The sequence below is a fragment of the Coregonus clupeaformis genome, chromosome 40 (genome assembly GCF_020615455.1).
Source record: "Coregonus clupeaformis isolate EN_2021a chromosome 40, ASM2061545v1, whole genome shotgun sequence".
In the NCBI taxonomy this organism is placed as follows: domain Eukaryota; kingdom Metazoa; phylum Chordata; class Actinopteri; order Salmoniformes; family Salmonidae; genus Coregonus; species Coregonus clupeaformis.
Genome location: NC_059231.1, coordinates 12,950,939 through 13,212,152, shown reverse-complemented (window position 1 = coordinate 13,212,152; position 261,214 = coordinate 12,950,939). Strand labels below are relative to the sequence as shown.

Sequence of the window (261,214 nt, the reverse complement as noted above, 5' to 3'; positions counted from 1 at the left end):
CTTTTTTTAAATGTGTGTAGGTCACCTAAATCATCAGAAAAATTGCCCCTCCTGAGAATTTTTTCAGGAGCCGCCACTGACGGCTAAGTGTTGCCGGGCGAGTCGGGCTGTGATTTTTCATGCACCGTCATTAGTGGGGACATATAGGGACAGAGCAGGGATGACCCTCACCCATTTCTTCTCTCTCTCTCTCTCTCTCTCTCTCTCTCTCTCTCTCTCTCTCTCTCTCTCTCTCTCTCTCTCTGCTCTCTCTCTCTCTCTGTCTCTCTCTCTCTCTCTCTCTCTCTCCTGTCTCTCTCTCTCTCTCTCTCTCTCTCTCTCTCTCTCTCTCTCTCTCTCTCTCTCTCTCTCTCTCTCTCTCTCTCTCTCTCCTCTCTGTCTCTGTCTCTGTCTCTGTCTCTGTCTCTGTCTCTGTCTCTGTCTCTGTCTCACGCTCTCGCTCTCAATTAAATTCAAGGGGCTTTATTGGCATGGGAAACATATGTTTTTACATTGCCAAAGCAAGTGAAATAGATAATAAAAGTGAAATTAACAGTAAACATTACTCACAAAAGTTTCAAAATAATAAAGACATTTCAAATGTCATATTATGTCTATATACAGTGTTGTAACGATGTGCAAATAGTTAAACTACAAAAGGAAAAATAAATAAACATAAATATGGGTTGTGTGATGTCACGAGAGGCTGTGTCCTGGAGGGACGTTACATCCCCCCGAGGTGGCTGCAAACCCAGACAGCTATGGCTCCATCTGCTGGTATGGTGGGAACTCCACCCCTCTATGGCCAATCTTCCCACGCAGCTGAAACAAATGAGGAGCTGATGAGCTGAAGGTTTGGGAAGGGAAGAGACACACTGAGTGGGAGTGTGTGGGGGTGAAGAGACAGTCTCCAACCTGGGCTCTCTGGAGGACAAGAGTGCTGCACGTCCACTTACTTGAGGGAATATAAGGATTTGGAGATACTTACCTTTGGGAAATACTCACCTTTGGATATATGCACCTGTGGAAATACGTGAGAGCCTTTTGGAAGGACTTTTTGCTGGGTTGGCCACTAGCTGCAACGTGGACTACAGCAAGGCTGGGGAAAAGTTATCTGAGCGAGTGAGAATTATGATTTTGGATGTGGAAGAGACATCCCTGAACTGTATAACCCTCAAAGAGCCACAAGAGAACAGAATTTTGTTATATTTTCGTTAATTTCAAGACCTATAATAAATTCCTTGTTTTGTTTGAACCTTGTCTCCTTGCACTACTTGAGCAATCCCGCTGAAAGCGTGTAGCCTCTGTTCGTGTGACGTCCACAGATGGTGGAGAGAATACAGGCACGCTCAAAGCGTTAATAGTGCATGTCAGAGGAGGATACCGAAGGTTTGATCACCCAGTTTTCCAAGTTGGCCGTAGGCTCCCCGCCGACTGAAATGGAGGACATATTGAAAAGCCCTTGTTGCTGGCCAGCAAGCCCAGATTGCAAGCAAACGTGGCTCTCTTGGAGGAGCAAAAGAAAGCCAACCTTCTGAAGGCAGAGGAATTGCAGTTGCAGAGACAGAGGGTGGTCCAAAATACCCGACCAATAAAGGCAAGTGACTTTATATCTAAGATGGGAGCTACCGATGACATTGAGGCATACCTGCATGCATTTGAGGCCACGGCCACTAGGGAAGCCTGGCCCAAGCAACAGTGGGTTGGTCTGTTAGCCCCCTTTCTAACCGTGGAAGCGCTGAATGCTGTCCGGGGACCTGGGCCCTGACCAGGTTACTGACTATGATGCCCTGAAGTCTGAGATCCTCAGCAGATATGGACTCACAAAGTTTGGTATGGCCCAGCGCTTTCTACAGTTGGACCTTCCAACCAGACCAACCTCCTCGGGCGCAGGGATGCATGAACGTCCGATCGATGCAAGGAAATGGCTGGATCCGCAGAGGAATACAGCAGCGGAGGTGGTGGGAGGCCGTTGTGGTGGATCGTTACCTACGCGCCCTGCCTTGAGGCCAAACGGTTCATCAGTCAACAGGCCCCTTGACCACGGCTGATCTGACCGTGAAGCTGTGGAAAAGTACCAGGCCACAGCGGAGATGCTGAATGCTTCCCGAAAAAGACCCCAGGAGGGGGCGGCCCCACCACAAATGGGAAGAACCAGTCCAAAGGGACCCCAAGGTCTCGAACCCAGCCACGTCAGGACTTATCCCGGCTCCAGGGGGAGCCAGAAACCAGGCCGGGTCCAAGAAGAGTACACCAGGAGGGGGAAACTTCGACAGTGTTACCGGTGTGGGGGAGATGGGACATATCTCCCTGGCAGTGTGGGAAACCAGCCGATGAACCTATGCCCACTGCGTGGAGTCCTCCAGCTCAGCACCCACACACGTTTTGCCTCGCTCTTGGGAGTCGTAGATGGCGGCCCAGATCGACCCCCACCTGCCCGGTAACGGTGAATCACCATGATGTGGAGGCCTTACTGGATTCTGGTAGCCGGGCCACCCTGGTGCGTAAGGATTTGGTGGGCCCAACGTGTCTGACCCCGGGGAAAGTCCTCCCAGTTTCCTGTGTCCATGGGGACATCCAGAGAATACCCCCATTACTGAACTTACAATGACCAGCACCACGGGGAACCATACACGACGGCGGGGGTGGTTGATTCCCTCCCGTCCCTGTCCCTAATTGGACGAGACTGCCCAGCCTTTTACCCACTCTGGAGAGAGTCTCCAGGAGAGGATAACCCGAGTACCTCGGAAACGGAGAGGCAAGACTCATCCTGGGAAGGCTCGGGTGCAATCCTCCGAGTTACTCACTCCGCCCGGGCTCTGATAGGGATGGCAGGTGCCCAGACCGACACAGAGACGGAGCTACAGAATCTGGACAAAGAACTGTCTGGTCTGAAAGAGGACAGCTGAGAGGTGTCGTTTGTTAAAGCAACAGTTAGACATGAAGACAGAAGGAGTTAGATATCCTCCAGGCTTAAACTCCAACAGAGCTCCTTCCTAAGCAACAGGAGGAGCTGGAGAGGGCTGCGCAGGACCATCGAGGAGTGTGAGGAGACCCTGCGCAGTAGTAAGGAGGTCCAGAAGAAGGCAGAGGAGAAGTACAAGGTGTTGGAGAACAAGATGAAGAATGCGGAGGCAGAGAGAGAGAAGGAACTGAAAGCTGCTCAACAGAAGCTAAACTCTGCTACAAAACCAAGGCTGATGCGTTCCAGTAAGAAACTCAAGGAGAGACAACAGGAGGCTGAGTCCCTGGTCCTAGAGGTGGAGGAGTTGGAAGAGAGAGCAGGCTGGCAAGCACCACGGCAATGCGGACGCCCTCTCCGGCGTGATGCCTTCTTCACTGCCTTTACCAGGACGTCGGTCCCGAGGGGAGGGGATGTGTGATGTCACGAGAGGCTGTGTCCTGGAGGGACGTTACATCCCCCCTGAGGGTGGCTGCAAACCCAGACAGCTATGGCTCCATCTGCTGGCATGGTCGGGGAACTCCACCCTCTATGGCCAATCTTCCCCACGCAGCTGAAACAAATGAGGAGCTGATGAGCTGAAGGTTTGGGAAGGGGAAGAGACACACTGAGGGAGTGTGTTGGGGGTGAAGAGACAGCTCTCAACCTGGGCTCTCTGGAGGACAAGAGTGCTGCACGTCCACTTCCATGAGGGAATATAAGGATTTGGAGATACTTACCTTTGGGAAATACTCACCTTTGGATATATGCACCTGTGGAAATACGTGAGAGCCTTTGGAAGGACTTTTGCTGGGTTGGCCACTAGCTGCAACGTGGACTACAGTAAGGCTGGGGAAAAGTTATCTGAGCGAGTGAGAATTATGATTTTGGATGTGGAAGAGACATCCCTGAACTGTTAACCCTAAAGAGCCACAAGAGAACAGAATTTTGTTATATTTTCGTTAATTTCCCAAGACCTATAATAAATTCCTTGTTTTGTTTGAACCTTGTCTCCTTGCACTACTTGAGCAATCCCGCTGAAAGCTGTGTAGTCTCTCGTGACGTCACAGTTGTATTTACAATGGTGTTTGTTCTTCACTGAGCTCAGTTTCCACCTCATTTTGTGGGCAGTGTGCACATAGCCTGTCTTCTCTTGAGAGCCAGGTCGGCCTATGGCAGCCTTTCTCAATAGCAAGGTAATGCTCACTGAGTCTGTACATAGTCAAAGCTTTCCTTAAGTTTGGGTCAGTCACAGTGGTCAGGTATACTTCCACTGTGTACTCTCTGTTTAGGGCCAAATAGCATTCTAGTTTGTTCTGTTTTTTTGTTAATTCTTTCCAATGTGTCAAGTAATTCTCTTCTTGTTTTCTCATGATTTGGTTGGGTCTAATTGTGTTGTTGTTGTTGTCCTGGGGGGGTCTGTTTGTGTTTGTGAACAGAGCCCCAGGACCAACTTGCTTAGGGGACTCTTCTCCAGGTTCTTCTCTCTGTAGGTGATGGCTTTGTTATGGAAGGTTTGGGAATCACTTCCTTTTAGGTGGTTGCAGAATTTAACGGCTCTTTTCTGGATTTTGATAATTAGCGGGTATCGGCCTAATTCTGCTCTGCATGCATTATTATGTGTTTTATGTTGTACTCTGAGGATATTTTTGCAGAATTATGCATGCAGAGTCTAAATTTGGTGTTTGTCCCATTTTGTAAATTCTTGGTTGGTGAGCGGACCCCAGACCTCACAACCATAAAGGGCAATGGGTTCTATAACTGATTCAAGTATGTTTAGCCAGATCCTAATTGGTATGTCGGATTTTATGTTCCTTTTGATGGCATAGAAGGCCCTTCTTGCCTTGTCTCTCAGATCGTTCACAGCTTTGTGGAAGTTACCTGTGGCGCTGATGTTTAGGCCGAGGTATGTATAGTTTTTTGTGTGCTCTAGTGCAATTAGTATTCGTGGTACTGGCAACTGGACCTTTTTTGGAACACCATTATTTTTGTCTTACTGAGATTTACTGTCAGGGCCCAGGTCTGACAGAAACTGTGCAGAAGATCTAGGTGCTGCTGTAGGCCCACCTTGGTTTGAGACAGAAGCATCAGAGCATCAGCAAACATTAGACATTTGACTTCAGATTCAAGTAGGGTGAGGCTGGGTGTTGCAGACTGTTCTGGTGCCATCACCAATTTGATGTACAGTGGGGGAAAAAAGTATTTAGTCAGCCACCAATTGTGCAAGTTTTCCCACTTAAAAAGATGAGAGAGGCCTGTAACTTTCATCATAGGTACACATCAACTATGACAGACAAATTGAGAGAAAAAAATCCAGAAAATCACATTGTAGGATTTTTAATGAATTTATTTGCAAATTATGGTGGAAAATAAGTATTTGGTCACCTACAAACAAGCAAGATTTCTGGCTCTCACAGACCTGTAACTTCTTCTTTAAGAGGCTCCTCTGTCCTCCACTCGTTACCTGTATTAATTGCACCTGTTTGAACTTGTTATCAGTATAAAAGACACCTGTCCACAACCTCAAACAGTCACACTCCAAACTCCACTATGGCCAAGACCAAAGAGCTGTCAAAGGACACCAGAAACAAAATTGTAGACCTGCACCAGGCTGGGAAGACTGAATCTGCAATAGGTAAGCAGCTTGGTTTGAAGAAATCAACTGTGGGAGCAATTATTAGGAAATGGAAGACATACAAGACCACTGATAATCTCCCTCGATCTGGGGCTCCACGCAAGATCTCACCCCGTGGGGTCAAAATGATCACAAGAACGGTGAGCAAAAATCCCAGAACCACACGGGGGGACCTAGTGAATGACCTGCAGAGAGCTGGGACCAAAGTAACAAAGCCTACCATCAGTGACACACTACGCCGCCAGGGACTCAAATCCTGCAGTGCCAGACGTGTCCCCCCTGCTTAAGCCAGTACATGTCCAGGCCCGTCTGAAGTTTGCTAGAGTGCATCTGGATGATCCAGAAGAGGATTGGGAGAATGTCATATGGTCAGATGAAACCAAAATAGAACTTTTTGGTAAAAAACTCAACTCGTCGTGTTTGGAGGACAAAGAATGCTGAGTTGCATCCAAAGAACACCATACCTACTGTGAAGCATGGGGGTGGAAACATCATGCTTTGGGGCTGTTTTTCTGCAAAGGGACCAGGACGACTGATTCGTGTAAAGGAAAGAATGAATGGGGCCATGTATTGTGAGATTTTGAGTGAAAACCTCCTTCCATCAGCAAGGGCATTGAAGATGAAACGTGGCTGTGTCTTTCGGCATGACAATGATCCCAAACACACTGCCCGGGCAACGAAGGAGTGGCTTCGTAAGAATCATTTCAAGGTCCTGGAGTGGCCTAGCCAGTCTCCAGATCTCAACCCCATAGAAAATCTTTGGAGGGAGTTGAAAGTCCGTGTTGCCCAGCGACAGCCCAAAACATCACTGCTCTAGAGGAGATCTGCATGGAGGAATGGGCCAAAATACCAGCAACAGTGTGTGAAAACCTTGTGAAGACTTACAGAAAACGTTTGACCTGTGTCATTGCCAACAAAGGGTATATAACAAAGTATTGAGAAACTTTTGTTATTGACCAAATACTTATTTTCCACCATAATTTGCAAATAAATTCATTAAAAATCCTACAATGTGATTTTTTGATTTTTTTTCTCATTTTGTCTGTCATAGTTGACGTGTACCTATGATGAAAATTACAGGCCTCTCTCATCTTTTTAAGTGGGAGAACATGCACAATTGGTGGCTGACTAAAAACTTTTTTCCCCACTGTATATGTTGAAGACGGTGGGGCTTAAGCTGTATCCCTGTCTCACCCCACGGCCTTGTGGAAAGAAATGTGTGTGTTTTGTTCCAATTTTAATCGTACACTTGTTGTTTGTGTGCATGGATTTTATAATGTCGTATGTTTTTCTCCCAACATCACTTTCCATCAATTTGTATAGCAGACCCTCATGCCAAATTCAAATCAACAAAGCATGAGAAGACTTTGCCTTTGTTTTGGTTTGTTTGTTTGTCAATTAGGGTGTGCAGGGTGAATACGTGGTCTGTCGTACGGTAATTTGGTAAAAAGACCATTTGACATTTGCTCAATACATTGTTTTCACTGCTGTTAATGATAATGCAAAGGATTTTCCCAAGGTTGTTGTTGAAGCATATCCCACGGTAGTTATTTGGGTCAGATTTGTCTCCACTTTTGTGAATTGGGGTGCTCAGTCCTTGGTTCCAAATATTGGGGAAGATGCCAGAGCTAAGGATGATGTTAAAGAGTTTAAGTATAGCCAATTTGAATTTGTGGTCTGTGTATTTTATCGTTTCATTGAGGATACCATCAACACCACAGGCCTTTTTGGGTTGGAGGGTTTGTATTTTGTCCTGTAGTTAATTCAATGTAATTGGAGAATCCAGTGGGTTCTGGTAGTCTTTAATAATTGATTCTAAGATTTGCATTTGATCGTTTATATTTTTTTGCTGTTTGTTCTTTGTTATAGGGCCAAAAAGATTGGAGAAGGGATTTACCCATACATCTCCATTTTGGATAGATAACTCTTCGTGTTGTTGTTTGTTTAGTGTGTTCCAATTTTCTCAGTAGTGGTTAGAGTCTATGGATTCTTCAATTACGTTGTGCTGATTTCTGACGTGCTGTTCCTTCTTTTTCCGTAGTGTATTTCTGTATTGTTTTAGTGATTCACTATAGTGAAGGTATAGGCTCAGGTTTTCTGGGTCTTCTATGTTTTTGGTTGGATAGGTTTCTCGATTTCTTTCTTAGGTTTTTGCGTTCTTCATCAAACTATTTGTCATTGTTGTTAATTTTCTTAGGTTTTCTTTTTCACATTTTTAGGTTAGGGAAGCTGAGAGGTCAAATATACTGTTTAGGTTTTCTACTGCCAAGTTTACACCTTCACTATTACAGTGAAACATTTTGTCCAGGAAATTGCCTAGAATGGATTTAATTTGTTGTTGCCTAATTGTTTTTGGGTAGATTTCCATACTACTTTCCTTCCATCTATAGCATTTTTTAATGTTCCTTTGGCTTTGATGCCTCATGATTGAACATAGCTCTGTTCAAGTAGAGTGTGATTTTGCTGTTATCTGATAGGGGTGTCAGTGGGCTGACTGTGAACGCTCTGAGAGACTCTGGGTGGAGGTCAGTGATAAAGTAGTCTACAGTACTACTGCCAAGAGATGAGCTATAGGTGTACCTACCATAGGAGTCCCTGCGAAGCCTACCATTGACTATGTACATGCCCAGTGTCAGACAGAGCTGCAGGAGTTGTGACCCGTTTTTGTTGGTTATGTTGTCGTAGTTGTGTCTAGGGGGGCATATGGGGGAGGGAATGCTGTCACCTCCAGGTAGGTGTTTGTCCCCCTGTGTGCTGAGGGTGTCAGGTTCTTGTCCAGTTCTGGCATTTAGGTCGCCACAGACTAGTCTCTCTCGCTCGTCTCTCTCTCTCTCTCTCTCGCTTGCTCGCTCCTCTCTCACACTCTCTCTCTCTCTCTCTCTCTCTCTCACACTCTCTCTCTCACACTCTCTCTCTTTCACTCTCTCTCTCTCTCTCTTTCTCTCTCTCACACGCTCTCGATCTCTCACTCACTCTCAATGTGTAACCCTAGGGTATAAGCAGAGATGACTAAACAGTATTCAAATGCTCATCGACTGTAAGAAGGTGATTTGAGGGTAAATAATAATAACTCTTCACGTCAGAGAGCCTGACTACAGCTTTATTCTTGCAGGGCAAAAATAAATATGGGCTTTAAAATCAGCGTTCATATCTAAAACACAATACTCAATCATGATCCTATCTGGTAGCGGACCTTAGTAATTACATCATTATTTTGGCAGTGTAGAGTATGGTGAATCAAGACGGATTATGAGGCGCGTTTTCAGATCTAAGTAGAACCATTTGTGGTGGGTGCAAATGAAGCTTGAACACAAACGTACATGCAAATGGGATTTTGTGGTATGAAAATGTTGTGTTAATGAATATGACTGAACAAGAGAATGGTTGTGTTTAGTATGAACAGTTTCCTATAGGTGGCAGTAGCTCCACTGATAGTGATATTGTTCTGTGTCTGGATCAGTAGCTCCACTGATAGTGATATTGTTCTGTGTCTGGATCAGTAGCTCCACTGAAAGTGTCATTGTTCTGTGTCTGGATCAGTAGCTCCACTGATAGTGACATTGTTCTGTGTCTGGATCAGTAGCTCCACTGAAAGTGACATTGTTCTGTGTCTGGATAAATCTGCAGCCTGTGAGGGAAGGAAGTACAGTTGAACTTGAATGTCTTTGATGAGAAAAATGTACAACAACGTAATGGTACAGATGTAACATTGTGTTGTCTATAGAAAGACTTTTCCTGTGTGGCTCGGTTGGTAGAGCATGGCACTTGCAACGCCAGGGTTATGGGTTTGATTCCCATGGGGGGAACGGTACGAAAATGTATGCATTCGCTACTGTAAGTTGCTCTGGATAAGAATGACTATAGTGTAAGATGTAGTGAGTTCTGCAGTGACTTCACAACAGAATAAGATGAGCACTAGAATACTAAAGAATGGAGCCAATGAGGGTCATTAGAATGTCTTAGTCATAGCTCAGTTGGTAGAGCGTGGTGTTTGCAACGCCAGGGTTGTGGGTTCGATAAAATAATGTATGCGCTAACTGTAAGTCGCTCTGGATAAGAGCGTCTGCTAAATGACTAAAATGTAAATGTAATAGTTCTAGAAACATCCTCCTTCTTTATCCTGAGACTGTAGCTTCACTACACAGCACTACTTGACAATATTGAAACTGTGTGTTGTGTGTTCTCCGTGCCAGCTCAAGCTCACCGGGTGACAAGGCTTTGACAGCAGGCCCATGGGCATGGGGGTTGGCACTGTTTCAGACTACCAGTGCTGGTACTGCAGTGGGCACTGCAGAGAGGAGAGGGCCGAATGATGTGGTGTATCTACTGTTGAGACTCCCCGGAAACCTTTATCTGTGTCCCAGGGGGGGCTTAGGACTGAATTAAGTAAGTATTGGGATGAAAAGGGGATACCTCAAAAGACAAGAGATGTATGGGTCATTTCCTGTATTCTGTACACTGGCCAATCAATAGGCTTGTGTGGAGAAAAGGTGTGTGTGTGTGTGTGTGTGTGTGTGTGTGTGTGTGTGTGTGTGTGTGTGTGTGTGCCTGCATGCGTGTGTCTGTGCGTGTGTGTGCGTACACATTTGTGTTTATGTGTGTGTCTTTTGTACAATGGGTCAAGTTATTTATGCCTCACCCAGTGGCAGCACTACAAAGTAAAGGAAGCAGGGCAACAGTGCCCCCCCCCCCTCAGGAAAATGGCTCTGTTTCTTCTTCAGGGATAAATAATCCATAATACTGAGTGAGAGGAAAAGGATGTGGCCCCTTCTATTTATGCTGCTATGGAAAGGCTAACCTTGGAGTCAGTTACAGGTCAAAAGAGAGACTTGAGTTTATGTGGACCAATGGGATATGCTTTCAGGTAAGGTCTTTAACCCTGGCTCAGTGGTGAGGAAGGCTTGACTAGGGTTCATAGTGTGTAAGATCTATAATCTCTGAAGATCTATAACTGACTCCAAGGTTAGCCTGTCCCACTCCATCCAGGCTCTGTCGTAGCCGGCCGCGACCGGGAGACCCATGGGGCGGCGCATAATTGGCCCAGCGTCGTCCAGGGTATGGGAGGGAATGGCCGGCAGGGATGTAGCTCAGTTGGTAGAGCATGGCGTTTGCAACGCCAGGGTTGTGGGTTCGATTCCCAAGGGGGGCCAGTATGAAAAAATAAATAAAAAAATAATAATGTATGCACTCACTAACTGTAAGTCGCTCTGGATAAGAGCGTCTGCTAAATGACTAAAATGTAAAATGTAAATGTAGTATTTACAGCAGGGCTATTCAACTATATTCTTACTGGGGCCAGATGTAAAAAAAGGTTAATTGCAGGAGGGCCGTACATTTTCCACGTGATTATTATTTAAAACTGTATAAAAAAGCAACACACAACGACCAATAAAGCACCTTTCTTAAAATTTAAATGCTGCTAAAATTAATTAGGAAAGAGGTGGAGGGTGCTTAACCAATGTGAGTTAAGGTGCAAGCAAAACATTTTGATCATCATTGAAAAGGAAAAAGGCTCACCATAATTTATTTAAACAAGTATTAAAAGTTTCTTAAAAGTAATTAGGTCATTTTTAAATAATCTGAAAACTAAGCATCTCAATAAATAACACAAAGATACTGTATGCCAAATCAGGTAATGCCAAATTCCAGTCTGAAGGAAGTATGCTTTGAATTAATTTCCGTCACACTCCCTTCTAAAGAGTCCTTAAGGCACATACAGTACCAGTCAAAAATTTGGACACACCTACTCATTCAAGGGTTTTCTTTATTTTGACTATTTCTACATTGTAGAGTAATAGTGAAAACATCAACACTATGAAATAACACATATGGAATCATGTAGTAACCAAAAAAGTGTTTAACAAATCTAAATATATTTTATATTTGAGATTCTTCAAATAGCCACCCTTTGCCTTGATGACAGCTTTGCACACTCTTGGCATTCTCTCAACCAGCTTCACCTGGAATGCTTTTCCAACAGTCTTGAAGGAGTTCCCCCATATGCTTAGCACTTGTTGGCTGCTTTTCCTTCACTCTGCCTTCCGACTCATCTCAAACCATCTCAATTGGGTTGAGGTCGGGGGATTGTGGAGGCCAGGTCATCTGATGCAACACTCCATCACTCTCCTTCTTCGTAAAATAGCCCTTATACAGCCTGGAGGTGTGTTGGGTCATTGTCCTGTTGAAAAACCCCACTTATCCCAAACCAGATGGGATGGCGTGTCGCTGCAGAATGCTGTGGTAGCCATGCTGGTTAAGTGTGCCTTGAATTCTAAATAAAATCACAGACAGTGTCACCAGCAACCCCCCACACCATAACACCTCCTCCTCTATGCTTTACGGTGGGAACTACACATGCTGTTAGAACCAAAAATCTCAAATTTGGACTCCAGACCAAAGGACAAATTTCCACCGGTCTAATGTCCATTGCTCGTGTTTCTTGGCCCAAGCAGGTCTCTTGTTCTTATTGGTGTCCTTTAGTAGTGGTTTCTTTTCAGCAATTCGACCATGAAGGCCTGATTCACACGGTCCCATCTGAACAGTTGATGTTGAGATGTGTCTGTGACTTGAACTCTGTGAAGCATTTATTTGGGCTGCAATTTCTGAGGCTGGTAACTCTAATGAACGTATCCTCTGCAGCAGAGGTAACTCTGGGTCTTCCATTCCTTTGGTGGTCCGCATGAGAGCCAGTTTCATCATAGCGCTTGATGGTTTTTGCGTCTGCACTTGAAGAAACGTTCAGAGTTCTTGAAATGTTCTGTATTGACTGACCTTTATGTCTTAAAGTAATGATGGACTGTCGTTTCGCTTTGCTTATTTGAGCTGTTCTTGCCATAATATGGACTTGGTCTTTTAATAAATAGGGCTATCTTCTGTATACTTGAATGAGTTGGTGTGTCCAAACTTTTGACTGGTAGTGTACGTGTTCCTTAGAGTCGTAGTTTTCAGGAATGGGGTCATAATATTTTGTAGCTTAAATCGTTCAAACACTAGAGCCAAATTCATATGAAGAGGAATTCATCAACATGCCACATAGGTGCTAGAAACCACTAGAAACCGCTAGAAACCGCTAGAAACCACTAGAAACCACTAGAAACCACACTATAGACAACCACCATAGATAGTGCTTGTCATTTTGGTACTGAACGTCGGATTTTGGCAGGGATTCTTTTTCAGATCTTTTATTAATGTTCAGAATTGATCAAAGGGCCAGTCTAAATTAATAAACGGGCCGGATCTGGCCCGCGGGCCACCAGTTGAATAGCCCTGATTTACAGCCTGTGGTGACTCCTGTGGGGTCTGTAGCAGAGAGGTATTGTGGGGTCTGGAGCAGAGCGGTATTGTGGGGTCTGGAGTAGAGAGGTATTGTGGGGTCTGGAGTAGAGAGGTATTGTGGGGTCTGGAGGAGAGAGGTATTGTGGGGTCTGGAGTAGAGAGGTATTGTGGGGTCTGGAGGAGAGAGGTATTGTGGGGTCTGAAGTAGAGAGGTATTGTGGGGTCTGGAGTAGAGAGGTATTGTGGGGTCTGGAGGAGAGAGGTATTGTGGGGTCTGGAGTAGAGAGGTATTGTGGGGTCTGGAGGAGAGAGGTATTGTGGGGTCTGGAGTAGAGAGGTATTGTGGGCCTGTAAAGTGAACTCATGCATTGGCTTGTATAAATTCCAGCCCCATTCCCTTTCGCCTGTGCCTGTCTGTAAGCACAACACTACTATCCTTCCCTGCAGCCTTCCCTGTCTCTCCTAACTGTCCATCATGGCTCTGAGTTTTGTCTCACTTTAGACACCCGTTGACCAGGCGAAGGCACTTTGGAACAATCAACCTTCACTCTTCTTCCTGTTAGTGAACTCACCAGGAGGTTCATATTCAATTATCGGCTGAGCAAGTAAGCATGGTAATGTAAATCCATGCAGTGTGACACCAGGGCAGTCTTAGTTACATGTCATTGTTATTATACTACACTCTCTGGCCATACAGTTCCATAATAACCCAGGTGCGTCACAAATGGCAGTGCGCTATGTCAGGAATAGGGTGTCATTTGGGACACAGCAGGTGTGTTTGAGTAGAAGGGAAGGGCCAGACGTGTTACCATGTAGCCCAAGCCCCATGCTGGCTGCAGTGTATAGCTGTCCTGTACTGTAGCTATACTCTATCCCCTGAGACATGTCTCCTACAGCCGGGGATTGTCACATGGGTGTATTCCATATAGGGATGGGAAGAAATGTACAGCGGTGTTCATGTGTCACTGACCCTATAGTATATAGTAAACAGCAATAAATCAGTCAGGGAATTCAGCAGTCATCATTATCAAGTCATTAATCCAGCCTGCTACATCAGTGCAGCTGACTGACTGACTGACTGACTGACTGACTGACTGACTGAGCCAGCCAGCCAGCCAGCCAGCCAGCCAGCCAGCCAGCCAGCCAGCCAGCCAGCTGTTTCCAGATACAGCGTGGGCCGGGTACAGCTCCACGCCCTATACAGGATTGTTCACACTCCGACATCCACACACACACAATCACGTTCTTCTTCTGCCATAGCATGCATTAAAGCCCATTAAATCACCCAATCATTTGTGCTTAGTCCACTCTAGAGCTTCAGCTCTGATTTCCCATAGCTGACCCACAAAGGACCACTCTGCATTGGTACTACCGCTGCTGTATGCTGCTTTCTCACCTGTCATGCTGCTGCAGCACTATCAGGACCAGCTTATCGTAAGCAGTCAGTCCTCTGGGGTAACCCTCCCCAAGGCGTGCAGTCAGTCCTCTGGGGTAACCCTCCCCAAGGCGTGCAGTCAGTCCTCTGGGGTAACCCTCCCCAAGGCTTCCACCACTTGATGGGGGGATTGGTTGGTTGGTGGTGAGGGTGTGGGATGGAGGGGTGGAGTGTGATTGGTTGGTGGTGAGGGTGTGGGATGTAGTGTGATTGGTTGGTGGTGATGGTGTAGGGTGGAGTGTGATTGGTTGGTGGTGATGGTGAAGGGTGGAGTGTGAATGGTTGGTGGTGATGGTGAAGGATGGAGTGTGATTGGTTGGTGGTGATGGTGAAGGGTGGAGTGTGATTGGTTGGTGGTGAGGGTGAAGGATGGAGGGGTGGAGTGTGATTGGTTGATGGTGAAGGGTGGAGTGTGATTGGTTGGTGGTGATGGTGAAGGGTGGAGTGTGATTGGTTGGTGGTGATGGTGTAAGGTGGAGTGTGATTGGTTGGTGGTGATGGTGTAGGGTGGAGTGTGATTGGTTGGTGGTGAGGGTGAAGGATGGAGGGGTGGAGTGTGATTGGTTGGTGGTGATGGTGAAGGATGGAGGGGTGGAGTGTGATTGGTTGGTGGTGCTGGTGAAGGATGGAGTGTGATTGGTTGGTGGTGATGGTGTAAGGTGGAGTGTGATTGGTTGGTGGTGATGGTGTAGGGTGGAGTGTGATTGGTTGGTGGTGAGGGTGAAGAAGGGTGGAGTGTGATTGGTTGGTGGTGAGGGTGAAGAAGGGTGGAGTGTGATTGGTTGGTGGTGAAGGGTGGAGGGGTAGAGTGGATACCCAGCAGTACTCACGGACTGTACCTCTTGATGGTTTGTGATTGGTTGGTTGGTGGTGAGGAGTGGAGTGTGATTGGTTGGTTGGTGGTGAGGAGTGGAGTGTGATTGGTTGGTTGGTGGTGAGGAGTGGAGTGGATACCCAGCAGTAGAGCTGTGACGATAAACCGAAAATGATCAACACCAACATACTGATCACTTTTGTAGATATCGTTCATTAAGGAAAGTAGTCTATGCTAGAGAAATGTGAAGTTTGAAATTAAATAGGTTTGCTAATTTGGGTGATTGATAATGAGACAATTGATGGCTACAACCATCAAGCTAGTAGTAGTAGTTTAAACGATAATAAACTGTGGTGAACAGTCACATACTTATCGTTCTAGTTATCGTTATTGCATCAATTCAGGCAATTTCTCGCGATATGGATTTTTCTCCATATGGCCCAGCTCTACCCAGCAGTACTCATGGACTGTACCTCCTGATTCCCAGCAGTACTCATGGACCGTACCTCCTGATACCCAGCAGTACTCATGGACCGTACCTCCTGATACCCAGCAGTACTCATGGACCGTACCTCCTGATACCCAGCAGTACTCATGGACCGTACCTCCTGATACCCAGCAGTACTCATGGACCGTACCTCCTGATACCCAGCAGTACTCATGGACCGTACCTCCTGATACCTAGCAGTACTCATGGACCGTACCTCCTGCATATGTATGAGCATTTCTGCACTGCGTTGCTAGGAAAACCATTCCCTGACAACAACCCTCCAAAACGAGAGGGGGTGAGTACTGTTGCAAATGGTCCTCTGTCGAACAGCTTAGCTGGTTGCTTTTTATGGACCAGTCTGAGAAATGGTCTTCTAAATAGACTTTTAGAGGTCAAACCCTGACACAACCATAAATAATGTTGTTGCAGGCCATGACATGAAAAAACTATACCAACTCATGCTATCGACATGAAGAAATACCAGATCATGGATTCACAATGGGGACTCAGTTACTCAGTGTTGCTGCATTGTTCTAGACATGCCTCAGCATGAACAAGAAGAAGAATCTGTGGCCTCAAGGTAAGACATTTATCCCAACCATCTGTGGCACTTCAAACCATGTCCTCTAGTAATGATTCATCAGCCAGTTAACCAAGTTGTTATTTGCATTGGTGCTCACTCAATAATAACTGGCTCACCGTTGACAGATATCGTTTTCAAAAGAGATAGAACCTACTTGACTAGACAAAGAGATGCCTTGCAAAGTATTCAGATTTCTTCACATTTTATTGTGTTACAAAGTTGGATTAAAATAGATTTTATTGTAATTTTTGTCAACAATCTACGCAAAATACTCTGTCAAAGTGGAATAAAACATTTAAATTTGTTTAAAGATTAATACAAATTAAATAACTAGAATATAGTTGTCGCATAGGGATTCAGCCTCTTTGTTTAGGCAAGCCTAAATTAGTTCAGGGGTAAAACGTGCCTTAAAAAAAACACATAATACGTTTCATGGGGTTGACATGATGTTTGAATGACTAATCCTTCCTCTGTCCCCCATACATACGACATCTGTAAGGTCCCTCAGTCACGTATTGAATTTCAAGCACAGATTCAACTACAAAGACCAGGGAGCTTTTCGAAAGGGCAGTGATTGGTAGATGGGTAACAATAACAAATCAGACATTGAATAAAGCAATCGTACACGAGAGGACGTGCTAAAGAACTTATTTGGCACGGCTGTGCTGCGGTTTTTCAATTGTATATCCATAAAAATGATGCTGATTCATGATTTCCACTGGCTGAGAGAAGACGTCTGTCTCGTCCTGACACGTTCATTCTCAATAGGACAGTGGAGATCGAATTTCAATATTGAAACAATGTTGCAAATGTCGAGAGACAGACAGCAACGTTTGTACAAACCCCCGTTATTGCAAACCAAATGTTAGGCTATAAGCAAGGGGAAATAATGTCTAGATGCTTTTTATAGTGGAGATCAAGTTAATGAATTGCCTGGCTGAGCTGATCGGACACTGGATGCGCAGGGATTTGTCAGATGGAACAGAAAACAAGATGCCCATTTTTGCGACTGTGCACACATAATACCTTAATGCATTGTGTTGCTTAGGGACATGCTATTTTAGTTCCTGTGCTGCGTGACTAGTGAATGGCAAACCAGACATAATGCTGAGTGATTCCATACGAAACCAGGACACATTCGTCTTTTTTTTACCAAATTGAACCAATAGAATGGTCCTTTGGAGGAATGATTGTTGACATACTGTACACTGAATATACAGTGCTTTGTACACTCTGTGTATATTTTACATTTGTATCTAAAAGCATAATTGAGAAATAATTTATCAAAGTTGGTATATTTATGACATTTTGGCCAGACACAGGCCTCCTTTAAGACTCCATAATGTTTCACCTGTAAGTGCTACAAAGCAACAATGGTGTCATATGAAGCTGTGCCGCTTGCTCCCCCCGTGGGAATCGAACCCACAACTCTGGCGTTGCAAGCGCCATGCAAGCGCTATTCTACCAACTGAGCTACACAGGACTAATATATTGTTGAACATAACATAGTGTTCGGGCATATTAAAGTTCCATAGTGGGATCTCTGCTACTTTACGAGCTATGACCAATTTGTAAGCTTTACCAACAGAGTGAATGTGAAAATGGATTCAAAATGGTCGCCCTCTGCTGGTGGGCAATGATACAAGTAGAAGGAGGCCTGTGATTGGTTACATTGCCTACTATGCCAATTTCTCTGTATAAAATGAACCATAACTTTAAAATTAACAGAGATCCCACTCCAGAACGGTGATATGCCTGTAGAGTATATTATGTTCAATAATACACTGTATTAAAACATTCGCCAAATCAAAAATGTAGTTTCTTCAATATTCATGTTTATATTTTTCAATATTCATAACTTAATGTAAAAATGTTTTTATTTAAATCAAAATACTACTCGTATTACGGAGCAAGTGGTAAAACTTTGTACCACCTACAGATGAAAAATGATGGAGGCTTAGAGGACCATTCTATGGATTTAATTTCGTGACCTGGTTTCGTATGAAACCACTCTGCTGTAAAGCCACTCTGACATTGCTTTGTCATAAGTGTATACAGTACATTATCCTCTTGCCCTTCACCTTACTTAGGGGATGGGTTCACTGCTCTTACAGTACCAAGAGACTTGCTGTTCTATATGTTAAGCCTAAAAGCCCTCTCTCCACCCTCCGACAGTCTATCCTGTTTAGACTGCAGGCTATGGGGGGTGGGGAGAGTGGATGGATTTCTAAGCTATCAATGAGTATAGTTGAAGTCTTCTCCCTCCATCCCTACTCCATCTCTCCATCTCTCTCTCTCTCTCTCTCTCTCTCTCTCTCTCTCTCTCTCTCTCTCTCTCTCTCTCTCTCTCTCTCTCTCTCTCTCTCTCTCTCTCTCTCTCTCTCTCTCTCTCCATCTGAATCCCCTCATCCCCGGGCTCAGCTGCTCTCCTCCCCAGCTCATCTCTTCCCCCAGTCTAATGTAGTTCAGTGTGTCAAGTGCTGCTGAAATATTAACACAGCACGCAGGCAGAGGGAGATCAGCACGCTGAACCTGAGGAAGCATTTTTCATGCTGCAGATGGTAATGTTTTTGCCCCTCTATATTACTGTAATGAAGTAACCCATAGACAGACTGCAGCCACTCTTAGGTGAATTACCCCGTACCCATAGACAGACTGCAGCCACTCTTAGGTGAATTACCCTGTACCCATAGACAGACTGCAGCCACTCTTAAGTGAATTACCCTGTACCCATAGACAGACTGCAGCCACTCTTAGGTGAATTACCCTGTACCCATAGACAGACTGCAGCCACTCTTAGGTGAATTACCCTGTACCCATAGACAGACTGCAGCCACTCTTAAGTGAATTACACTGTACCCATAGACAAACAGCAGCCACTCTTAGGTGAATTACCCTGTACCCATAGACAGACTGCAGCCACTCTTAAGTGAATTACACTGTACCCATAGACAAACAGCAGCCACTCTTAAGTGAATTACACTGTACCCATAGACAAACAGCAGCCACTCTTAGGTGAATTACCCTGTACCCATAGACAGACTGCAGCCACTCTTAAGTGAATTACCCTGTACCCATAGACAGACTGCAGCCACTCTTAAGTGAATTACCCTGTACCCATAGACAGACTGCAGCCACTGTTTGCATATATTTGTACTCTTGATGTATTTTCGCCTTGTAAATTCATAACAAATGAAATATTAATATGTTTTACAATGAATCTCATTCTAAATGGTATACTTATTATCAGTCCTGTATCTGCTGCATGAACCCTTCCATTATATAGGAAGATGTACTGCACTTCAGTAACTAGGAGACATGCTGTACCGTACGTACTTGGCCTTAATGTTAACGTCCACAGAGGGACCGGACTGGATCAAATCTGAACCTATCGTAGACGTATGTTTCACAAGTTTGTCTAGCACAGTACAGTGAGTAAAGCACAGTACAGTACAATACAATCAAATCGAATGAAATTGTATTTGTCACATGCGCCGAATACAACAGGTGTAGACCTTACCGTGAAATGCTTACTTACAAGCCCTTAACCAACAATGCAGTTTTAAGAAAATAGGATTAAGAAAATATTTACTAAATAAACTAAAGTAAAAACATTAAAAAGAATAATAAGTTACACAAATAATTAACAATAACCAGGCTATATACAATAACCAGGCTATATACACTAACCAGGCTATATACAATAACCAGGCTATATACAATAACCAGGCTATATACACTAACCAGACTATATACAATAACCAGGCTATATACAATAACCAGGCTATATACACTAACCAGGCTATATACAATAACCAGGCTATATACACTAACCAGGCTATATACAATAACCAGGCTATATACAATAACCAGGCTATATACAATAATCAGGCTATATACACTAACCAGGCTATATACAATAACCAGGCTATATACAATAACCAGGCTATATACACTAACCAGGCTATATACAATAACCAGGCTATATACACTAACCAGGCTATATACAATAACCAGGCTATATACAATAATGAGGCTATATACAATAACCAGGTTATATACACTAACCAGGCTATATACAATAACCAGGCTATATACACTAACCAGGCTATATACACTAACCAGGCTATATACAATAATGAGGCTATATACAATAACCAGGCTATATACAATAATGAGGCTATATACAATAATGAGGCTATATACAATAACCAGGCTATATACACTAACCAGGCTATATACAATAACCAGGCTATATACAATAATGAGGCTATATACAATAACCAGGCTATATACACTAACCAGGCTATATACACTAACCAGGCTATATACAATAACCAGGCTATATACACTAACCAGGCTATATACACTAACCAGGCTAAATACAATAACCAGGCTATATAGAGGGGGTACCGGTACCGAGGCTATATACAGGGGGTACCGGTACCGAGTCCATGTGCGGGGGTACAGGTTAGTCCAGGTAATTTGTACATGTAGGTAGGGGTAAAGTGACTATGCATAGACAATAAACAGCGAGTAGCAGCAGTGTAAAAACAAAGGGGGGGTCACTTAGACTTGGCGCTCCGGTATCGCTTTCCGTGCAGTACAATATACAGTACAGTGAGTAGAGTACAGTACAGTAAAGAAAAGTAGAGTACTGTATATTGTACTGTACTTTACTGTACTCTACTCACTGTACTATATATTGTACTGTATTTTACTTTACTATACTCTACTTTTCTTTACTGTATTGTACTGTACTGTACTCTACTGTACTCTACTGTACTCTACTTTACCCTACCCTACTCTGCTGTGCTTTATTGTACTGCACCGTACTCTGCTGTGCTCTGCTGCGCTGTGATGCGCTGTGATGCGCTGTGATGCGCTGCGCTTTGATGCGCTGTGCTGCGCTGTGATGTGATGCGCTGTGATGCGCTGCGATGTGATGCGCTGTGATGTGCTGCGCTGTGATGCGCTGTGATGCGCTGTGATGTGATGCGCTGTGATGCGCTGTGATGCGCTGTGATGCGCTGTGATGCGCTGTGCTGCGCTGTGCTGCGCTGTGCTGCGCTGTGATGCGCTGTGATGCGCTGTGATGTGATGCGCTGTGATGCACTGTGATGTGATGCGCTGTGCTGCGCTGTGCTGCGCTGTGATGCGCTGTGATGCGCTGTCATGTCCAAACTTGCGAAACATGAGGAGAAACACATTCATATCCATCATGATGCATTTCTGTGTAGTACAGATCAGGGACCCATGATGTCATTCCATTACTGTAATTCCATTACCGGGTGTAAATCCACTTCACTGACTGTAGTTCGATAACCAAAAGGTATTTTTTCTAACTGAAGGTGCCATGTAATAGCTGACACCCCATTATTTCTGTAGACATCTTTGAATCTTAATTCGGAGCAGATATTTAAGAGTTTTTGGAAAACGTGGTTGCATAAAAACCTGAGGGAGATTTTGCATCTGCACGGATCTTCCAGTAAATTAGTTTTTGTAACATTTTCAGTGGTCATTTTAAAAAGTAGTCCTTGTGCATAGAGTTGTATGGTTTGGTAGACTTTAAAATCAATGTTTTTTGTTTGGCATACATTTTAAAGTGTGTTACCGTGGAATTTCCCTTTTTTGAATTCACTTGGCAGAACAGGGAGGACAGGCTCTTGATTTTGTTATGTTTGAGCAGAGAAACACACCATTAGTCATGCTAAATGCATAGAATTGCAGGTAATTAGCTTTAAAACTGCAAAATTGTCTCTCAGCTCCATGCAAACATTTGTTAGAATTGCAGAAGATATGCTTTACAACAGCAACATTTTCTCTACGCTGCCAAGATCCCGTTCTAGTTAATAGACTAAAATATTGATTACTTACACTTGCCATTATCATTCACCAGAAGTCTTAGCATAAAAGGCCTAAATCCTGTGTGTTTTTGTAAGTAAAGATGGCTTTGAGCAAAAGCACTGGCCAGTACATTTGGGCTTTTATTTTATAAAACCATGTCTGACATTCTCCAGGTTTCTAATGTAAAGCAGATTTGTCTTTGAACACAGTCTGATTGACTCAGCTGCTGTTTGTGTGGGCACACTTTTTAATTGGAATATGTCAAATCGCAGAGTAGGTTTGCCACAAATTCTGTTTATTTTTTTATTCGCTTTTCCTTCCTCGAGAAGATTACAGAGGATCATGTTCATTTAGAAAACTGTTTTCCAAACAGTCTGGCCGAGGATGAAGTTTTTATTCACTGTTTTTATTAAGGCTTTCATTAATCAGTATGCTGCTATGTCATTATTCATGATTTAGTGGAGTGTAAATTAGGTTAACTCATTCATTTCATTCGGGGAGATTTTGTCCCTTGTTGCGCCTTGTTTCCCACTTGAACTAAATAAGCACTCAGCCATATTCCTCTTTGCCTGGCTGTGGAAACAGCCTCCCTTCTGGATGCAGAGCTGGAGTTGGTACACCTCATTTACTCCATAGTCAACAACACGGGAAGATAAAGAGAATTGAGGTTTCAAAGAAGGGAGAGGCAGGGGAGGGAGGGGGAGATGCACAGCCGTAGAAGCAGCTGATAGAAGCTGCATTTTAACGAGGCTCAGCATTGGCTGCAGCAGCACTCACAGCATCCCTCATCCCCCCCCATCTCTCACTCTCTCTCCCTCCCTCTCGCTGCCTACTGACTGAGGCACTCCTGCAAACACGGGCTGGGACAGCTCTGCTCTGCTGTGGCTCTGACCGAGACTTCTTTCCCTGGCTGGATAAACTCTCTCTCCAGGCTACCCAGGCTATCTCTCTGTCTGTTTGAGCCCAGGCAGCAGCCTCACCCTAGGGGTGCCATCCTATGAAGTTGTGGAGCCGTGCGGGGTTGGGTTTCGGGATGAACCAAGCTGGAGGAGGGCTGGATCTGGGGAACTGGGTCATCGTTCGGTTCTCCTGAGGAAGCTAGTGAGCGATGCCTGTTTGGACCTGGAGAGATGGGGTGCACCACCAGTGGGGTTGTGTTTGACGGACTACATACGGTCTTTGAGAGGAACTGTGGGTTCACCGGTCAGAGCGGTGCAGCCCAACCTGTTGGGCAGACAGAGGATGAACAAGCAGCATGCAGCCGAAGGGAGTCCTGGGTCCCATGGCTAAATCCTAGAGTACTGAAGGTGTGTGTGCAGTGTGTTAATGTACAGTGTGTATGTGTGTGTGTGTGTGTGTGTGTGTGTGTGTGTGTGTGTGTGTGCAAATGTGTGTATATTTTGCATGTGTGTTGTTATGACTTCTGCCAGACTGATCTAATCACATCCCTTCACCTTCCTGTACCTTTCTGTACCATACAGTTTAACATTTACGAGCATCATATTCGTTTTTTTATAAATGCATCCATTTCCTCCTTTAACTGACATACTGCATTTCAGAAGTAAACCTAGAGGACTGTATTTTACATGATGCTCCAGTGTGTGAAATATAAGGGGAGGCGGTGTGACTCTCCCCTCTGTGCTCCGCTCCATGGGTTAAACCCTGTGTAGAGAGACAGTGGGTTCTGTGTCTGCTAGAAATCAATCAACCCTTCATCTTTGAGCTGCTGGCTGGCTGCAGCCGGGGCGTCTTCTGTTCTACCCGGTACCAGCTTGTCTGTCCTGAACTTTGTCTTGTTTGCTCTCTAAGGATGCTCTCAAATTGCACCCTATTCCCTATACAGTGCACTTATTTTTTAACTGAGCCCTGTCGGCCGTATAGAGAATAGGGTGCAATTTGGAATCCTACCTATGTCTGATGAATGCTGATGGCCCGTTCCTCCCGTTGAATGTGACAGTCAGGTTAACTGTGATGTGAACAGATTGACGGCTCCGTGGTAGAGGAGAGAGAAGAGACAGCAGAGGTGTTTATAGGTCAAGGGCAGTATGACCTTTCATGGCTCAGAGATGCTCTGGTCATATATCACTGCTGATTGAATTCCGGGCGGACGGACGGACGGACGGACGGACGGGGTGGCAGGAGGAGAAGGTTATTCGGTCCAGGCTCATACAGTAAAAGGCTCTGCATGGTCAATCCGACATCTGCAGTGGCCGTACAGCATTTACGGTGATACGGCCTCTGAAGTCAGGGCACGCAGCTATTGTCATACCGTAAATATCATAGTATATAGACAAACAAAATAAGGACAGCAATTCAAACTATACAGGAGCTTCTCATCTAAACCATATCGCACATAGTGTTGCACACGTCATGCAATGATTCACCAATGTGTGGATACTTCACAAGCCTGTGATTTTTCAATTTGGCTAACAGAGCAACAATGCTGTCTACTGGTATTAAGGTAATTACGGTAATTATTGCAGGGACATGTGATGTGGGAGAATCCTTGTTTTGACACTGTTCCACTCAAAGGGGGCTATGTGGTATCAGACGTAGTGTGGGAGACATCTCTTAAAGAGAAATGTTAAAAATTGATATTTTGAAGGAGGAAGCAAAGTACTTTAAGCATATGTTTTCGTTTCAGTCGCCTCCATCTCCTCTAACTGAAGCTAATTGTATGGATTTTTTTTTTCTACTGATAATGTAAAATTAACAGCCATACAGAAAGACTCAAGGTGAAATTACAGAGGAGGAACTTCTGGATGCAATTAAAGACTTTAAGTCCGGGAAAACTCCAGGGTTGGATGGCATACCAGTCGAAGTATACCACACCTTTTTTGATATACTCAGAGGACCGTTATTAGCATGTTTTAACCACTCCTATGTAAATGGTAGATTATCAGACACTCAAGAAGAAGGTCTGATTTCATTATTACTGAAACAGGATACAAGTGGAAAATACAAAGATCCAGTCCCTTAAAAAAATTAGAAGCCCCTTACACTTCAGTGTTGTGATGCAAAAATTCTAGCAAAATGTATAGCGCATAGAATTAAAAAGGTATTGTCGGACATTATTCATTCTAATCAGACAGGTTTTTTACATTGGAGATAATATAAGGCAAGTACTGGAAACAATAGAACACTATGAAAAATCAGGGAAACCAGGCCTGCTATTCATAGCAGACTTCGAAAAGGTATTTGATGAAGTACGACTGGAGTTTATATATAAATGCCTGGAGCATTTCAATTTTGGAGAATCTCTTATAAAATGGGTTAAAATCATGTATAGTAACCCTAGGTGTAAAATAGTAAATAATGGCTATTTCTCAGAAAGTTTTAAACTGTCAAGAAGAGTAAAACAAGGTTGTCCACAATCGGCATATCTACAGTAAATTTTTAGAAAACAAAGTTTGGTGATCAATGAGACTGAGAGCTAGCTAAACAGCTGAGCTAGCAAACAATGTAATAAAAGTATAATTTCGGATTCTAAAAAAATACTCCAACAGGCTCTGCATTTCAGGAATCACAGCAGCAAGTACACCTGGTGCACTGTTCAATTATTTAGCCATTTAAACATTGGAGGCTGCTGAGGGGAGGACAGCTCATAATAATGTCTGGAACCGTGCGAATGGAATGGCATGAAATGCATGGAAACCATATGTTTGACATATTTGATACCATAATTCATTAATTCCGCTCCAGCCATTACCACGAGCCCGTCCTCCCCGATTAAGGTGCCACCAACCTCCTGTGCATTTAAAGAAAATACATTTTTTGGAAGAAAAGTCACTGTTTTTGCCACAGCCCTCACTGGCTATCCCTCACTGGCATCACCCTTAATGTGATTTAAACGTGAGCTTGTCTGTGGTGTCAGACTGGACGACAGTTGCTATCCATTGGAGCACTGCGATTGGTTGCCCAACATTCTGCTCAGCATCACTGGGAATCAGCCGTGGTGTTACTCCTGGATAAATGGAATTACTGAGCCAGATGTGTCTGTTGCTCTCCTCCTTTAGATAGTGACCTCGTTGACTTTAATCTTGAGTAGTCTTAATATCATTAGGACGAGGTGTAGGACCTGTTTATTTGCAATGTCCACTCTATTTAATACTACTAAGACCCAGGGGTAGGCGGTCCGGTACGATGTGCCGTACTGGTAAAACATGTGCCTATCACAATAATTAAAACAAAATGAAAACTGTCGGCTGTTACACCACTATTTATCACTACCGCATGTCAGAGGCATGACAAATTGTGCGAATGGACTTGAAAAACGGGTGGTATAGCCTACGATCCAAAATGTGATGTGGTTCCACGAAAACACAGACATTTTGCCAAGGCAGAAATGGATGGCCGACACCGAAACGCGCAGTGGACCAATAAATTCTGGCCTAATGACGATCGCCAAATGTCATTACATTTTTTGGTGTTTTGTATAACAGATGTCTCTTTCCATTCACCACTGTTAGGAGGCTGGAAATATGTTTCTAGTGGATGAACGTGCACAGGTAGCCTAGTAAAGGATCCCTTTGAATTGATTGTTTGACAATCAGATGAAAACATCGTGACTGATTGTGTTTATGCCACAATAAAAGGTAATCCATTTGACAAGTTAAATGACAAATCTTTACGACTAGGCCCACAGAGGTCCTATTGAATTAATAGGGATTATATATGTAATTCTATGATTAGGCCCATAAAAAAGGAGGTCCTGTACTGGAAAGAAATTAAATCTACTTTCACCCCTGCTAAGACAATAATATGATACTATCCAGGCCTAATTTCATTATAAGCCTCTCCTCTCTCCCCTATCATATTTTTCTACCTGTGGAAACTCTGACAGCCTCCATAGATAGTGAATGTTATACACATCGGCTGGGTGTTCTCTAGGGCTAGGAATTACCATGGACCTCACGATACCACATTATCACGATACCAGATTATCACGATACCGCATTATCACAATACAACTATCACGATACCACATTATCACGATACCACATTATCACGATACCACAACGATACCACATTATCACGATACCACATTATCACGATACTTAGGTGCCGTTGTAGAGCAGCCCAGCCACAGAAGTGACTCCTCTAATCAACTTTATGCAAGAATTTGCTCTGTGTTGTCTTAGGAATTCAGCATTCTCTGTGTTGTCTTTCTCGTATTTGTTCCTGACCTGCTGTGGTGAGATATTCATTCTTTCTTTCTTTCTTTCTCTCTCCACCCCATGGACTTTGGTGGCAGGGCCTTTCAGGCGATGGTTTCTCTCTCTCTCTCTCTCTCTCTGACCATGCTTACAATGATGCCTTGTAATGCTTGTTAATGCTTTGTAACTTAAGTTTATGCCTTGTATGTGAATCCATTCATTTTGCAAAGTAATTCAATACACTTTTATTTAGAATTCCATTCTCAGACATTTCTTCATTGCCTACTACTGTAACTCAACCATAGTCTTCTTGCATGTTGCTATTTATCTTACGGAGTCAGATTAAGATAATTCATTTAATGGGCTAATTGCTTAGTCTTATTACGAGTCACAGGTATTTATAATATCATACATGATAAATATTACTGTCCACTACACCGTTTCGATATGTATTGCGATTCTCACGATTCTACTATATATGTATTGCGATTCTGCTGCAGAGAGACGAGAGAGCATGAGAAAACGAGTTTTGATCAGTCAGGGAAGTAAAAGTGCTGAAAACATGTTGTCTCACTATTTAAAAAGAAGATGGTGAACAAAGCTATAGGATGAAAAATAACATTGGGAATTTAGGCAGGACACCGGATTTACACCCCTTCTCTTACGATAAGTGCCATGGGATATTTTAGTGACCACATCTGAAAGAAGGCACCCTACACAGGGCAATGTCCCCAGTCACTGCTCCCTTCGTGGGATTGGGATCTTTTTTGGGGGGGGCCATCCAACACCACTTGCAGCAGCATCTGGTCTCCCATCCAGGGACCGACCCTGCTTAGCTTCAGAGGTAAGCCAGCAGTGGGATGCAGGGTGGTATGCTGCTGGCTGATTGTTTGTTATCTATAGTAGAAAAACTATTGATACTTGGAGTCAAATATCGATATAATATTGACCCCCCCAAAAAAATTGATTTTGTTCACCAGAACATTGATATGAAAACAATGTGTCGTTAACCCATTACAGAGAAAAAACAAACAATCAGATCACTCCCGCGTCCCTTTACATTCTGGCCCTAAGTACAGCTAAACAACAACAGACTTAGCTCCCTAGCTAGCTAGCTAACGAGGGCATTGTTTTGTTTTTGTTGTCGGGATTGCTTCCTACCTACAGTATGTGTGTCATCTCAGGCCATTGTGAAGTTGCCTAGGAGGGGGTGTTTCCAGACATGCTGATAACATTGAGGTGTTTTCCATGGCCCTCTCTCTCACACTCTGACTGGGACAGGAGAACATTATCTCCAGCACTTAGCTAGGCTCCTGCACCAACACCTTCCCTGGCAACGGGGGCTAGGCTCCTGCACCAACACCTTCCCTGGCAACGGGGCTTTGTTTGACCCTCTGATAGTTACATTGTACACATCATTGCCCTGTTGTTTGGGACTTGATGGGCCACACATGTGTTTGATAGAGTTACATTACATTATTTTCCACAATGTCCGGCCTTGGTGAAAGACTACATGTATCATGCTGTAGAAAAGAAAATTGACCTTTATATTTTTTTTATAATGTAATCTTTGAGAACCAACAATCACCTAAATAAAAGCTAAACAGTCAGAAAAATGTAAAATAAAGAAAACAATGAATTTAGCAGTATTGATTTTGTTATTAAGTTTATGCAAAAGAACACAGCATTAGCCATGGCAAAATCCATAGAATTGCAGGAAACTATCTTTAAAACGGCAAAACCTTCTGTCAGCTACTTGGCAGAATATGTAGAATCCTTAGAAATTAGCTTTAAAACTGCAAAATGTTATCTCAGCTCCATGACAAAATGTGTAATTGCAGGAAATGAATTTTAAAACTGCAAAAAGTTATCTCGGCTCCATGGAGGAATTCCCCCTGCCACGCCCTTTGCCACAACCAGCACCTTAGCCCCTTTTTCATCCAGAAAAAATCCTGCTGACATAGCAGTGGTGTAGATGTGAACTGACCTGACATAGCAGTGGTGTAGATGTGGACTGACCTGACATAGCAGTGGTGTAGATGTGGACTGACCTGACATAGCAGTGGTGTAGATGTGGACTGACCTGACATAGCAGTGGTGTAGATGTGGACTGACCTGACATAGTTTAGATGTGAACTGACCTGACATAGCAGTAGATTTTTAAGGAATACCTGGGATAGGATAAAGTAATCCTTCTACCCCCCCCTTACTCCAACCCCCCAATTTGTAAAATTTTTAAAAATAATTTGTAAAATAATACATTGTAAAGTGGTTATCCCACTGACTATAAGGTGAATGCACCTATTTGTAAGTCACTCTGGATAAGAGCGTCTGCTAAATGATGTAAATGTAAATGTTAATGTAAATGTAGATGTGGAATGACCTGACATAGCAGTAGATGTGGACTGACTGTGACTGTATTATAATTGTCCTTATCTCCATCCAGTCAGTGTGGATTCTCTATCTCACCTGGTGCCTGGGAGCTCCCTGGGGGACTGGAGTAAAACAGCCCAGGCAGGCGGTGGGTCTGGGGCCTGGTGCTGGTGTTGGGAAGGGTGTGATCTGATGAGGAGTGGGTGTGCCTGTTTTGTTACATTCCAGGGTTACGCCTACCCTGTTTTCCCCTGGCTACTGCTGGGAAGGGAAGCCTCAACCTTTGTTGTGTAACTCAGCACCCCGGCCCTGCTCCACTTCGTCCAGCCAGGGTCGGGATGGGATGTCTGGGTAGCTCGGCCCAGGCAGACACCACTCCACACTGAGACCTGGCAGCCATTGTATTAGAGCTTATACCATCTAAAGAGAGCGATTAGTTGTTGGCGTTTTACTATGTGCTAACCGTATCATTGGTATACTGAGCTGAGGAAAAGTCACAATCAGAAGACTGCTATCATTACACAATTTGATAACTGTCCTCTAGTGCCAGATGCAGTGTCCTGGGCCCTACGATACCAATTTCAATGTATGCCATTTTACAAATAAAAGTCCTCACATTACCGAAATGGATAACAAAGTGATTCAGTGATGATGCAGAATGAAACTCAATAAAAGTCAAGGGCTGGCTGATGTAGAGGACTCAAACAGAGGAAGCAACTCTTTCTTCTTAATGACGAGTGCTTCAGAGAAACGTCCGGATGGCAATGAAGGGAAACAGTAACGATGAACGATGAGGATAGCTGGAGTTCTGTCCCTGCTCTGCTTCATCACACTATCAATAGTCTTTAATATCTTAAAGGCACAGCTACACATTATGGACGCAATAGAAAAACAGCTAGCTTTGTATTTACTCTGCACCTTCATAATGCTATAACAGTATACTGTAGTAATACTTTACTAGGGAATAGTATAGCCTAGTATAATAATAATAGTAGTAGAATCATTTACAATGGAACAGTAGCCTGTTTCAACATTCAGTTCCACATGGTTCTTTGTCTCAATAGAAACTGAAAGAATAGCGTCACTCAAGCAACTGGAACAAACCCCAAACTCACACAGCATCTTCCCTCTGCTGTGTAGTTGACTTGACGGTCCTGCAGAGTCTTCCCCTGCTGTGTAGTTGACTTGACGGTCCCGCAGAGTCTTCCCCTGCTGTGTAGTTGACTTGACGGTCCCGCAGAGTCTTCCCCTGCTGTGTAGTTGACTTGTCCTGCAGAGTCTTCCCCTGCTGTGTAGTTGACTTGACAGTCCTGCAGAGTCTTCCCCTGCTGTGTAGTTGACTTGACGGTCGTGTGGGAATGCAGAACCAGAGCTGCAGTGCAGAGAGAGATGAAACGTCTATGAAATCCTCTACATTATACATATTATCTCTCTCTGCTGCAGATAGGAGCAGGGTGTGGAACCAGCTGATCCTGTCCCTGTATAAACACATTACAGCTCCCTGATAATAATAAATAATAATATGCCATTTAGCAGACGCTTTTATCCAAAGCGACTTACAGTCATGCGTGCATACATTTTTTTTATGTATGGGTGGTCCCGGGGGATCGAAACCCACTACCTTGGCGTTACAAGCGCCGTGCTCTACCAGCTGAGCTACAGAGGACCACAGTGCTCTACCAGCTGAGCTACAGAGGACCACAGTGCTCTACCAGCTGAGCTACAGAGGACCACATCAAAGTTATTATGGACCGTTAATGTGCTATTGTTCCTTTATATAGAATAACTACACAGTTAGGGATTAGAACAGATATCTTAATTGTTTCAGCTTGACTAATAGACCATGGATCCACTGTGTCCTGAGTGCTGTGCTAGTCTCAATGTCCAGTCCAGGATCTAGGAGTCCTTCACTGCATGACTGTGTCATTGCTGTTAAAGAAGTGTTGACATCGTGCTAATTTGTAAATGTCGCAATCGATATTAACAGCACAGTAATTAATTTGGATTCCGCTGAGACCGTGACATAGTAAACAAGTGGGTGTTTCAAAGCATGTCTGGTGAAATTCCTCATGGAATTGTGGCGGGCAGGAGGAGTAGCTCGACTACTGTACTTGGTCGCGAGTTAGTTGTTTGCTACGAGAGTCAACATCCAAACAAGACTTTTGTCACTAATATGTGGTGGATGGACCTTGCATTACATCAGCAAATGGGGAGATCGTATGCATACGGTGTAACATAATGAACAACGTATAGCCTTGACGTGGGCCTATAAAGACTTGTCATTCATCGGTTGTTAGTCGTATGAGTGATGACAGTCTTGCACCAAAGTGACATTGCAGACATTGTTTGTCAGAGACAGGAACTCGGATGACTCACCGCTGCTCTGTGAAACCCAGAGAGCTGCCACTGTTTGCCCTCAGGAAGACACAGACTGTCACGAACTCTGATGCGGATGTGGTGCGAATCAATAGCAGGACACAGGAGCTAAGTCAATCCAGACTTTACTAGTAATTCCAAAAATAACAACACGGGTCAAACAACCCGGAGGCGAAACATACGCCACAGTGCGTAAAACACTCCCAAACCGAACGGCGCACGAACAATAGTGCGACGGTATACAAAGAGCGACTGGCAAACAGCACTGCACCAAACGACAGGAAAACAATTACACACAACACATGACAAACAAATGGAACAATATATAGGGTACATAATCACACTAACAGGGAACAGGTGCACAACAACTAGATAAAACCAAACGAACATCGAAAACATACAACGGTGGCAGCTAGTACTCCGGGGACGACGACCGCCGAAGCCTGCCCGAGCAAGGAGGAGGAGCAGCCTCGGCCGAAACCGTGACACAGACGTGTAACTGTAATGTTCTCCAGTCCTTTTCTCAGTCTCCGAGTCTCGAACCTGGGAGGGTGAAGCTAGAGGAAGGTTGTGTATTTCAGGGCCTAGGGCTCCAGCATGTGAGTGGTCTAGTTGGGGACAGGGGTTGAGTTTGGGGGCCAGTGGGGGCAGGGGGATGGGGGTTGAGTGTGGGGGCCAGTGGGGGCAGGGGGATGGGGGGTTGAGTGTGGGTGCCAGTGGGGGGCAGGGGGATGGGGGGTTGAGTGTGGGGGCCAGTGGGGGCAGGGGGATGGGGGGTTGAGTGTGGGGGCCAGTGAGGGCAGGGGGATGGGGATTGAGTGTGGGGACAGTGGGGGCAGGGGGACGGAGGTTGAGTGTGGGGGCGGGGGGACAGGGGTTGAGTGTGGGGGCCAGTGGGGGCAGGGGACTGGGGTTGAGTGTGGGGGCCAGTGGGGGCAGGGGACTGGGGTTGAGGTTGGGGGCTAGTGGGGGCAGGGGGACGGGGGTTGAGTGTGGGGGCAGTGGGTCAGTGGTAGCGGAACAGCTGTAGTCCTCACCAAGGTCCTGCCCCCTCGCGTTGAGCTCTGACACAAGTGTGAAAAGGTAACATCCTCCCTGCTGTGGCCAACTGAGGAATCTGGATGGTCCAACCTACTTGGAGGTGGATTAGGACATGGAATGCCCCTCTGGCAGATGGATCAACAACCAGAGGCTTGTACAGACAGGAGACAAGCCTAATATCTCTCTCTGAGGTCCTGGTGAGGTCCTGGTGAGGTCCTGGTGAGGTCCTGGTGAGACCCTGTGACCACCAGGAGGCAGAAAGGACACAAAAAGATCTGCAGGTCAGAGCTACAGTGGACAGATACAAATTGAACTGTTGACCTTGTTGACTCTATAGATGCAATCACACTGTGTATCTGGAGATGAGGGATTTAGACTGTAGTCACTGTATGATCATCATAAAAAGTCGCCATCTTGGATTTTCTTAAGGGGTGCGCATTCAGTTTCCAACTGAGTCTTGATCAGTTTCCAACTGAGTGGAAAAAGGAGAAAAGAACTTGGTGTTTAGATGGCAGAATGTCTGCGTCAGAACTTGGTGTTTAGATGGCAGATTGTGTGCGTCAGAACTTGGTATTTAGATGGGAGATTGTGTGCGTCAGAACTTGGTGTTTAGATGGCGGATTATGTGGGTCAGAACTTGGTGTTTAGATTGCAGATAATGTGGGTCAGAACTTGGTGTTTAGACGGCAGATTATGTGGGTCAGGATTTGTGAAAGATGTTTTCTGAGTCTACACTACAAACTCAATCTGCGGAGCTGATTCAAGCTGATAACTGATGTTGAGATGGGAAAAACCAGTACTCACCGGTTCTGCTGTGTTCCCTCGCAGATATGAATTCTCCAGATATTTGTCAAATACCTTGAATAAATGACATAGTGTGTGTTGATGGTAGTACGCTATTCTAGTCTCTCTACCTTCTCTATGTTTATTCTCCATGCCGAAATGGGAAGCAGCTCTATTTGCAACAGTTGTTACATAAGGCCTGGGGCAATGGACTGGACAGTCCCTTGAACTAGAAGACCAGTGGAATGGAAGGTGTCTTCTTTTGTCAGCCTGTGTCATTTGAGTCCAGGTGGAAGCTGAGGGGTCAGATGACTGCAGGAGGAGGAGTGTGAGTGTGTGTGAATGAGGAGTGTAAATGTGTGTAAATGATGAGTGTGAGTGTGTGTGTGTGTGTGTGTGTGTGTGTGTGTGTGTGTGTGTGTGTGTGTGTGTGTGTGTGAATGAGGAGTGTGAGTGTGTGTGTGTGTGTGTGTGTGTGTGTGTGTGTGTGTGTGTGAATGAGGAGTGTGAGTGTGTGAGTGTGTGTTTGTGTGAATGAGGAGTGTGAGTGTGTGTAAATGATGAGTGTGAGTGTGTGTGTGTGTGTGTGAATGAGGAGTGTGAGTGTGTGTGTGGAGGCTGTAACTCCCCCTGGCAGGCAGCACAGCTGAGTGTGGGAGGGGCCGTGTCTCTCCGTAGCCTGGGTGTGAGTCTAGGACTGGGAGGCTCAGACGTTCAGACACAGAGTAGTCTGAGAGAGAGAGAGAGAGCTATAGGGTGGCTCTGGAGAACTTCCCTAACTTTACCCTGCATAAGGCTTTTCTCCATTGGACATGCTGGCTGCCTGCTGCTGATGCTCTTTGGGATCTAGTGAGGAGATTTGTGGCCACAGCTGTCGAAAATGCAAGGAAGGGCTAACAAAACCCCTAAGAAGGAGCTGGTGATTGACTCTCCCCAGCAGTACAAGAGTTTGGCTGTAGCCGAGGTAGAGGTGGAGGCAGTGCCACAGGTGGCGGTAAGTCACGGAATGAGGGGGTTACCTAGCCATGGTTTCAGTTGAGACTTTAGTAGTTGGCTGAATTTCTTTACCACATGTTTTGGGTTGGAAACTTGAAGCGGTAGCTGAAATGGTTGTGTTACTTCATCACATTTCAGCAGTGCTTGAGGATATTGTTTACAGTCAAATATCTGTAGCACTCGATATTCCTTGTTGTTGTGTACTTGTAGCATAACTGTTGTGAAGTCAGGTGTCTGGAACCTCTGAGCTGGCCTTGCCCTGCTAGCAGCTTCATGGCGAGTCTGGAACCTCTGAGCTGGCCTTGCCCTGCTAGCAGCTTCATGGCTAGTCTGGAACCTCTGAGCTGGCCTTGCCCTGCTAGCAGCTTCATGGAGCTAATCCTTTTATCAGATCTAAATTATTCCTCACAATGGTGCAGGCTCACATTTCAAATGTGCATTGTGTCTAACAGTGGAGAGGAACGTTGGACAAGACCAAGGTACTGAATTGCAGTCTTTAGAGGTAATTACTGTAGTGTATTCCTCTTATAACAGTACCCTCCTTGCTCCTTCAGCTCAGAAGTCAATCATAATAACAGACGTACTGTTCAATCCACAGCAGGTTGAATTTGTCATCTAATTGTTCTTGGATTACCTGAGCAGCGTATTTAAACCAAAGTGAAACACCAATCGTATCCAATATAAAGGCACCACGTACTGCACCGTTGTTCCAGTGTAAAGCAGTAGTGTAGTAGGAGATGGAAGCTGAGGCCCGGGGAAAGACCGTTGTTCCAGTGTAAAGCAGTAGTGTAGTAGGAGATGGAAGCTGAGGCCTCCTGGGGAAAGACCGTTGTTCCAGTGTAAAGCGGTAGTGTAGTAGGAGATGGAAGCTGAGGCCCGGGGAAAGACCGTTGTTCCAGTGTAAAGCAGTAGTGTAGTAGGAGATGGAAGCGGAGGCCCGGGGAAAGACCGTTGTTCCAGTGTAAAGCAGTAGTGTAGTAGGAGATGGAAGCTGAGGCCCGGGGAAAGACCGTTGTTCCAGTGTAAAGCAGTAGTGTAGTAGGAGATGGAAGCTGAGGCCCGGGGAAAGACCGTTGTTCCAGTGTAAAGCAGTAGTGTAGTAGGAGATGGAAGCTGAGGCCCGGGGAAAGACCGTTGTTCCAGTGTAAAGCAGTAGTGTAGTAGGAGATGGAAGCTGAGGCCTGGGGAAAGACCGTTGTTCCAGTGGAAAGCAGTAGTGTAGTAGGAGATGGAAGCTGAGGCCCGGGGAAAGACCGTTGTTCCAGTGTAAAGCAGTAGTGTAGTAGGAGATGGAAGCTGAGGCCTGGGGAAAGACCGTTGTTCCAGTGTAAAGCAGTAGTGTAGTAGGAGATGGAAGCTGAGGCCTGGGGAAAGACCATTGTTCCAGTGTAAAGCAGTAGTGTAGTAGGAGATGGAAGCTGAGGCCTGGGGAAAGACCGTTGTCAGAGTGGCAGAGTTGGACTTGAAAATTTGGCTCCAGAAGAAGCTATTTGTTAACTCTTTCTCTTCAAGGGCTCGGTTTGTTTATGAAGCTAATATTCCAGATGTGACAGATTAAGTAATAACTATGTTATACTCCTTTAGACTGATTGTTTTATAATTGTAAGGCTTTTGTCACTGCAAATGTCACGAAATATGGTGAGTAGAACTGCCATTTCTATCAAAAGGCTAAAACTTCCTGGAGGCACTTGTTGTTATAAAGGGATAGTTGCTGTTTCAAATCACATGCACTATTTAACCATGTTGTCACTGAGCCACACTACCCATCGTTTGTGGTAAGTCTCTGGATGCCCTCATGTAATATAATAATATATGCCATTTAGCAGACACATTTATCCGAAGCGACTTACAGTCATGCGTGCGTACATTTTAAGTGTGGGTGGTCCCGGCAATCGAACCCACTACCCTGGTGTTACAAGCACCATGCTCTACCAGCTGAGCTACAAAGGACCACTTGTGCTATTATCTCCGAGGCAAAAACACAGTGGGTTCTGTGCTGTGCTGTACTGTACTTTACTGTGCTGTAGGTGGATCAGGGTCGTCACTGCAGCAGTGGACTGGACTGTGGTCATGGCGGTGGGCTGAGGGAGTGAGAATGACTGGGCTACAGTCAGTGAATAGACATTTTCTTATCCAGGCTTACTCGGTGGTTTGTCTGAATATGCTAGTCTGGTCCCTGACATAGGCATATGGAAAACCTCAACGGTCATGTGGACGGTGGGAGGAAGGTTGACAATGGGCAAGATTCTAGTCATGAGGGAGAGTGTAGGCTCAGGAATCAATCAGTAGTGAAGTGGTAAAGTAGTTGTGATATTGGTAAAGTAGTTGTGATATTGGTAAAGTAGTTGTGATATTGGTAAAGTAGTTGTGATATTGGTAAAGTAGTTGTGATATTGGTAAAGTAGTTGTGATATTGGTAAAGTAGTTGTGATATTGGTAAAGTAGTTGTGATATTGGTCAAGTAGTTGTGATATTGGTAAAGTAGTTGTGATATTGGTAAAGTAGTTGTGATATTGGTAAAGTACTTGTGATATTGGTAAAGTACTTGTGATATTGGTAAAGTAAATGTATACTGTTTGTCCTCAAGTCCCTGTTGTGAATTTAAAGAGCTTTTTGTGTTTTCTTTAATAGTGAGTAACGTACAGTTGTCTACAGTAGGCTAATGATTGACTTACTGTTGTAAAATCTGTCAGCAGTCACCTGACCCCCAGGTGTGTCATGCTCAGGAGGTGTCTGGAAGAATCCCTGTTTAATGAGGTTTCTACAGTATTGGCTCCTGTGGGCTTAACAGTAAACACAACTGTCATATTCAATGTGCAGTCACTGACTTAGAGGCAGGTTTTTTTCTTTCAAAGAATGTAGCAGGCCATGAACAGGTTAATACCTGGGATCAGGACAGGTTACCTTTGTTTATAAGGTTATGTAGCTAGGGCTTACAGTAAGCCGTCTCTATGGCAGGTTGTTTTACAGTAAGCTGTCTCTATGGCAGGTTGTTTTACAGTAAGCTGTCTCTATGGCAGGTTGTTTTACAGTAAGCCGTCTCTATGGCAGGTTGTCTTACAGTAAGCTGTCTCTATGGCAGGTTGTTTTACAGTAAGCTGTCTCTATGGCAGGTTGTCTTACAGTAAGCTGTCTCTATGGCAGGTTGTTTTACAGTAAGCTGTCTCTATGGCAGGTTGTCTTACAGTAAGCCGTCTCTATGGCAGGTTGTCTTACAGTAAGCCGTCTCTATGGCATGTTGTTTTACAGTAAGCTGTCTCTATGGCATGTTGTCTTACAGTAAGCTGTCTCTATGGCAGGTTGTCTTACAGTAAGCCGTCTCTATGGCATGTTGTTTTACAGTAAGCTGTCTCTATGGCAGGTTGTCTTACAGTAAGCTGTCTCTATGGCAGGTTGTCTTACAGTAAGCTGTCTCTATGGCATGTTGTTTTACAGTAAGCTGTCTCTATGGGAGGTTGTCTTACAGTAAGCCGTCTCTATGGCAGGTTGTTTTACAGTAAGCCGTCTCTATGGCAGGTTGTCTTACAGTAAGCTGTCTCTATGGCAGGTTGTTTTACAGTAAGCTGTCTCTATGGCAGGTTGTTTTACAGTAAGCTGTCTCTATGGCAGGTTGTCTTACAGTAAGCTGTCTCTATGGCAGGTTGTCCTTGTGTAGCAGTGGGGCCCCACACACACCAGCAACTCTGCTCTGTGATCATAGCGATGTGGACATTTCAGTTGACAGAGGATGAGCATGCACACACACACACACACACACACACACACACACACACACACACACACACACACACACACACACACAACTCATCTGTCTAGACTGTTATCTCCCAGCAGTCTGTATTCATGTCTCCTCACTCAGCTGGCCTGAAAGCTTGACTCTGTCAGCCATCATTCCCCTCCTTGTCTCAGTGTGTTAGAATGTGTGTGTGTGTGTGTGTGTGTACGTGTGTCAGACCTCACTGCGGGTATGTTTGGGCAGTACGTGTGTATGTGTGTGTATTCATGCTTGCATAAGCCATCGCCACTCTTCTGAAGAATGTCTGATAATGCCCCAAAGGCTGGGAGCAGACAGGAAGACACCCTCCTCCTCACGGTCTTGCACTTGTCCAATGGACTGTGACTGCGAAAGGGACAGAAACTGGGATCTCTCCGGTCAACACTGAAGTGCTGACTGTGTTATTAGCCGCTAGCAACACATCTTAAAACTGGTCCATTAACAAGACTCCCCCTCTGAGATCATCATACTAGGATGTCGAAGCATCTGTACTGCTGCTCAACCCCAAGTCAGGCTAGCAACACGCTATCTCTCTGAGATAAACTCACACAGGCTTCATCTTTATAGTCATGATCTACTGGAGCTGTTGAGAGTGTAGAGATTTAGTCATCTCAAGCTGTTGAGAGTGTAGAGATTTAGTCATCTCAAGCTGTTGAGAGTGTAGAGATTTAGTCATCTCACGCTGTTGAGAGTGTAGAGATTTAGTCATCTCAAGCTGTTGAGAGTGTAGAGATTTAGTCATCTCAAGCTGTTGAGAGTGTAGAGATTTAGTCATCTCAAGCTGTTGAGAGTGTAGAGATTTAGTCATCTCAAGCTGTTGAGAGTGTAGAGATTTAGTCATCTCCAGCTGTTGAGAGTGTAGAGATTTAGTCATCTCAAGCTGTTGAGAGTATAGATTTAGTCATCTCAAGCTGTTGAGAGTATAGATTTAGTCATCTCAAGCTGTTGAGAGTATAGATTTAGTCATCTCAAGCTGTTGAGAGTATAGATTTAGTCATCTCAAGCTGTTGAGAGTGTAGAGATTTAGTCATCTCACGCTGTTGAGAGTATAGATTTAGTCATATCACGCTGTTGAGAGTATAGATTTAGTCATCTCAAGCTGTTGAGAGTATAGATGTAGTCATCTCAAGCTGTTGAGAGTATAGATTTAGTCATCTCAAGCTGTTGAGTATAGATTTAGTCATCTCAAGTTGTTGAGAGTATAGATTTAGTCATCTCAAGCTGTTGAGAGTGTAGAGATTTAGTCATCTCAAGCTGTTGAGAGTGTAGAGATTTAGTCATCTCACGCTGTTGAGAGTGTAGAGATTTAGTCATCTCAAGCTGTTGAGAGTGTAGAGATTTAGTCATCTCAAGCTGTTGAGAGTGTAGAGATTTAGTCATCTCAAGCTGTTGAGAGTGTAGAGATTTAGTCATCTCAAGCTGTTGAGAGTGTAGAGATTTAGTCATCTCAAGCTGTTGAGAGTGTAGAGATTTAGTCATCTCCAGCTGTTGAGAGTGTAGAGATTTAGTCATCTCAAGCTGTTGAGAGTATAGATTTAGTCATCTCAAGCTGTTGAGAGTATAGATTTAGTCATCTCAAGCTGTTGAGAGTATAGATTTAGTCATCTCAAGCTGTTGAGAGTGTAGAGATTTAGTCATCTCACGCTGTTGAGAGTATAGATTTAGTCATCTCACGCTGTTGAGAGTATAGATTTAGTCATCTCAAGCTGTTGAGAGTATAGATTTAGTCATCTCAAGCTGTTGAGAGTATAGATGAAGTCATCTCAAGCTGTTGAGAGTATAGATTTAGTCATCTCAAGCTGTTGAGAGTATAGATTTAGTAATCTCAAGTTGTTGAGAGTATAGATTTAGTCATCTCAAGCTGTTGAGAGTATATATTTAGTCATCTCCAGCTGTTGAGAGTATAGATTTAGTCATCTCCAGCTGTTGAGAGTATATATTTAGTCATCTCACGCTGTTGAGAGTATAGATTTAGTCATCTCACACTGTTGAGAGTATAGATTTAGTCATCTCAAGCTGTTGAGAGTATAGATTTAGTCATCTCAAGCTGTTGAGAGTATAGATTTAGTCATCCCAAGCTGTTGAGAGTATAGATTTAGTCATCTCAAGTGGTCTGTGTCTTTATGGGCCACTATGTATTCTTACTGCTTGATTAGTGGATGTCTGAACTGTGCCATGTCGTATACACTACCATGATATATACCACCAACATAATCATATAGCAAAGTCCCCTGTGTTTCAGTGGATTCATATAGTTCAATGGACATTGTCATAGTCAGTGATAGATGTGGTCTGTAGCAGCACTATCGATGTATCTTATGTAACTCCACTGCCGGCTGTGGAACAGCTTGTCCAAGCAGAAGACATTACGTGAGACGCAAAAGCTACAGATGATTCCCTCTGGAATGAAATCCACATTCTTACCTGCGTAAGGCATTATGTTGATATGAACAACAATGCAGCACAATTCTGTTTTCAAAATACCCCAAAAGTCAATTATATAAAGGTTCAATGTTTTTTTAGCTAACTGTAATCATGTCGATCAGAAAACCAGATGGTTTGGAAGGCGAGGTCCAAACATTCATTTATAGATTATCAAGCGAATTCTCTAAACATTAGATAATGTAGCTCGAACTCGTGGCGATGAGCTGTAGTGTGCTCCAGCTCCTTAGTGACGGGACAGAGCTATGTGTTAGCTGTCAGAGAGTGACATGATGTCATAATGACATGATGTCATAATGACATGATGTCATAATGATCCTCCCCTCCATCAGTGAGCTCGTAAAGGCGGATGGATGTGTTCTCTAATGGGCGGCTGCTGGCTGGAGCCCCCCGTAGGGTTGTCAGATAGCATGGGTAAGGACAAGGACCCAGCAGCTACAGATTCTCCGAGCTCAACTTACGATACTGACTGCGTCCCAAAGTGTACTACTTTCGACAAGGGCCCACTGTCACTTCTTAGCTCTCCTTTTGAAGTACACAGTGAGACTCCGCCCTCTTTATGTCGTGTGTTAAGAGTTGAGAGAGTCGTCCCTAAAAGAGATGTCCACCTTTTACATAGCAGTCCTCTGGTCAAATCCAGACCAGAGTTTCAATAGGGCTGTCTAATGTTTACCTTGCAGAGTGATGAACTCCTACTCCGGAATGGCAAAGTGATGTTATTACCTTTGAAGTACATTGAGATGCTGTCCTCTGTCAAATCAGGCCTGTGAGCCATGGAGAGCACTACACTGTTGTATCACTGACTCCACATCCCTCTCGTACCTTTATACCTGGGGTAAATGAGGCCTTCACTTTCCACATGAACGTTTAGTGCTCATCGAGTTCGACTGAGTCTCTCTGAAGGTGAGCCCTCACCACTCTGCTCCAGAGAAGCTCTTTCCTTCACTTTAGAAGGGATCCTTTAATTAGTCTCCTGTGTGATTGTGAAATCCTCCTGGAAAGCGGTATGTAGACAGCTATGGTTTCTTACCTTGACTCCAATTCACTTTACGGCACTATGCCCTTCATCTTTGATTTCTCTTTCAAATGACACCTGGTCACGATGGTGATATATTCTTCTGTTTTATTTGTGTCTGTGTAAACGCCTGTATATTAACAGCATGTTGTCTGTGTGTTTCCCCAGGTGAAGCCCAAAGTTATCGAGCCACTGGACTATGAGAGTGTTCTTGTCCAGAGGAAGACCCAGATTCTCAGCGATGTCCTCCGGGACATGCTGCAGTTCCCCCTGGAGGACTTCCAGGTGAGTCACCGCTGACCTTCTGACCTGTTACTAGAACGAGGCTAAGATACCATTTGTGTGTCCCACATGGCTCCCTTTTCACTATATAGTCCACTGCTTTTGAGCAGGGCTCATAGATTATCATTTGAGACCAAGCCCATGGGATTGTACTTGAAGATAGAATAGATTATCATTTGAGACCAAGCCCATGGGATTGTACTTGAAGATAGAATAGATTATCATTTGAGACCAAGCCCATGGGATTGTACTTGAAGATAGAATAGATTATCATTTGAGACCAAGCCCATGGGATTGTACTTGAAGATAGAATAGATTATCATTTGAGACCAAACCCATGGGATTGTACTTGAAGATAGAATAGATTATCATTTGAGACCAAGCCCATGGGATTGTACTTGAAGATAGAATAGATTATCATTTGAGACCAAGCCCATGGGATTGTACTTGAAGATAGAATAGATTATCATTTGAGACCAAGCCCATGGGATTGTACTTGAAGATAGAATAGATTATCATTTGAGACCAAGCCCATGGGATTGTACTTGAAGATAGAATAGATTATCATTTGAGACCAAGCCCATGGGATTGTACTTGAAGATAGAATAGATTATCATTTGAGACCAAGCCCATGGGATTGTACTTGAAGATACAATAGATTATCATTTGAGACCAAGCCCATGGGATTGTACTTGAAGATAGAATAGATTATCATTTGAGACCAAGCCCATGGGATTGTACTTGAAGATAGAATAGATTATCATTTGAGTAGATTGCTACAGAATAATTGTCCAGAGGAGCCAGTGAGATAAGGGTGGATGTCATTCATTGCTGACAGTAAACAATCTGTAAATGTCGATAAGATCTTGATGCATGTAGTTTCCATACTGATATACCATGTGAATAATTGCTATCAACTCAATGTAATCTATCAACATCAAATAAAATAAAATAGTATCTGTGACATGCGCCGAATACAACTGGTGTAGACTTTAGCGTGAAATGCTTGCTTTCGAGCCCTTCCCAACGATGCAGTTTAAAAATAAAATGGTAACACGAGGAATACAATTAAATACACAAGAATGGATCTACAGTGCCTTCTGAAAGTATTCAGACCCCTTGATGTTGTTACGTTACAGCCTTATTCTAAAATGGATTAAATAAATAAAAATCCTTAGCAATCTACACACAATACCCCATAACGACGAAGCGAAAACAGGTTTGTAGAAATGTTTAAAAAATATATATAAATAAACTGAAATACCTTTTTTACATAAGTATTCAGACCCTTTGCTATGATGCTTGGAATTGAGCTCAGGTGCATCCTGTCTCCATTGAGCATCCTTGAGATGTTTCTACAACTTGATTGGAGTCCACCTGTGGTAAATTAAATTGATTTGGAAAGGCACACACCTATCTATATAAGGTCCCATAGTTGACAGTGCATGTCAGAGCAAAAACCAAGCCATGAGGTCGAAGGAATTGTCCGTAGTGCTCCGAGACAGGATTGTGTCGAGGCACAGATCTGGGGAAGGGTACCAACACATTTCTGCAGCATTGAAGGTCCCCAAGAACACAGTGACCTCCATCATCCTTAAATAGAAGAAGTTTGGAACCACCAAGACTCTACCTAGAGCTGGCCGCCCGGCAAAACTGAGCAATCGGGGGAGAAGGGCCTTGGTCAGGGAGGTGACGATGAACCTGATGGTCACTGACAGAGCTCCAGAGTTCCTCTGTGGAGATGAGAGAACCTTCCAGAAGGACAACCATCTCTGCAGCACTCCACCAATCTGGCCTTTATGGTAGAGTCGCCAGACGGAAGCCACTCCTCAGTAAAAGGCACATGACAGCCCGCTTGGAGTTTACCCAAAGGCATGAGAAATCAGATTATCTGGTCTGATGAAACCAAGAATGAACTCTTTGGCCTTAATGCCAAGCGTCACATCTGGAGGAAACCTGGCACCATCCCTACAGTGAAGCATGGTGGTGGCAGCAGCATGCTGTGGGGATGTTTTTCAGCGGCAGGGACTGGTAGACTAGTCAGGATCGAGGGAAAGATGAACGGAGCAAAGTACAGAGCGATCCTTGATGAAAACCTGCCTTTGGAAAGTATTCAGACCTCTTGACTTTTTTCACATTTTGTTACGTTACAGCCTTTTCCCTCATCAATACCCAATAATGACAAAGCACCTTTGGCAGCGATTACTGCATTCAAGTCTTCTTGGGTATGACGCTACAAGCTTGGCACACCTGTATTTGGGGTGTTTCTACCATTCGTCTCTGCAGATCCTCTCAAGCTCTGTCAGGTTGGATGGGGAGCGTTGCTGCACAGCTATTTTCAGGTCTCTCCAGAGATGTTAGATCGGGTTCAAGTTCGGGCTCTGGCTGGGCCACTCAAGGACATTCAGAGACTTGTCCCGCAGCCACTCCTGCGTTGTCTTGGCTGTGTGCTTAGGGTCGTTGTCCTGTTGGAAGGTGAACCTTCGCCCCAATCTGAGGTCCTGAGCGCCCTGGAGCAGATTTTCATCAAGTTTCTCTCTGTACTTTGCTCTGTTCATCTTTCCCACGATCCTGACATGTCTCCCAGTAACTGCCGCTGAAAAACAGGGTTAGGCCTATCTCTGTCCCCATTCAGCAGGACTTAGCCCATGTCATCCTCTCAAACGTTCCGTTGTTACACGACATGTAACGCCCAGGGTGGAAACTATGCAATGGGAATCTGGCGCTTCAGGAAGTGAGAACTCTTTGGAAGATGCTCTTAACAGTGACAGGAATGACACTTGTATCAGCAAAACTTGACCCTTCCTCACTGTCTCACGATCCAACAGATATTTTTTCTCTCTCGTCTACTGAGAGGTTTCTTTTGTTTCAGAAGCCATAATGGTTTTTACATATTTCCCTTGAAAAATAAGTGTTTTAAAGAAAGGTTCGATTTCCTAGATTTATTCAGCGTGTTAACAGTTTTTTTGCTTCTTGGCTGTATTGCCAGAACAGAAGAATACTTACTGGAGCTTACTCATGGACTATCAAGCTATCCAATTCTTCATTCAACAGTGTAACGCTCTGCTCTGGCCATGACATACGAGTCCTGCGTACCGTACACTACAAGCAGCGTGTTGTGAAGGGAGCGACAGGCGATGACATCTGAAGACACCGTGACTGAGTCAGATGACTACCTAAACCCAGCTGGACCTTTCAATCGTGGGCATTCCGTGTTATAGGCAGGTAAAGGGGGTATTTGGTGCTATTAAACTCCCAGACACTGATGACTGTGAAGCGATAGGAGCCTATAAATCCAGTCCAGACCTGGAGCTCATCTGATCACACTGCTAGTCTGTGTGCTGTTCTTGGCTGGTGTGTAAATCCTTTTGTTGGCAGACACTGCCTCAGCTAAGGACCCACTGTCAGGTTTCTCTACCCTGCTGTCCTCCCAGGAATGTCAAGACACTATTCCTCCTTTTCTTCATCTTCCTCCTCTTCATCATCTTCCTCCTTTTCCTCCTTTTCCTCCTCTTCATCCTCTTCCTCTTCCTCCTCTTCCTCCTCTTCCTCTTCCTCCTCTTCCTCTTCTTCTTCCTTTTCCTCATCCTCCTCTTCCTCCTCTTCTTCCTCTTCCTTATCCTCCTTTTCCTCTTCCTCATATAATCCTCTTCCTTATCTTCCTCTTCATCCTCTTCCTCCTTTCCCTCCTCTTCCTCATCCTCCTCTTCCTCATATTCCTCTTCCTCCTCTTCCTCCTCTTCCTTCTCTTCCTCCTCTTCCTCCTTTCCCTCCTCCTCCTCTTCCTCCTCTTCCTCCTCCTACTCTTCCTATTCCTCCTCTACCTCCTTTTCCTCCTCTTCCTCCTCTTCTTTTTTTTTTTTTTTTCACCTTTATTTAACCAGGTAAGCCAGTTGAGAACAAGTTCTAATTTACAACTGCGACCTGGCCAAGATAAAGCAAAGCAGTGCGATAAAAACAACAACACAGAGTTACATATGGGGTAAAACAAAACAAAGTCAAAAATACAACAGAAATAAGTATATATACAGTGTGTGCAAATGTAGCAAGTTATGGAGGTAAGGCAATAAATAGGCTATAGTGCAAAATAATTACAATTAGTATTAACACTGGAATGATAGATGTGCAAGAGATTATGTGCAAATAGAGATACTGGGGTACAAATGAGCAAAATAAATAACAATATAGGGATGAGGTAGTTGGGCAGGCTAATTTCAGATGGGCTGTGTACAGGTGCAGTGATCGGTAAGGTGCTCTGACAACTGATGCTTAAAGTTAGTGAGGGAGATAAGTGTCTCCAGCTTCAGAGATTTTTGCAATTTGTTCCAGTCATTGGCAGCAGAGAACTGGAAGGAATGGCGGCCAAAGGAGGTGTTGGCTTTGGGGATGACCAGTGAGATATACCTCCTCTTCCTCCTTTCCCTATTCCTCCTCTTCCTCCTCTTCCTCCTCTTCCTCCTCTTCCCCTTCCCCTTCCTCATCTTCCTCTTCCTCCTCTTCCTCTTCTTCCTCCTCTTCCTCCTCTTCCTATTCCTTCTCCTCCTCTTCATCATCTTCCTCCACTTCCTATTCATCCTCTTCCTCCTTTTCCTCTTGCTCCTCTTCATCATCTTCCTCTTCCTCATCTTCCTATTCCTTCTCTTCCTCTTCCTCATCTTCCTATTCCTTCTCTTCCTCTTCCTCCTCTTCTTATTTCTCCACTTCCTCCTCCCCTTCAGGATGGTTCTAATACAACTCTGCGTACGTCTTCAAGTACTAGGATTCAGAGAGAGACCTGAGGGGAACAGGAGATAAGGATATGGGAGATTCCTATGTAGTAGCAGGCCTACTGTATGTATCATCAGTGACGTTGAGCAGGGTGTTGTGAGGGACCACATGCCAGCGGCTCCGTGCTGGGTGTAGCTGGATCTCATGCTAGTCTTCTCACTAGAGATCTCCACTGTGCTTCATATAGACTAATATTCCCTGTGCTTCCACTTCTTGACTCCCTCTGGCCTCCTCCAGCCTACTCGCCCATTTGTTTCTGCTGGTTAGATCATGGAGAGTTTACCATCTCCCAGCAGGAAACCTGGGGCTGGGGAGAGGAAGTGGAGGAGGGAACTGTGTCACAAATAGGACCTTAATATGGTCCTCATTGCAGTTGTCGTACAACGTTGAATGCTTATGACGTAGCCCATCACTGAATCAGATCTTGTCCTCCGCTGATGACACATTTATTTTATTTTAATTTCTTAAATGTTTTATTTCACCTTTATTTAACCAGGTAAGCCAGTTGAGAACAAGTTCTCATTTACAATTGCGACCTGGCCAAGATAAAGCAAAGCAGTGCGATAAAAACAACAACAACACAGAGTTACATATGGAATAAACAAAACGTACAGTCAATAACACAATAGAAAATATATATACAGTGTGTGCAAATGTAGTAAGTTATGGAGGTAAGGCAATAAATAGGACATAGTGTAAAATAATTACAATTTAGTATTATCACTGGAGTGATAGATGTGCAGAAGATGATGTGCAAATAGAGATACTGGGGTGCAAATGAGCAAAATAAATAACAATGTAAATAACAATATGGGGATGAGGTAGTTGGGTGGGCTAATTACAGATGGGCTGTGTACAGGTGCAGTGATCGGTAAGCTTCTCTGACAACTGATGCTTAAAGATAGTGAGGGAGATAAGTGTCTCCAGCTTCAGAGATTTTTGCAGTTCATTCCAGTCATTTGCAGCAGAGAACTGGAAGGAATGGCGGCCAAAGGAGGTGTTGGCTTTGGGGATGACCAGTGAGATATACCTGCTGGAACGCATACTACGGGTGGGTGTTGCTAAGGTGACCAATGATCTAAGATAAGGCTGGGATTTGCCTAGAAGAGATTTATAGATGACCTTGAGCCAGTGGGTTTGGCGACGAATATGTAGTGAGGGCCAGCCAACGAGAGCGTACAGGTCACAATGGTGGGTAGAATATACGGGGCTTTGGTGACAAAATGGATGGCACTGTGATAGACTACTTCCAATTTGCTGAGTAGAGTGTTGGAAGCAATTTTGTAAATGACATAGCCAAAGTCAAGGATCGGTAGGATAGTCAGTTTTACGAGGGCATGTTTAGCTGCATGAGTGAAGGAGGCTTTGTTGCGAAATAGGAAGCCGATTCTAGATGTAACTTTGGATTGGAGATGCTTAATGTGAGTCGGGAAGGAGAGTTTACGGTCTAAACAGACACCTAGGTATCTGTAGTTGTCCACATATTCTAAGTCAGACCCGCCGAGAGTAGTGATTCTAGTCGGGCGGGCGGGTGCAAGCAGCGTTCGATTGAAGAGCATGCATTTAGTTTTACTAGCGTTTAAGAGCAGTTGGAGGCCACGGAAGGAGTGTTGTATGGCATTGAAGCTCGTTTGGAGGTTTGTTAACACAGTGTCCAATGAAGGGCCAGATGTATACAAAATGGTGTCGTCTGCGTAGAGGTGGATCTGAGAGTCACCAGCAGCAAGAGCGACATCATTGATATACACAGAAAATAGAGTCGGCCCGAGAATTTAACCCTGTGGCACCCCCATAGAGACTGCCATAGGTCCAGACAACAGGCCCTCCAATTTGACACATTGAACTCTATCTGAGAAGTAGTTGGTGAACCAGGCGAGGCAGTCATTTGAGAAACCAAGGCTATTTAGTCTGCCAATAAGAATGCGGTGATTGACAGAGTCAAAAGCCTTGGCCAGGTCGATGAAGACGGCTGCGCAGTACTGTCTTTTATCGATCGCGGTTATTATATCGTTTAGGACCTTGAGCGTGGCTGAGGTGCACCCATGACCAGCTCGGAAACCAGATTGCATAGCGGAGAAGGTACGGTGGGATTCAAAATGGTCGGTGATCTGTTTGTTAACTTGGCTTTCAAATACTTTCGAAAGGCAGGGCAGGATGGATATAGGTCTGTAACAGTTTGGATCTAGAGTGTCACCCCCTTTGAAGAGGGGGATGACCGCGGCAGCTTTCCAATCTCTGGGGATCTCAGACAATTTCGAAAGAGAGGTTGAACAGGCTAGTAATAGGGGTTGCGATAATTTTGGCAGCTAATTTTAGAAAGAAAGGGTCCAGATTGTCTAGTCCAGCTGATTTGTAGGGGTCCAGATTTTGCAGCTCTTTCAGGACATCAGCTATCTGAATTTGGGTGAAGGAGAAGCGGCGGGTGCATGGGCAAGTTGCAGTGGAGGGTGCAGAGCTGGTGGCCGGGGTAGGGGTAGCCAGGTGGAAAGCATAATAATAATAATAATAATAATAATAATAATAATATGCCATTTAGCAGACGCTTTTATCCAAAGCGACTTACAGTCATGCGTGCATACATTTTTGTGTATGGGTGGTCCCGGGGATCGAACCCACTACCTTGGCGTTACAAGCGCTGTGCTCTACCAGCTGAGCTACAGAGGACCACTTTTGCAAAATGCTTATTGAAATTCTCGATTATCGTATATTTATCTGTGGTGAAAGTGTTTCCTAGCCTCAGTGCAGTGGGTAGCTGGGAGGAGGTGCTCTTATTCTCCATGGACTTTACAGTGTCCCAAAACGTTTTGGAGTTAGTGCTACAGGATGCACATTTTTGTTTGAAAAAGCTAGCCTTTGCTTTCCTAACTGATTTGTGTATATTGGTTCCTGACTTCCCTGAAAAGTTGCATATCGCGGGGGCTGTTCGATGCTAATGCAGTACGCCACAGGATGTTTTTGTGCTGGTCAAGGGCAGTCAAGTCTGGGGTGAACCAGGGGCTATATCTGTTCTAAGTTCTGAATTTTTTGAATGAGGCATGCTTATTTAAGATGGAGAGGAAAGCACGTTTGAAGAACACCCAGGCATCCTCTACTGACGGAATGAGGTCAATATCCATCCAGGATACCCGGGCCAGGTCAATTAGAAAGGCCTGCTCGCTGAAGTGTTTTAGGGAGTGTTTGACAGTGATGAGGGGTGGTCGTTTGACCGTGGACCCATTACGGATGCAGGCAATGAGGCAGTGATCGCTGAAATCCTGGTTGAAGACAGTGGAGGTGTATTTAGAGGGTAAATTTGTCAGTATGATATCTATGAGGGTGCCCATGTTTACGGATTTAGGGTTGTACCTTGTAGGTTCCTTGATAATTTGTGTGAGATTGAGGGCATCTAGTTTAGATTGTAGGATGGCCGGGGTGTTAAGCATATCCCAGTTTAGGTCACCAAGGAGTACGAACTCTGAGGATAGATGGGGGGCAAGCAATTCACATATGGTGTCCAGGGCACAACTGGGGGCTGAGGGGGGGCTGTAGCAAGCGGCAACAATGAGAGACTTATTTCTGGAAAGGTGGATTTTTAGAAGTAGAAGCTCAAACTGTTTGGGCACAGACCTGGATAGTATGATAGAGCTCTGCAAGGCTATCTCTACAGTAGATTGCAACTCCACCCCCTTTGGCAGTTCTATCTAGACGGAAAATGTTGTAATTAGGGATGGAAATTTCAGAATTTTTTGTGGCCTTCCTAAGCCAGGATTCAGACACTGCTAGAACATCAGGGTTGGCAGAGTGTGCTAACGCAGTGAATAACTCCAACTTGGGGAGGAGGCTTCTGATGTTGACATGCAAGAAACCAAGGCTTTTACAGTTACAGAAGTCAACAAATGATAGCGCCTGGGGAGTAGGAGTGATACTGGGGGCTACAGGGCCTGGGTTAACCTCTACATCACCAGAGGAACAGAGGATGAATAGAATAAGGATACGGCTAAAGGCTTTAAGAACTGGTCTTCTAGTGCGTTGGGTACAGAGAATAAAAGGGGCAGATTTCCGGGCGTTGTAGAATAGATTCAGGGCATTATGTACAGACAAGGATATGGAAGGATATGAGTACAGTGGAGGTACACCTAAGCATTGGGTAACGATGAATGAGGTAGCATCACTGGAGGTACCAAATGAGCCGGTCTCCGCGAGTATGGGGGGTGGGACAAAGGATCTCTCTGAGGATGGTTGAGCGGGACTGGGGGCTCTACAGTGAAATTGTATAATAAGAACTAGCCCAAACAGCAATAGGCTAGGCATATTGACATGGGAGAGAGGCATAAAGCAATCACAGGTGTTATTCCAGAGGGCTAAGACAACAACTGGTAATGGCGATGAAAGTTTAGGCTGAGGCTAAACAGATAAACAGGATAGGGTAACCGTGTAAAGGAACAGTCCAGCAGGCATCAGCTGTGTAGCTGAGTGATCATAAGGTCCAGTGAGCAGCAATAGGTAAGTCCGGGAGCAGTTCATAGGCTGCTACAGCACAGGCGAGCAGGAGGCACGGCTGTTGATTGCGCGTGCTAGCGGGCCGGGGCTAGCAGATGGATCTTCGTGGTCGTTGCAACGGGAAGCCTGTTGAAACCACATCAGACGATTACGTCGGCAGACCAGTCGTGATGGATCGGCGGGGCTCCGTGTCGACACTAGGAGGTCCCGTCTGGTTGACAGAGAGGTAGATAGCCGGGAGATGGGCCTGGTTCGAGGCTAGCTCAAGGCTAACTGGTGCATCGGGACAGTGGTGAATTAGCCAACAACAACAACAGCCATTCGGTTGCAGCTAGCTAGTTGCGATGATCCGGTGTTAAGGTCCAGTGATTCAGTGATTCTGGCAGAAAATCCGATATGCTCTGGGTCGAGAGCACGCTGTGCAGACTGGCCGATAATTGTCCAGGCTAGAGCTGGCTGGTAGGTAGTGCAGGCCACGGACAGTGGTGAAGACCGCTAACGGTGGCTAATAGCAAGTAGCTAGTTAGCTGGCTAGCTGGCTAGTTTCAGCCGTAGGTTCTTGATAAAAATAAAGAAATAATAGAATCCGTTCCACATTGGGTGAGGCGGGTTGCAGGAAAGTATATTTAGTTAAAGAATGGAAAGTGAGATAGAGAAATATATACGAAAAAAGACTAAAAAACTAAAAAAACAGGCTATTTACACGAGGACACAACAGAATCCACGACCACACTGCTACGCCATCTTGGTTCATGAGTGTGGTGGTGACAGCTTTGTTACTGAGGTATTGTCATGATAAACAAACATGACGGGCAATGAAACATTCGGTACAGTACACTACGCCAGTAATGTCAAAACTGATTGGTGACTCTCTACGTTGGAATTGCGAGGCTACCTCACTCATCCGATAACTTTATTCATTGTATTTATGGCAGGCAGCAGAGGGCTAGGCTCTACTGGCACCAGGCAGACACAGACACAGGCGGGAAGGCAATGCTCAGCGGTAGCTGACTATTCACATCAACCACAGTCACCGTGTTGATTATCAATAAACCTCTACTGTAACTGTATTTTAACAACAAGTTACCTATTCATCTCCATTGGTTCCCTTTGAAATGTCTGACTGTAACTGGGGCCCTGCACTCCTGTACCATTAGGTTAGTTACCTGAAAGGACCTCTGGACCTGTCATTAGGCTCTATGACCAAGCTTGTGGAGTGCATAATAATATCCCATTGATTCACAAGGAAATCATTTCTGCAGAAAATATGAGATAGAGCTAGTCTCTTTCTTTTTGTGCTACTGCACCTTGGGGTGAGGTTTGGTCTAGCATTGATTCGCCTTGGGGTGAGGTTTGGTCTAGCATTGATTAGCTTTGGGGTGAGGTTTGGTCTAGCATTAATTAGCCTTGGGGTGAGGTTTGGTCTAGTATTGATTAGCCTTGGGGTGAGGTTTGGTCTAGCATTGATTAGCCTTGGGGTGAGGTTTGGTCTAGCATTGATTAGCCTTGGGGTGAGGTTTGGTCTAGCATTGATTAGCCTTGGGGTGAGGTTTGGTCTAGCATTGATTAGCCTTGGGGTGAGGTTTGGTCTAGCATTGATTAGCCTTAGGGTGAGGTTTGGTCTAGCATTGATTAGCCTTGGGGTGAGGTTTGGTCTAGCATTGATTAGCCTTGGGGTGAGGTTTGGTCTAGCATTTTGAATGTCTATTTTCCATCCTGTGTTTGGGCATAGAGAGTAGAAAATTACGTCTGTACTGACCTGCTTGGGCTTTTGTGGCTCATTTCACAGTCTGTGACTCAATTCAAGTTTAATTGGAGAGCTGCTTTGCCTGCATGCTGGAAAAGATCTTGGTAATGTGTCTGCTGGAGTTTATTTTTTTTATTTTTTTTTAGTCATTTAGCAGACGCTCTTATCCAGAGCAACTTACATGAGCAATTAGGGTTAAGTGCCTTGCTCAAGGGCACATCGACAGATCTTTCACCTAGTCGGCTCGGGGATTAGAACCAGCGACCTTTCGGTTACTGGCACAACGCTCTTAACCACTAAGCTACCTGCCGCCGGAGTTCAGAGATAATGACGAAAGCAGACCTACGTCGGTTAAGTTGCTCAGCAAAAGCTGCATGAACAGGAAATCTACAGCTGTGTTGAATTGCTTACCTCACTACTGTCCCATTGCCCTGATCTTAAAATATGCTTTACTGTAAGTCAGGGACCACAGACACATCTCTGTCACGGTTCACCTTTGAACTATGTCCAGTTTGGCTTTAAAAAGATTCGAGTTAGGTGGGGAAGTTGACGTTTGTTATTCCTTTGCTGTAGTTTGTTTCTCTCTCACCCATGTCGGGTAACTCTGCCTCGTCCTCTGTAGTGGCGCTTTGTTTCTTTCCTCTACTCTAAAGACGTTACGTTGAAAGGTTTCTGCTTAAGGAATCAGTATGAAGTAAAAAGCTAGAGAGGATAGGGGGTACAAAACACTCTCTTGTACAGTTATCATCAGGGGGAATCTCCTTTCAAGGGGGATGCGTCAGATAGGTCTCCAAGGGGAACTCAGAACTACACTCCTAACCGGGATGAAAATGTCCTGTTAAGAGTGAAGCACAACAGAAGGGATCTCCAACAATAGTCGCCATTCATAAATCCTCCTACATATCAAGACATTACTCATGTCTAAAATGAGTCCCACGTATACAGTAATTCATTCACAAAATGTATCTGTCTTAGTGAAAAACGGTCTTACTGAAGTCCTACTGAGGAGGTTCTGTGTCGTCAGGAGTGGGCTAGAGGCCTTGTGAATGGGTAATGAGGGTTGAACGTGTCAAGATATTTTCTGTGAGGACTGGCATACTGAAAGCACTGAGTTATTCTAGTGGTATTATGTTGATACTATTTTTATTTTATTTTACCTTTTATTTAACTAGGCAAGTCAGTTAAGAACAAATTCTTATTTACAATGACGGCCTACCCCGGCCAAACCCGGACGACGCTGGGCCAATTGTGCGCCGCCCTATGGGACTCCCAATCACGGCCGGATTGTGATGCAGCCTGGAATCGAACCAGGGTCTGTAGTGACGCCTCTAGCACTGAGATGCAGTGCCTCAGACAGCTGCGCCACTCGGGAGCACAATCTGTGTTACGTCATTCCATCCCATCACTAAACACCCACCACCAGCTGAAGGAAACAGCCTTTATCGAGAGAACAGGAGTAAGGTGGTGGAGGTGTTGAGACACAGAGTCCAGCTCCTCGGGGAGGGAGGGAGCCCCATCGCTGGGCTGGGTGGCTGAGAGCCAGGCTGAAGGCCCTGGGTGTGTCTGTCTGTGTGTGGTTCCCTGGCCCTGCCTGGAGCTCAACAATGTGGAGGAAAGGAGCATCCCATTCTGGACCCGCCTCCCTCTCTGCCCTCCAGAACCTCCACAGACCTGAGACCGTTCTCTAGCATGGAACAATATTTTCCGGAACATTCAGTAAACCAGGTCCACATTCTGTAGTACTGAGAAAATAACATGTTAGGAATCCCAAAGGATGTCTTGTATAGTTCTCTTTTCTTAATCTGTCGTGATTTACCGTGTTGAGTTCATTTTCAGAGCATCACTCTACACTCATCCAGTCTCATAATTTAACCAGAGCCTGCCATGAACTTGATATAATTAGCTAAATAAAACTGTTTTCCGTCCACAGATTTCAACTCAGAGACGCCAAGGAAGAACTCTCTACCCCACAGTGCCTGAGAACGCCGAGAAGGAGGCGCAGAGTCTGTTTGTCCAAGAGGTAAGATCCAAGAGTGCAATAACCCTGCAGGAATTAACCTTTGTGCAGGGAGAGCGGTGGTTTTATTGACAGTTAGATGTTGGCATTGAGATGTGCCATTACTTGCACCATGCAGCCATATTAAATACGGACATTAGAGTCAGTCTTCAGCCAGCTTCTGACCTGGCATTGATGTACATGGCGGCCTGTACAAGATCAATAGATATGGAAACACACTGGGCTGCACGCACTTTAGGGTCTGTGATGATTTCCCCATTGTTTATTGAAAGTGTCCAGCCGAACCGAACTTCCATTTCACCTAGCACATACTTTGTTACACAATGGTGTTTTATTGTTCAGGACAAGACAGGCGTAGGAATTATGGAAACGTTACTGGAAGCCATCCAGTCAACGGGAGTATTTTCATTCTCTTCAATAACATCTGTTCAGGCCAGGAGACCAAAAAAAAACGGATCAACGGAATCCAGATCCAAAGTAAATGGATTGTTCTTCATCCCTTCAGAGCCGTGGTTATAGTAGCACCTCCCTGGTAAAGCCTGGCAAATGCCTTCTGCAACTAAGTGGTATTGAAATCGATCTTGAAATCAGAATATAGTCAGGCTTTACTGTACATTGTGTTCCCATACCGTAGTCTATTAAGTAGTTAATAAAGGTTAAATGAAAAAATAGGACAGTCTGACCTTAACCCTTGTGGGAATTGGCCTTTATGGATAGGGCTACATTGAAATGTTTCTTACAGAAGAAATATACATTTACATTACATTTAAGTCATTTAGCAGACGCTCTTATCCAGAGCGACTTACAGTTAATGAACACATTATTATTTTTTTATACTGGCCCCCCGTGGGAATCGAACCCACAACCCTGGCGTTGCAAACGCCATGCTCTATCAACTGAGCTACATCCCTGCCGGCCATTCCCTCCCCTACCCTGGGCCAATTGTGCGCCGCCCATGAGTCTCCCGGTCGCGGCCGGCTGCGACAGAGCCTGGATTCGAACCAGGATCTCTAGTGGCACAGTTAGCACTGCAAAGCAGTGCCTTAGACCACTGCGCCACTCAGGAGTACATGAAAAGCATATGCGTAACCATGGTAGCAATTGAAAGGGAACAGTTTGGTGATAATGGGAGAATTATTAGACCAAAGTTGACTGCACAAAAAGTTCACCTGACACAAGACTGAATCCAAAACATTACACTGTTGATTTTATGTGCATTTTACATTTACTGTACTTTTTGCCGCATTTGTTGATAACGAAATCTGAATTCTCTGGACAGTAACATGATAAAACTATTCCTGGAAAGTGTGGGGGTAGGTGCAACGTAAGACAAAAAAAAATTACAATGGTTTGAGAGAGAGGAATAACTGCTGTCTCCAACGTGTGCACAGTTACCAAGTAATTTCAATGCACTTTTATGACTCAAAGAAGAGTCGTCAACTATAAGGTACTTTTTTTTTTTAGCTCTCCTAGCTGTGCTGTTGAGGAACTACAGCAAACACACTTGTAGTTGTTTTGTTTGGAACACAGCCCTGCATCCCCCGCCTTTACAAAATTACTGTTGTTGTTTACGCAATCCAAAAACGGTCCATTATAAATCGCAATCTGGGTCAGGTGGGCATGATTTGAAAGCTTGTTCTATTGCCAACATGACTAGCTAAGTTATAAAATGCGAAGTTATAGCGTTAGGTTTTCACAAAGCAATTCATAGAAACATATCGTCATTTTGGTGCGCATAGAACGCAGTCATGAGTGCATTCATGTGTGAATGGTGTTGTGTCCAAATCTGCAATTTTCAACCTGTGTGTGGGTACGAGTGTAAAGGGCTATAGTCTTGCTTAAACACACAATCTACCTGAGCTACATAATGGTTTGCTGTCCTTGTGTCCTGTGTGAACAGTTGGACACTTAATGGACACACTGCTTCCAGTTTAACGCTGAAAGCTCTGTAAACCAGAGGCAACTGGCTGCTGACCACTCAGGTCATGGGTCAGAGTTTAGGGAGTCCAGTCTTCAGTAATGGAGAAACACCTTTTGGTCAGGTGCAATATGATATCAGCAGGACAGCTGCAGAGTACAAGCCGCTCTGTTTTCCATTCCTATAGCCTGATCAGATTTCCTTTCCTCGGCAGCAGGACTCTCCCCTGTCAGGCCACTTCTTGTAAACGGCACACAACTCTATATAAATACCATTCTGTATGTTCATATCAATCAGTGACAGATGTCTCCCCCCAGATTGAGAGATGTAGATGGATATATTCCCTCCCAGTTCGGACGGGGTTCCTCTAATGCCTACTTGATGATCCCTGAAGTCTGGGGTGAAGCGTCAAACACACACGCCTTAAAAGTTCCTGCTCTGGAGTAACTGTGGATGGGAGACATGACAGCAGCCTTTGTATTGGGCTATGAACTCCTCCTTACTGGACTGCCAGGCTCCCCAAACAAAGCTGAAGTGTTTTGGTATTTGGTATTGTGATGTCACGAGAGGCTACACAGCTTTCAGCGGGATTGCTCAAGTAGTGCAAGGAGGCCAGGTTCAATCAAAACAAGGATTTTATTAAAGGTCTTGGGAAACTAACGAAAGTATAACACAATTCTGTTCTCTGGTGGCTCTTTAAGGGTTAACAGTTCAGGGATGTCTCTTCCACATCCAAAATCATAACTCTCCCTCGCTCAAATAACTTTTCCCCAGTCTTACTGTATTCCACGTTGCAGCTAGTGGCCAACCCAGCAAAACGTCCTTCCAAATGTCCCACACGTATTTCCACAGGTGCATATATCCAAAGGTGAGTATTTCCCAAAGGTAAGTATCTCCAAATCCTTATATTCCTCATGGAAGTGGACGTGCAGCACTCTTGTCCTCCAGAGAGCCCAGGTTGGAGACTGTGTTTCTTCACCCCCCACACACTCCCTCAGTGTCTCTCTTCCCTTCCCAAAACCTTCAGCTCATCAGCTCCTGATTTGTTTCAGCTGCGTGGGAAGATTGGCCATAGAGGGGTGGAGTTCCCGACCATACCAGCAGATGGAGCCATAGCTGTCTGGGTTTGCAGCCACCTCAGGGGATGTAACGTCCCTCCAGGACACAGCCTCTCGTGACATCACACATCCCCCTCCTCGGGACCGACGTCCTCGTCGGGGTAAAGGCAGCGAAGAAGGCATCACGCCGGGAGAGGGCGTCCGCATTGCCGTGGTGCTTGCCCGCCTGCTCTCTCTTCAACTCCTCCAACTCTAGGACCAGGGACTCAGCCTCCTGTTGTCTCTCCTTGAGTTTCTTACTGAACGCATCAGCCTTGGTTTTAGCAGAGTTTAGCTTCTGTTGAGCAGCTTTCAGTTCCTTCTCTCTCTCTGCCTCCGCATTCTTCATCTTGTTCTCCAACACCTTGTACTTCTCCTCTGCCTTCTTCTGGACCTCCTTACTACTGCGCAGGGTCTCCTCACACTCCTCGATGGTCCTGCGCAGCCTCTCCAGCTCCTCCTGTTGCTTATGGAAGGAGCTCTGTTGGAGTTTAGCCTGGAGGATATCTAACTCATCTGTCTTCATGTCTAACTGTTGCTTTAACAAACGATACCTCTCAGCGGTCGCCTTCAGACCAGACAGTTCCTTGTCCAGATTCTGTAGCTCCGTCTCTGTGTCGGTCTGGGCACCTGCCATCCCTATCAGAGCCCGGGCGGGAGTGAGTAATTCGGAGGATTGCACCGGAGCCTTCCCAGGATGAGTCTTGCCTCTCCGTTTCCGAGGTACTCGGGTTATCCTCTCCTGAGACTCTCTCCAGAGTGGGTAAAAGGCTGGGCAGTCTCGTCCAATTAGGACAGGGACGGGGAGGGAATCAACCACCCCCGCCGTCGTGTGTATGGTTCCCCGTGTGCTGGTCATTGTAAGTTCAGTAATGGGGTATTCTCTGGTGTCCCCATGGACACAGGAAACTGGGAGGACTTTCCCCGGGGTCAGACACGTTGGGCCCACCAAATCCTTACGCACCAGGGTGGCCCGGCTACCAGAATCCAGTAAGGCCTCCACATCATGGTGATTCACAGTTACCGGGCAGGTGGGGGGTCGATCTGGGCCGCCATCTACGACTCCCAAGAGCGAGGCAAAACGGTGTGTGGGTGCTGAGCTGGAGGACTCCGCAGTGGGCATAGGTTCATCGGCTGGTTTCCCACACTGCCAGGAGATATGTCCCATCTCCCCACACCGGTAACACTGTCGAGTTTCCCCCTCCTGGTGTACTCTTCTTGGACCCGCCTGGTTTCTCACTCCACCTGGAGCCGGGATAAGTCCTGACGTGGCTGGGTTCGAGACCTGGGGGTCCTTTGGACGGGTTCTTCCCATTTGTGGTGGGGCCGCACTCCTGGGGTCTTTTCGGGAAGCATTCAGCATCTCCGCTGTGGCCTGGTACTTTTCCACAGCTTCCACGGTCAGATCAGCCGTGGTCAAGGCCTGTTGACTGATGAACCGTTTTTGCCTCATAAGGCAGGGCGCGTGAGGTAACGATCCACCACAACGGCCTCCACCACCGCCGCTGCTGTATTCCTCTGCGGATCCAGCCATTTCCTTGCGATTCGGACAAGTTCATGCATCTGCGCCCGAGGAGGTTGGTCTGGTTGGAAGGTCCAGCTGTGAAAGCGCTGGGCCATACCAAACTTTGTGAGTCCATATCTGCTGAGGATCTCAGACTTCAGGGCATCATAGTCAGTAACCTGGTCAGGGGCCCAGGTCCCGGACAGCATTCAGCGATTCCCCGGTTAGAAAGGGGGCTAACAGACCAACCCACTGTTGCTTGGGCCAGGCTTCCCTAGTGGCCGTGGCCTCAAATGCATGCAGGTATGCCTCAATGTCATCGGTAGCTCCCATCTTAGATATAAAGTCACTTGCCTTTATTGGGCGGGTATTTTGGACAACCCTCTGTCTCTGCAACTGCAATTCCTCTGCCTTCAGAAGGTTGGCTTTCTTTGCTCCTCCAAGAGAGCCACGTTTGCTTGCATCTGGGCGTGCTGGCCAGCAACAAGGGCTTTCAATATGTCCTCCATTTCAGTCGGCGGGGAGCCTACGGCCAACTTGGAAAACTGGGTGATCAAACCTTCGGTATCCTCCTCTGACATGCACTATTAACGCTTGAGCGTGCCTGTATTCTCCACCATCTGTGATGCCACGAGAGGCTACACAGCTTTCAGCGGGATTGCTCAAGTAGTGCAAGGAGGCCAGGTTCAATCAAAACAAGGATTTTATTAAAGGTCTTGGGAAACTAACGAAAGTATAACACAATTCTGTTCTCTGGTGGCTCTTTAAGGGTTAACAGTTCAGGGATGTCTCTTCCACATCCAAAATCATAACTCTCCCTCGCTCAAATAACTTTTCCCCAGTCTTACTGTATTCCACGTTGCAGCTAGTGGCCAACCCAGCAAAACGTCCTTCCAAATGTCCCACACGTATTTCCACAGGTGCATATATCCAAAGGTGAGTATTTCCCAAAGGTAAGTATCTCCAAATCCTTATATTCCTCATGGAAGTGGACGTGCAGCACTCTTGTCCTCCAGAGAGCCCAGGTTGGAGACTGTGTTTCTTCACCCCCACACACTCCCTCAGTGTCTCTCTTCCCTTCCCAAAACCTTCAGCTCATCAGCTCCTGATTTGTTTCAGCTGCGTGGGAAGATTGGCCATAGAGGGGTGGAGTTCCCGACCATACCAGCAGATGGAGCCATAGCTGTCTGGGTTTGCAGCCACCTCAGGGGGATGTAACGTCCCTCCAGGACACAGCCTCTCGTGACATCACAGTATTTATTAGGATCCTCATTAGCTGCTACAAAAGCATCAGCTACTCTTCCTGGGGTCCACATGAAATATGACATAATGTATAGTACAGAACATTATTAGTTAAGGACTGAACTACATACATTTAAAACGTCACACATAGCCTACATACCTGTTCCCAGACATAACTATGGAGTGGATCATAATTTAAGATTTATGTCATCATAAAACATTTCCTTTTCTAATTGCAAGATCTGACTCAACCAAAAACTCTACCATTTTAATCACCCCCCCCCCCCAAAAAAAAATAACTAAGTTCATATCTTAATCACAGACTTTTTAAAATATGAACTTTTCAGTCATCAAGTACTAAATGTGAAGGCGGATGAGAAAGTGGCCCTGCTGAGCTACTGATTCTCTTTTCAGTCAACTAATCTACTCAAGATGAGCATTCCTCATATGTAGGAAGAATGAGACTTAGTTCGGTTAACACAGATTGGTTGTTGTGTGCGCTTGTATGAATGTTTCTCGTTTTTTTAGACTAAATATTTTGAATCTGTGTCTCGTAGTCCCCTGTAGCTCAGTTGGTAGAGCATGGCGCCTGCAACGCCAGGGTTGTGGGTTCGATTCCCACGGGGGGGGGGCCAGTATGAAAATGTATGCACTCACTAACTGTAAGTCGCTCTGGATAAGAGCGTCTGCTAAAATGACTAAAATGTAAATGATTTACACATGAAAGCCATTGATTGTCTCTCTCTCTTTATTTCAGTGCATCAAGACCTACAACTCTGACTTGCATGTCGTTACTTATAAGTACGAGGATTACTCCGGGGACTTTCGGCAGCTTCCAAAGTAAGCCTGTTGTTCAGAACGGTTGTCTTGACAGTACAATGTTGTATATCGTGTAACCAAGTGGTGACTTCCTCCTGGGCAAGTTAGTACAGCTACCCTCTAATGTAGGCCGAGATTTCACACTAAAGTCCACGCACACGCACACACGTGTCAGACAGTGTCAGGCTGTCTGTAATCTTCAATCAGCCTTAGTTGCTGATTGGTGAGGAGATTTTGGCATGGATACCCTACAAGGAAATACAGGTTTTATTTTTTTAACCCGCAATAACAACGGATACTTCCTGTTCAAGACAAACTCAGGTTATTCCTGGAGCAGTGGGATTTAGTCAGGGTGGAAACCACCCCCGGTTCTAAGAGTGTGTCATTAGTTCCAGGAATATGGTTTCAAGTGTCATCGTGGTGGAATTTGGACATAAAATGATGCTGCCCCGACCTTGAGACTTGCCATTGATGTCAACAGCCCTTTGGTTAACATTCAGTGTCCAGGGAGGGAAATTGAAACAATGAAATATGACACAAATTTTCACAATGGTTTTCCTGGGTTTAATTAGTTCGAGCTTCCTATGTAAGTGGGACCTGTACTGTACATTACATTAGGTTTAATTTCTTATATCAATGAATGACCTCTGATAGATAATGAATGACCTCTGACCTCTGATAGATAAGATACAATCCTATATCCATATCCTTGTGTTTTACAGCAAAGTGTGCAGACCAGACAAACTGGCTGTCCACGTTTTTGAGATTGATGAAGATGTCGATAAAGATGAGGTAAGTGAATGTCTGTAGAAAGTTACAAATAACCAACTATTTAGCTAAGCCACTTGTGCTTATTCCAATCAGCTTTTACCTCAACTCTTGACCCTCAACCTGGCCCACCAGCTCCATGTACAAATCATCTTAATACGAATAATCCTCCATACAGACAGACAGACAGACAGAATAATTAATTAGGTTTCCATGCTCCCCTAAGACAGATTGTTGTGTCTAAATACTACATGTTGTGTCTAAATACTACATGTTGTGTCTAAACAGCGCATGTTGTGTCTAAATAGCTCATGTTGTGTCTAAAGAATAAAGGGTAATTAACTGCAGGACTTTGGTTCGCTGGCCGCCTCTCAAATGGTCTCTGGTTTTCTACTCTGCTTCTCATGCAGAAGTTCATGTGTTCACGGTCCCAGACTCCTCACTCCTCACAGCTCATGGGTTTGGCCCTTTTTGTTGTGAGCAAATTATTTTACATTTCGTGACTGCCTGATAATACAACTGTAAAACCTTAGCTAGAAACCTTTGGTCTGTGAACCATAGAGATGTATAATTCTGCTGTGAACAGTGTAAATTAGTCTTTGTTGGCCTTGAAGTGTCTTGTGAGACTGGGAGTCAGTGCACACCAGGGAGGCTATGGGGTCACCTGTGATCAAGCCAACCCTGAAGGGAGGCTGGATCACTGATGCCTATAGAAACCCTCAGAGGGACGGTGTTCTGCAGTGCATCACCCGAGGCAGTCTCAGGCTGTTGATAACGCTGTTGTTATGCTTGCATCTCTTAAACTGCTAGGGTCATGTTGACATTTGCATCTGTCACATTCATGTGAATTATGTCTCCTTTATGTCGTGTCAGTCAATGCTCCCCTACAGGCATTCCATAGCAAAGGTCTTTAGAGTAATAAAGGGCGGCAGGTAGCTTAGTGGTTAAGAGCGTTGTGCCAGTAACCGAAAGGTTGCTGGTTCTAATCCCCGAGCCGACTAGGTGAAAAATCTGTCGATGTGCCCTTGAGCAAGGCACTTAACCCTAATTGCTCATGTAAGTCGCTCTGGATAAGAGCGTCTGCTAAATGACTAAAATGTAAATGTAATATTTATAGGGACTCGAGTGACCTTATTCACTTATCTGTGATTTAGGCAAATGGATTGTTGAGCCGAGAGACTAGCCCAGGTCACCAGAGGTCAGGGCCTGACCACTGAACCCCTCAGTCAAAGACAGGACAGTAAGAAGATAGGCAGAAAGTGCTTCTCCAATAGAAATCCCCGATCACGCTTGTAGGCGATGTCATGGCGACGTTGGCTAGCTAAGCTCATGCGCAGGAACACGTAATCGTATCAGAACTCAGGATAAGACCCAGATGCAGACAGTTCGAATCACAGATGTTTATTAACAAAACAGGGGGCAGGCAGACGACAGGTCAAGGGCAGGCAGAGGTCAGGTCAAGGGCAGGCAGAGGTCAGGTCAAGGGCAGGCAGAGGTCAGGTCAAGGGCAGGCAGAGGTCGGTAATCCAGGGCAGAGTCAGTAAGGGACAGAACGGCAGAGGCTCAGGGTCAAGGCAGGCAGGCAGGCTCAGGGTCAAGGCAGGCAGAGTGGTCAAAACCAGAAACACTAGAAAAACAGGGGCTAGCGAGAAACGGGCGTACGGGAAAACCACGTTGGTAGGCTTGACGAGACAAGACGAACTGGCAACAGACAAACAGAAAACGCAGGTATAAATACACAGGAGATAATGGGGACAAATGGGAGACACCTGATGGGGGGTGGGGACAAGCACAGGACAGGTGAAACAGATCAGGGTGTGGCAGATCGGTTCTAACGGTCGTCCCGCGCTGAACTGCGCATGTGCAGCCCATCAAATCAAAGGCACTCTTTTGATATAATGTTGTTTTTGCTGAAAATGTTTGTCACTTTCACCAGTCGGAGTAATAACATGTTCAACTACTTAAGACGTTGTCTCAAATCTAGATTGTGACTTTAGATGTCGAGAAAATTAACAGCTAAGGAAGAATCTTTCACTTCTCTCATTGACTTCTCGAACCCCAAACCCCGGCCTGGTCTGCTTCGCAAGCATTCCCGGAAGTCTCGCGATGTTGCGTCTCTGGGTTTTGAAACTCTTGATCTGACAGGGGAGGGGCATTAGATCTGATGACAAGACTCCTCCCAGCTCACCCTTCACCTCACCTCTCTCCCACACTGCTGTAAAAGTATGTTCCCCGGCCCAGAGTATCCCAGCTACAGACCCCGAGCAGATGATAGTTATGATAGATAGGGAAGTGGGCCTTCTCCGAGCAGATGATAGTTATGATAGTTAAGGAAGTGGGCCTTTTCTCCTGAAATCCCCAAATAAATCCTCTCTCACACACACACACACACAGAAACCCCAGCCCCATGTCTGTTCATGTATTTAAAGAAAACAGCATTACCACAAGGCAGGGGTAAAGTGACCAACATGAAAACGTTTATGGTCAAATGTGTAATTGATTATGGAATTATTCTGCACTGTGTTGCATCTAAGGTTGATTGATACAACAGTTTAGTTAATCTGGTTGGTTTGGGTGTTACCAGGCAACATTTGCAGAGCTTTGGGGTTCACTGTAAGCAAACACAAGTAAATTGTCTGGTCCTCTGGTTGACTGGCGTCTTCTGGCCAGAGGGTGATAACTGGAAGCAGGCCATGAACGTTTCCAGACCCTCCTCTGATATGCTGAAAATATTCTGCGCTCTGCCAACACCTTTAAAGATATTTTACTGGATGAGAGGGGATAGTGATCATGTCATACAAAGTCATCTTGAAAACCCATTAATTATTTGTCCGTTTCTAAAAGCGTCTCTGGAACATTGGGTTTTACCTTCTGTAGTCTGTCAAAGAGAAGAGGCGTAAACACTCTGGACATGTGTTCTGATCATGAGGACCTGATGGAGACCAGGCCAGGGGTAAAACGCTGCTGTCCTATCTCCTCTACCCTTTTACTACTCCCCTAATTGATTTATTTACACAGATCATTACGCCTCTGGAAGTCTTCATGGAATAGAGATGGTAGCCGTGTGTTTCGTCATGTGTTCTCTTTGCCAGTGGATTGGATGGTTTCATGATAATAGCTGAGGATTGGGATGAAATGGTCACGAGCAGAAGCCACGGAGAGGGGCTGTTTATTTGGGTTCATAGTGGAGGTTAGTTGAATATGCTGGCTGCTTGTTTGGAGTCCAATAGACCTACACTCTTAGAAAAAAAGGTGCTATCTAGAACCTAAACGGGTTCTTCAGCTATACCATAGTAGAACCCTTTGAAGAACCCTTTTTGGTGCCAGGTAAAACCCTTTCCACAGAGGGTTTTTACATGAAACCCCAAAAGGGTTCTACCTGGAACCAAAAAGGGTTCTACTTGGAACCCAAAAATGGTTCTCATATGGGGACAGCCGAAGAACCCTTTTGGAGCCCTTTTTTTTCTAAGAGTGTCCATCAAACTGAGGCTGTTCTCATCTCGCCACGTCTCCTATACTGACATTTATATCAACCACAGGATCAAAGGGCCTTGCACAGAGCGTGGGTCCAGGTCATGTTTTGATGTGGTGCCGTGTATGTGATTGTGTATGTGTGTTTTCTTGAGTGTGTCTGAGCCCATGCTCATGTCTCAACCAGGACACAGCCTCCCTAGGTTCCCAGAAAGGAGGGATCACCAAGCATGGCTGGCTGTACAAAGGCAACATGAACAGTGCCATCAGTGTCACCATGAGGGTGAGTGATCCTAATGACGATGACACTAGCTATCTCTATGAGGAATGACTTTACACGGTGTGCCAGATGTGAGCAATAGTCCGTGCTTGTGTCTCCAGTGACAGAAGGATGTAGCTAGATTTTCATCGACACCATTTATCAGACAAGCTGATGGATTTTGTGAAATATTTATGGTCTTGACTTCCTCCTAACCATGCTGGGGCAATTATCTGGGCCCAAATTATGCCTCTTGTTCTCTAATAATAGAAATGGGATTGTTATTGTTTTACTGTACTTTCCAGTCTTTCAAGAGGAGGTATTTCCACCTAACCCAGCTGGATGACAGCTCTTACAACCTGAACTTCTACAAGGATGAGAAGATCTCCAAAGAACCCAAAGGAACCATCTTCCTGGACTCCTGTATGGGAGTTGTTCAGGTGATATTGGGAACTCTGTGTCTAGGGATATTGGGAACTTTGTGTCTGGGATATTGTGAACTCTGTGTCTGGGATATTGGGAACTCTGTGTCTGGGATATTGGGAACTTTGTGTCTGGGATATTGTGAACTCTGTGTCTGGGATATTGTGAACTTTGTGTCTGGGAATGTGCTTTGACACCATAAATGATAACAATGGGATGAGTTCAGGTCATCTAGCCAGACATGCTTCCTTTCCAAAGATTTTACTTTCCAAAATATATTTACCTGTGTAAAATTTTATATGATCAGTAAAACTCAGCACAAGTTAAAGCTAGCAACAGTGTATCAATGAGGAAATGTTTCTGTCTGTATCGCTGCTGGGACCCTTCCCCAATCCCCATCTACATGGGCTGAAACCAGACATCATACTACCATGCACTTTGCAGCAATCAATACCACATGCTATAGCTAGCAGGCGCACATCTCCCAGTCCCAAGACGGGCTTGAAGCATAATTATCTGTCTTCTACACACAAATGGATGGAAAGGTCCTGTTTTTACTGACCAAGCATTCAGCTCACATTAATCAGATGCATAAAAAGGAGTCATCAGTGTGGAGTTGAGAGCTCGGGCCAGGCCCTCTCGTGTCTCCTGCCCTATGGAAGTGGCTTTTATTGGGCCAGAGGAGAGGGAGGGTCCCCTGAATGGGGTGGGAGTGGAGCGGAGGTGGGAGTGTGTACTTGGTATGGAGTGGAGCGTAGTGGGAGTGTGTACTTGGTATAGAGTGGAGGTGGGAGTGTGTACTTGGTATGGAGCGGAGGTGGGAGTGTGTACTTGGTATAGAGTGGAGGCGGAGGTGGGAGTGTGTACTTGGTATGGAGTGGAGCGTAGTGGAAGTGTGTACTTGGTATGGAGTGGAGGCGGAGGTGGAAGTGTGTACTTGGTATGGAGTGGAGCGTAGTGGAGCGTAGTGGAAGTGTGTACTTGGTATGGAGTGGAGGCGGAGGTGGAAGTGTGTACTTGGTATGGAGTGGAGCGTAGTGGAGCGTAGTGGAAGTGTGTACTTGGTATGGAGTGGAGCGTAGTGGGAGTGTGTACTTGGTATGGAGTGGAGGCGGAGGTGGAAGTGTGTACTTGGTATGGAGTGGAGCGTAGTGCAATCTAAGTGTCACATGATCTGTCACATGATCTCAGTATAGATAGACCTGATCTGAAAGGCCCCAGAGTCTGCAACACCACTAAGCAAGGGGCACCACCAAGCAAGCGGCACCATGAAGACCAAGGAGCTCTCCAAACAGGTCAGGGACAAAGTTGTGAAGAAGTACAGATCAGGATTGGGGTTATAAAAAAATATCTGAAACTTTGAAAATCCCACGGAGCACCATTGGGGGGCCGCCCACCAAAACTCACGGACCAGGCAAGGAGGGCATTAATCAGAGAGGCAACAAAGAGACCAAAGATAACCCTGAAGGAGCTGCAAAGCTCCACAGCGGAGATTGGAGTATCTGTCCATAGGACCACTTTAAGCCGTACACTCCACAGAGCTGGGCTTTACGGAAGAGTGGCCAGAAAAAAGCCATTGCTTAAAGCAAAAAAATTTGCAAACACGTTTGGTGTTCGCCAAAAGGCATGTGGGAGACTCCCCAAACATATGGAAGAATGTACTCTGGTCAGATGAGACTAAAATTGAGCAGGACTAAGCATACTGCTAAAGCAACACTCAAGTTGTTTAAGGGGAAACATTTAAATGTCTTGGAATGGTATAGTCAAAGCCCAGACCTCAATCCAATTGAGAATCTGTGGTATGACTTAAAGATTGCTGTACACCAGCGGAACCCATCCAACTTGAAGGAGCAGGAGCAGTTTTGCCTTGAAGAATGGGCAAAAATCCCAGTGGCTAGATGTGCCAATCTTATAGAGACATACCCCAAGAGACTTGCAGCTGTAATTGCTGCAAAAGGTGGCTCTACAAAGTATTGAATTTGGGGGGGTGAATAGTTATGCACGCTCCAGTTTTCAGTTTTTTTGTCTTATTTCTTGTTTGTTTCACCCCAAAAAATATTTAGCATCTTCAAAGTGGTAGGCATGTTGTGTAAATCAAATGATACCAACCCCCCAAAAAACAATTTTAATTCCAGGTTGTAAGGCAACCCTCTCCCTCCTCTCCTCTCCCTTCCCTCCCCTCCCTCCCCTCCCCTCCCCTCTCCTCTCCTCTCCTCTCCTCTCCTCTCCCTCCCCTCTCCTCTCCTCTCCCTCCCCTCTCCCCTCTCTCTCCTCTTCCTCTCCTCTCCCTCCTCTCCGCTCCCTCTCCTCTCCTCTCCTCTCCTCTCCTCTCCTCTCCTCTCCTCTCCTCTCCTCTCCTCTCCTCTCCTCCCCTCTCCTCCCCTCTCCTCTCCTCTCCCTCTCCTCTCCTCTCCTCTCCTCTCCTCTCTCCCTTCTTTCTCCCTCCCTCCCCTCTCTCTCCCTCCTTTCTCCTCTCCTCTCCCCTCTCTTCTCTCCCTCCTCTCCTCTCTCCCTCCTTTCTCCCTCCCTCTCCCTCTCCCTCCTTCTCCTCTCCTCTCCCCTCTCCTCTCCTCTCCTCTCCTCTCTCCCTTCTTTCTCCCTCCCTCTCCCCTCCCTCTCCCTCCTTTCTCCTCTCCTCTCCCCTCTCTTCTCTCCTCTCCTCTCTCCCTCCTTTCTCTCTCCCTCTCCCTCCTTTCTCCTCTCCTCTCCTCTCCTCTCCTCTCCTCTCCTCTCTCTCCTCTCTCCTCTCCTCTCCCTCTCCTCTCCTCTCTCCTCTCCTCTCCTCCTCCTCTCCTCTCCTCTCCTCCCTCCTCTCCTCCTCTCCTCCTCTCCTCTCCTCTCCTCTCCCTCTCTCCTCTCCTCTCCTCTCCCCTCCTCCTCTCTCTCCTCTCCTCCCTCCCTTCTTTCTCCCTCCCTCTCCCCTCTCCCTCCTTTCTCCTGTCCTCTCCCCTCTCTTCTCTCCTCTCCCTCTTCTCTCCTCTCCTCTCCTCTCTCCCTCCTTTCTCCCTCCCTCTCCACTCTCCCTCCTTTCTCCTCTCCTCTCCGCTCTCTTCTCTCTTATCCTCTCCTCTCCCCTCTCTTCTCCCTCCTCTCCCATCCCCTCTCCTCTCTCTCCTCTCCCTCTGCATAATGTACTAAGGCTTTGTGTGCTAAACAACAGGCCTGCATAGTTGACTCATTTCACAGTGGGAGTCCTTGCAGCTTAAGGGGTTGAAGGGTTCACGACCTACGGAACCCAGTACAGTGATGATCTACTCTCCAAGTAGAACACTGCCACTCACAGTTAATCTGTTATTTAGAGAACCCTGCTTATTAGTCCCTTGATGATGAATCCACTCTGACTCCTGTCCCAAACACCCCCATATCTAGTGTTTACTCTACTGGCCTTGAGCTAATGGCTCTCCCTCCCATACACCTCCCTCCCATACACCTCCCTCCCATACACCTCCCTCTCTGCAGGCTGAAAGGTTCAGCCTGATGTTATGTGGGGCTTTATTAAAACTCCCACTCATGGCTAACTCAGTCCATGATTTATATAGAAACGTTCAGGCAATGTTTTGGGGAGGTTGTTTACACAACAGTGGAAGTATTGCACCTCAGCCTCCCTTGCTAAGATCTCCTGGACGTTAGAATCAACTCTATAATGATCAAAGCCTGGACGGTGGCTGACTGAATCACCAGCTTCGGGAGGTGTGTGATCGAGACGATCTGAGGGCGACCTGAGGCAGTTGCTGGCTGATTGGGGGTCGTAGGTCAACCCCACAGCTCCGGTCCAGAGCTGCTGACAGACTCGGTCCCTTTATAAGAACTCAGCTCCAGTGCCGGCAGCACTACGCTCTTTGTTGCCTAGCACCCTGCTCCTCTGTGTGTTCACTCAGTCTGTTTATTCCCTTCTGTGTCTCTCTAACCAACACAAAGAAACCGTTTTTAAGCTTTCCTAAATACCGAAATTATGGATAATGATGCTGTTGTTGTCAAATATGTACACATACCAGTTTAACTGTTTCCCTGTGTTTTCTTACCCTTTTAGTGTGTAAATAGATTAAAAATAAATAGATAAGTTCTGGGAGTTATTACAAAATCTCAAGTCAAAGTAAAAAGTAAATCAATTTCCACTGGGGGAGAGGATAGTTGTTTTAAGTTTTCTTCAAAGTGCCGTGAAACAACTCATAAAACCAAGCAGCTGCCTTCTGGTGACTTGGATGTTAACTTTTGGATCAGAACATTCTCTTTGAACCTGTTTTATTAACTGTTGGGCATTTGTTTTTAGACTGTAAGAAACACCCACTCACACTTGACCTGCACACACTGTAATCATCCTCAATTCATGCTGTTTTTTTGTGTGACGGTACGGCATTGCCTTTTTCTGTAGTTGACCCTCTGTTGCTATTCCTTAGCAACCTTCCCTCCGCCACAGCATCACCTAAACAATTATGTTCTCCCCTCCTCCCCTCCGCTGTGTCTGGCTGCAGAATAACAAGGTGCGGCGCTTTGCCTTTGAGCTGAAGATGCAGGACAAGAGCACGTACCTGCTGGCTGCCGACAGTGAGGGAGAGATGGAGGACTGGATCAGCACTTTCAACAAGATCCTCCACAGCAGCTTTGAGATCGCCATGCAGGAGAAGAGGAACGGGGACATCCACGATGGTGTGTGGGCATGTGTGTGTGTGTGTGTGTGTGTGTGTGTGTGGGCATGTGTGCTGTGCGTGCGTGTGTGTGTGTGCGTGCGTGCATGTGTGTCTGTGTGCGTGTGGTGTGTGTGTGTGTGTGTGTGTGTGTGTGTGTGTGTGTGTGTGTGTGCTGTGCGTGTGTGTGTGTGTGTGTGTGTGTCTGTGTGTTTGTGTTTTCAGAGTTCAAGGATGGGAGTTAAGAGTGGAGACAGATTTCCGTGTGAATTCTGTTAAAACATCGTCCTCTCGTTCAACAAAACCCCCTAGTACAAGGAGAATGTGCTTCCCAAAGTGTCAGTAATACAAAGAAAACATCCCAGGGTTCACTGCAGTACGCTTGTCTGCCTGTCATGGCTACGTAAGGTGTACTTAGGCCATGGAGAAGAGGATGACTTTGGCTTACATTCTATCATCACCCGCCCATGTAAATAACCCTGTTGCAGGGCATAGCTAGCATAAAGCACCACACTGATGGGCTGTAGTTGGCTCAGAGTAGTTTAAAACACCTTGGAGCCAGATCGGGGAAGACTGAGATGATAGTGGTAGACTAGTTCCTGTACAAGCTAAAGCACATCATTAGCGGTCCTGTCTGTAAATGTGAATTCGGTGTTTACAAGACGTCTCCTCCTAGTCTGTGGTGATTGGTGGAGCTAGAGGACCACCCAGGTGTTTTAAAACTCTCCTCCTGTCTGATCTAAGGCCTGAGCCAGGAGGAATTAATACTCTCCTCCTGTCTGATCTAAGGCCTGAGCCAGGAGGAATTAATACTCTCCTCTGTGACTAAGGCTGAGGAGGAATACTCCTGTCTGATCAGGCCTGAGCCAGGAGGAATTATACTCTCCTCCTGTCTGATCTAAGGCCTGAGCCAGGAGGAATTAATACTCTCCTCCTGTCTGATCTAAGGCCTGAGCCAGGAGGAATTAATACTCTCCTCCTGTCTGATCTAAGGCCTGAGCCAGGAGGAATTAATACTCTCCTCCTGTCTGATCTAAGGCCTGAGCCAGGAGGAAAGAACACCGCTACTCTCAGTAACCCCCTCAGCTTTTAGTAATCACGCTCGCCTAGGGGGAAAACAACCCAGTGGTTCCCATAGGGGCTCTAGGATCTGATCTCAGGTCTGCTCTGTGTGTCTGTTCTCAGGGCAGTCTAGGTCACTGTTTACTCTACTTAGCTGTTAGTAATGTGTGATTAAAGAAGAGGTGTGGTAATGGAGATGTAAAATAGTGGAATTGTTGAACCTCTGTTTTCAATGGGTGCTCTACTCTTTTTTTTTTCCTGTTGCAGATGACGAGCTGGGAAAGGCAGACAGTTCGTTGGGGAGTATGGACAGCTTTCAGGTGGGTCCTGTTTTCACTAACGGGTGGTCCCAAGCAGAAGGAGTCTTTATGCCCTGTTCACATGAGACATAAAGTAGTTGCGCCATGAAATCACTTCCCCATGGTAGGTAGAGAGCAGCCAGTCAGTCAGCCTCCTCCCCAAACCTATGGCTTTAATTAGCTTCAACTGATGTGTTTGCGCCTCCATTTTAAGCATTATGTTCTATCTCTGGTAAGACCTGACAGAGCAAAAATAGATAAGATCTTGCTACCATGGAAAGGAAAATACCTGTCTGTTCGTTGAAAAATCCCCCCTGATTAACTCTTTAGTCATATCCCAGTTTACCTATATGCTTATGGCCTTGCCTACACCTAGCGACCTTTTTAAAAAAAATGATATGATCCAAAAATATTCCATTTTATTTGGAACGGCAAGCCAGACGAAATTTAACGGGCCTATTTATATCATGAATATGAATTCGGAGGGCAGAAATTATTAAATATTAAAGCATTTGACCTCTCACTAAAGGGTTCAGTCATACAAAAGGTATGCTTAAATCCGAACTGGTTCTCTAGCAGATTAGTCTCACCCCATGTTCAAGAATGGCCTTTTCCCCTTTATTCAGATTAGAACCACTCGCTTTCGGTTATTTGAAAATGAAATCATCTCCAAAACAGTGTTATTTTTTAAAACAAGCCATAGGTTGCAATTTCAGTTTAATCAACCAGAAAAGACAGAACAAATAATAGAACAAATATTATTGTTAAACTCAAATATACTAATTGATTAAAAAAACTAATTGCAGCATTACCGCAAAAATTGAAGAGGCAAGTGGAAGGGGGAAAAAGTAAGGAACTTGTCTGTCGGCCCTGCATTAAAGACCAAAATTGGTTAAAGGACATTGTGATAAATAAAAAAGTATGCCAGTTTCATTTAAGGACCAAAAAATGACAGCTGTGCCATATTAATTGCAAAATAGTTGGGAAGAGATTTTCGCTGTACCAATTCCATGGCACATGGTTTATGAACTGATACGCAAAACGACGGCGGATTCAAAACTTTGCATTTTTTAATTTAAATTATTATAGAAAATACTTGCAAACAATAGAATGTTATATATATGGGGGAATCAACCATCCCAGCTCTGCAGATTTTTCTGCGAAGAGACAGAATCATTAGATCATTTGTTTTGGTACTGTCCATATGTAGCTTGTTTTTGGTCGCAGGTCCAGGAATGGCTGAAGGATTGCAACATTTACCTGGAGCTAACTCTGCAAATAGCACTGCTGGGGGATTTGAAAAGTCATAGTCAATCGATCAATAATATAATAATACTTTTAGCAAAAATATATATCTTTAATTTACAATCTGTAGAACTATGAGAATAGAAAGGTTCAGAACTTTTGTGAAACATCACAGTACAGTTGACAAATATATGGCAAATAAAATAAAAAAGAGATAGATGGGAGGGGTTGAGTGGAGCTGAAGGGTGGGACTAAAAACAACAAGATAACTAATGTAAAATATAGTGTGTCCGTAAAATGTATATAGGTTCAGAACTTTTTTGAAACAGCACAGTTAGAAATATAATAATATAATAGTATCCCATTTAGCAGACGCTTTTATCCAAAGCGACTTACAGTCATGTGTGCATACATTTTTACGTATGGGTGGTCCCGGGGATCGAACCCACTACCCTGGTGTTACAAGCGCCATGCTCTACCAATTGTGCTACAGAGGACCATATATGGCCAATAGAAATCAAACTGGATGGTCTTCAGAGATAGATGGGAGGGGTTGAGGGTAGCTAAGGAATGGGTATAAAAACAAACAATAGATAACTATTGTAAAATAGATTGTGTCCATAAAATGTATATACAGTTGATGTCGGAAGTTTACATACACTTAGGTTGGAGTCATTAAAACTCGTTTTTCAGCCACTCCACAAATGTCTTGTTAACAAACTATAGTTTTGGCAAGTCGGTTAGGACATCTACTTTGTGCATGACACAAGTAATTTTTCCAACAATTGTTTACAGACAGATTATTTCACTTATAATTCACTGTATCACAATTCCAGTGGGTCAGAAGGTTACATACACTAAGTTGACTGTGCCTTTAAACAGCTTGGAAAATTCCAGAAAATGATGTCATGGCTTTAGAAGCTTCTGATAGGCTAATTAACATCATTTGATTCAATTGGAGGTGTACCTGTGGATGTATTTCAAGGCCTACCTTCAAACTCAGTGCCTCTTTGCTTGACATCATGGGAAAATCAAAAGAAATCAGCCAAGACCTCAGAAAAATAATTGTAGATCTCCAGAAGTCTGGTTCATCCTTGGGAGCAATTTCCAAACGCCTGAAGGTACCACGTTCATCTGTACAAACAATAGTATGCAAGTATAAACACCATGGGACCACGCAGCCGTCATACCGCTCAGGAAGGAGACGCGTTCTGTCTCCTAGAGATGAACGTACTTTGGTGCGAAAAGTGAAAATCAATCCCAGAACAACAGCAAAGGAGCTTGTGAAGATGCTGGAAAAAAACTGGTACAAAAGTATCTATATCCACAGTAAAACGAGTCCTATATCGACATAACCTGAAAGGCCGCTCAGCAAGGAAGAAGCCACTGCTCCAAAACCGCCATTAAAAAGCCAGACTATGGTTTGCAACTGCACATGGGGACAAAGATCTTACTTTTTGGAGAAATGTCCTCTGGTCTGATAAAACAAAAATAGAACTGTTTGGCTATAATGACCATCGTTATGTTTGGAGGAAAAAGGGGGTACCTTGCAAGCCGAAGAACACCATCCCAACCGTGAAGCACGGGGGTGGCAGCATCATGCTGTGGGGGTGCTTTGCTGCAGGAGGGACTGGTGCACTTCACAAAATAGATGGCATCATGAGGAAGGAAATTGATGTGGATATATTGAAGCAACATCTCAAGACATCAGTCAGGACATTAAAGCTTGGTTGCAAATGGGTCTTCCAAATGGACAATGACCCCAAGCATAATTCCAAAGTTGTGGCAAAATGGCTTAAGGACAACAAAGTCAAGGTATTGGAGTGGCCATCACAAAGCCCTGACCTCAATCCTATAGAAAATGTGTGGGCAGAACTGAAAAAGCGTGTGCGAGCAAGGAGGCCTACAAACCTGACTCAGTTACACCAGCTCTGTCAGGAGGAATGGGCCAAAATTCAGCTTGTGGAAGGCTACCTGAAACATTTGACCCAAGTTAAAGAATTTAAAGGCAATGCTACCAAATACAAATTGAGTGTATGTAAACTTCTGACCCACTGGGAATGTGATGAAAGACATAAAAGCTGAAATAAATCATTCTCTCTACTATTATTCTGACATTTCACATTCTTAAAATAAAGTGGTGATCCTAACTGACCTAAAACAGGGAATTTTGACTAGAATTAAATGTCAGGAATTGTGAAAAACTGAGTTTAAATGTATTTGGCTAAGGTGTATGTAAACTTCCGACTTCAACTGTGGTATGTATAAGCTGGAAGTAGAAGCCTAAGTGTTGTTGTTCATTAGTTTACTCCAATGAAGGGAGGGATGGTAGGGTTAAGGGGAACATAATGAAGACCTGACAGATACAAATAACAGCTCCTGCTGTTTGAAAAGCGACCAAAAGCAGGAGAGGAACCAATATCTGGTTCTTTCCCATAGTGCAAAGCTACAGTAAGAGATGTCCATGACCATTTGCTGAAGCACTCAGTACTTGGGCAGACTCCAACGGCTGGGTTTCCAGTAACAGCCTGGGCTATGAGCTGGACATCTGACTGTCTCCTAGGAGCCTATAGATAAGCCATACTGTATGTGCATGGAAACTGATGGCAGCAGTTAACTAGCAAAGCAGACGTCCGACAGAGTGCTTTGACAGGCTTTGCTGTGGTGATGGCACCACCTGACTTTACCATTGAGTCTGTCTGTCTGCTCTCTCCTGATCAGTACGTTATAGGAAACCTCAACTCCAGATGGACTCAAATCAAGAGAAATGTTCAAATGATAAAAGCAGTTCAATCTGAAAATCTTTTGCTTAGTAAGGTTGTGGTCTGGTTATTTATTCGAAAAGAAATGTCTTGTCCTCAGAGTGCAAGAGATATTGAATCTAAAATGAGGAACGAGGCCAGATTGAAACTGTTCACCTTGGACCCGGACACACAGGTTAGTAACTATCGAGTTTTCAGAAAGACATTTGACAATCCCCCAGCTCCAAATTATGATTAAAATAAACCTAACCGCTCTTTTTGTCTCTTTAGAAACTTGACTTTTCAGGAATTGAGCCGGATATAAAGCAATATGAAGAAAAGTTTGGCAAGCGCATTTTGGTCAATTGCAGTGACCTGGCCTTCAACCTGCAAAGCTGTGTAGCGGACAACGAGGAGGGACCAACAACAAATGTAAGCCAGATCTCCTTCCCCTTGTTCTCCATGAGTCAGTGCTCAATGTGTACAGTCATACTATTGTTTTATAACAAGTATCTGCTCTGGAGAATGGGTGAGAGAGAAAGAGAGGGGTGGAGGGATCTCTGGTGTACGTCATCTCTGCTGTTTGTCTTTGTCGTGTGGGGGCTCTGGGTTAGCAACCAGCCGAGAGCCACAGTAATGGCGGAAGGCACTGTCTAATGGAGGGCAGGCACAGCAGCCTGTCCATTACCGAGAGAACACGTCAATCTGTTCAGTGATACAGACCTGACAGAGACAGAGATACACTAAAAGGCACTCGGTCAGTCCCTTGTCCAACTCGTGAACCTTCTGAGTCACTGTGACATCACAGTGTTCACTACACCAACTGGACACGTTTCCTGTTGCTTCGTTTTCCAGGTGGAGCCATTCTATGTGACCCTGTCGCTGTTCGACATCCAGAACAGTAGGAAGATCTCGTCAGACTTCCATGTGGACCTGAACCACCCGTCCGTCAGACAGCTGGTGGCCGACCCCAGCTGCCAGTACATGAACGGTGGTGGGGATGCCTTGCTGGGGGCGCAGAGGGGGATCCACGGCCTGCCTGAGGGTGCCATGCAGTACCCCAGACAGGTGAAGAGATGATATTAATCTCTATAGAATATTTTGAGATATTTATCTCTTTCAATATGACAATGTGATTGATATACTTTAATTTAGTTACCTGTACAGATTACAGTCTGCATATTAAATGTTTTTAATGGTGTGCGGATGTTTTTGTCTGACCGCCATGTACTGCCAATAAACCGAATAACCTTTTTTAAAAAATTGGATGGACAATAAAGGTTGTCAAGTTTCACTTATACTCTGTTCACTCACTGGGATTTGTCTCGCCACAGGGAGTGTTCTCTGTAACGTGTCCACACCCAGATATCTTCCTGGTAGCTCGCATCGAGAAGGTCCTCCAGGGAGGAATCACACACTGTGCTGAGCCCTACATGAAGAGCTCAGACTCCACCAAGGTACGCTCTGTACCAGGCCTCGGCATCAGAAAACACAACAATCAATTAGATTATTATCCCACATGATAAATTATTAAATCGTCCACATCATAAGTGCTCTCTGGTTACAACAACACTCCACGAGCATTGGTTTTACAAATCTGGTTCTGTTCCATTACACGGAGCAATAATGGGATTCAAGAGAGGAGATCTGAAATGCATTAGGGACGATTTTCAGGGTGTGTGTTTGTGTTAGTGTGTGTGTGTGTGTGTGTGTTTGTAGCTTGGCAGGCCTCAGAGCTAACTCAATAGGATATAGTGGATCCTGGAGTGTAGACCATCACCCCTGTCTGTATTGTCAGACCAGAATGGATCACTCATACTCTGTTCCTTTCTCCCACCAGGTGGCACAGAAGGTCCTGAAAAATGCCAAATTGGCTTGCAGCCGGTTGGGCCAGTACAGGATGCCTTTTGCATGGGCTGCCAGGTACTTGACGGTTACTAACCTGAACTGAAGTGAGGTTTATAGTAAGAGGTTATTGAAAGATGCTTTACCATTTGGAATATATTTTCATTATTAGAGGAACTTGATAGTAGGTCTGCTTAATATGGCATCACTTTGAGTACAAAATATCTAAATGAAATACATTTGTAAAATGTGATAAAGCCATCAAGTTTATTTCCAGGCAAAATAAAGGTAGTGAATTTCCGTTTTTGACACTGGTAAATAGGGCTGTTGTGGTGACCATATTACCGCCACACCGGCAGTCATGAGTCATGACCGCAGTAAAATTCCACTTGACCGTTGAGTCACGGTAATCTCCTCTTATGCACTCTGGACAAGCGTTGGTAGTACCCAACTTGCTAACTACCATCAGGTCCTAATGGCCTGGTACTCAGTGCTCTATTGTCCCTCTAACCACTCTGACATCAATGCAAATGCAATTGAAAATCACATCAAACACTTATCATCAAAACAGTATCGTGCTTTTAAAACTCACTTGGTTTTATAAATTAATAGAAAGAAAATCAACAGCAGGTTGAAACTGAGTGGAAAACACGGTCATTGTGGATGTTGTTTCAAAGCCTAACAAGGAAACGGACAGCGCTTTCTGAGGTGATGATTAATTAAAAAACACGCATATGCATATTAGAGTTTATGCATATGCATAGACCTATATATGAGCCTGACTGTATTAAAATAATGATTGTGCCGTTATACAATATATAGCCTACCGATAACACGCATGGCAGAAAAACATTTAAAAAACTGATTTAAGATGTCTTTGGTACATAATTGGTCTAGCCTATACTCCAAAATTAAACAAATTCTAGTAATCTCCTTTGAGTGTAGACTGTATTAATATTCATACTGGATGGACTGGTTACCGTATGCTACGCTCCAAATGTTCTATCCACGAGTCTGGGAGAGAACGTATAGGCCTAGGCGATGCTGTTGGTTCATTGATTGTGCAGGGCGGCTAAGCCTACAATTATACTGAATTTGTATTTGATTTTGAATAGTCTAGGAATAGGGCATTATTTTACATTTTCATAATTAATAGGCTGACACATTACCTTTAGCTACAGAATATCTCACCACCTTGCATTTTCAGTTTAATTAAATATGTTTTGTTGTGAAAACATGTTACTATCACTGTTCCCGATCAGATTTCACTAGGTTTCCCAAATTAAGCACTGGGTAAACGCAGGAACATGGTTGGAGAGCCCATGGCATACAGAGTTTTGGCAGAATATCTTCACATTGCCAAGACCTCATCATCCCTCAATAACTTCAAGCGAAGAGTGGGGGTCAGCCTAATGAACCAAACTACAGAGTTAGCCTACAATTATAGTTATTTTGTATTTGTCACGAATTCCGCCGAGACTGCTCCTCCTCCTTGTTCGGGCAGGCTTCGGCGTTCGTCGTCCCCGGAGTACTAGCTGCTACCGCTTGATGTTCTCTATGTTTGTTTGGTTTTGTCTTGTTGGTGCACCTGTTTCGTCTTATGTATTGATTATGTCACCTATAAGTTTCCTTTGGTTTTGTTTGCAGTTGTGTGTTGTTGTCCGCCTGTCCGTTGGTGTATCTTTATTGTGCTCTAGTAGTTAGTGTTTTTACGCACTGTTTGCGTAATCGCTCGCCTCCTGTGTTTGAGGCCCGTTATTTTTGTTATTGTCTTTGTAACAATTAAAGTTGTTTCGACTAAGCTTCTGTGTCCTGCGCCTGACTCCAACACCGCATCCACATCAGCTTGTGACAGAACAACACACCATACTATGGAGTCAGCAGGAGCAGCGGCGGCGACCAAGTCGCTGGAGGATCGGGTCAGCTGCCAGGACGCCAGGATCCAGCAACTCGGTTCCGCCATGCAGGAGGTGATGAACACCCTGCGCCGATGGGAAAGGGGAGGCGTGCCCACACCTCCTCCTACATTACCACCACCATCGGCCAGCCCCACCAGACCAGCTCCGGAATCCAGTGGGATTCGGCTCTCGCTCCCGAGGGCGTATGATGGCACCGCAGCCGGGTGTCAGGGGTTCCTCCTTCAGGTGGAACTCTACCTGGCCACCATACACCCGGCGCCCTCGGGATACGAGAGCGTTTCCGCCCTCATCTCCTGTCTCTCCGGCAAGGCGTTGGAGTGGGCCAACGCCGAATGGAGGGGAATAGACGCCGCCACCATCAGCTACGCAGAGTTCTCCCGCCACTTCAGGGCTGTATTCGATCACCCTCCTGAGGGTAAAGCGGCGGGGGAGCGTCTGTTCCACCTCCGACAGGGGAAGAGGAGCGCACAGGAGTTCGCCCTGGATTTCCGGACTCTAGCGGCGGATGCGGGGTGGAAATGAGAGGGCCCTCATCGACCACTATCGGTGTAGCCTGCGTGAGGACGTTCGCCGAGAGCTGGCCTGCAGGGACACCAATCTGTCCTTCGACCAGCTGGTGGACATGTCCATCCGTCTGGATACCCTGCTGGCCACCCGCGGACGTCCCGAGTTGGGGCCGTCCATTCCATCCCCCAGCACCTCCGAGCCGAGCCCCATGGAGCTCGGGGTGCTGGCGCTAGAGAGAGAAGGAGAGAGAACCCGAGGGGGCCGTCCCCTGCACCAACTGTGGCCGTGGAGGACACACTGCGGCTAGGTGCTGGGGAGGGTCTCCAGGGAATCGGGGCAAGAGGTCGCGCACTGGGGAGTCATTTCAGGTGAGTAGGCGCCCCACTCACCCAGAGATCTCTGTTGTTCACTTGTGTATACCTGTGGTATTTCCTCAGGTTGCATCTCATTCTCAGCATAAGGCGCTAGTCGATTCAGGCGCAGCTGGGAATTTTATTGATCAGAAATGTTGTACTAAGTTAGGGATTCCCCTCCTCCCCGTTGATGCACCCTTCCCTGTCCATGCCCTAGATAGCCGCCCGTTGGGATCTGGGTTGATTAGGGAGGTCACAGCGCCACTAAAGATGAAGACGCAGGGGGGTCATGAGGAGATCATTCAGTTGTACCTTATTGACTCTCCTGCGTATCCCGTGGTGCTGGGGCTTCCTTGGTTAATCACCCATGACCCCACCATTTCGTGGCAACAGAGGGCTCTCAAGGAATGGTCTGACCAGTGTGTTGGGCGATGTTTAGGTGTTTCCGTTGGGGCGACCACGGTGGAGAGTCTGAACCAAGTGCCCGCAATGCACATTCCCCCTGAGTATGAGGATTTAGCACTCGTGTTCAGCAAGACGAGGGCGACGCGATTGCCACCTCATAGACAGGGAGATTGTGCGATAAACCTCCAGACAGGTGCGGCACTCCCGCGGAGCCATGTGTATCCTCTGTCTCAAGAGGAGACGGCGGCTATGGAGACATACATAGCTGAGTCCCTGAGACAAGGATACATACGGTCCTCCACTTCCCCTGCGTCCTCGAGTTTCTTTTTTGTGAAGAAGAAGGATGGAGGGTTGCGCCCGTGTATTGATTACCGTAGTCTCAATCAGATCACTGTAAAATACAGTTACCCTCTTCCTCTGATTGTGAGTATGACTGAATCATTGCACGGAGCGCGTTTCTTCACAAAACTGGATCTCAGGAGCGCCTATAACTTGGTGCACATTAGGGAGGGAGATGAATGGAAGACGGCATTTAGTACCACCTCTGGTCATTATGAGTATCTTGTCATGCCATACGGGTTAATGAATGCTCCTTCAGTCTTCCAATCATTTGTGGACGAGATCTTCCGGGATCTGCATGGGCAGGGTGTGGTAGTGTACATTGACGACATCCTAGTGTACTCTTCTACACGAGCCGAGCATGTAGCCCTGGTGCGCCGAGTGTTGGGTAGGCTGTTGGAGCATGACTTGTATGTCAAGGCAGAGAAATGTCTGTTTTTCCAGGAGTCCATCTCCTTCTTGGGTCATCGGTTGTCCGCGTCAGGGGTGAAGATGGAGATTGACCTTGTGTCAGCCGTGCGTAACTGGCAAACCCCAACCACTGTTAAAGAGGTGCAGCAGTTTTTGGGTTTTGCCAATTACTACCGGAGGTTTATCCGGGGTTTTGGACAGGTAGCAGCTCCCATTACTTCCCTGCTGAAGGGGGGCCCAGTGCGTTTGCAGTGGTCAGCTGAAGCGGACAGGGCGTTTAGTAAACTGAAGGACCTGTTCACTTCGGCTCCGGTGCTGGCGCACCCGGACCCCGCTTTAGCGTTCCAGGTAGAGGTGGACGCGTCAGAAGCCGGTATTGGGGCAGTACTGTCGCAACGCTCCGGCACGCCTCCTAAGCTCCGTCCCTGCGCTTTTTATTCTAAAAAGCTCAGTCCGGCGGAACGTAATTATGACGTAGGGGACAGGGAGCTGTTAGCTGTGGTTCAAGCCCTAAAGGTGTGGAGGCATTGGCTTGAGGGGGCTCAACACCCTTTTCTCATTCTGACTGACCATTGTAACCTGGAGTACATCCGGGCAGCTAGGAGATTGAACCCTCGTCAGGCTAGGTGGAACATGTTTCTGACCCGGTTCGTTTTTAAGATCACTTACATCCCAGGGTCCCAGAACGGTAAGGCAGACGCCCTGTCCCGGCGGTATGACACAGAAGAGAGGTCCGTTGAGCCCACTCCCATACTGCCGGAGTCTTGTCTGGTGGCACCGGTGGTATGGGAGGTCGATGCGGAAATTGAGCGGGCGTTACGCACCGACCCTACTCCCCCAGAGTGTCCAGTGGGTCGGACGTACGTGCCGCTCGAGGTCCGTGATCGTCTCATTTATTGGGCTCATACGTCACCCTCCTCTGGACATCCAGGTATTGGCCGGACAGTGCACTGCCATAGAGTTAAGTACTGGTGGCCAACATTGGCTAGGGACGTGAGGGTTTATGTCTCCTCCTGCTCGGTGTGCGCTCAGTGTAAGGCGCCTAGACACCTGCCCAGGGGGAAGTTACAACCCCTGCCCGTTCCACAACGGCCGTGGTCTCACCTCTCGGTGGACTTTGTCACGGACCTTCCCCCCTCTCAGGGGAATACCACTATTCTGGTCGTTGTGGATCGGTTCTCTAAGGCCTGTCGTCTCATCCCAATGCCGGGTCTCCCTACTGCCCTATAGACCGCTGAGGCTTTGTTCACCCACGTCTTCCGGCACTACGGGGTTCCCGAGGATATAGTGTCTGATCGGGGTCCCCAATTCACCTCTAGAGTCTGGAGGGCGTTCATGGAACGCTTGGGGGTCTCAGTTAGCCTTACCTCGGGTTTCCACCTTGAGAGTAATGGGCAGGTGGAGAGAGTGAACAAGGATGTGGGTAGGTTTCTGAGATCATATTGCCAGGGCCGGCAGGAGGAGTGGTCGGGGTATATCCCCTGGGCAGAGATGGCTCAGAACTCTCTTCGCCACTCCTCTACTAACCTGACCCCTTTCCAGTGCGTGTTAGGGTATCAGCCGGTTCTGGCACCATGGCATCAGAGCCAGATCGAGGCTCCTGCGGTGGATGAGTGGTTTCGGCGCTCGGAGGAGACGTGGAACGCTGCACAAGTTGCAACTGCCTAATGACAATCACATTAACCCCTCGTTCCATGTGTCTCTCCTCAGGCCGGTGGTAGCTGGTCCACTCCAGGACAGTGAGATAAGAGAGACCCCTCCGCCCCCACTGGACATTGAGGGGGCTCCGGCGTACTCAGTCCGGTCCATCGTGGATTCGAGACGTCGGATGGGGGGTCTACAATATCTCGTGGAGTGGGATGGGTACAGTCCGGAGGAACGGTGCTGGGTGCCTAGGAGGGACATTCTAGATCCATCCCTCCTGACTGAGTTCCATCGTAGTCATCCTACGCGCCCTGCTCCACGTCCTCCTGGCCGTCCCCGAGGCCGGGGTTGGCGCACGGCTGGGGCCGCGCGTCAAGGGGGGGGTACTGTCACGAATTCCGCCGAGACTGCTCCTCCTCCTTGTTCGGGCAGGCTTCGGCGTTCGTCGTCCCCGGAGTACTAGCTGCTACCGCTTGATGTTCTCTATGTTTGTTTGGTTTTGTCTTGTTGGTGCACCTGTTTCGTCTTATGTATTGATTAGGTCACCTATAAGTTTCCTTTGGTTTTGTTTGCAGTTGTGTGTTGTTGTCCGCCTGTCCGTTGGTGTATCTTTATTGTGCTCTAGTTGTTAGTGTTTTTACGCACTGTTTGCGTAATCGCTCGCCTCCTGTGTTTGAGGCCCGTTATTTTTGTTATTGTCTTTGTGACAATTAAAGTCGTTTCGACTAAGCTTCTGTGTCCTGCGCCTGACTCCAACACCGCATCCACATCAGCTTGTGACAGTATTTGATTTTGAATAGCCTAGTAATAGGGATTCCTTATTTTTTTTCATAGGCTGACACATTCCCTTTAGCTACAGAATATCTCACCACCGTGTGTTTTTATCTCCTCCTCTCTCTCCTTCATTCCTTTCTCGAGCTCGCAGAGAGAGGAGCTATCAGCAGTTTAATTAAATATATTTTGTTGTGAAAAATATGTTACTATTGATGTTCCCGAACCAATATCACTTGGTTTCCCAAATTAAGCACTGGTTAGCTGCAGGAACAGGGTTGGAGAGCCCATGGCATACAGAGTACTGGGTAGCTGCAGGAACAGGGTTGGAGAGCCCATGGCATACAGAGTACTGGGTAGCTGGAGGAACAGGGTGAGAGCCCCAGGCAAGAGTACTGGGTAGCTGAGGAACAGGGTTGGAGGAGGCACAGAGTACTGGGGGCGAACAGGGTTGGAGAGCCATGGCATACAGAGTACTGGGTAGCTGGAGGAACAGGGTTGGAGAGCCCATGGCATACAGAGTACTGGGTAGCTGGAGGAACAGGGTTGGAGAGCCCATGGCATCCAGAGTACTGGGTAGCTGCAGGAACAGGGTTGGAGAGCCCATGGCATACAGAGTACTGGGTAGCTGGAGGAACAGGGTTGGAGAGCCCCATGGCATCCAGAGTTTAGGCAGAATATCACCTTTTGCGCAGCGGGAGGCTGCATGCACCTTAACCAGTGGTTGATGTGTGGAGTGAAATAATTGTCCTTATATGCCCAGACATTTCTATATCTAGTCCCGTGTGAAAGCAGAGTGTTGATGGTTGCCACTAAAAAAAAGGAGGATCCTGCTGCTACTCTATTGATACCGGAATTACCTACCCTGCATGACTGAAAAAACGAACCGGCGGGAAAGCGGCCTCCATTCGACAGGTCTTTTTCCCCTGCCCCTGTTCCTGCCCATTTGATGATTTGGCCGTTCTAAATCAAAACTAATTTGACATATTAGTAAAGACAAGATTCAGAAAATTTAGAATAGTCTGATGGGTGAAAATAGGATCACTTGATGAGAGAACAGCTGTGAGAGAACAGAGGCGAAGAACAGAGCGCAAAGCTTTTTTTTGCGACTTTCTCAAATCATCAATAGCCTGTAGTCGTATCATGCAGCCCAAATACACTACCAGTCAAATGTTTGGACATACCTACTCATTCAAGGGTAGTAACCAAAAAAGTGTTAAACAAATCCAAGTATATTTGATATTTGAGAATCTTCAAATAGCCACCCTTCACCTTAATGACAGCTTTGCACACTCTTGGCATTCTCTCAACCAGCTTCACCTGGAATGCTTTTCCAACAGTCTTGAAGGAGTTCCCACATATGCTGAGCACTTGTTGGCTGCATTTCGTTCACTCTGCGGTCCGACTCATCCCAAACCATCTCAATTGGGTTGAGGTCAGGGGATTGTGGAGGCCAGGTCATCTGATGCAGCACTCCATCACTCTCCTTTTTGGTAAAATAGCCCTTACACAGCCTGGAGGTGTGTTGGGTCATTGTCCTGTTGAAAAACAAATGATAGTCCCACTAAGCCCAAACCAGATGGGATGGCATATCGCTGCAGCATGCTGTGGTAGCCATGCTGGTTAAGTGTGCCTTGAATTCTAAATAAATCACAGACAGTGTCATCAGCAAAGAACCCCCACACCATAACACCACCTCCTCCATGCTTTACGGTGGGAAATACACATGCGGAGATCATCCGTTCACCCACACCGCGTCTCACAAAGACATGGCAGTTGGAACCAAAAACCTCAAATTTGGACTCCAGACCAAAGGACAAATTTCCACCGGTCTAATGTCCATTGCTCGTGTTTCTTGGCCCAAGCAGGTCTCTTCTTATTATTGGTGTCCTTTAGTAGTGGTTTCTTTGCAGCAATTCGACCATGAAGGCTTGATTCACACAGTCCCCTCTGAACAGTTGATGTTGAGATGTGTCTGTTACTTGAACTCTGTGAAGCATTTATTTGGACTGCAATTTCTGAGGCTGGTTACTCTAATGAACTTATCCTCTGCAGCGGAGTTAACTCTGGGTCTTCCATTCCTGTTGCGGTCCTCATGAGAGCCAGTTTCATCATAGCGCTTGATGGTTTTTGCGACTGCACTTGAAGAAACTTTCAAAGTTCTTGAAATGTTCCGTATTCACTGACCTTCATGTCTTAAAGTAATGATGGACTGTCATTTCTCTTGCTTATTTGAGCTGTTCTTTCCATAATATGGACTTGGTATTTCACCAAATAGGGCTATCTTCTGTATACCTCCCTACCTTGTCACAACACAACTGATTGGCTCAAACGCATTAAGAAGGAAAGAAATTCCACAAATTAACTTTTAAGAAGGAACACCTGTTAATTGAAATACATTCCAGGTGACTACCTCATGAAGCTGGTTGAGAGAATGCCAAGAGTGTGCAAAGCTGTCATCAAGGCCAGGGTGGCTATTTGAAGAATCTCAAATATAAAATACTTTAACACTTTTTTGGTTACTACATGATTCCATAAGTGTTATTTCATAGTTTTGATGTCTTCACTATTATTCTACAATGTAAAAAATAAAGAAAATCCCTGGAATGAGTAGGTGTGTCCAAACTTTTCACTGGTACTGCATGTTTTGATTTCTAAGACATTCTAAGGTTTGTATCATTAACAACAAAAGTTGCCAAATAACTCTAAATACAGAGTATAGGACCTGTTTCAAATGATCACTTTTACACTCAACATAGCCACTTCATATACGCACTCACTCCGGAATAGGAAAATATCCTTTATATTTTATTTAGCTAAGTTCAATTATATTCTTCTAACTATAAAATCATATAATATAAAATAATGGCACAGGACTTATAAGCAAATCTTGTCTGCTAAATGAACAAGCCTACAGCCTATGGCATGGAGCATAGCCAGATAACATACAGTAGGCCGACTCATATTCTGTTCTTCTGAAATACATTTTCTTCATATCATAATGTTTCTTTAGATCTACCTAAAATAAATAATGGATTTATTGTGGTGGTGTACATTAAATAATAATAATAATAATAATAATAATATGCCATTTAGCAGACGCTTTTATACAAAGCGACTTACAGTCACGCGTGCATACATTTTTTGTGTATGGGTGGTCCCGGGGATCGAACCCACTACCTTGGCGTTACAAGCGCCGTGCTCTACCAGCTGAGCTACAGAGGACCACCATTAAATTGATTTCTTAGACTTTTTTAAATGTAGATGTTCCAAAGGCTCAGATCAGCAGCTTGTAGCCTATACATGGAGGCCTGGAAATGCTAAATGTGTTTATGTTAATTAACGGTCCATTACTGTGAGAACGGCAGTCTTTTGCATGACAATAACCGGCTGACAAAATGTCATGACCGCCACAGTCCTACTGATAAAGTTATTACCCCTCAATGTCATGACCGCCACAGTCCTGCTGATAAAGTTATTACCCCTCAATGTCATGACCGCCACAGTCCTGCTGATAAAGTTATTACCCCTCAATGTCATGACCGCCACAGCCCTACTGGTAAAGTTATTACCCCTCAATGTGTTGTTGAAACAGCTCAGTAACCATGGTGTCTGGAAAGATAATAAAAGTGTCATAGGATATAGTGTTTATTTCCAATAGGATATAGTGTGTCTTTCCAATAGGATATAGTGTGTCTTTCCAATAGGATATAGTGTCTTTCCAATAGGATATAGTGTGTCTTTCCAATAGGATATAGTGTGTCTTTCTGATAGGATATACAGTGGGGAGAAAAAGTATTTAGTCAGCCACCAATTGTGCAAGTTCTCCCACTTAAAAAGATGAGAGAGGCCTGTAATTTTCATCATAGGTACACGTCAACTATGACAGACAAAATGAGATTTTTTTTCTCCAGAAAATCACATTGTAGGATTTTTTATGAATTTATTTGCAAATTATGGTGGAAAATAAGTATTTGGTCAATAACAAAAGTTTCTCAATACTTTGTTATATACCCTTTGTTGGCAATGACACAGGTCAAACTTTTTCTGTAAGTCTTCACAAGGTTTTCACACACTGTTGCTGGTATTTTGGCCCATTCCTCCATGCAGATCTCCTCTAGAGCAGTGATGTTTTGGAGCTGTCGCTGGGCAACACGGACTTTCAACTCCCTCCAAAGATTTTCTATGGGGTTGAGATCTGGAGACTGGCTAGGCCACTCCAGGACCTTGAAATGCTTCTTACGAAGCCACTCCTTCGTTGCCTAGGCGGTGTGTTTGGGATCATTGTCATGCTGAAAGACCCAGCCACGTTTCATCTTCAATGCCCTTGCTGATGGAAGGAGGTTTTCACTCAAAATCTCACGATACATGGCCCCATTCATTCTTTCCTTTACACGGATCAGTCGTCCTGGTCCCTTTGCAGAAAAACAGCCCCAAAGCATGATGTTTCCACCCCCATGCTTCACAGTAGGTATGGTGTTCTTTGGATTCAACTCAGCATTCTTTGTCCTCCAAACACGACCGAGTTGAGTTTTTACCAAAAAGTTCTATTTTGGTTTCATCTGACCATATGACATTCTCCCAATCCTCTTCTGGATCATCCAAATGCACTCTAGCAAACTTCAGACGGGCCTGGACATGTACTGGCTTAAGCAGGGGGGACACGTCTGGCACTGCAGGATTTGAGTCCCTGGCGGCGTAGTGTGTTACTGATGGTAGGCTTTGTTACTTTGGTCCCAGCTCTCTGCAGGTCATTCACTAGGTCCCCCCGTGTGGTTCTGGGATTTTTGGTCACCGTTCTTGTGATCATTTTGACCCCACGGGGTGAGATCTTGCGTGGAGCCCCAGATCGAGGGAGATTATCAGTGGTCTTGTATGTCTTCCATTTCCTAATAATTGCTCCCACAGTTGATTTCTTCAAACCAAGCTGCTTACCTATTGCAGATTCAGTCTTCCCAGCCTGGTGCAAGTCTACAATTTTGTTTCTGGTGTCCTTTGACAGCTCTTTGGTCTTGGCCATAGTGGAGTTTGGAGTGTGACTGTTTGAGGTTGTGGACAGGTGTCTTTTATACTGATAACAAGTTCAAACAGGTGCCATTAATACAGGTAACGAGTGGAGGACAGAGGAGCCTCTTAAAGAAGAAGTTACAGGTCTGTGAGAGCCAGAAATCTTGCTTGTTTGTAGGTCACCAAATACTTATTTTCCACCATAATTTGCAAATAAATTCATTAAAAATCCTACAATGTGATTTTCTGGATTTTTTTTTCTCAATTTGTCTGTCATAGTTGACGTGTACCTATGATGAAAATTACAGGCCTCTCTCATCTTTTTAAGTGGGAGAACTTGCACAATTGGTGGCTGACTAAATACTTTTTTCCCCACTGTAGTGTGTATTTCCAATAGGATATAGTGTGTCTTTCCATAGGATATAGTGTGTCTTTCCAATAGGATATAGTGTGTATTTCCAATAGGATATAGTGTCTTTCTGATAGGATATAGTGCGTATTTCCAATAGGATATAGTGTGTCTTTCCAATAGGATATAGTGTGTCTTTCCAATAGGATATAGTGTCTTTCTGATAGGATATAGTGTGTATTTCCAATAAGATATAGTGTGGCTTTCCAATAGGATATAGTGTGTCTTTCTGATAGGATATAGTGTGTATTTCCAATAGGATATAGTGTGTATTTCCAATAGGATATAGTGTGTTTTTCCAATAGGATATGGTGTGTCTTTCCAATAGGATATAGTGTCTTTCCAATAGGATATAGTGTCTTTCTGATAGGATATAGTGTGTCTTTCTGATAGGATATAGTGTGTCTTTCTGATAGGATATAGTGTGTCTTTCCAATAGGATATGGTGTGTCTTTCCAATAGGATATGGTGTCTTTCCAATAGGATGTAGTGTCTTTCCAATAGGATGTAGTGTCTTTCCAATAGGATATAGTGTGTCTTTCCAATAGGATATAGTGTCTTTCCAATAGGAAATACTGTATTCTCTGCTCCAGTTAGAAGATCAGCTTGTGCAGGAAATGTAAGAGCGCTGTGATCTAGCCCAGACCAGTGGAAAAACCCCTCTGTGATCTATCCCAGACCAGTGAAAAACCCCTCTGAGATCTAGCCCAGACTAGTGAAAAACCCCTCTGAGATCTAGCCCAGACCAGTGAAAAACCCCTCTGAGATCTATCCCAGACCAGTGAAAAACCCCTCTGAGATCTAGCCCAGACTAGTGAAAAACCCCTCTGAGATCTAGCCCAGACCAGTGGAAAAACCCCTCTGAGATCTAGCCCAGACCAGTGGAAAAACCCCTCTGAGATCTAGCCCAGACCAGTGGAAAAACCCCTCTGAGATCTAGCCCAGACTAGTGAAAAACCCCTCTGAGATCTAGCCCAGACCAGTGGAAAAACCCCTCTGAGATCTAGCCCAGACCAGCAGAGCTTTGTCCAGAGAACTACTGGAAACAGACCTGCCATGTATGATTCTCATCTCTCCTTCCCTGCAGGCCTCTGTTCAAAGATGCATCGGGGACGCTGGACAAAAGTGGTTGTTTCTCTGCCATCTACAGACAGGACAGTAACAAGCTGTCCAACGACGACATGTTCAAACTGCTGGCTGACTTCAGAAAGTTAGTAACTCCAACTGTCTACAGATGGCGGAGTACATTGCATCACATTGAGAATATTGAATGTATTATTGTTTAGTCTGAATGCTTAAAGGGTTATAACAGTGGGTATTTAATCAGCTGAATCCCATAGGCAGTTTTTTTTGGCTAAAGAGACTCTCTTTCACAATGAAAGTCTGTACCGCAGATGTTTTCTCACCTTTATAAATATTTGGTTTCTCCTCTTGGGTTCTGTCTGTTCACAGGGTAGTTTCCAGGCAGCTTGCCTGTTTTCCATCAGGTCCTCCTAGGGAGATGATAACAAAGGTATTAACCACTGCTTATTGTGCTTGTCCTCCCTAGGCCAGAGAAGATGGCCAAGCTCCCTGTAATCTTAGGAAACCTAGACGTTACCATTGATGATGTTGCCCCTGACTTGACAAGTAAGCCCTCCAAATTCAACTCACACTGGGAACATGAAAGATGACTCTGTTTCTCTTCACATCAGGTTGGTCTGATTGTCTGTCTGCTATTTGTTTTTGTTTTTCCCCCTGTGTCTGTCCTGTCTCTGTCGCTGTGTGTAGATTGTGTTAGCTCATCCTACATTCCTGTGAAGACTTTTGATAGCAGTGAGAAGACGAACATCTTCTTTGAAGTTGAGGAGTTTGTACCCTACATAGCCAAGTGCTCCCAGCCTTTCACCATCTACAACAATCACCTCTATGTGTACCCCAGGCACCTGAAGTACGACAGCCAAAAATCCTTCGCAAAGGTATAGTCACAAAGCCACAAACCGCTCAGTTTGATCAAAGATACACAAATCTCATGTGGCTAGATACTTGATTACATGTAACAATCTGCCACGAGAGACTACTACATATCATGATATTACTTTCACAACTTTACTTTAAATGTGTCTAGCAGAAATGTGTTCCCTCCATCATCTCCAAGTGGGTCAGCTTAGTTCTGTCTGTCTACTCTCTCCTCAGGCTAGAAACATAGCTGTCTGCATCGAGTTCAAGGACTCAGACGAGGAGGAGGCTGATTCGCTCAAGGTAAGCTACTACTCGTATGACTCCTTCTAGCAGAGTTCTCAGAGCCACAGTGTCATTTGGTTGTAGAGGAACAGCATACCACTCAGGGAAATAAAGGGATTGTTATTATTACCCACAGTGCATCTATGGTCGACCAGGAGGACCCCTGTTTACCAAAAATGCCTCCGCTGCAGTATTACATCACCAGCACAGCCCAGAGTTTTACGATGAGGTACTGATGTGATTTTGATTGGATTTATTTCATTCATGCTCGCAGTCGACCCGACTGAATTATGCAGAATGCACAGTTACTTTTAAACAATACTTTAAAGTAAGTTGTGAGTGGACGAAGCAGTGGCAGCATGTACGCTAACCCTGAGTACGCTAACCCTGAGTACGCTAACCCTGAGTACGCTAACCCTGAGTACGCTAACCCTGAGTACGCTAAACCTGAGTACACTAACTCTGAGTACACTAACCCTGAGTACGCTAACCCTGAGTACGCTAACCCTGAGTACGCTAACCCTGAGTACGCTAACCCTGAGTACGCTAACCCTGAGTACGCTAACCCTGAGTACGCTAACCCTGAGCGTGTATGTTCCTCAGTTTAAGATAGAGCTGCCCACTCAGCTCAACGAGAAGCACCATCTGCTGTTCACCTTCTTCCACGTCAGCTGTGACACCAACAGCAAGGGCAGCACCAAGAAGAGAGATGTGCTGGAGACACAAGGTAGACACCAGATCCAGGATACAGAACCCATATGGCCCTATCTCAAACGATCCCCCCCTAGGCCTACATCCAGTCTCAAGCCATCCAAATGAATCCTCCTCAGTTTAATGCTGGTCGATTTTTGCCAGTTTCCTTATTCTCCTACTGTTGGGTGTGTCGCTGTCTGTAAGCTGACTGCCAGTCTTGTCCTTGTCTGTCCCCAGTGGGTTACGCATGGCTCCCTCTGCTGAAGGATGGCAGGGTGATCATGAATGAGAGTCACGTCCCCGTGGCTGCCAACCTGCCCGCTGGCTACCTCAGCTGTCAGGAGGGTGTCAGCAAGGTAACTCTCCCTTCAGACACACACACAACACACACACACACAACACACACAACACACACACACACACACGCACACACACTGTGGCTTCCTTTCCCTTTTCCGTGGCTCCTTTCCTTCATCACCACAAATCTGAAAGAACATAACAGGTTTAAAGAAACTGGATTTAAACCTATCCAGTCATTTTCTATCAGTAAAATCTAACCTGTAAGTGTCTGTGAAAGAAAGTAGAGGAAGAAAGAGAGAACCCTTTCTGAGTAGTGCACTGCCTGTACCTTACAGGGGGGCACTGTGGGCATTGCTTGTTGTCTGCCTCAAGGTTGTGTGAGATGTCATTATCTCAGCCAATCAGGGGAGGTGAAAGCACACAGCAGAGTGACTAAACAATGTTAAGCTAATTGCATGGGAATATATGGCTGAATTAATGACTGATGTTTGGTTGTTTCAACTTGAGCTTTAGTTCTCTTCTCTGCATTGCATTGGATCAACCTAGAGTACACTAAATGCCTTTAATTTATTAAACTGTAGGTTAATCCAATACAAAATCTTTGTAGTATGATAACCGGTGACTTTGTATTTATGATTATTAAAATATTTCAAATGTCCCGTGCAGCAGCAACACCCTGAAATCAAATGGGTGGATGGAGGCAAGCCTTTGTTCAAGGTCTCCACTCACCTCGTCTCCACTGTGTACACTCAGGTTGGTTTCATTTCACAGATTAGTTCAGTCACACAACCGATACAGGATCTCCATCGCCTCTTCCAGACATCTTGTTTTCTAACATCTCTACTTCTCCTCTCTCTGTAGGATCAACATCTGCACAATTTCTTTGGCCACTGTCAGAGCACAGAGTCTGCAGCCCAGGTGGCAGAAGGAGAGCTGGTCAAGTATCTGAAGGTAAAGCATTGTCAGTGACGGTGGCACCTCCGTGGGCATGAGCAGAATGTGTGGAGACATGTCTAACTCTGACTGGGATCTGAAAGAAAGGACACCTGTTGTTGTGCGTCGAATATGGGTGGCTGGAGAGAAACCACGTTAATGGATCCATTCTCTCTCTCAATCTCTCTCTCTCGCTCCCTCCCTCCCTCCCTCCAACACCTGTCACCCATCACTCTCTCTGCCATCCAGGCTGTCTGATTTCCCCAGGATGTTTATAAATCGGTGCTTATTTACGCAGGCCTTGATGGGACAATGCAAGCATTACCCTCTGCTCCAGTCCAGAGGTGCTCTCTCCATTGCCCCCTTCTGGACACTGACATGAGCAGAGACACATATTCAGATTAATCTCTGGGGTACTCATGTAAACACACTAGTCCACACAAACAATGGTCACCCAAGGTCAGGTTCTAGCAGAGAGAGTTTCACTGGCAGGTTGTCAGATGACTTGGCTGGCCTTGGCTGTGTTAGCGACCCGTGCGGAGACAGTGATGCACCAACGGGCCGCTCGGCCTCTTTCCAGGAACTAACTCGTAGGTGTGTGTGATTGACATGCTCGTCCTGCTATGCTGTGCTTCTTTTCCGTTTCCTCTTACTGCGTGTTTGGTTTCCGCCCCTCTCTGTGAGATGCAACTTTCACCCCCTCATCAGAGACTGAGCCAACATGGGAGTGCATGTTTACTGTACGCCACCAAGCACTTAGATTAAAGCTAATTATTGTTCTCTCCCTCCGAATCGTTTTTACAAAAGTCAGTTCTGTTACTGCAGTTAACCCTGTATAGACCTTTTGATGTGCTTGTGGATGACATTCTGCAGGATCAGCATTTTGACTCGGGGAAGGAAGCGTTAGTAATCCTATTCTCTCTCCTCCTCAGAGTCTACATGCTATGGAGAGTTATGTGATGATACATTTCCTGCCCACCACTCTCAACCAGCTGTTCCGTGTGCTGACCAGTGCCACCCGCGAGGAGGTGGCCGTCAACGTCACCAGGTCAGTAGTGTTAGTCTGAGTCCCAAATGGCACCCTATTCCCCCATAGAGCTCTGGTCAAAAGTAGTGCACTATATAGGGAATAGGGTGCGACTTGGGAGACTCCCGTAGACATGTTCGATTGGGTTCTCTGTGAGGCCTGAGTATTGACACACAAACCAGAAACCTGGTTATTGTTGCTTTCTTCCCCTATCAGAGTCATGATTCACATTGTTGCCCAGTGCCACGAAGAGGGGTTGGAGCACTACCTACGATCATATGTCAAGGTAAGCAGGATACCGGTCGATTTATCAGATGGCACAGTCACCTATTGTGTAGTTGTAGAAAGCTGATGTTGTTTTTCTGTCCGTCCCTGGTTCAGTATGTGTTTAAGACCGAGCCGTACACATCCACTACCACGAGAACAGTGCACGAGGAGCTGGCCAAAGCCATGACTGCAATTCTAAAGCCTTCCACAGACTTCCTCACCAGCAACAAGTTGCTCAAGGTAATGAACAGCACAGCAATACTGTGAAGAAGGATTTTCTGGACATTTACATCAAGTTTCATGTTTGCATTGATTTTGTATTTGTTTCTGTATTTCTGTTTTGTAGTACTCCTGTATTTCTGTTTTATAGTACTCCTGGTATTTCTGTTTTGTAGTACTCCTGATATTTCTGTTTTGTAGTACTCCTGGTATTTCTGTTTTGTAGTACTCCTGGTATTTCTGTTTTGTAGTACTCCTGGTATTTCTGTTTTGTAGTACTCCTGATATTTCTGTTTTGTAGTACTCCTGATATTTCTGTTTTGCAGTACTCCTGGTATTTCTTCGAAGCCTTAGTGAAGTCCATGGCACAGTACTTGATTGAGAGCAGTAAAGTCAAGGTAAGTCTGTTGTGACACTAAAGCCAAGTCTTCATTTTTCTATTATAGAAATGTCAGCTTGTCAATTTGAGCTCCAAACATGCGCAGCAGTGTGGGCTGCCACAGTCCTCCCACAGAATAAAGCACAGCCATGTCTCATAAATAACCATCACCTCAATGCTATCCACAGCAGTCTCCCCTAACCAACCGTAGGCCTGAGTTTCCTCCCTGGCATGGCCATGTATAATCAGGAAGCTGCTGTACGAACCATTACACTCCCTCAGGAGTGTGCCACACTGAACAGATGAAACAGGGAGTCTCCATTATTGGGTTCCCCCTGTACTGTGGTTCTGTGGTGGCTCACTGGGATGGCCTCTCTCTGGGAAGAGCTGAGCTGGGGTCAGAAACAAAACAACAATGTGTTGTTGGAAGTGTGTAGCTCCTCGAGGACCACGTTGGAAATTGAAGTGTTGTAATATTACTTTCATGTTATCCTCTGGGCACTTCTGGAATCCTAACCCAAAATCAATCTGACAGTAACAGGCTGTGACATTAACAGCACTGACAGTAACAACTCTGCCAGTAACAGCTGTGACATTAACAGCACTGACAGTAACAGCACTGACAGTAACAGCTGTAAAAGTAACAGCTGTGACCATAACAGCACTGACAGTAACAGTGTTGACAGTAACAACTCTGACAGGTACAGCTATGACAGTAACAGCACTGACAGTAACAGCACTGACAGTAACAGCACTGACAGTAACAACTCTGACAGTAACAGCACTGACAGTAACAGCACTGACAGTAACAACTCTGACAGTAACAGCACTGACAGTAACAGCACTGACAGTAACAACTCTGACAGGAACAGCACTGACAGTAACAGCACTGACAGTAACAGCACTGACAGTAACAGCACTGACAGTAACAACTCTGACAGTAACAGCACTGACAGTAACAGCACTGACAGTAACAGCACTGACAGTAACAACTCTGACAGTAACAGCACTGACAGTAACAGCTTGTCTCTGTTTCTCAGCTGTCCAGGAACCAGCGTTTCTCGGCCGGCTTCCACCACACGGTGGAGACCCTGGTCAACATGATGATGCCCCACATCACCCAGAAGTACAAGGACAACCTGGACGCAGCCCGGAACGCCAACCACAGCCTGGCTGTCTTCATCAAGGTCAGCTGGCGCCATCTGATTGGCTAGGCGGGCACACTTGGTCGTCCTTGTAGTCTGTTCCGGATCATATCAATTTATTAGTCTTTTAATGGAGGTTTATGATATCTACAGTTGTGTACACTACTGAAATGTCCTTTCCTTCCTGTGTCCACAGCGCTGTTTGACCCTAATGGACAGAGGCTTTGTCTTCAAGCAGATCAACAACTACATCCACTGCTTTGTGCCTGGAGACCCCAGGGTAGCTCTCATGATGATATGATTATGATCAGTTATTACAATGATATTCATATTTCCACAACTATACCTTAGTGGTAACACTAATGTACATGTATCTTGTTTTCAGACTCTGTTTGAGTTCAAGTTTGATTTCCTGCGTGTCGTATGCAACCACGAGCACTACATCCCCTTGAATCTGCCCATGCCTTTTGGAAAGGGGAGGATACAGAGATTTCAAGGTGAGCTAAATAAAATGTACCGTATGAAGGTATACCAGGGTTGTATGAGGTGCTTCTATTGAACTAACCTAAAACCACAACGCTGTTATACAGTAATAGGATCCTGTCCATTTTAGTGTTTTAAATCGCTTCTCCAGCAGCATCTCATTAAACTGAAGTGCGCTACGTACAGTGCATTCGGAAAGTATTCAGACCCAGTTTGAATATATTTGCAAACATTTCAAAAAACCTGTTTTTCGCTTTGTCATTATGGGGTATTGTGTGTAGATTGATGAGGATTTTATTTTATTTTATCAATTTTAGAATAAGGCTGTAACGTAACAAAATGTGGGAGAAGTGAAGGGGTCTGAATTCTTTCCGCATGCACTGTATACTGTCCAGGTTCTGATAGACCACTACCTATATACTGTCCTGATAGACCACTAGCTATACTATACTAACACCATACCTACTGTGAAGCATGGGGGTGGAAACATCATGCTTTGGGGCTGTTTTTCTGCAAAGGGACCAGGACGACTGATCCGTGTAAAGGAAAGAATGAATGGGGCCATGTATCGTGAGATTTTGAGTGAAAACCTCCTTCCATCAGCAAGGGCATTGAAGATGAAATGTGGCTGGGTCTTTCAGCATGACAATGATCCCAAACACACCGCCCGGGCAACGAAGGAGTGGCTTCGTAAGAAGCATTTCAAGGTCCTGGAGTGGCCTAGCCAGTCTCCAGATCTCAACCCCATAGAAAATCTTTGGAGGGAGTTGAAAGTCCGTGTTGCCCAGCGACAGCCCCAAAACATCACTGCTCTAGAGGAGATCTGCATGGAGGAAGACCACTAACTATACTGTCCTGATAGACCACTAGTTATACTGTCCTGATAGACCACTAGTTATACTGTCCTGATAGACCACTAGTTATACTGTCCTGATAGACCACTAGTTATACTGTCCTGATAGACCACTAGTTATACTGTCCTGATAGACCACTAGTTATACTGTCCTGATAGACCACTAGTTATACTGTCCTGATAGACCACTAGCTATACTGTCCTGATAGACCACTAACTATACTGTCCTGATAGACCACTAGTTATACTGTCCTGATAGACCACTAACTATACTGTCCTGATAGACCACTAGCTATACTGTCCTGATAGACCACTAGCTATACTGTCCTGATAGACCACTAGTTATACTGTCCTGATAGACCACTAGCTATATTGTCCTGATAGACCACTAACTATACTGTCCTGATAGACCACTAACGATACTGTCCTGATAGACCACTAGTTATACTGTCCTGATAGACCACTAGCTATATTGTCCTGATAGACCACTAACTATACTGTCCTGATAGACCACTAACGATACTGTCCTGATAGACCACTAGCTATACTGTCCTGATAGACCACTAGCTATACTGTCCTGATAGACCACTAGCTATACTGTCCTGATAGACCACTAGCTATACTGTCCTGATAGACCACTAGCTATACTGTCCTGATAGACCACTAGCTATACTGTCCTGATAGACCACTAACTATACTGTCCTGATAGACCACTAACTATACTGTCCTGATAGACCACTAACTATACTGTCCTGATAGACCACTAACTATACTGTCCTGATAGACCACTAGCTATACTGTCCTGATAGACCACTAACTATACTGTCCTGATAGACCACTAACTATACTGTCCTGATAGACCACTAACTATACTGTCCTGATAGACCACTAGTTATACTGTCCTGATAGACCACTAGTTATACTGTCCTGATAGACCACTAGCTATACTGTCCTGATAGACCACTAACTATACTGTCCTGATAGACCACTAACTATACTGTCCTGATAGACCACTAGCTATACTGTCCTGATAGACCACTAACTATACTGTCCTGATAGACCACTAACTATACTGTCCTGATAGACCACTAACTATACTGTCCTGATAGACCACTAACTATACTGTCCTGATAGACCACTAACTATACTGTCCTGATAGACCACTAACTATACTGTCCTGATAGACCACTAGTTATACTGTCCTGATAGACCACTAGCTATACTGTCCTGATAGACCACTAGCTATACTGTCCTGATAGATCAGTAGTTATACTGTCCTGATAGACCACTAGCTATACTGTCCTGATAGACCACTAGCTATACTGTCCTGATAGACCACTAACTATACTGTCCTGATAGACCACTAACTATACTGTCCTGATAGACCACTAACTATACTGTCCTGATAGACCACTAACTATACTGTCCTGATAGACCACTAACTATACTGTCCTGATAGACCACTAGCTATACTGTCCTGATAGACCACTAACTATACTGTCCTGATAGACCACTAACTATACTGTCCTGATAGACCACTAACTATACTGTCCTGATAGACCACTAGCTATACTGTCCTGATAGACCACTAACTATACTGTCCTGATAGACCACTAGCTATACTGTCCTGATAGACCACTAACTATACTGTCCTGATAGACCACTAGCTATACTGTCCTGATAGACCACTAGCTATACTGTCCTGATAGACCACTAGCTATACTGTCCTGATAGACCACTAGCTATACTGTCCTGATAGACCACTAGTTATACTGTCCTGATAGACCACTAACTATACTGTCCTGATAGACCACTAGCTATACTGTCCTGATAGATCAGTAGTTATACTGTCCTGATAGACCACTAGCTATACTGTCCTGATAGACCACTAGCTATACTGTCCTGATAGACCACTAACTATACTGTCCTGATAGACCACTAGCTATACTGTCCTGATAGACCACTAACTATACTGTCCTGATAGACCACTAGCTATACTGTCCTGATAGACCACTAACTATACTGTCCTGATAGACCACTAGTTATACTGTCCTGATAGACCACTAGCTATACTGTCCTGATAGACCACTAACTATACTGTCCTGATAGACCACTAACTATACTGTCCTGATAGACCACTAGCTATACTGTCCTGATAGACCACTAACTATACTGTCCTGATAGACCACTAGTTATACTGTCCTGATAGACCACTAACTATACTGTCCTGATAGATCAGTAGTTATACTGTCCTGATAGACCACTAGCTATACTGTCCTGATAGACCACTAGTTATACTGTCCTGATAGACCACTAACTATACTGTCCTGATAGACCACTAGCTATACTGTCCTGATAGACCACTAACTATACTGTCCTGATAGACCACTAACTATACTGCCCTGATAGACCACTAACTATACTGTCCTGATAGACCACTAACTATACTGTCCTGATAGACCACTAACTATACTGTCCTGATAGACCACTAGCTATACTGTCCTGATAGACCACTAACTATACTGTCCTGATAGACCACTAACTATACTGTCCTGATAGACCACTAACTATACTGTCCTGATAGACCACTAGCTATACTGTCCTGATAGACCACTAACTATACTGTCCTGATAGACCACTAGCTATACTGTCCTGATAGACCACTAACTATACTGTCCTGATAGACCACTAGCTATACTGTCCTGATAGACCACTAGCTATACTGTCCTGATAGACCACTAGCTATACTGTCCTGATAGACCACTAGTTATACTGTCCTGATAGACCACTAGCTATACTGTCCTGATAGACCACTAGTTATACTGTCCTGATAGACCACTAACTATACTGTCCTGATAGACCACTAGCTATACTGTCCTGATAGACCACGAGTTATACTGTCCTGATAGACCACTAACTATACTGTCCTGATAGACCACTAGCTATACTGTCCTGATAGATCAGTAGTTATACTGTCCTGATAGACCACTAGCTATACTGTCCTGATAGACCACTAGCTATACTGTCCTGATAGACCACTAACTATACTGTCCTGATAGACCACTAGCTATACTGTCCTGATAGACCACTAGCTATACTGTCCTGATAGACCACTAGCTATACTGTCCTGATAGACCACTAACTATACTGTCCTGATAGACCACTAGCTATACTGTCCTGATAGACCACTAGTTATACTGTCCTGATAGACCACTAACTATACTGTCCTGATAGACCACTAACTATACTGTCCTGATAGACCACTAGCTATACTGTCCTGATAGACCACTAGCTATACTGTCCTGATAGACCACTAACTATACTGTCCTGATAGACCACTAGTTATACTGTCCTGATAGACCACTACCTATACTGTCCTGATAGACCACTAACTATACTGTCCTGATAGACCACTAGTTATACTGTCCTGATAGACCACTAGCTATACTGTCCTGATAGACCACTAACTATACTGTCCTGATAGACCACTAGCTATACTGTCCTGATAGACCACTAGCTATACTGTCCTGATAGACCACTAGCTATACTGTCCTGATAGACCACTAACTATACTGTCCTGATAGACCACTAACTATACTGTCCTGATAGACCACTAGCTATACTGTCCTGATAGACCACTAGTTATACTGTCCTGATAGACCACTAGCTATACTGTCCTGATAGACCACTAACTATACTGTCCTGATAGACCACTAGCTATACTGTCCTGATAGACCACTAACTATACTGTCCTGATAGACCACTAGCTATACTGTCCTGATAGACCACTAGCTATACTGTCCTGATAGACCACTAACTATACTGTCCTGATAGACCACTAGCTATACTGTCCTGATAGACCACTAACTATACTGTCCTGATAGACCACTAACTATACTGTCCTGATAGACCACTAACTATACTGTCCTGATAGACCACTAGCTATACTGTCCTGATAGACCACTAGCTATACTGTCCTGATAGACCACTAACTATACTGTCCTGATAGACCACTAGCTATACTGTCCTGATAGACCACTAGCTATACTGTCCTGATAGACCACTAGCTATACTGTCCTGATGCTCTGTGAAGCCATATCAGTGTATTATCTTTAACCCTGCTTGCTAACGGAATCTGTTCATTCACTGCATGCCTAGTCCCTGACTTCTGTTTGGTTGTCTATTTTAACTGCAAATAACTGTGTTATAGAACGTTATGATTTTGTCTTGTAATATTTCAGAAAGTAATCATTTCCAACCACTCTGCTTTGATTTTTGTTTTTGTGTTGGAAATAGTTTTGGTTTCCTGATTACAGTCTCCATTAGCGTTATAGTGCAGTTGAACTTCATTCCAATGGAACTAGTCTATTTAAGGTCGAATGTTGGCTCTGGCAAACATCAGTTCAGTGCTGCGGTTCATTTACATTTACATTTACATTTTAGTCATTTAGCAGACGCTCTTATCCAGAGCGACTTACAGGAGCAATTAGGGTTAAGTGCCTTGCTCAAGGGCACATCGACAGATTTTTCACCTAGTCGGCTCGGGGATTAGAACCAGCGACCTTTCGGTTACTGGAACAACGCGCTTAACCACTAAGCTACCTGGTTCAAACATCAACTCAGTGCTGCAGTTCAAACATCAGCTCAGTGCTGCAGTTCAAACATCAGCTCAGTGCTGCAGTTCAAACATCAGCTCAGTGCTGCAGTTCAAACATCAGCTCAGTGCTGCAGTTCAAACATCAGCTCAGTGCTGCAGTTCAAACATCAGCTCAGTGCTGCAGTTCAAACATCAGTTCAGTGCTGCAGTTCAAACATCAGTTCAGTGCTGCAGTTCAAACATCAGTTCAGTGCTGCAGTTCAAACATCAGCTCAGTGCTGCGGTTGTGTTGTTGTTTACATCATAGCAGATAGTTGAGGTTTGGGACATCCTCCTAACGTCGCTCTCCTGTTTGTCCTCCTCCCAGACCTCCAGTTGGACTACTCGCTGACAGACGACTTCTGTAAGAACCACTTCCTGGTTGGGCTGCTGCTGCGGGAGGTTGGCGGGGCCTTGCAGGAGTTCCGGGAGATCCGTCAGATATCCATCCACGTGCTCAAGAACCTGATGGTCAAGCACACCTTTGACGAGCGCTACACCTCCAAGGTAAGCCCAGTCATCCCTGTCTCTTTCCTCTCTAGTCATTTAGAAATTCCTCATAAGGGAAAAGGAAGTTGATTTAATCAGATTATCTCTATTTCAGAGCCAGCAGGCTAGGTTGGCCACCCTCTACCTGCCCCTGTTCGGTCTGCTCAAGGAGAACGTCCACAGGCTCAACGTGAAGGAAGTCTCCCCATTCACCATCAACCACTCCAACAACGTAAGGCTTCTATCTAGTGGCTGGCTACGACCACAACTCAAATCAACAACGTAAGGATGCCATCTAGTGGCTGGCTACGACCACAATTCAAATCCTTACCTGCAAAGACTTGACTAATGGTTGATTTTCCTTTCAGAATGGAAGAGACGACCCACTCCTGGGCAACTCCATGATGATGACGCCTCCGAGGTCCAGTACTTTGTACGAGAACAGTTTGCACAAGGATGTGTTTGGAGTCATCTCTGGCACTGGTGAGATTCAGTCTGCTTTTTGCACTGATGTGAGATTTCAAATCAAATCAAATCAAATTTTATTGGCCACATGCGCCGAATACAACAGGTGCAGACATTACAGTGAAATGCTTACTTACAAGCCCTTAACCAACAGTGCATTTATTTTTAATAAAAAAGTAAAATAAAACAACAACAGAAAAAAAGAGCAGAAGTAAAATAAAATAACAGTAGGGAGGCTATAGGGGGGCTATAGATGAGATTTCACTCATGTTGTCCAATGGTGATTGAGGATATGGTATTTATACTATTATAGTATAATTAATTATTATATTATAGTGATTTGATATTAATATTTAACCGTGCTGGCGTTTCTGTGTTCTCCAGCCTCCCCCATGCATCCTCTACCCCCAACACAAACTCTGTCCGCCACACTGACTCCCGGGGCTCCCTCATCAGCACTGACTCTGGAAACAGCCTTCCCGAGAAGAGCAACGATAAGAGCAACTATCTGGACAAGGTACAACGCCATGGACTTCATACTACAGCCACTGTCATGGACCATTACTTAAAGATGATCATTTTTAACTTATTGGTATTGGCTTTAGTAAAATAACTGCAGGCTGAGATCTGCTTGACAGATAGACTGGTCATCAGTTATTGAGGGTCTAGCATATGACCACTGCAGTGCTGTTATTAGTGTGTTAGTCTGTTTAGGCTTGAAATAAATCTGTGTGGGGTCAATACGAGATTCAGCAGCTATTTAGTGGGTCAGATTTAGGCCACAGATTTAGTTGAGGATGTTCCATGCATCATTTTCAGTATTTCTCAGACAGACACCTGTTATACCAGTGACAGGTATGAGGTTACTGCCTGTTAACTTGTACTATTGACTCCTCCATCCACCCTCCCACTCCTGCTGTTGGCAGAAGGATAATTACAGGCGGAGACACTCTGCCAATGTGCTGCGCTTATTTTCCGAGCCCGAGGACTCCATTCGCTCCAAACGCGCCACCGTGGACTTTTCCCTGCTCACTGTCCCCAGTGTCTCAGAGAATCATGTCCCGCATCACACCACCACTCCACTCCAAGTACAGAATAAACCTCCCTCACCTTTACCTCCTCCCCTTCCTCCCAAGAGTGTCCTGTCTGGGAGTGTGTGTAAGAGTGTGTTTTAGTCTTTGCAGTGTTCCTTTCTTTGCCAGGAGGATGTTACACAGTTTCATCTCCGGTGCCATGAAGCACAGCTACTGCATGTCTTCATGAGGTTTTCTGTCGGAGTGATACTGAAGCATTTACCCGGGCTCGAGTCTCTTTATTTCTGATCTCCCTCATGTTTGCTGTGTGACTCTTTTAGCTGTAAGAGTTTTAGAGGATTGTTCTCAGAACTCTTAGTACTTAGGGGCTGGGCACAGTTACCGTATATACGGGTTCTTTACAACGTGATGAAACTTTGTTGCTCCTTGGCTGAAACAAGTGAGCAACTCAATATTAGGAAGGTGTTCCTAATGTTTGGTATACTCAGTGTATATGGCAGCTAGGTTTAGCCGCTAACTTTCTCTGTCAACACTCCTCCAAGACAAGAAATAGCTTCAGTCTTTCCATGAGGTCATCCTCAGTTAGCGCTGGTCTAGACTAACTCACTGCTGGTAAAGGAAGACACTGTATTTCCCCACGCTATGGTAGAACTTCTACTCCACTGTTTTGTCGGTTCCTGCTTCCTGCTCTCTGCCCCGGCTTGGAGAGTTCTAGTGATTAGGCCCTGCACGTACAACTGATCCGTCAGTCTCCCCCGCATCTAGAGTCCAGCAGGGCCTGAGTGACTGACTCCATGAGTGACTGACTCCATTAGTGACTGACTCCATTAGTGACTGACTCCATTAGTGACTCACTCCATTAGTGACTCACTCCATTAGTGACTCACTCCATTAGTGTAGCCATACTGCACCGTGAGTGCCCTGGGCTTGCTGCTAGCCATTACAGTAGGCTTACATGCTTATGAATGCATCATATTAATGTAAATGTATAGGAAGTAGATGTACTGAAGGGTACTTTAGTATTACATAATCAGTTCAATGATAGACTAACGTTTTTCTCTTTGCTGACGAATGTACGTAAATCAGCATCTAATATTCTTCGATACCTTATTTTTCCTACCCTTTTTTGCCTTATTAAACATGTACAGATTACCATAAATTAAGATCAAGAAGTAGACAACAACATGGAAAATAGAACAACTAGCACAAATCTCCCAATAGCAGTACTCTGTGAACAGAGCAGTGCAACATGGTGTGAATAGAAGACAAGCTAGCGTATGTAGCGTATTCCAGCTGATCTCTGACCAGTGTGACTGCCCCTCAGAACCAGCCAGCGTCAGCCCTGGGTGGCAGCCTGCTGCGTTGTGACAAGCTGGACCAGGCTGAGATCAAGAGCCTGCTCATGTGCTTCCTGCACGTCCTCAAGAGCATGTCTGAGGGTAAGACTTTACCTCTTTGTAGTCAAGTACTTCATTTGATGTTGTTGGTTTTTTTTTTTGGTGGGGGAAAATAGGGTATCCTTAGTGAACTGTGTTTTCTACAGCCAGTGGTTTCCCCAGGACTTGCATCCCAAATGACACCCTATTCCCTATTTAGTGCACTACTTTTGACAAAGGTCCATAGGACACTATAGGAAATGGGGTACCATTTGGGACGCACTTAAAACCCCCCACCTCTCCTTCTTTCAGATGCTCTGTTTACATACTGGAACAAGGCCTCGTCTACTGAGCTCATGGACTTCTTCACACTAGTAGAGTAAGCATTGGACTGTCAGCTTGACCTTTGGTGTTATTGTCCCGGTGCTACTTTATACCGTTTACCGTATAGATTGAGTATGTTTTAGTATCCTCTATTACCCACAATGAGTAACAATGAGTCTAATGCTTTTGTCTCCAGAGTGTGTCTCCATCAATTCAGATATATAGGAAAGAGATGCATCGCAAGGTAATGTTGTTGTCCGAATGGTTCAATTGAAGCTTTTATGTAAAACCTGTAGATGAGACTAAATTCTTAATTTATTACAATTTTGTTGATAGTATTGTGTTGAAAATGTTGCTGTTTTAATGTCAGTGTGAATATTGTCCCAGACATTTTAAGGTGCTAGTACACCACAAGCTAGTCCATATCTACTATTTGAAGATGCTATGAATGTTTTCTAGTAACACCTGAGATCGTTTGAATGACACAACCATTGACTGATATCGCTACTGATATTGCCCAGGACAGTGCTAATGTGTGGGGCTTGGTCTGTTGAGTTGTGTGTAAAGTAAAGACCCTCGAACACTACAGAACACACACTATAACCACACACTATAACCACACACTATTAACCACACACCACCAAGCACGCTCATATTTGCCTTTGGACTGGACTCTGGCACACATTTTCTCTGTCCTGACGGCTCTCCGATCTCTCTGACCACCACCACTGTCTGTTTATCTATTCACTTTAATGCTGGCAAGTTTAATATAGTAAGAAAAAATAAAACATGGCTCCTGCCCCCTTCTGCTTGGGTAAGACTACAGGTGGAATTAACTCTCCTATACTAAAAGCATGTTTTCTTCTCTCTTTTCTGATTGGCTGTCTTATAACGCTACACCACTTTGATTGGCCATGTAATTGCATCACACAGCTATACCCTGCCATAAGCTTCACAGGCTATTGTGTCTCTCTCATTGAGCATGCGTTGGCTTCTGCTGCTACTATCTGCTGTAATTCTGCTCTAGCGATGTCTGGTGTAATGAATGTAAATCAAGCTTCTCTGGATCGCCTCACAACTTGACTTATCAACACTGAATCAAGATCGCATGAATGTACAAAACATTATGAACACCTGCTCTTTCCATGACATAGACTGACCAGGTGAATCCAGGTGAACGCTATGATCCCTTATTGATGTCACCTGTTAAATCCACTTCAGTCAGTGTAGATGAAGGGGAGGAGACAGGTTAAAGAAGGATTTTTATGCCTTGACATTTGAGACATGGATTGTGCATGTGCGCCATTCAGAGGGTGAATGGGCAAGACAAAATATTTAAGTTCCTTTGAACGGGGTATGGTAGCAGGTGCCAGGCGCACCGGTTTGAGTGTGTCAAGAACTACAACGCTGCTGGGTTTTTCACGCTCAACAGTTTCCCTTGTCTATCAAGAATGGTCCACCACCCAAAGGACATCCAGCCAACTTGACACAACTGTGGGAAGCATTGGAGTCAACATGGGCCAGCATCCCTGTGGAACTCTTTCGGCACCTTGTAGAGTCCATGCCCCGATGAATTGAGGCTGTTCTGCAGGCAAAGGGGGGTGCAACTAAATATTAGGAAGGTGTTCCTAATGTTTTGTACACTCAGTGTAGAAAGAATAGTCGTGGGTCAAATGAGCTCCAAAGTGCTCCTAACATACCTAAAGCAGACATTTGTTTCATTCCTAGGGGTTTGATTTTCTCTTTGGCCCTATTTCTAGCCTGGGAGCCAGTTTATGATTTAGACAACCTTAAACAGGAACCGATCTGGCTACCAGGCTATACAGTATTTCCTTCTATTGTGTGATCAATATAATAGTTAGGTATGTGTAATATCCACTCTAACCTGCTTGACTAACCCTGGCCCTGGTATGTGTAATATCCAATCTAACCTGCTTGACTAACCCTGACCCTGCTGGTAGTGGGTCACTCGTCTAACAGTGTCCTGTTTCCTCATCAGGAGCCAGGAAGGGGTGGGACCCATAGCAGCACATGAGCGGAAGTCTCAGACTCTGCCTGTGTCCCGTAACAGGGCGGGAATGATGCATGCCCGCTTACAGCAACTCAGCAGCCTGGATAACTCATACACTTTTAACCACAGTAAGTGCCCCCAAACACCCGCCTCTTAACCAGAGGCCCCGCACTCTATAGTCAGTCACCTCATCATCATCATCATCATCATCATCATGTGTGCCAAACCCAAGTCCAAAGTCAGCCGTTCTAGAGCCATTTCTCCATGGATGTGGTGGTTTTGAGTGAACAAAAGTGAATGGTTTTATCCTAGAGAGTATATGACCCCTTGGGTCAGTCATCACTGGATATGTGTTGAAGGGATGGTTTTCATCAGGATCAAGTTAACTGTGTAACGTTGTATTGACTTCACCAGGGCCTCCCGAGTGTCGCAGCGGTCTCTGGCACTGCATCGCAGTGCTAGAGGCGTCACTACAGATCCGGGTTCAATCCCGGGCTGTGTCGCAGCCGGCCGCGACCTGGAGACCCATGAGGCGGCGCACAATTGGCCCAGCGTCGTCCGGGTTAGGGGAGGGTTTGGCTGGCTGGGATGTCCTTGTCCCATCGCGCTCTAGCGACTCCTTGTGGCAGTCGGGCGCATGCACGCTGACTTCGGTCGCCAGCTGTACGCCGTTTCCTCCGACACATTGGTGCAGCTGGCTTCCGGGTTAAGCAGGCAGTGTGTCAACAAGCAGTGCGGCTTGGCGGGGTCGTGTTTCGACCTTCACCATCGCCCGAGTCCGAATGGGAGTTGCAACGATTTAAAAAACCCAACTAAATACATATATATATATATTTTTATTAAAACATTTAAAAAATGTATATATATATATATATTGACTTCACCAAAAGCAAAAGACATTCAGCTCTATAGTAAGTCTCTTACTTGATTCCCTTTAATGAAGTGAATTTCTTTGTGTTTTCAGTGTAAGAAAGATTTCAAGTGTACTTGGAATATCTGTAAAACATGGTAAGAATGTATCAGGTCAACGACAGGCAGCTTACAGACTATTTATTATTAGCTCTGTTCATTTGGTTGAATTAAGAGCATGCCATTATAGCTGAGAATGAGCCCCTTTAAACCCTCTGTTCCCTCTATCCTGTTCATTTCTGTTCCCTTCGTAACTCATTTCATTGTATTCAAACCGCTGAAAAATCACAAGTTGAATGCGTTTGTTTTCAACTCAACTGAATATTATTTCCTCCCTGTTAAGCAATGGTTTTTGCCTTGCTACTAATAATAGCTATTCTCTCAGACTGTATTGCAATGATTACTCACAAGAGGGCATCTAAGGCAGCCCTGACTCAGAGTGTGCGTCTCAAATGACACCCTATTCCCTATATAGTGCACTACTTTTGACCAGAGCCCCTATGGGTCCAATGTGCCCTGGTCAAAAGTAGTGCACTATATAGGGAATAGGGTGCTTTGGAAGTGCTCCAGCAGTGTGGTGTGTGTCCTCTGCAGCCTATAGCCACACCGACGCTGACGTGCTGAACCAATCGGTCCTGGAGGCGAACATCGCCACGGAGGTCTGTCTCACCGTGCTGGACACTCTCAGCATCTTCATCACGGGATTCAAGGTACACTCCTAACTGCTGTTTCTGTTCATTAATAATAAAGTGGTCATGAACGTGTAAAAAACGTCACCTTCCTTACTTGTTAAGGGATTTATGTTATCTAAGGAACTTCAAACTCCCTCTTCAGCTGTGTCTTACCGATCACTGACAAGAACCCTCCTATGTTGTTGGTGATTTTATTTGATATTTCACCCTGTTTCTACTTCTTACTTGATGTTGCCTGTTAGTGTCAATCCCTGGCGTTTGAAGTTGCTAACTGTCTGTACTTGTATGTCCTCAGACCCAGCTCTGTTCTGACCATGGCCACAACCCGCTCATGAAGAAGGTGTTTGAGGTGCACCTCTGCTTCCTACAGATTAACCAATCAGAGACGGCCCTCAAGCAGGTCTTCACCTCGCTGCGCACCTTCATCTACAAGGTGAGGAGGCCATTGGTTCTTAACAGTTCACAGTAGTGAAGTGTTTTTCTCTCTGTCTCTTAAATGTGCCGAGTATTTGATCATCACTGTGTGTCTGTTTCCAGTTCCCCTGTACCTTCTTCGAGGGCCGTGCTGACATGTGTGCTTCGTTCTGTTACGAGATCCTGAAGTGCTGCAACTCCAAGCTGAGCTCCATCCGCAGCGACGCCGCTCACCTCCTCTACTTCCTCATGAAGAGTAACTTTGACTACACAGGACGCAAGTCCTTCGTTCGCACTCACCTACAGGTGAGAGAGAGAGAGAGAGAAAGAGAGGAGAGAGAGAGAGAGAGACCCATATTTATGTTTATTTATTTTCCCATTTGTACTTTAACTATTTGCACATTATTACAACACTGTATATATACATAATATGACATTTGAAATGTCTTTATTCTTTTGAAACTTCTGAGTGTAATGTTTACTGTTAATATTTATTGTTTATTTCACTTTTGTTTACTATCTACTTCACTTGCTTTGGCAATGTTAACACACGTTTCCCATGCCAATAAAGCCCCTTAAATTGAAATTGAATTGAATTGAGAGAGAGAGAGAGAGAGAGAGAGAGAGAGAGAGAGAGAGAGAGAGAGAGAGAGAGAGAGAGAGAGAGAGAGAGAGAGAGAGAGAGAGAGAGAGAGAGAGAGAGAGAGAGAGAGAGAGAGAGAGAGAGAGAGAGAGAGAGAGTGTGGCAGAACGTCTCTATGGAACTCTCCTAAAGAGTGGTTTGTTTGATGGTTATGGGAGTAGTTTGTTATTGACGTGTGCAACTTCTGCCCTCTCGCTCAGGTGGTGATCGCCGTCAGTCAGCTGATCGCTGACGTCATCGGTATCGGAGGAACCCGCTTCCAGCAGTCCCTGTCCATCATCAACAACTGTGCCAACAGTGATAAGACCATCAAGGTCAGAACCCGATGGGATGCTCTATTCTCATTGGACCACATGAATAATCTGGTGTTTACTCTTCCTGCTTTATTGTCCTGTACAGAACACAGCCTTCCCGTCAGATGTGAAGGACCTGACCAAGCGGATCCGGACGGTCCTGATGGCCACGGCTCAGATGAAGGAGCATGAGAGGGACCCGGAGATGCTGGTGGACCTGCAGTACAGCCTGGCAAAGTCCTACGCCAGCACGCCCGAGCTCCGTAAGACTTGGCTGGACAGCATGGCCCGCATCCATGTGAAGAATGGAGACCTGTCCGAGGTCTGTACCAGGCTAGGGGTCAGAGTGTGAAGAATTGAGACCTGTCCGAGGTCGGTACCAGGCTAGGGGTCAGAGTGTGAAGAATGGAGACCTGTCCGATGTCGGCACCAGGCTAGGGGTCAGAGTGTGAAGAATAGAGACCTGTCCGAGGTCTGTACCAGGCTAGGGGTACCAGGCTAGGGGTATCAGGCTAGGGGTCAGAGTGTGAAGAATGGAGACCTGTCCGAGGTCGGTACCAGGCTAGGGGTCAGAGTGTGAAGAATAGAGACCTGTCCGAGGTCTGTACCAGGCTAGGGGTCAGAGTGTGAAGAATGGAGACCTGTCTGAGGTCTGTACCAGGCTAGGGGTCAGAGTGTGAAGAATGGAGGCCTGTCTGAGGTCGGTACCAGGCTAGGGGTCAGAGTGTGAAGAATAGAGACCTGTCCGAGGTCGGTACCTGGCTAGGAGTCAGGCTAGGGGTCGGGCTAGGGGTCAGAGTGTGAAGAATGGAGGCCTGTCCGAGGTCGGTACCTGGCTAGGGGTCAGAGTGTCAAGAATGCAAGAATGGAGACCTGTCTGAGGTCTGTACCAGGCTAGGGGTTCAGAGTGTGAAGAATGGAGGCCTGTCCGAGGTCGGTACCTGGCTAGAAGTCAGGCTAGGGGTCGGGCTAGGGGTCAGAGTGTGAAGAATGGAGGCCTGTCCGAGGTCGGTACCTGGCTAGGGGTCAGAGTGTCAAGAATGCAAGAATGGAGACCTGTCCGAGGTCGGTACCTGGCTAGGGGTCAGAGTGTGAAGAATGGAGACCTGTCTGAGGTCTGTACCAGGCTAGGGGTCAGAGTGTGAAGAATGGAGACCTGTCTGAGGTCGGTACCTGGCTAGGGGTCAGGCTAGGGGTACCAGGCTAGGGGTCAGAGTGTGAAGAATAGAGACCTGTCCGAGGTCTGTACCAGGCTAGGGGTCAGAGTGTGAAAAATGGAGACCTGTCTGAGGTCTGTACCAGGCTAGGGGTCAGAGTGCGAAGAATTGAGACCTGTCCGAGGTCGGTACCTGGCTAGGAGTCAGGCTAGGGGTCGGGCTAGGGGTCAGAGTGTGAAGAATGGAGACCTGTCCGAGGTCGGTACCTGGCTAGGGGTCAGAGTGTGAAGAATGGAGACCTGTCCGAGGTCGGTACCTGGCTAGAAGTCAGGCTAGGGGTCGGGCTAGGGGTCAGAGTGTGAAGAATGGAGGCCTGTCCGAGGTCGGTACCAGGCTAGGGGTCAGAGTGTGAAGAATGGAGACCTGTCTGAGGTCTGTACCAGGCTAGGGGTCAGAGTGCGAAGAATTGAGACCTGTCCGAGGTCGGTACCAGACTAGGGATCAGAGTGTGAAGAATTGAGACCTGTCTGAGGTCTGTACCAGGCTAGGGGTCAGAGTGCGAAGAATTGAGACCTGTCCGAGGTCGGTACCAGACTAGGGGTCAGAGTGTGAAGAATTGAGACCTGTCTGAGGTCGGTACCAGGCTAGGGGTCAGAGTGTGAAGAATGGAGACCTGTCCGAGGTCGGTACCAGGCTAGGGGTCAGAGTGTGAAGAATTGAGACCTGTCCGATGTCGGTACCAGGCTAGGGGTCAGAGTGTGAAGAATTGAGACCTGTCCGAGGTCGGTACCAGGCTAGGGGTCAGAGTGTGAAGAATTGAGACCTGTCTGAGGTCGGTACCAGGCTAGGGGTCAGAGTGTGAAGAATTGAGACCTGTCCGAGGTCGGTACCAGGCTAGGGGTCAGAGTGTGAAGAATGGAGGCCTGTCCGAGGTCGGTACCAGGCTAGGGGTCAGAGTGTGAAGAATGGAGACCTGTCCGAGGTCGGTACCTGGCTAGGAGTCAGGCTAGGGGTCGGGCTAGGGGTCAGAGTGTGAAGAATGGAGGCCTGTCCGAGGTCGGTACCTGGCTAGGGGTCAGAGTGTCAAGAATGCAAGAATGGAGACCTGTCCGAGGTCTGTTCCAGGCTAGGGGTCAGAGTGTGAAGAATGGAGGCCTGTCCGAGGTCGGTACCAGGCTAGGGGTCAGAGTGTGAAGAATGGAGGCCTGTCCGAGGTCTGTTCCAGGCTAGGGGTCAGAGTGTGAAGAATGGAGGCCTGTCCGAGATCGGTACATGGCTAGGGGTCGGGCTAGGGGTCAGAGTGTGAAGAATTGAGACCTGTCCGAGGTCGGTACCAGGCTAGGGGTCAGAGTGTGAAGAATTGAGACCTGTCTGAGGTCGGTACCAGGCTAGGGGTCAGAGTGTGAAGAATTGAGACCTGTCCGAGGTCGGTACCAGGCTAGGGGTCAGAGTGTGAAGAATGGAGGCCTGTCCGAGGTCGGTACCAGGCTAGGGGTCAGAGTGTGAAGAATGGAGACCTGTCCGAGGTCGGTACCTGGCTAGGAGTCAGGCTAGGGGTCGGGCTAGGGGTCAGAGTGTGAAGAATGGAGGCCTGTCCGAGGTCGGTACCTGGCTAGGGGTCAGAGTGTCAAGAATGCAAGAATGGAGACCTGTCCGAGGTCTGTTCCAGGCTAGGGGTCAGAGTGTGAAGAATGGAGGCCTGTCCGAGGTCGGTACCAGGCTAGGGGTCAGAGTGTGAAGAATGGAGGCCTGTCCGAGGTCTGTTCCAGGCTAGGGGTCAGAGTGTGAAGAATGGAGGCCTGTCCGAGATCGGTACATGGCTAGGGGTCGGGCTAGGGGTCAGAGTGTGAAGAATTGAGACCTGTCCGAGGTCTGTTCCAGGCTAGGGGTCAGAGTGTGAAGAATGGAGGCCTGTCCGAGGTCGGTACCTGGCTAGGGGTCAGAATGTCAAGAATGGAGACCTGCCCGTGGTTGGTACCAGGCTAGGGTTCAGGCTAGGGGTCAGAGTTTGAAGAAAGGAGACCTGTTCAAGGTCGTTTCCAGGCTAGGGGTGAGGCTAGGGGTCACAGTGTATATGTTTAAGAGGATGGGCCTATGCCAGAGGGATGGGTGTTATTTTGAGGTGTGGATTATGGTAGAATCTCTATATGCGATATGAATATGTAATATGATGAATTCAAGTCATGTGGCTGGCTAGTAAAACATACTGATGTATCTGTGATGTTCTCTGTTGTTCACAGGCAGCCATGTGTTATGTGCACGTGGCGGCACTGGTGGCCGAGTATCTCCGGAGAAAAGGTACGTTTTCAGTCAGCAGTATGTTGCTCATCATTGCCACTTGATTGTGCCATTTTCTCTTTTTTTTTAAGACAGGAGAACTTCACAAGGGGTTAATGAATGGGTCAGCGCAATGTGATTTTAATGAAATGATTGGTAGTTATTAGTTAGTAGTCCAATACTGTACTGTGCATAGTGTACATATTTCTATGTAATCTGTCATTCTTGCTACATTCTGATAAGATCCGGGGTCGTCTGGTATCAAAGCCTCTCAGAGGAAGAGTGCTGATCTAGAATCAGGTCCTCCTTGTCCACTCGATATCTTATTCAGTGTGATCTAAAAGGCAAAACTGAATCAGTACTCTGTGACGCTTGATACAGGCAGCCCCCAGATCTGTGATTTGGTTATGTAACGTAGTGTGATCTGTGTTTCAGTGTTGTTTACTTCTTAACACCAGAGGGATAATCGGTTCTGTGAAAGCAGGTCCACTCATTGCAAACTATATGAGAGCGCAAGTCTCTAACTTTGACCTTTCGCCTGTTTGTACACGACAGAATGTTCCGAGTGAAATCATATTTTCCCCTTAATGTAGAACCTGTCTTAACAGGCCGCAGAAATAAGAAAACGTCTGTCTGTTTGGTTTACTGATGGTGTTCCCATCTGCTTAACGGTCCGTAGGCATGTTCAGGCAGGGTTGCTCAGCCTTCCGGGTGGTCACCCCCAACATTGATGAGGAAGTATCCATGATGGAGGATGTGGGCATGCAGGATGTCCACTTCAATGAGGTGAGAGACTAACAGCCAACTGCTCTCTGCTGCTAGGTCAACTAATGAGTTCTGGTGCTTGTTTCAATGTCCTTTTTGGGCGGGCATTCACAACTCTTGTATCCCTTTCACACTAAGACGTTTTTTCCGCCAACTTTATCATAACGCCAACGTTTTTCTGCCTTTTCTTTATGTCTGAAAGGTATTGCCGGTATCAAAGCCAAAACTTTATGTTTCCGCCTAACGACCTAGTAATAATTTCGGTAAAGTTCTGGCTACGGCTTAGTATGAAACGTAGCCATAAGGTGGCATACGCTCTAAAACTCTTAAACGCGCAAGATGGCGGTCAGTACAGATGCATTTGTTTAGTAGCTGAAGGAATTATTGGATTTCCTCACCCAAATATGACCATTTGGTCATTTCTAAGGTCATAAAACCCCATATGAATATGGTTTAGTTTGTTTACCAAAGTAATTGATTACTTTCTGCAAGTTATTCACCTCTAAAACTATTAAGTTAGCGACGACACTAGATAGCCAGATCAGGTAGCTAGCTCAAAAACTAGCTTGTCTACATGGAAACTTCCACGACCAGAACCCAAAAAAACAGAAATGGAGAAATGATCAGATGGACAATTAACAGCAAATAGATGGTATGGTCTTGGGTACTCCTCTTCAGAATGTAACTGTAGGGGGAATACTGCTGTGGGTGATGAAAATTTGGTGTGGCACGGACAACAATGCTGACAACCTGCGCCCATCCAGTCCCCAGCTCAGGCTGTTACCTTACGACCCTGACACTCCAGTCAAGCCCCCGGGGAAAAAGATGAGAGGGCAAGAGGGTATGTCACTTCTTGAGATGCAAAACAATACTGTGATGCTTTTGACAGCAAAAATAGATGAAAGTGCAGATTGCTTGGAGTACATGGTTAGGAGGAATACCATGAAAACTGAGGCCATAAAAAATCTGTTGACTTTATCTCTGGAGAAGTGAAAACCCTCAAAAGTGACATGAAGAAGGTGGAAGTTATCTGCCAGGTAAATGAAAAGAAGGTGGCTGAACTCGAGCAAAAGGTGAATGAGGCGGAGAGATACCGGCGCAGGTGGAACCTGAGGCTCCATGGAATTCCAGAGCAGGCGGGAGCTGTGGAGCTGTCATTCCCGAATCAAAAGCCAAACCTCAGGAAAATGTGGACATCGTTCATCGTTTGGGAAGACTCAAGGATCAAGACAAGAGACAGAGGACAACCATCATCCGGTTCACCAACAGATCTACCACAGGATCTTCTCTGGAGGCGAGCAAAGAACTGTGAGTTCCTCATCAAGCAAAGATTGAGGTTCACGGAGGATCTGACCTCTGCGGACAAAGTGACACGGGAGAAACTGTGGCCGATGGTGGCTGCAGCTCGAAAGGCAGGGAAAACATAATTTTTTTGTCGGTGCAAGAGTGATCATCGATGGGAAAGAAATGCAGCCAAATCAGAACATTTGAGAGAGAGCCAGAGTCTAACTCGGACAGAACTGGTAGGGCTAAACAGTGCATAATTGCCAGGTGAAAAGCAGCCTTTTATTGTAAAGAATTTACACAAATACTTGAATGAGAAAAGGCTGAACTGAGAACTGGTTAACTAAACACTAACTATGGGTGAATAAGGTCTACACAATGTGTCCCCCTTGTGGGAATAAGAATAATTTGGTAACTTTATGGACAGTATTTCTTTGTTTTTTTCTTTTGGAGGGGTTAACAATGGGATGGAAATCCTTTTGAGTTACATATCCTTAGGAAAAGCTATATTAGCATAACAAAGTTGTTGGTTGAAGTTTATGTCTTTATCTCTTTGTTCAATTAATGTCAGGGGTATTTGTAATTTACTCAAACGTAAGGCTATTTTCCTGTATTATGCAGACTTTTACTTTCTACAATAGACTCATGCTTGTTCTTCCGATCTAGCTTTTTGGCTAAATCTATAGGGTAACGATATCTGGTTATCATATGGCAACAACCAGGATATCTGGTTATCATATGGCAGCAACCAGGATATCTAGTTATCATATGGCAGCAACCAGGATATCTGGTTATCATATGGCAACAACTAGGATATCTGGTTATCATATGGCAGCAACCAGGATATCTGGTTATCATATGGCACCAACCAGGATATCTGATTATCATATGGCAACAACTAGGATATCTGGTTATCATATGGCAGCAACCACTCTGCAAGTGTAGCAGTTTTAAGTGGCACATTTAAAGGGAAGGTCATCAGTTGTAAGACTCACCACTCTGGACGTTGGTTAATTTTAACAGTGAATTTGAACAGCGAATGTTTTTTATTAGGGAATATCTATGCATCCAACAACAAACAAAACCCACAGGATATTATTTCAAGAATTTGAAGACCTGATTAATAGAGTTAAAGGTGTATTTCAGGATAACAACATTATCTTAGGTGGAGATTTTAATTTTGTGTGATTGACAGATATCCCCCTCCTAACAGATCCAGCATTGTTAATCCTGAGTTTAATCATGTATGTCTTGGTCTTGGATTATTCGATATTTGGAGATCTAAATATCCTGATCAAAAGGACTTCACTTGGTGTAACAAGGACATGTCCAGACAGTCAAGAATTGACTTCTGGTTGATTTCTAATTCATTAGATAACACAGTCAAGCTATCCATTGACCCATCAATTCTAACTGATCATAAAGTTATATTCTTATCTTTAAATATGAATGGCTCTGAAGTTAATAAACCGAATCTGAGTTATTGGAAACTCAATAGTAGATTGTTGGAAGATGATCATTTCAAGATGGATGCCAAAGATATTATACAAGAAAATTGGAGGAAAGCCCAGCTATTTAAGTCATGGGAAATATTGGGAATGAATGAAGTATGAAATAAGACAAACAGCCATGAAGAGAGGTTAAAGAAATTGCTGAATTTAAAAGATTGAGGGAAGAGAAACTTGTTAAGGAAATACTTTCTCTAATCTCTATGGAGGACCTTGATGAAGGAGGAAATGGTCCGTTATTTTTTTTACAACTAGAACTGGAATGACTGTATGAAGAGAGAGCAAAATGGGAATTTGTAAGATCAAGAAGGAGATGGTTGGAGGAAGGTGAAAAAAAAACATTTAGAGATAAAAAAAAAAATCTGAATTGACCTCTATTCATAAGCTTAAGATAGATGGCAAAGAAAATGAAAATCCCAAAGATATTTCAAAATTTGTTTCAGAATTCTATGTTAATCTTTACACCAGTAATGCCTGTCCTGCTAGTGACATGTCTGCCTTTCTAGACTCTGTCAAAGACTGTGCAAAATTCATAGATGAAGACTTCCAAATGTCTTGTGATGAATTTATTTATATCAATGAAATAACAAAAATTATCAGCAGGTTAAAAGAGAACAAATCTCCAGAGAATGATGGCCTTATTAGTGAATTCTATCAATATTTTATGTTTTTAAGGAGGCCATTGATTTAGGGGTCCTGCCTGTTTCTATAACACAAGGCCTAATTTCTGTAATCCCCAAACCAAACAAAGATCCTATGATGTTAGAAAATTGGAGACCAATCACATTAACGAACAATGATGGAAAGCTACTTGCATCCATCTTTGCAGAAATACTTAAAAAAGGTCTTGACCAAATCATTAATGATACCCAGCCTGGTTTTATGATGGGCAGACAGATATGTAATAATATTCGACTAGTATTGGACTTGATAGACTACAATGAACACATTATGGAAGATAGCTTTATTTTATTTGTAGACTTTTACAAGGCTTTTGATACAGTTGAACAATATTTCCACTTTACTATAATAGGAACAGCTCTGTTAAATTATCCCATGGAACTTCATATCCCATGGAACTTCACAGAGATTCGATATTAGACGCGGAATTATACAAGGATGCCCAATTTCTCCTTTCTTATTTGTATTGTTCACACAAGTAATGGCAGTTCATATCAATAAGGATAGTTTTAGGGGTATTCAGATACAAGATAAAGATATCAAATGTTCACAATTGGCTGACGACACCACCATTGTTTTTGAAAGATCATAATGAAGTCAGCAAAGCTATTGAGTGTGTTAATGCCTTCTCACATGTATCTGGTTTATCTCTGAATATTAGGAAATGTGAATTATTTGCGTTGAAAAGACGTGTACTGGACGTGTACTTTTGTCAAAATCTGAAGGTCTGTCCAGATTAGTTTATACCTCCCTTTCCTTGGATGTTCCTCTATCAGTAACTAAAATGGTTGATACTAAATTATTGAACTTCATATGAAGGAATAAATCTCATTATTTAAGAAAAGCAGTAATATGTAGCACCCAAAGTGAGGGAGGGTTGGTTGTGTGACACTCTGGCTCTAGGACTTTTGTATGTGGGCTAGAGGTGTATGTTGTTTTGTTGGGGATTTGGGTGTTTTTCTATGTTGGTAGTTCTGTCGGGTGTATTTCTATGTTTGCAGGTCTGTGGGTTGTTTTTCTAGGTGTTGTATGTTGTAGTCAATGACTCCCAATCGGAGGTAGCAGTGTCAGCTGTCGGCTCGTTATCTCTGATTGGGAGCCATATTTAAACTGTCAGTTTTCACCTTTGTTTTGTGGGTTATTGTTCCGTGTTCAGTCGTGTCACTGAGGACTTCATTATCGTCATTTGTTGTTTTGTCGTGGTTGCTTTATTAATAAAGTCATCATGTTCTCTCCACGGCGCTGCGTATTGGTCCGCTCCTTCCGACGATCGTGACAGAATAACCCACCGTAAAAGGACCAAGCAGCGTAACAAGCGGCAACAGGACCTACCTAGACAGGATTTGTGGACACCTCCTAAGGATTCATGGACTTGGGAGGAGATTCTGGATGGAAAGGGTCCTTGGGCACAACCGGAGGAATATCACCGCCCTCGTGAAGAGCTGGAGGCAGCTAAAGCCGAGAGGAGGTGGTATGAGGAGGCAGCACGGAGTCGAGGCTGGAAGCCCGAGAGGATTACCCAAAAATTTCTTGGGGGGGGCTAGAAGGGAGTATATGGCGAAGTCAGGTAGGAGACCTGCGCCTACTCCCTGGACTGACCGTGGAGGAGAGTACGGGCGGACACCGTGTCTGCAGTAAGCGCATGGTGTCTCCTGTACGCAGGCATAGCCGGTAAGGTACATTCCAGCTCCACGTATCGGCCGGGCTAGGTTGAGCATTGAGCCGGAGGTCATGAAGCCGGCCCCTACGCATCAAGCCACCGGGCGTCTCCTCGGGCCGGCTTACATGGCACCTGCCTTAAGCATGGTGTTCCCCGGTTCGCCCACATAGGCCGGTGCGGGTTATTCCTCCTTCCCGTACTGGTCGGGACGACGGGAGTATACAACCAGGTAAGGTTGGGCAGGCTCAGTGCTCAAGGGAGCCAGTACGCCTGCACGGTCCGGTATTTCCGGCGCCACCTCCTCGCTCCAGCCCAGTACCACCAGTGCCTACACCACGCACCAAGCCTCCTGTGTGTTCCCCGAGTCCTGTGCGTCCTGTTGCTGCTCCCCGCACTAGGCGGTATGTGAGTCCCCAGGGTCCAGCATGCCCTGTTCCGGCTCCCCGCACTAGGCGTTATGGGAGTCCCCAGGGTCCAGCATGCCCTGTTCCGGCTCCCCGCACTGGGCGTCATGTGCGTTCCCAGGGTCCAGCAAGCCCTGTTGCTTCTCTCCGCACTAGCCCTGAGATGCGTGTCCTCAGCCCGGTACCTCCTGTTCGGGCGACCAGCACAGCTACGATGCGCCTCAGAGCCGCCAGAGTCTGCCGTCTGCCACGGGGCCTGAACTGTCCGTCTGCCCAAGTCTGACTCCATCTCCCATCTGAACTGCCCGTCTTGGCAGGGCCTGAACTGTCCGTCTGCAACGCGTCTGCCACCGCCGTCAGAGCCTTCCGCCAGACAGGATCAGCCAGAGCCTTCTGCCAGACAGGATCACGCCAGGACTGGGGACCAGCTTCCGCCAGACAGGATCAGCCAGAGCCTTCCGCCAGACAGGATCAGCCAGAGCCTTCTGCCAGACAGGATCAGCCAGAGCCTTCTGCCAGGCAGGATCAGCCAGAGCCTTCTGCCAGACAGGATCAGCCAGAGCCTTCTGCCAGACAGGATCAGCCAGAGCCTTTTTGCCAGCAGGGGATCAGCCAGAGCCTTCTGCCAGACAGGATCAGCCAGAGCCTTCGCCAGCCAGGATCCGCCAGAGCCGTCCAGCCAGGATCAGCCTGAGCCAGCCAGCCGGAGTTCCCTCAGTCCGGTGCTGCCCTTTAGTCAGGTGCCTGGCCCGGTGCTGCCCGGTCGGGGTGCTGCCCCTTAGTCCGGTGCTGCCACTTAGTCGGTGCTGCCCCTTAGTCAGGTGCTGTCCCTTAGTCAGGTACTGCCTACTAAGCAGTTTGTGACTGTGGTGGGGTGGGGATCACGACCGGGGCCAGAGCCACCACCGTGGACAGACGCCCACCCAGACCCTCCCCTAGAGCGTATGCTGGTCGCCCGGAGTGCGCACCTTTGAGGGTACTGTGACACTCTGGCTCTAGGACTTTTGTATGTGAGCTAGAGTGTATGTTGTTTTGTTGGGGATTTGGGTGTTTTTCTATGTTGGTAGTTCTGTCGGGTGTATTTCTATGTTTGCAGGTCTGTGGGTTGTTTTTTTCTAGGTGTTGTATGTTGTAGTCAATGACTCCCAATCGGGGTGTGACGAGTGTCAGCTGTCGTCGTCGTTATCTCTGATTGGGAGCCATATTTAAACTGTCAGTTTTCACCTTTGTTTTGTGGGTTATTGTTCCGTGTTCAGTCGTGTCACTGAGGACTTCATTATCGTCATTTGTTGTTTTGTCGTGGTTGCTTTATTAATAAAGTCATCATGTTCACTCCCACGCGCTGCGTATTGGTCCGCTCCTTCCGGCGATCGTGACAGGTTGAATGCTCTGGATTTTAAAACCTCTAATATAATCTTTAAGATCAAATGGATACAAAACTAAGAAATAAGGATTGCATTTGGAATATAAACCCGTAATTTAATATTCCAGCAGATTGGTGGTCTAGAATTCTCACTCAAATGCAACTTTGATGTGGGTAAGATCCCTATTAAGCTTGCTAACTTTCATAAACAAGTACTTCTAACTTGGAACCTCATATACAAACAGAATTTTTCCCCCACATATATATACAATGTGGAATAAGAAAGACATCAAATACAAAAACAAGTCTTTGTTTTTCCAGAACCGGTTTGACAACAGCATTATCTGGGTTAAACAATTATTGAATAATGATGGTTAACTATATGATTATCCAGAATTCATGAAAACACACAATGTTACATTCACTCCTGAGGAGTTTCAAATAGTTATTAAAGCTAAAAATGCTATTCTTTTTTTAGGAGAATATAACAGTGCCCCAAGTGCAACTGATGAGGATTTTGTAGCCTCAATACAGCTAGAAGGAATTTACATTTTAAACTATAAATGCAATAACATGTACAGTCGTGGTCAAAAGTTTTGAGAATGACACAGATATACATTTTCTCAAAAGTCTGCTGCCTCAGTTTTGATGATGGCAATTTGCATATGCTCCAGAATGTCATGAAGCGTGATCAGATGAATTGCAATTAATTGCAAAGTCCCTCTTTGCCATGAAAATGAACTTAATCCCAAATAAACATTTCCACTGCATTTCAGCCCTGCCACAAAAGGACCAGCTGCCATCATGTCAGTGATTCTCTCGTTAACACAGGTGAGAGTGTTGACGAGTGCAAGGCTGGAGATCACTCTGTCATGCTGATTGGGTTAGAATAACAGACTAGAAGCTTTAAAAGGAGGGTGGTGCCTGAAATCATTGTTCTTCCTCTGTTAACCATGGTTACCTGCAAGGAAACATGTGCCGTCATCATTGCTTTGCACAAAAAGGGCTTCACAGGCAAGGATATTGCTGCTAGTAAGATTGCACCTAAATCAACCATTTATCGGATCATCAAGAACTTCAAGGAGAGAGGTTCAATTGTTGTGAAGAAGGCGCCAGGGCGCCCAAGACAGTCCAGCAAACGCCAGGACCGTCTCCTAAAGTTGATTCAGCTGCGGGACAGACTGATATTCTGCAAAAGGTATAGGGATAGGACTGCTGAGGACTGGGGTAAAGTCATTTTCACTGATGAATCACCTTTCCGATTGTTTGGTGCATCCGTAATAAACACCTTGTCCAGAGAAGACAAGGTGAGCGCTACCATTAGTCCTGTGTCATGCCAACAGTAAAGCATCCTGAGACCATTCATGTGTGGGGTTGCTTCTCAGCCAAGGGAGTGGGCTCACTCACAATTTTGCTTAAGAACACAGCCATGAATAAAGAATGGTACCAACACATCCTCCGAGAGCAACTTCTCCCAACCATCCAAGAACAGTTTGGTGACGACCAATGCCTTTTACAGCATGATGGAGCACCTTGCCATAAGGCAAAAGTGATTATTAAGTGGCTCGGGGAACAAAACATAGACATTTTGGGTCCATGGCCAGGAAACTGATGGCTGAAATGCAGTGGAAATGTTTATTTGGGATTAAGTTCATTTTCATGGCAAAGAGGGACTTCGCAATTAATTGCAATTCATCTGATCACTCTTCATGACATTCTGGAGTATATGCAAATTGCCATCATCAAAACTGAGGCAGCAGACTTTGTGAAAATTAGTATTTGTGTCATTCTCAAATCGTTTGACCACGACTGTATTTTGTTTTAGAGACTCTTGACCATTTATTTTGGGACTGTTCTTATGGCAGAAGATTTTGGAGTGAGTTAGAATATTTTATTTTAAAATAAACTACTATTAATGTTAATTTGAAAGACTCTGATATTATGTTTTATTTTGATCCAAATGATATGGACCCTGATTTAACTTTCATTGTTAATTTGTTTAATTTTCATGGAAGATTCTTTATCCATAAAATATTATTTAAAAATTATCAATAAGTGTAAAAACAAAAAAGCAATACGTACCATAAAACCTTTTGACAAATTGAAAATATATCTCGATATGTAATACACCCGTCTGTGAGGTTTATGTACTATTGTTTGTATAGTTCTGTTTTTGTATTTGTTTTATTGTTCATAATAATAATAATAAAATGAAGTAACGTTAGCCGGGTAACGCTAGCTACCCAGGTAATGCAGTAACGTTAGCCGGGTAACGCTAGCTACCCAGGTAATGCAGTAATGTTAGCCGGGTAATGCTAGCTACCCAGGTAATGCAGTAACGTTAGCCGGGTAACGCTAGCTACCCAGGTAATGCAGTAACGTTAGCCGGGTAACGCTAGCTACCCAGGTAATGCAACCCAACTTTGTTCAGTTGTTGTTGAGTTTGTTCTATTGGCATCCAAACTTAATGATAAATTAAACGTCTTCGCTTGAACATTACTATTTTTATGTTCCTGTCGCACAAATGCCTAATTCCTTTCTCTGTGCTGCCAACACTGCAGCTCAACCCAGACTGTAAACACACCTGCTATGTGCCTGAATATTATTAGGGGGCGTGTACTTCCAGGTATGAAAATATATATATTTATATATTTATACACTACCAGTCAAAAGTTTGGACACACCTACACATTCAAGGGTTTTTCTTTATTTTTACAATTTTTTTACATTGTAGAATAATGGTGAAGACATCAAAACTATGAAATAACACATATGGAATCATGTAGTAAACAAAAAAAGTGTTAAACAAATCAAAATATATTTGAGATTCGTCAAATAGCCACCCTTTGCCTTGATGACAGCTTTGCACACTCTTGGCAAATTATTAGGTGAGGCACATGGGCTACTAACAGCTTACTACACAACAAACACTTAAGTATACTGTAACTAAGAATATTAAGTAATACTATCTCCTAATTACATAATTTATGCAGAAGCATACAATACATTTTTGGACTCACCTTGTTGTGCTGTGCTCACTTGAACAGGAAGGTGGCACGGCGGTCCTTCGTGGGCAAACTTTGTCATCAAACTTTGTCATCAAAGTCTGGCATTCTTTGGATTTATGGTGCTTTCAAGCAACTGGGAACTCTGAAAAAAACAAGGTCGAATCATGATGACGTCAGTGATCTTCAGGTCGTAGCTCTAGAAAGAGTCCCGAGTTCCCGACTTACAATTCCGAGTTGGATGACTATTCAAAACTATTTTCCCAGTCGGAGTTAGTTTTTTCCGGAGTTCCCAGTTGTCTTGAACTCACTGAAGTCAGATTTCCCAGTTCCGAGTTAACAGTTGTTTTGAGCGTGGCAGAAATCCTTCTGGATTGACAGCATGGCCAATGCTGAATGTATCATTTTAAGCTTGGAAAAGAGACCGTTAAACCAAGACATGGGACCACACCCCCACTCCACTGACTAACAGGCTAGTGATTGCTTTGCAATGCTTGCAGTTAGCCTTTGATTCCTTCCAAACCACTCATAGTTGAATTTGCGATTTCCAACTTGTTGTGTAATGTTTATGTCCAATGGCCGATGAGCACCGATAAGTTTTATCTATAATTTCTCTTAATTTCTTCTCTTCATATGACAAGGATTAAAAAGGATTTGCCAGTAGATTGTCGACTTGATTCATGATCATGACTGCTAGCTAAGATTTTGAAAGTATGATGTTGACATGATCAGTCCAATCAAAGCTACTGTAGATATAACGTGATTTGACGTCATTTCATCTGTGGCCAATGACTTTCAGCCTTCTTGGATGGGCACTTCTAATGTAACTCTATGGAAGCACCCAAGGGGCTTGAATCTTCAAGCTCTACCCTTAGATTTGGCGGTGACGTAGTGTCCCCATGAGTGACAGAACACTGAGCCAATCACGGCGCAACTAGAGAACATTACCAACCCCTACGCTCCGTATTTTCCGCTGGCTGCCCCACAACCACAGAAAGCACTGAGCTAGGCTGAAACACCTGCATTTTGAAGCTGCCTTACTCAAGAAAGCAAAAAAGAGACCATGTTTGTATGCAGCTTTATTAACTCAATGATTTTTATTAAATTTTTTACGTTGTTTGCAAACTGATATGTGACACGTATTAATGCCAAAATAACATGGTATGAATGACGGGTCGCCACTGTATTTCATTATATTCTTACTATAAAATATATTTGTGTTGACTGTGATCGGGTAGATGTGTCTTTGTAATGAATACTCGGACAGAGTGGTAAGATCCAATCGCAGAATAGCGATGCTTTATTAGAGTACAGACAAGGGTATAGCTTAATCGTGGTCGGGCGGGCTGTGGTCAAAACCGGGCAAGGCATAGACAGGCAGAGGTACCAAAGGAGCGGGCTTAGTCGTAGTCGAGGTCACAGGCACAGGATCAGAGGACGGTAATCACTGGGGTAGACAAGCAGAGGATTAAGCAATTCGGGAAGTCAAACAACAAGGCACAGGTCGGATACACGGGTAATCAAAACAACAAACTCTCTCTCTCTCTCGGAACAAAACGCTTAACAAGTCACAAAGGAACAATACCTCGCACCGACTGAACTTCTGAGCACACCTTATATCCTACCCTAATTACGGACAGGTGTGCTCAGAACTCAGGTGAACCAGATCGAGTCTGATGACTCTCCCTCTCTGTAGATCGGGGAAGTGTCAGACTCTGTCTAGACCCAGCCAACCCCCGATCCCTTACAGTATCCCCCTCCCCAGGGCCGGCTCCTGACGGCCTTCTACCTCTACCGGGTGGTCTTCCTCTGGGTCGGGGTCCGGGATGATCTGGGTGTTCAGCGTGGAAAGTGGCCTTGAGAGCGGGGTCTAGTATGTCCTTAGCAGGAACCCAGGACCGTTCCTCCGGTCCATATCCCTCCCAGTCCATGAGATATTCGATGCCCCCTCGTCTCCGTCTTGACTCCAGTATCTCGTGGACTGTATAGGTGGTGTCCTGTTCATCCTCCAAAGGTGGTGTAGTAGGTTGTTGAGCGATTGGTGGATACATCGGGCTATAATGAACAGGTTTCAGCAGGGAGACGTGGAACGTAGGGTTTATCCTGTAGTGTCGAGGGAGTAACAGACGGTAGGTGACAGTGGGTTGAGTTACTGACGTGATCTTCCTGTCTGGGTTGGCGCCCCCCCTTGGTTTGTGCTGTGGTGGAGACCTCTGTGGGCTATACTCGGCCTTGTCTCAGGATTGTAAGTTGGTGGTTGAGGATATCCCTCTAGTGGTGCGGGGGCTGTGCTTTGGCGGAGTGGGTGGGGTTATATCCTTCCTGTTTGGCCCTGTCCGGGGGTTTCTTCGGATGGGGCCACAGTGTCTCCGGACCGCTCCTGTCTCAGCCTCCAGTATTTATGCTGCAGTAGTTTATGTGTCGGGGGGCTGGGGTTAGTTGGTTATACCTGGAGTACTTCTCCTGTCTTATCCAGTGTCCTGTGTGAATTTAAGTATGCTCTCTCTAATTCTCTCGTTCTCTCTTTCTCTCTGAGAACCTGAGCCCTAGGACCATACGTCAGGACTACCGGGCATGATGACACCTTGCTGTCCCCAGTCCGCCTGGCCTTGCTGCTATTCCAGTTTCAACTGTTCTGCCTGCGGTTACGAAACCCCTACCTGTCCCAGACCTGCTGTTTTCAACTCTTAATGATCGGCTATGAAAAGCCAACTGAGAGACCTGAGCACCTAGGACCATACGTCGGGACTACCGGCCGTGGTGACTCCTTGCTGTCCCCAGTCCGCCTGGCCTTGCTGCTATTCCAGTTTCAACTGTTCTGCCTGCGGTTATGGAACCCCTACCTGTCCCAGACCTGCTGTTTTCAACTCTTAATGATCGGCTATGAAAAGCCAACTGAGATTTATTCCTGATTATTATTTGACCATGCTTGTCACTTATGAACATTTTTGAACATTTTGGCATGGTTCTGTTATAATCTTCACCCGGCACAGCCAGAAGAGGACTGGCCACCCCTCATAGCCTGGTTCCTCTCTAGGTTTCTTCCTAGGTTTTCGCCTTTCTAGGGAGTTTTTCCTAGCCACCGTGCTTCTACACCTGCATTACTAGCTGTTTGGGGTTTTAGGCTGGGTTTCTGTACAGCACTTCGAGATATTAGCTGATGTAAGAAGGGCTATATAAAATAAAATTGATTGATTGATTGACAGGGTTAATACGTCTCTGTACTTTGAAGGGACCAATGTACCTGGGTTGGAGCTTCTTGCAGCTCCGTCGGAACCGCAGGTCTCGGGTAGACAGCCACACTCGTTGCCCGGGTTGATAAGTGGGAGTAGGTCTCCGGTGTCGGTCGGCATAGGTCTTTTGCTGCTGTGAGGCTTGACTGAGATGTTGATGGGCCGTCTCCCAGACCTGCGCACTCCGACGGAACCACTCGTCCACCGCCGGTACCATCCCGGGTGCGGTATCCCACGGAAACAGGGGTGGTTGATACCCTAGAACACACTGAAAGGGCGTTAGACGTAGGGGAGGTGTGAACGAGTGAGTTCTGAGCATACTCTACCCAAGGAAGGAATCGGCTCCACTCTTGCGGCTGCCGCGAACATTGTTGCCGTAGATACTTCCCAATTTCCTGGTTGAGCCGTTCTGTCTGCCCATTGGCCTGGGGATGATACCCGGAGGTGAGGCTCACCGAGATGCCCAAGCGTTCGCAGAAGGCCTTCCAAACCCGGGATACGAACTGGGGTCCCCGGTCGGAAACAATATCCTCTGGAACACCAAACTGCCGGAACACCTGGTTAAACATAGTCTCCGCCATCTGAGTGGCGTTAGGTAAACGGGTCATGGGTACTAACCGACACATCTTAGAGAATCGATCGATGACCACGAGAATTACAGTATGGCCCTCTGATTCTGGTAGGTCGGTAACAAAGTCCATCGCAATGTGCGACCAGGGTCATTGAGGAGTTGGCAATGGCATCAGCTTACCCTCCGGTAGTGCTCGAGGCGCCTTGGACTGAGCACATACCGGGCAGGATAATACGTAGTCTCTGACGTCATCTGTGAGGGAATCCCACCAGTATTTTCGACTGATGAGTCGTGTAGTTCGAGTGATTCCGGGATGACCAGATCCTAGCGACGTGTGGCACCATTCCATCAGTTGAGGTCGAAGCGGAGCTGGTACAAACACCTTCGACACCGGGGTTTCTGGAGGGGCTGGTTCCGCTTGTAGGCTCTCCTGAATTGTGTCATCGATAGCCCACCTCACAGGACCAGCACGGCAACTCATGGGGAGGATAGGTTCTGGTTCAACCGGTCTGTCAGCGTGCTCGAACCGTCGGGAAAGCGCGTCCGCCTTACAATTCTTGGACCCGGGAATATAAGAAACAGTGAATTGGAAACGGTTGAAGAACAAAGACCACCTTGCCTGTCGGGAGTTCAGTCGTTTAGCACTGTGAAGATACTCTAGATTGCGGTGGTCCGTGAGCACTTGGAACGGATGAGCTGCTCCCTCCAGCCAATGTCTCCACTCCTCCACGGCTAACTTCACCGCCAGTAATTCACGATTTCCCACGTCGTAGTTCTGCTCGGCCGGATTCAGCTTCTTAGAAAAAAAAGCACAGGGTCGTGATTTGGGCGGCTCACCTTGGCGCTGGGATAGCACGGCTCCCACTCCAACCTCCGAGGCGTCCACCTCCACGATGAACGGCAAGGTAGGATCCGGCTGACATAAAATGGGAGCGGTGGTAAATTGTTGTTTCAATGTCTCAAAAGCCCGCACTGCCTCCTCCGTCCATTTCAGACCACGACCCTTGTGGCTGGTCATCGCCGACAGGGGAGCTGCGGTTGTGCTGAAATTACGCACGAACCGTCTATAGTAATTGGCAAACCCCAAGAATCTCTGAAGCTCTTTCACCGTCTGGGGTTGAGGCCAGTCTCGTACAGCCTGTACCTTGGATTCATCCAGTCTTACCCCGTCGGGAGTGAGTATGGCCCCAAGGAAGGAAATCGTCGTGACATGGAATTCACTCTTCTCGGCCTTCACGAACAGAGAGTGTTGGCGGAGTCGGTCCAGAACCTGTCGTACATGGGACACATGTTCTCTCAGAGAGTTAGAGTAGATTAGGATGTCATCAATGTACACTATGACGAAGCGATCAATCAAGTCCCTAAAAATGTCATTCATGAACGCCTGGAACACAGAGGGCGCGTTAGTAAGTCCATAGGGCATGACACAATATTCATAATGTCCTCGATGGGTGATGAAGGCGGTCTTCCATTCATCCCCCTCTCTAATGCGCACCAGATTGTACGCACTCCTGAGGTCCAGTTTACTGTAGATGGAGGCCTGCCCCACCTGCTCGAGGGCTGCTGGAATCAAAGGAAGGGGGGTAACGATTTTTAATGGTGATATCGTTCAAACCTCGATAGTCTATACAAGGACGCAGTCCGCCATCCCTTTCTTAACAAAGAAAAAACTGGATGCCGCGGGGAGACGTAGATGGGCGAATGGCCCCTTGCTGAAGTGCCTCATCAATATACTTGCTCATTGATTCCCGTTCCGGCTGTGACAAAGGGTAGATTCGTCCGCGAGGAGGTGTAGCCCCGGATAGCAGATCAATTGCACAATCCCAGGCCCGATGCGGTGGTAACACGGTAGCCCTCTCCTTGGAGAACACCTGCGCGTAATCCTGGTACTCTGTAGGAACAACAGTAGACACCGCACCCTTCGCATCCTCCACAGTAGACGTTTTGCAAGGTAAAATGAGGCACTCAGCCCTACATACCTCACTCTAAGCCGTGATATCGCCAGACTTCCAGGAGATGACCGGATCATGGGTAACGAGCCAGGGGTGCCGAGGACTAGCGGCTCCCGTGGAGCGGAGATGACGAACAGAATGATGTTCTCATGGTGCAGGGAGCCCACTTGTAACTTGATTTCCCCGGTACGGTGCGTAATGAACCCAGTGCCCATGGGCTCACCGTCTAGCGCGTTGACTCGCAGGGGAGGTTGAATTGGGATAAGTTGAACTCCCTACTCCTCAGCAAGACCCATATCCAGAAAGCTGGCCGCCGCTCCGGAATCAATAAGTCCTTCCAACCTGCGCACTTTCTCTCCGACAGATAAGGTAACAGGTACATACATTTGTTTAGATGTAATGTTCAGAACGGGAGTCTCACTCACCGGTTTGGCAGTTCCGAGGCGATACCCTGGGAGACGGTTAGGTCGTACCGGACATTGACGAACGAAATGACCCGACTGACCACAATACAGGCATAGTCCGTCTTGCCGACGTTGTTGTCTCACCGACCCTTGTAGAGGTGACCGTCCCAGTTGCATAGGTTCCTCCTCAGATTCTCTCCTCCGCTCTGTCGATTGCATAGGACCAGTGATCGAGAGCTCCCGAACAGTGGATGCCTTGTGTTGCACTATAAGATTATCAATAGAGATGGCTATTTTGATAAACTCATGTAGCGCAGTGATATCTCCTCGACAAGCCAACTCAGTCTGTACGTCTTTGCGCAGCCCTCTTCGGAAAACTGTGAGCAAAGCAGTCTCGCTCCATCCGCTACCGGCTGCTATAGTACGGAACTCTAAAGCGTAGTCGGCTACTGTGCGACGGCCCTGCTGAAGTTCGCACAGTTGGTCTCCCACACTACGCCCAGATACTGGGTGGTCGAACACCTCTTGAAACAGTCTCTTGAACTGAACTTCCACATTCAGCTCGGGGACCTCAGCTGCCCAAAGCGCAGTAGCCCAATCCAGTGCTCTTCCCGTTAGCAGAGAAATCATGAAATCCACCCTGCTACGGTCATCGGAAAACATAGTACGATTATATGACAGATACAGGGACATCTGGAGTAGAAACCCCTGACATTTGCCAGGTTCCCCGTCGTACCTTGTAGGTAGAGAAATCGGAGGTGCATGACGAGGACTGACCGTGCTCGGTGTGGTGCCTTCAGCCGCACCAGCGTGGAGTAGCTGTAGGAGTTCATCCATCCGTTTCTCCTGTATCTCCCATCGCCTCTGTAATTCCGCTGGATCCATGGTAATGGCGAGGTATTCTGTAATGAATACTCGGACAGAGTGGTAAGATCCAATCGCAGAATAGCGATGCTTTATTAGAGTACAGACAAGGGTATGGCTTAATCGTGGTCGGGCGGGCTGTGGTCAAAACCGGGCGCAGGCAGAGGTACCAAGGGAGCGGGCTAGTCGTAGTCGAGGGCACAGGCACAGGATCAGAGGACGGTAATCACTGGGGTAGACAAGCAGAGGATTAAGCAATTCGGGAAGTCAAACAACAAGGCACAGGTCGGATACACGGGTAATCAAAACAACAAACTCTCTCTCTCTCTCGGAACAAAACGCTTAACAAGTCACAAAGGAACAATACCTCGCACCGACTGAACTTCTGAGCACACCTTATATCCTACCCTAATTACGGACAGGTGTGCTCAGAACTCAGGTGAACCAGATCGAGTCTGATGACTCCCCCTCTCTGTAGATCGGGGAAGTGTCAGACTCTGTCTAGACCCAGCCAACCCCCGATCCCTTACAGTCTTGTCTGTTTAATGAAGAAGATAACGAACTATTGATTTCATTTGGGTGGCGCTGCCATGGCTGCACAGACCCCTAACATACGCCTAATTAAACTAGAAATATGGTATTCTATTCTTTTGAAAATAAATTGTATTCGTCTTATAATGCTTCTTAGGACCAGCCTAAACAAGTAAATTATGGATTTATTTTTGATGGCTTACATTCTCAATGGATTTATTAAAAACAGATCCCCACCTACATCTGCACACCACTATTAGCACGGGACGTATACAAGGCGTATGCAGGCAAGAATGTGGTAAAAATGGGCCTGTTTGTAAAGGGGTCATATAAACATTGCCCAAATTATTTTTACAGGCAAAATACTGTAAATCCTATGGGAAAGCAACACTAGCTTATTTTATGCTCAGTTTATCTCCTTGGCTTTATCTCCAGCACTCCTGCTGCTAAATTGTGGAGTTTGCAACTCTTGAGGAGATAACCAGGCATCTACCTTGTAGAGATGTTATCAGTGAACCAGCTCTGCTCCACACTATCCAACAACGTGGTAAAACAAAAACGCTCACAGAACAAACATGCAACCAATTCCGCGTCTAATTCTATGCTTGAATTCAGTACAAAGAAATGGCACAGCATAGCGTCTCAGCTCAAACGCCTTTAAAGAGGCCGTGTGGAACAACTTTGCTTTTAAATCCCATTTTCATATCCTCTTCACCATATCCTCATTATACACAATGTCAGTGGAGCTATACAACTCTTCATGTGTTGTGTTGCATCAAGGACAATAGCTCTCTAGTATTCAAAACTCATCTAGTACTTTTTTCTTTGCACGAACCTTCATAAAAGCTTTGAGATGAAGCCCTCGTGTGTGCCGTCCATAGTCAGATGACAGCAGTGTTTTATCTGTCCCTTCCCTCCCATACAGGATGTCCTGATGGAGCTGTTGGAGGAGTGTGCTGATGGCCTGTGGAAGGCTGAGCGCTATGAGCTCATCTCAGACATCTACAAGCTCGTCGTCCCCATCTACGAACAGGGGAGGGACTTTGAGGTACAGCAGCAGACCTGCACACTCTGATGTCACTGTCTATGTCATGGGGCTTAACTCCCTCTGATGTCACTGTCTATGTCATGGGGCTCAACTCCCTCTGATGTCACTGTCTATGTCATGGGGCTCAACTCCCTCTGATGTCACTGTCTATGTCATGGAGCCCAACTCCCTCTGATGTAACTGTCTATGTCATGGGGCTCAACTCCCTCTGATGTCACTGTCTATGTCATGGGGCTTAACTCCCTCTGATGAAACTGTCTATGTCATGGGGCTTAACTCCCTCTGATGTCACTGTCTATGTCATGGGGCTCAACTCCCTCTGATGTCACTGTCTATGTCATGGGGCTTAACTCCCTCTGATGAAACTGTCTATGTCATGGGGCTTAACTCCCTCTGATGTAACTGTCTATGTCATGGGGCTTAACTCCCTCTGATGTCACTGTCTACGTCATGGGGCTTAACTCCCTCTGATGTCACTGTCTATGTCATGGGGCTCAACTCCCTCTGATGTAACTGTCTATGTCATGGGGCTCAACTCCCTCTGATGTCACTGTCTATGTCATGGGGCTCAACTCCCTCTGATGTCACTGTCTATGTCATGGGGCTCAACTCCCTCTGATGTCACTGTCTATGTCATGGGGCTCAACTCCCTCTGATGTCACTGTCTATGTCATGGGGCTCAACTCCCTCTGATGTCACTGTCTATGTCATGGAGCCTAACTCCCTCTGATGTCACTGTCTATGTCATGGGGCTCAACTCCCTCTGATGTAACTGTCTATGTCATGGGGCTCAACTCCCTCTGATGTCACTGTCTATGTCATGGGGCTCAACTCCCTCTGATGTCACTGTCTATGTCATGGGGCTCAACTCCCTCTGATGTCAATGTCTATGTCATGGGGCTTAACTCCCTCTGATGTAACTGTCTATGTCATGGAGCCCAACTCCCTCTGATGTCACTGTCTATGTCATGGAGCCCAACTCCCTCTGATGTCACTGTCTATGTCATGGGGCTTAACTCCCTCTGATGTCACTGTCTATGTCATGGAGCCCAACTCCCTCTGATGTCACTGTCTATGTCATGGGGCTTAACTCCCTCTGATGTCACTGTCTATGTCATGGGGCTCAACTCCCTCTGATGTCACTGTCTATGTCATGGGGCTCAACTCCCTCTGATGTCACTGTCTATGTCATGGGGCTCAACTCCCTCTGATGTCACTGTCTATGTCATGGAGCCTAACTCCCTCTGATGTCACTGTCTATGTCATGGGGCTCAACTCCCTCTGATGTAACTGTCTATGTCATGGGGCTCAACTCCCTCTGATGTCACTGTCTATGTCATGGAGCCCAACTCCCTCTGATGTCACTGTCTATGTCATGGGGCTTAACTCCCTCTGATGTCACTGTCTATGTCATGGGGCTTAACTCCCTCTGATGTCACTGTCTATGTCATGGGGCTCAACTCCCTCTGATGTCACTGTCTATGTCATGGGGCTCAACTCCCTCTGATGTCAATGTCTATGTCATGGGGCTTAACTCCCTCTGATGTAACTGTCTATGTCATGGAGCCCAACTCCCTCTGATGTCACTGTCTATGTCATGGAGCCCAACTCCCTCTGATGTCTATGTCATGGGGCTTAACTCCCTCTGATGTCACTGTCTATGTCATGGAGCCCAACTCCCTCTGATGTCACTGTCTATGTCATGGGGCTTAACTCCCTCTGATGTCACTGTCTATGTCATGGGGCTCAACTCCCTCTGATGTAACTGTCTATGTCATGGAGCCCAACTCCCTCTGATGTCACTGTCTATGTCATGGAGCCCAACTCCCTCTGATGTCACTGTCTATGTCATGGGGCTTAACTCCCTCTGATGTCACTGTCTATGTCATGGAGCCCAACTCCCTCTGATGTCACTGTCTATGTCATGGGGCTTAACTCTGATGTCACTGTCTATGTCATGGGGCTTAACTCCCTCTGATGTCACTGTCTATGTCATGGGGCTCAACTCCCTCTGATGTCTATGTCATGGGGCTCAACTCCCTCTGATGTCAATGTCTATGTCATGGGGCTTAACTCCCTCTGATGTAACTGTCTATGTCATGGAGCCCAACTCCCTCTGATGTCACTGTCTATGTCATGGGGCTCAACTCCCTCTGATGTCACTGTCTATGTCATGGAGCCCAACTCCCTCTGATGTAACTGTCTATGTCATGGGGCTCAACTCCCTCTGATGTCACTGTCTATGTCATGGGGCTTAACTCCCTCTGATGTCACTGTCTATGTCATGGGGCTTAACTCCCTCTGATGTCACTGTCTACGTCATGGGGCTTAACTCCCTCTGATGTCACTGTCTATGTCATGGGGCTCAACTCCCTCTGATGTAACTGTCTATGTCATGGGGCTCAACTCCCTCTGATGTAACTGTCTATGTCATGGGGCTCAACTCCCTCTGATGTCACTGTCTATGTCATGGGGCTCAACTCCCTCTGATGTCACTGTCTATGTCATGGGGCTCAACTCCCTATGATGTCACTGTCTATGTCATGGGGCTCAACTCCCTCTGATGTCACTGTCTATGTCATGGAGCCTAACTCCCTCTGATGTCACTGTCTATGTCATGGGGCTCAACTCCCTCTGATGTAACTGTCTATGTCATGGGGCTCAACTCCCTCTGATGTCACTGTCTATGTCATGGGGCTCAACTCCCTCTGATGTCACTGTCTATGTCATGGGGCTCAACTCCCTCTGATGTCAATGTCTATGTCATGGGGCTTAACTCCCTCTGATGTAACTGTCTATGTCATGGAGCCCAACTCCCTCTGATGTCACTGTCTATGTCATGGAGCCCAACTCCCTCTGATGTCACTGTCTATGTCATGGGGCTTAACTCCCTCTGATGTCACTGTCTATGTCATGGAGCCCAACTCCCTCTGATGTCACTGTCTATGTCATGGGGCTTAACTCCCTCTGATGTCACTGTCTATGTCATGGGGCTCAACTCCCTCTGATGTCACTGTCTATGTCATGGGGCTCAACTCCCTCTGATGTCACTGTCTATGTCATGGGGCTCAACTCCCTCTGATGTCACTGTCTATGTCATGGAGCCTAACTCCCTCTGATGTCACTGTCTATGTCATGGGGCTCAACTCCCTCTGATGTAACTGTCTATGTCATGGGGCTCAACTCCCTCTGATGTCACTGTCTATGTCATGGAGCCCAACTCCCTCTGATGTCACTGTCTATGTCATGGGGCTTAACTCCCTCTGATGTCACTGTCTATGTCATGGGGCTTAACTCCCTCTGATGTCACTGTCTATGTCATGGGGCTCAACTCCCTCTGATGTCACTGTCTATGTCATGGGGCTCAACTCCCTCTGATGTCAATGTCTATGTCATGGGGCTTAACTCCCTCTGATGTAACTGTCTATGTCATGGAGCCCAACTCCCTCTGATGTCACTGTCTATGTCATGGAGCCCAACTCCCTCTGATGTCTATGTCATGGGGCTTAACTCCCCTCTGATGTCACTGTCTATGTCATGGAGCCCAACTCCCTCTGATGTCACTGTCTATGTCATGGGGCTTAACTCCCTCTGATGTCACTGTCTATGTCATGGGGCTCAACTCCCTCTGATGTAACTGTCTATGTCATGGGGCTCAACTCCCTCTGATGTCACTGTCTATGTCATGGGGCTCAACTCCCTCTGATGTCACTGTCTATGTCATGGGGCTCAACTCCCTCTGATGTCACTGTCTATGTCATGGAGCCTAACTCCCTCTGATGTCACTGTCTATGTCATGGGGCTCAACTCCCTCTGATGTAACTGTCTATGTCATGGGGCTCAACTCCCTCTGATGTCACTGTCTATGTCATGGAGCCCAACTCCCTCTGATGTCACTGTCTATGTCATGGGGCTTAACTCCCTCTGATGTCACTGTCTATGTCATGGGGCTAAACTCCCTCTGATGTCACTGTCTATGTCATGGAGCCCAACTCCCTCTGATGTCACTGTCTATGTCATGGGGCTTAACTCCCTCTGATGTCACTGTCTATGTCATGGGGCTTAACTCCCCTCTGATGTCACTGTCTATGTCATGGGGCTCAACTCCCTCTGATGTCAATGTCTATGTCATGGGGCTCAACTCCCTCTGATGTCACTGTCTATGTCATGGGGCTTAACTCCCTCTGATGTCACTGTCTATGTCATGGGGGGGCCTCAACTCCCTCTGATGTCACTGTCTATGTCATGGAGCCCAACTCCCTCTGATGTAACTGTCTATGTCATGGGGCTCAACTCCCTCTTATGTCACTGTCATGTCATGGGGCTTAACTCCCTCTGATGTCACTGTCTATGTCATGGGGGGTTAACTCCCTCTGATGTCACTGTCTACGTCACGGGGCTTAACTCCCTCTGATGTCACTGTCTATGTCATGGGGCTCAACTCCCTCTGATGTAACTGTCTATGTCATGGGGCTCAACTCCCTCTGATGTAACTGTCTATCGTCATGGGGCTCAACTCCCTCTGATGTCACTGTCTATGTCATGGGGCTCAACTCCCTCTGATGTCACTGTCTATGTCATGGGGCTCAACTCCCTCTGATGTCACTGTCTATGTCATGGGGCTCAACTCCCTCTGATGTCAATGTCTATGTCATGGGGCTTAACTCCCTCTGATGTAACTGTCTATGTCATGGAGCCCAACTCCCTCTGATGTCACTGTCTATGTCATGGAGCCCAACTCCCTCTGATGTCACTGTCTATGTCATGGGGCTTAACTCCCCTCTGATGTCACTGTCTATGTCATGGAGCCTAACTCCCTCTGATGTCACTGTCTATGTCATGGGGCTTAACTCCCTCTGATGTCACTGTCTATGTCATGGGGCTCAACTCCCTCTGATGTCACTGTCTATGTCATGGGGCTCAACTCCCTCTGATGTCACTGTCTATGTCATGGGGCTCAACTCCCTCTGATGTCACTGTCTATGTCATGGAGCCTAACTCCCTCTGATGTCACTGTCTATGTCATGGGGGCTCAACTCCCTCTGATGTAACTGTCTATGTCATGGGGCTCAACTCCCTCTGATGTCACTGTCTATGTCATGGAGCCCAACTCCCTCTGATGTCACTGTCTATGTCATGGGGCTTAACTCCCTCTGATGTCACTGTCTATGTCATGGGGCTTAACTCCCTCTGATGTCACTGTCTATGTCATGGGGCTCAACTCCCTCTGATGTCACTGTCTATGTCATGGGGCTCAACTCCCTCTGATGTCAATGTCTATGTCATGGGGCTTAACTCCCTCTGATGTAACTGTCTATGTCATGGAGCCCAACTCCCTCTGATGTCACTGTCTATGTCATGGAGCCCAACTCCCTCTGATGTCTATGTCATGGGGCTTAACTCCCTCTGATGTCACTGTCTATGTCATGGAGCCCAACTCCCTCTGATGTCACTGTCTATGTCATGGGGCTTAACTCCCTCTGATGTCACTGTCTATGTCATGGGGCTCAACTCCCTCTGATGTAACTGTCTATGTCATGGGGCTCAACTCCCTCTGATGTCACTGTCTATGTCATGGGGCTCAACTCCCTCTGATGTCACTGTCTATGTCATGGGGCTCAACTCCCTCTGATGTCACTGTCTATGTCATGGAGCCTAACTCCCTCTGATGTCACTGTCTATGTCATGGGGCTCAACTCCCTCTGATGTAACTGTCTATGTCATGGGGCTCAACTCCCTCTGATGTCACTGTCTATGTCATGGAGCCCAACTCCCTCTGATGTCACTGTCTATGTCATGGGGCTTAACTCCCTCTGATGTCACTGTCTATGTCATGGGGCTTAACTCCCTCTGATGTCACTGTCTATGTCATGGGGCTCAACTCCCTCTGATGTCACTGTCTATGTCATGGGGCTCAACTCCCTCTGATGTCAATGTCTATGTCATGGGGCTTAACTCCCTCTGATGTAACTGTCTATGTCATGGAGCCCAACTCCCTCTGATGTCACTGTCTATGTCATGGAGCCCAACTCCCTCTGATGTCACTGTCTATGTCATGGGGCTAAACTCCCTCTGATGTCACTGTCTATGTCATGGAGCCCAACTCCCTCTGATGTCACTGTCTATGTCATGGGGCTTAACTCCCTCTGATGTCACTGTCTATGTCATGGGGCTTAACTCCCTCTGATGTCACTGTCTATGTCATGGGGCTCAACTCCCTCTGATGTCAATGTCTATGTCATGGGGCTCAACTCCCTCTGATGTCACTGTCTATGTCATGGGGCTTAACTCCCTCTGATGTCACTGTCTATGTCATGGGGCTCAACTCCCTCTGATGTCACTGTCTATGTCATGGAGCCCAACTCCCTCTGATGTAACTGTCTATGTCATGGGGCTCAACTCCCTCTTATGTCACTGTCTATGTCATGGGGCTTAACTCCCTCTGATGTCACTGTCTATGTCATGGGGCTTAACTCCCTCTGATGTCACTGTCTACGTCATGGGGCTTAACTCCCTCTGATGTCACTGTCTATGTCATGGGGCTCAACTCCCTCTGATGTAACTGTCTATGTCATGGGGCTCAACTCCCTCTGATGTAACTGTCTATGTCATGGGGCTCAACTCCCTCTGATGTCACTGTCTATGTCATGGGGCTCAACTCCCTCTGATGTCACTGTCTATGTCATGGGGCTCAACTCCCTCTGATGTCACTGTCTATGTCATGGGGGCTCAACTCCCTCTGATGTCAATGTCTATGTCATGGGGCTTAACTCCCTCTGATGTAACTGTCTATGTCATGGAGCCCAACTCCCTCTGATGTCACTGTCTATGTCATGGAGCCCAACTCCCTCTGATGTCTATGTCATGGGGCTTAACTCCCTCTGATGTCACTGTCTATGTCATGGAGCCCAACTCCCTCTGATGTCACTGTCTATGTCATGGGGCTTAACTCCCTCTGATGTCACTGTCTATGTCATGGGGCTCAACTCCCTCTGATGTAACTGTCTATGTCATGGGGCTCAACTCCCTCTGATGTCACTGTCTATGTCATGGGGCTCAACTCCCTCTGATGTCACTGTCTATGTCATGGGGCTCAACTCCCTCTGATGTCACTGTCTATGTCATGGAGCCTAACTCCCTCTGATGTCACTGTCTATGTCATGGGGCTCAACTCCCTCTGATGTAACTGTCTATGTCATGGGGCTCAACTCCCTCTGATGTCACTGTCTATGTCATGGAGCCCAACTCCCTCTGATGTCACTGTCTATGTCATGGGGCTTAACTCCCTCTGATGTCACTGTCTATGTCATGGGGCTTAACTCCCTCTGATGTCACTGTCTATGTCATGGGGCTCAACTCCCTCTGATGTCACTGTCTATGTCATGGAGCCCAACTCCCTCTGATGTCACTGTCTATGTCATGGAGCCCAACTCCCTCTGATGTCACTGTCTATGTCATGGAGCCCAACTCCCTCTGATGTCTATGTCATGGGGCTTAACTCCCTCTGATGTCACTGTCTATGTCATGGAGCCCAACTCCCTCTGATGTCACTGTCTATGTCATGGGGCTTAACTCCCTCTGATGTCACTGTCTATGTCATGGGGCTCAACTCCCTCTGATGTAACTGTCTATGTCATGGGGCTCAACTCCCTCTGATGTCACTGTCTATGTCATGGGGCTCAACTCCCTCTGATGTCACTGTCTATGTCATGGAGCCCAACTCCCTCTGATGTCACTGTCTATGTCCATGGAGCCCAACTCCCTCTGATGTCACTGTCTATGTCATGGGGCTAAACTCCCTCTGATGTCACTGTCTATGTCATGGAGCCCAACTCCCTCTGATGTCACTGTCTATGTCATGGGGCTTAACTCCCTCTGATGTCACTGTCTATGTCATGGGGCTTAACTCCCTCTGATGTCACTGTCTATGTCATGGGGGCTCAACTCCCTCTGATGTCAATGTCTATGTCATGGGGCTCAACTCCCTCTGATGTCACTGTCTATGTCATGGGGCTTAACTCCCTCTGATGTCACTGTCTATGTCATGGGGCTCAACTCCCTCTGATGTCACTGTCTATGTCATGGAGCCCAACTCCCTCTGATGTAACTGTCTATGTCATGGGGCTCAACTCCCTCTTATGTCACTGTCTATGTCATGGGGCTTAACTCCCTCTGATGTCACTGTCTATGTCATGGGGCTTAACTCCCTCTGATGTCACTGTCTACGTCATGGGTCTTAACTCCCTCTGATGTCACTGTCTATGTCATGGGGCTCAACTCCCTCTGATGTAACTGTCTATGTCATGGGGCTCAACTCCCTCTGATGTAACTGTCTATGTCATGGGGCTCAACTCCCTCTGATGTCACTGTCTATGTCATGGGGCTCAACTCCCTCTGATGTCACTGTCTATGTCATGGGGCTCAACTCCCTCTGATGTCACTGTCTATGTCATGGGGCTCAACTCCCTCTGATGTCAATGTCTATGTCATGGGGCTTAACTCCCTCTGATGTAACTGTCTATGTCATGGAGCCCAACTCCCTCTGATGTCACTGTCTATGTCATGGAGCCCAACTCCCTCTGATGTCTATGTCATGGGGCTTAACTCCCTCTGATGTCACTGTCTATGTCATGGAGCCCAACTCCCTCTGATGTCACTGTCTATGTCATGGGGCTTAACTCCCTCTGATGTCACTGTCTATGTCATGGGGCTCAACTCCCTCTGATGTAACTGTCTATGTCATGGGGCTCAACTCCCTCTGATGTCACTGTCTATGTCATGGGGCTCAACTCCCTCTGATGTCACTGTCTATGTCATGGGGCTCAACTCCCTCTGATGTCACTGTCTATGTCATGGAGCCTAACTCCCTCTGATGTCACTGTCTATGTCATGGGGCTCAACTCCCTCTGATGTAACTGTCTATGTCATGGGGCTCAACTCCCTCTGATGTCACTGTCTATGTCATGGAGCCCAACTCCCTCTGATGTCACTGTCTATGTCATGGGGCTTAACTCCCTCTGATGTCACTGTCTATGTCATGGGGCTTAACTCCCTCTGATGTCACTGTCTATGTCATGGGGCTCAACTCCTCTGATGTCACTGTCTATGTCATGGGGCTCAACTCCCTCTGATGTCAATGTCTATGTCATGGGGCTTAACTCCCTCTGATGTAACTGTCTATGTCATGGAGCCCAACTCCCTCTGATGTCACTGTCTATGTCATGGAGCCCAACTCCCTCTGATGTCACTGTCTATGTCATGGGGCTAAACTCCCTCTGATGTCACTGTCTATGTCATGGAGCCCAACTCCCTCTGATGTCACTGTCTATGTCATGGGGCTTAACTCCCTCTGATGTCACTGTCTATGTCATGGGGCTTAACTCCCTCTGATGTCACTGTCTATGTCATGGGGCTCAACTCCCTCTGATGTCAATGTCTATGTCATGGGGCTCAACTCCCTCTGATGTCACTGTCTATGTCATGGGGCTTAACTCCCTCTGATGTCACTGTCTATGTCATGGGGCTCAACTCCCTCTGATGTCACTGTCTATGTCATGGAGCCCAACTCCCTCTGATGTAACTGTCTATGTCATGGGGCTCAACTCCCTCTTATGTCACTGTCTATGTCATGGGGCTTAACTCCCTCTGATGTCACTGTCTATGTCATGGGGCTTAACTCCTCTGATGTCACTGTCTACGTCATGGGGCTTAACTCCCTCTGATGTCACTGTCTATGTCATGGGGCTCAACTCCCTCTGATGTAACTGTCTATGTCATGGGGCTCAACTCCCTCTGATGTAACTGTCTATGTCATGGGGCTCAACTCCCTCTGATGTCACTGTCTATGTCGTGGGGCTCAACTCCCTCTGATGTCACTGTCTATGTCATGGGGCTCAACTCCCTCTGATGTCACTGTCTATGTCATGGGGCTCAACTCCCTCTGATGTCAATGTCTATGTCATGGGGCTTAACTCCCTCTGATGTAACTGTCTATGTCATGGAGCCCAACTCCCTCTGATGTCACTGTCTATGTCATGGAGCCCAACTCCCTCTGATGTCTATGTCATGGGGCTTAACTCCCTCTGATGTCACTGTCTATGTCATGGAGCCCAACTCCCTCTGATGTCACTGTCTATGTCATGGGGCTTAACTCCCTCTGATGTCACTGTCTATGTCATGGGGCTCAACTCCCTCTGATGTAACTGTCTATGTCATGGGGCTCAACTCCCTCTGATGTCACTGTCTATGTCATGGGGCTCAACTCCCTCTGATGTCACTGTCTATGTCATGGGGCTCAACTCCCTCTGATGTCACTGTCTATGTCATGGAGCCTAACTCCCTCTGATGTCACTGTCTATGTCATGGGGCTCAACTCCCTCTGATGTAACTGTCTATGTCATGGGGCTCAACTCCCTCTGATGTCACTGTCTATGTCATGGAGCCCAACTCCCTCTGATGTCACTGTCTATGTCATGGGGCTTAACTCCCTCTGATGTCACTGTCTATGTCATGGGGCTTAACTCCTCTGATGTCACTGTCTATGTCATGGGGCTCAACTCCCTCTGATGTCACTGTCTATGTCATGGGGCTCAACTCCCTCTGATGTCAATGTCTATGTCATGGGGCTTAACTCCCTCTGATGTAACTGTCTATGTCATGGAGCCCAACTCCCTCTGATGTCACTGTCTATGTCATGGGGCTTAACTCCCTCTGATGTCACTGTCTATGTCATGGGGCTTAACTCCCTCTGATGTCACTGTCTATGTCATGGGGCTCAACTCCCTCTGATGTCACTGTCTATGTCATGGGGCTCAACTCCCTCTGATGTCAATGTCTATGTCATGGGGCTTAACTCCCTCTGATGTAACTGTCTATGTCATGGAGCCCAACTCCCTCTGATGTCACTGTCTATGTCATGGAGCCCAACTCCCTCTGATGTCACTGTCTATGTCATGGGGCTTAACTCCCTCTGATGTCACTGTCTATGTCATGGGGCTTAACTCCCTCTGATGTCACTGTCTATGTCATGGAGCCCAACTCCCTCTGATGTCACTGTCTATGTCATGGGGCTTAACTCCCTCTGATGTCACTGTCTATGTCATGGGGCTTAACTCCCTCTGATGTCACTGTCTATGTCATGGGGCTCAACTCCCTCTGATGTCACTGTCCATGTCATGGGGCTCAACTCCCTCTGATGTCAATGTCTATGTCATGGGGCTTAACTCCCTCTGATGTAACTGTCTATGTCATGGAGCCCAACTCCCTCTGATGTCACTGTCTATGTCATGGAGCCCAACTCCCTCTGATGTCACTGTCTATGTCATGGGGCTTAACTCCCTCTGATGTCACTGTCTATGTCATGGAGCCCAACTCCCTCTGATGTCACTGTCTATGTCATGGGGCTTAACTCCCTCTGATGTCACTGTCTATGTCATGGGGCTTAACTCCCTCTGATGTCACTGTCTATGTCATGGGGCTCAACTCCCTCTGATGTCACTGTCTATGTCATGGGGCTCAACTCCCTCTGATGTCAATGTCTATGTCATGGGGCTTAACTCCCTCTGATGTAACTGTCTATGTCATGGAGCCCAACTCCCTCTGATGTCACTGTCTATGTCATGGAGCCCAACTCCCTCTGATGTCACTGTCTATGTCATGGGGCTTAACTCCCTCTGATGTCACTGTCTATGTCATGGAGCCCAACTCCCTCTGATGTCACTGTCTATGTCATGGGGCTTAACTCCCTCTGATGTCACTGTCTATGTCATGGGGCTTAACTCCCTCTGATGTCACTGTCTATGTCATGGGGCTCAACTCCCTCTGATGTCACTGTCTATGTCATGGAGCCCAACTCCCTCTGATGTCACTGTCTATGTCATGGGGCTCAACTCCCTCTGATGTCACTGTCTATGTCATGGAGCCCAACTCCCTCTGATGTCACTGTCTATGTCATGGAGCCCAACTCCCTCTGATGTCACTGTCTATGTCATGGGGCTCAACTCCCTCTGATGTCACTGTCTATGTCATGGGGCTTAACTCCCTCTGATGTAACTGTCTATGTCATGGAGCCTAACTCCCTCTGATGTCACTGTCTATGTCATGGGGCTCAACTCCCTCTGATGTAACTGTCTATGTCATGGGGCTTAACTCCCTCTGATGTCACTGTCTATGTCATGGGGCTTAACTCCCTCTGATGTCACTGTCTATGTCATGGGGCTTAACTCCCTCTGATGTAACTGTCTATGTCATGGGGCTTAACTCCCTCTGATGTCACTGTCTATGTCATGGGGCTTAACTCCCTCTGATGTCACTGTCTATGTCATGGAGCCCAACTCCCTCTGATGTAACTGTCTATGTCATGGGGCTTAACTCCCTCTGATGTCACTGTCTATGTCATGGGGCTTAACTCCCTCTGATGTCACTGTCTATGTCATGGGGCTCAACTTCCTCTTATGTAACTGTCTATGTCATGATGCCCAACTCCCTCTGATGTCACTGTCTATGTCATGGAGCCCAACTCCCTCTGATGTCACTGTCTATGTCATGGAGCCCAACTCCCTCTGATGTCACTGTCTATGTCATGGAGCCTAACTCCCTCTGATGTCACTGTCTATGTCATGGAGCTCAACTCCCTCTGATGTCACTGTCTATGTCATGGGGCTCAACTCCCTCTGATGTCACTGTCTATGTCATGGAGCCCAACTCCCTCTGATGTAACTGTCTATGTCATGGGGCTCAACTCCCTCTTATGTCACTGTCTATGTCATGGGGCTTAACTCCCTCTGATGTCACTGTCTATGTCATGGGGCTTAACTCCCTCTGATGTCACTGTCTACGTCATGGGGCTTAACTCCCTCTGATGTCACTGTCTATGTCATGGGGCTCAACTCCCTCTGATGTAACTGTCTATGTCATGGGGCTCAACTCCCTCTGATGTAACTGTCTATGTCATGGGGCTCAACTCCCTCTGATGTCACTGTCTATGTCATGGGGCTCAACTCCCTCTGATGTCACTGTCTATGTCATGGGGCTCAACTCCCTCTGATGTCACTGTCTATGTCATGGGGCTCAACTCCCTCTGATGTCAATGTCTATGTCATGGGGCTTAACTCCCTCTGATGTAACTGTCTATGTCATGGAGCCCAACTCCCTCTGATGTCACTGTCTATGTCATGGAGCCCAACTCCCTCTGATGTCTATGTCGTGGGGCTTAACTCCCTCTGATGTCACTGTCTATGTCATGGAGCCCAACTCCCTCTGATGTCACTGTCTATGTCATGGGGCTTAACTCCCTCTGATGTCACTGTCTATGTCATGGGGCTCAACTCCCTCTGATGTAACTGTCTATGTCATGGGGCTCAACTCCCTCTGATGTCACTGTCTATGTCATGGGGCTCAACTCCCTCTGATGTCACTGTCTATGTCATGGGGCTCAACTCCCTCTGATGTCACTGTCTATGTCATGGAGCCTAACTCCCTCTGATGTCACTGTCTATGTCATGGGGCTCAACTCCCTCTGATGTAACTGTCTGTGTCATGGGGCTCAACTCCCTCTGATGTCACTGTCTATGTCATGGAGCCCAACTCCCTCTGATGTCACTGTCTATGTCATGGGGCTTAACTCCCTCTGATGTCACTGTCTATGTCATGGGGCTTAACTCCCTCTGATGTCACTGTCTATGTCATGGGGCTCAACTCCCTCTGATGTCACTGTCTATGTCATGGGGCTCAACTCCCTCTGATGTCAATGTCTATGTCATGGGGCTTAACTCCCTCTGATGTAACTGTCTATGTCATGGAGCCCAACTCCCTCTGATGTCACTGTCTATGTCATGGGGCTTAACTCCCTCTGATGTCACTGTCTATGTCGTGGGGCTTAACTCCCTCTGATGTCACTGTCTATGTCATGGGGCTCAACTCCCTCTGATGTCACTGTCTATGTCATGGGGCTCAACTCCCTCTGATGTCAATGTCTATGTCATGGGGGCTTAACTCCCCTCTGATGTAACTGTCTATGTCATGGAGCCCAACTCCCTCTGATGTCACTGTCTATGTCATGGAGCCCAACTCCCTCTGATGTCACTGTCTATGTCATGGGGCTTAACTCCCTCTGATGTCACTGTCTATGTCATGGGGCTTAACTCCCTCTGATGTCACTGTCTATGTCATGGAGCCCAACTCCCTCTGATGTCACTGTCTATGTCATGGGGCTTAACTCCCTCTGATGTCACTGTCTGTGTCTGGGGCTTAACTCCCTCTGATGTCACTGTCTATGTCATGGGGCTCAACTCCCTCTGATGTCACTGTCTATGTCATGGGGCTCAACTCCCTCTGATGTCAATGTCTATGTCATGGGGCTTAACTCCCTCTGATGTAACTGTCTATGTCATGGAGCCCAACTCCCTCTGATGTCACTGTCTATGTCATGGAGCCCAACTCCCTCTGATGTCACTGTCTATGTCATGGGGCTTAACTCCCTCTGATGTCACTGTCTATGTCATGGAGCCCAACTCCCTCTGATGTCACTGTCTTATGTCATGGGGCTTAACTCCCTCTGATGTCACTGTCTATGTCATGGGGCTTAACTCCCTCTGATGTCACTGTCTATGTCATGGGGCTCAACTCCCTCTGATGTCACTGTCTATGTCATGGGGCTCAACTCCCTCTGATGTCAATGTCTATGTCATGGGGCTTAACTCCCTCTGATGTAACTGTCTATGTCATGGAGCCCAACTCCCTCTGATGTCACTGTCTATGTCATGGAGCCCAACTCCCTCTGATGTCACTGTCTATGTCATGGGGCTTAACTCCCTCTGATGTCACTGTCTATGTCATGGAGCCCAACTCCCTCTGATGTCACTGTCTATGTCATGGGGCTTAACTCCCTCTGATGTCACTGTCTATGTCATGGGGCTTAACTCCCTCTGATGTCACTGTCTATGTCATGGGGCTCAACTCCCTCTGATGTCACTGTCTATGTCATGGAGCCCAACTCCCTCTGATGTCACTGTCTATGTCATGGGGCTCAACTCCCTCTGATGTCACTGTCTATGTCATGGAGCCCAACTCCCTCTGATGTCACTGTCTATGTCATGGAGCCCAACTCCCTCTGATGTCACTGTCTATGTCATGGGGCTCAACTCCCTCTGATGTCACTGTCTATGTCATGGGGCTTAACTCCCTCTGATGTAACTGTCTATGTCATGGAGCCTAACTCCCTCTGATGTCACTGTCTATGTCATGGGGGCTCAACTCCCTCTGATGTAACTGTCTGTGTCATGGGGCTTAACTCCCTCTGATGTCACTGTCTATGTCATGGGGCTTAACTCCCTCTGATGTCACTGTCTGTGTCATGGGGCTTAACTCCCTCTGATGTAACTGTCTATGTCATGGGGCTTAACTCCCTCTGATGTCACTGTCTATGTCATGGGGCTTAACTCCCTCTGATGTCACTGTCTATGTCATGGAGCCCAACTCCCTCTGATGTAACTGTCTATGTCATGGGGCTTAACTCCCTCTGATGTCACTGTCTATGTCATGGGGCTTAACTCCCTCTGATGTCACTGTCTATGTCATGGGGCTCAACTTCCTCTTATGTAACTGTCTATGTCATGATGCCCAACTCCCTCTGATGTCACTGTCTATGTCATGGAGCCCAACTCCCTCTGATGTCACTGTCTATGTCATGGAGCCCAACTCCCTCTGATGTCACTGTCTATGTCATGGAGCCTAACTCCCTCTGATGTCACTGTCTATGTCATGGAGCTCAACTCCCTCTGATGTCACTGTCTATGTCATGGGGCTTAACTCCCTCTGATGTAACTGTCTATGTCATGGAGCCCAACTCCCTCTGATGTCACTGTCTATGTCATGGAGCCCAACTCCCTCTGATGTCACTGTCTATGTCATGGGGCTTAACTCCCTCTGATGTCACTGTCTATGTCATGGAGCCCAACTCCCTCTGATGTCACTGTCTATGTCATGGGGCTTAACTCCCTCTGATGTCACTGTCTATGTCATGGGGCTTAACTCCCTCTGATGTCACTGTCTATGTCATGGGGCTCAACTCCCTCTGATGTCACTGTCTATGTCATGGGGCTCAACTCCCTCTGATGTCAATGCTATTCATGGGGCTTAACTCCCTGATGTAACTGTCGTGTCATGGAGCCCAACTCCCTCTGATGTCACTGTCTATGTCATGGAGCCCAACTCCCTCTGATGTCACTGTCTATGTCATGGGGCTTAACTCCCTCTGATGTCACTGTCTATGTCATGGAGCCCAACTCCCTCTGATGTCACTGTCTATGTCATGGGGCTTAACTCCCTCTGATGTCACTGTCTATGTCATGGGGCTTAACTCCCTCTGATGTCACTGTCTATGTCATGGAGCCCAACTCCCTCTGATGTCACTGTCTATGTCATGGGGCTTAACTCCCTCTGATGTCACTGTCTATGTCATGGGGCTTAACTCCCTCTGATGTCACTGTCTATGTCATGGGGCTCAACTCCCTCTGATGTCACTGTCTATGTCATGGGGCTCAACTCCCTCTGATGTCAATGTCTATGTCATGGGGCTTAACTCCCTCTGATGTAACTGTCTATGTCATGGAGCCCAACTCCCTCTGATGTCACTGTCTATGTCATGGAGCCCAACTCCCTCTGATGTCACTGTCTATGTCATGGGGCTTAACTCCCTCTGATGTCACTGTCTATGTCATGGAGCCCAACTCCCTCTGATGTCACTGTCTATGTCATGGGGCTTAACTCCCTCTGATGTCACTGTCTATGTCATGGGGCTTAACTCCCTCTGATGTCACTGTCTATGTCATGGGGCTCAACTCCCTCTGATGTCACTGTCTATGTCATGGGGCTCAACTCCCTCTGATGTCAATGTCTATGTCATGGGGCTTAACTCCCTCTGATGTAACTGTCTATGTCATGGAGCCCAACTCCCTCTGATGTCACTGTCTATGTCATGGAGCCCAACTCCCTCTGATGTCACTGTCTATGTCATGGGGGCTTAACTCCCTCTGATGTCACTGTCTATGTCATGGAGCCCAACTCCCTCTGATGTCACTGTCTATGTCATGGGGCTTAACTCCCTCTGATGTCACTGTCTATGTCATGGGGCTTAACTCCCTCTGATGTCACTGTCTATGTCATGGGGCTCAACTCCCTCTGATGTCACTGTCTATGTCATGGGGCTCAACTCCCTCTGATGTCACTGTCTATGTCATGGAGCCCAACTCCCTCTGATGTCACTGTCTATGTCATGGGGCTCAACTCCCTCTGATGTCACTGTCTATGTCATGGAGCCCAACTCCCTCTGATGTCACTGTCTATGTCATGGAGCCCAACTCCCTCTGATGTCACTGTCTATGTCATGGGGCTCAACTCCCTCTGATGTCACTGTCTATGTCATGGGGCTTAACTCCCTCTGATGTAACTGTCTATGTCATGGAGCCTAACTCCCTCTGATGTCACTGTCTATGTCATGGGGCTCAACTCCCTCTGATGTAACTGTCTATGTCATGGGGCTTAACTCCCTCTGATGTCACTGTCTATGTCATGGGGCTTAACTCCCTCTGATGTCACTGTCTATGTCATGGGCTTAACTCCCTCTGATGTAACTGTCTATGTCATGGGGCTTAACTCCCTCTGATGTCACTGTCTATGTCATGGGGCTTAACTCCCTCTGATGTCACTGTCTATGTCATGGAGCCCAACTCCCTCTGATGTAACTGTCTATGTCATGGGGCTTAACTCCCTCTGATGTCACTGTCTATGTCATGGGGCTTAACTCCCTCTGATGTCACTGTCTATGTCATGGAGCCCAACTCCCTCTGATGTAACTGTCTATGTCATGGGGCTTAACTCCCTCTGATGTCACTGTCTATGTCATGGGGCTTAACTCCCTCTGATGTCACTGTCTATGTCATGGGGCTCAACTTCCTCTTATGTAACTGTCTATGTCATGATGCCCAACTCCCTCTGATGTCACTGTCTATGTCATGGAGCCCAACTCCCTCTGATGTCACTGTCTATGTCATGGAGCCCAACTCCTCTGATGTCACTGTCTATGTCATGGAGCCTAACTCCCTCTGATGTCACTGTCTATGTCATGGAGCTCAACTCCTCTGATGTCACTGTCTATGTCATGGAGCCTAACTCCCTCTGATGTCACTGTCTATGTCATGGAGCCTAACTCCCTCTGATGTCACTGTCTATGTCATGGAGCCTAACTCCCTCTGATGTCACTGTCTATGTCATGGGGCTCAACTCCCTCTGATGTCACTGTCTATGTCATGGGGCTCAACTCCCTCTGATGTCACTGTCTATGTCATGGGGCTTAACTCCCTCTGATGTCACTGTCTATGTCATGGGGCTTAACTCCCTCTGATGTCACTGTCTATGTCATGGGGCTCAACTCCCCTGATGTCACTGTCTGGTCATGGGGCTCAACTCCCTCTGATGTCAATGTCTATGTCATGGGGCTTAACTCCCTCTGATGTAACTGTCTATGTCATGGAGCCCAACTCCCTCTGATGTCACTGTCTATGTCATGGAGCCCAACTCCCTCTGATGTCACTGTCTATGTCATGGGGCTTAACTCCCTCTGATGTCACTGTCTATGTCATGGAGCCCAACTCCCTCTGATGTCACTGTCTATGTCATGGGGCTTAACTCCCTCTGATGTCACTGTCTATGTCATGGGGCTTAACTCCCTCTGATGTCACTGTCTATGTCATGGGGCTCAACTCCCTCTGATGTCACTGTCTATGTCATGGGGCTCAACTCCTCTGATGTCAATGTCTATGTCATGGGGCTTAACTCCCTCTGATGTAACTGTCTATGTCATGGAGCCCAACTCCCTCTGATGTCACTGTCTATGTCATGGAGCCCAATTCCCTCTGATGTCACTGTCTATGTCATGGGGCTTAACTCCCTCTGATGTCACTGTCTATGTCATGGAGCCCAACTCCCTCTGATGTCACTGTCTATGTCATGGGGCTCAACTCCCCTCTGATGTCAATGTCTATGTCATGGGGCTTAACTCCCTCTGATGTAACTGTCTATGTCATGGAGCCCAACTCCCTCTGATGTCACTGTCTATGTCATGGAGCCCAACTCCTCTGATGTCACTGTCTATGTCATGGGGCTTAACTCCTCTGATGTCACTGTCTATGTCATGGAGCCCAACTCCCTCTGATGTCACTGTCTATGTCATGGGGCTTAACTCCCTCTGATGTCACTGTCTATGTCATGGGGCTTAACTCCCTCTGATGTCACTGTTCTATGTCATGGGGCTCAACTCCTCTGATGTCACTGTCTATGTCATGGGGCTCAACTCCCTCTGATGTCAATGTCTATGTCATGGGGCTTAACTCCCTCTGATGTAACTGTCTATGTCATGGAGCCCAACTCCCTCTGATGTCACTGTCTATGTCATGGAGCCCAACTCCCTCTGATGTCACTGTCTATGTCATGGGGCTTAACTCCCTCTGATGTCACTGTCTATGTCATGGAGCCCAACTCCCTCTGATGTCACTGTCTATGTCATGGGGCTTAACTCCCTCTGATGTCACTGTCTATGTCATGGGGCTTAACTCCCTCTGATGTCACTGTCTATGTCATGGGGCTCAACTCCCTCTGATGTCACTGTCTATGTCATGGGGGCTCAACTCCTCTGATGTCACTGTCTATGTCATGGAGCCCAACTCCCTCTGATGTCACTGTCTATGTCATGGGGCTCAACTCCTCTGATGTCACTGTCTATGTCATGGAGCCCAACTCCCTCTGATGTCACTGTCTGTGTCATGGAGCCCAACTCCCTCTGATGTCACTGTCTATGTCATGGGGCTCAACTCCCTCTGATGTCACTGTCTATGTCATGGGGCTCAACTCCCTCTGATGTAACTGTCTATGTCATGGGGCTTAACTCCTCTGATGTCACTGTCTATGTCGTGGGGCTTAACTCCCTCTGATGTCACTGTCTATGTCATGGGGGCTTAACTCCCTCTGATGTAACTGTCTATGTCATGGGGCTTAACTCCCTCTGATGTCACTGTCTATGTCATGGGGCTTAACTCCCTCTGATGTCACTGTCTATGTCATGGGAGCCCAACTCCCTCTGATGTAACTGTCTATGTCATGGGGCTTAACTCCTCTGATGTCACTGTCTATGTCATGGGGCTTAACTCCCTCTGATGTCACTGTCTATGTCATGGGGCTCAACTTCCTCTTATGTAACTGTCTATGTCATGATGCCCAACTCCCTCTGATGTCACTGTCTATGTTCATGGAGCCCAACTCCTCTGATGTCACTGTCTATGTCATGGAGCCCAACTCCTCTGATGTCACTGTCCATGTCATGGAGCCTAACTCCCTCTGATGTCACTGTCTATGTCATGGAGCTCAACTCCTCTGATGTCACTGTCTATGTCATGGAGCCCAACTCCCTCTGATGTCACTGTCTATGTCATGGAGCCTAACTCCCTCTGATGTCACTGTCTATGTCATGGAGCCTAACTCCTCTGATGTCACTGTCTATGTCATGGAGCCTAACTCCTCTGATGTCACTGTCTATGTCATGGGGCTCAACTCCCTCTGATGTCACTGCTCTATGTCATGGGGGCTCAACTCCCTCTGATGTCACTGTCTATGTCATGGAGCCCAACTCCCTCTGATGTCACTGTCTATGTCATGGGGCTCAACTCCCTCTGATGTCAATGTCTATGTCATGGGGCTTAAGTCCCTCTGATGTAACTGTCTATGTCATGGAGCCCAACTCCCTCTGATGTCACTGTCTATGTCACTGGGGCCCAACTCCTCTGATGTCACTGTCTATGTCATGGGGCTTAACTCCCTCTGATGTCACTGTCTATGTGCATGAGCCCAACCACCTCTGATGTCACTGTGTATGGGGCTTAACTCCCTCTGATGTCACTGTCTATGTCATGGGGCTTAACTCCCTCTGATGTCACTGTCTATGTCATGGAGCCCAACTCCCTCTGATGTCACTGTCTATGTCATGGGGCTCAACTCCCTCTGATGTCACTGTCTATGTCATGGAGCCCAACTCCCTCTGATGTCACTGTCTATGTCATGGAGCCCAACTCCCTCTGATGTCACTGTCTATGTCATGGGGCTCAACTCCCTCTGATGTCACTGTCTATGTCATGGGGCTTAACTCCCTCTGATGTAACTGTCTATGTCATGGAGCCTAACTCCCTCTGATGTCACTGTCTATGTCATGGGGCTCAACTCCCTCTGATGTAACTGTCTATGTCATGGGGCTTAACTCCCTCTGATGTCACTGTCTATGTCATGGGGCTTAACTCCCTCTGATGTCACTGTCTATGTCATGGGGCTTAACTCCCTCTGATGTCACTGTCTATGTCGTGGGGCTTAACTCCCTCTGATGTCACTGTCTATGTCATGGAGCCCAACTCCCTCTGATGTAACTGTCTATGTCATGGGGCTTAACTCCCTCTGATGTCACTGTCTATGTCATGGGGCTCAACTTCCTCTTATGTAACTGTCTATGTCATGATGCCCAACTCCCTCTGATGTCACTGTCTATGTCATGGAGCCCAACTCCCTCTGATGTCACTGTCTATGTCATGGAGCCCAACTCCCTCTGATGTCACTGTCTATGTCATGGAGCCTAACTCCCTCTGATGTCACTGTCTATGTCATGGAGCTCAACTCCCTCTGATGTCACTGTCTATGTCATGGAGCCCAACTCCCTCTGATGTCACTGTCTATGTCATGGAGCCTAACTCCCTCTGATGTCACTGTCTATGTCATGGAGCCTAACTCCCTCTGATGTCACTGTCTATGTCATGGAGCCTAACTCCCTCTGATGTCACTGTCTATGTCATGGAGCCTAACTCCCTCTGATGTCACTGTCTATGTCATGGGGCTCAACTCCCTCTGATGTCACTGTCTATGTCATGGGGCTCAACTCCCTCTGATGTCACTGTCTATGTCATGGAGCCCAACTCCCTCTGATGTCACTGTCTATGTCATGGGGCCCAACTCCCTCTGATGTCACTGTCTATGTCATGGGGCTTAACTCCCTCTGATGTCACTGTCTATGTCATGGGGCTTAACTCCCTCTGATATCACTGTCTATGTCATGGAGCTCAACTCCCTCTGATGTCACTGTCTATGTCATGGAGCCCAACTCCCTCTGATGTCACTGTCTATGTCATGGAGCCCAACTCCCTCTGATGTCACTGTCTATGTCATGGAGCCCAACTCCCTCTGATGTCACTGTCTATGTCATGGAGCCCAACTCCCTCTGATGTCACTGTCTATGTCATGGAGCCCAACTCCCTCTGATGTCACTGTCTATATGGATAAAGACACAGATTCTTAACAATGTGTTTGTGTGTTTCTCATTTCCATAGAAACTGTCTCAGCTGTATGACACACTCCATCGTGCCTACAGCAAAGTGACCGAGGTCATGCACACGGGCAAGAGGCTGCTGGGAACCTACTTCAGAGTGGCTTTCTTTGGCCAGGTGAGCTAATGATTGAAATCTGACGGTAGGCTGTCGTACCACAAAAACAATGCAATGGAGATCAAACAAGTTGTTTCCCTTTCCCACTATACTATTGCTTTGCTCTTTCCAGTACATTATACAGGTATTTAGATATTGTACAAATTATATTTTCACTGTATTTTTTAAGATTAATCCAGGCACAAATAGCAAAATTAATTTGGAACACGTCTCCCAAGTGCCCTATATCAAAACAGTGAACATCTTGATTTGAGCATGGGAGCTGCTGGAAGTGTTTTAATTGATAAAAGCCTGACCACGTCACGTGGTGTTTTATTACCCATTCTAATACTTATTTTCTGCTTTTTATCCTCTGTAAAGGCAGCGGTAAGTTCTGCAGTAGGCTCTGCTCGCTTTCCTGAGCAGCCTAAATCTGTGTGGTGTGCAGCTGCTGTAATCCATGACATGTTTCAGCTACCAGTGTGCAGCTGCTATAATCCATGACATGTTTCAGCCACCAGTGTGCAGCTGCTATAATCCATGACATGTTTCAGCTACCAGTGTGCTGCTTAAAGCTCTTAGCAGTTACATTAACTCACCACTACCTTCCACCGACTTGTTTTATAATTTTTTTGCAACAGCAATGCATGTTGCTGATTCAATGGAGTAATCCACTGAATTTGGCTTTCTTGCTTCCATTTTTAGATGTTATTTTCACATAAGTCTTCTTACACCTAGGTTCTTCGTCGTCTTTCAGTGTGTTAACTCTTTTTGTTTTCGCAGTAGTTGCTTTTGACAGTTTGCTTTGTTGGAGTGGATAACCTTCCCAGAACCATGTTCCTACTGACCCAGTGTTATTTCTGTATGTGGTGTTATGGTGTGAAACTCTTATCTGCTATAGTTGTAGTCTGGGTAGTGTTGGATTAACTATGATTTTTGTTTTCTGTTGCTCCATCTACCACTCCGTAGCAGTACCAGTTTACTGACTCTGAGACTGAGGTAAATGAATGAGAATAGTCAATAACGTGATAAATGCACTGCATCAGAGCTTAAGGCTTGCAATGTGGCCCGGTTAGTACAGTCGGTGGGATTACTGCTATGTGTCTTATCTTCGCTCCATTACTTCCTCCTAGCTTATTTTATCCATCTCAGCAGTCTCTACTACTGCCTGGCTCAGTGTTGCCCTGACAACAAGAGGCCATATTAGTCAAGGTTCAATGGTAGGATTCCAATCTCTTACTGGGTAAATGTATCCAGTCACCTGTCTGCTGATGGTCACCACCCCATTCATCTACAGTGTTAAGGGACTTTTATTTTTTTTATTATTGATAGAGTGAAATTCAATCCCCTGCATTCATCCTTTTTATTTATCCCATAGCACTGATCCTAGACCAGTTTTGTTGATTGTTTCTGTGCTTTTGGGGAATAAGTATTTTGGGAATATTTATTGCTCTTCGGTTCAGGATTTGAAATTGTGTCTCCCTTCATGCACAGACAAGTTTGTCAACACGCCATAGTGCCTTAGCTGCTCACTGACGTGTTGTTGTGCTCATTGTTTTAGCTCTTCATACTGCCCTTTGATGTCATTGTTACATGAATACCTTCACATTTGGGTTTTCATGTTGTTTTCCTATACTCTAGCACTGTATGGACTGTAACCATAGTGTGTATTGTTGGCTTCCCCCTAGGGATTTTTTGAGGATGAAGATGGTAAGGAGTACATCTACAAAGAACCCAAATTCACCCCACTGTCAGAGATATCTCAGAGGCTACTCAAGCTCTACTCTGACAAGTTTGGCCCGGAGAATGTCAAGATGATTCAGGACTCTGGGAGGGTAAAAGTCCAACTTTACTCTTAGTATTTTACCATTTATTTGGGGTTTCCATGGTTCTGATTGGTCATTCAAAGTTATGCGTCCCATCCAGATCAACCCTAAAGATCTGGACTCTAAGTACGCCTACATCCAGGTGACCCACGTCACCCCGTTCCTGGAAGAGAAGGAGCTGGTGGACAGGAAGACAGACTTTGAGAAGAGCCACAACATCCGGCGCTTTGTCTTCGAGATGCCCTTCACCGTGTCGGGGAAGAAGCAGGGAGGCGTGGAGGAGCAGTACAAACGCAGGACCATCCTCACCAGTAGGTTCTACAGTACTTCATGTGAATAACAGGGTCAATGTGTTCATAGTAGAGACCCTTAGCTAGACTTCTCCTTCTGATTTGATGTTCATGGATGTATAGAAGGTCTGACAAAATTTGTGAATATAAGAAATAAGATATGATTTCCCCTTAAGAGACACAGATTGGGACACACCTCTAGATGACTCATCTCAATGAAAACAATGAGACACAAATATCAGACAGGTTCCTTATCACTCAAACTAGCATGACCCGTGCATACTGCCTAGAACACTTCCTACGAATAGCTGGAAAAGGGGGATGTGTCTACAGATATGTATAGTCCATGGAGCAGACAACCGTATTAATACCCATCAGTCAACACAGATCCACTCACATGGGAATACTGATGTTAAACATGTCATGGTATCTACAGTATTTACTCAGACAAGCACCTCATTCCCATGGGAATACCTTTGCTAGTGCCGACATACCTGTATCTTTCTAGCTGTCATATTAGGAAGGGTCCTGTGTAATTATGGAAAGATTTGATTAGGTTCTGAGTATGTCAGCTCTTTTGTTTAGAATCTTTCTTCTTCATCCTAATTGGTTGTGTTTTATTGTTTTACAGTGTGAAATATCCCATAGTACAACCTTTATCTTCATTAACTGATAAGGATGCCTTACCTCAAAGGTCTTTAGTGAGTGAATGAGTCTCACACTATAAAACTGCTTGGAACGCACATCTGTCTGAACACCTAAGAAACGCACGTGTGGGTGAGGAGTTGTTGTGGGCCAAATAGGGTGACGTAAGAGAAACCACGTTATGTATCCATTCTCAATCTCTCTCTCTCTCTCTCTCTCTCTCTCTCTCTCTCTCTCTCTCTCTCTCTATCTCTCTCTCTCTCTCTCTCTCTCTCTCCTCTCTTTCTCTCTCTCTCTCTCTCTCTCTCGCTCTCTCTCTCTCTCTCTCTCTCTCTCTCTCTCTCTCTCTCTCCTCTCTCTCTATCTCTATCTCTCGCTCTCTCTCTCTCTCTCTCTATCTCTCTCTCTCATAGCAACCCACTGTTTCCCCTATGTGAAGAAGCGTATTGCGGTGATGTACCAGCACCACACAGACCTGAACCCCATAGAGGTGGCTATAGACGAGATGAGCAAGAGGTTGACTGAGCTGAGACAGCTGGTTTCCACCAGCGAGGTTGACATGATCCGCCTGCAGCTCAAGCTACAGGGAAGCATCAGTGTTCAGGTGCAGGCCTCTGTCCTCACAAACCACATCCTCTGTCCTCACAAACCACATCCTCTGTCCTCACAAACCACATCCTTTGTCCTCACAAACCACATCCTCTGTCCTCACAAACCACATCCTCTGTCCTCACAAACCACATCCTCTGTCCTCACAAACCACATCCTCTGTCCTCACAAACCACATCCTCTGTCCTCACAAACCACATCCCTCTGTCCTCACAAACCACATCCTCTGTCCTCACAAACCACATCCTCTGTCCTCACAAAGCACATCATCTGTCCTCACAAAGCACATCCTCTGTCCTCACAAACCACATCCTCTGTCCTCACAAACCACATCCTCTGTCCTCACAAACCACATCCTCTGTCCTCACAAACCACATCCTCTGTCCTCACAAACCACATCCTCTGTCCTCACAAACCACATCCTCTGTCCTCACAAACCACATCCTCTGTCCTCACAAACCACATCCTCTGTCCTCACAAACCACATCCTCTGTCCTCATAAAGCACATCCTCTGTCCTCACAAACCACATCCTCTGTCCTCACAAACCACATTCTCTGTCCTCACAAACCACATCCTCTGTCCTCACAAACCACATCCTCTGTCCTCACAAACCACATCCTCGGTCCTCACAAACCACATCCTCTGTCCTCACAAACCACATCCTCGGTCCTCACAAACCACATCCTCTGTCCTCACAAACCACATCCTCTGTCCTCACAAACCACATCCTCTGTCCTCACAAACCACATCCTCTGTCCTCACAAACCACATCCTCTGTCCTCATAAAGCACATATTCTGTCCTCACAAACCACAGACACACACACACTTCCTCATTTTACCCATTCACCTATTTTATTCGATAGATGTTCTATATGGTAAAGACATCCCTCAACTTGTTCTATATGGTAAAGACATCCCTCAACTTGTTCTATATGGTAAAGACATCCCTCAACTTGTTCTATATGGTAAAGACATCCCTCAACTTCCGAACCTCAACATTTTCCTTTCATCTTTAGGTAAATGCTGGTCCCCTTGCATATGCCCGAGCTTTCCTGGATGATGCCAGCACCAATAAGTACCCTGACAACGAGGTCAAACAACTTAAAGAGGTCTTCAGGTGAGTTATACACATAGTTAAATAGGATAGGCCTGGACTAGAATATACATATGAAGTGGGTAAAACAGTATGTAAACATTATTAAAGTGACCAGTGTTCCATTATTAAAGTCACCAGTGTTCCATGTCTATGTATGTAGGGCTGCAGTCTCTAAGCTGCAGGGTTGAGTAACCTGGTGGTAGCCATCTAGTGACTGTGACTAAAGTTCAGGGCAGGGTACTGGGCAGGGGCCGGCTAGTGGTGACTATTTAACAGTCTGATGGCCTTGAGACAGAAGCTGTTTCTCAGTCTCTCGGCCCAAGCTTTGATGCACCTGTACTGACCCTGCCTTCTGGATGGTAGTGGAGGTGAACGGGCCGTGGCTCGGGTGGCTGATTATGTATGACACTGGCCTTTTGCGGAGCAGGCAGTTTGTGGAGGCGTGTGGCCATGGCCTGGTCATCAACGAGCGGCTGATCAAAGAGGACCAGCAGGAGTACCATGACGAGATGAAGGCCAGCTACAGAGACCTGGCCAGAGAGCTGTCCGCCATCATGCACGAACCAGTAAGCATGAGCTACCTGCTAGCGTAACAAACATTGGGATCCATCATTGTTTGTACATCAGCCATTTTCGATGATTTGTACATTTTAGAAGAATCTGTTGTGGGTTTTTTTTTTTTGCAATACTGGTAAAAACTGTTTAATTGGAGTATTATTATGAAATTAACAGTTATTATTAGTAAGGCATTGGGATTTCATAGTACATTTATAATATTTCATGCTATTGTGATATTTGATAACCCCCTTTTCCCTCTGTTTTTCCTTTGTGCTGACATGAGCAGATTGGATGGTAAAACATATTTGGCATGGGCTTCATTACGTGTGATTCATCCTTACTAAGTTGTCTGAAATAATCAGTAGTTCCTTTAGCATAATCTTGAACACCCTCCGTTGCTCCCTTCCAGATCAATCCAGTGGAGGATGGCATGAAGAGCGTTCTTCCAGACTCACTGCACATCTTCAACGTCATCAGTGGTACCCCCAGCGGTGCCACCGTCGTGGGCATGCCCAACTCCTCCTCTGTGGTGTGAGACCCACCGGGGATTGGCTGACTCCTGACCTCAACGCTCTGCACGCAGGTGCCAACCAGTGTACCAGCGCTGCCTTGAGTGCCCATTCCTGCTTCTCTGTTCTCCTTATCATCAAGTTTGCTTCGGCTAAACTGAGACAATATTGATGTTCTGTTAATTTTCTCTCACACCTTCTCTGGCTTGTCCAATGGGCCAGGACAAAGGACTGTTGTTTTCTTCTACACTGTTGTATAGAGTACAGTCACTCTGTGGAGGATGGGACCAGGGACATTCATCCATGAGGATGGATCAACTAAAAGAATACCACATGAACAGAGAGGAAGGGGGAGGGGGAGGTGATGTGAGGCATGGTGGGGTTATTTATCTGAAGAACAGACATATGCAGATGAGTGGGGGACTGGTGTAGCCTCCATCCTGACTGGGGTTCCTGTCTGTGGAGTGTTGGGGTTCCATGATGTATAATATGACATCACTGGTAGTGTTTCCTGTGGAGACGTCCCCGTAGGGATCCTTAAAGCGACAGAAATGTGCATGTGATGTCACTAGCCTTCATCAGCCTTCTGTCGTCTCATTTGTATCTCTGTTTGTTTTCATCATTTGTCTTCTGCTCTGAACTCTTCAAGTGATTTTGTATGTATTGATGTCTTGAGGAACATTATAAACTGGGTGATTTGAGCCCTGAATGCTGATTGGCTGAAAGACGTGGTATATCAGACCGTTTACCACATGTATGACAAAAAATATATTTTTACTTTTTTAATTACGTTAGTAACCAGTTTATAATAGCAATAAGGCACCTCAGGGGTTTGTGGTATATGGCCAATATACCACGGCTAATTTAACATTTAACATTTTAGTAATTTTAGCAGACGCTCTTATCCAGAGCGACTTACAGGAGCAATTAGGGTTAAGTGCCTTGCTAATGGCTGTATCCAGGCACTCCACGTTGCGTCGTACGAAAGAACAGCCCTTAGCCGGAGTATATTGGCCATATACCACACCCCCTTGTGCCTTATTGCTTAAATATATGCTTCATACATTGGCATTCATCTCTCTGTACATGAAGACTTGTTATATTTCTACAAAGCTGCAACTTATTGGAAAAAGAGCCTCCTATAAAAACATTAGCGTTCAACCTTAATGTCTTAGAATGGGATTTTTTAAAATATTTAAAGCCATTGCATATAAGTATATTCCAAGCTGTTTATTCATGTATATAAAAAAGGAGTGCAATATTTGTATTTTGCAAGGTACAGTGTCTTGCTGTGTTGGGTTCAATAATACACTGTAAAGATGATGTTCATCCTTCTTGTCAAAGCAATGAGGTGTATATCCAGAGACTAGGCCTACTGTGGAAGTTATATGAAGCTTTGACCATTTTAGTGTTTATTCAAATGTTAAAGAAATCGTTTTATATTTGGGAAGCAATGGGTTTTTAATTTTTATTTAACAGAAAGTCACTTTTCTGCTGTAAACAGAAATGTTCTCTAATGCTTTTCTTTTCAATAAAATTCACTCATTCCTCTTCACTTTACTTGGGATTTCCTTATAAACTTTGTTTGTTTATTGTCCAATAATTGTACAAGCGCTATAGATATGGAATGTTTGGTTCTAAACCATATTGATGGGAGTAGAGAAGCTTGTCGACTGTTTGGTTCTAAACCACATTGATGGGAGTAGAGAAGCTTGTTGACTGTTTGGTTCTAAACCATATTGATGAGAGTAGAGAAGCTTGTTGACTGTTTGGTTCTAAACCATATTGATGGGAGTAGAGAAGCTTGTTGACTGTTTGGTTCTAAACCATATTGATGGGAGTAGAGAAGCTTGTTGACTGTTTGGTTCTAAACCATATTGATGAGAGTAGAGAAGCTTGTTGACTGTTTGGTTCTAAACCATATTGATGAGAGTAGAGAAGCTTGTTGACTGTTTAGTTCTAAACCATATTGATGTGAGTAGAGAAGCTTGTTGACTGTTTAGCTCTAAACCATATTGATGGGAGTAGAGAAGCTTGTTGACTGTTTGGTTCTAAACCATATTGATGGGAGTAGGGAAGCTTGTTGACTGTTTGGTTCTAAACCATATTGATGGGAGTAGAGAAGCTTGTTGACTGTTTGGTTCTAAACCATATTGATGGGAGTAGAGAAGCTTGTTGACTGTTTGGTTCTAAACCATATTGATGGGAGTAGAGAAGCTTGTTGACTGTTTGGTTCTAAACCATATTGATGGGAGTAGAGAAGCTTGTTGACTGTTTGGTTCTAAACCATACTGGTGGATGTAGAGAAGCTTGTTGACTGTTTGGTTCTAAACCATATTGATGGGAGTAGAGAAGCTTGTTGACTGTTTGGTTCTAAACCATATTAATGGGAGTAGAGAAGCTTGTTGACTGTTTGGTTCTAAACCATATTGATGGGAGTAGAGAAGCTTGTTGACTGTTTGGTTCTAAACCATATTGATGGGAGTAGAGAAGCTTGTTGACTGTTTGGTTCTAAGCCATATTGATGGGAGTAGAGAAGCTTGTTGACTGTTTGGTTCTAAACCATATTGATGGGAGTAGAGAAGCTTGTTGACTGTTTAGTTCTAAATCATATTGATGTGAGTAGAGAAGCTTGTTGACTGTTTAGCTCTAAACCATATTGTTGGGAGTAGAAAAGCTTGTTGACTGTTTGGTTCTAAACCATACTGATGGGAGTAGAGAAGCTTGTTGACTGTTTGGTTCTAACCCATATTGATGGGAGTAGAGAAGCTTGTTGACTGTTTGGTTCTAAACCATACTGATGGGAGTAGAGAAGCTTGTTGACTGTTTGTTTCTAAACCATATTGATGGGAGTAGAGAAGCTTGTTGACTGTTTGGTTCTAAACCATATTGATGGGAGTAGAGAAGCTTGTTGACTGTTTGGTTCTAAACCATATTGATGAGAGTAGAGAAGCTTGTTGACTGTTTGGTTCTAAACCATACTGATGGGATAAGCTTGTTGACTGTCTGGTTCTAAACTATATTGATGTGAGTAGAGAAGCTTGTTGACTGTTTAGTTCTAAACCATATTGATGTGAGTAGAGAAGCTTGTTGACTGTTTAGCTCTAAACCATATTGATGGGAGTAGAGAAGCTTGTTGACTGTTTGGTTCTAAACCATATTAATGGGAGTAGAGAAGCTTGTTGACTGTTTGGTTCTAAACCATATTGATGGGAGTAGAGAAGCTTGTTGACTGTTTGGTTCTAAACCATATTGATGGGAGTAGAGAAGCTTGTTGACTGTTTGGTTCTAAACCATATTGATGGGAGTAGAGAAGCGTGATGACTGTTTAGTTCTAAACCATATTGATGAGAGTAGAGAAGCTTGTTGACTGTTTGGTTCTAAACCATATTGATGAGAGTAGAGAAGCTTGTTGACTGTTTGGTTCTAAACCATATTGATGGGAGTAGAGAAGCTTGTTGACTGTTTGGTTCTAAACCATATTGATGGGAGTAGAGAAGCTTGTTGACTGTTTGGTTCTAAACCATATTGATGAGAGTAGAGAAGCTTGTTGACTGTTTGGTTCTAAACCATATTGATGAGAGTAGAGAAGCTTGTTGACTGTTTAGTTCTAAACCATATTGATGTGAGTAGAGAAGCTTGTTGACTGTTTAGCTCTAAACCATATTGATGGGAGTAGAGAAGCTTGTTGACTGTTTGGTTCTAAACCATATTGATGGGAGTAGGGAAGCTTGTTGACTGTTTGGTTCTAAACCATATTGATGGGAGTAGAGAAGCTTGTTGACTGTTTGGTTCTAAACCATATTGATGGGAGTAGAGAAGCTTGTTGACTGTTTGGTTCTAAACCATATTGATGGGAGTAGAGAAGCTTGTTGACTGTTTGGTTCTAAACCATATTGATGGGAGTAGAGAAGCTTGTTGACTGTTTGGTTCTAAACCATATTGATGGGAGTAGAGAAGCTTGTTGACTGTTTGGTTCTAAACCATATTGATGGGAGTAGAGAAGGTTGTTGACTGTTTGGTTCTAAACCATATTGATGGGAGTAGAGAAGCTTGTTGACTGTTTGGTTCTAAACCATATTGATGGGAGTAGAGAAGCTTGTTGACTGTTTGGTTCTAAACCATATTGATGGGAGTAGAGAAGCTTGTTGACTGTTTGGTTCTAAACCATATTGATGGGAGTAGAGAAGCTTGTTGACTGTTTGGTTCTAAACCATATTGATGGGAGTAGAGAAGCTTGTTGACTGTTTAGCTCTAAACCATATTGTTGGGAGTAGAAAAGCTTGTTGACTGTTTGGTTCTAAACCATACTGATGGGAGTAGAGAAGCTTGTTGACTGCTTGGTTCTAAACCATACTGATGGGAGTAGAGAAGCTTGTCGACTGTTTGGTTCTAAACCATATTGATGGGAGTAGAGAAGCTTGTTGACTGTTTGGTTCTAAACCATATTGATGGGAGTAGAGAAGCTTGTTGACTGTTTGGTTCTAAACCATATTGATGGGAGTAGAGAAGCTTGTTGACTGTTTGGTTCTAAACCATACTGATGGATGTAGAGAAGCTTGTTGACTGTTTGGTTCTAAACCATATTGATGGGAGTAGAGAAGCTTGTTGACTGTTTGGTTCTAAACCATATTAATGGGAGTAGAGAAGCTTGTTGACTGTTTGGTTCTAAACCATATTGATGGGAGTAGAGAAGCTTGTTGACTGTTTGGTTCTAAACCATATTGATGGGAGTAGAGAAGCTTGTTGACTGTTTGGTTCTAAGCCATATTGATGGGAGTAGAGAAGCTTGTTGACTGTTTGGTTCTAAACCATATTGATGGGAGTAGAGAAGCTTGTTGACTGTTTAGTTCTAAATCATATTGATGTGAGTAGAGAAGCTTGTTGACTGTTTAGCTCTAAACCATATTGTTGGGAGTAGAAAAGCTTGTTGACTGTTTGGTTCTAAACCATACTGATGGGAGTAGAGAAGCTTGTTGACTGTTTGGTTCTAAACCATATTGATGGGAGTAGAGAAGCTTGTTGACTGTTTGGTTCTAAACCATACTGATGGGAGTAGAGAAGCTTGTTGACTGTTTGTTTCTAAACCATATTGATGGGAGTAGAGAAGCTTGTTGACTGTTTGGTTCTAAACCATATTGATGGGAGTAGAGAAGCTTGTTGACTGTTTGGTTCTAAACCATATTGATGAGAGTAGAGAAGCTTGTTGACTGTTTGGTTCTAAACCATACTGATGGGATAGAAGCTTGTTGACTGTCTGGTTCTAAACTATATTGATGTGAGTAGAGAAGTTTGTTGACTGTTTAGTTCTAAACCATATTGATGTGAGTAGAGAAGCTTGTTGACTGTTTAGCTCTAAACCATATTGATGGGAGTAGAGAAGCTTGTTGACTGTTTGGTTCTAAACCATATTGATGGGAGTAGAGAAGCTTGTTGACTGTTTGGTTCTAAACCATATTGATGGGAGTAGAGAAGCTTGTTGACTGTTTGGTTCTAAACCATATTGATGGGAGTAGAGAAGCTTGTTGACTGTTTGGTTCTAAACCATATTGATGGGAGTAGAGAAGCGTGATGACTGTTTAGTTCTAAACCATATTGATGGGAGTAGAGAAGCTTGTTGACTGTTTGGTTCTAAACCATATTGATGAGAGTAGAGAAGCTTGTTGACGGTTTGGTTCTAAACCATATTGATGGGAGTAGAAAAGCTTGTTGACTGTTTGGTTCTAAACCATACTGATGGGAGTAGAGAAGCTTGTTGACTGTTTGGTTCTAAACCATATTGATGTGAGTAGAGAAGCTTGTTGACTGTTTGGTTCTAAACCATACTGATGGGAGTAGAGAAGCTTGTTGACTGTTTGGTTCTAAACCATATTGATGGGAGTAGAGAAGCTTGTTGACTGTTTGGTTCTAAACCATATTGATGGGAGTAGAGAAGCTTGTTGACTGTTTGGTTCTAAACCATATTGATGGGAGTAGAGAAGCTTGTTGACTGTTTGGTTCTAAACCATATTGATGGGAGTAGAGAAGCTTGTTGACTGTTTGGTTCTAAACCATATTGATGGGAGTAGAGAAGCTTGTTGACTGTTTGGTTCTAAACCATATTGATGGGAGTAGAGAAGCTTGTTGACTGTTTGGCTCTAAACCATATTGATGGGAGTAGAGAAGCTTGTTGACTGCTTGGTTCTAAACCATACTGATGGGAGTAGAGAAGCTTGTTGACTGTTTGGTTCTAAACCATACTGATGGGAGTAGAGAAGCTTGTCGACTGTTTGGTTCTAAACCATATTGATGGGAGTAGAGAAGCTTGTTGACTGTTTGGTTCTAAACCATATTGATGGGAGTAGAGAAGCTTGTTGACTGTTTGGTTCTAAACCATATTGATGGGAGTAGAGAAGCTTGTTGACTGTTTGGTTCTAAACCATACTGATGGATGTAGAGAAGCTTGTTGACTGTTTGGTTCTAAACCATATTGATGGGAGTAGAGAAGCTTGTTGACTGTTTGGTTCTAAACCATATTGATGGGAGTAGAGAAGCTTGTTGACTGTTTGGTTCTAAACCATATTGATGGGAGTAGAGAAGCTTGTTGACTGTTTGGTTCTAAACCATATTGATGGGAGTAGAGAAGCTTGTTGACTGTTTGGTTCTAAGCCATATTGATGGGAGTAGAGAAGCTTGTTGACTGTTTGGTTCTAAACCATATTGATGGGAGTAGAGAAGCTTGTTGACTGTTTAGTTCTAAATCATATTGATGTGAGTAGAGAAGCTTGTTGACTGTTTAGCTCTAAACCATATTGATGGGAGTAGAAAAGCTTGTTGACTGTTTGGTTCTAAACCATACTGATGGGAGTAGAGAAGCTTGTTGACTGTTTGGTTCTAAACCATATTGATGGGAGTAGAGAAGCTTGTTGACTGTTTGGTTCTAAACCATACTGATGGGAGTAGAGAAGCTTGTTGACTGTTTGGTTCTAAACCATATTGATGGGAGTAGAGAAGCTTGTTGACTGTTTGGTTCTAAACCATATTGATGGGAGTAGAGAAGCTTGTTGACTGTTTGGTTCTAAACCATATTGATGAGAGTAGAGAAGCTTGTTGACTGTTTGGTTCTAAACCATACTGATGGGAGTAAGCTTGTTGACTGTTTGGTTCTAAACTATATTGATGTGAGTAGAGAAGCTTGTTGACTGTTTAGTTCTAAACCATATTGATGTGAGTAGAGAAGCTTGTTGACTGTTTAGCTCTAAACCATATTGATGGGAGTAGAGAAGCTTGTTGACTGTTTGGTTCTAAACCATATTGATGGGAGTAGAGAAGCTTGTTGACTGTTTGGTTCTAAACCATATTGATGGGAGTAGAGAAGCTTGTTGACTGTTTGGTTCTAAACCATATTGATGGGAGTAGAGAAGCTTGTTGACTGTTTGGTTCTAAACCATATTGATGGGAGTAGAGAAGCGTGATGACTGTTTAGTTCTAAACCATATTGATGGGAGTAGAGAAGCTTGTTGACTGTTTGGTTCTAAACCATATTGATGAGAGTAGAGAAGCTTGTTGACGGTTTGGTTCTAAACCATATTGATGGGAGTAGAGAAGCTTGTTGACTGTTTGGTTCTAAACCATACTGATGGGAGTAGAGAAGCTTGTTGACTGTTTGGTTCTAAACCATATTGATGTGAGTAGAGAAGCTTGTTGACTGTTTGGTTCTAAACCATACTGATGGGAGTAGAGAAGCTTGTTGACTGTTTGGTTCTAAACCATATTGATGGGAGTAGAGAAGCTTGTTGACTGTTTGGTTCTAAACCATATTGATGGGAGTAGAGAAGCTTGTTGACTGTTTGGTTCTAAACCATATTGATGGGAGTAGAGAAGCTTGTTGACTGTTTGGTTCTAAACCATATTGATGGGAGTAGAGAAGCTTGTTGACTGTTTGGTTCTAAACCATATTGATGGGTGTAGAGAAGCTTGTTGACTGTTTGGTTCTAAACCATATTGATGGGAGTAGAGAAGCTTGTTGACTGTTTGGTTCTAAACCATATTGATGGGAGTAGAGAAGCTTGTTGACTGTTTGGTTCTAAACCATATTGATGGGAGTAGAGAAGCTTGTTGACTGTTTGGTTCTAAACCATATTGATGGGAGTAGAGAAGCTTGTTGACTGTTTGGTTCTAAGCCATATTGATGGGAGTAGAGAAGCTTGTTGACTGTTTGGTTCTAAACCATATTGATGGGAGTAGAGAAGCTTGTTGACTGTTTAGTTCTAAATCATATTGATGTGAGTAGAGAAGCTTGTTGACTGTTTAGCTCTAAACCATATTGTTGGGAGTAGAAAAGCTTGTTGACTGTTTGGTTCTAAACCATACTGATGGGAGTAGAGAAGCTTGTTGACTGTTTGGTTCTAAACCATATTGATGGGAGTAGAGAAGCTTGTTGACTGTTTGGTTCTAAACCATACTGATGGGAGTAGAGAAGCTTGTTGACTGTTTGTTTCTAAACCATATTGATGGGAGTAGAGAAGCTTGTTGACTGTTTGGTTCTAAACCATATTGATGGGAGTAGAGAAGCTTGTTGACTGTTTGGTTCTAAACCATATTGATGAGAGTAGAGAAGCTTGTTGACTGTTTGGTTCTAAACCATACTGATGGGATAAGCTTGTTGACTGTCTGGTTCTAAACTATATTGATGTGAGTAGAGAAGCTTGTTGACTGTTTAGTTCTAAACCATATTGATGTGAGTAGAGAAGCTTGTTGACTGTTTAGCTCTAAACCATATTGATGGGAGTAGAGAAGCTTGTTGACTGTTTGGTTCTAAACCATATTGATGGGAGTAGAGAAGCTTGTTGACTGTTTGGTTCTAAACCATATTGATGGGAGTAGAGAAGCTTGTTGACTGTTTGGTTCTAAACCATATTGATGGGAGTAGAGAAGCTTGTTGACTGTTTGGTTCTAAACCATATTGATGGGAGTAGAGAAGCGTGATGACTGTTTGGTTCTAAACCATATTGATGGGAGTAGAGAAGCTTGTTGACTGTTTGGTTCTAAACCATATTGATGGGAGTAGAGAAGCTTGTTGACTGTTTGGTTCTAAACCATATTGATGGGAGTAGAGAAGCTTGTTGACTGTTTGGTTCTAAACCATATTGATGGGGAGTAGAGAAGCTTGTTGACTGTTTGGTTCTAAACCATATTGATGGGAGTAGAGAAGCTTGTTGACTGTTTGGTTCTAAACCATATTGATGAGAGTAGAGAAGCTTGTTGACTGTTTAGTTCTAAACCATATTGATGTGAGTAGAGAAGCTTGTTGACTGTTTAGCTCTAAACCATATTGATGGGAGTAGAGAAGCTTGTTGACTGTTTGGTTCTAAACCATATTGATGGGAGTAGGGAAGCTTGTTGACTGTTTGGTTCTAAACCATATTGATGGGAGTAGAGAAGCTTGTTGACTGTTTGGTTCTAAACCATATTGATGGGAGTAGAGAAGCTTGTTGACTGTTTGGTTCTAAACCATATTGATGGGAGTAGAGAAGCTTGTTGACTGTTTGGTTCTAAACCATATTGATGGGAGTAGAGAAGCTTGTTGACTGTTTGGTTCTAAACCATATTGATGGGAGTAGAGAAGCTTGTTGACTGTTTGGTTCTAAACCATATTGATGGGAGTAGAGAAGCTTGTTGACTGTTTGGTTCTAAACCATATTGATGGGAGTAGAGAAGCTTGTTGACTGTTTGGTTCTAAACCATATTGATGGGAGTAGAGAAGCTTGTTGACTGTTTGGTTCTAAACCATATTGATGGGAGTAGAGAAGCTTGTTGACTGTTTGGTTCTAAACCATATTGATGGGAGTAGAGAAGCTTGTTGACTGTTTGGTTCTAAACCATATTGATGGGAGTAGAGAAGCTTGTTGACTGTTTAGCTCTAAACCATATTGTTGGGAGTAGAAAAGCTTGTTGACTGTTTGGTTCTAAACCATACTGATGGGAGTAGAGAAGCTTGTTGACTGTTTGGTTCTAAACCATACTGATGGGAGTAGAGAAGCTTGTCGACTGTTTGGTTCTAAACCATATTGATGGGAGTAGAGAAGCTTGTTGACTGTTTGGTTCTAAACCATATTGATGGGAGTAGAGAAGCTTGTTGACTGTTTGGTTCTAAACCATATTGATGGGAGTAGAGAAGCTTGTTGACTGTTTGGTTCTAAACCATACTGATGGAGTAGAGAAGCTTGTTGACTGTTTGGTTCTAAACCATATTGATGGGAGTAGAGAAGCTTGTTGACTGTTTGGTTCTAAACCATATTAATGGGAGTAGAGAAGCTTGTTGACTGTTTGGTTCTAAACCATATTGATGGGAGTAGAGAAGCTTGTTGACTGTTTGGTTCTAAACCATATTGATGGGAGTAGAGAAGCTTGTTGACTGTTTGGTTCTAAGCCATATTGATGGGAGTAGAGAAGCTTGTTGACTGTTTGGTTCTAAACCATATTGATGGGAGTAGAGAAGCTTGTTGACTGTTTAGTTCTAAATCATATTGATGTGAGTAGAGAAGCTTGTTGACTGTTTAGCTCTAAACCATATTGTTGGGAGTAGAAAAGCTTGTTGACTGTTTGGTTCTAAACCATACTGATGGGAGTAGAGAAGCTTGTTGACTGTTTGGTTCTAAACCATATTGATGGGAGTAGAGAAGCTTGTTGACTGTTTGGTTCTAAACCATACTGATGGGAGTAGAGAAGCTTGTTGACTGTTTGTTTCTAAACCATATTGATGGGAGTAGAGAAGCTTGTTGACTGTTTGGTTCTAAACCATATTGATGGGAGTAGAGAAGCTTGTTGACTGTTTGGTTCTAAACCATATTGATGAGAGTAGAGAAGCTTGTTGACTGTTTGGTTCTAAACCATACTGATGGGAGTAGGAAGCTTGTTGACTGTCTGGTTCTAAACTATATTGATGTGAGTAGAGAAGCTTGTTGACTGTTTAGTTCTAAACCATATTGATGTGAGTAGAGAAGCTTGTTGACTGTTTGGCTCTAAACCATATTGATGGGAGTAGAGAAGCTTGTTGACTGTTTGGTTCTAAACCATATTGATGGGAGTAGAGAAGCTTGTTGACTGTTTGGTTCTAAACCATATTGATGGGAGTAGAGAAGCTTGTTGACTGTTTGGTTCTAAGCCATATTGATGGGAGTAGAGAAGCTTGTTGACTGTTTGGTTCTAAACCATATTGATGGGAGTAGAGAAGCTTGTTGACTGTTTAGTTCTAAATCATATTGATGTGAGTAGAGAAGCTTGTTGACTGTTTAGCTCTAAACCATATTGTTGGGAGTAGAGAAGCTTGTTGACTGTTTGGTTCTAAACCATACTGATGGGAGTAGAGAAGCTTGTTGACTGTTTGGTTCTAACCCATATTGATGGGAGTAGAGAAGCTTGTTGACTGTTTGGTTCTAAACCATACTGATGGGAGTAGAGAAGCTTGTTGACTGTTTGTTTCTAAACCATATTGATGGGAGTAGAGAAGCTTGTTGACTGTTTGGTTCTAAACCATATTGATGGGAGTAGAGAAGCTTGTTGACTGTTTGGTTCTAAACCATATTGATGGGAGTAGAGAAGCTTGTTGACTGTTTGGTTCTAAACCATACTGATGGGATAAGCTTGTTGACTGTCTGGTTCTAAACTATATTGATGTGAGTAGAGAAGTTTGTTGACTGTTTAGTTCTAAACCATATTGATGTGAGTAGAGAAGCTTGTTGACTGTTTAGCTCTAAACCATATTGATGGGAGTAGAGAAGCTTGTTGACTGTTTGGTTCTAAACCATATTAATGGGAGTAGAGAAGCTTGTTGACTGTTTGGTTCTAAACCATATTGATGGGAGTAGAGAAGCTTGTTGACTGTTTGGTTCTAAACCATATTGATGGGAGTAGAGAAGCTTGTTGACTGTTTGGTTCTAAACCATATTGATGGGAGTAGAGAAGCTTGTTGACTGTTTAGTTCTAAACCATATTGATGGGAGTAGAGAAGCTTGTTGACTGTTTGGTTCTAAACCATATTGATGGGAGTAGAGAAGCTTGTTGACTGTTTGGTTCTAAACCATATTGATGGGAGTAGAGAAGCTTGTTGACTGTTTGGTTCTAAACCATATTGATGGGAGTAGAGAAGCTTGTTGACTGTTTGGTTCTAAACCATATTGATGGGAGTAGAGAAGCTTGTTGACTGTTTGGTTCTAAACCATATTGATGAGAGTAGAGAAGCTTGTTGACTGTTTAGTTCTAAACCATATTGATGTGAGTAGAGAAGCTTGTTGACTGTTTGGCTCTAAACCATACTGATGGGAGTAGAGAAGCTTGTTGACTGTTTGGTTCTAAACCATATTGATGGGAGTAGAGAAGCTTGTTGACTGTTTGGTTCTAAACCATATTGATGGGAGTAGAGAAGCTTGTTGACTGTTTGGTTCTAAACCATATTGATGGGAGTAGAGAAGCTTGTTGACTGTTTGGTTCTAAACCATATTGATGGGAGTAGAGAAGCTTGTTGACTGTTTGGTTCTAAACCATATTGATGGGAGTAGAGAAGCTTGTTGACTGTTTGGTTCTAAACCATATTGATGGGAGTAGAGAAGCTTGTTGACTGTTTGGTTCTAAACCATATTGATGGGAGTAAGAAGCTTGTTGACTGTTTGGTTCTAAACCATATTGATGGGAGTAGAGAAGCTTGTTGACTGTTTGGTTCTAAACCATATTGATGGGAGTAGAGAAGCTTGTTGACTGTTTGGTTCTAAACCATATTGATGGGAGTAGAGAAGCTTGTTGACTGTTTGGTTCTAAACCATATTGATGGGAGTAGAGAAGCTTGTTGACTGTTTGGTTCTAAACCATATTGATGGGAGTAGAGAAGCTTGTTGACTGTTTAGCTCTAAACCATATTGTTGGGAGTAGAGAAGCTTGTTGACTGCTTGGTTCTAAACCATACTGATGGGAGTAGAGAAGCTTGTTGACTGCTTGGTTCTAAACCATACTGATGGGAGTAGAGAAGCTTGTCGACTGTTTGGTTCTAAACCATATTGATGGGAGTAGAGAAGCTTGTTGACTGTTTGGTTCTAAACCATATTGATGGGAGTAGAGAAGCTTGTTGACTGTTTGGTTCTAAACCATATTGATGGGAGTAGAGAAGCTTGTTGACTGTTTGGTTCTAAACCATATTGATGGGTGTAGAGAAGCTTGTTGACTGTTTGGTTCTAAACCATATTGATGGGAGTAGAGAAGCTTGTTGACTGTTTGGTTCTAAACCATATTAATGGGAGTAGAGAAGCTTGTTGACTGTTTGGTTCTAAACCATATTGATGGGAGTAGAGAAGCTTGTTGACTGTTTGGTTCTAAACCATATTGATGGGAGTAGAGAAGCTTGTTGACTGTTTGGTTCTAAAGCCATATTGATGGGAGTAGAGAAGCTTGTTGACTGTTTGGTTCTAAACCATATTGATGGGAGTAGAGAAGCTTGTTGACTGTTTGGTTCTAAATCATATTGATGGGAGTAGAGAAGCTTGTTGACTGTTTAGCTCTAAACCATATTGTTGGGAGTAGAAAAGCTTGTTGACTGTTTGGTTCTAAACCATACTGATGGGAGTAGAGAAGCTTGTTGACTGTTTGGTTCTAAACCATATTGATGGGAGTAGAGAAGCTTGTTGACTGTTTGGTTCTAAACCATACTGATGGGAGTAGAGAAGCTTGTTGACTGTTTGTTTCTAAACCATATTGATGGGAGTAGAGAAGCTTGTTGACTGTTTGGTTCTAAACCATATTGATGGGAGTAGAGAAGCTTGTTGACTGTTTGGTTCTAAACCATATTGATGAGAGTAGAGAAGCTTGTTGACTGTTTGGTTCTAAACCATACTGATGGGAGTGAGAAGCTTGTTGACTGTCTGGTTCTAAACCATATTGATGTGAGTAGAGAAGCTTGTTGACTGTTTGGTTCTAAACCATATTGATGGGAGTAGAGAAGCTTGTTGACTGTTTGGCTCTAAACCATATTGATGGGAGTAGAGAAGCTTGTTGACTGTTTGGTTCTAAACCATATTGATGGGAGTAGAGAAGCTTGTTGACTGTTTGGTTCTAAACTATATTGATGTGAGTAGAGAAGTTTGTTGACTGTTTAGTTCTAAACCATATTGATGTGAGTAGAGAAGCTTGTTGACTGTTTAGCTCTAAACCATATTGATGGGAGTAGAGAAGCTTGTTGACTGTTTGGTTCTAAACCATATTGATGGGAGTAGAGAAGCTTGTTGACTGTTTGGTTCTAAACCATACTGATGGGAGTAGAGAAGCTTGTTGACTGTTTGGTTCTAAACCATATTGATGGGAGTAGAGAAGCTTGTTGACTGTTTGGTTCTAAACCATATTGATGGGAGTAGAGAAGCGTGATGACTGTTTAGTTCTAAACCATATTGATGGGAGTAGAGAAGCTTGTTGACTGTTTGGTTCTAAACCATATTGATGAGAGTAGAGAAGCTTGTTGACGGTTTGGTTCTAAACCATATTGATGGGAGTAGAAAAGCTTGTTGACTGTTTGGTTCTAAACCATACTGATGGGAGTAGAGAAGCTTGTTGACTGTTTGGTTCTAAACCATATTGATGTGAGTAGAGAAGCTTGTTGACTGTTTGGTTCTAAACCATACTGATGGGAGTAGAGAAGCTTGTTGACTGTTTGGTTCTAAACCATATTGATGGGAGTAGAGAAGCTTGTTGACTGTTTGGTTCTAAACCATATTGATGGGAGTAGAGAAGCTTGTTGACTGTTTGGTTCTAAACCATATTGATGGGAGTAGAGAAGCTTGTTGACTGTTTGGTTCTAAACCATATTGATGGGAGTAGAGAAGCTTGTTGACTGTTTAGCTCTAAACCATATTGTTGGGAGTAGAAAAGCTTGTTGACTGCTTGGTTCTAAACCATATTGATGGGAGTAGAGAAGCTTGTTGACTGTTTGGTTCTAAACCATATTGATGGGAGTAGAGAAGCATGTTGACTGTTTGGTTCTAAACCATATTGATGGGAGTAGAGAAGCTTGTTGACTGTTTGGTTCTAAACCATATTGATGGGAGTAGAGAAGCTTGTTGACTGTTTGGTTCTAAACCATATTGATGGGAGTAGAGAAGCTTGTTGACTGTTTGGTTCTAAACCATATTGATGGGAGTAGAGAAGCTTGTTGACTGTTTGGTTCTAAACCATATTAATGGGAGTAGAGAAGCTTGTTGACTGTTTGGTTCTAAACCATATTGATGGGAGTAGAGAAGCTTGTTGACTGTTTGGTTCTAAACCATATTGATGGGAGTAGAGAAGCTTGTTGACTGTTTGGTTCTAAGCCATATTGATGGGAGTAGAGAAGCTTGTTGACTGTTTGGTTCTAAACCATATTGATGGGAGTAGAGAAGCTTGTTGACTGTTTGGTTCTAAATCATATTGATGTGAGTAGAGAAGCTTGTTGACTGTTTGGCTCTAAACCATATTGTTGGGAGTAGAGAAGCTTGTTGACTGTTTGGTTCTAAACCATACTGATGGGAGTAGAGAAGCTTGTTGACTGTTTGGTTCTAAACCATATTGATGGGAGTAGAGAAGCTTGTTGACTGTTTGGTTCTAAACCATACTGATGGGAGTAGAGAAGCTTGTTGACTGTTTGTTTCTAAACCATATTGATGGGAGTAGAGAAGCTTGTTGACTGTTTGGTTCTAAACCATATTGATGGGAGTAGAGAAGCTTGTTGACTGTTTGGTTCTAAACCATATTGATGAGAGTAGAGAAGCTTGTTGACTGTTTGGTTCTAAACCATATTGATGGGAGTAAAGCTTGTTGACTGTTTGGTTCTAAACTATATTGATGTGAGTAGAGAAGCTTGTTGACTGTTTGGTTCTAAACCATATTGATGTGAGTAGAGAAGCTTGTTGACTGTTTGGCTCTAAACCATATTGATGGGAGTAGAGAAGCTTGTTGACTGTTTGGTTCTAAACCATATTGATGGGAGTAGAGAAGCTTGTTGACTGTTTGGTTCTAAACCATATTGATGGGAGTAGAGAAGCTTGTTGACTGTTTGGTTCTAAACCATATTGATGGGAGTAGAGAAGCTTGTTGACTGTTTGGTTCTAAACCATATTGATGGGAGTAGAGAAGCGTGATGACTGTTTAGTTCTAAACCATATTGATGGGAGTAGAGAAGCTTGTTGACTGTTTGGTTCTAAACCATATTGATGAGAATAGAGAAGCTTGTTGACGGTTTGGTTCTAAACCATATTGATGGGAGTAGAGAAGCTTGTTGACTGTTTGGTTCTAAACCATACTGATGGGAGTAGAGAAGCTTGTTGACTGTTTGGTTCTAAACCATATTGATGTGAGTAGAGAAGCTTGTTGACTGTTTGGTTCTAAACCATACTGATGGGAGTAGAGAAGCTTGTTGACTGTTTGGTTCTAAACCATATTGATGGGAGTAGAGAAGCTTGTTGACTGTTTGGTTCTAAACCATATTGATGGGAGTAGAGAAGCTTGTTGACTGTTTGGTTCTAAACCATATTGATGGGAGTAGAGAAGCTTGTTGACTGTTTGGTTCTAAACCATATTGATGGGAGTAGAGAAGCTTGTTGACTGTTTGGCTCTAAACCATATTGTTGGGAGTAGAGAAGCTTGTTGACTGTTTGGTTCTAAACCATACTGATGGGAGTAGAGAAGCTTGTTGACTGTTTGGTTCTAAACCATATTGATGGGAGTAGAGAAGCTTGTTGACTGTTTGGTTCTAAACCATATTGATGGGAGTAGAGAAGCTTGTTGACTGTTTGGTTCTAAACCATATTGATGGGAGTAGAGAAGCTTGTTGACTGTTTGGTTCTAAACCATATTGATGGGAGTAGAGAAGCTTGTTGACTGTTTGGTTCTAAGCCATATTGATGGGAGTAGAGAAGCTTGTTGACTGTTTGGTTCTAAACCATATTGATGGGAGTAGAGAAGCTTGTTGACTGTTTAGCTCTAAACCATATTGTTGGGAGTAGAAAAGCTTGTTGACTGTTTGGTTCTAAACCATACTGATGGGAGTAGAGAAGCTTGTTGACTGTTTGGTTCTAAACCATATTGATGGGAGTAGAGAAGCTTGTTGACTGTTTGGTTCTAAACCATACTGATGGGAGTAGAGAAGCTTGTTGACTGTTTGTTTCTAAACCATATTGATGGGAGTAGAGAAGCTTGTTGACTGTTTGGTTCTAAACCATATTGATGGGAGTAGAGAAGCTTGTTGACTGTTTGGTTCTAAACCATATTGATGAGAGTAGAGAAGCTTGTTGACTGTTTGGTTCTAAACCATACTGATGGGATAAGCTTGTTGACTGTCTGGTTCTAAACTATATTGATGTGAGTAGAGAAGTTTGTTGACTGTTTGGTTCTAAACCATATTGATGTGAGTAGAGAAGCTTGTTGACTGTTTAGCTCTAAACCATATTGATGGGAGTAGAGAAGCTTGTTGACTGTTTGGTTCTAAACCATATTGATGGGAGTAGAGAAGCTTGTTGACTGTTTGGTTCTAAACCATATTGATGGGAGTAGAGAAGCTTGTTGACTGTTTGGTTCTAAACCATATTGATGGGAGTAGAGAAGCTTGTTGACTGTTTGGTTCTAAACCATATTGATGGGAGTAGAGAAGCGTGATGACTGTTTAGTTCTAAACCATATTGATGGGAGTAGAGAAGCTTGTTGACTGTTTGGTTCTAAACCATATTGATGAGAATAGAGAAGCTTGTTGACGGTTTGGTTCTAAACCATATTGATGGGAGTAGAAAAGCTTGTTGACTGTTTGGTTCTAAACCATACTGATGGGAGTAGAGAAGCTTGTTGACTGTTTGGTTCTAAACCATATTGATGTGAGTAGAGAAGCTTGTTGACTGTTTGGTTCTAAACCATACTGATGGGAGTAGAGAAGCTTGTTGACTGTTTGGTTCTAAACCATATTGATGGGAGTAGAGAAGCTTGTTGACTGTTTGGTTCTAAACCATATTGATGGGAGTAGAGAAGCTTGTTGACTGTTTGGTTCTAAACCATATTGATGGGAGTAGAGAAGCTTGTTGACTGTTTGGTTCTAAACCATACTGATGGATGTAGAGAAGCTTGTTGACTGTTTGGTTCTAAACCATATTGATGGGAGTAGAGAAGCTTGTTGACTGTTTGGTTCTAAACCATATTAATGGGAGTAGAGAAGCTTGTTGACTGTTTGGTTCTAAACCATATTGATGGGAGTAGAGAAGCTTGTTGACTGTTTGGTTCTAAACCATATTGATGGGAGTAGAGAAGCTTGTTGACTGTTTGGTTCTAAACCATATTGATGGGAGTAGAGAAGCTTGTTGACTGTTTGGTTCTAAACCATATTGATGGGAGTAGAGAAGCTTGTTGACTGTTTGGCTCTAAACCATATTGATGGGAGTAGAGAAGCTTGTTGACTGTTTGGTTCTAAACCATATTGATGGGAGTAGAGAAGCTTGTTGACTGTTTGGTTCTAAACCATATTGATGGGAGTAGAGAAGCTTGTTGACTGTTTGGTTCTAAACCATATTGATGGGAGTAGAGAAGCTTGTTGACTGTTTGGTTCTAAACCATATTGATGGGAGTAGAGAAGCTTGTTGACTGTTTGGTTCTAAACCATACTGATGGGAGTAGAGAAGCTTGTTGACTGTTTGGTTCTAAACCATACTGATGGGAGTAGAGAAGCTTGTTGACTGTTTGGTTCTAAACCATATTGATGGGAGTAGAGAAGCTTGTTGACTGTTTGGTTCTAAACCATATTGATGAGAGTAGAGAAGCTTGTTGACTGTTTGGTTCTAAACCATACTGATGGGAGTAGAGAAGCTTGTTGACTGTCTGGTTCTAAACTATATTGATGTGAGTAGAGAAGCTTGTTGACTGTTTAGTTCTAAACCATATTGATGGGAGTAGAGAAGCTTGTTGACTGTTTGGCTCTAAACCATATTGATGGGAGTAGAGAAGCTTGTTGACTGTTTGGTTCTAAACCATATTGATGGGAGTAGAGAAGCTTGTTGACTGTTTGGTTCTAAACCATATTGATGGGAGTAGAGAAGCTTGTTGACTGTTTGGTTCTAAACCATATTGATGGGAGTAGAGAAGCTTGTTGACTGTTTGGTTCTAAACCATATTGATGGGAGTAGAGAAGCGTGATGACTGTTTAGTTCTAAACCATATTGATGGGAGTAGAGAAGCTTGTTGACTGTTTGGTTCTAAACCATATTGATGAGAATAGAGAAGCTTGTTGACGGTTTGGTTCTAAACCATATTGATGGGAGTAGAAAAGCTTGTTGACTGTTTGGTTCTAAACCATACTGATGGGAGTAGAGAAGCTTGTTGACTGTTTGGTTCTAAACCATATTGATGTGAGTAGAGAAGCTTGTTGACTGTTTGGTTCTAAACCATACTGATGGGAGTAGAGAAGCTTGTTGACTGTTTGGTTCTAAACCATATTGATGGGAGTAGAGAAGCTTGTTGACTGTTTGGTTCTAAACCATATTGATGGGAGTAGAGAAGCTTGTTGACTGTTTGGTTCTAAACCATATTGATGGGAGTAGAGAAGCTTGTTGACTGTTTGGTTCTAAACCATATTGATGGGAGTAGAGAAGCTTGTTGACTGTTTAGCTCTAAACCATATTGTTGGGAGTAGAAAAGCTTGTTGACTGCTTGGTTCTAAACCATACTGATGGGAGTAGAGAAGCTTGTTGACTGTTTGGTTCTAAACCATACTGATGGGAGTAGAGAAGCTTGTCGACTGTTTGGTTCTAAACCATATTGATGGGAGTAGAGAAGCTTGTTGACTGTTTAGTTCTAAACCATATTGATGTGAGTAGAGAAGCTTGTTGACTGTTTAGCTCTAAACCATATTGATGGGAGTAGAGAAGCTTGTTGACTGTTTGGTTCTAAACCATATTGATGGGAGTAGAGAAGCTTGTTGACTGTTTGGTTCTAAACCATATTGATGGGAGTAGAGAAGCTTGTTGACTGTTTGGTTCTAAACCATATTGATGGGAGTAGAGAAGCTTGTTGACTGTTTGGTTCTAAACCATATTGATGGGAGTAGAGAAGCGTGATGACTGTTTAGTTCTAAACCATATTGATGGGAGTAGAGAAGCTTGTTGACTGTTTGGTTCTAAACCATATTGATGAGAATAGAGAAGCTTGTTGACGGTTTGGTTCTAAACCATATTGATGGGAGTAGAAAAGCTTGTTGACTGTTTGGTTCTAAACCATACTGATGGGAGTAGAGAAGCTTGTTGACTGTTTGGTTCTAAACCATATTTATGTGAGTAGAGAAGCTTGTTGACTGTTTGGTTCTAAACCATACTGATGGGAGTAGAGAAGCTTGTTGACTGTTTGGTTCTAAACCATATTGATGGGAGTAGAGAAGCTTGTTGACTGTTTGGTTCTAAACCATATTGATGGGAGTAGAGAAGCTTGTTGACTGTTTGGTTCTAAACCATATTGATGGGAGTAGAGAAGCTTGTTGACTGTTTGGTTCTAAACCATATTGATGGGAGTAGAGAAGCTTGTTGACTGTTTAGCTCTAAACCATATTGTTGGGAGTAGAAAAGCTTGTTGACTGCTTGGTTCTAAACCATACTGATGGGAGTAGAGAAGCTTGTTGACTGCTTGGTTCTAAACCATACTGATGGGAGTAGAGAAGCTTGTCGACTGTTTGGTTCTAAACCATATTGATGGGAGTAGAGAAGCTTGTTGACTGTTTGGTTCTAAACCATATTGATGGGAGTAGAGAAGCTTGTTGACTGTTTGGTTCTAAACCATATTGATGGGAGTAGAGAAGCTTGTTGACTGTTTGGTTCTAAACCATACTGATGGGTGTAGAGAAGCTTGTTGACTGTTTGGTTCTAAACCATATTGATGGGAGTAGAGAAGCTTGTTGACTGTTTGGTTCTAAACCATATTAATGGGAGTAGAGAAGCTTGTTGACTGTTTGGTTCTAAACCATATTGATGGGAGTAGAGAAGCTTGTTGACTGTTTGGTTCTAAACCATATTGATGGGAGTAGAGAAGCTTGTTGACTGTTTGGTTCTAAGCCATATTGATGGGAGTAGAGAAGCTTGTTGACTGTTTGGTTCTAAACCATATTGATGGTAGTAGAGAAGCTTGTTGACTGTTTAGTTCTAAATCATATTGATGTGAGTAGAGAAGCTTGTTGACTGTTTAGCTCTAAACCATATTGTTGGGAGTAGAAAAGCTTGTTGACTGTTTGGTTCTAAACCATACTGATGGGAGTAGAGAAGCTTGTTGACTGTTTGGTTCTAAACCATATTGATGGGAGTAGAGAAGCTTGTTGACTGTTTGGTTCTAAACCATACTGATGGGAGTAGAGAAGCTTGTTGACTGTTTGTTTCTAAACCATATTGATGGGAGTAGAGAAGCTTGTTGACTGTTTGGTTCTAAACCATATTGATGGGAGTAGAGAAGCTTGTTGACTGTTTGGTTCTAAACCATATTGATGAGAGTAGAGAAGCTTGTTGACTGTTTGGTTCTAAACCATACTGATGGGATAAGCTTGTTGACTGTCTGGTTCTAAACTATATTGATGTGAGTAGAGAAGTTTGTTGACTGTTTAGTTCTAAACCATATTGATGTGAGTAGAGAAGCTTGTTGACTGTTTAGCTCTAAACCATATTGATGGGAGTAGAGAAGCTTGTTGACTGTTTGGTTCTAAACCATATTGATGGGAGTAGAGAAGCTTGTTGACTGTTTGGTTCTAAACCATATTGATGGGAGTAGAGAAGCTTGTTGACTGTTTGGTTCTAAACCATATTGATGGGAGTAGAGAAGCTTGTTGACTGTTTGGTTCTAAACCATATTGATGTGAGTAGAGAAGCGTGATGACTGTTTAGTTCTAAACCATATTGATGGGAGTAGAGAAGCTTGTTGACTGTTTGGTTCTAAACCATATTGATGAGAATAGAGAAGCTTGTTGACGGTTTGGTTCTAAACCATATTGATGGGAGTAGAAAAGCTTGTTGACTGTTTGGTTCTAAACCATACTGATGGGAGTAGAGAAGCTTGTTGACTGTTTGGTTCTAAACCATATTGATGTGAGTAGAGAAGCTTGTTGACTGTTTGGTTCTAAACCATACTGATGGGAGTAGAGAAGCTTGTTGACTGTTTGGTTCTAAACCATATTGATGGGAGTAGAGAAGCTTGTTGACTGTTTGGTTCTAAACCATATTGATGGGAGTAGAGAAGCTTGTTGACTGTTTGGTTCTAAACCATATTGATGAGAGTAGAGAAGCTTGTTGACTGTTTGGTTATAAACCATACTGATGGGATAAGCTTGTTGACTGTCTGGTTCTAAACTATATTGATGTGAGTAGAGAAGCTTGTTGACTGTTTAGTTCTAAACCATATTGATGTGAGTAGAGAAGCTTGTTGACTGTTTAGCTCTAAACCATATTGATGGGAGTAGAGAAGCTTGTTGACTGTTTGGTTCTAAACCATATTGATGGGAGTAGAGAAGCTTGTTGACTGTTTGGTTCTAAACCATATTGATGGGAGTAGAGAAGCTTGTTGACTGTTTGGTTCTAAACCATATTGATGGGGGTAGAGAAGCTTGTTGACTGTTTGGTTCTAAACCATATTGATGGGAGTAGAGAAGCGTGATGACTGTTTAGTTCTAAACCATATTGATGGGAGTAGAGAAGCTTGTTGACTGTTTGGTTCTAAGCCATATTGATGGCAGTAGAGAAGCTTGTTGACTGTTTGGTTCTAAACCATATTGATGAGAATAGAGACGCTTGTTGACTGTTTGGTTCTAAACCATATTGATGGGAGTAGAGAAGCTTGTTGACTGTTTGGTTCTAAACCATATTGATGAGAGTAGAGAAGCTTGTTGACTGTTTGGTTCTAAACCATATTGATGAGAGTAGAGAAGCTTGTTGACTGTTTAGCTCTAAACCATATTGATGGGAGTAGAGAAGCTTGTTGACTGTTTGGTTCTAAACCATACTGATGGGAGTAGAGAAGCTTGTTGACTGTTTAGTTCTAAACCATATTGGTGTGAGTAGAGAAGCTTGTTGACTGTTTGGTTCTAAACCACCTTGATGAGAGTAGAGAAGCTTGTTGACTGTTTGGTTCTAAACCATATTGATGAGAGTAGAGAAGCTTGTTGACTGTTTGGTTCTAAACCATATTGATGAGAGTAGAGAAGCTTGTTGACTGTTTAGCTCTAAACCATATTGATGGGAGTAGAGAAGCTTGTTGACTGTTTGGTTCTAAACCATACTGATGGGAGTAGAGAAGCTTGTTGACTGTTTAGTTCTAAACCATATTGGTGTGAGTAGAGAAGCTTGTTGACTGTTTGGTTCTAAACCATATTGGTGTGAGTAGAGAAGCTTGTTGACTGTTTGGTTCTAAACCTAATCTTATTTTACCTGCAGGGCGTGGAACCAGCACAGAAGACTTCCTTTATGGCCCGCACCTCCTTCAATCATGAAGGCCCTAAATGGAACAATAGGATAGAAGAGGTATAACATGTTACATTGAGAGTTTTTTGGGCCCATCGTTGATGTTTAGGACACATGGGCCTTACAGCTGTTTGTCCTGGTGTCATGTGGCTGCCATGCCGACTTTCCTCTTGACTTGTGTCATTCACAGTAAAAATGAAGGGGTTGTGTATTCCGACTTTTGCAGACATATGACCAACACATCAAGGTCACTGATGTAGCTTTCGATGAACTCCTCCACCTCACCCTCAACCACCTTCACCTCCACCTCTGCCCATGACTTATTTTGACAGTGCTCTCTCTTAATTCATTTAAAAAGATACTTGTCAAGAAATCCATTCTGGAAGAAAATAACAAATACAGCATATCATTCCACTCCTCTACCTTTACCTCCCCCATGTCCTTTACCTTATAAACCACCTCTACCTCCCCCACAATCATATTTTTCTTCAATTTCCAATTTGGGGTTAGTGGGGCCCCTCAACAGCAAGTAGGCCTATTGAGAGCACTCACACTGAGGTGAATTAACTCAAGACTGCTGAAGTAATGAAAGGAAGCGCTCTCAGACGTTTCTGTCAACCAAAAGCTATTGTAATGTTTTACAATATAAATTATACAAGTCCATTGTAATGACAGGTCATAAATCCTAGACCAGTGATTCTCAAATGGGGGGGTCGCGGGAGGATTTTAAGGGGTCGAAGACTATATAAAAAATAATAATAATAATAATAATGATATTTTGAAAGGTAACCGCCACAGCTAAACTTTTATTTTGAAAGGATACCGCTGCACTGCTTATTGCTGCTGACTTTGCACGTGCAGCGCGACCGCAGTGATGAAATTGCTAGCTACGTTCGGACTCACGCTTTGAACACACCAACTGTGTTTTCGCGCAAAATAGTATGCAGAAAATAGTATGCAGCGTCATCTAGATATGTGTGCAACAAAAGTTAAACATTCACCTTCTGCTACCATTTCTGTCAACCCATTTGCGCATCTGCAACGCAATGCTGCAAGGCAAACGCAGCGTTCCATTGGCAACGAATGTACTTCTGGTGTACCAAAACGCTTAAACACAGTCGGTGTGTTCGAAGCATTTTACATTTACATTTTAGTCATTTAGCAGACGCTCTTATCCAGAACGACTTACAGTTAGTGAGTGCATTTATTTGTTAGTTTTTTTATTTTATACTGGCCCCCCGTGGGAATCGAACCCACAACCTTGGCGTTGCAAACGCCATGCTCTACCAACTGAGCCAAATCCCTGCCGGCCATTCCCCCCCCCTACCCTGGACGACGCTGGGCCAATTGTGCCGCCCCATGGGTCTCCCGGTCGCGGCCGGCTACGACAGAAGCGTCAGGGTTTTCGCGCTGCACACACACACTGATCCAATACAATAACGTTCTCGCCCCCCCCACACATACACTGACCAATACAATAACGTTCTCGCCCCCACACACTCACTGACCAATACAATAACGTTCTCGCCCCACACACACACACTGACCAATACAATAACGTTCTCGCCCCCACACACTCACTGACCAATACAATAACGTTCTCGCCCCCACACACTCACTGACCAATACAATAACGTTCTCGCCCCCCCCACACACTCACTGACCAATACAATAACGTTCTCGCCCCCCCCACACACTCACTGACCAATACAATAACGTTCTCGCCCCCAACACACACACTGACCAATACAATAACGTTCTCGCCCCCCACACACTCACTGACCAATACAATAACGTTCTCGCCCCCCACACACTCACTGACCAATACAATAACGTTTCGCCCCCCACACACTCACTGACCAATACAATAACGTTCGCCCCCCACACACTCACTGACCAATACAATAACGTTCTCGCCCCCACACACTCACTGACCAATACAATAACGTTCTAGCCCCCCCAAACACACACACTGATCCAATAACAATGTCATTCTGCAACATTGTTTTGTTTTAAATGTAACACGTCCAATCAGATAATACAGATATTCTTCTGACAGCTAGCTTGATTGACAGCTATCTATGCAGATGTGTTCTGCGGGCATTGCACATGTGGATAGTTAGCTGTCATTTAACTCATGTAGGCTAGCTGTCAGAGTAAAATCATGGAAAAGTTTTTTTAAACTTCATCTACTGCTGTGAAGTGAGTGTAGACCGCAGTGCGTACTATGCAACGAGCTGTTAGCTAATGAGAGCATGAAACCCTCCTAAATGAAAAGGCATCTGGACACCAAGCATCCAAGCCACAAAGATAAGACAGCTGACTTTGTAAAAAGAAAATGTCAATATCTGGAGACCTCACAAGATTCATTGAAGAACGTATGCACCGTACAAGAAAAGTCACTTCGCGCATCATACCCGTCCTTGTGGCCCAGCGCATTGCTAAGTGCAAAAAAGCCCACACCAGCTCAGAGGATCTCATACTCCCTGCTGCGAATGATATGTGCACTGAAATCTTGGGAGAGTCAGCCGCCAACAAACTTAAAACCATACCCCTATCCAATGATACAATGAGGAGGAGAATCCAGGACATGTCTGAGGATATAACGCGCCAGACATCAGAGAGCATCAGTGCAAATGGCTATTACGCACTGCAGTTTGATGAATCCACAGATGTGGTGTTGTGGAAAATCATCCTTATCCTCATTTAAAAATAAAGCACTTTCAGAGTTTTGTAGAATCAAGATAGACTTTATTACACAAGCAATAAAGCGGAGCTGGTCTGCAGAGCAACTGCCAGTCCCAGACTTGGAGCTCTCTTTTTATACAGCTTCATCTTTTCATATCATATCGGAACCCCCTCTTTATCCAAACAGCCACCCTCCCTTGACCTTGAGCCACTATGGTTTCTTTGTCTAGCCTCTTTCCTGTCTATGCCCATGTCTGCTTGGTTTCCCGTCCTCTTGCCTGACTCTATTGGTGGCGTGATAAACAGATCCTTTAAAAAATAATATACATACACAACTGATGATAATTATACAGTACATTGATTACTGCAGTCACAATGTGGTTATCCAGTCATGCATCTGGATTACAAAATATGTTTCACACATCATATGTTTCAAAATATGTTTCATACATCATAGACAGGTGTAGTTACTAATCCTTTTTTAAACCCATAACGATTCTGCTTATTGTTAAATGATTTTATAATATATGTAATGGAAAAAAAATACCTATAGTGGCTAACCAGCAATTCTAATGGTCTATGTCAGACACGTCTGGAATAATAACTTTGAGGAGCAGTTCCTTTTTAGTGCTGATTTGTCCACCACCACCACCGCAGAGGCTGTCTTTTAACACAATGGATATGTACCTGAGCTCCGTGGGACTGGCCTGGGATGGGTGCGTCGGTGTGACCACTGATGGGGCAGGGAAAGCACTCCGGAGTAGTAAAGTGGATCCTGGAGAGAGCATCGAGTGCGACGTGGAACCACTGCTTCCTACGCAGGGAGGCATTGGCAGCGAAAGACATGGTACCTGAGCTCCACGCCACTCTCCAGGATGTGATCAAGTGTGTCAACTATATCAAAAAGAGTTCCACGAAAAGCAGGTGTTTCTAGGCCTTCTGGAGGGATATGGGGAGTGAGCACCAGCAGGTGCTTTATCATGCAGAGGTCCACTGGATATCCAGAGGTACATTGTTGGGTCGCTTTTATGAGCTTCAAGCGGAGATTGCTGCGTTTCTTTCGGAAAACAAGTCACCTCTGGCTGAACATTTCGATTGTGAGGAATGGCTCGCGAAGGTTGCCTGAATTCGCTCGATGTGTCAAAGCAAGGGACGGGGGCACAATGGATTTTAACAGAGGGACAAAGAGGATACCTTCACGATGAAGCTTACCGTTTGGCCAAATCATGTTTCTAACGGAAGGATTGACATGTTTCCCAATGCTGATTTCGAGATTCAGAATCTGATCAACAAAGTGCACAGCGACACACTAAAAAATACAGTTAAACAGCATCTTGTTAAGCTGCAGGGAAAGTTTTGCAACTACTTCCCGGAGGAGAACAGGAGACAATATGACTGGATTCGGTTTTTGAAACTATTCACATGGTAATTGGTGATTACGAAATCCTAATAATTGTTGTTTTTTCTATTTTAAACACTGGTATGTGTTACTGTTCATTAACATTATTGGACTGGTTTTGATGTCATGTTCTGAGTCTGATCATTTATTACACCCCACCCCTGAACTGGTCGCCTAATTAAATGGTTTATTCTCTTGAATTGATAATAAATGTTTTCTCAGTTAATATGGCTGTGTAATGACTTTCTTTAATACCATAATAGTAGCCCATTGAGACAGAGTCTATTTTGCAAGTGAAGCCTGCCCAAGAAGGCAGCTGCAATACAACTTTACAAAATGTAATCATCAACAGTCCATAATATTGGGTCGCGACTCAATTGTCTGTCTATTTTGGGTCCCCAGGCAAAACCAGTTGAGAACCAACCACAATCATATTTTCTAACTATTTTCATCAGTCACTGAGACTTCACATACCTCTATCTCTCTCCAATAAGTTTCTTCCCACACAAGTCTCACAATAAGTGTATTTCTGAGGGGAAGACATATGGGGCAGCTGATTGGCAGATAATTAAGGTATTAATATATTCAAAACCCATACCAGGAAGTTTAGTAAATGACATAAATGTAAATGTAAGAGACAACTCAAGTCATATCAACTGATATCAATCAACAATTCAGCTTTATTAAACATAGATAGACATACAGTATTTACATCATTGTTGTCAACCCCTTGCCTTGGGGGACATCATGGTAGCAGGACACAATGCAACTATACTGACTGAAAGTGGGGAAAGAGAGAGTCAGTCCATTACTAGCATAACTGTAGTTTATGTATCTAAAAACCTGAAATTCTACTCGTAATCCTATCTAATTCGTTAGCTGGTTTGCACAGTTTATATATAGCATGGTATTTAGCTCACTATTTGTCAGTCAATCGGAGCTGGCTGAATTTCTACACGGATTCCAACGGTAGCTAGATCTTTTGCCGCTTTGGACGCGGAAGGCAGACTCCTCGGACGCGGCGGTGGAAGCGTTGCTGCGAGCCCATTGGCTATAGAACGGCCAATGGCGTGAAGGCGTGGGTACTGACGGTTTGGGAGCTTCCCGGGAGGAATATTCCGGTTCGCTGCGCACCGCTGTAGTTTTTCAGAAGGGTTTCCCTAATGTGAGAATGACAGCTATCAAAATGGCGGAGGGCAATAGAGAAAAGTGATGAGGACAGGACAACAAATGATACAGTTAGCCTCAATTTTCAATTTATTCTATTATTATTACTGTTCACCGGATATTCTCGAAAACATTAAGGTTTGGTGAGACTTGTGCAGAGCCTAGTTTGCGCTTCCGTTGAAGATTTAGCTAGCTAACGTTAGCTAGTTTGCTATCTGCGGAAGAGGCACAACTTCAAGACATTGCAGCTAAAAAGCAAGCAATGTTTTTGAGCTGATTCCGTGATAGCTAGGGACTATAAATCCGGCATTATAATTCATATAGCGCAAGGTATCGTTAGTTGGACATAAACAGCGTTGCATTCTCCTCCGATTTGGGCTAGTTAGCTCATTTAGCTAATAAACAAAGTGGCGTCAACTGAGTACGAATTTTGTTGATTGTTTATTTTATGACGACATGGCTCATTCCCCGGTTCAGAGTGGCATTCCAGGGATGCAGGTAAGATTTTTGTCTTAGTTCATCAAGTGGTCGGTCTCCCTCAATTTCTTTGCAATACTTTAGCAAACTTGTTAGCCAGCTAACGTTACTGACTCGATGAAGTGATGAGTAACTCGACTTTATTTATGATCACATCCACACTAGCTGTGTTAGTTTATTAGGTAACGTTAACTAGTTAGCTAGCCAACTATGGAAATACATAAGGTATTGGATTCTTTGCACCAGAAAAAGGCTCACTGATGAGGCCAATCTATCGAGCCATATTTATGTTGAGCAGAGATGTGGCCAGATTGGCCCCATGTGGTGCAGTCTGTCTCTGCCAGTCCTGTAGACTGGATGGCAAAGCTAAGCATCTGTTTTACAAAATATAAACTGTTTAGCATGTTGCTAGAACAAGACAAGATAAGAGTGTTTGCCATTAAAGCCAAATCCTCAGCTACAACTGAAATGCTTTTCCTGTAGTGTTACACTAATGCACATTAATTGTTTGTGATTACTCAGAAAGGCCATACATTTTAAGCATGACTCAATGGCTCAAACACTAAACACCTTTTATTCAACAAGGAGACATGAAAGCAAAACAGCAACATGTTACTGAGGTGCCTGCCAGTTTTGAGTCAGTGGAAAGTAAATATTTCCTCTTAAACATTCTTGACATTTTTCAGTGCAGATAGTCAACAAGAAAGCGGACATGACTTATCTCGTAAGAAAACTAGGTCTCTAGGTCATTACCCATTCCGACAATTGACATATGACTGGCATTCTAATGGGGCGCCGCCGCGGGATAGCCTTGAGCTGCATGAATAGAGCCATGTTTCACCACCATACTGTCCTCTCCTGAATGGTGGAAACCTGGTTCATTCAGCCTTGGCCTGGGTAGAGCTGAACCAGAGGGAGATGTGGAGTGTGTGTGTGTATATGGGGCGGGTGGGGGGGGAGCCGATGAGCCTCAGCCCTCAGGGTGCGGACTGACTGCAGTGGACCACGCAATCTGGTGGTGCAGCTGGGAGAGGATCAAACTCATGCTTTTAGAGGGAGGTTTCAGGCAGTTTTAGCAGAGGTGATAAACCTGCTGACTGTGGAGGTTCCCAGCATGTGGAGTCTGTAGTCACAGTGCCCAGTGTTGTTTTTCCCCACAGAGTTCAGACTCAATAGGATGATTTTCACCTGGATGACCGCTCTGCTTTTGTGACAGCCTTTATCTTCTTCATCCCCCTTTCAACTCAAGATATTAGCTGTCTCTTTGCCTCTTTTTATTGAGTAGATTTACAACATTCTCTAGGGGATGTTATGAGAACAATAGGCTAGCTGTACATGCATTCTTTTTATGGTAAATTGAACTGTAATTCTCTCTTTCCAGAATGTACCTTAATGGGTATCCAAATGCGATTAGTGTGTAGGGATATGAAATCTTTATGCCTCTAGTGAAATTAATTGGACATCGGCCGTCCTGTAGCTCAGTTGGTAGAGCATGGTGCTTGCAACGCCAGGGTTGTGGGTTCGATTCCCACGGGGGGGCAGTATGAAAAATGTATGCACTCACTCACTGTAAGTTGCTCTGGATAAGAGCGTCTGCTAAATTACTAAAATGTAAAATGTAAAAAAAACAAGGTATTGTGACTGGAAAATGTTCCTTCACACTATTTCTGTCATGCAGCATAACATGCAGTTCCATAATTTGCAACAGAAGTGCTTCAGACAGTTAATCGTTGCAGTGCAGGAAGTGAATTGTAATGTCAAGCATGAAGAGCACCATCTCTTCCTTTGTAGACCACAGGGGGAAAGAGGGCCGGTCTGAGGCAGGGTTTGTCGTTTTCCTGCTCCAAGCCTTTGTCCTATTCTCTCACTGTCGATATTGATGTTTGGATTTTTTTTTACTCTGAGAGATTTTCTCGCTATTCATTATATCGGGAATTTCTTGTTAGGTTGAGCTGCTTCACAATTTCCTAGTCTTCTGGCCAAAGTCCAGTCCCAGTAGGAGCGATGAACCAGTAAACCCGAGCTGACAATTTTACAAATCTGTCCTTCTGCCCCTGAGCAAGGCAGCTAACCCACTGTTCCCCTGGGCGCCGATGACGTGGCTGTCGATTTAAGGCAGCCCCCCGCACCTCTGTTGGGTTAAGTACGGAAGACAAATTTCAGTTGAATGCATTCAGTTGTACAACTGACTAGGTATCCCCCTTTCCCTAGATAGTAGTGTTTCCTCTATATTCATTTAGTAGCAGTACCCCCCCCACACCCCCCCGCCTGAAAAACCTCCTAGGGGAAACACTGACAGGCCTATGTTTCTGTAAGTTAGGCTATTTGACAGAAACTGATAAAGGCAGGTGCCCCAAGAGTCACTATTGCAGGGGCAGAAAGTGTGAAAGACTGCGTCGTTTGTCAACAAGGCCAAACTAAAGCCATAGGATCAGTGGTGTTGTTCAGCTATCCGTTGGTATGGGTGTTTAGAATTAATTCCTCAAGCTGCTTGAGTTTCTCAGGGGTAATAATGATGATATAATTGGTCCCCCCCCCCTACACCAGAATCCTTTGTATTATAGAGTTCCATGATTGGCCCAGTGAAGCGTTAGTAACTAGACCGAGCCATAATAGTCTTAGCATGTAGCAGAGAATGTAACCCTAGGCCAGTGTTCACACACACACGACAGGGGTCATAAATACGTAGCTTTAGGGCCTTGAATAACTTGAAGAGCGAGGCACCTTCGCAACCCGCTAGTGCCGGACAGGCACGCTTTGCAATGAATAATTAGCCTAGGTAATGTTTGGTAACAGTCTACTTTAGCACTCTGTCTGAATTGACATTAGCAGATGTCATAAATAGACAAGACCACACTAGGCTAATTGGGATGTACCCAGCGCTCCTCTGCAGTGTCAATGTTTAAGCTACGTTTTGTTTCACCTTCGACAGTCTGCATCTTGCCATCTGCTGTAATAGGCCTACATGTTTGGACCATAATCATTTTGTTGACTCTTTTGAAACAGATATTAAACCTTAGCATTATAGCATTTTCTTCTGCTGATAAGGTGTAATCAACTTATTCAGCTGAATCTGAACAGAAAAATAAAATAAGCAGAAAGGGCCTACAAAAGGTTGAAGGACTATTCCAGGACGGAAACTTGAGGGATGGTTGGAAGGGCCTAAAAAACCCTCTGGACTACCAACCAACCAAACTGAGCCTAATGTCCAATCAAAAGAACATTGCATTGAGTTTGCAGAGAGTCTGAACTAGGGCTGACTCCAATTAGTCGACTGGTCGATTGTTTGGTCGTTAGGCTTTTGGTCGACCAAAATTGTTTTAGTCGAGCAGTAACAAATATATATATATATATATATACACACAGTGAGGGAAATAAGTATTTGATCCCCTGCTGATTTTGTACGTTTGCCCACTGACAAAGACATGATCAGTCTATCATTTTAATGGTAGGTTTATTTGAACAGTGAGAGACAGAATAACAACAAAAAAATCCAGAAAAACGCATGTCAAAAATGTTATTAATTGATTTGCATTTTAATGAGGGAAATAAGTATTTGACCCTTCTGCAAAACATGACTTAGTACTTGGTGGCAAAACCCTTGTTGGCAATCACAGAGGTCAGACGTTTCTTGTTGTTGGCCACCAGGTTTGCACACATCTCAGGAGGGATTTTGTTCCACTCCTCTTTGCAGATCTTCTCCAAGTCATTAAGGTTTCGAGGCTGACGTTTGGCAACTCGAACCTTCAGCTCCCTCCACAGATTTTCTATGGGATTAAGGTCTGGAGATTGGCTAGGCCACTCCAGGACCTTAATGTGCTTCTTCTTGAGCCACTCCTTTGTTGCCTTGGCTGTGTGTTTTGGGTCATTGTCATGCTGGAATACCCATCCACGACCCATTTCAATGCCCTGGCTGAGGGAAGGAGGTTCTCACCCAAGATTTGACGGTACATGGCCCCGTCCATCGTCCCTTTGATGCGGTGAAGTTGTCCTGTCCCCTTAGCAGAAAAACACCCCCAAAGCATAATGTTTCCACCTACATGTTTGACGGTGGGGATGGTGTTCTGGGGGTTATAGGCAGAATTCCTCCTCCTCCAAACACGGCGAGTTGAGTTGATGCCAAAGAGCTTGATTTTGGTCTCATCTGACCACAACACTTTCACCCAGTTCTCCTCTGAATCATTCAGATGTTCATTGGCAAACTTCAGACACCCCTGTATATGTGCTTGCTTGAGCAGGGGGACCTTGCGGGCGCTGCAGGATTTCAGTCCTTCACGGCGTAGTGTGTTACCAATTGTTTTCTTGGTGACTATGGTCCCAGCTGCCTTGAGATCATTGACAAGATCCACCCGTGTAGTTCTGGGCTGATTCCTCACCGTTCTCATGATCATTGCAACTCCACGAGGTGAGATCTTGCATGGAGCCCCAGGCCGAGGGAGATTGACAGTTCTTTTGTGTTTCTTCCATTTGCGAGTAATCGCACCAACTGTTGTCACCTTCTCACCAAGCTGCTTGGCGATGGTCTTGTAGCCCATTCCAGCCATGTGTAGGTCTACAATCTTGTCCCTGACATCCTTGGAGAGCTCGTTGGTCTTGGCCATGGTGGAGAGTTTGGAATCTGATTGATTGCTTCTGTGGACAGGTGTCTTTTATACAGGTAACAAGCTGAGATTAGGATCACTCCCTTTAAGAGTGTGCTCCTAATCTCAGCTCGTTACCTGTATAAAAGACACCTGGGAGCCAGAAATCTTTCTGATTGAGAGGGGGTCAAATACATATTTCCCTCATTAAAATGCAAATCAATTTATAACATTTTTGACATGCGTTTTTCTGGATTTTTTTGTTGTTATTCTGTCTCTCACTGTTCAAATAAACCTACCATTAAAATTATAGACTGATAATTTCTTTGTCAGTGGGCAAACGTACAAAATCAGCAGGGGATCAAATACTATTTTCCCTCACTGTACGGGACGGTTGAGCTAACGTGCGCTAATGTGATTAGCATGACTGTTGTAAGTAACAGCAAGCTTTCCAGGACATAGACATGTCTTATATGGGCAGAAAGCTTACGTTCTTGTTAATCTAACTGCACTGTCCAATTTACAGTAGCGATTACAGTGAAAAAATACCATGCTATTGTTTGAGGAGAGTGCACAACAACAAAAAACGTGTCACGGCAACTGGTTTGATACATTCACCTCTGAAGGTAAATAATGTACTTACATTCAGTAATCTTGCTCTGCTTTGTCATCCTAAGGGTCCCAGAGATAAAATGTAGCATAGTTTTGTTTGATAAAATCCATTTTTATAGTCAAATGTAGGAACTGGGTTCTACAGTTTGAACCCCTTCTGTCTCTGGCTCCACACCCACCCCGCCCGGCCATCTAGATGTGTGAAAGTTAGTGTATAATCTAATGTTCCATCATGTATGACATTCCTGGGAGTGTGTAACTTACATTTTGTATTACCATATCATTTTTGTACTTGAAAATGTATCAATTGACCAATTCGGCACATTTGGGCAGATTTGATACAATAAAGTCCAGTATTGCAATGCTTCACTGGATCAATCTGAAACTTTGCACACACACTGCTGCCATCTAGTGGGCAAAATCTAAATTGTGCCTAAACTGCAATATTATATTGTGGCCTTTCTCTTGCATTTCAAAGATGACGGAACAAAAAAGAAAACGCATGTTTTTTTGTTTGTATTATCCTTTACCAGATCTAATGTGTTATATTCTCCTACATTAATTTCACATTTCCACAAACTTCAAAGTGTTTCCTTTCAAATGGTATCAAGAATATGCATATACTTGCTTCAGGTCCTGAGCTACAGGCAGTTAGATTTGGGTATGTCATTTTAGGCAAAAATTTAGAAAAAGGGGTTAAGAATGATGGAGGCCACTGTGTTCTTGGGGACCTTCAATGCTGCAGAACAGTTTTGGTACCCTTCCCCGGATCTGTGCCTCGACACAATCCTGTCTCGGAGCTCTACGGACAATTCCTTCGACCTCATGGCTTGGTTTTTGTTCTGACTTGCACTATCAACTTTCCAAATCATGTCCAATCAATTGAATTGAATCCTTTTTAGAATAAGGCTGTAACATAACAAAATGTGGAAAAAGTCAAAGGGTCTGAGTACTTTCTGAATGCACTGTATATTTAGGTGCTGGTGCTCCACAATATTTTTGAGCTAATATAAGAGGAACAGGAGCTCAAGCAGTGGAAATGTTGAGGTGCCGGTACTCCGCTCCAGTGAGCTCCTGCCCAAGTCAAGCAATCCCTTTGGCAAATAGCCTGGCGGGGAAACTCTTGAGGGTCCAGAATATTTTATACAATATTGCAAGTTCGCTAGCACAAGCTTTGGGTTGAACCCAACTTAATACTCCTTAGGATTTTTTTTACTCCTTTTTTCTCCCCAATTGGTAGTTACAGTCTTGTCCCATCGCTGCAACTCCCGTACAGACTCGGGAGAGGCGAAGGTCGAGAGCCATGCATCCTCCGAAACACGACCCGTGCCAAGCCGCACTGCTTCTTGACACACTGCTCGCTTAACCCGGAAGCCAGCCGCACCAATGTGTCGGAGGAAACACCGTACAACTGCATGCGCCCGGCCCGCCACAGAAGTCGCGATGGGACAAGGACGTCCCGGCCGGCCAAACCCTCCCCTAACCCCGACGACGCTGGGCCAATTGTGCACCGCCTCATGGGTCTCCCAGTCGCGGCCGGCTGCGACACAGCCCGGGATGGAACCCAGGTCTGTAGTGATGCCTTAGACCGCTGCGTCACTTGGGAGGCCCATGACCCAACTTAATATTTGATACAATGTTTCAAGTTCGTTGCAGACAGGCCATGTGTAGCCAATGTGATTTATAGGATGTTTATTTTTATCAGGATATTTTCTACCTGCAGGCTGCAATGTTTTTATTTGTTGGCTTTATGTAGGCTATTTTTACTTATTGGCAATGGCAATAGAAGTTACTTTTTAGGTTTGTCATTTTCATTTAGATTTGGATAGAATTTTGATTAACCACGTGACAATGATTTTGAGATATGAAGACGTTATTATACATTTAAATGAAACTGTTTCACGGAAGTGTGCATATGAAAACCATAACTGGCACGTATATCGGCAGAAATTGTAAGATAAATTGGCATTCAACGTGAGAAAGGTTGCCGACTCCTCATTATAGCCTATTACTGGCAACTTCAGGAGAGTAACGGCAGAATCTGCGAAAGTCTGCAGGACCGGGAGGAGAATAGTTGGGTCAGGTTAAGTTTTTTTCTTCTTCTGGTTATCTAGATCTCTGGCGCCCCCTTGAGGCATTTGTCATATTTCATCAAACCGTAAGCTTAAAGCATCAGACAAGCTCAATACACATAAAAAATGTTGGTAGAAAGATCGGTCGAACAAGATTATTTTGTTGTTGGGGACAGCCCTAGTCTGAACACTTTTTTTTATTGTAGATTTGATAATCTGTACTTTGTGCTGAGTACTGAGAATGGTGAGCTGTTGTGTGAATGTTTTTCTTTAGCCCAAGGGGACGCTCATTTAGTTACACAGGAAGCAGATGTTGATAGGATATATAAAACTAATATCAGTCAACAAAGACACTTGCCCAGATAACATTCAGCAACCATGTTCTGAAATCCTGTCATAAGGAATTGTTGGCTGTTCAATCGCTCACTGAGGGAGTACACAGTACCAGTTCTGTGGTAATCATCCATCGTATGCCCAGCCTGTTAACAGTTAAACATTTTTAAAGTTCTCATCACCCTAATAACTATGACACACCCCTCACTATTGTCATTGGTTGCACTAATTGCACTGTTTGTCTACATAACCTGCTTCAAGCATTCATGACATCACCCTGAAGAAGGCACAGTGATGCCGAAACGGTGGTGGTTTACCCAATAAAAACGGGGAGCTTGTAAATTGAGTGTTCAACTCTCTTTTTTTAAATTTATTTTTAATAGCCTACAGTTTACTCACCGTTAGTCAGCACCTCTACTAACTTTTTCTTTGGGGCGTGGGGGGTGCCAGGTGCCAGGTGCCAGGTGCCAGGTGCCAGCTCATGCTTTTTATTAGACTGTTATATAAACCCAAGACACAGCCTACAACCATAAAAATAAAAATGAAAAACCTATGCTTAATCTCTTTTATCGCATGGTCCTTCTTTACCTGTGATTGAACGATGCTCTGCTCTGCTGTCGTTGCTGCTACAGCCCTGTTTTTTCTCCTTTCCTCAGAACTTCAAAGCCGATCCGGAGGAGCTGTTCACCAAGCTGGAGAGGATAGGGAAAGGCTCTTTTGGAGAGGTGTTCAAAGGCATTGACAATCGGACTCAGAAAGTAGTGGCCATTAAGATAATTGACCTCGAGGAGGCCGAGGATGAAATAGAAGACATTCAACAGGAAATAACAGTCCTCAGCCAGTGTGACAGTCCCTTTGTAACCAAGTACTATGGATCATATCTGAAGGTAAGTTGACCAAACCTCGTGTTATCTCAACATGCTGTGAGAAAGGATTTTGGCTAAATAGTCCATCCTCAAATTGTTGCAAAGCATCGTTCTCTCTTCTTGTTTCTACATTTTGAGAGGCTGTGCTCTATTTGTGTGACAGACGTGGTGCTGGTTGTAGTGTTGCTGCCTGTGGTGGCATGTGTAACAATTGTAGACAACTGTATGTGGGTCAATAAATCATTCATATGGCTAATGGGACAAGGCTCCCGTGAATTGTGCCTGAGCATTAGGCCTATGGCATGCATTGGCACTGGTGATTGTGAGCAGAACACACAGGCATGCATGACTTCATTATCCTATATGTCCTACAATGTACTGCATGTCATGCGACGACAGGAATACTATGCAAAACCAATTTAAGCATTCGTGAGGATCCCGTGTTGACTTGATCGTGAGGGATTTCATCATTTCCCGGCCCTTGGTTGCTGTCAACCGTAAGTTTGAAATTAATCTGGAGTAGGCAGAGTATTAGTAGGTCTACATGTGATGGGTTTTTCGGCATCTGTACTTTAATATTTATATTTTTGACTACTTTTACTTCACTACATTCCTAAAGAAAATAATATATTTTTTACTCCATACATTTTCCTTGACACCCAAAAGTACTTGTTACATTTTTAATGCTTAGCAGGACAGGAAAATGGTCAGATTTCACGCACTTATCAAGAAAACATACCTAGTCATCCCTACTGCCTCTGATCGGACGGATTCACTAAACACAAATGCTTAATTTGTAAATGATGTTAGAGTGTGCCCCTGGCTATCCATAAATAAATAAATAAATAAAACTGTGCTGTCTGGTTTGATTAAGCAAATATGAAATTATTTATACTTTTACTTTTGATACTTAAATATATTTTTGCAATTATATTTACTTTTGATATTTAAGTATGTTTAAACCCAAATACTTTTAGGCTTTTACTCAAGTAGTATTTTATTGGGTGACTTGCACTTTTACTTGAGTCATTTTCTATTAAGGTATCATTACTTTTAGTATGACAATTGGGTACTTTTTCCGTTAGTGGTTTACTTGAGGCCAGTGGGGGGGGGAGTGCCAGTTGGCTGTTAGCTCCAGTTGTACTGATAGATGGAGGGTGGGAGGCTAGTGTTGCATGCTACTCCAGCCCTCGGAGCGCTGGATCATATGGCTCATACCCAACATCTGCTCTCCCAGAGAATCACAGCCATCTAGTTAGCTCTGCACTGCCAGCCGGCACAGCCTGGCTTTTACCACACTGACAATAAGCCTGTAGTCTGCAGCACTACCAGGCCGAGTCTAGATGAATACACATACTGATGTTATGCAGTCTCTGAAAAAGGTAGGCGAATCGTATAGCATTTGAAATGCTTGGTTTCAACGACTTGAGCTCACTTTTATATTTGATGTAAAATAATTAAAATAAATCTAATGCTGCACTCCCTGACATGAAATTGATCGATATGGTATGACAGTCAAGGCTAGGGACGTTAACGGTTAACCGTTAGCTAGTCAATTAGCCACCGAAAAATACATTTGACTGGTCATGCTTATCGCATTTCGGTTAATTTGCACAATTTCGTGGAATTAAATTGGTGTCAGAATTTAACAAATCTCATCAGTCATAAAATAGGATCAGAATAATTATTTTCTCAGTAAATAGTAATGTACAGTGAGTTTATAGAGTTAGAAAGTAGCTTTCTTACCTCAACTATATGGCTGTCTCTAGTCCGTCAGCCACGAGCAAACGAGAGCGGAGACTCGTTGCTAGGTAACTCAGGGAGCAGTAGAGGGGTGGGAAGATGCAGCTAGCAACCAAAAACGTTTCCAAGCATTTCTGTTTTACTGGTTTTCATATCAACTTTCTTTCGTTGTCCAGAAGCCAAAGGCACAATCCTAGTCATATTAGCAACCCACCCCAGTTGTTGCATATTTAGTTTTTTTTTCCTCTTTCTAAGTTTCTAACTGAGATGTTCATCTCTTGTCACATGAAACGGCTCGCATCAGGTGCATCTTTTAGAACAGTCAGTGTTTTCCCACAAATTGCAATTTGGCAAATGTTTGAAAATGATGTATTCCATTCTCTGCTTCATGTTCTATAATAGGAGATGATAGGCTCGCTATTGTCGCATGTTTTTTAAACTCATAATGAAAAATTGTCAGTTCCTTCCATGCATAGTATTTTCTGTTGGTCACATAATTTTACTGTTTGGAACCAATTTAACCATTTATTAACCGGTTTTAGTCGGTAACAAATTTGACCGAAATTTGCATCCCAAGTCAAGGCCATATCAAAATTGGTTGCACAGACTGACAAAATCACCTGCCAAGACCGAATATTTAAATCTTTCAATGATTCCTGCTAAAACCGTTATACAATCAGAACCATTAGAGAGAGGAGGAGATGTTAGTGTCAGTCGGTGATTTAATTGGAAATTGTGTTCGGTTGGGCTAGTTCTATGTAATTACTCAGTCGTAGGCCTAGTCTTTCTAAAAATGGATGAAATGTTCTCTTTTGCACATGACAGCGGTACCTCAGGCTCATCTAGTCTGTCTGAGCTGCAGACAGAGGCCTGTGGCCATACTTAGTCATCCACACACCGCTCTGTCCTACATGATCACCCCTCTACAAGGGGAATTCACAGCCGCAGCAGACAGCCATGCACAGCCATTTAGAACAAAAAATGGTCACTCAGGCAGATTCGCCTTATGTTGCAGTCAACAGAGGTTGCAATTTGGTTCATTTATATATTATTCAGATACACTACATGATCAAAAGTATGTGGACACCTGCTTGTCGGACATCTCATTCCAAAATCATGGGCATTAATATGGAGTTGGTCTCCTCTTTGCTGCTATAACAGCCTCCACTCTTCTGGGAAGGCTTTCCACTAGATGTTGAAACATTGCTGTGGGGACTTGCTTCCATTCAGCCACAAGCATTAGTGAGGTCAGGCACTGATGTTGGGCGATTAGGCCTGGCTCGCAGTCGGCGTTCCAACTAATCCCAAAGGTGTTTGATGGGGTTGAGGTCATAGCTCTGTGCAGGCCAGTCAAGTTCTTCCACTCCGATCTCGAAAAACCATTTCTGTATGGACCTCGCTTTGTGCACAGGGGCATTGTCATGCTGAAACAGGAAAGGGCCTTCCCCAAACTGTTGCCACAATGTTGGAATGTCACTGTCATTGTATGCTGTAGACTTAAGATTTCCCTTCTCTGGAATTTATGGGCCCGAACGATGAAAAACAGTCCCAGACCAATATTCCTCATCCACCAAACTTTACAGTTGACACTATGCCAGATGGTGAAGCGTGATTCATCATTCCAGAGAACGCGTTACCACTGCTCCAGAGTCCAATAGCGGCAAGCTTTACAGCACTCCAGCCGACACTTGGCATTGCGCATGGTGATCTTAGGCTTGTGTGCGGCTGCTCGGCCACGGAAACCCATTTCATGAAGCTCCCCATTAACAGTTATTGTGCTGATGTTGCTTCCAGAGGCAGTTTGGAACTCTGTAGTGAGTGTTGCAAACGAGGACAGACAATCTTAACACGCTACGTGCTTCAGCACTCGGGTGTCCCGTTCTGTGAGCTTGTGTGGCCTACCACTTCGCGGCTGAGCCGTTGTTGCTCCTAGATGTTTCCACTTCACAATAACAGCACTTACAGTTGACCGGGGAAGCTCTAGCAGGGCAGAAATTTGACGAACTGACTTGTTGGAAAGGTGGAATCGTATGACGGTGCAATGTTGAAAGTCACTGAGCTCTTCAGTAAGGCCATTCTACTGCCAATGTTTGTCTATGGAGATTGCATGGCTGTGTGCTGTCAGCAACGTGTGTGGCTGAAATGGCCAAATCCACTAATTTGAAGGGGTGTCCACATACTTTTCTATATATAGTGTATTTCCACCCTGACTTCCAACCTTTTGGTATAAAAGTTTTCTTCTGCAGAGTTGGTCATGTAGTATTTATATTTGTGCCTGACCCTTATTTGAGTGCATGTGCTACTTTCTAATCTCTTGGGTATTGTTCACTACAGTGCTTAGTGAAAGTCTACACACGCCCTGCACAGTCTTCACATTCTTCTGCCTTAAAATTAAATCTAAAAAGGGATTCAATTAGATTATTTTTACTGATCTACCCAATCTACTCCACGTTATCAAAGTGAAAAAATATATATATAACATTTCCCAATTAATAAAATATGAAGATGTATTGATTGCGTATGTCTTCACACCTTAGAGTTGATATACCTTTGGCAGCCATTACAGCTGGTAATCATTTTTAATACGTGTCTACCAACCTTGCACAACACAGATCCATTGATTTTTGTCATAATTGCTCAAGCTCAGTAAATTTGGTTGAGAATCATTGTTGGGCAGAAATATTCTAAACTTGTCTCTGATTTTTTCAAGCAGATTTAAGTCAGGACTGAGACTGAACCATTCAGAAACACTCAACATCTCTTGGAAAGCCGTTCTTTTTGCGTTTTAAAATGTGTGTAATTGTCCCAGGGGGAGAAGAGGAGTTTTCTCCCATGTTAACAGCTCAGTGCGGGGCCCATTTACTTCTGCCCCACATACTGTTGCGTTATGGTTTACATATGAAATGCTCTGATCCCATACTGAGGATATGAGCTGGTTAGTAGGTTATGTCAAGCTGCTGAAGAGATTCAGGCCAGCGAGGCTGGGGAGGAGCCAAACTGGTTTATGGATCATATGGAGGAAGAAGGAGGAGCCAAACTGGTTTATGGATCATATGGAGGAAGAAGGAGGAGCCAAACTGGTTTATGGATCATATGGAGGAAGAAGGAGGAGCCAAACTGGTTTATGGATCATATGGAGGAAGAAGGAGGAGCCAAACTGGTTTATGGATCATATGGAGGAAGAAGGAGGAGCCAAACTGGTTTATGGAGCATATGGAGGAAGAAGGAGGAGCCAAACTGGTTTATGGATCATATGGAGGAAGAAGGAGGAGCCAAACTGGTTTATGGATCATACGGAGGAAGAAGGAGGAGCCAAACTGGTTTATGGATCATACGGAGGAAGAAGGAGGAGCCAAACTGGTTTATGGATCATACGGAGGAAGAAGGAGGAGCCAAACTGGTTTATGGATCATACGGAGGAAGAAGAAGGAGTCTGAATGGTCTTTTTTAGTGTTTCATGTGTTTCAGTGTATGCTGCATATCACACTACATAGACTCTTATGGCTAACCATCCAGTTGTATTTCTTTGACCTGGGGCTATTCTGCTTTAGAAATGTTGTATTATGCCCTCTCTCTCAAGGTTATCCAGTCTGCTGTTAGAATGTGTAGGCCTAAACTGTCCTGAAACGCCAGGGTTGTGCTTTCGATTCCCACGGGGGACCAGTACGAAAAAAACGTATGAAAATGTATGCACTCACTACTGTAAGTCACTCTGGATAAGAGCGTCTGCTAAATGACAAAAATGTTTAATGTGCTGCATTATTGAACTGCACTTGTTCCAGGCATCACTAGGCGGTTATGGCTTCAGACCTTAAGTGACCTAACTTTCCACCATTTTGATATGATCCCTGATGCAGCCAGATGTGCTGTGCTGTGATTGGCTCCCCGGGGGAAGGAATTGCTGAAGTGTTTAGCTTCTTTTTTAATATGAATTATGATGAAAGTATTAAATGAGATGTTAGCGCTGTCTTGATTTTATGAGATTTAATTTCCTCTTCCACTCTATTCCAGTATGATACTAAACAGTACATGTTGATCTGTTTTAATAAAGACTCGCCATGATTTATGATTAAGGCATTCTCTCTTTAATTTCAGGATGCAAAATTATGGATTATTATGGAATATTTAGGAGGAGGATCAGCTCTTGATTTGGTAAGTTTCTCTATAATACAATTTAGTAAACTCCTTGGTAAGATTGCATTGATGTAACACAGGCCTAACCCAAAAGGCATCTTTACATTTCAGTCAAGGTTCAGTAGGACGCTTTGTTCCAGCCTGCTTTCTCTTTTAGTTGGAGCCAGGTGCCTTGGACGAAACTCAGATTGCCACAATTCTCAGAGAGATCCTGAGGGGACTTGAGTACCTGCACTCTGAAAAGAAAATCCACCGAGATATTAAAGGTACTGTTCAGAGCACTCTATGGCCATACAGTGCAGCATGAATCGCCAACTGACTATCTTGTTTAACTGGCCACCATGGTGAATCTCATAGTTTGTGTTATTGCCTCCAGCCGCTAACGTGTTGCTATCGGAGCAAGGAGACGTGAAGCTGGCAGACTTTGGAGTGGCGGGGCAGTTAACGGACACCCAGATCAAGAGGAACACATTCGTGGGCACTCCGTTCTGGATGGCACCTGAAGTCATAAAACAGTCTGCGTATGACTCAAAGGTCAGAAATACCACAAGCTCTCTTTCAGGTTCTAGGTTATGTCTCTTTCAGGTTCTAGGTTAAGTCTCTTTCAGGTTCCAGGTTAAGTCTCTTTCAGGTTCTAGGTTATGTCTCTTTCAGGTTCTAGGTTAAGTCTCTTTCAGGTTCTAGGTTATGTCTCTTTCAGGTTCTAGGTTAAGTCTCTTTCAGGTTCCAGGTTAAGTCTCTTTCAGGTTCTAGGTTATGTCTCTTTCAGGTTCTAGGTTAAGTCTCTTTCAGGTTCTAGGTTATGTCTCTTTCAGGTTCTAGGTTATGTCTCTTTCAGGTTCTAGGTTATGTCTCTTTCAGGTTCCAGGTTAAGTCTCTTTCAGGTTCCAGGTTAAGTCTCTTTCAGGTTCCAGGTTAAGTCTCTTTCAGGTTCCAGGTTAAGTCTCTTTCAGGTTCCAGGTTATGTCTCTTTCAGGTTCCAGGTTATGTCTCGTTCAGTTTCCAGGTTGTCTCGTTCAGGTTCCAGGTTAAGATGACATATCTGTTCATAGGTTCATGCACGTGTTATAATGTGTCATAGGAAACATGTGGAATTGTCAACAAAATGTTTAATTCGAACTCTGTGTTTTCATAATGGGGATCCCAATAAATCAAATCAAATAGTTGTCCAATAAACTTTGTTTTTCCTGGCTCTAAATTCTGCTGTGTAGAGAGAGTAGAGACATTGCAGAGGTAGCTTCAGCTCTGTGACCTGCTGTGATCACACTACAAGCCAGTGCACACAGATGGAAATGTCACCAGACACATTAGGAACGACCACAACATGTGAATCACCATGCGGCAAACCAGAGCCACCACACTGACTCACCCTGGGTTGACGGTAGTTCCATAAATGACCTACTACAGGCTCAGGTGATATAGGCCTTCTAAGTGGGGCCTTTCTAGTGGGTGTGAATGTTGTTACTATCTAATGTGTGAATATAAAATGGCACCCTCCATCTTTTGAATAGAAATCTCTAGTCAAGTTTCAAGAAGTGTTATTTATCGCCATCGTTCATTCTGTGAATCATGCTATCTGTATATCCTTTGCATCACAAACCGTCCCTATTGATATTTGCTATGACGTTTGAAGTCCGTTGATGAATTTGTTCTAAAGTCTTTCTCAAAAAGTGTTTCCTTTTTCTTGTTGTTGCGTCGCAGGCGGATATCTGGTCTCTGGGCATAACGGCCATAGAGCTGGCCAAAGGAGAGCCGCCCCACTCAGAGCTCCACCCTATGAAGGTCTTATTCCTCATCCCAAAGAACAACCCGCCCACCCTGGAAGGAAACTACTGCAAACCCCTCAAAGAATTCATAGAAGCCTGTTTGAACAAAGAGCCCAGCTTTGTAAGTGGTGTTTGGGGAGCAATTGAGCTCAAATTTGCATTTTGTTAACTAGTGGTTAAGAGCGTTGGGCCAGTAATCGAAAGGTCGCTGGTTCGAATCCCCGAACCGACTAGGTGAAAAATCTGTCGACGTGCCCTTGAGCAAGGCACTTAACCCTAATTACTCCTGTAAGTTGCTCTGGATAAGAGCAGGTGCTAAATGACAAAAATGTAGAAAGTCAACCCTCTCTGCACATTAGACAACACATCCAATATATACGTCTTCTTGGCGTGCTCCTCCTTAGAGGCCAACTGCCAAAGAACTGCTGAAACACAAGCTGATCATCCGGCACGCCAAGAAGACGTCCTACCTTTCAGAGCTGGTGGAGAAGTACAGGAAGTGGAAAGCAGAGCAGTCTCGGGAGGAATCCAGCGACGATGAGTCGGACTCGTAAGTCATTATCATTTGATCCATTCGTCTGTCCTTTAATGTTATTTTGCCGATCTGGTTGTTAACCAGATTGTTTATTGGGACAGTTCACTAATATGCTTCAGACTGTGTTTCCATGTGAGGTTGTCTAAAGGTGGTCTCTATGTCTTGTCAGGGAACAAGATGGCCAGGCGTCTGGAGTGAACGACTCTGGGAACGATAACTGGATCTTCAACACCATCAGGGAGAAGGACCCCAAGAAGTTCCTGAATGGAGCCGCCCAGTCTGATGAGCTGGAGGGGAACAAGGTAAGATGGCACCTGTTGAAATAGCAATATAACAACACAATCGTCAGTCATATGAAAGGGGATTCAAGAGAAACATGCAACTTAGTTTGTCGTGGTATGAAAAAATGTATGCACTCACTTAACTGCAAGTCGCTCTGGATAAGAGTGTCTGCTAAATGACTAAAATGTAATGTAAATGTAATGGTTATCCTCACCCCAAATGCTGATTTAACTGAGTGTGTATTTATAGCATAGTGTATATTCATACCATTGTGTATATTTATACCGTATTATAAACTGGTTGGTTCCAGCCCTGAATGCTGATTGGCTGAAAGTCGTGTTATATCAGACCGTATACCATGGGTATGACCAATTTTTTTTTTTTTTTTTACTGCTCTAATTACATTGGTAACCAATGGCCAATATACCACGGCTAAGGGCTGTGTCCAGGCACTCCACGTTGCGTCGTGCGCAAGAACATCGGCCGTATACCACACCTCCTCGGGCGTTATTGCTTAATTATACCATGGCATTGTTGAATACTTGTTTCTGATTGGCTTGAAGGGCATTCTATAGCGTGCATTATTTCCTTATAACGCACGGTATAAAGCAAAAGTCGAATTTAAAACATTGGCATTGTTGAATTTTAGCTAGGACTGGTTAGCTAAACTAGCAAGTCTGTTTGTTTGGTTACCACGGCAACTAATGTAGCTTGCTAGCTATGTCAGTGGATGTTGAACACATTTCTACTGGCAAATATGGTAAATTATAGCCATGGTATAAAATAGATGATCTACTCAGGGCTCTATGCGTTCTCTGGAAAATAATGCAACTCCGTGGAAGGTCAGTTCTACTCCGCTGGAATGTCTTCACTATTATTCTACAATGTAGATAATTCTAAAAATAAAGAAAAACCCTTGAATGAGTCGGCGTCTCAACTTTTGACTGGTAGTATATATTTATAGCATAGTGTACAGTGCATTCGGAAAGTATTCAGACCCCTTGACTTTTTCCACATTTTGTTACATTACAGCCTTATTCTAAAATTGATTAAATAAATAAAAATCCTCATCAATCTATACACATGAATATTTTACAAAATGTATAAAAGTTTCAAAACAGATACCTTATTCACATAAATATTCAGACCCTTTGCTAAGAGACTCAATGTTGCTCAGGTGCATCCTGTTTCCATTGATTGGACATGATTTGGAAAGGCACACACATGTCTATATAAGGTCCCACAGTTGACAGTGCATGTCGGAGCAAAAACCAAGCCATGAGGTCGAAGGAATTGTCCGTAGAGTTCCGAGGTAGGATTGTGTCGAGGCACAGATCTGGGGAAGGGTACCCAAAAATGTCTACAGCATTGAAGGTCCCCAAGAACACAGTGGCCTCCATCGTTGTTAAATGGAAGAAGTTTGGAACCACCAAGACTCTTCTTAGAGCTGGCCGCCCGGCCAAACTGAGCGATCGGGGGAGAAGGGCCTTGGTCAGGGAGGTGACCAAGAACCCGAAGGTCACTCTGACATAGCTCCAGAGTTCCTCTGTGGAGATGGGAGAACCTTCCAGAAGGACAACCATCTCTGCAGGGCAGGCAGACAATTCCTTTGACCTTAATGGCTTGGTTTTTGCTCTGACATGCACTGTCAACTGTGGGACCTTTTTTATATAGACAGGTGTGTGCCTTCCAATCAATTGAATTTTCCACAAGTGGACTCCAATCAAGTTGTAGAAACATCTAAAGGATGATCAATGGAAACAGGATGCACCTGAGCTCAATTTTGAGTCTCCTAGCAAAGGGTGTGAATACTTATGTAAATAAGGTATCTCTGTTTTTATTTTTAATACAATTGCAAAAATTTCAAAAAAACTATTTTTGCTTTGTCATTATGGGGTATTGTGTTTATATTGATGAAAAAATATATATAGAATAATGCTGTAACGTAACAAAATGTGGAAAAACTCAAGGAGCTGAATACTTTCCGAATGCACTGTATACCATAGTGTATATTTATACCGTTGGCGCAAAATGGTTTTGTTACAGTCTAATGCTGTGTAAATTCTTGAGTTGAAGAATACAATTCAACTGATAATTTACCACAGCTGTCTAATAACCTCTTTACATACTGTACCACTCAGAGGAGTGATTTATTACTGGCTCGTTATCTTTAGGGCACTAAAAGCCTAGCCAGGTGGAAATCTAGTTTCTTCTGTTTAGGCTTTAAAGATCTTATCACTCCACTGTCTTAGAAACATTGGCTTGTGAGAACTGGTTAGAACCTGTTCTTGTTTGTACTATTCATCTAAGGAAGTGGAGCCAATTACCCCTTATCTCTTTCAGAAGCTTATCTCCCCCTATTAGGGGTAAACAGCTCTTTGTGTAGATGACGTAAACTCAGCAAAAAAAGACCCTTTCTTTCAAAGATAATTTGTAAAAATCAAAATTAACTTCACAGATCTTCATTGTAAAGGGTTTAAACACTGTTTCCCATGCTTGTTCAATGAACCATAAACAATTAATGAACATGCACCTGTGGAACGGTCATTAAGACACTAACAGCTTACAGACGGTAGGCAATGAAGGTCACAGTTGTGAAAACTTAGGACACTAAAGAGGCCTTTCTACTGACTCTGAAGAACACTAAAAGAAAGATGCCCAGGGTCCCTGCTCATCTGCGTGAACGTGCCTTAGGCATGCTGCAAGGAGGCATGAGGACTGCAGATGTTGCCAGGGCAATTCATTGCAATGACCGTACTGTGAGACGCCTAAGACGGCGCTACAGCTGATCGTCCTCGCAGTGGCAGACCACGTGTAACAACACCTGCACAGGATCGGTACATCCGAACATCACAACTGCGGAACAGGTACAGGATGGCAACAACAACTGTCAGTTACACCAGGAACGCACAATCCCTCCATCAGTGCTCAGACTGTCCGCAATAGGCTGAGAGAGGCTGAGCTGAGGGCTTGTAGGCCTGTTGTAAAGCAGGTCCTCACCAGACATCACCGGCAACAACGTCGCCTATGAGCACAAACCCACCATCGCTGGACCAGACAGGACTGGCAAAAAGTGCTCTTCACTGACGAGTAGCGGTTTTGTCTCTCATTTCTGTGGAACTTGTTCAGTTTATGTCTCAGTTGTTGAATGTTGTTATATTCATACAAATATTTACACATGTTAAGTTTGCTGAAAATAAACGCAGTTGACAGTGAGAGGATGTTTCTTTTTTTGCTGAGTTTATATAAAGACTGTGTGACTTGTAAATAATCAAGTTCCTCCCCGGTATATCCGGAGAGTTAACTTTCTTCCAATTGCTTGAATAAACTCTTAAAAACTGGAAAATGAGCTCTGCCTGATCCTTGGAACTAGTTTTTCCTCAACAATACCATAGTGCATATTTATACCATAGTGTATTGAGAAAGATCATTTGAAAAATACAATTTTATTGAGTAAATTTATTTTTGTTTATTTTCATTTTGATAACAGATGAAAATGTAATGAATTAAAAGTTATTTGTTGATGTAAAAATCTAAATGTATCGATTTTCTGATTGTCATAAAATTTGGGGTGGAGTTGTGAGAAATCCTTGTGGGGTCCCCAAAAGGTCTGCGGGGAAACAATGGGGTCCACGCGGAAAAGTTTGAATACCACTGCCATAGTGTATTTTTACCATAGTGTGTATTTTTACCATAGTTTATATTCATACCATAGTATATACAGTATTTATACCATAGTGTACACTGAGTGTACAAAACATTTGAGAACACCTTCCTAATACTGAGTTTGCCCTCAGAACAGCCTTAATTCGTCGGGGCATGGACTCTACAAGGTGTCGCAAGCATTCCACAGGGATGCTGGCTCATGTTGACTCCAATGCTTCCCACAGTTGTGTCAAGTTGGCTGGATGTCCTTTGGGTGGCGGACCATTTCTGTGCGCATGGCACCTACTACCATACCCCGTTCAAATGCACTTACATATTTTGTCTTGCCCATTCACCCCCCTGAATCCTTGTCTCAAGGCTTAAAAATCCTTCTTTAACCTGTCTCCTCTGCTTCATCTACACTGATTTTTGAAGAAGATTTAACAAATCACATCAATAAGGGATCATAGCTTTCACCTGGATTCACCTGGTCAGTCTATGTCATGGAAAGAGCAGGTGTTTTTAATGTTTTGTATACCATAGTGTATATATGTATACCATAGTGTATATATGTATACCATAGTGTAGATATGTATACCATAGTGTATATATGTATACCATAGTGTATATATTTATACCATAGTGTATATATGTATACCATAGTGTATATATGTATACCATAGTGTATATATGTATACCATAGTGTATATATGTATACCATAGTGTATATATGTATACCATAGTGTATATATGTATACCATAGTGTATATATGTATACCATAGTGTATATATGTATACCATAGTGTATATATGTATACCATAGTGTATATATGTATACCATAGTGTATATATGTATACCATAGTGTATATATGTATACCATAGTGTATATATGTATACCATAGTGTAGATATGTATACCATAGTGTATATATGTATACCATAGTGTATATATTTATACCGCATGTTTCTCCTGTCAGTTTTCATATACATCATGATCTAACCAAACACAGAGTGGTGGTTTCTGGGCATTCTCTGTTTAATACGCTGACCTTCACTCTTCAGCTGTTTTCAGGTCTTGCACTGAGCCATCAGAATGATTAATTCTATACTTTCTTTATTAGGTGCAAGACAATCCAAAGAGGCCTTTGTCACAGAGCTGGTGCACTGTCATTTCACCTTTGTTTGCTGAGGTAAGAATGTATTTGGGCTCATTTCAACTACATCTTCTGACATCTTGTTACGTTACCATTTCTCTTTTTTATCTAAAGATATATAACGGTGAATCTCAGTCAAGTTAAATGATTCCGGGTCAAACTGTTCTGATATGTGTTGCCCTTATTGAAGCTACTGCTGCACGCTTTAAGATAAACTGTGTCTCTCCTTCCCTTACAGTTAAAAGAGAACCAGGTTGAGGCAACCAATGGCAAGCCAGAGGCTGTGGACGAGCTGAGGGAGGCCGTTTTCCTGTCAGAAGAGTCCTGTCCTGGTATCTCTGACGCCCTGGTGTCTGAGCTAGTGCACAGACTACAGAGGTAATGGCAATAGCATCAACACCTCCGTCATTTGATTACATTTGATTAAATGTTTCTGCTCATACGTTTTCATTTTATTCCAACATTAGGGTGCAGACCTATAATCTAGTGTTGTTTCTCACACCTCCATCCCAAGCTAAATCTTCCCACTGTTCATTCCTCCTTTGCTCTTGCAGGTTTTCTCTACCCAGGGCCTCCTCCTCCCCACACACCTCCCACCCCTAGCAGCAGTCTGTCAGGCCATAGCCTCTGACATCAACAGCCAAGATGAAGTCTCCCAGGAAGTTCTGCCGTCACTCATTCATTCACCTAAAGCAAAACCTCAGCCCACTTTATCTCTACTTGTCCGGGCTAACATATTGTCACTTTGCGGACAGTCGCTGGCCAGTTGGTCAGCTGCCACCTTGACTGCCAACTGCTGTAAGACCTCTTGGGCTCAATACCTCAAACATGAATGCAGGACCATTGACTCAAAAGGTTGGTGTGGCTTATTCCAAAAGGTCCTGAAGCCTTTCAGAGAGGATCTAACTTTGTGAGTATGGTTGTGTGTGTGTGGTTGTGTGTGTGTGTATGTGTGGTTTTGTGTGTGTGTGTGTGTGCATGTGAGCCTCTCCCTTGAGATCCTGTGAAATGTGCGGTGGAGATTGAAGCATTCTTTTGAAAACTCAGGTATCCCGCTTTAAGTGGATGGGGTCCTCTGGGAGATTGAGAGATCTGTTGGGTGGCTGTACAAACTTGTAAATAGGCAAACATTTTCAGATATTGAGAAATAATGGAGTGTACGCAAAGGAATCGCTGTGTACAAATGGCCAAATGCTTCTGTAGAGATATTCTGTAAGAAAGGGTCAATATTTAAAGAGAGACGTAAATGGCCATAACTGAGATTGCCTTGCCTTTATTACTTCTTCTTTTGTATTTCAGTCTTGGATTTCCTCGTTTTAATACATTATCTTGGATTTCCTCTTGTTTTAATACATTATCTTGGATTCCCTCTTGTTTAAATACATTATCTTGGATTTCCTCTCGTTTTAATACGTTATCTTGGATTCCCTCTTGTTTAAATAATACATTTTTCAAGGACACAGCCATTCAATGACAATTGCTTCCCTCTGTTCTGTTTCTATGTTGATTGATACTTTGGCTACCTATGTTTCTTTTGAAATGCTTTTTTACCTTTTGGTGTCACACTCCATGATATGGCTGTTGTTGCAATGCAGTGGAGACCATAGAAACAAAACCCTTTCCAGCTGGACCACGTCTAACCCTCTCCAGTCTGCGCACTGGGTTCTATGTTCCCAGACATCGATCTTTCATGAGGCCACATGGTTTCATGACAAGATGGCTGTTTGGATTGTTCCTCTGTCCATCACCTGTGTAAAGATGAGTGCTTCTATTCTATTGAAGGTTCACCCTTCCTCCTTTTTACATAGCAGTAAATTCAACTACATCATCCACAACAGACACGTCTTCCTGGGAACTGCAGTGGTACAATCTATTCCCAACACCTTGAATTGCACTTAAGAAAATAAATGCCTTTAATTGTAGACAAAGTAGCCATAAGACCGTAGCATGATCATTGTTGGATAGGCATATGTCATGCTACGTAACACAACTGTCCACCTGAAGCAGCACAGCTTGGAGGACAGTATAACAGATCACTGTAAATGTGATTAAAGTAGCAGAAAGCCATTAGGAAGCATACCGCACTTCCATGCTGCTACTGTCCCAGTGGAGTTTTAAATGAATGTGCATGAAAGATGACTTGAATTGAGCCGCAAAGTATGCGTTGTAGCATGCATGTTAACACGATGTCCTGGACCTCGAAGGGTTAAAATCAGCCTTAGCATCTTTGTCGAGAGTGGGATGCGGAGAGAGTGGGATGCGGAGTGAGTGGGATGCGGAGAGAGTGGGATGCGGAGAGAGTGGGATGCGGAGAGAGTGAGATGCAGAGAGTGGGATGCGGAGAGAGTGGGATGCCGAGAGTGGGATGCAGAGAGTGGGATGCAGAGAGTGGGATGCAGAGAGTGGGATGAAGAGTCACAGCTTTAAAAGTATTTGAGACAAGCGTTACATTTTTGGGGGGCCAAGTCGACTTTTATTGTAATTGATAGAAATCCTGCAGAATCAAGACGTATGCAGTAATAATGTTTCAAATAAATGGATCTTGGCAAGGTGGTGAACTTTTAATCCCACGCTATGGCAGCATGGACAAATGTAATTATTGATTTACATCAGCTTTTTTTTTTCTTTTTTTTTTATGTAATGGTTTTAGCTTTTTACATGAGGTTAGATACTATAGCTTCATAAAGCACACAGAAGTACGAACACTGGGTCTCCCAATAGGATTTCAACAGCTACTGGAAACGTTCTTTGCATTAGCTGTGTTCAGACCAATGTGAAATGTCCAGTGCTGATGTTTTTCCCTCTTGGGTTTTGGGCATTTGGGGTTGGAATCACTTTGCTTTATTAGTTAAAATTCAACATGCAATCCTGTCTAGCTGTAGCTAGGTAGTAAATGGCGTACTAGTTAAAAACAGAAGTACCCCCCTTCAGGATGAAATGTACTTTGTGGTCCTTTGTAGCTCAGTTGGTAGAGAGAGAACTGAACCCCTGCATCTATATCCATTATCCCCCCCCTCCCTCCCCTCATGTCACACATGATAATGCCATGTATGGATGTATGCCCGTCTTTTTTGGTTTTGTAATTTGCACCTTGTGGAGACTGTCCAGTTGTATTATTTCAGTGTTGGCACTTTTGTAAGCGTTTCTTCAGGATTCAACAAAGAGAGATGGTACTTGAGGCCATAGTTTTTTTCATTGTCATATCTTACATGATTACTAGTGTATCTTTTTTAAGTATGGCAATAAAGCAGTGGGGTTGTCAGGACACATTTCTCAGCACAGGTATATTCTATGGAACAATAATATTTTTATAACTCAAAAGAGTATAGAATAAATAAATAAAACATTGTCCTCTTTATTAATGATCATAACATTGACATTTCATTTTCTGTAACATTGCTGACAGTTTATAGTCCTGTATATAATCCTTGCTTATGTCCAAGGTATTGGAGTCCTTGTAAGCTTTCAAGTGATTAAAATCTAATGCAAATTTTAAATGGATATTTCTTTGTGTGGAGCAATATTGTTTTACCAGCATTACATAGCTTAAACAATGCAATACCACAGTGCAGCTTTTTAAGTAAATTCACAAAGTTGTCAGATTATTTTTTTTTTTACCATTAATGAAAGAAACAGTACATTAGGATGCTGGCTGTTTGGTTAGTACTGTGTGCATTCAGTTCTGTTCTCATGTGGTTACATCCTTGACAGGGCGAGGGGCAAAAAGGACCTGAAGTTAGATTAGTCATGAAAGCATGTCTTTGTGACTTGCAGAGGCAGGCAATTAGGGCCGGATTCCGACAGGAAATAATGCCTTTCCTACACACTTCTCAGTAGTTGGTATTCCGAGTTACCTTTATGAAGGTGCGAAACGGGCTTTGCAGGCGTGGTTCCCTTGCGCGCGCTAAATAAATGTAATTAAACCGCTGAAAACCCTCCCACTTCCTTGCCAACAGACTTTATCGTGGAGTTGTTATTCAATAGGGTTTTCAGTACATTCATCTTAAACACGGTTGACCTTTTTAATTAGAATTTTGTCGACAGACTAGAATACATCGAGAGAATGCGTTCAGAAAATAGGGATAAATTAAAGAAAGCCATCTAAATATATGCATACTTGTCTCCATTTCAATACCAACTGGTAGATTTTTTAAATGGATTTTATAGATTATTTAGGCAAATTTTAGGGTTAGGAAAGTATGAATGAATCACAAATGGGTTTGGAGAGCCTTTACGCACTAAATATATTGGGGGGAGAGGGGGGGAGTGTCCAATAGGGGTGCCCTAATTCTCACTAATCACGCTCCAGGTTTAACCGTTTGGTCTGAGTTCCATAGTGATTAGATGGTAGATTTATAGGACATGCCCCGAATGTATTGCACCTCATTAGCCTAATATGATCCAACAAACACTAACGACCCTCAGGAACAATTTTACACGGATGTGACAGAGGAAAGGTCAACGGAATGGAATGCAATGATGCTAAATACAAGCTACAAATTGAAGAAAACTTAACACTAAAGTGACAGTTATAAATGCGGCTAATATTTATCATGATACACATTGTAAAATAAAACGTAGAAAAGTCCGGGCATTGGCTATAATTAAAACGTTCTAAAGCGCATACATCAACTCGGCAGCTTGGGTGTCAAAATGTCATCCACGCAAATTGAGGGCACAGCTATTTATAGCCTATTTCACTGTGGAAATGGGGTCCCAATACATGTCATATTGATATGATTTTCAGTTTGCTTCCATATGGCCGGTTTCACTTTAATCTCGAGGGATCATAAGGAAAAATTATCTAAAACAATTGCTATGTGTATTTATAATCCCCTTCTCCAAACGGATTACGCATTTACAAACGCTCTTACCCGTTTATAAATTACAGTGCATGGAGAATGCTGTTATTTCTATTGGGGGGGAAATAAAGCTTTTCCCAATTGGAACTGGCAGTTTACCTAGACCGTAGTCATGGTTTCCTCGCGTAAAGGTGGTGGAATTATTCAATTTTCATGCACTTTTCTCTCTACGCGTATTCTGACCTTGATTTAAGCATGAGAATAGCATGCTATTCACCCGCTATTTTTTCGGGGCGGAGATCTAAGAGATAAAGGTGTGGCGGAGGTGTCTCTACAGATGCGCTGTATTCTGACTTTGACTTAGTTTTATTTATACATCCAAAAACAAAAGATCACATTTCATCACACTATATACACATATTACATAGTGTTTATACACATATTACATCATTTGTACACAATAAAAATATACATACAAATGTAAACCTTTTGTATACAAAAAAATACCTTAGACAAATTAACAAGGACCGATAACAAAAGGTGGCTATATTATTATTAGCTCATCCTATCATCTTTAAAAACAGTAATACAGTACATTCAGTGAGTATAGGAATTTGTCAGCCATCTCTCAGGTTTTAAGCAGTTACAAGTGCCTACAGAGCCCTGCTGAGTTTGTTCAATGAATCTAATATCATGCTTTGTGAATACAGCAGTAATGCCTTGTTTGCGCAAATTCAAGAAAACATTCCAGCCCACCTAATTCCTAGGGGCTGTACATCTAGGAACAATGCTGTGGTCAAGCAAAAAAATAAAACTTGAAGCATCTGCTCTGGTAATGTCTGTCTCTTTGAACTAACTAGGCCTTCTCACAGTTGGAAGTGGGGCCTGCTCTGGTCTAAGCAGTGCGTGTGTCGTTTATGACAATTGTTAGTTTTCCGTATCATGACAAACGGCAAGATGCCTACTGGGAGCATCTGGCCTCCCACAGTGCTGTTTAGAGCAGGTCAGCTGTGTGTTCCAAATCCAAAATGATTACAGGTGCTGTTATGTACAGTATATCCCTAGTACTTGCAAAGGAGAAAAAAAAAAGGTTATGCTATGGTTGGATTTACTGCTACCAAGAGCGATCCAGTAATCACAATGAGGGAGAAATGTTGTGGCTTTGCACTCAGCGGTAATGTTGTCTCTCCATGCAATCCTTTCATCAGCAACTGCTTGCCGGAGTTTAATAGCTATCAAAAATACTGTCTTACATTAGACATTTTGCCAGTTTGGTTAGCTAAATGACAATGTACACAAATATCGACCATTTCACTTTGAAGAGAAATTACGAGTTTTGATAGCCATTAAAACAAGGTGTTCCACAAAATATTATTTTTTATTTTACTTCATTTTTCAATCCATTGCCACTCATTAACTCACCAATTAAACCCAATGTAGATCTCTACCCTATACATATATCTAATACTTAACATTGAGTATCTTTCAGTTTCTAAAAAGTTAAATCTACAGAACTCATGGTTTACTGCTGTAGAGTTTAAAACCAGACAGGGCAGAGTTGTCCAGTAGATTCCATCCTCATTCCCTAACAGTTAACATTGAGACCCATGCTTCATTAACCATAACGCACCTGAGAATATTTTTTTTTGTACAACAGACAGTGCTATCTATACCTCAGAAATACTCATTGCACCAGTTTACACCAATGGTGTCACACTACCACACAAACAGATAAGATGCTAAAAGAAGGGGCCATCATTTCACGTCCATATTCCCATCCACCGCACTGCTAGACTAGTGAAAGATGACTTCCTGGTCCTCTACTGGGGAGTTACACTGACTATACAAAACATTAAGAACACCTGCTCTTTCCATGACAGACTAACCAGGTGAAAGCTATGATCCCTTATTGATGTCACTTGTTATATCCACTTCAATCCCTGTAGATGAAGGGGCGGAGACAGGTTAAAGGATTTTTAAGCCTCAAAACAATTGAGATATTGAATGGCACACATACACAATCCGAGGGTGAATGGGCAAGACAAAATATTTAAGTGCCTTTGAACAGGGTATGGTAGTAGGTGCCAGGCACACCGGTTTGTGTCAAGAACTGCAACGCTGATGGGTTCATGCTCAACAGTTTCCTGTGTATCAAGAATGGTCCACCACCCAAAGGACAGCCAACCAACTTGACAACTGTGGGAAGCATTGGAGTCAACATGGGCCAGCGTCCCTGTGTAACGCTTTCGACTCCTTGTAGAGTCCATGCCCCGACGAGTTGAGGCCGTTCTGAGGGTAAAGGAGGGGTGCAACTCAATATTAGGAAGGTGTTCCTAATGTTTGGTGTACTCAGTGGTTCTGATATCAAAATACCCCCCCCCCTCTTTTAAAAGGCCATTATATAGTGAGACCAGAGAACACCATGGAGAGTTGTGGACACCCGATCCCCTGGATTTGGCCATTACCCTTGCAATAACTACTCAGTATGACCCAAGAGAAGCTTCCTGTTCGATGGTCAGTTACAGTCTAGATCTCTACTCAGACAGTTCAGACTTGATTTAGAACAAACGGTTTTATGTCACAGAGTTATACAGGCCCAAACATATCCAATCCACATAGTGAAGATACATAAAGTGGAGACCAATACAATACTGTGACGAGAGTGTGTGTCAATCTGTTTATTGCTTAAAGTAACACAATTTACCTTCAAGTGGCTAATAAGCCACCCATAAAAGAGTCCCACAATGGTGAGGTCAAAATATATTTTACGTTTCTGAGTAACCCGACAATAGAGCAAATATATACAATATAAAAAAAACGCTGTTTAAAAGTAGTTTGGCCAAATTCTCTGTTAAGTTGTGGAGGACAGGACTGTACTTCATGATAAGATTTGACAGAGCAATTTCCTCTGCTTCATAATGGGTCACGCATACAAGGACCTACCCTAGAATCTCTTTAAAAGGTGAATGGAACAGTGAATGAGGAACAGATGAACCTATGCAATGACCATATCAAGGCAGGATATACCACTCTACGTATTTATTTGGACAGTGAAGCTAAAAGGTTTACTTTGGCTCTATACTGCAGCATTTTGGATTTGAGATCAACTGTTTCATATGAGGCAACAGAATGTCACCTTTTATTTGAGGATATTTTCATACACATCCGTATTACCGTTTAGAAATGAAAAAACACTTCATGCCCCTCATAAGTATTTGGGAAAATTCCCCTGTGTACTAAAAGCAGTCAAAAGGTTTAGTATTTAGTTGCATATTCCTAGCACGCAATGATTACATCATGCTTGTGACTCCACAAACTTGTTGGATGCATTATAAGTTTGCGTTTCAGATTATTTTGTGCCCCATTAAAATGAATGGTAAATAATGTATTGTGTCATTTTGGAGTCACTTGTATTTTTTATAAGAATAGAATGTGTTTCTGAACACTACCACATTAATGTGGAGGCTACCATGGTTACAGATAATCATGAATAATGAGTGAGAAAGTTAGAGTCATAAATATCATACCCCCCCCAAAAAATGCTAACCTCCCATTATTGATAATAGAGAGGGGTGAGCATGCCTTGGGGGTATGACTCATTCAGGATTATCCGTAACCATGGTAGCATCCACATTATTGTAGAAGTGTTTAGAAACATTCTATTGTTTTTTTTACAATAAGTGACAATACATTATTTACCTTTAAATTCTATTGGACACAACATCATCTGAAACAACCAAAACAAACTGCAAATGCATCCAACAAGTTTGTAGAGTCACAATCTTGATGCGTGCTAGGAAACTGGGACCAAATACCAAACTTGACTACTTTAATAAACAAGTGAATTTGTCCAAATACTTATGGACACCTTCAAAATGGGGGACTAGATACATAGTGTTTTCGTTTCTAAAAAACTGTAAAACTGATGTGTATGAAAATACCCTCAAATAAAATGGTAACATTCTGTACTGTCGCCTCATGAAACATTTGATCTCAAATCCAAAATGCTTGACTATAGAGCCAAATAAAAAACATTTGCGTCACTGTACAAATAATACGCAGGGGATTGTAGTTGATGGCTGTTAGACACAACTAAACTGGCAATACATTATTATTATTTTTAATGGACCACTGATTGACGTATTCTCTAGCACTGTTGCCGTCACTATGATATAAGTAATCTCTGCTAAGGTCCTTCCTCCAATGTTCCTCTACATCAACCCATGTAGTCCTGGTGTCACTACATCCATCTCATCTTGAACTCTGCATTTTTGGGAAAGGACTCATAAGTAAGCATTTCACTGTTAGTCCTAGTCTACACCTGTTTACAAAGCATGTGACAAATAACATTTGATGTTTCTACCCAGCCACCTCCCTCCAAACACTCTGCCCAGCGTCTCCCCCTGTTGGCGAAACCCTGGAGCTGCGTTTACGTCAAACCACTGGACCCTTTCAGATGGCCAACTGGCTATATCACCGCCAAATCATTACACAGTTAAGGGATATCTGAGGTTGTGCAAATTCAGATAGAATAGGGAACCGTTAGGTCTGTTACCACATTGCACACTTGAAGCAGATGGAAGTAGATGGGAAATGAATGGACACTGGGTGAATGAGTTTTTTAGTCCACGGTTTGACCTGCAGCCACTGCACGGCCTGGTCTAGTTACTGTGTGGAAAGGGGGGCGTTGCAGCGGTGGCACTAGCTATGGAGAAGCCAGTGGGGGGCGCTGTGGAGCTGTGACTGGGCTGCACGTCCTTGGGGATGCCACTGTGGGAGGCCAGCTGGTGGCCGAAGGCAGCGCTGAACTGAGGAAGCTGCTGCTTGGGCTGGGTGGAGGTCAAGAGGTCGCGTGGTGGCGAGAGGGCGGGGAGCGCAGTCAAGCCCGTCAAGCCGCTCTGGGGCAACGCTGAGAGGGCAGCCACGGGCTGTAGGGTCACAGAGTGGGAGGTGGAGGAGAGGGGAGTGGACAGAGAGGTGGATACGAGGTGGCCCTCTGGTCTGATGAGATTGCCGAACTGTGTGGGGTCGGTGAGGGGCAGGGGGAGGTTGTTCCAGGAGGAGCGCGGGGGGCTTGGTACCTCCAGCAGGAGAGGAGAGTCAGTCTGGAAGGAGGTGGCGTGGGGAGAGGACATGTGGTCGCTGTAGGGGGATGGTACATGCTCGCTGCTGTAATGGATGCTCTGCGGAGGCGAGGTGGGCGCCACTGGCTTGGCCAAGATGTGGGGCGGGTGTGTCCGGGGGACTGGGCGGGTGGAGGAGGTGAGGCTGGGTCCCGAGGGAGGAGTCTGGCCCTGGGCAGGGGGCTGCTGAGGTGACACCGCGGGGGAGAAGTGGCCACCAGCAGAGTGCAGCAGGTTGTCCTCCAGCTCCAGGTTGGGGAAGTTCTCTGCGGGGATGCGGCCGTTGAGCAGGTCCCCCATCCCCCCAGGCTGGACCCCTGGCCCAGGGAACACTGCTGCCATGGCCCGGTGGTCCTGCGCCAGCTCCGTCATGGAGGTCAGGCACACCAGGGAGTCTGGGTAGGAGCCCATCAGCCCAGCCTGCAGTGCTCTCACCAACTCCTCAGCCTCCTCGGTGGTGGGCAGCAGCTCCCCATTCTTACCTGAGGATGTACACAATATCATTTATCTACCAACCATCTCCCTTTCTCAGAGAGCAGGAAGAAATGTGAGCAAATAGTTGAGCCTTCAGTTTATTCAATAACAATATTCAGACAAACCTGTTCAAATAAAACTATTTTTGTAAAGACAATAATAGTCATAATAATAATAATAATAGTAGCTGATGTCACACCCAAGCTAAAATACCCCTTTTTGCTCTAAGAGCTTATCTAGAAAGTTCAAACCAGAAGTATAAACTAACATTATAAATAGGAGCTAGAGTGGTGAAATCCATAACAACAAATGACCTTCAAACAAGTCAAAGTCCTGAAGGTCATCGGGGAGCCTGGGTAACACGTCGGAGAAATCCTCCTGGTTCAGCTCGAGGTCGTTTGGAATGTCTGACATGTCATTGGTGATGTCATCAGGAAGCTCATCGGTGCTCAGTTCGGGTGTCGAGGGACTCCTGCCACCAAGAAAAAAAAACTTCAGCAAATACACAAGGACTGTGCATACACAGCACACACTCCTAGTGTCTGGAACAATGTGTTCATATCAGTGGAGGCTCCTCAGAGGAGGAAGGGGAGGACCATCCTCAGTGAATTTCAGAAAAATAAAAAGTGAAATGTAAAAAAAAAAGTTATCCTTTTTAGATAAAACTATACTAAATATATTCACGTCACCAAATAATTTATTAAAACACTGTTTTGCAATGAAGGGTTACAGTAGCCTCAACAGCACCCTCTAGGGTAGCACCATGGTGTAGCCGGAGGACAGCTAGTTTCCATCCTCCTCTGGGTACATCGACTTCAATATAAAACCTAGGAGGCTCATGGTTCTCACCCCCTTCCATAGACTTACACAGTAATTATGACAACTTCCGGAGGATGTCCTCCAACCTATCAGAGCTCTTGCAGCATGAACTGGGCGGCAGGTAGCTTAGTGGTTAAGAGCGTTGTGCCAGAAACCGAAAGGTCGTTGGTTCTAATCCCCGAGCCGACTAGGTGAAAAATCTGTCGATGTGCCCTTGAGCAAGGCACCTAACCCTAATTGCTCCTGTAAGTCGCTCTGGATAAGAGCGTCTGCTAAATTACTAAAATATAAATGTAAAGAGAGAGAAAGACAATAGTTGAACAGTTTTGAACAAATACATTTCTTTAAAAAATGAAGGAGAAGCAAGAGAGAGAGCTATATTTCGTTATATTTTTTTCACTTTCACAGCTAGCTTGTTTAGCCAACTCAAACACCCAGCTCAGCTGGTAGAGCACGGCGCTTGTAACGCCAGGGTAGTGGGTTCAATCCCCAGGACCACCCATACACAAAAAAAAAAACATGTATGCACGCATGACTGTAAGTCGCTTTGGATAAAAGCGTCTGCTAAATGGCATATTATTATTATTATTATTATTATTATTAATAAACAGAGAGGGAAGCTATGTTAGCTAGCTGGCTAATGCTATCCAACACTGGAACTCTTCCAAGTCAAGGTAAGACTTTGGTTTTATAAATTTATTGCCACCGGGGCCTGCCGGTGTAATTGCTAAACTGCTTTCTGTACACTGTACTGCATGATTGTAGCGGGTTTACTAACATGTTAGTTCTAGTAGCTATGTTAATGCGCCGGAGGAGATGGCTGCCGTTTTACGGGCTCCTAACCAATTGTGCTATTTTGTGTGTTTTTTCACGTTATTTGTAACTTATTTTGTAACTAATGTTTCTGCCACTGTCTCTTACGACCGAAAAGAGCTTCTGGATATCAGAACAGCGATTACTCACCTCGAACTGGACGAAGATTTTTTCTTTAACGAGTCAGACGCGAAGGATTTACTCCAGATACCCGACCAGGCCCAAATCCCTGTCATTCGCGTGAAGAGAAGACACAGATACAGGGGACGCAGGTACGGGTGCCTTGTGAGAATTCGTCGGCGAGTGGGTAACCCGCCTCTACCATCCGTCCTACTGGCCAACGTGCACTCATTGGAGAATAAACTGGATGAGCTCCGTTCAAGACTATCCTACCAACGGGACATTAAAAACGGCAATATCTTATGTTTCACAGAGTCTTGGCTGAATGACAACATGGATAATATACAGTTGGCTGGTTTTTCCGTGCATCGGCAAGACAGAACAGCTGCCTCCGGTAAGACAAGGGGTGGCGGTCTGTGTCTATTTGTCAATAACAGCTGGTGGGTGAAATCAAATATTAAGGAAGTCTCTAGGTTTTGCTCGCCTGAGGTAGTTTATCTCATGATAAGCTGTAGACCCCACTATTTACCAAGAGAGTTTATCTATATTTTTCGTAGCTGTCTATTTACCACCACAAACCACTGACTCGCTCAATACGGAAGTGGTCAGATGACGCAGATGCTAAGCTACAGGACTGTTTTGCTAGCACAGACTGGAATATGTTCCGGGACTCATCCGATGGCATTGAGGAGTATACCACATCAGTTACCGGCTTTATCAAGAAGTGCATCAATGACGTTGTCCCCACAGTGACCATACGTACATACCTCAACCAGAAGCCATGGATTACAGGCAACATCCGCACTGAGCTCAAGGGTAGAGCTGCCGCTTTCAAGGAGCTGTGACCTAAGACGCTATGACCTAAGACGAACCATCAAACAGGCAAAGCGTAAATACAGGACTAAGATTGAATCCTACTGTACCGGCTCCGACGCTCGTCGGATGTGGCAGGGCTTGCAAACTATTACGGACCACAAAGGGAAGCCCAGCCGCGAGCTGCCCAGTAACACAAGCCTACCAGATGAGCTAAATGACTTCTATGCGCGCTTCGAGGCAAGCAACACTGAAGCATACATGAGAGCACCAGCTGTTCCGGACGACTGTGTGATCACACTCACCGTAGCCGATGTGATTAAGACCTTTAAACAGGTCAACATTCACAAGGCCGCGGTGCCAGACGGATTACCAGGAAGTGTACTCAGAGCATGCGCTGACCAACTGGCAAGTGTCTTCACTGACATTTTCAACATGTCCCTGACTGAGTCTGTAATACCAACATGTTTCAAGCCATCCACCATAGTCCCTGTACCAAAGAACAGGTAACCTGCCTAAATGACTACTGACCCGTAGCGCTCACGTCTGTAGCCATGAAGTGCTTTGAAAGGCTGGTCGTGGCTCACATCAACACCATCATCCCAGAAACCCTAGACCCACTCCAATTTGCATACCGCCCCAACAGATCCACAAATGACGCAATCTCTATTGCACTCAACACTGCCTTTTCCCACCTGGACAAAAGGAACACCTACGTGAGAATGCTGTTCATTGACTACAGCTCAGCGTTCAACACCATGTTGCCCACAAAGCTCATCCCTAAGGACCCTGGGACTAAACACCTCCCTCTGCAACTGGATCCTGGATTTCCTGACGGGCCGCCCCCAGTTGGTAAGGGTAGGCAATAACACATCTGCCACGCTGATCCTCAACACGGGGGCCCCTCAGGGGTACGTGCTTAGTCCCCTCCTGTACTCCCTGTTCACCCATGACTGCATGGCCAAGCACGACTCCAACACCATCATTAAGTTTGCTGACGACACAACGGTGGTAGGCCTGATCACCATCAACGATGAGACAGCCTATAGGGAAGAGGTCAGAGACCTGGCAGTGTGGTGCCAGGATAACAACCTCTCCCTCAACGTGATCAAGACAAAAGGAGATGATCGTGGACTACAGGAAAAGGAGGGCCGAGCACGCCCCCATTCTCATCGACGGGGCTGTAGTGGAGCGGGTCGAGAGCTTCAAGCTCCTTGGTGTCCACATCACCAACAAACTATCATGGTCCAAACACACCAAGACAGTCGTGAAGAGGGCACGACAACACCTATTCCCCCTCAGGAGACTGAAAAGATTTGGCATGTGTCCTCAGATCCTCAAAAAGTTCTACAGCTTCTACCCCCAAGCCATAAGACTGCTGAATCAGCTAATCAAATGGCTACCCCCCCCCCTCCCCCTTTTTTTACGCTGCTGCTACTTGCTGTTTATGATCTATTATCTATGCATAGTCACTTTACCACTGTACATATACATATTACCTCAATTACCTCTACTAACCTATACCCCCGCACAGTGACTCGGTACCCCCTGTATATAGCTTCAGTATTGTTATTTTATTGTTGCTCTTTTATTTTTCACTTTAGTTTATTTCGTAAATATTTTCTTAACTGCATTGTCGGTTAAGGGCTTGTAAGTAAGCATTTCACAGTAAATACAATTTGATTTGACTATGACGTTATGCTAATATGGTGAAAACGATGAAGGCTGTGTGTAGCGGTTAGTGGTTATGATATGAAGGTTTGGCTTGGAAAGTTTTTTTTTCGCCTGGTCACAGACTGCTGTTGTGTTGTGCACTGAAGTCCACAAGCGAAGGGAAAAAGGTGAGAGGAGGAGAGCGTGTTGAAGCGAGAAGGAATTATACAACGAGCAAAGGGATCATGCTGTTTGTATGTGGCTGCTATGAACGTGAACCGTGTTTGCAGGTGATCAGTGGTGTATTCATTCTGCCGATTCTGTTAAAACGTTTCGTAAACAGAACGGGGATAAACATACCTGAATTTGTCCAATAGAAACTCTTGTTTACAACTGTTGGACTAATGAATACATCCTAGATCAGTTAGATGCAGGCAGGCGTGTGCAAGGCTGTATTGAATGTGTCACTGTCTGTCACCTTGATTACTCCGATTTCTCTCGACCTGTGCACCCACGTTGTAAACTTTCATTCGTAGGCTAGGTTATAGCAAACTCATGATGGGCATAGGGAAAATTAGAGTATCATGTAGTAGCCTAAACCTATAGATGTTACACGTAGCTGGGTGAATGGAATATGAATGACAGTCATCCAATATGCTGTAATAGAAATAAGGCCATGCTCAATTTTTTTTTAAATTAAAGGGCTCCTCCCTCATCTTAAAACGGCACCACTGCCACTGGTTCATAGTAGAGCTGTAAGAAAGAGAGAGACTGTGTCCCAAATGGCACCCTATTCCCTATATAGTGCACTACCTTATGATCAAAAGTAGTGCACTATATAGGGAATAGGGTGCCATTTCAGACACAGTCAGAGACCTGGTGGTTCTGGGACAGACCTGATGCTGGCCTGGGTGGGCATGGTCAGGCTAGAGGAGGAAGGCATTCCCAGGTTCCCCTGGGGCAGCGCCGGCGGGATGGGCTTCTGGGGCCGCCACGGCCCTTTCCTCCTCTTCTTCTTGTGTTTCTTGGTGAGCGCAGGCGGTTTGGTCTTCTTACGCGGCTTTCGCTGCTGCTGCTGGTGCTGCACTCTTCGGTTACCGTCTCCACGCAAGAAATTGTCCTATAGGAAAAAAACACATGTCCGTAAGTATTTTATCACAGAGCAGATAATGTGGCACATGTATAACAATGGTACTCCCAATGTACTGACCATCTTTTTGGCATGCTCCTCACAGAGCGGTGTCTGATGCGTGATGTCAAACACAGGAATGGAGCACTGTTGTCCATCGGCAAATTTGGCTGTGCAACTGGAGAAGAGCTGCTGGGAGCGATTCAACAGAATGTCTGCAGAGAAACCGTGAAGGAAGCACTCCAATGGAAAAAAGAGGACAACTGTCATGTCTCAAAAACAGGATCCATACTTTGAGTCTTAAGTTCTATTACGACTAGTTGTAAAGCAATATTCCCCAATAAATGACAGTTTGGTCCCAACAGTCCAGTGTGCCATGTAAGAGGTGGGTGAAAAGGATACGCTGGAAGCAGTGTTGGGTGAAGGGTAGAGCTCGGCTGCTACAGGCCTGGCCCTTGGTGCTTCCAGTGCAGATTCCCGTCTCCGTGTGCTGCTGCCCCGGCGCACTGAGGAGAGAGACAGATAGACCCCACGCTCAGGACACAACCATATCAACACTCCCTCAGCTCTTCACAACACAACTATCATTACTGACCACATGACCAGTGTGAGAGGGCTGGCCGATGCCCTTCACATAGAAAAGGGTTTTACTAAAAGAACTGCAACAGTTTCTTCCAAATTTGGAGTATTTTCAATAAATATATACATTACAAAAAAAGGCTTCAAAATGGCAAAGAGTTAAAATGGTAAAAACAAGGACTAAAAGATTAAGACCAATAATCAAATAATAATCTTCGCTGGTCTGTCCCTGCTTAATGCTCTTCCCTACTGGCACTCTCCCACAAACAGCTGTCGCTCATCATCTCACTTAGTGGGAGGGGCCTACAATTACCTCTTTAGCCCATACCAAATTCAGACACACTCAATTACTAGACACTTTTAAATGGTTCAGGTGAAACGAGATCTCAACTATGGCATGATATGAATAATGTAAGTTAAGCAGGAACCTGCAATTACAATACACATAGAAATAAAACACTCACAAATACAATTTAAATAAGGGGCCATGTTCAAATGAGGATGTATTCGCATCACAACATGGAAAAACGTTACCTAAAGACTTTGGTATCCAGAACCCGGGGAAAACGCATGACACTAGTTATTCATGAATAAGTCATTCATTTTGACATTTTCCCATTGATATGGTATTGGAGGAGATTGACCAGGTTAGTCAGGCTCAATTGCATAAATGGGAGTGTTGTGCACAGTGTTGAGTGTTTACTTTACCTTGAGTTCTGGGAGACCTTGCGCAGCTTCTGAATCAACTGGCCAGCACAGTCGGGGTCTTTACTGGCGGCGTGCAGCAGGGCTTTGCGGAAGGCATAGTGGTATCTCTTCTGGCGCGTAGTAGCCCTCTCCTGCCTGCACAGGTGCTTGTATTTCTCCTGGAGGTATGAGCACAGGCGAGCCAGCCGCGTTCTCCGCGAGCTGCAAGCATCTTCATCTGAGCTGCAATAGAAAAATAAACAAGTCAAAAACAAATAATGTCTGATTTCATGATAGCCTAACTATGTGAGTAAGGAACGTACACGTCCTGCAGGTGTCCTTCCTGTAGTCTCCAGGCATTGTGATAGGGTGGAACTCTCTCTGCCTCCACGTCATCATCCTCTGAACTGTCTTCAGACCAGTCCAACCCTGAAAAGAAGATAACCCGTCAGTACAGCTGGTCTCAGCAGTATCTTTATTGACCTTACGCAGACCCAATACAAGCCCACGTTCAACTAATAAGCCAAATACAGTATGTCATGTGAATAGGGAGGAGAGGTACCTAGATGATGGAACAGGTCTCCGTGCTCCTGATGTCTTTGGGCGCAGAGCTGCACCAGATGCTGTAACCTGGCCAGGCAGGCAGGGGGAGGTGAGAAGGCAGCCGGGCGCATGGCCACCAAATGCCGCTGAGCGCTGTCCCAGCTACTGCATGGCATGGGCGTGGCTTTCCTGCTGAGAGGGGGACAGGAGGACTGCGGCGGACTGGGAGCTGTGTTGGGGGGCAGCCCGACAGGCAGAAAGGCGGGAGTCTGAGGTGGAGCTGGCTTGCATAATAAACCCTGCTGCTGTCCTGGGAGGACAAACGAAGGCATGGTGGATTGCTGGAGGGGCTGGAGGAGTCCTGTCTGCTGCTGACGGGGAAGATGAGGATGGAGGGGCGAAGAGCGGTGCACGCAGGTGAGAGGAGAGGGGCTAAAGTGCTCTGGAGGTGGTTGGAGGAGGGCATTGTCGTGATGGCGGAGCTGGAGTTTCTGGCTGAGCAACAGTCGACTGTGTAGTTTCTTCCTGACGGTGGAGCCCTTCCGAGGAGGGCCCTCTTCCCCGTCAGTGTCCTCGTAGAAGGCAAAAGGGTCCAGGAGCTCCCCATCTGGAGGGGATAGCAGACGGGTGCAGGGTGGAAAGGGTGGCAGCTCGTCCAGGCCATTGGAGGCCTTCAGAGCCAGCGAGGGCACAGTTATGTTAAGAGCCACTGACTCCAGGTGAGGTCGTGAGCGCATCTCCTCCAATGCATCGTGCTTCTTCTTCCGCTCCTTCTTGGGGATAAACCCAAGAACTTGGAGGTGGCTGTTACAGTATCTGTGGAACAAACACATCTTTAACATGCTGTTCACAACTATAACAGATAAATCAATCACAAAGACCTGACGTCTTCTGTGCCGAGGACAGCCTCTATTGGAACGCCACACCCACCTGCGGTCCTCAGACTTGGGGATGGGGTTGGTGCATCGTTGGCTGTTGTACTTGGCCACATATTCACATTGCTTGAAGGGGGCGGTCTTATCCTCCAGGACATGACGGATACAGAAGGCATAGCCATTGAGTCTGCGCTGCTTGCAGAGCTTTGGGCTGTATGAGCACAATGGCTTATTGTCCACCTCCGAGAAGTGGATGTGTTTGCCCTCATACATCACGTGACTCTGGTCCTTGAGAACATCAGCTGATGGGAGAGGGGAAACGCATTAGTCTTACATTATGCACAGTAATCACTGAGACTGCCCTGAATATGCAAACAAGACAAACACAAACAGACCGAGGGTACAGAAATAAACATTTACACCTCCCCTGACTCTATAGTTTGACTGTTGCTAGCAAGAACATTATAATAAATAATATGCCATTTAGCAGACGCTTTTATCCAAAGCGACTTACAGTCATGCGTGCATACATTTTTACGTATGGGTGGTCCCGGGGATCAAACCCACTACCCTGGCGTTACAAGCGCCATGCTCTACCAATTGAGCTACAGAGGACCACCATTAACATGCACAATTCAGGCAACTAATTAAGAATTTGTTCATGTGGTACAGAACATTGTCTACTAGTGTAAAAAAAATATAAAAAATAATGCAAACACACTAAAATTTTAGGAAGATGTTCTAAGAAATCAACGGTGAGATTGTAAATGTTAAGATACACCTCTGTGGCATATGACTTAATCTTAATTTGTTTTTGAACCAATGATGTAAGGGAAATTGTTGGCTTAGCACAGCCAGGTTTAGAATTTAGACTGTATGCTTTCCCATACCTGTGGCTACTGTCAATTCATGGGCACGTGATGCAGCGTCAGATTTAAGGTTTCTGTTACATGCAAATGCAGGATATGGACACTGACTGTACTGTATTGTCACAATGTCATTTGCTCGACAGAAACGTCACCAGTTACTCCAACCTGAGGGTAATATAGTACAGTGTGTCCACATAACATTGAATTAAATGTGTCAATCGTAAAAACATAGCTATTAGCTAACTATCTAGCTAACGTTTTGATTACTCCTGGAGGAATTGCATAACTAACAGTAACTACATGCATGCAAATGTGCACACTTGAGCAAATTGAAATAAACAAGCTTAGATTGGGAGTTAGCTGCGCAAATTAGCTAATTATTTGCTAAACAGCGCAACAAATACTAGCTACACAGATATGCAAAGCTCATTGTTCTAACTAGGTACCTACTAGCTATCAAAACAAATAGCTAGCTAACGTTTGTCTATTTTCCTACTTGCTACCTAACGTTATCTCGCGTAGCTAGTAACCTAGTTAGGTAAAGTTAACAAACCGAGCAAGTTAACGATAGCTACCTAGATTTGTAGGGGTAGTTAACTTGCTAACTAACTAGTTACATTCTGGCAAATTTGCAATCATCCGAAAACAGAGTATAGGCATTGGACAAGTACAAATGTATACGTTAACCAAATATCTACATTAACTTCATACAATAAAACGACCTTAGAAAATTACCATTGTAGCCTGCTACTGTCTAGTGATAGGTAGCTAACACATTAGCTAACTACGCTAAAAACACAACTAGCAGTAGCCAGGAAACGGAAACATCAATACACAGAAGATTTCTATGAAATATGATGGTCAATTTACAATACACTGAAATGTATTTGGAAATAGTTTAAAATATAAAAAGTACTTCAGATTAGGATTTCACGACAATCAAACACAGCCTAATTTGTGGCCAATAGCAAACAAAGGCTAGGGGAGGCACAGAGGCCCGTTCAAAAAGGCCTTAAAACTAAATATTGGCCGCAAGTCATCTAGTTATTTTCTGTTTAAGAAAATTAATACATTTAGGTGAATAACGAAAAGTTGTAAATATCTGTATATTATAAAACAACTCCTTAACTATCATAATCATATGTTGTGTGATACAGATAACAATCAAAAGTTAAACATTTAACATGAAACGATAAGGCCCATCAGCCCTAGTAACCCTAGGGCCTCGAGTAGCACAGTCGTCCGACTAGTCCTGCGCCATAAGCGGCCTCTCCAAAAATCGAAGTCGAGGCTGTGAAGTGGCTTCACTTACCTTCAATTGGTATAGGCTGTGTAAGGTATTCGCTCCTGATATAGTAGAAGTGCCTATTACAACCAGCTCGCCTATTTGTGCATCGATATTCGATATTTTAGGAAACTAATAATGCTCCTATCCGAATATAATATCATTGAAAATACTGATGCATGTAAATGTAGATTATCCACAGCAAACATTAGCAGTTGGGAGCTGCTGAGGATTTTAGATCAGTCCACAGCAGACTCCACACAGCACCACTACAGGCACTGCGGGGACATGACAACAGTCCACTGTACAACAACAACCTCTACACCATATTGGAAATTCAACTTTGTATAAACCACAGCAGTGAAGAAATGCAATGTTATGTCTTGTCGAGTGCATGCATGGCAATGCTGATTGAAAGGTAGAGTAGCTATAGTTATGTACTTTTAAATAAGTGACATTTCACTACTTAAATCAACCTGGTTTAGAAACTCTGTGTTATAACACATGTCAAATTCCTTTCTGGCAACGGCGGATGTCACATTCTTTTACTCTGGCTGCAACATTGTTGCCCAATGCTGATGCTGATGCAGCACGTCCCCATCACCTACTAACCGCTTGGAACTGTAAACCGTTAACTGAACACAGTTTAAGGCCCTATACTCCACATTTGTCTTCTTCTTTCCCTAAGGAAAATATTTAAAAGTTTTTTTGAAACACTTTCTTACCTTATTGATTTGCAAGGCACTTGTGACCAGCTCAATTTGACCATAATACATGCGTTTGTGATTATAAACAAGTATTTAATGAAGGTATTACAATTTAGTAAATTTTATCTATTTCAACAGTGTAATACAAATATTTGTGATCACTGATATAAACTGTGCTATAATAATATAGTGGCACATAAGATATTCCACTGTGATAGAGCCATTGGTCAGCACAATCTATCTCCAAAGATTAAGAACATGTTGTGCTTTACCATTCATTATTACTGAAGAAAAATATATTAATTAAATATGTTCTTGTATACATTATCTAGAAAGCAGCGTATTCTCAATAGTCATTGGGGAAAATACAATCTTTACACAATTCACAGCTGTAATATACATACAGGAAATAAACTATTTATGCTGGTGTCAGCTGGAAGACTGAACGGTGCTTGTAAGGCATTTGGTCATTAAAGGGTATCAGGAAGTTGTGTGTATTACATTTTACATTTTTAGTCATTTAGCAGACACTCTTATCCAGAGCAACTTACAGTTAGTGAGTGCATACATTATTTTTTTTGTATTTTTCAAACCCACAACCCTGGCGTTGCAAACACCATGCTCTACCAACTGAGCTACATCCCTGCTGGCCATTCCCTCCCCTACCCTGGACGACGCTGGGCCAATTGTGCGCCGCCCCATGGGTCTCCCGGTCGCGGCCGGCTACGACAGAGCCTGGATTCAAACCAGGATCTCTAGTGGCACAGCTAGCACTGCGATGCAGTGCCTTAGACCACTGCGCCACTCGGGAGGTATGCTGCAGTGGTTCTCAAACCTCTCCTCAGGGACCCAGACGTTTCACAATTTTGTTGTAGCTCTGAACTAGCTCACCTGATTCAACTAGTCAAGGGCTTGATGATTAGTTGACGAGTTAAAATCAGGTGTGCCAGCTCTGGAATACATCAAATGGATGGAACGGCTGGGGGTCCCGAGGATAGGTTTGAGAACCGCTGCCGTATAGGGTAAGACGTTGTGCATATAGAGTGAGAGATGAATATGCATCTATAACAATGACTTTACTGCATAATAAGTATGTGTCTATGGATGTTTAACAGCTGTTTTTATAAATGAGGATTGGATAGGTACTGTATCTATCGCATTTACTTTACTGAATACATTAAAATAACTGTCCAGTGAAATTCTCACTTTTAAAAGTTCATAGTTTGTTAACGCATACCCAAATAATGTTGTTGACTCATATTTGTGACCAAAGCATAAATTGGAGAAAAATAAACACTTAAAAACCCCCACCTCAAACTTATATCTCAAACCGACCGTTTCAAAAATGCTTGCTATTTCCTGATAGAGGATGATGTTATCCTCCTGAGGAGGATGAGCTGGCCAATCAGTGGTCTACTCAAATGAATATTTTTATGACCAGTATACGCCAAGACCATTCTGTTGTTGGGGTATGCCCACACCATTCCAACACAGAAACACTGCTATTTAACATACTTAATAAAAACATTTTTCACTCATATGGTAATTATCAGTCATATTTCACAGAAATCTGGAAACAAGGCCTCCCCATGGCATCATAGTGCACCAGGTTGGGTGAAACCTCCGCCAATCTGTCACGCACCTCATCCATGGTGTCGTAGGGCAGTGTCACTCCAGCAAACTTTAGGGTAACTCCCCCCCAACAACAACAACATTAACTCATGAAATTACTACTGAACACATTCACTGATTAGTGTGGTGAGACATTAGTTTACCTCAGATATAATAATAAATAATAATATGCCATTTAGCAGACGCTTTTATCCAAAGCGACTTACAGTCATGCGTGCATACATTTTTGTGTATGGGTGGTCCCGGGGATCGAACCCACTACCCTTGGCGTTACAAGCACCGTGCTCTACCAGATGAGCTACAGAGGACCACATATGGCCTGTATGATCTTCCAGTCCTGCCTGGCCATGCCTGGAGCAGTCACAGCCAGCCTGGTCTGCTGGGCGCGGCCCTCATCATAGGTGCTACATTTCTCTGTGTGTTCTACTCCAGGGAGAATGTCAGCCATCGTCGCCCCAGCATCTCCATGGTGCCCTGTGTAGAGTTATGAAACTAAAACTACATTCAATCTGACACAAGACTCACTTAAAGATCATGGATATTATTCTGTGCTGCACACCAGAGAATGGTTTTATGCATCTGTTGTGGAAGAGCGTTGCTGACCCTGATAAATGATTAGGCTGTCCTTTGGCAGGTCTCGGCGGGCCCCATCCTCTCGCTGCAAGGAACCACTGCCCAGCACTACTACAGGATGCTTTGCCTTGCTAAGAACCTAGGAACAAGATTTTTAATCATTGCTGACATAGTGAATTCTCTATGACTACACTTAGTGACCAACCATCAGAGATGTGTAAATAATACATGATTACCTTAGAGAAGGGGTGGGTCCCAGCAACTACTTCCTGCAGGACCTTAGCAGACTCCCCCCAGATGATTGTATGTGTAGGTCAAGTCCACCTGCAGCTCGTTGTGAAGCCAACTACCAGGGGTACATGAAGCATCCATAAAATACCACCAGTCATCTTAATGGTGGTAACACGTGTCAGATTGATAGTTTCCACTTAAAGAGAGAGCGTAAGTCAGGAGCTGGAAGCAGCACACGGCTATGACAGTTATTTACATGCAAATTGAGATGTCAGTGATTCTTGACAGCACTTAAATCCCATCCCAGCCCCTGACCTCCCAGCTATACCTCTTCCTGATGCGTGCGTTGAAAAGTGGTGCCTCATAGTGTGGGTTGCTGCCAACCAGGAGCAGCAAATCAGCCTTTTCAATGCCAGCAATGCGGGAATTCAGTAGATAGTTTGAGCACAGGTCAGATCTATAGGAAATGGAACCCAAATCAGGAATGTTCCATTGTTCCCCTCAGGCTCCGCCAGTGTTTCCCCTATATTCATTTAGCAGCGGCGGGCTGTTCTCTCTTTGTTTAAACATCCTTCACATTGGGCCGATTGAGGCGCTACCGCTTCAACCCGTCATCCGCAGGCCTACCATCTGGGGAGAGAATGAGTTCAGTGTGAATTTCAGACCGATAAAGGTCAGTGAAGAGCGTATGGGCGTGATATGAGCTGGTCCTCAGCTTACCCGGTCTAAAATCTGAGATCCACTCCTCATTGATGACCTTGTGGAGATGGGGCAGAATCCTCATGACCTCACCACGCCCCGGGTGCTCACCACGATGTTGCTGCCCACAGCATTCAGCACGTCAATAGATTCTGTCTTCCTGTGAGGAGAGAAAGGTTAGTTGATAACCACCGAGGTCTATATACTACTACTTGGACTCTATTCCAAGAGCCAGCTTCTACTGTATGCACCACAGTGTAAAGCACATGCCTGGTCTCCCAGGGACAGGAAGTGAAGGCATACGGCTTGGAAGTCAATGCTCCCACAGGGCATATGTCAATCACATTCCCAGACAGCGCCGACATGAATGAATCTTCTCCACATGAATGCCGATCTGCAGGTCTTTCCCCCCTGCCAGTGGTCCCCAGATCCTCCACACCTGCAAGCTCACTGGCGAAGCTACAAATGGGGAAAACATTATTTAGGACATAGATGTCTGTTCCCGTTTGAAATTCTTGGTAATAAGGTGTTGCCTTCTATAATGAACGCTTCCATGGTGGACCATACTATGATTACTAGCCTGACTCACCAAACACTGTGGGTGCACTGGATACGCCGGGTCATGATGATCTTGATGAGGGGACCGATGTTCCTGTCCTCCACGGCTCTCTCGCTCTCTAAGAAGCGGCTCCGGTCACTGCCAAACTTCATGGACTGGTCCTGTACAGTCTTCACGCAATGGAAACATGTTCCTTTTAGAAGTCCAATGCCAAAAACCTCACTGCAAGTCCCTCCCACAGGCTGAACCATCATCATGACTAACCTCTAAATGAGGCTTAGAAGCTTTAGAAAAACAATGATGTTATGATTTTACCTGAAGGTCACATTCTTTCCCCCCGGTCACAGGTTGGGCAGCCTAAAGGGTGTCTTGCCAACAGGAACTCCATCACACCCTGGTTATCAGAAGAAAAGTAATGAAAAACACTGTAATACTGGTGATGATGGCCAAATAAGGAGGTAATGCAAACATCACTATAGAGAAACAGGCTATCAAAGGGATGAGGTGTTTGCAGGTGATTATACCTACCTAGCTTTCCTTGTCTTGTCAGAGTCAGTTAAAATGTTCCAACCCTTCATGACTGGCGTGGCGCATGCTGACACTGGCTGAGAAGAGATGTGGTCATATCAGAGTAAGACCGTGAGAGTGTCCATCATAGACAAGGGTACCAGAACATGCCAGACATTTGGAAACCTTTAATAAGATAAGATAACACGGAAGCACATACCTTTTGGAGCTTTCTCAATCTCCTCGCGACACATCCGTCCGACACTTGCCTGTAACTGACAGGCGCTCACGGTAACGGAAGCGAGGAATCTGCACTCCCACCTTTTCACACGCCTAAAACAAAATATCAACTCATTTTTACGAAGCCTGATTTTATTGCCGAAGCAATTACTATCTAAAAAAAAAAATTTTTTGGACAAGATGTTCTATTCTATAGTCAAATACAGTGAGTAGAGCCCCCCTGTTACCCGAAGCGCTGTGGTTCCTGATTCCACCATGAGTGGCTTCCCATCCACACACACCTCCACCAGGTTACTGGCTGCTGCTGTAGCTGCAGACGACAAACCCCACATCGTCCTTGTATCCAAAAAAAATCACCCTGCATCTCACACAATGACATTTACTTTATCAGTATCCCCAGTACATCATGCATCAGTTAAATGGTGAAGTGCACCATCACAATAAAAGGCAGTCTTAACAAACCCCCTGCACTAAATTGAAAAATAAAATTCAATAAAAACCAAAGCATGGATTGCTGTCATACCTTGTCCATATACTTAAAACAGGGTAAGGAAACCAATGTTTAATTTTGTAATTTGGGTGAACTCTCTCTTTAAGGGAGAATGGTGTTTTATTGTCATTACAGTGTAGCATATGGGTAAATCCATTTCAATTCAATAAAACATATTTTTTAAACATGTATTTAACCCCTTAATGTTGGCGCTAAACAGTCTCCATATATACAGTACCAGTCAAAAGTTTGGACACATTCAAGGGTTTTTCTTTATTTGTACTATTTTCTACATTGTAGAATAATAGTGAAGACATCAAAACTATGAAATAACACATATGGAATCATGTAGTAACAAAAAAAAAGTGTTAAACTAATCAAAATATATTTTATATATTTGAGATTCTTCAAATAGCCACCCTTTGCCTTGATGACAGCTTTGCACACTCTTGGCATTCTCTCAACAGCTTCATGAGGAATGCTTTTCCAACAGTCTTGAAGGAGTTCCCACATATGCTGAGCACTTGTTGGCTGCTTTTCCTTCACTCTGCTTTCCAACTCATCCCAAACCATCTCAATTGGGTTGATGTTGGGTGATTGTGGAGGCCAGGTCATCTGATGCAGCACTCCATCACTCTCCTTGGTCAAATAGCCCTTACACAGCCTGGAGGTGTGTTTTGGGTCAATGTCCTGCTGAAAAACAAATGATAGTCCCACTAAGCGCAAAAAGCAGCTGGGATGGCGTATCGCTGCAGAATGCTGTGGTAGCCATGCTGGTTAAGTGTGCCTTGAATTCTAAATAAATCACTGACAGTGTCACCAGGAAAGCACCCCCACACCATCACACCTCCTCCTCCATGCTTCACCGTGGGAACCACACATGCGGAGAGCATCCGTTCACCTAATCTGAGTCTCACAAAGACACGGCGGTTGGAACCAAAAATCTCAAATTTGGACTCATCAGACCAAAGGACAGATTTCCATCGGTCTAATGTCCATTGCTCGTGTTTCTTGGCCCAAGCAAGTCTCTTCTTCTTATTGGTGTCCTTTAGTTGTGGTTTCTTTGCAGCAATTCGACCATGAAGGCCTGATTCACGCAGTCTCCTCTGATGTTGAGATGTGTCTGTTACTTGAACTCTGTGAAGCATTTATTTGGGCTGCAATCTGAGGTGCAGTTAACTCTAATGAACTTATCCTCTGCAGCAAAGATAACTCTGGGTCTTCCTTTCCTGTGGCAGTCCTCATGAGAGCCAGTTTCATCATAGCGCTTGATGGTTTTTGCGACTGCACTCTTGTCTTAAAGTAATGATGGACTGCCGTTTCTCTTTGCTTATTTGAGCTGTTCTTGCCATAATATGGACTTGGTCTTTTACCAAATAGGGCTATCTTCTGTATACCACCCTACCTTGTCACAACACAACTGATTGGCTCAAACGCATTAAGGAAAGAAATTCCACAAATTAACAAGGCACACCTGATAATTGAAATGCATTCCAGGTGACTACCTCATGAAGCTGGTTGAGAGAATGCCAAGAGTGTGCAAAACTGTCATCAAGGCAAAGGGTGGCTACTCTGAAGAATCTCAAATATAAAACAAATTTATGATTTGTTTAACACTTTTTTGGTTACTACATGATTCCATGTGTTATTTCATAGTTTCGATGTCTTCACTATTATTCTACAATGTAGAAAATAGTAAAAAATTAAGAAAAACCCTGGAATGAGTAGGTGTGTCCAAACTTGTGACTGGTACTGTAAATGACAGCTGAAAAGTACCAGTGGTCTGTCTTTGGCCCCAAGTGAGAGCAGGTCCCCCGGCTCCATGGCCCAGTAAAACCGGGTGCGGGCCTGCATATATGTAAAAAACAAAACAAAAAAACAAAACTAGTCTGAGAGTATCTCCCTCAATAACTTTAAGCATCAGTTGTCAGAGCACCTTACCGATCACTGCACCTGTACACAGCCCATCTGAAATTAGCCCACCCAACTACCTCATCCCTATATTGTTATTTATTTTGCTCTTTTGCACCCCAGTATCTCTATTTGCACATCATCTCTTGCACATCTAGCATTCCAGTGTTAATACTATTGTAATTATTCTGCACTATAGCCTATTTATTGCCTTACCTCCATAACTTGCTACATTTGCACACACTGTATATATATTTTCTGTTGTATTTCTGACTTTATGTTTTTTTACCCCATATGTAACTCTGTGTTGTTTTTATTGCACTACTTTGCTTTATCTTGGCCAGGTCGCAGTTGTAAATGAGAACCTGTTCTCAACTGGCTTACCTGGTTAAATAAAGGTGAAATAAATAAATAAATAAATAAAAAACACTGGGGTAAATCCTGCATGGATTGGTAAATTGGTAAATACACTGACATTGTTGGAGACTGTAGAGTGAGCCACTCCTGAGAGACGCAACATGATGCTGAACAATATAATAAATGCACAGCTAGCTAGCTAAGCGAATAAGTAAAAAGCTGGTTTCATCAACAAAGTTGTCATTTAGAAAATACAATCACTCCCATGTTGGCAAGCAGCATCACCTGACATTTCTGTATAAAGATAGCTAGCTATAGTTCCCTTTATAGGATAACGTGTTACAACTAGCTAGCATCTGTCTTTGGCATCTAGCTGTCTCTCCCTAGTTTAGGCAGGAATAAGAAGATTATGTAAATAGTTAGCTATAAGTAGCTAAAACACGTGAATCACTTGCATACGGAAGCCACGTAGCTAACAGTTGGGTATACACGATACAAAACGCTTGCAATGCATAATTTTTCGCCACGACCACTCTGACCATCCCATGACCATCTTGGCTAGGCTACGCTAACGTAGCTAGCCAATACATATTTTTACAACCATCAAACTTCACGGTGCCGCCGGTACTACATAATACGTTAGTTCTGATGGTTTTCAAAACATCTTCAAATATCACATTGCCCTTATACTTTAGAGATTCTACGTACACACGAGAGCTGTCATTGCGAGTCCTTACCATGCCACTGTCACTCCAGCCTCCGTAGTAGTGGCGCCTCAATGATCACCGCTGACTGCGCACTTTCTCTATTCAGCTGCGTCACTATTTGAACGTCCCCATTTCATGTACCCTTTAATGTAGCGCATAATGTTGCTATCTAACAGTGTTAGGGAAACTACTCTGAAAAATATCGTTTACCAAGATACCAATGACTTCACACTGGAAGAAGTTACTAAAGTTAATTTGAAAAAGTAGTTCACTACATCCAAACTACTTCCTGAAAAAAAATGTCATATGTAAATCTAAAATGTCAGACTACAAATCGCAAGAATATCTGGAATGTAGCCTATTAAACAAACAAACAAAAAACGATGTTTCAAGTGAAAATTAAGCAGTTCTGATCCCGAAAAAGAAAGGAAATGATTGCCTACTTCCCCCATAGTTTATTTTTGCAAAAAATAATATTGTGTAGTTCCAGTAGTTATCTACACCACTACATGGCAAAAAAGGAATTAACAACTGAAAACATTACCTAGATTTGTATTTAGTTCAACTTCCACCAAGCAAGCTACTGGAAAATGTAATTCAATTACTAGTTGAACTACATGTAGTTTACTCCTCCCCAACACTGCTATCTAATCAATAAATTGCCATATCTCTATGAATGCATTATCTACCAATAAAGTGAACACAGCTACTCAACAATAAACATTTTAGTATTTTTAAGTAAACACAGCTACTCGACAATAAATATTTTAGTCGTTTTTTAATCTGTAAATTAGTCTACTGGTAATTTCTTTGCATATCATGTGAGATAATTTCAGACATCCTCACTGGCTGAGCAATTAATTTCCATCAATGACAATGACAATTTCCATTCACTGAGATGCAATTGATTATAAAACGTCTTTTCATTCCTATCTCTATTCAATTCAAATTGTGCCAAAATCTCCGATTAAATGTCCAAAAACCCTAACCTGGTTTCATTCATTCCAAATAAATGTTCAACAACACCATCCATTTGGCAGTTAAATTAATCTGAATCAAATGTCAATAGCCCACTTTTCCAAGCATTGTGTCAAAATGTTGACTGAAGAAATGGGGGTGATTAATACAAGAATGACACAGTTGATGTTCTCTGAGGACATGGTCCCAGATGTGGACTTTACTCAACCAAACTCAACTCATCTGGGTTTGTTTGCTATGGGGGTTTTGGCAATAACAGGAAATAGCTGCATTTACATTGACAACAACTGGGCTGAACTTCAGGAAACCAGCAGTTAAGACTAATTTATATATTGTTTACGTTTTATTGTCACGTGCACAAGTACAGCGAAAAGCCTTTATTGGAAATGCACATCTCTCGCTAGCTATACATGAATCGGTGTAAGGTATTCATGTCTTGTGTGTTCTGCTTTGATCAACTATGCGTGTAGTATTTTTATGCCATCCTCAGTGTATTGTAACCTTAATTGAGGTTACAGGCAATATCCTGTTGGTCCTGTTTGATTGAGCACCACTCTATATACAGTGCCTTGCAAAAGTATTCATCCCCCTTGGCGTTTTTCCTATTTTGTTCCATTACAACCTGTAATTTAAATTGATTTTTATTTGGATTTTATGTAATGGACATACACAAAATAGTCCAAATTGGTGAAGCGAAATGAAAAAATAACTTGTTTTAAAAAATTCAAAAAAATAAACAACTGAAAAGTGGTGTGTGCATATGTATTCACCCCCTTTGCTATGAAGCCCCTAAATAAGATCTGGTGCAACCAATTACCTTCAGAAGTCGCATAATTAGTTAAATAAAGTCCACCTGTGTGCAATCTAAGTGTCACATGATCTGTCACATGATCTCAGTATATATACACCTGTTCTGAAAGGCCCCAGAGTCTGCAACCACCAAGCAAGCGGCACCATGAAGACCAAGGAGCTCTCCAAACAGGTAAGGGACAAAGTTGTGGAGAAGCACAGATCAGGGTTGGGTTATAAAAAAATATCCGGAACTTTGAACATCCCACGGAGCACCAATGGAAAGAATATGGCACCACAACAAACCTGCCAAGAGAGGGCCGCCCACCAAAACTCACAGACCAGGCAAGGAGGGCATTAATCAGAGAGGCAACAAAGAGACCAAAGATAACCCTGAAGGAGCTGCAAAGCTCCACAGCGGAGATTGGAGTATCTGTCCATAGGACCACTTTAAGCCGTACACTCCACAGAGCTGGGCTTTACGGAAGAGTGGCCAGAAAAAAGCCATTGCTTCAAGAAAAAAATAAGCAAACACGTTTGGTGTTCGCCAAAAAGCATGTGGGAGACTCCCCAAACATATGGAAGAAGGTACTCTGGTCAGATGAGACTAAAATTTAGCTTTTTGGCCATCAAGGAAAACGCTATGTCTGGCGCAAACCCAACACCTCTCATCACCCTGAGAACACCATCCCCACAGTGAAGCATGGTGGTGGCAGCATCATGCTGTGGGGAGGTTTTTCATTGGCAGGGACTGGGAAACTGGTCAGAATTGAAGGAATGATGGATGGCGCTAAATACAGGGAAATTCTTGAGGCAAACCTGTTTCAGTCTTCCAGAGATTTGAGACTGGGTTCACCTTCCAGCAGGACAATGACCCTAAGCATACTGCTAAAGCAACACTTGAGTGGTTTAAGGGGAAACATTTAAATGTCTTGAAATGGCCTAGTCAAAGCCCAGACCTCAATCCAATTGAGAATCTGTGGTATGACTTAAATATTGCTGTAGACCAGCAGAACCCATCCAACTTGAAGGAGCTGGAGCAGTTTTGCCTTGAAGAATGGGCAAAAATCCCAGTGGCTAGATGTGCCAAGCTTATAGAGACATACCCCAAGAGACTTGCAGCTGTAATTGCTGCAGAAGGTGGCTCTACAAAGTATTGACTTTGGGGGGGGGGGGTGAATAGTTATGCACGCTCAAGTTTTCTGTATTTTTTTGTCTTATTTCTTGTTTGTTTCCCCTTTAAAATTATTTTGCATCTTCAAAGTGGTAGGCATGTTGGGTAAATCAAATGATACAAACCGCCCAAAAATCCATTTTAATTTCAGGTTGTAAGGCAACAAAATAGGAAAAATGCCAAGGGCGGCGAATACTTTCACTCCTGGCACTGCGTCTGTATAACACAGAAGCAATACATATTAAAACGCACTTACAATAAAGAGAAGGGACTGGATTCATTGTTTATTCCTTTGACTGAAGTATATTAGAATTAACAAATCAATTGCATTGCAAATTTCCCTCATAGATTACAAATTCCCACAAAAATCCCACACAGTGAAAGACAATGTGAACACTATTAGAAAATGTCATGTAAACATAGAGATTAATTTATACACCTAATATAATTAGAAGAAGAAAAAACGGCCTAATAGAATTTGTCTCTTGTGTATAACAGAAAACACTACAACAGCAAATCAACTTGTAATGGAAAACTTTTCAACATAATATGAAAGAGAAGCCCTAAATTCCCATCAGGGTTAAACTTGGATTTGTTTGAAGACCGAAATCTAAATACAAAGTGTTTATGAAAATGGTAGATCTGCTTCTAATAACTCTTGTTCCTGAGGCTGCCTCCTTTCCTGTTTGTCTTTGGGGTAATTAGGATCAGATAATTTTTTCAAATCATTAAAGTTGCCTGTTTTCCCATGTGCAAGTTATACTTTTAGCGCAAGTCTTTACTCAGGTTTTCCTCTGAGGGCAATTTATAGTCAACAGAAGTTGGCACTGGAAGTAATTACAGCTTGGAAGTATCCAACTCAAACAACTAGCAGAAATGTTACACTGAAGTAGAATATAAAATAAGTCACATCTGGACTAAAATAATGTTCAGGCTGGCTCTTTAAAGGTCAAATAGCAGTTTATTTTGGTTTCTGCTATAGGTAACTGTGGGATTAGTTGATGATTCTGTGGGCTCCTCTGGAGGACCGATGTCTGCTGCAGACAATGATTCAGTTGCAGAGATGGACTGGCTGAGCTCCCGCAGAGAACTCTTTGTGATGTCCAGACACGAGCGCTTCAGGAGCCGGCGAACCTTTTTGCCCACCAGCATGTAGAGGAGGGGGTTGACGCAGCTGTTGAAAAAGGCTAAGCTAGTGGCAAGAGGAAAGCCGGTCTTCAGAACGTCATGTAGGTACAGTGAGGAGTGCATGGAAAGCTCCATTAAACTAAAGGTATGGAACGGTGCCCAGCACAAAAAGAAGGCCAGAATGACAGCGGAAACTGTCTTAGAAAAGCTAGACAGGTACACAGAATCGTCAGACTGGTGGACTTTGATTACCAGGAGAATTCCAGTCACACAGATGGCACTGAAGGGCAGTAGGAATCCCACCGAGGTACGGACGACCACCAACGTAATGTGTCTCACAGCAGCTGTATGTCCATCCTGGACATTGAAGTTGTTGAAGCACACCACCCGGTCACGTAAACTCATAGTGTCACGGAATATCAAGGTGGGGAGGCTCAGTAGAGCAGATACCCCCCACACACAGCCACATACGACCCAGGCTCGCCACACACTGCGACACCTCTGAGACCAGCTAAGGTGGACTAATGAGACATACCTGTCTAGACTGAGCATCATGAGAAAGAGCACACTGGCGTACATGTTCATCACAGACACAAACGAGTTTAGCTTACACATGACCAGCCCAAAGGACCAGTGGAAGTCTCGAAGCACGTAGTCGATGGAGAAGGGTAAAAAGAGCACAAACACAAAATCTGCTATAGCCATGTTCAGCAACCATATACTGTTCACTGTCCGTTTGCTTTTAAATGCCGTCACCCATATGACTATTCCATTTCCAGTGACACCGAGCACAAATGAAATACTATACATGACTACGGATATGATGTGCATAGCCTCCTTCTGGGAGTATCCATCGCTGACTTCTTCTTCTTCGAAGTCTCCATACTCCAGATAATCGTAGGTGTAATTGCCATAGTCCTCCATGGATTCTTCCGTTGCTGCAACACTACCACCTTTGTAAGCAGGGGTCCTGCAAGAATGAGAAAGCGTTAAGATACACCCTTTCAATATGTGGATTTTCAGTAAAACTTTATAAGTCGTTCCTGTACTAGTGTAGGTTAGAAACACTAATTACTCATGTTAACACAATGTTGTTAATTACTGTGTAACTGCACAAGTATAAGAACTTAATACATGTATACCAGATTTTCTGTCAAACAGATAGCCTACTGTTTTGTCATAATAGCCCATAATGTTTTGATATAATAGATTCTCACCCAAATGCCCCTGCACTTATTTGACACAAATGTCCTTGTAAGTATCCCGGTCACAGTTCCTTCAGTTGTTTTAAAAGTGAGATTGTAAATTACAGCTGGGTTGGTCCTTATCCTGGAAGAGAGTGTCATCATTAGTAAGCCAACTACAAACAGAGGGGACGTGGAGTACACGTACACACACACACACACACACACACACACACACAGTCTTGCGCAGCTAACCTTGTGGGGACATACAATTCAGTCCCATTCAAAATCCTATTTTCCCTAACCCCTAACCCCAAACCTAACCCTAACCCTAACCCTTACCCTTACCCTAACCCTAACCCTAACCCTAACCCTAACCCTAACCCTAATCCAAAAACCTAACCTTAACCCTAACCCTAAACCTAAACCTAGCCCCTAACTCTAATTCTAACCCTAACACTAATTCTAACCTTAACCCTAAACCCCCTAGAAATAGCATTTGACCTTGCGGGGACCAACAAAATGTCCCCAGTTGGTCAAATTTTTCTTGTTTCTATTCTTGTGTATAGTATAGTTAACAAGCTAAATCATGACATCATCCTGCTTGTCTGTTTCTTATGGTCATTCAAACTTGTGACAGGAAACCTCCAACCTACACAAATGTGTACAACAGGGTCTCCTCAGTCTCAGTTCCTCTAACTTTGCCTTGAAGGTCTATGGTCAGATAAACTGACGGCAACATACACAATCTTCCATGTAAATGTTGGCCTAATAAAAATGTATTTTGTATTAAAATAATTTGCCACACGATACAGTATGTGAGCTATGAAACTACTACTAACATAGAAATGCGTGGGCTGGGCGTATTCTATAAAATACAGATAACTCTGATTGATCAGAAAAAAACAGCATCAGATATTTTGCGGATGCTGTCCATTTTCCTATGCGTTATCCAAAAGCCACGAAAGCTTAGTCTACTTACACAGTAGCCTATATACATACCTTCCAGTCGCTGAATGTTACTATGTCCTGCCAATCCTCTCCGAGTCGGAATCACCCAAAAGAAAAACTTTCAGAAGTTAAGCAGCGTAAAAGTAGTTAAGCTACCCACTACGGCAACTGCCAATACTTTACCATTTGTCTCACTCAATGATATGTTTCATGGAAATTCCAAACTCCATCCCTATTTTATTACTGCGGTTGGCGTATAGTTCCTGTTCGGGTATATTCGTTAGTCTGTGCTGTGCATAAACCCGTTACACCGTAATACATATTGGAGGAGTTGTGTTGGTGTCCAGTGGGCGCGTCCACTGACGCGTCACTTGCGCTGTATGAGAATGAGGAACATTTCGAATACTGTGGTAAAGGAATGCCTTGCGTAAGATTATACAATCGCTATACTTGTAGTCTGTCAAAAAAGATCGCATGATTTATATAACAGGTCAGGACGGATTTCCGACTGGTTGACCACTGGTAATCAAATCTCAGAGGTTCCTAGCACCAGCCTATAAAGGAACATTTAGCCTATACAACCTAAACAACCAACATGATTTACTGCAGTATAGCACATTATATAGGAGAAGCTCAATATACCGAGTCTAAATCAGTCTAAATCAAAAACACATAAAAATAAGTAACCCTGGTCATCAGGAATAATTTCACACAGTTGGACCCATACATTCTCTGGACTGGACTTGCTGGGCGCTGTCTTAAAAACATGATTGAAATACAGCCTTCTGTGAGGATTTCCTTGACTGCTCAAAAGAGTGCCGTGGACATGAAATCTGAAGGTGCCACGTGTTTTATGCAAAGCTTTATCAAATATTTAAAACACAGAAATGCAGGCAATCATTGACATTGATTGTGTCCTTTGAACTACAGCCTTAGCGAAGCAGACATACTCTCCCACTAGCTCCGATCGTATAGGATCTGTGTGTGGGTGGGAACCTGTATTGCACACAATTGCCCAAGAAGGCCAAGATGATTGACAAAACAATAAAACCATTCCCATCAAAATAGCTCTTCAGCTGTTATGATGCTTATCAATGTGAGTTTAGACAGAGATAGGCACTGTGGTGCAGAACACAGTAAAATACTAATAATCAGCCTTCAAAATACATATCTTACCCACCATATCACAAAACTGCTCACTATTTATTTTGACCATGTAAAATATAGTGAGAATCAGGATATACATTACATGACCTTATCCGCTATTGTACATTAATGCAGTAGGTAATGGGAAGCAGTTCAAGCAGATGATCTGGGATGTGGGATGCCGGGCTATCTTCCCTGTGAAAAGCATCTGCATGTACTTTAAAGCTCGTGCAGGAGCCTGTGCTATGTGCGCGCGGGCAAAGGGGGGATTTATATTGAATTGTAAGACACAGTACTTGCGCGGATGCAGCATAAGTAGGAGTCTGCTCGTTGAGTTCGAGTGGCTGGCCACCGCCTTCCATTCGCCCCGCTCCGGTTGCTGCAGGAGTCCTCTCCACCACTGACTGGATATATGAAGAATTTCCCGTAAACGACATCTCCCCGGCTGTAATGGACCGGAAGCTAATTACTGCGTTGACGTGTTGATATACAGATATTTAAAATATCAAATATGAATCATGCATTTGATATTTCTGGCAAATTTGCTCGGGAGCATCCTTGCATCCGGGCTCCATTCATCCATAGCATCAGTTGGTATGTACACTACTGCATGTTCTTAGCCCAATCAGAACGGTATCAGTTACATCTAATAACTTGCATGCTTCTTTGTGTCATTATCTGATAGATATGATAGATATGTTGTTTTTTCTCGCTGTGCTGTTTCTATTTTGAGACGGAACTCTCCGGTCCGTAGGACAAGTCTTTTTAAGTGACGGTGAGAGAGGGGGCTCAGTATCTTTTGTTCAGGTTATGAACATGAAATATATCTAAATGAACCTGTGACGAATGTTTGACATTAACTCCTTTTAACTCTAGGTCTACCATTTTGTCCAGTTATAAGTACCTCAACGAAGATCAAAGCACCTTTATAAACTGCTGATACTTGAGACATGATTTACCAGCATTGACCTTATCAAGGCACTCATTTATTATGTTATGAATTTAACTGTGCTATTTCCAATAGTAGAATAATATTCAACAAAACATAAAGTAGTCTACCCAGTCTGTAATATTCAATTCATATTTTTCATTTTGTTGAAGACAAGTAGAGATTTATGTAATGGAATTTCACATTATTTTGAGTTTTTATAATTGTGTATTTCATTGTAAGCATAGCATTTTTATGGGAATCCCCAGCTTACTGCCATACTCTGTCATACTCAAATGGACCGAATACACAACATTATACAGCAAGATGCACTTCGCTCTCTCCCCTCTGTGTCCTGGAGGAATGGTGAAGTCATGAACACTTCCTGCAGTAGCAGCAATTGTTTAAGTGATTAGATTATGATTGACAGGCTTCCTTATGTGGGGGGGCTATGCAGAGTGCAGACTGACATGCTCGGGTGGTGGTGGGATATCTCCTCTTCTGCACTTTCTCAAGGAGGAGAGAATGAGGTGGTGGAGAGGGACGCAGCGCCATTATTGTTGGAGCGAGAGGCAACTGCAGCAGCGGCCACAGACAACACAAGTCACCATGCGGCTGAGCATGAGATCATCTACCCCTCTCGGCTCATCTACTACCTGAAGGAGGACTCGGAGAGCACCTACCATGACTTGGACACCCGGGCTAGGAACCAGGCCACAGAGGGCCATGACCAGGTGTGACAACATACCAGACTGATATGCATATGGGATGGGCATCCTATTAGATCCCCAGAGTGCGGTGGGGGGGGTTATACTTGTCGGTGGAAGTACACTTGTCCATGTTGGCACACTGGATGAAGTAAACTGATGAATGGGTATACTTTGATTGAAATGATAGGCTAGATGGAGTCATCAATGAGAGCGTTGTCTCGCTCTTTCCTCCCTCTGCTCCTACATGATGAGGGCGACGCCCTATTTTACTTGATATGCAAGGGATTCTTTCTTAACTTGGCTTGGCAGTGAAGTTGGCATGCCATTCCTTACAGTCATTAAAGTTGCAATTGCTCAATGTAATACCCCATGGCTATAATATTCTATTTATATGGCAATTAACTAATAATAATAATAATAATACATTTAATTTGTATAGCGCTATAACTACTCTTACCATTACCAAGGGTGACCATTCTCCCAATACACCTACAATTAGAAAGGAAATCAGCCTGATAAGAAGTGAAAACAGTGACCTGTGTTTTCACAGTGACGTGTTTAACATTCTGTCTGTCCCACAGGCAGTCCACCTTGCCCAAGCCAGTTTCCAGTTAGAGGCCTTTGGCTCCAGATTTATACTGGACCTAACGTTAAACAAGTAAGTGCTTTTATATACCTTAAACCTCACTGTTCTTACTCAATACAGTTTGGTTAGCGGGCTGATATTTTAGCTTATGAGATAGGCATGGGTATTTGCTAACGGTCGCTGGTTCTAATCCCCGAGCCGACTAGGTGAAAAATCTGTCGATGTGCCCTTGAGCAAGGCACTTAACCCTAATTGCTCCTGTAAGTGGCTCTGGATAAGAGCGTCTGCTAAATGACGTAAATGTAAATCTAACGGTGATGAATATGGGAATTTAGGTGTTGCCCTGCTCTTGGTTTTTGACGTTTTTCAGCAGAGACGTCTTTTTATATGAACGTAAGGAGTCATTTTCTGAACAGTCTTCCATTTTGAACCAGATCCAGTTTGTGGAACACATCCAACTACAGTTTCTGTCGTCAAGGTCATGGTTACAACAGTAGACACGTTGTATGGCCGCCGGGCTAGACTCATTGATACGGAGAGCACCATGTTGGGCCGGGTGGGACATCTTTAAATCAAAAGTGACAGGCCCCATGATTCCCGGGAGTTGTATGTGACTTTGTTCACTAGTAATGAGGTGTATTATATGTCAGGTGAATGATTCATGCAGGACCTCACGTAGATAATATAGTCTGTGCTATGGCGATTGAACAGGTCATCTTGAGAGAGAGAGACTGCCTGTTTGCCTCATCACTGGTAGACTTCATATTGTGTCCACTATCAGTCTTCTCAGCGCTGTCACATGAAGAACATTACCTCCTATGACCGTGAACATACATTATGGTGTGAGATGACTATAACAAGCCAAATGAACACCTATAGAATGAGCATGGCAAATGCATTGTCTTTTCAAGTGAATAGAGGAATAGAGGAATGGGGAAGCTTGGAGTCTCATGGCAGTCATCGACCACTGAAGGTAGCGTGGTCTGATGACCACTGAAGGTGGCGTGGTCTGATAACCATGTAAAGGTAGCGTGGTCTGATGACCATGTGAAAGTAGCGTGGTCTGATGACCATGTGAAGGTAGCGTGGTCTGATGACCATGTGAAGGTAACATGGTCTGATGACCATGTGAAAGTAGCGTGGTCTGATGACCATGTGAAGGTAGCGTGGTCTGATGACCATGTGAAAGTAGCGTGGTCTGATGACCATGTGAAGATAGCGTGGTCTGATGACCATGTGAAAGTAACATGGTCTGATGACCACTGAAGGTAGCGTGGTCTGATGACCACGTGAAGGTAGTGTGGTCTGATGACCACTAAAGGTAGCATGGTCTGATGACGGTAGCGTGGTTTGATGACCATGTGAAGTTAGTGTTGTTTGATGACCACTGAAGATAGCGTGGTCTGATGACCATGTGAAGGTAGCGTGGTCTGATGACCATGTGAAGGTAGCGTGGTCTGATGACCATGTGAAGGTAGTGTGGTCTGATGACCATGTGAAGGTAGCATGGTCTGATAACCACGTGAAGGTAGCGTGGTCTGATGACCATGTGATGGTAGCATGGTCTGATGACCATGTGAAGGTAGTGTGGTCTGATGACCATGTGAAGGTAGCATGGTCTGATGACCATGTGAAGATAGCATGGTCTGATAACCATGTGAAGGTAGCATGGTCTGATGACCATGTGAAAGTAGCGTGGTCTGATGACCATGTGAAGGTAACATGGTCTGATGACCATGTGAAAGTAGCGTGGTCTGATGACCATGTGAAGGTAGCGTGGTCTGATGACCATGTGAAAGTAGCGTGGTCTGATGACCATGTGAAGATAGCGTGGTCTGATGACCATGTGAAAGTAACATGGTCTGATGACCATGTGAAGGAAGCGTGGTCTGATGACCATGTGAAGGTAGCGTGGTCTGATGACCATGTGAAGTTAGCGTGGTCTGATGACCACTGAAGGTAGCGTGGTCTAATAACCACTGAAGGTAGCGTGGTCTGATGACCATGTGAAAGTAGCGTGGTCTGATGACCATGTGAAGGTAACATGGTCTGATAGCCATGTAAAGGTAGCGTGGTCTGATGACCATGTGAAAGTAGCGTGGTCTGATGACCATGTGAAGATAACATGGTCTGATGACCATGTGAAGGTAGCATGGTCTGATGACCACTGAAGGTAGCGTGGTCTGATGACCATGTGAAGGTAGTGTGGTTTGATTACCACTGAAGGTAGCGTGGTCTGATGACCATGTGAAGGTAGCGTGGTTTGATGACCACTGAAGGTAGCGTGGTCTGATGACCATGTGAAGGTAGCGTGGTTTGATTACCACTGAAGGTAGCGTGGTCTGATGACCATGTGAAGGTAGCGTGGTTTGATGACCACTGAAGGTAGCATGGTCTGATGACCATGTGAAGTTAGCGTGGTCTGATGACCACCTAAGTTAGTGTGGTCTGATGACCATGTGAAGGTAGCGTGGTCTGATGACCATGTGAAGATAGCGTGGTCTTATGGCCATGTGAAGGTAGCGTGGTCTGATGACCATGTGAAGGTAACGTGGTCTGATGACCATGTGAAGGTAACGTGGTCTGATGACCAGGTGAAGGTAGCGTGGGCTGATGACCATGTGAAGGTAAAGTGGTCTGATGACCACTGAAGGTAGCGTGGTCTGATGACCACGTGAAGGTAGTGTGGTCTGATGACCACTAAAGGTAGCATGGTCTGATGACGGTAGCGTGGTTTGATGACCATGTGAAGTTAGTGTTGTTTGATGACCACTGAAGATAGCGTGGTCTGATGACCATGTGAAGTTAGCGTGGTCTGATGACCATGTGAAAATAACGTGGTCTGATGACCACTGAAAATAGCGTGGTCTGATGACCATGTGAAAGTAACGTGGTCTGATGACCACTGAAAATAGCGTGGTCTGATGACCATGTGAAGTTAGCGTGGTCTGATGACCACTGAAGGTAGCGTGGTCTGATGACCACTGAAGGTAGCATGGTCTGATGACCACTGAAGGTAGCATGGTTTGATGACCATGTGAAGGTAACGTGGTCTGATGACCATGTGAAGGATGGCAGTAGAGATGCGGGAGGTGGTCATGTTGACCAATGCTGTCAGAGGAGGAGGTTTGATGTTCCTGGTTGCCAGGGGCCAGATGCTGGCGCTCTGTTTGGAGACTGTTGACCATGGGCTCATGGTGCCTTAATCAGTGTCATTCCAGAGGGAGTAGGGATTGTGGTAGCTAATAGCCATGTAATCTAGAACCTTGCAGCTGGGTGTATAGATTAGCACCTGGCCCTCACATACTAACGCACGCACACACACACACACACACATACACACACACACACACATACACACACACATACACACACATGCACAGACACACATGCACAGACACAGTAAACTACAGCAGGAAGCATAGTGTTTAAGCAAGAGCACAAGTGTTTTTGATCAGACAATAATTAGACAACAACCTGGGTGGCAGGGCGGCAGGTAGCCTAGTGGTTGAGAGCGTTGGGCCAGTAACCGAAAGGTCGCTGGTTTGAATCCCTGAGCCGACTAGTTGAAAAATCTGTCGATGTGCCCTTGAGTAAGGCACTTAATCCTGATTGGTCCTGTAAGTCGCTCTGGATAAGAGTGTCTGCTAAATGACTAAAATGCAGAAGTGAAGAGAAGTTGTGACCAGATCCTATGATGTTTTCATTGTTTGTGAGTGAGCTTACTTTGGTGCATGCCTTTTTTGTCTGTGTCTATGGGCAGGATGAATTGTGCTCGCTGTTGTAGCTGCGACAGTGCTGATCTAAATATAGATAGGTCTGCAGCCCTCCAATGGGCACAACGTCTACCCCCTGCTCACTGCTCCTCTCACTATTGCACCTGGAGAACATCTTTTCAGCATAATGGAGTTTATTATTCTTAAAGGGATAGTTCAACCAAATTACAAAATGACATATTGGGTTTCTTTCCCTGTAAGCATTTGTGGCACAAATCCCCATTCAAGTCATGGTACCGATATTAGCATTTTTTCGTGCATCATGTTCAAATCATCTATAAGTGGCATTGTTGAGCTTCACAATCAATTTGAGATACTTTCGGATGATGTGGACATGATGTGCGAAAAATGCTAATATTGGTATCATGACTTGAATGGGATTTGTGCCACAAATGCTTAAATGTTAGCTTTTGGAAACAGTGTCAGGGAAATAAAACCAAAGCATGGATTGCTGTCATACCTTGTCCATAGACTTAAAACAGGGTAAGGAAACCAATGTTTAATTTTGTAATTTGGGTGAACTATCCCTTTAAGGGAGAATGGTGTTTTATTGTCATTACAGTGTAGCATATGGGTAAATCCATTTGAATTCAATCACTATTTGACTGCACCCCTTTTGATTTGAACGAAACCTTCCATACATATTTGCCCATCGTAGTAGTGCTCAGAAAGTGACTTTCATGAGATAAAGGTGCTCAAAGTTGACCTATTTTGTATACCCCACAGTACCATGATTTGATTTTTGATTTAATGTATTGGGATCTGAGAGCTATAAGAAAGATCAGGAAACATTTGTTATAAAAGAAAAAAAATAACATGTATTTAACCCCCTAATGTTGGCACTAAACAGTCTCCATATATACAGTACCAGTCAAAAGTTTGGACACATTCAAGGGTTTTTCTTTATTTGTACTATTTTCTACATTGTAGAATAATAGTGAAGACATCAAAACTACGAAATAACACATATGGAATCATGTAGTAACCAAAAAAGTGTTAAAGAAATATATATATAAAAAATATATTTTATATTTGAGATTCTTCAAATAGCCACCCTTTGCCTTGATGACAGCTTTGCACACTCTTGGCATTCTCTCAACCAGCTTCACCTGGAATGCTTTTCCAACAGTCTTGAAGGAGTTCCCACATATGCTGAGCACTTGTTGGCTGCTTCTCCTTCACTCTGCCGTCCGACTCATCCCAAACCATCTCAATTGGGTTGAGGTCAGGGGATTGTGGAGGCCAGGTCATCTGATGCTGCACTCCATCACTCTCCTTCTTGGTCAAATAGCCCTTACACAGCCTGGAGGTGTGTTGGGTCATTGTCCTGTTGAAAAACAAATGATAGTCCCACTAAGCCCAAACCAGATGGGATGGCGTATCGCTGCAAAATGCTGTGGCAGCTATGCTGGTTAAGTGTGCCTTGAATTCTATTCTAAATAAATCACAGACAGTGTCACCAACAAAGCACCACCACACCATAACACCTCCTCCTCCATGCTTTACGGTGGGAACTACACATGCGGAGATCATCCGTTCACCCACACCGCGTCTCACAAAGACACGGCGGTTTGAACCAAAAATCTCCAATTTGGACTCCAGACCAAAGGACAAATTTCCACCGGTATAATGTCCATTGCTCGTGTTCTCATGCTAGTCGGAACTAGGAAACTCTGAAATATCCAACTTGCTAATTGGTTGTAGTTATATGCCGTGTTCAACCACTTAGCAAGTCGGAAATGTCTGAAATTCCTAGTTCCGACCAGTACGTGAACGCGGTATTAGGCGCACATGTGGTGACGGTTTTAGGGCGGTATATATTTAAATTAGTTAAGATGACAAGACCCTACCATTGGTGTATTACATTTCCAGCTTTATGTGACGTTGCATAAATCCTTGGTAATGCCTGCCTCCTGAATCCAAGTGTTTGACACAGGGGGAGAGGACCAGTAACTTTATAGTCAAACTTTATCAATGTACCAGCTACAGTCATTTTTCATACTTGGGTCACCCTACCTTGAACTGGTTTCATCACCTTTAAACGTCAATTATCCCAAAACAGGTAAACTCTGATTTTTCCATATTTGCATGTGTTGTAGCTTATATTTTGTAGCAAATATGTTGTACCTATTTTACATCATCTGAGGTTTTTGTGTTGTGCATGCCATCGGTTGAGACACAACATGCTCTTGAATGCAGGGTGGGTGTCATCTTTTGGCTGATAAATAAATAAAAATAAAAATGTCAATGTCAACTTTCAAATGGTACTACAAAGATGGTTGGAGGTCCACACATCAGAGAATTGTGACTTGAATTGTAATATCTGTGGTAATATCTGTGGTTGTAAACGATACTGCCAATCCTCCATAGGAAACCTGTTGAAATCATAGAAATATAGATCATAGAATAGACATTACCATTTAAGTTGACATTCGACGGTGGGTGGACCGGCGATTCAATACTGTGATTTTATTGCGATTTCGATGTTCCAAACATATTGCTGACTATATGTCTGCTGCAGAGGGGCAAGAGAGAGCCATGAGAAAATGAGTTTTGATCAGACAAGGACATAAAGGTGCTGAAAACAAATTGGCTCCCAATTTACACTGAACAAAAAATATAAACACAACATGCAACAATTTCAAAGATCTTACTGAGTTACAGTTCATATAAGGAAAATCGGTCAATTGAAATAAATAAATTAGGCCCTAATCTATGGATTTCACATGACTGGCAATACAGATATGCATCTGTTGGTCACAGATACCTTTTTTTTAAATGTAGGGGCGTGGATCAGAAAACCAGTCGGTATCTGGTGTGACCACTATTTGTCTCATGCAGCGCGACACATCTCCTTCTCATAGAGTTGATCAGGCTGTTGATTGTGGCCTGTGGAATGTTGTCCTACTCCTCTTCAATGGCTGTGCGAAGTGGCTAGATATTGGTGGGAACTGGAACATGCTGTTGTACAGGTGATCCAGAGCATCCCAAACATGCTCAATGGGTGACATGTCTGGTGAGTATGCAGGCCATGGAAGAACTGGGACATTTTCAGCTTCCAGGAATTGTGTACAGATCCTTCTGACATGGGCTGTGCATTATCATGCTGAAACATGAGGTGATGGCGGCGGATGAATGGCACGACAATGGGCCTCAGGATCTCGTCACAGTATCTCTGTGCATTCAAATTGCCATTGATAAAATGTAATTGTGTTCGTTGTCCATAGCTTATGCCTGCCCATACCGTAACCCCACTTCCACCATGGGCACTCTGTTCACAACATTGACATCAGAAACCGCTCGCCCGCACGACGCCATCTGCCCGGTACAGTTTAAACTGGGATTCATGCGTGAAGAGCACACTTCTCCTGCGTGCCAGTGGCCATCGAAGGTGAGCATTTGCCCACTGAAGTTACGACGCCGAACTGCAGTCAGGTCAAGACCCTAGTTAGGACAACGAGCACATGGATGAGCTTACCTGAGACAGTTTCTGACAGTTTGTGCAGAAATTCTTCGGTTGTGCAAACCCACAGTTTCATCAGCTGTCCAGGTGGCTGGTCTCAGGGGCTCCCGCAGGTGAAGAAGCCGGAAGTGGAGGTCCTGGGCTGGTGTGGTTACATGTGGTCTGCGGTTGTGAGGCCGGTGGGATGTACTGCCAAATTCTCTAAAATGACGTTGGAGGAGGCTTATGGTAGAGAAATTAACATTCAATTCTCTGGCAACAGCTCTGGTGGACATTCCTGCAGTCAGTATGCCAATTGCACGCGCCCTCAACATTTTTGACATCTGTGGCATTGTGTTGTGTGACAAAACTGCACATTTTAAAGTGGTCTTTTATTGTCCCCAGCACAAGGTGCACCTGTGTAATGATCATGCTGTTTAATCAGCTTCTTGATATGCCACACCTGTCAGGTGGATGGATTACCTTGGCAAAGGAGAAATGGTCACTAACAGGGTTTGTAAATACATTTGTGCACAACATTTGAGAGAAATAAGCTTTTGTGCGTATGGAACATTTCTGGGATCTTTTATTTCAGCTCATGAAACATGGGACCAACACTTTACATGTTGCGTTTATATTTTTGTTCGGTGTAAAAAGAAGATGGAGAACAAGCTATGAAGGAACAATATTGGAGTTTTGGTACAGGTGCAGCCAACTAGCACAAAAATAATATTGCGATATTGTCAAAACGATATAATCCCGATATGTAACTGTATCGATTTTTCCCTCCATCACTTGCAAACATGTATGGAAAGTTTTGTTTAAATCAAAAGGGATGCTGTCAAAAAGTGATTGAATTTAAATGGATTTATCCAATATAGTTTCCATAGAAACCAGATGGTTTATTGTAGATTGAGTATTTAATAGGCTCATAATACCTCTGTGTTTTAATAAGCATTGATCTGGGACTGCTTCAGTCATTCAGTGTGTCTGGGTCTGGCTGCAGAACTGTACGTCTTGTCCTCCCTCTCCCAGAGCATCACTATTCAATTCTGAGCAGAGCTGATTATTTCCATGTGTCAGAGACAAAGCAATGGCAGCATCATGTGTCAGTGAATTTGGGCTGGAGCTGGTCCAGAACCTCCTGCAGTTTCTGGTCCACCCCCTCACTGCATTGTCAGTCTCCTGTGGACTCAAAGACCTCAGGCAAGGACTCCTCCTTAGCCCCACACACACTGGCTGCACATTGTACATTGTGACATGTACTTCCTCCGGCCTCCCTTCTCCACTCACTCACTCACACACACACACACACACACACACACACACACACACACACACACACACACACACACACACACACACACACACACACACACACACACACACACACACACACACACACACACACACACACACACACACACAC

General features: G+C 44.4%; 5 protein-coding genes, 1 long non-coding RNA gene and 1 pseudogene across 12 annotated transcripts in view; 3 read left to right on the top strand and 4 right to left on the bottom strand.

Annotated features, from left to right (window-relative positions):
* Positions 1 to 22,851: 22,851 nt before the first annotated feature.
* LOC121555191 (dedicator of cytokinesis protein 9) lies at positions 22,852 to 163,643 on the top strand. Of its 4 annotated transcripts, XM_045212082.1 has the most exons (55): positions 34,483 to 34,722; positions 42,125 to 42,241; positions 55,162 to 55,251; positions 61,767 to 61,849; positions 62,551 to 62,620; positions 66,255 to 66,350; positions 66,632 to 66,766; positions 71,222 to 71,396; positions 72,704 to 72,756; positions 76,843 to 76,917; positions 77,013 to 77,153; positions 77,577 to 77,789; positions 78,056 to 78,178; positions 78,562 to 78,644; positions 91,419 to 91,541; positions 91,881 to 91,960; positions 92,102 to 92,289; positions 92,507 to 92,572; positions 92,691 to 92,783; positions 93,158 to 93,281; positions 93,485 to 93,603; positions 94,214 to 94,300; positions 94,409 to 94,498; positions 95,413 to 95,528; positions 95,724 to 95,793; positions 95,889 to 96,014; positions 96,320 to 96,391; positions 97,413 to 97,559; positions 97,714 to 97,797; positions 97,903 to 98,014; positions 103,818 to 103,996; positions 104,094 to 104,210; positions 104,347 to 104,471; positions 104,828 to 104,960; positions 106,802 to 106,916; positions 107,166 to 107,232; positions 107,374 to 107,421; positions 109,177 to 109,316; positions 110,692 to 110,807; positions 111,085 to 111,222; positions 111,327 to 111,509; positions 112,047 to 112,160; positions 112,246 to 112,461; positions 115,537 to 115,594; positions 116,253 to 116,359; positions 134,724 to 134,846; positions 157,262 to 157,375; positions 157,736 to 157,741; positions 158,324 to 158,353; positions 159,043 to 159,189; positions 159,281 to 159,491; positions 160,529 to 160,719; positions 161,744 to 161,844; positions 162,251 to 162,389; positions 162,791 to 163,643. In XM_045212082.1, the coding sequence occupies exons 1-55, from the start codon at positions 34,609 to 34,611 to the stop codon at positions 162,914 to 162,916; spliced, it is 6,309 nt and encodes a 2,102-aa protein (XP_045068017.1). In that variant the 5' UTR covers positions 34,483 to 34,608; the 3' UTR covers positions 162,917 to 163,643. The 4 variants fall into 4 exon arrangements, 2 of the variants coding, with proteins under 2 accessions (XP_045068016.1, XP_045068017.1); XR_006658014.1 differs by lacking the exons at positions 34,483 to 34,722; positions 110,692 to 110,807; positions 111,085 to 111,222; ... (13 more) ...; positions 162,251 to 162,389; positions 162,791 to 163,643 and adding an exon at positions 22,852 to 23,306 and having other exon boundaries at positions 104,347 to 104,461; positions 109,177 to 109,219; XR_006658015.1 differs by lacking the exons at positions 110,692 to 110,807; positions 111,085 to 111,222; positions 111,327 to 111,509; ... (12 more) ...; positions 162,251 to 162,389; positions 162,791 to 163,643 and having other exon boundaries at positions 104,347 to 104,461; positions 109,177 to 109,219.
* A 27,571-nt stretch (positions 163,644 to 191,214) lies between these two features.
* Positions 191,215 to 215,631, top strand: LOC121555000 (serine/threonine-protein kinase 24). The gene is made up of 11 exons (XM_041868751.2): positions 191,215 to 192,095; positions 200,328 to 200,558; positions 206,376 to 206,432; positions 206,572 to 206,680; positions 206,791 to 206,948; positions 208,116 to 208,301; positions 208,585 to 208,730; positions 208,885 to 209,017; positions 213,764 to 213,832; positions 214,035 to 214,174; positions 214,351 to 215,631. The coding sequence occupies exons 1-11, from the start codon at positions 192,054 to 192,056 to the stop codon at positions 214,397 to 214,399; spliced, it is 1,320 nt and encodes a 439-aa protein (XP_041724685.1). The 5' UTR covers positions 191,215 to 192,053; the 3' UTR covers positions 214,400 to 215,631.
* Positions 215,632 to 221,935: 6,304 nt separating this feature from the next.
* LOC121555001 (INO80 complex subunit D-like) lies at positions 221,936 to 235,061 on the bottom strand. The gene is made up of 10 exons (XM_041868752.2): positions 234,408 to 235,061; positions 232,282 to 232,528; positions 231,371 to 232,167; positions 231,132 to 231,237; positions 230,830 to 231,051; positions 229,945 to 230,048; positions 229,624 to 229,757; positions 229,310 to 229,533; positions 224,510 to 224,667; positions 221,936 to 224,203 (listed from the first exon to the last, which is right to left on the bottom strand). Exons 2-10 carry the CDS (start codon positions 232,497 to 232,499, stop codon positions 223,260 to 223,262), a joined length of 2,907 nt encoding a protein of 968 aa, XP_041724686.1. The 5' UTR covers positions 232,500 to 232,528; positions 234,408 to 235,061; the 3' UTR covers positions 221,936 to 223,259.
* A 1,903-nt stretch (positions 235,062 to 236,964) lies between these two features.
* Positions 236,965 to 237,839, bottom strand: LOC121555098. Its single transcript, XR_005997839.2, has 3 exons — positions 237,529 to 237,839; positions 237,323 to 237,431; positions 236,965 to 237,193 (listed from the first exon to the last, which is right to left on the bottom strand). It is a non-coding gene; the product is annotated as an uncharacterized LOC121555098 (long non-coding RNA).
* Positions 237,840 to 238,118: 279 nt separating this feature from the next.
* On the bottom strand, positions 238,119 to 240,230 carry LOC121554907 (annotated as a pseudogene).
* Positions 240,231 to 246,211: 5,981 nt separating this feature from the next.
* LOC121555023 (G-protein coupled receptor 1) lies at positions 246,212 to 249,539 on the bottom strand. Its single transcript, XM_041868788.2, has 3 exons — positions 249,249 to 249,539; positions 248,280 to 248,391; positions 246,212 to 248,032 (listed from the first exon to the last, which is right to left on the bottom strand). Exon 3 carries the CDS (start codon positions 247,984 to 247,986, stop codon positions 246,877 to 246,879), a length of 1,110 nt encoding a protein of 369 aa, XP_041724722.1. The 5' UTR covers positions 247,987 to 248,032; positions 248,280 to 248,391; positions 249,249 to 249,539; the 3' UTR covers positions 246,212 to 246,876.
* Positions 249,540 to 250,585: 1,046 nt separating this feature from the next.
* The window catches only part of LOC121555022 (disintegrin and metalloproteinase domain-containing protein 23), a 98,060-nt gene continuing 87,431 nt past the window's right edge, over positions 250,586 to 261,214 (top strand). For 3 of the 4 annotated variants that reach the window (XR_005997826.2, XM_041868787.2, XM_041868785.2), the window contains exons 1-3: positions 250,586 to 250,937; positions 251,788 to 252,005; positions 252,563 to 252,639. Coding sequence is in view for 3 of the 4 variants with exons in the window: in XM_041868787.2 (XP_041724721.1) it covers positions 250,862 to 250,937; positions 251,788 to 252,005; positions 252,563 to 252,639 (371 nt within the window). In the remaining variant the exon portion in view is untranslated. The remainder of the gene's footprint in view (positions 250,938 to 251,787; positions 252,006 to 252,562; positions 252,640 to 261,214) is intronic. The other variant, XM_041868786.2, reaches the window with a different exon arrangement.

Excerpts from the sequence above, each read along its gene's own strand:
- LOC121555191 (XM_045212082.1), top strand. The coding sequence starts at position 34,609 with ATGCAAGGAAGGGCTAACAAAACCCCTAAGAAGGAGCTGGTGATTGAC. Across the intron at positions 93,604-94,213 it reads GTCAGGAGGGTGTCAGCAAG|CAGCAACACCCTGAAATCAA; the intron begins GTAACTCTCCCT and ends TGTCCCGTGCAG. Across the intron at positions 115,595-116,252 it reads CGAGTATCTCCGGAGAAAAG|GCATGTTCAGGCAGGGTTGC; the intron begins GTACGTTTTCAG and ends AACGGTCCGTAG.
- LOC121555000 (XM_041868751.2), top strand. The coding sequence starts at position 192,054 with ATGGCTCATTCCCCGGTTCAGAGTGGCATTCCAGGGATGCAG. Across the intron at positions 206,433-206,571 it reads GAGGATCAGCTCTTGATTTG|TTGGAGCCAGGTGCCTTGGA; the intron begins GTAAGTTTCTCT and ends TTTCTCTTTTAG. Across the intron at positions 214,175-214,350 it reads CTAGTGCACAGACTACAGAG|GTTTTCTCTACCCAGGGCCT; the intron begins GTAATGGCAATA and ends TTGCTCTTGCAG.
- LOC121555023 (XM_041868788.2), bottom strand. The coding sequence starts at position 247,986 with ATGGAGGACTATGGCAATTACACCTACGATTATCTGGAGTATGGAGAC.
- LOC121555001 (XM_041868752.2), bottom strand. The coding sequence starts at position 232,499 with ATGTATGAGGGCAAACACATCCACTTCTCGGAGGTGGACAATAAGCCA. Across the intron at positions 232,168-232,281 it reads CCCAAGTCTGAGGACCGCAG|ATACTGTAACAGCCACCTCC; the intron begins GTGGGTGTGGCG and ends TTTGTTCCACAG. Across the intron at positions 229,758-229,944 it reads CACCCAACACTGCTTCCAGC|ACATTCTGTTGAATCGCTCC; the intron begins GTATCCTTTTCA and ends GTTTCTCTGCAG.